At 40.8% G+C, this 288,358-nt stretch overlaps 3 protein-coding genes and 1 pseudogene across 11 annotated transcripts; 1 reads left to right on the forward strand and 3 right to left on the reverse strand.

The window, feature by feature from the left end:
* Positions 1–9,479: 9,479 nt before the first annotated feature.
* ACP6 (acid phosphatase 6, lysophosphatidic) lies at positions 9,480–35,138 on the forward strand. Of its 2 annotated transcripts, XM_046683920.1 has the most exons (10): positions 9,480–10,154; positions 16,968–17,096; positions 17,214–17,344; positions 17,684–17,763; positions 20,564–20,651; positions 29,232–29,364; positions 30,237–30,337; positions 32,518–32,613; positions 34,097–34,262; positions 34,942–35,138. In XM_046683920.1, exons 1-10 carry the CDS (start codon positions 9,936–9,938, stop codon positions 35,083–35,085), a joined length of 1,287 nt encoding a protein of 428 aa, XP_046539876.1. In that variant the 5' UTR covers positions 9,480–9,935; the 3' UTR covers positions 35,086–35,138. The 2 variants fall into 2 exon arrangements, with proteins under 2 accessions (XP_046539876.1, XP_046539877.1); XM_046683921.1 differs by lacking the exon at positions 16,968–17,096.
* A 19,803-nt stretch (positions 35,139–54,941) lies between these two features.
* On the reverse strand, positions 54,942–135,039 carry BCL9 (BCL9 transcription coactivator). 8 transcript variants are annotated; one of them, XM_046682298.1, is made up of 10 exons: positions 134,874–135,039; positions 75,662–75,796; positions 73,660–73,751; positions 68,951–69,247; positions 67,663–67,979; positions 66,284–66,473; positions 65,269–65,368; positions 60,346–62,587; positions 58,832–59,092; positions 54,942–57,301 (listed from the first exon to the last, which is right to left on the reverse strand). In XM_046682298.1, the coding sequence occupies exons 4-10, from the start codon at positions 69,001–69,003 to the stop codon at positions 56,184–56,186; spliced, it is 4,281 nt and encodes a 1,426-aa protein (XP_046538254.1). In that variant the 5' UTR covers positions 69,004–69,247; positions 73,660–73,751; positions 75,662–75,796; positions 134,874–135,039; the 3' UTR covers positions 54,942–56,183. The 8 variants fall into 8 exon arrangements, with proteins under 8 accessions (XP_046538254.1, XP_046538255.1, XP_046538258.1 ...); XM_046682299.1 differs by lacking the exon at positions 134,874–135,039 and adding an exon at positions 84,217–84,235; XM_046682302.1 differs by lacking the exon at positions 134,874–135,039 and adding an exon at positions 79,412–79,639 and having other exon boundaries at positions 67,885–67,979.
* Positions 135,040–223,538: 88,499 nt separating this feature from the next.
* LOC124250191 (olfactory receptor 5V1-like) lies at positions 223,539–224,552 on the reverse strand. The gene has a single exon (XM_046682028.1). It carries the CDS (start codon positions 224,550–224,552, stop codon positions 223,539–223,541), a length of 1,014 nt encoding a protein of 337 aa, XP_046537984.1.
* Positions 224,553–245,378: 20,826 nt separating this feature from the next.
* On the reverse strand, positions 245,379–246,337 carry LOC124250192 (olfactory receptor 1052-like; annotated as a pseudogene).
* Between the last annotated feature and the right edge of the window lie 42,021 nt (positions 246,338–288,358).

Raw genomic sequence — 288,358 nt, forward strand, 5'->3', positions numbered from 1 at the left:
CTTCTGTAGCTGAGGCAAAATCAGAACACCTTGACAGCTGGAACCTCCCTGGTGATTACACTCCTTGCAGCTGGGCAGGAAGTCTTTCCCGGAAGGGAGATCTAGGTGGTGCATTTCCATATCTATTCCTTCCCTCCTAGGTTCAAGGTCTTATGCTCCAATTTTATATGGTTATTTATTGAACAAATTAACAATACAATCTTATATAGCACTTTTATAATGCTTTCACATACAGCATGCTTCCCTAATTCATAGTACTGAACCAAGAAGGAGACTCTGAGGGATATTTTTTAAAAGCACTGCAATGAAAAAGCTTTTTCATGACATTTGCTTTCACCACACTTCAGTAAGACCATTTCATCTGCGGTTAAAATTGTTAAATAGGTAACATTAGCACGTCCTCTTCTCAACACATCGCTCCGCCCCTGCTGGCAACTCTTCTCCTTTTCCTTGCTAGACAGCTATTGCTTTAATATTGGCAAAAGTCCCTTCACTCATTGTAATATCCTACTACAAACTCTCCTTCAGGCAGCTCCCCCTCTCTTTCCTACAACTAAAATGTCAACTGGAAAAGTTGGGAAATGACCAATCCATTATACACACATGTTCTAACGACTAATGACAATAGACTGTTCTTCCAAACACACTCACATTTCAAAAGCAATCCCCAGATATAGCACCAAAAGCACAGGCAACAAAAGAAAAAAAATAAATTGGACTTCATCAAAATTTAAAACTTTTATGTAGCAAAGGACACTATCAATGGAGTGAAAAGATAACCCACAGAATGAGAGAAAATATTTGCAAATCATATATCTGATAAGGGACTGATACCTAGAATATATAAAGAACTGCTACAACTCAACAATGAAAAAGAATTCAATTCAAAAAAGAGCATTTTGACTTCAACAGAAATTTCTCCAAAGAAGATATACAAATGACCAATAAGAGCATGAAAAGTTGCTTAACATCACTAGTCTTTGGGGAAACGCAAACCAAAAGCACAGTGAGATATCACTTAAACACTCATTAAGATGGCTACTATAAAAAAAACAAAAACAAAACAGAAAATAAGTGTTGGCAAGAATGTGGAGGAGCCTTGTGCATTCTAGTGGGAATGTAAAATAGTACAGCTGCTGTGAAAAATATTATGGCAGTTCCTCAAAAAGTTAAACATAGAATTACCATATGATCCAGCAATTCCACTTCTGGGTATCTACCCAAAAGAGCTGAAAGCAAGGACTCAAATAGATAGTTGTACTCTCGTTCATAGTAGCATTGTCACAATAGCCCCAAACTGGAAATAACCAAAATGTCTATTGATGGATGAAGTGGTATATACATACAATGGAATATTATTCAGCCTTAAAAAGGAAGGAAATTCTGACATGTGCTACAAATGCATTAACCTTGAAGACATTATGCTCAGTGAAATAAGCCAGACACAAAAGGCCACATATTGTATGATTCCATTTATATGAAATATCTAGAATTGGCAAATCTATAGAGACAGAAAGTAGATTAGTGGTTGCCAGGGGCAGGGAGAGGGAGGAATGGAGAATGACTGCTAACGAGTATGAGTTTTCCTTTTGAGGTAATGAATATATTCTGGAATTACATAGTGGCGATGGATGCACACCTTTGTGAATGTACTAAAAATCACTGAATTGTATACTTTAAAATGGTTAACTTTATGATGTGTAAATTATGGCTCAATTTTTTAAGAATTTAAGTCATTCCAACTTCAGGAAGACTTCCTTAAGCCTCCTGATTCAGTTAACCTCCTCTGCACAACTTTAGATCACACCTTTTTTGTGGACTTACACAATTTTTGTAATATATCAGCCTCCTCTGATAATTATGAGTGCTCCTAAACAGGTCTATGTGTTGTCTCTGCCTGTATCCTCAAATGGGTACAGTGCTTGAAACTCAGCACATATTCAATAGATATAGGTTGAACTGAAGAGATTGTCTACTTTCCAAGACTTTATAATACATAGTGATATTGAGCAATCCACTTTTTGATATAATAAATATTATGTACATACTGTATTAAGATTTTGGTAATATAAAAACAAAGATGTATAGTCTTTACCTTTGAGGAACTTACAAATTTTTGGTAGAAATAAGTATACTTAAATAACTACAATACAAGGCAGAAAATAACTGCCACACTTAACAATTCAGGGAAGTCAACTATTATTACCTTGGGGGTGATGGGGACGATTTTGTGAGGTAGAGGCACGGAAATGAGCTTTAGGGTTATAACAGGATATTAAAAAAAAAGCTTCAGCTGAGGGACATTCCAGAGCTATGTGTGGGACCAGAATGTAAACACTTTCAAAGTAGGTGGAAGAATGGAAAGTGGGGGAGGCAGGCAACTCTTAAGTTGTCACCTCCATTGAAGGTATAAAAGGATGCTGAATTGGAGATAGGAAGCTTTTTGAAAAGGATTTCTTTGAAGACAACTATTGGATGCAAAGAATCCTACTCTCCTTACCAAGGGTGAAGGAGGAGGAGGGACATCTTCTCCTCACCTCAAACCAAAGGATAGGACTGTGAGGGAACCACCTGCAGAGCTGAATGTGTGTCTTCTACAGTTTGAGACACACAGGACTGCTGACTGGCTCACACACAAGAAGTCTAACTCTAGAGGGCTGAAGTGTGGGGAAGTAGCTGCACTCCCAGAGTTGGCCTGGGCAAACAGTGGTGTTTCTTATGGCCCACATATGGTCCATGAGGGAAGGGGAGCCGGGGTGGTGTTGCTTAGCCGGTGTTCAAAATGACCCCCTGTCGGGGTGTAAGCTGGAGATGAACTGCTGCTGGATACCTAGGGCCGCAGAAGTGTGGAGAAAGGAAGGTCTCTAAGGAAACCATGAAAATCTCTCAAGAGAGCAATAGGCTTTGAAAATCTGCAAGGTCCAGAGAGCACTAGTTCCCCCACCTCCAAAGTGCCAGTTAATTGAGAAGTTTGTGAATCCCCCTTCCTAATCGTCCTCTGCTAATCTCCCTCCCCGAGCTCCAGACCCTGAAAGGGTCAGAAACAGGTTTCTAAGATGGAAGAAGAGAAGGAGCATGACAGGAGGAAAGAGAGAAGAAGCCAAGACGGGGTTAACCTTCTCTTGCCCACCTTCAAATTTCAGACTTCTAACCTGAGGCCAGCACAAGCTGGAGAAGAAGAGAAACTTCAAGTTTAAATCAAGGTTGAAGTAAAAACAAACAAACAAACAGATAAATAAAATTAAGGTTGAACTTATAATTCTTACCTAGGACTGCCATTTTAATTCCTGATTGCTGCTTTCTTTTGTGACTTAAAAAGTGACTGAGTACTTTTATTACCTTTAAGGGACAACCTTTGTCTTTTCTAGAGGTAAGGGAGAAATAGCCCGTTGGTGCAGATTTAAAGAGATAGTGGGAGTCAAAAATGAATTTGCTACAAGATTCCATTCTACTAATTGTGCTTGTTCAATGTAAATATTACAGGTAGAAATAGGATAAGGGGCCTCCAGCAAAGGAACAGAGAAGCCAGATCCAAGCTCTATTTGGAAAAGGAAACATAGATAAACATATCTATCCCAGGGATGGGGAGAGTGGGAGGGAGGCTGGAAATGTAGACAGGGGGCTGACTGGAAGGGCCTCCAGTGCCAAACTAAAGAGTAATTTAAATACTGGAGTAAAATATCAGTATATTTCGGTATTTATTTCACATAATATATTTCAAGTACTTGAGATCAGTAAAATGAAGTATTAATACATTTCAAATACAAAAATTCATAAGCGTAAGTAAAACGTAAATATACCAAAATATATATTAAACATATCATTCTAATATAAAAATAAAATGTTGCTTAAAGTAAGCACTACACAAAATAAAGTTCGATTGGGGTTAAAAATGCAATAAAATTATGATCTTTTTGTAAGTGGTCTTAGCCTATCAATGACATCATCATTGAGCTACGAAAAACTTTCCAGTTGCTGAAAACTTCTGATTCTATGTTGGTTAAGAGAATGATAAGGAGATAATTATAAGCTGCTCTTAAATATTTTTCTCTAGCCCGTTATCTTCGAACAATACTATCTCTTGGTTGAAAATTCTGAGGAGATTTTTGGGGGGCAATGTTTTGTTTCTTTGCAGGAACAATTTTTTTTTATTGATAACAAGATGTATTTTTTTTTTTTTTGCTTCAAAGAAAGTATTTCTCATTTGTCTTCATCTTCCTATATCATCTTAGATAAATGGAGATTCTAACACAGACACCACATTAATACCAATAGAGTTCTGTTCATATTCCATTTGTTGGAAAGTCTTTGTAACAGATAAGGAATATTCTTGCCTTAGAAGCTTTGCTTTGATTGGGGCCAGCCTGGTGGCACAGCAGTTAAGTGATTAAGTTTGCACATTCTTCTTCGGTGGCCTGGGGTTCGCCAGTTGGGATCCCGGGCGCAGACATACAAACTGCTTAACTAAGCCATGCCATGGCAGGCATCCCACATATAAAATAGAGGAGGATGGGCATGGATGTTAGCTCAGGGCCAATCTTGCTCAGCAAAAAGAGGAGGATTGGCAGCAGGTGTTAGCTCAGGGCTAATCTTCTCAAAAAAGAAAAGGAAAGAAGTTCTGCTTTGGTGCTTACTATTTTCTTCTTTTGCTTGAGGATTATGGTAGAAGACAGCTTTCTAAACAAGCCCATCTATATCTGATTCAAAATTTTAAAGAAGCATGTCTCTGTCATGTCTCAAGACACAAACGATTCAGATTTTTAAAACTCCAAAATAACAGTAGCATCACAACAACAGAAATACCAGTATTCCAGGACTTTAAAACAGTACCGAATACCAGAGTAGTGGACCATTGAACACTGATACTGTAAATCATTCTTCCGTGGGCAATGCAGAGCCAATAAAGATGGTTAAGCAAGGAAAACATGAAGATGTATAAACACAGACATGCCTTGATAGAAGTTTTTTTTTCTTTTGAGGAAGATTAACCCTGAGATAACTACTGCCAATCCTCCTCTTTTTTCTGAGGAAGGCTGGCCCTGAGCTAACATCCGTACCTGTCTTCCTCTACTTTATATGTGGGACGCCTACCACAGCATGGTGTGCCACGTGGTGCCATGTCCACACCCAGGATCCAAACTGACGAACCCTGGGCCACCGAGAAGCAGAACCTGAGAACTTAACCCCTGTGCCACCAGGACGGCCCCTTGATAGAGTTTTAAGAGTTGTAGAGAGTGTTAAGCCCACCTCCCTATGCCAAAAGTTCAGCAACTTCAGCATGAGTCACTGACAACGCAAACAGGAAGTTGATAAATGAGGGGAGGAAAGATGGGAGAAAGGCATGGAAGATATCTGTTGTTTTCCTCTCATCATTCATTCACTCTTTTTTAGTTAAAAAGTTCTCTGAATCTCCTTTGAAGAACTGCCTGCACCCCTCGTAGCTCTTGTAGCTTGGGTGAGTCTGACTTTCCCTTCAACTCTAAGGATGGCTGGAAGTGACTGGTTCAGGAATTAAGTATGTGTCCCAAATCTGGCAAATGATTCTGAGGTCCAGGATTTCTGTTTATATGGGGGGAGGGGCGGGAGCTGCGGGGGAAGCTCTTTATTTCCAATTATACTGAGTGGGGAAATAATTTGTTGGAGGTGAAACTACTAATATTACCTGCCTCTCTGTCTATCTTTACCTCCTTCTCTGCCATCTTAATGGAAGGTGACCCTTAATGAAAGAAATGACCCTTCTCCTAAGGCTGATCTTAATTAGACTGGTGACACTTCTCCTGTCCAAGGCTGATTCTTCCTTCTTCCTTCTTTATCACACCTTCTTCACCTCCTTAGGGATTTTGCACTATCAGTTATTCTTTCTTGTCTCCTTAATCATTTCCTCTCCACTGGCAATTCTCTCTCATTTTACAAAAAATTCTCCCATATTAAAATAATCCCCTCCTTGACTCTCTCAGTAGTTCTCAAAGTGTGATCTGAAGAGCTCCTGTATCAGAATCACTTGGGGTATTTGTTTAAAATGCAGAGTCCTGGGCTCCACCCAGATCTAGCAAGATATATTCGTGCTTTGGAACTTGTATTCTAACAAATACCCCAGGTAATTCTGATGCACCATAAAGTTGGAGAAAAATTGTTCTCTGCTGGGCTTTCAATGGGACCCGGCAAGTCTCTGGTTACTTAGTCATCACCCTGTTTCTTGTGTATACTGAGGATATTTCACTTTCCCATGTTCCTCAAATCTTTAAAAGCACCAACCCTCTTCCCCCCTCCCCACAGACTGATTTTGTAGAAAAAAGAAACCATTAAAGAAAGAAAACCCCTCTAATTCCCACATTACAATTGTAATTCCACTCATGCCTATCCTTTCTTCTTTCCCTCCTGTCAACATGGAAAATAAGTACTTTCTCCTCCTGAGGTTAATTATGACATCTAAGTTCATTTCTCATCTTTTCCTACCCCTCCTAAGTAGTCTACTCAAGCTATTATCGTGTCTCATATTTTCAACCACTCCCTATCCACAGCCTTCTTTCTATCAACATTTAAACGTATATAGAAACTTCTCCCATCTTCAGAAGACAATTCTCTCTTAACTTCAAGAACCAAACACCTCCACTTACTGTACTTGTTCCCCGCTTCTCAGCTAAACTTCAAGCTGTCTACACTAACTTCCCACTCACTGCCCACTTCTATTTAATTTCCACCCTGCTATTTCACTGAAACTGCTCTCATTAAAGTGACCAAAGATTACTTTGTTGTCAAATCCAACAGACACTCTGTCTGTACAGTACTTGCCCTCTCAGTTCCATTTGAACTGTTGTCCATTCTCTTCTTCTTAGAATCTTCTCCTGGCTTCCTTGATAACTAAGTCTTTTCTTTCTGTCTCTCTGCCACTCCTTCTCAGGCTTTTCTTTCTCTGCTCTTCCCTTAAATGGTGGGGTTTCTCAGAGTCCTGTCCTGTCCCCCTCTTTTTCTCTTCCCACTCTACTCATTCACCCTGGGAATCTTATCCACTCCTATTGTTTCAATTAATAACTATGTGCAGAGGAGTCTCACATATATATTGCTAGTCCAAACTTATTCTGAGCTCCAGACCCATGTAAACAATTGTCTAGAGGACATTTCTATTTAGATGCCTTACATGTAGCTCATAATATACATATTCAAAACTAACTTGCTAATTTCTGCTCAACCTCGTTCCAGTAAATGGAATCCTCTGCAAGTTGCCCAAGCCAGGAATTCAGGAGTCATCTCTGACTCCTTCTTTCTCTCACTCTATTGTTAACTCCACCCACTAAAGGTTCACACCTGGCGTGTTGCAACAGCCTCCTAACTGACCTTTCTCCAGTTTTACTCCCTTCCAATCAAGGCTGATACCTTGGAGGAAAAGCTCAGTTATATCAGCCATTCAGTTCTAAATATTTGCTATAGTTAAGTTTAAAATTAGGCTCCAAGTTTCCTGTCAATGAAGGCAAAAATGAAGGAAAAGTAATCTTCATATTTTTTAATGCTTGTTCTAATGCTAACACTTTGCTCTAAAACCAATTTCTGAGGAGGATATTTAAATAGGGAGCAATAAAGTGACAGACATAAGAGACAATGTCTTCAACAACATTCCTATGATATAGCCTATTTCATTCAGCAAGTATTTATGGAATACTTACTATGAGCCAGGCACTGTGCTCACTACTGGAGATAAAACAGTGAATGTAGTTGTCTCTAATGAATAAAACTGAGTTTTAGCATAATATTCAGTGCAACCCTCTGAAGACAAATTGGTGGGAGGAGGACTTATTTCCCAAGCCAGCCCCGCTTGATGGTAAAACCAGGGCCACAATAACAGTTGTTCAGTCCCCCACTACCTCCCCCACTCTCCAGTGCTGCATGATTTCAGGATTTCCAGCCTCTCTTTAAAACTGCAACTTACTACCACTAGCAAAACCACTATACATCACACGCCAAATATTTATAGGCCTTCTCAAGGGCTGTGTCACATGTGCTGGCAAATAGTGTTTTCAACTACCACATGGAATCTGTCATTTTCCAACCTCGCCTGCTCCAGCTCCCTGAAGAGCTCTGCTGCTGAGACATAACCCCCCCACTCTCCCTCAACCAAGACAAGACCCTGCTATTGCTCATATAGGTCATACAGGTCAAAGGGGCTGCTCACCATGTCTGACAAGTCTGCTGAGGATGCCAGAGCACAGGGGGTAGACTAGGGTGACCTGTCAACTACTGCAAAAGGTACTGGCCCCCCCATGCCAACCTTATATTGCCTTGAAGTGGCTCTGATATGCTAAAACCACCAGGGCTGTGGAAGCTGCTCAAATACCAGGGCCCTTCTGCACTAAAGCTGTACCATTTTTTCACTGAACTGTGGAGAAGGGCTCTCCCCAACCATTGAGGTTATACTTCAATACACAAGTTCCAAAGCAGCGTTCTCTGGCGCTCCTACAAAGACTATGGAAAAACAGCTTTCAGTTTTTACTCACATCAAGGACACACAATAAGGCTCTGAAAAGTGAGTCCACGGGGTTCGCCAGGGGGAAAACTGTGAAAATATGCAGTGTTCCAAAACGACCCTTCCCCCACAGTAGGACATTCAGAACCTCTGGTGAACAAGTTTAGACTCAGGCCAGGAGCCATATTCCGTAAGCATGTTGTCTTCACAGCTGGACCAGTTTGATCCAAGGATAGAATTTAGAATGATGAAAGAACTGGTTAGATGACATGTATTCAGTCCCTCCTCACAAATTTCTGATCCCTCAACTGGACTAATTTGATCTCTCAACTGGACTTTTGCCTTGAGATGGAAACAGATGGTTCGTGTCCTGTTGTGAAGATCCAGAACACAGTCTTGGGGTAGCTGTATATTCAAGAGAAATCAGACTAGCAGGTGGAAGGTTGGCATTCTTTGTAAATTAAGGTGCTTAGTCACTGCGACACCTACAGGCAAGGCCTGGATTTTTCCACAAGAAATATTCTGGATGTAAGAGAACACATCAGTGAGCTTAACGTTCTACATGTTTGCAACGATTTAAGCCTCTGTAAACACAGAAGTGGGACAGTAAACGAAGACTAAATATAAAACACCTACTGTCGCCCGTGGCGAATGGTAATCACTCAGTTGGTGTCCGGACTTTCAGCAACTTTCACTTCCAGGCGCTTCCACGACTTCAAGGAAGTCTTCTATACTCCCCTCCACTACCCAATTCCACCCCTGTCCTCACGTCTCCCACCCTATCGGCCGGGCTAGCTTGTTGACTCACTCCCACTACACTGCCCACCCAAGCCCCGGTGACTTTGACGAGCTGGGCCTGAGAGCTGAGGCTCACTGCCGGGGGCGGGGAAACGCCGCCCGGTGAGGACGCCCCCGCCGCGCGCAGCCTTCTGGGAATTGTAGTTCTCGCAACTCAGAGCCTCCGGACAGGCGTCACCTCGGGACTCGTTTTCCCGTGCCCCTTTGCGCGAGTCCAGTTGGGACAGGTCCATGGGTGGGTAAGGAGGTTGGTGGCAGCTTGCCTGTAGAAAAGCGGAATCGATTGTCTGTGTTAGTGGAATCACTGCCGCCGAGGAATTTAAGGCTGATTCCTGTCCTTTCAAGAGTGCTAGAGGCCAAACTTGGAATACACGTTTAAGGTTCCCGGGAGACAGAAAGATAAGGAGCTGAGCTGCCCCGGCCCAGTCTGCAACAGGAGCGGCCAACCCCTACCTGGGTGAAAACTTACAAGGAGTCTTCGCTGCTCCCACCTCCGCTTCTTCCCCCACGCTCCCACTTGGGGTCCCCCTCAGGGCTAGAGTCGCAGCGGTCCCAGCTTGTTGGGGCGCTCGGTGTGCGCGCCCGCCGATTCCTGGGAACTTGGAGCTGTCGCTGAGCCCCGGTGCCAGCGGAGAGCTTGTGTTCGCCTCCTGCAGCCTCACCCCAAGGGGCTTCCACCATGATCACCGGTGTCTTCAGCGTGCGCACGTGGGCCCCGGTGGGCGTCTTGACTTCGCTGGCGTACTGTCTCCACCAGCGGCGGGTGGCCCTGGCCGAGCTGCAGCGGGGGAACGGCCAGCATCCCGTCGACCGAAGCCTCCTGGAGTTGAAAATGGTGCAGGTTGTGTTTCGGCACGGGGCGCGGAGTCCTCTCAAGCCTCTCCCTCGGAAGGAGCAGGTGAGGTCGGCCCGGGCCGGGGCTGATGGTGCGAGGACCATGTGGCCAACCAGTGGGGGCCAGGAGCTTCGCCCCAACACACGCCTTTGGAATTTTTACCCTTACGAAGCGGAGTTCGGGCTGGGTCCAGACTAAGTGAAAACAGCAGTAGCCAGTTCCTCCCTCGGCTCTTGAGTAGAGGTGCTGGCCTGGCACCTCCCGACCCCCCTCGGACCCTCAGGGTGCAGGGCAGCCGGGAACTTCCAGTTGCACTCTGATGGCTGCGGGATAGCGCAGCCAGTAGTACTGCCCTACTTACCCTGCATAGAAATCGCCTAGGAATCTTGTTAAAATAGGTATGGGGTAGGGCCTGAGATTCAGCACTTCCGACAGATATTTGAGTGAACTTGAGTATAAGCGTGTAGTGAGTTTCTGTGTGACCGTTTTGAAGGTTGTCAGAGTTGCAGGGACCTTTGTGACAGGAACCACCCTAACTGGGATCACAGTGGATAACAGAGGTCAAGGCCTTTGGAGACAGGTTTTACAGCGGCTTTCTCAGGGTTTGCTGGAGACCATCTGAGCTCCCTTGAGGGCTTTTTGGTAAATGTGCTGTATCTTGGGGCTCTCCTTTTTCTATTTTGGGTTTCTAAACCTACTGTGGAATGGATTTGAAGTAGGAAAAGATTAAAAATTGGCTAGTCTGGTGCCTATAATATCTTAAAAATCTACCTGATTTCGTCAGAATAACTATGATTAAAGCACAAATAATTAGTTTTTAAATTGATTACCCTTCTTGGACTTGATTCTTGGGGAGATCTAGTGAAGATCTATTGCCTTTCATGGCAGTCAGGCCTGTGATTGAAGAACTGGCTTCCTAGTGAAGATGAATAGGCAGGCCGAAGGCCCCAGGCTCCCAGGTGTCACACTTACTTGTGGAGTACTTTTGCGTTGTTGATCCTGCAAGATGGTGTTCGGGCAGGTCCAACAGGGTGTCCAAGTCTGATGTTAGACATACTCTTTATGATCATACTTGCTTTCCAGAATCCCTCAGGGTTGTGTTTACACATTGTACAACTGCAAACCCAGTTTTTAAAGCTGGCCACACGTGAAAGCAAACCTTTAAAGCACTTCCCACATAAGTAGATAAAATCTGGCAGATTTCTAGTTAGCCTTTCTTTATGGCTTTACCACTTTCTGTTTGGTTCTGGAATTTCTTTTCTTTCTCTCTCTCTCTCCTCCTCCTCCTCCCTTCTTCCCTTTCTTTCTTTTTGATGCTTTGATCTTTTTTCAATCCCTTACTTTGCCTTTTTGTGTTAGGTCTCTAAATTTTTCTTATGGTTTTATAGATAGTCTGTCTCTTGTGCACTCTCCCTTCTTCTCCACTTATTCTTGTTACAGAAAGGCTGGGAAATAACATATAGAAATAGAAGACTTGTGTTAAACACAAAGTTAACTAGTGGTAGCAGAGAATGAAAGTTTGAATGTCTAGGCGTGGATCTCGTATGTACAGTATATGTACCCCCTGAAGGACCTAGAAAAAGATTTAGTTCCTTAGGATTTTCTCCTAAGCCAGTGGGTGTGTGATGGGTATCTTCTGCTTTTATGTTGGAAGAGGCAGTTGTAGCTCAGGTAGAAGGCCAGCTTCATTCATCCTTTGTCGGTGTAGCCACAGAATAAATGAAGCATCCGAGTGCATGGCTTCACTTTGCAGTTAGGGAAGGCACATTACCTCTCCTGCCTGTTCACATTCTCCAGACCTTAGGCAGATGCATTAAACATCTTTGGTTATCTTGTATAAAGTCTTGTGCATAGAAGCCAGGGGTAGAACCAACTTTCTTTCGATTTAGGCTATGAGTGAGTGTCATTGACCTGTAGCTTGCTTCTGGATATTCTCTCTCAGGGTTTCTTTTCAAGATCCAATTGGATAGAGGTTGTTATTGGGATTTTCCAGTCTTCCTGGTTCTGCTATTAATTATAGTCAGAAGGGACTATCTGGCAACAATTCTAAAGTTAAAATTGTCTTTGGTAGATGTTTCCAGACTTCTGACTGTTTACAGATGAACATATGTGACAAGTCACTTCATTCAGTTATCTCACAAATTCTTGGGAGGTAGCATGTCTAGGACTAGATGTTTTATTGAGTTGTTTTCTTATGGCTTGAATGGCTGTTGACTTAACCTGTCTTCCTAAAAGTATTGTATGTGTGCTCTGGAAATGAAACTCTGGAACTTAATTGGCCATTTTTTCTGATCATTAGATTAGCTCCAAGTATACTTTCAAAAGGTGAATTTGGCCCTGCTTTCAGATTTCCCTCAGCTCTGCTCCAGACAGTGGCAAGAGTGTCCCTAACCCAGGCACATTCCTCAGTTTTTATAAAATAAAGTCCAACACATCCCAGCTCCACTGTTGATTAAGGCATTTGGGTCAGTATTTATTTGATAATGTAGACAAGCTGGGAAGCATAATGTCAGTCTCATTGTTGCTTAATACCTATCCGAAGCTCAGCTAAGAGAAGCACTGCATGAAGGATGTGCCAGTCAGTCCATTTTTTCCTCTGGAGCAGTAGTTCTTAACCTTGGCAGGATGTCGAACTCAACTGGGGAGCTTTAAAAAACAGTGATGCCTGCTTCTCCCTCCCAGAGATTCTGATTTGGCCCAGAGCATCCAGACGTAGTAAAAGCTTCTCTGGTGAAGCTTTAGAATTATCTGGACTACATAATATTAAAAGAGTTGAGGCCCCGCCCAGGAGATCCAGATGTGATTAGCTCAGGATGGGGCTCAGGCATTGCTAACTTTTAAAAACTATCCCAGTGATGCCAGTGTGCTGCCAAGGGGTAACACCATTGCTTTATTCTAAAATCTACACCTGGAAGGTTTTTGTTTACGTGTATGTAGATTTTTTTTTTTACCTGGAATATAGCATATTGATCCCAGTATGGTATTGTCTTTGCAGGAATGCGCTTTGGTGAGATGCTATCATTCTGTGTTGAGGAAACTGTGAGAAATAATCCCAACAATCCCACAGCACTCATTGCTGTGACTGCTGAAAAGATGTTCATTAGGTTACTCTATCCTCTTTATGAGGACCCTTGGGAGGAATTTGTCTATTAGCACTTGAAATGATGTGCTTCTCCAGAACAGTTGGCTAGCTTTTCTCTTTAAGCTTGTCTAGCTGATCAAGTTTCTCATTTTACATAAAAGCCGGAAAGCTTAGTGCTGAATCTTTGGCCCACCTACGATGGATCTTCATCGTGTGCATGCTGTATCCATTTTTTTTGTCCCTGTACTCGTTTGCTTTTGTCTTTCTTGCATATTTTGAGTTGGTTGTCTTACTATGTTTGAGGTATTGCTATCATCTACGTTAAGTTAGTTCTTGAAAATGGGGTATAAATAAATAAGTAAAATTAGTAAGTTAGTCTTTGCCACTAACTTGGAAGCCCAAGAGCAGGAACGAGAATGAGAGTGTGTATGTGGGGTGGACACCACGTATGGAACTGATGTATCATCCATTCTTGGAAATCTGGAAAGGCGTTCTCTAGACTTGACATGACTTTCAGGAGTCATCTCCTGGGAAACACCAAAGATCCTCTCTGGGTGAATGTGCCTAACGGGGAGATTTCTTAGTGAGGCTGAACAGGCCCTGTGGGGGTGCCAGGACCCGTGATATACATTGGACTTACCGGGATGGGTAATTCGGTCTCAGCTGTAAGGGAGTTTACAGTGTGGTGAAGGAGAGAGATAAACCAGATTCCAGTGATGAGAATATGCTGGGAGTGCTAGGGACACAAAGGATGTATCTCAGACTTAAAATATCCAAAACTGAAGTCAGCTTGTCAACTGTTCTTCTGTTCTGGTTGTAGTTTTAGTCAAGGAGTACCTTCATTGCCCTTGTCACCTAAGGCACCCAGGCTCAAAATCAAACTGATCTTTTTTCCTTTTCTTCCTTGTTTAACCTACCATCATAGCCCCCAAATAAAGCTTTTCTCTGCTCACTTGCCATGTGTGACTCAAATGTCTTGCATCTATCCCTTCTCTTCCTACTGCTTTAGATGAGGCCTTAGGCTCTCTCATCTCCTCTCTTGCAATTATCTTGAAACTGGCTTTTCTGCTTCTAGTCTCCCATTCCGGTTGTGAGCTATACTGCTGGCTTTCAGACTATTGTGTGGAGCCTGTGGGCTAGGGGGCTGCTGAGTGGCTGGGGCTCTGGATTCCCATTCCTACTTCAACTAGAGAAACTCCAGTTTTTGCTTTTATATATAGAAATCAAAAGTTAAACTCTACTTGGTATTTGCTAATTAAAAAGTTTGAAAACTGCTCCCAGGTTGAGGCAAACCACTACTTTTCTATATATATTCTTCCCCATCTCTGCTTTGCTCAAGCTTTCTACCTATTTTTGGAATTCTGAATACCACCTTCTCTTCTTACCTACGTCTTACTCTCAAGTCCAGGTCTTTGCTTGTCTGAATCCTATTCATTTCAAATGCCATTCCTTCCGTGAAACTCCCTGAATCCTCAGCCAGAAAAGAAGCTCTGTCCTGCCTTTGAACTACTACGGCCTTCATCTGGGTTCTGGTAGCACATAATTTCTATTTTACTACTGCTGTCATTTACATTCATAGCTTGCTGTCTCTAATCTGAAAACCTGGAAATGGCAGGGTCATGTTATCTCGATCTTGGTATCCTCCACAAGATCTGGCAGTTGTTGGAGCTATTAATTGCACCTACTGTGTGCCAGGCTCTTTGCTGGGCAATCAAAATGCAGACCAAAATGGTCACTAGTGGACGACCCAGTCTCTGTTCTTAGGAAGCTAAGGCTACTTAGCAGGACAGACTAGTAAAGGAGCTCTTCTAACACATTTTGGTAAAGGCCACCAGAAAGAGCTACCAAGGCTGCTGTGAGAGTACAGGGCCATGGTCACGGCTTCTGGGGACATTTAAGCTGAGTCTTGTAGAATGGGCAGAAGTCTTACCAGATGAAATGGGAAAGAAAATTACAGGTAGAAGAAACATGAGGTTGAAAGATGAGGAGTTGTGAGGATGATGCTATCGGAAACAAAGTTGTGTGGCTAGAGAGGAAGTGTATAGGGCAGGGAAGAAATGGTGAAGAGAGGGAGGGAAGCAGGGTCCGTCATGCAGCTGTGAGCCCTTGCAGAGTTTTATACAGGGAAGTTATAGGATCAGAACTTTGAAAAATGGAGCAATGACGAAAAGATTGTAGGAGAAGGTCTCTGCTCTGAATAACCAATCTTCTGTTATCAGTTGCTGCAGCACCAGTCGGGGAGAGGCTCAAATATTGGAGACTGGGTACAGGTGGGACTGAGACGATGTCTTTTGAGAAAATGGAGTGCTTCCTCTGTGAAAAGAGAAGCTGGGACTCCCAGTGGCACTCTCCTGGGATATTTCTTGGAGGGGTCGAGGTAAATACAATGACATGTGATATAGTAGGTTTTCAGATGTTAGTTTTAAAACAAAATGAAGTAGGGGGAAATTGAGTTCAATGTTGTTCTTTTGATTGTAGGTGATATATAGGAATTCACATAGGAAGACAACCACTGAAAGCTGGAGTGGTCACTGATGGGCAAGTAAGACTTGAGCTATCATTGACCCTTGGAGAGAAGTTGCATGGGCAACTAGGGACAGGAGTCCCTCCAAGCAAGGGAAGCAAGCCGAAAGAAGATGTAGAGGAAGCAGTGGGCATGGTCTGGTCTGAGGAGGGGAGGAGAGAGGTATAGTGGCAGTACAGCTGGGACAGACATTCGGCCAAGGTGTAGAAATCCTGAAAGTGCAGATGCTTATCTCTTGAAACGTTAGGGAAAAGCTATTAATATGAAGAAAGTGGCTTAGCAAGATTAATCGGGTGGTTATGTATGTATGGATTGTGGGGGTGGAAGGGAGGGAGTCTGTCATAGGCTTTTGCCTGAGGTAATAAGGTTTTATACCCGGACAGTAAGATAAAAGAGGTGACTTTTGAGGAGTGACTTTTTTTCTAGCCAGTGATCAACAGGGTTTAGTGTGGGGATGGTGGAGCAGTGAGGAGAGTCAGAGGTTTGAGTTTTGGTGCCTAGGAGAATTGTGGTAGCACTAAGAGAGACAAAATAAGTTGGGAAGAGGAGCTGGTATGTGGGATTAGAAGAAAAGAGTTTTGTTTTTAAAACTGAAGTCATCACATCTGACTCAATGAACGTATAAGAATTTTATGGCAATTGGAGCTGTGAGACCGATGGCTACTTGTGATGTTTTGAAAACCATTACAGTTTTCAAAACTGTTGGAGCAGGAGCCAGATTGCAAGGAGTCAAGGAAGGTGGTGAGAAAGTGAAGCTTTCTTAGAGGGTAGCTTTTTTTTTGTTTGAGAAATTGGATGAAAGGAAAGGAAATATGTAGCAATTGCAAGGGACATTAAGTAGAGTCCTTAAAGAGGGGCCATAGAACCCTGCAGGTTGATTCCTTAAAAATTCTTGCAAGTATATGGTCACTGAGATTATATTATATTATATTATATTATATTATATTATATTATATATTATATTATATTAATTCATTCATTCATTCACTCACCAAGTATTTGCATGCCAGGCATTCTGGCCTCTTCTCCCTTTTACTTCAGTCTGGGCTTAGTGCCAGAGCGGCCTCTTAACAGTGAGTACTAGTGTAGCGATAATGGGACTGGAGCTAAGGACACCTGGAATAATAAATCACAATCTTTTCTTCCCTTAATTGGAGCTCGAGTTAAAGTTTCTTTCCTTCCTTTCCATGTGTTCTGAGTGCTCCTGGATATTAATGCTGTAAGTTTCAAGAACCTTTTAAACAATGTGTTGTTTTTGTGGTCACAACAGGTAGAGTGGAACCCCCAGCTATTAGAAGTCCCACCCCAAACTCAGTTTGATTACACTGTCACCAGTCTAGCTGGGGGCCCGAAACCACAGTCTCCTTTTGACTCTGAATACCATAAGACGGTACTGAAGGTGAGCAATGCTTTCCTGCTCCGGGAAGCCCACTGCAAAGCATTGATGGATTTCTCTGGGATGAGGTTAGCAGGCTGTGAGGCGTTTTCATTCTTCTTTCTTTCTCCTGCTCCTCAGGGGGGCATGTTTGCTGGACAGCTGACTAACGTGGGCATGCGGCAGATGTTTGCCCTGGGAGAGAGGCTGAGGAAGAACTATGTGGAGGACATCCCCTTTCTTTCGCCAACCTTCAACCCACAGGAGGTCTTGTGAGTCACTTGAAAAAGGGATGTTTCACCCAATTTAAGGTCTTAAGCATGAGAAAACCTGTTTTGACCCCCAAGCTGGTTCCCACTCTCACCCAAGGTAGTTTGGGGCAGTTAACCTTATATAATAGGCTCCTGTGAAGAGGTGATCATTGGAGGTCACATTTGTTGGCTTTGGGGTCCCTTGGGGCAGCCATCCCACAGAGAGGGAAAGGGTTCTTCCCAGCCTCATAGCTCCCCTTTTGTAGCCTTAAAAGCCTCCCAGCTGCTCTGTGGAATAAGATAGAGTATATTATTAAATTTTTCTTTTATGAGTGTCTCTATCTTTTTGTTTTTTTCCAGTGTTCGTTCTACTAATATATATCGGAATCTGGAGTCTACTCGGTGTTTGCTGGCTGGACTTTTCCAGTGTCAGAAAGAAGGTTCAAGTTTGACTCTAAAAGTCAGCCCCTGTCTCTGAGGAACTTTTCCTTCTTACTTCCAAAGCCCCCATCTCTCTCTTTCTCGGTGCCTGTTCCCTTGTCTCTCTTCTCCTGCACATGTGGCTTCCATGGTGTACCCACTCTACTGGGCCCCTCCCTGTCTGGCCTTCTGCTGCCCTTGCCAGCCTGACCTCCACGTCTGCAGCAGTGCCTCAGCTGCTCTGGTGTGCCTCTGGCTCCTGACTTCTCCTCGTAAGCTTTTACACAAACTGCATGAGGCAGCCCTAGCCAGGTCTTGAACAATATTCTGGGCTTTTTGCTTAGGTAAGACACTGCTGAAAAGGAAGGAGGGCAGGAAGAACACTTACCTGAGACCCAGGCCTGATGCTAGTATTCTGGTCTTGGTGATAACCTATGGCATGACCCAGATTTCTGTTCAACCTTTCCTAGTTGAGAAAGCCTGTTGGGTTTAGGTTTTGACGTATTCAGCCAGTGAATGCTGGCAACTGGTGGTTCCCAACATTTTCACCACTAAGGACGCCATTTATTATTTTCCCTCATGGATCCCGTGTATTGAGGGCCTTTGACTATCAAATGAAGCTGCATTTTGTCATTTGTAACTGATTTAAATTTACATTTAATTGCCAGTCTGAGTTTCAGATCATCATGACCTCACCAATATTAAAATACCAAAATGGTGCCATAAGGCAAAACTTCTTGTTATTTTGTGTAGCTTCTTTAGCAGTATCTCAAATGGATATAAAATTTCCATCGGGCTTTAAAAAAATATGTAAAATAATAGAAACCTCCAGGCCAGAGGAGGCTGGTCTTGCTCCCAGCTGGGTTGGGTACTACTGCTCATTCTGGCTGAAGTTGGCTGCTGAACACAAACAGTGTGTGTCTCAGAAACATAGAGCAAAGAGAGTGCGCGGCCCTTTTACTTCTTGGGAGCCCCTCAGCTTAGGAATAATCCACAATGCATGGCCTTCTGAAAGCTCTTCAGTTGCTCAGCTTCTAAAAGGCAAATGTCCTCTTCTCAGAAACACCAAAAGTAGGACTAAAGTAGGAAAGATCTACAGGCAGGTCTCAGACTGAGTCCCCCCCCAGGTTTCCAGCAAGGAAGGAAGTGGTATCATCACCAGCCTCTGGGGTGGCTGTCTGGGTGGCAGCTCCCTGCACCAGACCCAGATGTCCCGGGACTCCAATTTGACTTCTCTCACAGCTACATCCATACCTTGCTCCGTATCAAGGGACTTGAATAGACCAATTAAGTCTACAAGGTGCTACTTTTAATGGAAGTGGTGCAACTTTGGGATATTGTTTTAGGAGTAAAATCCTAGAGAAGTCCCAGAGGGTTATATATAAGCTACAGAGAGTCAGGCTGTGAAGGGAAGCTGGAGGTTGTTGGTCTGTACCTTTTGGTCAGACATTCATTCAACGTATATTTGATTGCTGACTCAAATGTGCCTTATTTATCATGAACTGAAGTTCAATATTCAGACACCAATGTCAAACACCAGATAGGAATTATTATGTGTTATATTAAAGGTTTAAATCATAGTTTTTGTTATTCTAACATTTAAAGGACTTACTATGCCCCAAACATTGTTCTAAGAGTTTGGCATATATTAAGTTGTTTAATTCTTGTAATAACCCTGTGAGGTAGGTAACATTATCCCCAGTTTTAAGATGAGAGAACTAAGGCACAGAGAAGCTAAGTGACTTTCTCAGGGACACAAAGCTGGTAAGTGGTTGAGCGGGATTCAAACACTAGCAGTCTGGTTTCAGAATCCATACCCTTCACTGTATGCTCTACTGCTTCTCAGAGGACGTGTATATCTGGAGAGGGCCCCAGATCATTTGACCAACAAAGTGTGTCTGAATTCTGATATTCTAGGAAAGTTACCATAGGCTACTTTTAAAGTCCTGGAGTTTTGACTATCAATAATTTATTTGGGAATAATAGCTCTTTGGGGCTTAGACTGACTTAATCACTCCCCAAATTGACCTCGGTGAGTCCCAAAGAGCTGCCGATGAGAGCTGTTTCTTTTGCCATCAGAGAAGATCAGGATTGGGCTGTGTATAACGGGAAGCTGCCACCAGTCCTTGGCATCTCTGGCACAGAGCAGAGCATGGGAAGGTGTTAGAAGCCCTCGCTGGGCATTGATGGGAGGGGACAAAGGTACTTGTGAGCTCTGAGCAGTAGTAAGCTGCTGCAGGGTTAAAAGAAACACTGTAGTCTAATCTTTGGTTCCTGGCAGTTCAGCTGGAAGCCTGGCTTTCATTTTGGGCAAGGCTTTGGGGTCTGAGAGGATTTGTGGTCCTGTGGTCACCCTTCTTAGGTTCTCACGTGATAAGTCATCATCTTGGCCCATAGGATTGGACTTTGGGAAGCAAGAAAGTCACCTAGTTCTGATAAAGTCAGGGACAGCCCATTTTTTATTAGAATGCTGAAATGCTGGTGGTGCCTTGAGGCGGGGATGTTTTGGAATGGGTCAGGGAAGTGCCAGTCTGATCCAGGTCTGTACTTCCTGTAGTCTATATGTGGCCCAATAGGAGGGGTTGTGCTGGACAGAACAAGGCTGCTACTTGGTTTCTCCATTTCTCAGACCACAGGAGAGCTCCTCTTAGCAAGGCCAGGGCATGTTCAAGGCATTCACTGTCCTTAAGGAGTAACTTCGATGATCTGCCTCCTGGAATAGCTCTATCTGTATAGACAAGGGTAAAAATAAGGGGGTAGAGATGATGGGAAGAACAAGCTGAAGCCTCTTCCTGCCTGTGCTTCCCACCTTTCTTCCAGGGCCCATCATCATCCACACTGATGAAGCAAGCTCTGAAGTCTTGTACCCCAACTACCAAAACTGCTGGAGCCTGCAGGAGAGGACCAGGTAACTGCCCTGGGTTCTTGCTCATCAGTGGGGGACAGATAGCCTTTTACCACGTTTGCTGGCAGGACTCTGCCTGAACTCAGGGCCTGCCCAGGCTTACCATGCTGGTGGATAAGGGATGGGAGGGATTGCGTTACACTCAGGTCTGACGTCAGCTGTCCAGGAAGTGAAGAAGCTCTTGCTCGCAGTGGCAGGCTCATAGTGAAGGCACAGGAAGCCTGGGAAGAGCCACACGCTGGGCTGGAGAGATGGTATATACAGCCATGAGTGGGCTTTGCCATTTACAAAGCATTATCCTCTCAACATCCTGGGCTTTCAGATGGGGCAGATGAAGAAACTGACAGGTTAAATAAAAGATGGTTGAACCAGTCATTGAACTGCAAGTCCAGATGGGCAAGCAGAAGAAGACACAGATTTCCCTTCTCTTACCGATATGCTGCCCTGTAGGATAGGTTGATTTGGACTGATGGCACTTTTCAGTTTTCAGGTATTTCTGGGCGGCACTAAGACGATATAGTATGTGTTCCACAGAAGAAAGAGAATGCTGTTTTCAAGCAGACCTGGGCCATACTTGCATTGTTTTTTTATTTTTTATTTATTTTTTTATTGTGGTAACATTGATTTATAACATGATATAAATTTTGGGTGTACATCATTGTATTTCGAGTTCTGTCTAGATTACAACATGTTCACCACCTAAAGACTAATTACAGTCTATCACCATACACTTGTGCCTAATCACCCCTTTTACCCTCCTCCCTCCCTGCTTCCCCTCTGGTAAGTGCCAATCCAATCTCTGTCTCTATTTGTTTATTTGTTGTTGTTTTTATCTTCTATTTATGAATGAGATCATACAGTATTTGAGTTTCTCCCTTTGACTTATTTGGCTTAGCATAATTCCCTCAAGGTCTATTCATGTTGTCGCGTATGGCCAGATTTCATCCTTTTTTATGGCTGAGTAGTATTCTGTTGTGTATATAAACCACATCTTCTCTATCCATTCGTCCCTTGATGGGCACCTAGGTTGCTTCCAAGTCTTGGCTATTGTAAATAATGCTACAGAGAATGTAGGGGTGCATGTATCTTTATGCATTTGTGTTTTCATGTTCTTTTTTTTTTTAAAGACTAAGGTAAGTATCATCTTTTTAAAGATTGGCACCTGAGCTAACAACTGTTGCCAATCTTTTTTTTTTTCCTGCTTTTTCTCCCCAAATCCCCCCAGTACATAGTAGTATATTTTAGTTGTGGGTCCTTCTAGTTGTGGCATGTGGGACGCCACCTCAGCATGGCCTGATGAGTGGTGCCATGTCCGTGCCCAGCGATCTGAAACAGCGAAACCCTATGCTGCCAAAGTGGAGTGTGCGAACTTAACCATTTGGCCACAGGTCCAGCCCATCATGTTCTTTAAATAAGTATCCAGCAGTGGAATAGCTGGATCATATGGTAGTTCTATTCTTAATTTTTTGAGGAATCTCCATACTGTTTTCCATAGTGGCTGCACCAGTTTGCACTCCCACCAACAATGTATGAGAGTTCCCTTTTTCCCACGTCCTTTCCAAAACTTATTATTTCCTGTCTGGTTAATTATAGCCATTCTGACGGGCATGAGGTCATATCTCACTGTAGTTTTGATTTGCATTTCCCTGATAATTAGTGATGTTGAAGATCTTTTCATGTGCCTGTTGGCCATCTGTGTATCTTTTGTGGAGAAATCTCTGTTCAAATCTTTTGCCCATTTTTTAATTGGGTTCTTAGTTTTTTTTGTTGTTGAGATGTTTGAGTTCTTTATATATTTTGGATATTAACCCCTTATCAGATGTAGTTTGCAAATATCTTCTCCCTATTGTTAGGGTGTCTTTTCATTTTGTTGATGGTTTCCTTTGCTATGCAGAAGCTTTTTAGTTTGATGTAGTCCCATTTGTTTATTTTTTCTATTGTTTCCCTTGCCCAGTCAGACATGGTACTTGAAAATATGCTGTTAAGACTGACTCTGCCTATGTTTTCTTCTAGAAGTTTCATGGTTTCAGGTCTTACATTCAAGTCTTTAATCCATTTTGAGTTAATTTTTGTGTATGGTGTAAGCTAATGCTCTATTTTCATTCTTTGGCATGTGGCTGTCCAGTTTTCCCAACACCGTTTATTGAAGAGATTTTCTCTTCTCCATTGTATATTCTTGGCTGTCTTGTTGAAGATTAGCTGTCCATAGATATGTGGGTTTATTTCTGGGCTCTTGATTCTGTTCCATTTATCTATGTGTCCGTTTTTGTTCCAGTACCATGCTCTTTTGATTACTGTAGCTTTGTAGTATATTTTGAAATCAGGGAGTGTGCTACCTCCAGCTTTATTCTTTTTTCTCAGGATTCCTTTGGTTATTCAGGGTCTTTTGTTGTTCCATGTAAATTTTAGGATTCTCTGTTCTCTTTCTGTGAAAAATGTTGTTGGAACTTTGATAGGGATCGTATTGAATCTGTAGATTGCTTTAGGGAATTATGGATATTTTAACTGTTAGTTCTTCCAATGCAAGAGCATAGAATATCTTTCCATTTCTTTTTGTCTTCTATTTCTTTCAACAGTGTTTTTTCATTTTCAGTGTACAGGTCTTTCACCTCTTTGGTTAAATTTATTCCTAGGTACTTTATTCCTTTTGTTGCAGTTTTACATGGGATTGTATTCTTAATTTCTCTTTCTCCTACTTTGTTGATAGTGTATAGAAATGCAGCTGATTTTTGTATGTTGATTTTGTATCCTGCAACTTTACCATATTCATTTATTATTGCTAAAAGTTTTTTGGTGGATTCTTTAGTGTTTTCTATATATGAAATCATGTCATCTGCTATTAATGACAGGTTCACTTCTTCCTTTCCAATGTGGATCCCTTTTATTTCTTTTTCTTGCCTGATTGCTCTGGCTAGGACTTCCAATACTATGTTAAATAAGAGTGGTGAAAGTGGGCATCCTTGTCTGGTTCCTGTTCTTAGAAGGATAGGTTTCAGTTTTTCTCCATTGAGAATGATATTAGCTGTGGGTTTGTCATATGTGGGCCTTTATTATGTTGAGGTACTTTCCTTCTATACTCATTTTATTCAGGGTTTTTATCATAAATGGATGCTGTATCTTGTCAAATGCTTTCTCTGCATCTGTTGAGACGATCATGTGATTTTTATTCTTCATTTTGTTAATGTGGTGTATCACGTTCATTGATTTGTGGATATTGAACCATCCCTGCATCCATGGAATAAATCCCACTTGATCATATGTGTATGATCTTTTTAATGTATTCGATTTGCTGGTATTTTGTTGAGGATTTTTGATCGATGTTCACCAGTGATATTGGCCTGTAATTTTCTTTTTTTGTGTTGTCCATTTCTGGTTTTGGTATCAGGGTAATGTTGGCTTTGTAGAATGAGTAAGGAAGCTTCCCATCTTCTTCACTTTTTTGGAAGAGTTTGAGAACAATAGGTATTAAGTATTCTTTGATTGTTCGGTAGAATTCAGCAGGGAAGCCATCTGGTCCTGGACTTTTATTTTTTGGGAGGTTTTTGTTTACTCTTTCAATCTCCTTACTGGTGATTGGTCTATTCAAATTTTTTATTTCTTCTTGATTGAGTTTTGGAAAGTTGTATGATTCTAAGAATTTATCCATTTCTTCTAGATTACCAATTTGTTGGCATACAGCTTTCTGTAGTCTCTTATAATCATTTGTATTTCTGAGGTGTCCATCATAATTTCTCCTCTTTCTAAAGATTGGCACCTGAGCTAACACTGTTGCCATTCTTCTTTTTTTTTTCTTTTCCCCAGAGTCCCCCAGTACATAGTTATATATTCTAGTTGTATGTCCTTCTGGCTCTGCTGTGTGGCACACTGCCTTAGCATGGCTTAATGAGCAGTGCTAGGTGTGTGACCAGGATCCAACTGGGGAAACCCTGGGCCACCAAAGCAGAGCATGTGAACTCAACCACTCGGCCATGGATTGGACCCCAATTTCTCCTCTTTTATTTCTGATTTATTTATTGAGCCTTCTCTTTTTCTTGGTGAATCTAGCTAAAGACTTGTCCATTTTGTTTATCTTTTCAAAGAATCAGCTCTTAGTTTCGTTGATTTTATTCTATGTTTTTTTAGTCACTATTTCATTTATTTCTGCTCTGATTTTTATTATTTCCTTCCTTCGACTGATTTTGGACTTTGTTTGTTCTTCTTTTTCCATTTCCTTTAGGTGCACTGTTAAATTATTTAGTCGAGATATTCTTGTTTGTTGAGGCCTATATTGCTGTAAACTTCCCTCTTAGAACCACTTTTGCTGTATCCCATAAATTTTGGCATGTCGTATTTTGATTTTCATTTGTCTCCAGGTATTTTTTGATTTCTCCTTTGATCTCTTCGTTGACCCAGTCGTTGTTCAGTAGCATTTTGTTTAATTGCCACTTATTTGTGGCTTTTCCAGTTTTCTTCCTGTAGTTGATTTCTAGTCATACATTTATGGTCATAAAAGATGCTTGGTATTATTCTAATCTTCTTAAATTTATTGAGACTTTTTTTGTGGTCTAACATGTGATCTATCCTGGAGAATGTTCCATGTGCATTTGAAAAGAATGTGTGTTCTACAGTTTTTGAATGGAATGTTCTGTATATCTCTTAAGTCCAGCTGATCTAATGTGTCATTTAAGGCCAATGTTTCCTCTTCTGTTTGGATGATCTATCCATTGGTGTAAGTAGAGTGTTAAGGTCTCCTACTATTATTGTGTTGCTGTCTATTTCTCCTTTTGTCTGTTAATAATTGCTTTATATATTTAAGTGGTCCTGTGTTGGGTGCATATTTACAAGTGGTATATCCTCTTGTTGGATTGTTCACTTTATCATTATGTAGTGCCCTTCTTTGTCTCTTGTTACAGTTTTTGTTTTAAAGTCTATTTTGTCTCCTATAAGTATTGCTACCCCAGCTTTCTTTTCATTGTCATTTGCATAGAGTATCTTTTTCCATCCCTTCACTTTCAGTTTGTGAGTGTAGGTCTGAAGTGTGTCTTGTATGCAGCATATATATCGGTCTTTGTTTTTTTTATCCAGTCGGCCACCCTGTGCCTTTTAATTGGAGCATTTAGTCCGTTGATGTTTAAAGTAGCTGTTGAGGGGCCGGCCCATGGCCAAGTGGTTAAGTTCGTGCACTCAGCTTCAGTGGCCCAGGATTTTTCCGGTTCGAATCCTGGTTGTGGACATGGCACTGCTCATCAGGCCATGCTGGGGCAGCGTCCCACGTGCCACAACTGGAAGGACTCACAACTAAAAATACACAGCTATGTACTGGGGGGCTTTGGGGAGAAAAAGAAAAAAATAAAATCTTTAAAGTAGCTATTGACAAGAATGTACTTATTACCATTTTGTTACTTTTTTCTGGGTGTTTTACTAGTTCTTCTCTGTTCCTTTCTTCTTCTCCTGCTTTCTCCCCTTGTGGTTTGGTGGCTTTCTTTACTATTATGTTTGGGTTCCTTTCTGTTAATTTTTTGTGTATTTATTATAGGTTCCTGGTTTGTGATTACCATGAGGTACACATATATTAACCTATGTATACAGCAATCTATATTAAGTTGATGGTCTCTTTAGTTTGACTTCTTGCTAAAAGCTCTACTCTTTTACTCCCCTCTTCCCACATTTTATGTTTTTGATATCATATCTCACCTCTTTGTGTGTGTGTGTGTATCTGTTACCCTTTTATCATGGAAATAGATAATTTTAGTATTTTTGTCTTTTGACCTTCATATTAGCTTCATAGATGGTTGATCTGCTACCTATATTGTATATTTGCCTTTACCAGTGATTTTATTGCTTTTTTTTCTTTGGATAATTTTTTTATTCCTATTTGTGGTCTTCTCTTTTCCACTTAAGTAAGTCCCTTTAGCATTTCTTGTAAAGCTAGCTTCTTGGTGATAAACTCCTTTAGTTTTTGCTTTTCTGGGAAACTCTTTATCTTTCCTTGCATTCTTAATGATAACCTTGCTGGGTAGAGTATTCTTGGCTGTAAGTTTTTTCCTTTCAGCGCTTTAAATATATTGTGCCACTCCCTTCTAGCTGTAGGGTTTCTGCTGAGAAGTCAGTTGATAGCCTTATGGGGTTTACTTTGTGTGTAGCTTGTTGCCTTTCTCATGCGCCTTTTAGGATTCTCTCTTTATCTTTAATTCTTGACATTTTAATTATAATGTGTCTTGGTTTGAGCCTCTTTGGGTTTATCTTGTTTGGCACTCTCTGTGCTTCCTGTACCTGGATGTCTGTTTCCTTCCTTAGATTAGGAAATTTTTCAGCTATTATTTCTTCAAATAGACTCTCTGCCCCTTTGCCTCTCTCTTCTCCTTCTGGGACACCTATAACATGAATGTTAGTGTGCTTGATGTTGTCCCAGAGGACCCTTAGACTGTCCTCATTCTTTTTAATTCCTTTATCTGTTCAGCTTGGGTGATTTCCTCTAGTCTTTCCTCCAGCTCGCTGATCCATTCTTCTGTATCATCTACTCTGATGATACTATTGAGTCCCTTTAGTGAATTTTTCATTTCCATTATTGTTTTCTTCATTTCTGATTGGTTCTTTTTTATATTTTCCAATTCTTTGTTAAGTTCTTACTGAGTTCATCCATTCTCCTTCCAAGATCAGTGAGCATCTTTATGACTATTTGTTTGAATTCTTGGTCAGGTAGATTGTTTATTTCTGTTTCATTTAGTTCTTTTTCTGGGGTTTTGTCCCATTCCTTACTTGGAACGTATTCCTTTGTCTCCTCATTTTGCCTCTTTCTGTGTGCTTCTATCTGTGTATTGTGTAGGTCAGCTACATCTCCCAATCTTGGAGAGGTGGCCTTATGTAAGAGAAGACTTATGAGGCCAGCAGTGTGCTTCCCTCTTGTCACCAGTTCCAAATGTTCCAGGATTGTCCCCTGTGTGCACTGTGTGTGCTTCTGTTATGGCAGGGTTGTTCTTGCTGCAGGTGCCCAGGGAGGCTAGGCTGTTCCCCTGGCTGGCTTGTCGTAATGCTTAGCTGCATGTGGCTGCTATTGTCACGTCAGTCACTTTATCAGGCATGGGGAGCCCCAGAAAAGTTGGCTGCAAGGTCTAATAGCACATTCCTGTTGCAGTTTTTCTGTTAAGTGAGTAGGCCCCCAGCATAGCTGGTTGCTAGGCTTGGGGACTTACAATTGCTGTAGGACTCCAGTCTGCAAGGCTGTTGCCAGTCCTCTCAGGGTTTCAGCTGAGTGGGGCCAGTCCCCAGGCATGGGAGCACCCAATTGTTTCAGGCCTTGGAATATGTGGCCAATCCCCTATGCAGCTATTTGAGAAGCACAAATCTGCTGCAGCTGTCAGACCCTACTGTCAGCAGGGCAATGCACTCCGTCAACACAGTCCTGCCCTGTGCACGCACCCCAACCCACTGAAGTGGATCCAGTCACTCCACTGCAGAGGCCCCACACACTCCACCAATATGGGCCTGCCCCGCATACATACCTTGCCTCACAGAGGCAGACCCATTCACCTGGTTGCTGAGGTTCCAGGCACCCCACCTATGCAGGCCCACAAGTTGCCCCAGGGCTTGCTGTTGGATGGGGCCAGTCCCTAGGGCAGGCTGCCTGCCCGGGCTGACCTGGATTAAATCAGTGCTCCAGTGGGTAGGGCAGATCCCTGGGCTAACAGGCCAGGGGAAAAACTCCCATGGTGTCTGCCAGTGTCTGTGTCAGCAAGCCTATAGTAGGTCACAATAATGGCTGCCACCAATGTCTCAGTCCTTGGAGAGGTCTCACCTCTCACTGAGATGTGCCCAGAGCTTATCAAGTGAGTCTCTTTTCACCAAAGGACTGTGCAGCTTTCTTTCTGGTGATTTCAGGTTGCTTTCCGAAATGGGTGAATTTGTGCATGGGCCCTTTAAGAGCAGGCTTTTTTTTTCCCCTTGTTGTCCCAGAACTTTTCTGGGCGTATTCCTCGTTGTTAATAGGCAGCAAAGCCAGGTATTATGACAGTTGTCTCAGTTGTGCTGATTCCAAAAGCTGCTTATTATGGATCTTCCCTGCTGAGGTCCCCTGCTTCTTCAGGGAAGGTTTCATACTGTAAGGTTGCTCCTGGTCAGCCGTGAAGCATCACACCTCAAAGGTGGCTTTTTTGTCTCTCCAGAAAGGAATTTCTGCTTCTTCCACCTCAGTCAGCACTGTCCCTTGGTGTCAGGGTTCTTTTTTATCCAGTTTCACTTCTCTCTTAAGGGTAATTGTTCCAAGAGTTGTTGTAAATTTGTTGTGTCTGTGGGAGGAGGTGAGTTCAGAGTCCACCTACGCCACCATCCTCATCGTTTTTGTTATAATAGAAGAAAAGGCTAAAGTGGGATTTGGAAAATCCAGGCTTTTATCCTAGCCCTGGTACTTGCTAACTTACTTTTACAAATCGTTGGACCTCATAGAGCCTTAGTTTACTCATTTGTAGAAGGAGAATAATACCAGCTAACCTCAATGAGTTGTTGTTGGGGATTAAATAAGATCCCAAATGGGGATTGAATGAGATACACTTGGTAAACTGTTCATGACTATACAATCTAAGAGATTACTTTTTATTTTTTTGCCAGAGACCGGAAGCAGACTGCCTCTTTGCAGCCAGGAATCTCAGAGGATTTGAAAAGGGTGAAGGAGGGGATGGGTATTGCCAGTACTGATGGAGTGGACTTCCTCAACCTCCTTGACAACATGGCTGCTGAGCAGGTGTGATGACTGTCCTCCTCCATCCAGCCCTGGAGGTGGGGGAGCCTGGGACAGGCACCTGGATGGGCTGGCTCCTGAATTAGAACTAGGTGGAGGGAAGTGGGTGGAGGCCTCCTAGTTTGGAGGCAGCTGTGATAGGACTTGTAGATGGAATGGACATAAGAACTGAGGAACAGGGAATAGTTGAGGAGGACTCCTCACTTGGTTCTGAGCACAGACATTTAACTCTAGATCAGAGTTTCTTGAAGCACGTTCCCCAGATTATCCGTGATATGAGTGTGTGTGTTATGGGCACGTAGAAGTGGGGTAGGTGATGGATAGGGAAGGATTGCTATCTACCAGACCACACAACGGGAAATGCTTCTCTAGATTCAGAAATCAGACACTCGGAGGCAGTATAGCCGGGATCCTCCCTTCTCCTGTGAAGGTAACATTGTGCCCTGAAGGCAGAAATTCACCTTGTATTTATGTGTAAAACAGGTTTAAGGTTATAAGACAAGAGTTTATATATAGTATTTATATGCCATACTTTTTAGAAATCATTTTGGGGAAAAATGAAGGCCAAGTATAAATTTATGAATTTCTTGTATTTTATTCATTTTTTTTTTTTTACGGTTAAAAAAGGTACAAATGTTTTTCATTTTGGAGTAGATGGGGATCCATCAGAAAGGGAGGAAAAACAGTTTCTTTTTTTTTCTGGGCTGTCAGATCTCTAGGAATAGCTTCAGAAGGGCCGTGGGGACATAGCTTTTTGAACGGTTAAGGCTCTCCCCAGGAGAAGGCAGGCCCCTGAAGGCTCCGTGGAAGCTGATTAGCTGCCAGGCTCAGTGAATGAGAAGCCTGTCCTTCTAAATGTACCATGGCCCTTTCAGGTGCATGGCCTCCCGAGCTGCCCCACATTGAAGAGATTTTCACAGATGATTGAACAGAGAGCTGTGGACACAGCCTTGTACATCCTGCAGAGGGAAGACAGGTGAGGGGCCTCCTCAGCTGCCGGCATAAAGTCATGCTTGGTCAGGCTCCCAGTGTGTGGGGAAAGGGGTTCATCAGGCCTGCTCCCACCTGCCAGCTGGCATCTCTGTGTGTGCAGAGTCTGACATCACCCCATTCTGCTGGCCGACTGAATGGGCTCGGCCCCAGGTCCTCATGCTTCTGGAGCTGGAACTGGTGACCTAGTGTTTCCGTTCACTGTTACACAGAACCAGGAGCCACCACTCGACTGAGTTTCTCTTAATTGCTGACCTTTTCCTTTTGCTTTAAGTTTCAAAGGATTTGGGTGGGAGAGCTGAAGGAAGAATAATTATTGGTGACTTTATTCATCATGTTACAATTTTCAAATCAGTTTCACATTCTTGCTGTGAGGTAGGCGTCCTTATCCCTAACAGGGTCCAAGGCCTGGCTTCATAGATGAAGAAACTAGGCCTGAGAGATGTGAGCTCCCTTGCCTAGGCTCAGCTAGTCAGTAGTAGAGCCAGGACCTGGACTCAGAGCTTCTGACTGTCAAGCCTATGTTTTCTCCATTTTACTGGCACTTAAGCTCTGTTTAGAAGGCCTGCTTCCTGACTACCAGAATGGAGAGTTTCTCTCTTACCACATTTCAAAAAACACCTTTTTCTGATTGGTTAAGAATATTCTTACACCTATTCTGCACTCAGAATAGGTGACTTGGTAGAGGAGGACATGGGCAGTAGAGGAACAATCCTGGGAAAGATGAGTGGGAGGAAAAAGCAGCTAACATTTCAAGAATTTGCAGTCTGTTGCGTAAAGAGCCTCTGACTGCTTTTCTCCCCCTCAGACTCAGTGTGTCCACTTGTGCACTTGCCTGGAGCATCAGGAAGGCTCCAGCCATGCCCCTCAGCTTGCTGCCACTCCCTGTGATTTGCCACCTTTCCTCATCTGTTCCAGAAGTGGCCCCACCAGACCTAAATTGTCACTCACTGCCCTCACCTCCATTAACATGAACACACACACATTTAGTAAATATTCTAGGTTTTGTGGCCCATGCATTATCTGTTGCAACTACTCATCTCTGCCTGTGTAGCATGAAAGCAGCCATAGACAATGTGCAAACAAATGGGCACAGCTGTATTGCAATAAAACTTTATTTACAAAAACAAGCAAGTGGGTTGGATTTGGCCCATGGCCATAGTTTGCTTTCTCCTGGTGTAAAACATTTTAAATAAGAACTGATCCATCCTCCTTTCCATTCCAATTAGCCCTGGTTTTATAAAACTGATATTTCTTTGAGGACAAATGGTTGCAACCTCATAATGCCATCTAACTTGGCTTGGCCAGCACACATTCTTCTAGAAAGTGTATTGTATACAGTATTGGTTGCCTATTCCTCATCCATTGCTTCAATGTTCCTTGATTTATAAAGGTGGCCATTTACTCAGTCCATGAATGAGGATTGGTCTAAGCCAATGATGGCAACTCCATTCCCTTTTGTCAGTGATTGAGTTCTGGGAGAGGTTTTTTTTTTCTCTTTGATAAAAAGTGAGAGGCACCAGAACCAACCCTTTTTGCCACTTACTGGCCCCCATCTTTCTGCGTCGTTTACTACTCTGAGATGACATGCTTCAAGTTGCAGTAGCCACCTTGTGATCATGAGGTGACCAGCCTGAGAATGAAAGGGGTGGAGCCACAGCACCAAGCCTGCAAGCAGTACCACTGAACTTCTTGTTAAATCAAATAAATAAGAAATGTCCTTATGGTCTAAACTCCAAAGAAGGAGGGCTGGCACATAGGAAGCATAGTTTAGGGTGTTGTTCCTTGGGGTCGCTTTTCTAAGGGCCTTCTGGAATTCTTGGAAACCATTCCACCCTGTCCTTCCCAGCTTTGTTCTTTGATTCCTGAAAGCCTACTTCTTCATGACTTATCCTGGTTACCACTCCCTCAGCCCCTCCCATCTCAGCTGTGTTCATAGCAGGTTTATATCCTGGTGCGTTTGTTGGAAGTCTGGGCACAGGGAACCCTCAAACTTGAGGCAGCACCATTTATCTCGTTCCTGCCTGTTGCTCTCCTTCATGCATTATTTCTCTTTTTCTTAGCTCTGTCTCATTGAGCTCCTGAGGTCCTAGGGGGCAGAACCAGCCTGCATCCTTTGTGTGCCAGTTGCCTGCTGGGGGCTTAAATGTTGTTTACTTGCCACAGGGAAAGTCTTCAGATGGCAGTAGGCCCATTCCTCCATATCCTGGAGAACAACCTGCTGAAAGTCGTGGACCCTGCCACTCCATCCAGGAAGACCAGGTACCTGGCCCAGCAACTTGGCTTTGTGTCGCTGAGGGCAGTAGGGAGCCTCTGGCTGCAAGGAGGGAACCCAGGTTTTAGGGGGTCAAGAACCAGGCTGTCACTGACTGAAGGTAGATAGTCAAGAGGCCATGAGTCCCAAAGATATTCACAACATGTTTACCTTTCTTCCTGCCACACCTGTCCTACCATGTTTTGAAATTTTTATTTTAGCAAAAAAGAACCCTAAATTTATTTTTTCGCTTTTTTACTAATTGAGCATGTGTCACACAGAGTAGCTTATTATGATATCACACTGATTTGATATTATAATAGCCCAAAACAAAGATAATTGCTTAATAGATTGTTTAGTTTGACCACCTTCATTGCATGCATAGAGGGTATGATATCCACTAGGCATTTAGAAATGTTGGAAGTAGCTCACGAGCCTCCATTGCCGCTTTTGTAGAGCCTGGACCCCAGGTGAGGGACCACACATTCGGAATGTTGCGTGTCCTAGGCACTTGCTAAACAATGTGTGGTCTGCAGATGAGCAGCCTCACCATCACCTTGGGGCTTGTTACATTCTCCGGCTCCTGCCTGACCTACTGACTCAGAATCTGCATTTTAACAAGATCCCCAGGGGATCTGTACACACTCTAATATTGGAGAAGCACCGTTGTAGGCCACCTTCTTGAGAGAGAGACATTGTACATAGCTAGAAACTGACAGTGACTGTGGGAAAGATAGGGGACAGTGAGTTGAAAGAGGAACATTTAGGAACTTTGGGCCAAGATTTATGATAGCAAATCATGCGAATGCCCTTCTCCGTCCCTCGCAGTACCTGCAATGACAGTATGTTTCTTGCTGGCCTTTGTCACCTTGCCCCTTTTGGCCTTGTATCTGTGTATACAAATAGAATCCTTGATCTTTCCCAAGAGATAGATACAGGAGTCAGGCAGATACAGATTCAAATGGCACCTTTATCACTGATTACAGCCATTTGGAGAATGTGTTGAGGGCCAAACAGGCTTATTGATATTCCTTTGAAATGAACTTAATTGTCCCAAACCGCAAGCTTCTGCAACAAGGAGGAGAGCTTGCTCTACTAAACTGATCACATGGCTGAGAGTAGGGAGAACATTTGCCAAAGGCAGGCAGGTCCCAAAGGGAGAAGAGAGGTAGGGCCTCAGCCACACATGCTCAGTTTCTTCTTCGAAGCTCACCAGGAGAGGAGAGAGTAGGTGGGTGGGCAAGTGAGTGGGAAGGAGGGGGCCAGGAGAGCTACTCCAATGGGGATCCTTCCTCGTGAAAACATGGGGAGTGGGAATAAGGGTTCTCCCCACGGTCTACTTCAAAGGAATTTTATACCAGGCTCAACTGATCTCTAGATGTCACCTGGTTTCCGAGGCAGGTATTGTTCCTTACTCAAAGGAGGCAGGCAGTATCCTGGCCTCCAGAGTCCTGAAGTGAAGAATTGTGGAGAACTGTTTCCTCCTTGCAGAAAGCTGTACCTCTATGCAGTTCATGATGTGACCCTCATGCCTCTCTTAATGGTCCTGGGGATTTTTGACCACAAGTGGCCCCCGTTTGCTGTAGATCTGACCATAGAACTCTACCAGCACCACGAATCCAAGGAGTGGTTTGTGCAGCTCTATTACCATGGGAAGGTAAGACCTGTGAGGGGGGATTGGCGGGTGGCTAGGCACCCTTACCCCAACCCCACCCACCTGGTTTAGCACCAGTTTTCCCACCTTAGGCCCAGCGGAGTCTCCATTGGTACAGTCAACTCTCTCAATCTCATAGGCAAACTCACAGCTGTGACCCAGGGGTAAGGCAGAACTTGGCATATAGTGGCAGACTGAGACAGGGGCCTTATCCGTGTACTGTTACAGACTTCTAGGAATAGGACCACCCTCCTCTTCTCCTGAGTGTCTCTGCCAGGATATAACATGCTGACTGTGAGGCTTGTTTTGAAAATTAATGATGTTGTCTCCAGGAGGTGACATGTGCTGTCAGCACTCTTGTTGCCTTGGCTGCTTCCCCAGTTTGCTGTCCAGGGCAGATGCCAGAGCACTCCCCAAGGATTAGGCTATTAGCCCTCCCCACTCAGGGGTGTAACTTGACTGTATCTTCCCAGTCAAGTCAACAAACAGTTCTTGAGTGACTTTTACAAGCAGGGCATAGTGCTCTTATTCTGCAAGCTGATGGGGAGTGGGGCCATCCTGGCTGTTGTATATGTGAATGCATATACCATTGGGTCAGAGCCTCTCAGACCTCTTCTTGGCACAGCTGAAAACAGCAGGACGGGGTCCTCAGTGGCCCTGCTGAGTTATGTCTTTTCCGCAGGAGCAAGTGCCGAGAGGTTGTCCTGACCAGCTCTGTCCGCTGAACAAATTCTTGAACACCATGTCAGTTTACACCTTAAGCCCAGAAAAATACCACACACTCTGCTCTCAAGCACGAGAGTTGGAACTTCGAGATGGAGAGTGACTGATTTATACAAACAGGATGTGTTGATTTTTAAATAAAATGCCTTTACACAATGCCTCCAGCTGTTGTGTTTGGGGAAGGCCGGACCAAGGCTAAATGTGCTTTAACATAAAGTAAGGATATTTCCTTCCTGTAGGTATATTATAGTCTCTTCTTGAAAGGAAAAGAGGTGTAATGTTAAGACCAAAGGGGTATTTCCTTTGTGGAAATATCTGTTGCTTGATTTCCGTAGCCAGAAGCATCTGCCTATGACACAGGCTGGGGACATCGTGAGCCTGAAGAATTTGTTGGTTTTGGACTTCACTTCTTTTTTGCTATCTTCATTTCAGAAACATATTGAGCACCTCCTAAGTAGTGGTCATTATAAAGGTGAAAAGGTTCTGCCCTCCATTGTTTTGGTCCAGTAGAAGAGGCTGATAAGTAAATCAGTGATGACAATGCAGTATGTTTCATGCTGTGGTAAGGTATATCAGGGGCTATGTGGGTACAGAGAAGAAACTCCTAGCCCCACCTGGCAGGAGCTTTGGGGAGCAGTTAAGAGAGGCTTCTAGGGAGGTTCTCTCCTGATTTGAGTCGATAAAGGTGAGTAGGAGTTAACCACGTAAGCAAGGAGGAAAGGGTGTTGTGTGCAGGTAAAAGGTAGGCTTGAAGATCAGGGAACATTGCTGGGTGGTGAGATGGAGCCCTGCTGTGGAGACCCAGCAGGGAGATGCAGGAAGGATACTCAACTTCTGGTGGCTGGAGCTCCAGGAGCGAGGATGAGGGCTCCGCGTGGTAGGTCGGAACCACTCACTATAAGAGCTCCCCCGTTAACTGGGCCCCCAAGCATACCTGATGATCCTCTTATTTCCTTATCAGTTTCTCATTCTTCCCCAGAATCTGTTTCAAACTTTCTCTGATCTCAAACCACCAATCCCTTTACCTCTCTGAGAAAACAGCAATCGTAAAAAACTCTTCCCTTCCTCCCATCTTTATGTCGACAACTCCCAGATCTCCTTCTAGCTCAGGTGTCTCTTCTGAACTTCAGACACTCATGTCTACTTGGGTAGTCAATAGGCACAAAATTTTCCATGTCAAAACCAAACCCCTCTCTCCTCCCAGATCTGCTCCTCCCACAGCCTTCACTATCTGAAAAAAAGACACTTCCACCATCCATTCAGTTCCTAAACCAGAAATTTGTCCTTGTCTCCTTCCTCTCACATTTTCTTGTGTCTAATCAGTTAGGTTCTATCAGTCTCACCTGTTTATTTCTTGAATCTATTCACATCTTTCCATCCTTGATCTTCAGTATCCCCTCCCCATGCTCACTCTGCTGATTACTATATTTCTTATTTCACTAAGAAAGTAGAAGCAATGAGAAGAGAATTTCCATATCCCCTCTACCACCAAATCTGCTAACCCGGTTGCAGTGGTGCCCTAAGGCCTTTCTTCCTGTTCCTAAGAATGAACCATCCCTACTCCTATCCAAGGCCACCCTCCAGCTTGGCATTGACTCCCACAATTATCTTTTTTCTGCATTGTTAATTTTCTCTTCCTACCCGTTATTGCCATTAGCATACAAATATGCTGTAAAATCTGTCTTACATTTTTTCCTACATCTTTGAACTACTATGCTATTTTTCTTCTCCCCATTACAGCAAAACTTCCGAAGAAAGTTGTTAATACTTGCCATCTCTGATTCTTCCCTTCCTTTTCTCTTTCGAACCAACTATGATTAGGTATTCACCCATACCACTCCATGGAAACAGCTCTTGTCAAAATCATCAAGGACCTCTGAGTGCTAAATCCAATGCCTAATTTCCCGTCTTCTTATTCAGTGTCTCATCAGCAGCATTGGAAATATTCTCTTCATTTGGCTTCCATGACAGATACCTTCATGGTTTTCTTCCAGGTTCTCAACTTCTCCATTTTTGCTGAATCTGCCTTTTTCTAATCTCTAAGTGTTGGAGTGTCTTAGGGCTTAGTCCTTGGACCTTTTCTCCTACACTAACCCCCTAGGTGTCCTTGAGCAACTCTATAGTTTAAAATATTGTTTACACAATGTTTCCTAAATGTATACCTTCAATCTAGACCTTTCCCCTGAATTCTAGTCTCATTTCCAACTGTCTACTCAACATCTCTACTTGGGTATTTAAGATATTTAATATGTATTAAACTTCCTATTGTTCTTGATAAACTCTCAATTCTCATGCGTCTTCAAACCTACTCCTTCCCACAGGCTTCCCCACCTAAGTAAGTAGCACTATTATTCACCCAGTTGCTTGGCCCAGGAACTTTGGAATTACCCTTGACTCCTCTCTTTTTCTCATGTCCTACATCTAATCCATCAGTAAATCCTGTTGTGTCTCTCTTCAGCCTATATCCAGAATTGACCACTTCTCAAGACTTCCATTGCTACTGTCTTAGTCCCAGCATCATCTCTCACCTGGATTATTGCAAAGTCTGTTTTTACCCTTCCCCTCTTCTTTAATTTATTGTCAGCACAGTCGTTGCTTTTAAAACACAAGTCAGGTCATGTCACTCTTCTGCTCAAAATTCTCCCTTGGCTTCCCATCTCAAAGAAAGAGCCAGGCATCATAATGGTCCTCTCATAATGGTATACCTTTTTCTTGTCACTGTGCTCTAGCCGCACTAGCCTTCCTACTGTTCTTGTGTACCAAGAGGCCCTGAGCAGTGTCCTCACCTCGGGCTCTTTGTACAAGCTGTTCCCTCTCCCCAGAATGCTCTCCTAGGCATTTGCATGGTTACTTCCCTTTCTTCATTCATTGATCTCAGATCAATGTCATCTCAGAGAGGTCCTCCCATATTATCCTACATAAAATATGTCAGACCCTTCCCCTCCCTCTGCCTTCCCTTACTTACATTCTGTCACCTTGTGCTATGGGCTGAATTGTGTCCCCTCAAAATTCAAGTGTTGAAGTCCTAAGGCCTAGTACCTTAGATGTGGTTATATTTCTGGATAGGGCCTTTAAAGAGGTAATTAAGGTAAAAAGAGGTCATATGGGTGGGCCCTAACCCAAAATGACTGGTATCCTTATAAGAAGAGGAGATTAGGACACTGACACAGAGGGAAGACCGTGTGAAGCCACAGGGAGAAGATGGCCATCTATAAGCTGAGGAGAGGCCTCAGAAGAAACTAGCCCTGCCAACACCGTGGTCTTGGACTTCTAGCCTCCAGAACTTTGAGGAAATACATTTCTGTTGTGTACGCCACCTGATCTGTAGTATTTTGTTATGGTGGCCCTAGCAAACAAATCCCCCTTGTCCTGTCTTTTTTCCCCCTTGTATTTATCAGTGCTTGATGTTACACATCTGTGTGTTTATTTATCTCCCTGACTAGAATGTAAGCTCCATGAAGACAGACTTCGCCTTGTTCACCGATGTGTCCTCAGCATGGAGAATAGTGCCTAGCACATGCTAGTGCTCAAACATTTATTGAAGGAATGAACACATCCCCTCTGCCACTACTCTCCTGGGCCCTTAATCATCTTCTTAGGTGCTTTAGTGGCTTCCTAATGGGTCACACCCTCTCTTGCCTTCTGTTACCCTTTGAGACCTGGCCCCTGCTTACTTCTGCAGCCTCATCCCTCACAGCCTCTCCCACATCCTGCCTGGCGGGACTGAACTGTTTGAGAAAAGGAAGTCCCGCTCCTCTGGCTTCTGACCCTTGGCACACATTTTTCCATCCCCTGACCCCCGGCACACCCTCCCTCTGCCCATCTAATCCCAGCTCATCTTGAGGCATCCCTTGTTTCTGTTTGTCCCCTCGATAGGGGGCTGTCTTGTGTCCCTAGAGCCAAGTACAAGGCTTGTCACAAGGTGGACTTTAGCAAAGATGTGTGGAATGGATTCTGAACTCCCTTGTTTCTGCCTGGTACAGGCTTCTTCTGTGCACTCTTCCCACTCACCACCAGGGGGAAGCATGGAGTAAAGGAAAACAAGGCATCTGCTGGGTTCAAGTTCTAACATAGAATTTGTTTATTTGTGACACTGGGACAGGTGTTTCTGAGCCTGTTTTTCCTCTAATGGAAAATGGATAGAATTGTACCTACTAGTTAGGGTTGTTGTGAGAATTAATTGAGTAAATGTAAGGGCACTTAACTGTTCTTTTTGCACTTTCTTCCCACTAGATTCTTAGCTGTGACAGGTTCCCTCAACTAGAGGGGCCCTTTGGGAAGGCTCTTCTCAGTCGCCCTCTCTGCAGGCAGTACCTGCTCCCAGCCTGCCCTCACCGAGGGGAGTGTGGACAGGGGAACCCTGGCTCCCTTGCTTACCAGTTGTGTCTCTGAGCAAGTCACTTAACTTCTCTGAGCTTGGTTTCCCAACTATAAAACAGGGATGTAAACATTTGCTTACCTGACAATTTGTCCTGAGGATGATGTGAAAAGCACTTCATAAACTCCTAACCTGCCCCTGGCCTTGACTCCTTTCTCTTAATGCTTTTAAAATGAGTGCTGTTAAGGTTAAAATAATTTCCGGGGGTGGGGGAGCATCTCACCCTCGCATGGTAAAGTGAAGGGCCTCCTAGGGTGGAGTAGCATGATAACTCCGCGTCCCCCCATAGCTGGGCTTGCTTCGGTAGGTTGACTTCATCAGGAACTCACCCGACAGACTCTCCTGAGGGCCTCATGGCTTGTCTTACTCAGAACTCTTGGCTCTGGCAGGCACTGGGATGAAGCAACTGTCATTAGACAAGGGTAGTCACTGCTATGTGCTGACGGCCCTTTAATAGTTTCTTGTAGATAGTTTAAAAGAACAGCAAGGGGATCAAAACTCTGAAGTGCCTACCTGGAGAAAGGGAGGAAGAGAGAGTTCCCATCCACCCCCCAACCCCAGTCCTCAGAGCACTGAGACCTGGCATGCTGACCTGTTTGTGTTTATGGTAAGAAACTCAGATTGTTGCAAGTGGTACCTGGCACCCCTTTTCCTCTGGGATCCTCTAGGGCACTGCCCATCTACCTGCAAAAGAGGCTGGGAGGGATTAAGAGCAACTGCTTTGTTTGCCATATGCCAGGGAAGTGTTGTTCTTCAGCACTGAGGCTAAAACTGTGGTTCCCTGTGTTCCCTGGGGCTGCCAGGGAAAGTATGAGTCCCTTCTGCTGCTGGGAATTCTTTGCGGGGAGGGCTAGCTACTCTGTTCAGACCCTGCCCTCTAGTGGCCAAGGGGACCGGCCATGCAGTCCTGATTTTCCCAGTCTACCCTGCCAGCCTCTAGGAACCTGGTCCCTCTCTAACGGTGGGTGGAGAGAGAGCTGTAAAACGCTTTCCCCAATTATAAGCCAGTCTTCCCTTGACTCCTTTCTTTCTACCTGGCTTTTGAAATGTATGCTTCCCTGAAGGTGGGGGTGGGAGGTTCGCATGGCCCACAATCTCCATTTCTGAAGCAAAGATCCAAACTAATGTCTGAGAACTTGAGAAAGCACTGGTCTTAGAGTCATGAGCTGTGAGTTCAAGTCCTACTTCTGTATGTACTGTCTGTGTGACTTTGGGCAAGTCCGTGAACTTCCTGTCAACAAACGTGTATATCCTCATTTGTAAAATGGCACTCTAATATAGTGCCTCCCTCACAGAATTATCCCAGAGATCACCACGTGGATTAGGTATGTAAAGCACTTCATAATGTGAAAAGTGCTATACAAATGTAAGGCATTGCTCGTGTTCTTGCCAGAAAAGCCTGTTTGTGGCTCCTTCTGAGGGTTCCTCAGGCAGCTGGGGCAGTGGGCGCCCAGTCCTGGATGGTATGCCATTGGTAATAAGATCCTGGTGCCTGTTTTCAGGGTGCTTAAGCCACTTGTGGGATGGTGAAAGAGGCACCTACCTTGGAGTAAAGAGCTGGGGTTTTGAATTCCAGCTTTACCACTTTCCTGGGCCCTGTGGCCTCAGGCCACTCTCTCAACATTGCAGAGACTCTCTTTATCTGTATATCGAGGATGATGTTACTCTCTGCAGGGGGAGGTGGTGAGTAGTAGAGAATGTTAAGCAAAATAACTACATGAAAGGATCTGGAACATGGTAGCTGCTCAAGTACAGATTTTGAATCTGCATCTTCAGGTATTTAGGGCTGGCTTTAAGAAAGGAGAATTCAGCAGCTCACTATATGCCAGAAGTTTGAGTCACTCCTTGTGGTACAGGGATTTTTAGAGAAGGGAAGTATGTGCTTTGAAATCAAAGGTACGGCCTTGGTAAACCAGTAAAGGAAGTGTGCTGTCAGGTTGGGGCCAGTGGTGGTGGGGCTGTTTATATTGGTAGGAAGGCAGGGCATTTTTCTCTGAGGCAGGCTTCCCACAGAGGAAAATCTGGATTTGAGAGAGATTAAAAGTCTCAAAGGTAAAGGAAAGATGTAAGGAAATGGCCCACACTGAATCACTGCAAAGGACAGTATTCATCAGAGAATTAATTTGGAAGGAAATAGAGTGTGAAATAGCAGCAAGGCTTTCAACTCTGGGCACTGTGGCCTTAGAAACCCAGTCAGCGCTTCAGAGGCTTGCCAAGGCCTAGGCTGGGAGCTACCTCCAGAAAAGCAGCCAGGGGATGCCCAGAGACCACAAATTGCTGAGCTCGGGAGGAACTGATTGAGTGTGTAATTAAGGGGAGGGTTGTATAACACTTGGGTAAGTAGAACTTGATGGGGTCAAACCAGCAGGGCTTCTGGGAGATGAGAGAGCAGTCCCTGGAGCTATTAGTAACTGATGCCAGATGCATTAAGTTAGACACATCTTACCTGGGCCTTGTGGAGAGAAGGATGGAAGAGGCCAGGAAGGGGAAAGGTTGAAGGAGTGATTGCTCCCTAGATCAAAGTGTCCCCAAATGCTCAATACCTTAGTGGTTCAGTTCCAGGAGTGAGGTAACATTATGGAACAATGGGGGAAATACCCAAAAACTAAAGATCAGAGAGGCTGTGACTTGGCCAAGATCACATAGCACAATGAAGTTGTAACAGGTTTTGAATACTGATTGTGCGTGCAGAGTGTGTCTTGTGTACCACACTGATGGTGACAAATGGAAGGGAACTACTCAGAGTGTAAAGGGGGCATCTTTTGATCACGTGTAGAGATCAGGAAAGGTAATCATTTATAAGATATTTGTGTACAAGTTGGGTATGTGTAGGCTGGATACTGAAACAATTAGGCATATTCCTAACTAGTTGAATTCCTATATCCCAAATCCCTAGTGTTCCCTAGTACGCAAGCCCCACGTGACAGGCCCCCTGCCCACCTCTCCAGCCTTATCCCCTACCTCTTGCTCTCCTCTCAGATCTTGAGATGTTGGCTCCTTCTTGTCATTCAGACCTCAGCTTAAATGTGACTCTCATATGGGACTATTTCCTTATGTGTTTATGTGTATGTTTAATTCAGCATTTATTTTTGCAGAGACACAATAGAAGCCCAGTGGTTAAACACACAGGCTCTGGAGCCAGACTGCCTCGGTCGATGCTCCATCCTTTAGGAATTGTATGACCTTGAGCAAGTGACTTAACTCACCTGTGCCTCGGTACACTTACTCTGTAAAACAGGAAGAATGATAGTAGTTACTCATAAAATGCTGTGAAGAGTAAACATGTACAGTGTTTAGAACAATGCCTGCCGTAGAGGACATGCTCAATAAATGGTGGCTATTATTATGATTATCATTATCCTCTGTCTCCCCCGCTGTAATCAGCAGGAACCTTGTCTGGTTTGTTCACTGCTGTGTTTCCACAGCACATAGATCATGACCAGACACATAGTTGGGCCTCAACACATATTTAATGAATGCATTTGCTGAATTAATAAAGTAACTAATACAGCAGTCAGTCATTCTTCAGGAAGGTGTTTTGTGCTGTATGGTAGGCCTCTGCTCTTTTGGGAGTGTTTTTCAATGGTTTGCATGAAAATACAACTGAATAATCAGAGAGAGTACAGTCTGGTCACATTTACTAAACACATAAAACTGGGAGAAATAGTTTATTGAATGACTGAATGAATGAGTGAATAAATGAGAAGTGTGTTAGATATGTCCGTGCTGATATCTCTTTTTGGATCCTGGGCCAAATATTATGAGATGAAACTTACTGGGGATAAATACTGAGTTCTTGATCTCAAAAGCAATTGCCCATAACAGGACAGGGGTTGTAGTGAGCATTTGTTCAGTGTGAATCAATAGTATGATGTGTTCCTCAAAATTCTAAATGTGCTGTGGCTGCCCTGGTGCCTGGAATGGAGGTTATGGTCCTGTCCCACCCTGCACAACTCAGAGCACGCCCAGGGAACTGTGCTCAGATCTGAGTGCCAGTCTTGATGGCAGAGATAGACAAACATGTCAACTGGAGAAGGATCATCAAGGGGGGGATCAAAGGGGCTGAGGGCATATCAAGTATTTTTATTTTTGTGGGCCCTGAGGACCACACTCAGACCAGTATGTAAGTTACAGGGACATGTAGACTTTAGATCAATATAAGGAAAATCTTTGAAATAATCAGAGCTGGCCATGGATGAATTGGGCTACCTTGGAGGGTTCCTGTCATTGGAGGATTTTGAGCTTATGCTGGCATTTAGCCAGAGTATTGTAAAGGGTCATATGCCAGCCAGGTGGTTGGGGTAAATGGCTTTTAAAGTCTCTACCCACCCTGAGAATCTGTGGTTCTATGATTCCAAGGCATCTTTTGTTCCCTGTGAACAGTCTGAGTCAGAGGCAGGCCTCATTTTGCTTTTCATGTGGTCACGAATAGGATTTGGTCCTCTAATTTGATGGTTCTGAACTTTAAAGAAGGAAGGGGGAAGTGCTTGAGAATCTAGTGACCTCAGTATAACCCTGTTAAAAGGGTTACTACCACCACCTTGGGCCAGTTGGGCTTTGGGACTCCAGGAAATAGTAGCTCTTGAAAACATCTTCTTGCTGCTGTTACCACCATTCCATCTTGGAATTTCCACTCTGGTGTGTCTTCTTCTAAGGCTTTTCTGTGCCACCCTTCAGTGCCCAAGAGAGCAGCAAGAGGGCTCCCTGGGTCTCCCTTCTGAAAGAAGAAACACAGTTTTCAGCTCCGGCTAGAACCTTCCAGCCAGCACATTTTGTGAGCTTTTGAATTTACTCACTAGACCAGCCATTTCATATCTTCTCTTTGCACTGTGAGCCCTGGGGTGAATCTCAAAAATGCTCTGATAACTCAGCTTGTACTAGGCATATGCACATATGTTATCTGAGATCAATCACACAAAAATTCTGTGACATCTAAATGTAAAGCAGCTGGCTCAGAGAGATCAAAGTCATTGATCCAGGGAGAGGCAGAAGCAGGACTCAGACTCCCATCTTTGACTTTGGGGTCAGCTTGGGTTTCTCCCCATATTCCCACATCTGTTCCCTGGGATGTGGCTTTCCCTTTGTTTTGTCTCCACCACAAGTGATCCCTTCTTCCTTTCACTTTCTGGTATCTTCCTTTCTCCAAAACTTACCTCTACCTGTGCTCTGGTTCCTTTCCTGCTTTTTGTGGTCTTCCTCCCAAGGATGGCAGGAGTTATCTTGTATCCTCAATCCCTCCCACTCAATTGCTTTCTTCCTTTCTGTCTTAAAATAGTAATATTTTCATTATCTTAAACTTTCTTTATTTCTGCTTTCCTTCTAGCTGACATCCTATTTCTCTTGCCTAGTACTGCCAAACCTACTGAGTGTGTATAACTCAGCATCTCCTTGTCTCTTTCACATCCAAACCCTTTCCCCGGATATTTACCCTTGCAATCTGGCTTCTATTTCTTTTACTTCACTAAAACTTTACTCTGGGAGACAAAAGCATCAATCAATGAATTTCAAGAACCACTCTTAGTGTCCTCACCTTTCTTGATTCCTCGGTAGCATTTGGGCCTGTGAACTACCTCCTATTTCTTGAAAGACACTCCCCTACCCTTTCAGGATTTATGCTACTCTAAACGTTCATAGCCATTCCAGTGACTGATTCTTTTTTATCTGAACAACTATTTCCTCTTTAGTTACATGAGAGAGATGGGCTAGATCATTTCTAAGTTTTCTTCCTATTCTATGAATTTCAGTGTCTTTTGCTGGAACTTCTTCCCTGCTTCTTACTGTGCCAATCCTTCATGACTTAGTTCTTAGTCCTCCACTTGGCTCTTTCTTCTCTCACTTCCATGGAGAGATAATCCATACTCACCTCCACATGGAGGAATTCACACCTCCATAGCTAGTCCAAACCTTTCATTCTTCTGCCCCTTATCTCTAACTGTCCACACATAGATGCCACATCATCACTTCATACTCATCACTTCCTCAACTCCCAGCTAGCACTTCTCCCCAACTTCCCCAAGTTTTACTCACGATACCAGAGGCTTGAGTGAGGTGGGTTAAGAGGGGAAGCTAGGGCCTTTTAAGCTATATTCTGAGAAAATAATGAAGAAGCAAAAATAGGCCCAGTATTTGGGGAAAAGGATTTAATAGAGGAGAGAGACAAAGTGAAACCATTTAACTCCAAATCTTTCTCTTTCCTAATAAGTCTTTCCTAACAAAGGAACCAATCTTCAAGCTAAAAATGGCCAAAGAAACATTATTGGGAGGGATTGAAACCTTAGAGAGGTGAACACATGGCTCCTGGTTGCCTTTAATGAATTCAGGTCTTCATATCCGGATGAATAATACCCTGAGGTAGATAAAGAAGTTATAGATATTACTTCAGACAGTAATGGGTGAGAAATTAAGATATTCTCAGATTTTGAGTCTCAGAGAGCCAAAATACAAAGGCACGAACATGTGGTCCTGGTGTTTTACAACCTATGAAATGATAGACTCCAGGATCTGTAGACCAAGAGCTCCTTGGCCCCCAGTAGAATCTAGAGTGGACTCTTAAACAAAAAAAGTCTGTGAGCACTTCAGAAAGAAAGCAGTAATAATCATTAGGAATCAATAGTTAGTTGTTTAAACTATTTGTTTTCTGTTTGGGTTAATAGACCAGTAGGTCAAAGATTCCCAAGAAATTTGATAAAATCTTTTCGTTTAGTGTATGTTTCTCTGTCTAACATGGCGGCAGCTTCCTCTTCTTCTTTCATATCATACCTGTGCTTGAAATCACTTGTTCAGTGTTTGACTTCTTCAACAGACTGTGAGCTTGGTGAGGGCAGGTGGGACCATCCCTGACCAATTCACTGCTTTACCCATAGTGCCTAGCTTTGTAGGTACTGATTAAAAGAATAAATAAAAGAATTAGTTACTTAATGAGTAGATGAAAATGTGAGCTGGATGGTAATAGACTTATAAGTGATTTCAAAAGTACATTTAAAAAATTAATAAATTATTGAATTGATGTCAGTGTAAAGATTAGCTCTAACTCTAAAACTCTTAGAAGAAACCATAGGGGAAAGCTTTATGACATTGGATTTGGCAGTTATTTCCTGGATGTGACACCAAAAGCACAGGCAAGAAAAGAAAAAACGGATAAGTTGGACTTCATAAAAATTTAAAAACTTTTGTGCATAAAAGGACATTATCAACAGAGTGAAAAGGCAGCCCATGGAATGGGATAAAATGTTTATAAATCATATATCTGACAAAGTATTGATACCCAGAATATATAAAGAACTCCTACAACTTCATGCACACACAAAACAACCCAATTCAAAAATGGGCAAAGGACTTAGCATTTCTCTAAAGAAGATATACAAATGTATACAAATGGCTCATAAGCCCATGAAATGATGCTCAATATCATTAGTCAACAGGGAAATACAAACCAAAACTGCAATGAGATAACCAAAACCACGAGATAACACTTCACCCTTGTTAAAATGGCTGTTATTTGAAAAATTCAGAAAATAACAAGTGTTGACAAGGATGTGGAGAAATTGGAACCCTTGTACATTCCTGGTGAGAATGTAAAATAGTACAGCCACTGTGGAAAACTGTATGGCAATTCCTCAAAAAATCAAGCTTAGAATTACCAAGTGATCCAGCAATTCAATTCCACTTCTATAGTTAAAGAAGTTAAACAGGCTAAAAGAAATTAAAGCAAAAAAAAAAAAAAGCAAACAAGTTAAAGAAGGGACTCAAACAGATATTTGTACACCTATGTTCATAGCAGCATCATTCACAATAGCCAAAAGGTAGAAGTAACCCAAGTGTCCATTGACAGAGGAATGGATAAACAAAATGTGGAATATACATACAATGGAATATTATGTAGCCTTAAAAAGGAAAGAAATTTTGACACATGCTACAACATGGATGAACCTTGAGGACATTATGCTAAATGAAATAAGCCAGTCACCAAAGGACAAATATTATATGATTCCACTTACATGAGGTACCTAGAGTAGTCAAATTCATAGAGATAGGGTAGAATGGTAGTTGCCAGGGGTTGGGGGGTAAGAAATGGGGAGTTATTGTTTATTGGGTACAGAGTTTCAGTTTTGCAAGATGAAGAGTCTTGGAGATGGATGGTGGTGATGGTTGCACAATAATGATGCACTTAATGCCATAGAACTGTACACTTAAAAATTACTAAAATGGCAAGTTTTATGTTATATATATATTTTTTACCACAATAAAAAGAAAAGGGTAAAAAAAAAAAAAAGGTAGCTCTAATTGTGAGCTTTATTTAATTGTGAGCTCTAATTGAGGACTTTATTCTGGGCCCTCACTTGGATGAAAATCTTAACAGCTTGTTTTTGATACAAAAATTAAAGAGAACCAATACAGATAACATTAGAACAAGTTTCTAAGGACTTTAAGATTCTGGAATAATAGATTGAAATTAATATTGAAATTAAAGAGGAATAACTGTAAAATTCTGAATTCAGGATAAAAAATAAGGAAAAAATATACAGAATTAGGGGAAATGACTCATTTTACATGAAGAAGATCTTGGGGTTTTCATTTTCTAAAATTCCAAAGTAACCCCATAGCAGAGAAAAAGGTAAACTTTTGCCTATTAGCAGAACTGTGTTCAGTTAAAAGGAGGGGACAGTCTCACTGTGGTGCTCTGTGCTGATCAGACAATACTGGGGCACCAAACACTGTCTTCAGTTCTTGGTACTGTACTTTCCGGGAGCGTATAAACTGTAATAGAGCAGGAGAAAACTGTGAGGGCTGTGAGGGAACTTGAAGCCAGATCTCATCGGTCTTGCTTGATGGACCAGGAGACTTAGCCTGGGAAAAAGAAAATTAAGAGGGACATAGTAACATGTGAAACAAGGACCGTGATTATTCTGTATTTACTCCTAAGGGCAGAATAGAGATAGACAAAAAGCTGAAAGAAGCCTGAGTCATTGTGTGGCAGAATATGCTAAATAGTAAAACCGATGAGTGTCGGTAAAACGGCCTTCCATTACTGGACGGCCACCTGGCAGGAATACTGTAGAGCAGCAGGTTGGAACTTTCCAACACCATGATTCTCTCTTCTTTCAGTTTCTCAGTCACAAAATCTTGGCAGCATGTTTGACTCTTTCCTCTTCTTTTTCCCCAATATCTAATGAAGTCTTGGGGGTTCTTCCTTCACAGTTGTCTTGGCTTCACCCTTCACTCTCCATCACCATTGGCAGCAGCCTCACCTCCTCAACCCTAGATGACTTGTGCATGCCGCCAGTCAGCTCTTCCAGTTTTTGGGCTGCTCCTTTTTTCAATTCATTCTGCACACCCCAGCCAGGCTCATTTTATAAGATACTATCTTGTCATGTAATTCCACTGATCAATACTAAAGAGTGGTTTCCCACTGCTTCCCATAACAAGATGAAATTTCTTTTCTTGGCTTTTGGGGCCATTCTTCTTTTCCTCTCTTTTCAATTTCACATTCTATTACTCAAACAACTATTTGGTTAAGCTGTTCCCTTCAATGTCAACTGGCCTGATTGTCTTCATCTGTTCATTCCCTTTTCCAGTCCCTTATTTGTGTTGTCCCTCTGTGAGTCCCCCACCCCCAGCTTTATCATAGGGACCGCCTCATATACCACAACCACTACAAAACCTTTCCTGGCCACCAAACTCACACTAATCCTTCCTTTCTCTCATTCATTTACAAATATTTACTGATCCCTCTTAGAATGCAGACACTGCTAGATGCTAGTGAACAGGGATGAGCAAGAAAATTCGGTTCCTGACTTCATGGAGTGGGTGAGATAGAATAAATAATTGGTATAAGGGACAGAAACAACATGTTGTGATACAAAGTGATGGTGTATGTGTGTGTTGGGGATGGGTGGGTATTTTGATGGGGTAATCAGAAAAAGCTTCTCTAAGAACGTAGAAAATAAGCTGAGACCTGAAGGATGTGAAGGAGTGAGCCACTGGGAAGGCTGGAGTCAAGAGTATGCTGGCGCAAGGAACCAGTGTGTGTGAGTCCCGAGGCAAGAAAAGCTCACATTTTGGAGATACTGGAACTAGAACGGTTTGGCTGGAGCATAGCGAGAGAGGGGAGAAGAGCAGGAGGGGGAACTGGAGACGTGCCTGGGGCCTGGGAGGTCATGTTGGAGATCTTAGATTTTATACAAATTATACTGGGAAGCCATTATAGAGTTTTAAGGAAGGAATTGATGTATATGATCTATACTGTTTAAGATCACTCTGGCCACTCTATGAAAATAGATGGAAGGAGAGCAAGAGTGGAAGTAGAAGTTAAGAAACTAAATGTAATAGACCAGGTGAAAGATGTAACTTGAACTAGAGTGATGGAGAAAAGTTGATAGATTTAAAATGTTTTGGAAATAGTCATAAAAGGATTTGCTGATGGCTTTACATTCTTTATGTAAGAATGACTCCCACATATCCAACGTGAGAACCAGGTGGATGGATGTGTGTCATTTACTGTGACGGGGAAGTGGGGAATGGAGAGTAGACTTGGGGGAAATTCAGAAGTTTAGGACTTGTTAAGTTTGAGGTGCCTATAAGACACTCAAAAGGCAATATCAAGGTGCCAGTTGACTATGTGAGTCTAGAACTCCTCCAAATAGGCTGAGAGGAAGATAGAAAATCTAGAGTTACCAGCCTCCAGATGTTTCGTGATTTGTGACTGGATGAATTAGAAGAGTAAGCAGAGGCAGAGGACCAAGCCTCGGGCATGTTCGTATGCTGATGGGAATGACCTAAAGGAAGGGGAGAGATTAATCCTACAGGAAGAGGGTCAGAGGTGTGATCACCAGACCCATAGCTTCATTCTCTGCGGTCCTAGTCTGTCTTTCTTGGAGAACTTAGTAATTATTTCAATATGGAATAATTTTAGTAATTATTTCAGCACGGTGGTGCTGAGAATAGTCTGCAGTCACTGCTAGTACCATCTCTTCAGTTAGACGCAGGCTCCTTGTGAGCAGATTATGCTTTCCTTGTACTCCATTGTGACCAGCAGGTATGTGCTCAATGCTTCTTGATTAAATGGTCTTAAGACCTTCTTATACAAGTTCTTGCTAAAACCAGGGATTCTGTCCCACGTGTTAATGATCATTTCTTTCCTGGGCCAAGCAATGCCTGGTGCATACTTTGTATGGATGTGATCTTTGCATTTCCTTATTGATATTATTACACTTTTAAATAATAATGATTATATTTTAAAGGCCTTGCAGGCACTAAGTACAATATGAATGAAGAGAATTCTAGGGATTCCCCAGTTTGATTGACAAGGAAAAAACAAACTAATCTTCATGGCAGTATGTTGACATTTCAAAACTGGCATTTAATTATTTATACACCTTAGTATATTAAAGGTATATATACACTGTATAAGTAAATTTGTGTGTGTGTGTATAAAAATTGTTAATACCTCAACTACTGACAGCTAGAATAGAGGACTTCACCAAAGCCTGGGAGACCTTTTGCAGTTTGGAGAACAAAATAAATCACAGGCATCCGTGATGCCCTGTAACCAAATACATTTTGACTGAACACAGTGGTGATGACTCAGTCTCTAGCAAGGTGCTGGGTCCAGCCCAACTCCATTTGACGCTGAGAACCGAGCAGCCAGAGGCCAGCACGCCAGACCTCGTAAGGCACAGCTGAAAGCACGTGCTTTGATCAGCCTGAAGCCTGGGGATGGGCAGGAGTCTCCAGGGAAAGCAGCTCACCGAGGAGCTGTGGGGTTTCTCTGTTGGGAGCGGGGAAAACCAAAGTTCCTGGAAGCTGGGTAAAGGTGAGAAACAAATACAGGGTCTCAGGAATCTTTAACAGAAAGAAACTTAGGCCATGGCAAGAAAAAAAAAGTCTTGAAAACTGAAATCCACTCTCAACACTAATGAATTAGACACTGAATACCACTGAGGTTTGTAAGTTCTTCCTGCTCTCGACCCTAGCTCCAGACATTGGAGAAAGGAAGTGGGTGGCCAGCTCAGAGCTGTGGGCAGGTTGTCCGGTATGAAGAAGCAAACCTTCTCACCACGCATCAACCCAGTCTCCCCGAGTCCTATCCCATGCCGTCTCCCTTGCCCCACCACAGTGAAGACCTGGACTTTCCTAGGGCTGGGTTTTTCTAATATGTTCTTTGGAACCCCAGGGACCTTCATAATTGCTTTGGGCTCTGAGGGGTATTTTGCAAGGAAGACTAAGTTCTTGTGTGTTTGGTGAAATAACTGAATTTTTCCATGCTTTAAATACGTGTGAGGAAATCATTCCTGAACCTTCTCTCTATCTTCTCTTCTATGATCATGTACTCACCTTCTTCCTCTAGCAGTACTGGTTGCCAGGCACAACTAAGCACTGAGCCCGAAAGTTAACAGTGGAAGTGTGGTCACCTACAGGCAGAAAACAGATGGAGTCTGTTACAATAACCTGGATAAGAAGCCCTGTTAAAGAGAGAGAAACAATTTTTTTTACGCAATTTTCATAGCGTACCTTCTTTTTAACCTAGTTTATTATTTAACTCCCTCTGATAAAAAAATGTTTGGCCACAAACTGGTTTTTGTGCTTTATAAACTGTTTGCTTTAAATGTGTCCTTAAAATTTTACCACCAAATTAAGATTCCGTGACTTTTCTTAAATATAAGTGTTTGGGACTTGGAAAAAAATGGTCTGCATTAGAGAAAGTGGCAGTAAGTCTCAAGTTACTTAAACAGCAGGGGAAATACACCATTTGATGTTTTCTAAAGCAAAAGAAGAGTTTGTGAGTTTAAGCATTTTGTAGAATCAGCAAGTTTTTGCAAGTGATCTTCCTGTGGCTCTCTTGCCCCACCCCCAGCCTATCTTCCACACCCAGGGCAGTAATCTTTCTGAAGAGCCAATCTGATCACCTGATTCCCTTGCTTAGAACTTTGAAGTTCCAACTCCTTCGTGGGCCACCGGCTTCTCCTGACCTGCCCTCTCTCCCCAGGCTCATTTCCACCTCCCGTTCAGAGCCCAGCCAGTTTCAACAGGCAGGACTTTGCTGCTCCCACTTCCTCTAATTGCCCCCTGCCACCCTCCACCCAGGAAATGTTCCTTCCTTCAAGAGAAAATTCAAAAATCACCTTTCTGTTGAGGCTTCGCTGTCCCTTCCTCTCTGGAACTCTGTCCGCACTTTGACTATGGTAAGGATCATATTGTACTGTAAGGATCGATTTATGCATGTACTTCCTCTTTCCAGCCTTAGCAGGGTTCTTCACACACAGTAGGCGCTCTAAATGGTTGCTCAATAAATGAGCCCTTGTGTTAAATACAGCCTCCCTCTCCTCTTAGCGCTTTGAAAGTACTCAGGAAAGAAAAAGGAAACGATTAAAGTGGAGACGGCTTCAACGAAACACAGCAACTACCCTGCTTGGGGTACCCCCCCGGCCACTGGGAAGGAGAAAGTAAGAATAAAGACCAGGATCCAAGCCCCACTAAAGCTGCTGTGATTTTCTTGTTCATGACAGCCAGGGCTGGCGACATAATTTATGGGGCACAGTGCAAAATGGAAATGTTGGGTCCCCTATTCAAAGATTATCAAGAATTTCAAAAGGTGACAGCAGAGCATTAAACCCAGCTTTGCATACCCATGAAGCTGCACAGGTTGCACACCCACGAAGCTGGCCCTGATGACAGCAAGAGACTAAGGAGGCTGGGAGAAATTTTAGATCAATTTTTTTAAAGAGTGGCTTTAAAATATGTAAAATTTTTGTTTTAAAATTTATTTTCTCATGCTTCACCCTTCATAAGACACCTACAGTTTGTTTTCATTTATAAGTGTAAATTCTTTAAAAAAGTAAATTACTTTATTTCACATTGTTTTAGGGGGAAAAAACCACATACTCTTTGCTAAAACTTAAATAATGCTATCATCCACACCCCACCACTTACCCCTGAAATGAACACATCATTACTGCATTTCTTCCATTCAATCCAAAATTTGGGAGGAGGGGTGGGGCGGGGGGACTGGCTGGGCTTCCCCGGGATTATGTTAACATGAAACATCTTTATCACCCTTTCACTGATTTTTTAAAAATCTTGCGTCGTTAGTTCTCCATGCAATAGCATCCAGTCTCTCAGATGTGATTTTATTTCATAGCATTCTTAGTAAATTAGAAATTGTTATATTTCAACTCCAAATGAAATTAGTTTATCAAATACCATTGTGATGAATTGTTGTTGGTATATGCTGATAATGTAAATGAATGAAGATTTGCAAAAGGGTCTTTTCAAAACTCAACTACTTTGCGATGGGTAAGCTGGTTTGCACTACTGCAAGTTCTCCAGCAGGGGGCCGCGCAAGGACTGCCACATCCCCAGCGTCTCCCAGCAGGGGTCCACCTGGTTCTTGCTGGCCAGTGTCCCTCCTTCGGACAGTAGCAATGGGACCACACACCATTAGTGACCACAGCGCTCTGAGGTGCAGCAGGAAGCAGGGCTGCCCAAGAAGCCAGACCAGTGGACAAATGCCAGGTCCCAACCTTCCTTAGTGAGGGCTCTCATCTCATGCTCCCTGTGCTTAGCTGTTTCCTTGTTCCCTTCTATATACTTCAAAGCCAGAGAACCTAGGAATATGGCTAAATTCATGAAACAAAATCCTCATTTTAGTGAGCACCTCCTCACTTTGGTTGTCTGGGGCTCATGCCACTGAGAAGACAGGGCTGCTGAAGGTGGAGGAGAACACGGGTATCAAAAACCCTTCTCCGAGAGAAAGAAACATTTACAGGTAAAACTCAAGCTGTGGAACCCCAGCAGGGCCCAATTTGTATAAGTTTGTCTGCAGATGACTCTGCATCTGCCGCTCCTCGCTTGGATTCTCTCACTGAAGAACAAACAGGCACACAGACGGCCACTCACTCAGCTGAAAACGCCTACAACTCAAAGAAGTGCACACACCAGAGCTAATCTAACTGCACAGAAACACCGACAGCTATTCCCTTAGACGCGGACCTTGCGGCATACACACTCATGTGCTGAAGGCGTGTGTGGTGGGAAGTGAACTGTGTGGACGGAGCAGGGCCAGCCAAGGGGACACTGGGCAGGCAGCAAGGTGGGGAGGCAGACGGACCACAGAAACCCACGGACTGTCGAAACCCAGGATTTGCAGGTGTAGTAATATTTTTACCTTAACAAGATCCAGGGACATTTCATAGCTTATTCAAATGACTAAAAATATACCTTTGGCCCTCTTAATTACTTCACAGCAGTAAATTGGCTCTCACAAAAAAAACTCCTTTATTCACAAAAACAAAGACCATTAATTGCCTCTAGAGATAAAGGTCAGCAATGGGGACCAGGGCTGCCCTTGTGCCTACAGCTAGGATTTCATCACTGACATAGGAACAGTACAGGATCAGTCTACATGAGCAGGTCTTCCTCAATTCAAGGAATACGCTTCGTCTGCGCAGGCACTTTCGATACTTCCTCTAACCTTCACCTTCTGGATCGCCTCCAATACGAAGGTGCTATGCTGCTGGTCACATGGCAACTAATACGCCCAATACTAAACAAACAGGAATCCAAATGAACAAGAAAGGCAGTTCAATTTTGTAAGAAACAATATATTTTATTTTTTCTGACACCACAGCTCTGGTGAGTGGTTTTGTACCAAATTTAATGGAGGTTACACAGAACGTTTTACGCATGGGAGGGGGAGGGGAAGGAACCACAAAATAAAAAACAAAAACAAAATCCTGGATAGCTTTTAGCATCTGTTCCACTCCCACGTTAATAAAATTCACTTGGGAATTCCTCATAAAAGGAGAACAGAAAACGAGGTGGGCAGAGAAGGGCATGACGGGGAAGTAGAGACAAGGGAGAAGAAGACCATCGAGCATCCCAAGGACGGGCCTCTCCCTCCCGGAGCCGGGACGACGCTCGGCACAGAAGGCGAGGCTTCACTAGGTTTATTTCCCCTAAATAACACCATGTATTGCAGCTGCCAAAGGGAAAAAGAGGAGGGAAGCAGGGGTCACCAGCGGGGGCACAAGGGAAGGAAACACGCTTAACCAAGGAAATGGGGAAGGAGAGGGGAGGGAAAACAAGAGAAAACCGTGAAGGCGGGTCTGCAGGTTGGGAGAGAGGGACAGTGCTGAAGAGCCCTGGAACTGAAAACAAATGTCCTAAGCGTCATTATTTTTAAAAAGAAAAATTTCCCCCCTCCCCCCACCCCTCGCTGAACTTAGTTCCTTTTTTTGTGCTTTTCATTAATACTCTGCTCTGAGGTCGTAGTTTGGTTTTTCTATACACTGGAATTGAAAGAAAATAGTCCAAAGGTCTGAAGATGGATTCTCCACCTCAAGTAAACAGCCCAGCATTCCTGTTCTCCTCTTGTCCCAAAGACTAAAGTCTCTGCTAAAATCCCTTTTACAATATAGTACAGTACACAAAAAATGAAGCCCAAAGCAAAAACAAAACCAGAAAAGAATCCTGGGAGAAGCCAGTCCAAAGGACGTAAACATACAGAGAACGGTGCAACACATGACCGATGGCAATTCTCAAAGCACGGCTACAGATTCCCAAAAGTCGGTGCCATCATGGGATACCCAAGTCCACAAAAATAATTTTTAAAAAATAAATCTTAAAAAAAACACACCTGTTGATTAAATGAATAATTTGTTTTCAGGTAAATCCATACATTCTCGAGTTCCCCCCTCCCCCAAAGCAGCCCTCGGGTCTCTGTTCTCCTATTGCATGACCAACAGTACTCCTGGAACGCCCTCAAAGCAGCTCTCAGGACCTGGAATCTCATCTTGACAAGGGTCGGCACATCCAGTCTTAGCAGCTTAAAACATCATGTTTCCTGGGTTGCCAGGTCCTTGGCTAAATCCACCCATGCCCACATCAGCGGCCATGCCCCGGGGCCTCATCTGTGGGGGGATCATGATGTTCTGTTGGGGTCCCATCATGCCCTGCATGGACATCATCATGCCTGGAGAGCCCACAGGCCCAGGGTGTGTGTAGAGCCCAGCAGGCCCCCGATCCTTGCCAGGAATCATGCCCACAGCAGCAGCTGGATTGCTCATCAGGGTGGGCTGGCCAGGCATTGTAGATTGTGCTGGTGACATCATCCGATGGTGAGGTCCCATCATGCCTTGCTGGAGAAAGGCCGGTGGTCTCATTGGGTTGTGGCCTGGCATGGATGGAGCTGTACCAAGAGGGATGTCCGGAGTTCCCACTGGTCCTGGACCTCCCATGCCAGGTAATGCTAGTCCCATTCTGGGGGCTTGTTCACCCATCATCCCCTGCATGTGCGAAAACCCAGGTCCAGGACCCTGGGGCTGTTTACGGCCTGGGACTTCCCCTCGAGGGAAATATTGCAGTGTCTGGCTAGGCTTCTCAGATGGAATAATGCGAGACAGATCGAACTCAGGTATTCCGGTGGCTCCAGGTCGGATGACCTCCTGCAGATCTGGGTCTGTAAACACTGAAGGCATGCTGTTCCCCAGGACAGCGAAGGAGTCAGGAGCCCCTGGGCCTCCAGGCTTGCAAAGTGCTGCATCTGCTGAACTTTGGGGCAGGTTGCTGGGACGGCCAAGGGGGCCTTCTCCTGGGAAACCCATACCTCCTGGGAAGTTGCCCTGCCCCCCACTGGGGCCATTGTGAGGGAACGGGACCTGCTGTGGAGGAGACTGTACTGGAGGGAAGCCCTGGGGGAAACCCATCCGTCCTTGAGGTACCATTGGAGGTTCCTGGGTCCCATGCCCCATGATAGGATTGTGTGATATCAAGCCAGGCCCCATTGGGATCCCATGAGGAGGTATGCTGGGTCCCATGGCATTCGGAGAGGGCATCTGATTGGAGTGAGAAAGTGGCTGGGTCATTCCCATTGGGCTGAGGGTTGGCATCGGAACCACGGGGTTAGGACCTGAAATTCGAGGATTCTGTGTATTAATGCCCATTCCTAGAAAAATAAAGATATCAAAGGAATCAACTTAACCAAAAGTAACTCAGAAAAACTATAATAAATCAAATAAACAAAAAAATTATTGTGCATCAAATGTGCATGGTACTATACTGGGGAAACACCACACGCAATCCTGCCCTCAATAAGATAATACAGTTTGAGGCACACAAAGCAACAGCTCTACAAGACAATATATTATTGAGTCTTAACTTGTATGACATAAGAGTGTGAAGACAGCTAGGAAGAAAGTCTCCTGTGTGAAAAGTTACAAATTAATATGCAAATGAATACAGTCTTCTTCACTGAAGACACTTAACATAGAAGAAAACAATTTGTCTGAATGACTTAAGTATGGTCCTTTTTGGAGAAAGAGGATTAATCAGTCTCCCAAGTCCAAGAATCAGAAACAATAACACTAAGGAAACCAAACATGCCTTTTCCAATCAACATTTGGCATTACCACTTTATACTGCCTCATAGAGGGAGCACTTCCATCTCTAGGTTATATAAAATGTTAAAGAAATGATAACTTTTAATGCAAAAAGAAAGCACACAGGTTCTACTCTAGTCTCTGGGACATTTAAAGGTTTGCTCTCTAAGGAACTACTACTGAGTATGGCGAGGATAGTGCTCGTGCTGTCCAGAGAGCATGTTCTAACTGGATTAGGACTGCTGATAAATAAAGAGTATTTCTAACAATCAGAATGGAATTGGAACCAGAAACCCATGCTGAAAAGTCATGGTCTCTTTGCTGATCACCTTCACCAGCCCAGATCATTTCCTGTTAGGGAGATTTGGGGGTTACGAGGTGCAGAAGTGAAAAAGCGCAGAATGAGCAGGGATGAGAGGTTTTGTTTGTTTGTTTGTTTTTTTGCTGAGGAAGATTCGCCCTGAGCTAACATCTGTGCCAATCTTCCTCTATTTTGTATGTGGGTCACCACCACATGGCCACTGACGAGTGGTGTAGGTTGCTGCTCAGAAACCAAACCTGGGCTGCCTAAGCGGAGCACACCAGACTAAACCACTAGGCCATGGGGCCAGCCCCAGGGGAAGGGAGGATTTTATCATCTATCTAGTCCTAAAGAAAGTGCTTCTCTAGGAAGTAGGGGCTTTCCACTGTCTGAAATCCTGTGGCTGCTTCTGGTTTGAGGCTGCCCTTTCAGGAAAATACTTGAGAACTAAAGGCATTCCAATCACCATGTTAAAAACAAACTTTCAGTACTGCACCAAGAGGACCAAAAAGAAAGACCATCTAGGCACACAGAAGCATCATAACTTCTATAAGGAAACTAAAAACTATAAGGAAACGTGCTTTCTTATAAAGAAATACTGAATCAGCAAATAAAAAATTATCATTATCTTCCTCTAGTCCAGACACTTTAATTCTACTGAAACTAAACTTAGATGGGACACTTTTTCAACTCTTGAACTTCTACCTATTGAGGTCTACGGCCATCGAAAAAACACTTCAAGAAGTCTCTCTCTTGTCTAGCACTAACTCCGTATCCTATCTTCCTGATTTCTTACCTGGCATATTATTCATTGATGGCAAGTTGGGAGAACGAGCTGGAGGGGAGTCGTCATCTGAGCTGGCCACAGTCTTGATGGCATCATGGTATAACGGGGTAGAACTGGGCATTGCAAACTTGGACATTCGAGACATCATAATAGACAGTGGGTTCTGGGAAAGGGTCGGCTCTGGAGGCATGGTGTAAGGTGTACTAGAGGGAAGACTTCCGGGGATATTCACAGAGGCAGACTGGCTGGCTGTAGGAGGTGGGGGGCCACCTAAGAGAAGAAAGCAAGATAAAACATAAACGGGCAGGGAATTAGATTCCTCTTGAAGGCTATTGGGCCTATGATCATGAACTTGCAAGGCCAGGAATGAGACAGATGAACAAGAACGTGTTATTAGACCCAGGACACGAATCATCAATCTTCTAGTCAAGCTCCGTGTGTGTGCAGAGGGAGACCACAGCGTGATATGGAGGTGATGGCTTAGCAGATGGGAAGACAAACACACCAAGAATACGTTAGAAATATTATGTCAAGCTTGAGAAAAACATGGTTTATAGACAACTATTTCACTGAAAAGAATGTGAAATGAAGGCATGTCTTTCCCTTGCCAATCACAATTCAAAATTTGACTCAGGCACTAGCATGCTATGAAGCCAGACTAGCGATGAGACCCCAGGTAGTAACCATATCACCCTACACATGCTCTTGATTAATGTCCACAACCAAGATATTTGAACTAAAAAGTCTGAGGGGGCTGTTCCACTGTACTGCTTTAGTGAACTGCTGCCCAACAGAGACAGGCACTTTAGCTTGGAAGGATAAATCTCCTATTTGATTCTGATTCTAGTGTTTCTCAAGTGGAGACAGCACGGACCTAGTATTTATACTTCAGTGCTCATCTTCCACTGACCACCTCTGGGCCCATTCACAAAACCACCATCATCAGTGAGAGTTTCTCCTAGGACGAAAATACTAATAAATTGTAGCTTATCTGTGAGAACAGCAGTCTACCACAGAGAAGGTTTTGGTAATTGTTTTATGGTCAACACGTATTTACAAGAACCACTCGAGTCGCTCAGCAGCCTCCCCTCTTTGCCGGGGATTACACTCAGAATCTCTTGACGTGAGGGCAGCCCCTTGAAGTGGGTGGTTTTAGAATTTAAAGAAGCCACATTTATCCACTGTTAAGACTTTTTATTTCATCAACATGTGTTCACTGCACAAATGTAAATTATTCTGTGAAATGACACATATTTCCCATTTTCCCTCTTCCTTTTAGCAGTCCTGTCTGACAAACATATTCTGCACTAAGAGCCCGTGTATCTGTCCCAGGATCAGACACTTGTGCATAACCCCATGGAAGTACTGATTATGCACCTTGCCACAAATACGTCCATCTCAGCAAAGGCCGCCTCCTCTGGTTGCATAATCAAGTTAGGACACCAATTTTCTTAAAGTAAATAAATCAGGCTTTTGCAATCTCCAGCTACAAAATGCAACTGTGAGGATGCAAGCATACTGACCTGACTCTACACTTCCCAGCATGGCTGGGGAGGCCATAGTGAGGGGTGCTTTATGATTTGGAGGGATCCCGGGACTCTGAAGGGGAGGTTTTGGAGAAGAGGTCCATCCAGGTGATGGGGCAGGAAGTGATGGAGACTTGAGGTGAACAGGCGAAGCAGCAGCAGACCCCAAGACAGGGGGGGACTTAATGGAAGCAGCAGCAGCTGGGCCCGCCAGCATGCCTGCCAGCTGCGATGGAGTCTGGGGGGACTTGAGGTTCCCCGAGGGTGAGCCCAGCATTGGTGACTGGACTTGGCGCATCGTGGGAGATTTCAGAGGGTTAATGCCTGGGGAATGCACCTGGCTGCCTGCCACAGATATATCCAAGGGCTTCCGCCCCAGGCCACGCTGACCCGGAGGAGCTGTGTTGAGGCTAGTGGGGTTACTGGAAGGGTTGAGAGGTAGTGGTGGCATATGACTGAGCCGGCTGTTAGTCCTTTGGTCGGGCCCAATTGGTTCTCTGAGATTCCGCAAGCCACTGTTGCTGCCTGGACCCTGAGACATGGGAAGGAATGGCCTGGGGCCCATGCCATACTCTTGCTGAGGGTGCTCACCAAATGGCAGGGGCACCATCTTCTGCTGAGCTGGCAGCATGTCTGCGCCACCTGGGCGTAATTTCATCATCTCCTCAGGGCCCGCCCCAGCCTCTCTCATCTTCTGAGGTATCATCTGAGAGTTAGATCCCATGTTGACGTTTAGACTGACATCTCCTTTCATCCCACTAGGAACCATCCCAAACTCAAGTTCCCGACCAGGGCCCATCTGTGGGGGCATTCCTTTTGGAAAGTCACCCCTGGAAGGACTCAGAGGGCCTTCAACTGGTATTCGAGGGAAAATGGGATTACTCCCAGGCTCCATGTGTCGCTGGGAGCCTGGGATCATCCTATTCATCTCCATGCTGGGCCTGATGCCTTCCATACTCATCCCTGGGGGGAGACCCAGCTGTTTCTCTGCCAGCTGCTGTTGAAACATCTCTTCAGACAATCCTTGGGGGTTTGGGAAGCGTTCCCCTCGGCCAGGACCACTGAAGACACCCTGGCCAGGTGGGAAGTTTCGACCATCTGGGATTTTTGGCACATCATCTGGCCAACTGACTCCGGAAAGACCTGGTCTAGACGCCGGGTTGGGGACATTTGGCCCCTCCATTTCAGAGTTTATCATTCCTGCAAATCCAGGGAGGCGCATCTGGCTCCCTGGAATGTTGGGGTGGGGAGCCATGCCCCTCGGGGGTAGAGAATGTGGCATGTTGATCCCATCAGCAAACGGCTCTGCACCCCCAGGTCCCCAGCCTTCACTGGGAGTCATCTGGTACGGAGGGGGAGGCCCTCGGACCACTCCCCGAGGCCCATGCTGATGGACCATCATGTCCTGGAGGGAGCACTGCTGTACCACCACTTGTTCCTGCTTTCTCCTCTTCTCTTCATAGAACTCCTGCTGCAGTTTCAGCCAGGCTATCTGCTCAGGGGTCATATGATCCAGATGGTCGGGTCCTATGGGCCCAGACTGGGAGTTCATGGAAGGCGGAACCATTTCATCTGGAGAAAAGGGCATATCTCTATGTCCTTGAGGGCCAAATGGAGCTCCCACATCTGTCCGGGGCCCAGGTCCCTTACCTAGGCTTTGGGATTGAGCCATCATGGCCTGTATTGGCCCTTCTGGTTTTTTCTGAGGTCCGTCTAATACCCCAGTATTCTGCTGGGGTCCCCCACTTTGTCCTCCTGTGAATTCTTTTTCATCAGGAAAAAGCATACGTTGGATATCTCTGAGTGTTTGTAAGGAGCGTTCCCGGTGTTCCAGCTGCTCCTGAGACAGTCCATCGGGGTTCTCTCCCAGCGTGGGGGGCTCTCCACTGGACACTGGTGGAGGCGGGGGTGCTTTGGGATCTGCTGAAGAGCTATTGCTCCCCTGGGAGACAGGGGTCACTGCTCGGTTGTTGGGCGTTGAGTTTGGCCCAGTACCATCTGGAGGCAGCGGAGTGGAGCTGGCAGGGCTGCCTACAGAAGGAATCAGTTTGTTTTCTACCCCAGGACTCTCCCTGTCCAGGGGCCGTGGGGGTGCGGCAGGCTTGGGTGCTGGTGCCGGAATGGGTGGAGTTGGCTGCAGTCTGCTATTCTGGGAAGAATTCTGGTCCTGGTTGGCTGGAGCTGGGGGCTGCTGTGGGAGAGGTTTCGGATCATTCCGGAGGGCAGATATCTGTGTGTTCTAAAGATAAATGAGATTTTAAAAAATCATTGGTAAATTGAATAGAAGGGCAATTAAAAGAGCAAGATATGTTACAAAGGACTTGTCCCAGTCACATAAATCTACACTGACAGTTGCTGTAGAAATTGCTCATGTACAACCCCACTTTGGACATGCAGACATTTTGGTTTTTTTCTTCCACTTTACTGTCAAATGGCATCCTCTTTCCCTTGCTGAAGATTAGGTTTCAATAACTTTATAAGCATGCCAGGGGAGAGCCACTCTGCCAAAGTGAATACATCTGAGTATTTATTTCGAGGAACAGGTTTGATATCGCATGTCTACTGTGTGTTTCTGATTCAGGGAGAGATTAGTTTCTTGGTATGTGGGAGGCTGTACCTAACACCCTTTTCTTTTCCCCGAAAGCACAACTGGGTATGTAGACTTCTCATTGTCAATCATATGGTCTGATGTTTTCAACTGAAAGAAAAAGTACCTGTCACTTCCAGCTCTGTGCTCTACCAGCCGGAGGCAGCAGGTAAGGCCGTTCCGTGTCAGTGTTGCCTCTGGCATGGTGACTACCACAGACTCCTCTCCTTGAGTTTCCAGGGGGCCTGACATCTCCGGTTTCTGTTTTCAGTTTGCGATCACTGATTCCATATTTGATAAGAATTTGTACATTAACTGGAGTAAGATAATCTGCAGGCAGGAAGCGTCTGTGGAGAAATCTGAGGCTATCTAGCTCATGGTGTCTCCTGATCTATTCTTTCCAATAGACAGCAGACTGCCCTTTTTACAGGCTGGGTGATGGCCTTATTATTATTAATTAAGTACTCACACTCTACTAAGTCCTGGGTAAAGGCACTCACCTACAAAGGGTGACATGGATGCTGTTAGTGTTTGGAAGAGGGATGTCTATGTTCTAGGTCTAAACCTTGGAACTGCTAAAGGGACTGAAGAAGGGAGGGTACTGAAGACAAAAGGGCTCAGCCTACAACCTCCATCTCAGGGATCTTTCACCAGCCTGCAGGGAGCTGCGTGATCCCTTTTTGGGTCCTACCCTGTTCATTTGCTCCTACTTGTTCACTTAATCCAGTCTGTATTTCCAGACCTATAGGGCTCTCACTTACCTCCCCACCTACTCTCCGGAAAGTTTACCTGTGTACAAATTTGTACACGAATCATGATGTGTATCCCTGCATAGGAACAGTCTGTTGCATGAACACAAAGATGTATCTTTGAGGATTCACATTTGGTGAATATGGATATGTTTCACTTGCAGGCATCCAAGCACATATGTCTGCAGGCAGAGATGGGTGTGCGTAGGACTGGCTGAACCTGTATGACTCTGAATAGTCAAGCTGTCTTCTGTGTCCCTGACCTCTTAGCTGGAGTGTGGAGGTCACCTTAATTTTCCTTCCAGTGCCATTTGAAGTTTGGTTTTGTTGGTCAGATTCTGTCTGTTTGGTGGGGGTGCGCACTGATTTCATATAAGGTGAGCATGACAGAAGAAAACAGTTTGGTACTACCCTTTTAATTTTAGATTTGGAGCAATGGTGATTTGTCTAGTCCCAGTTCCCTCCTTAACTCATTTTCTGATTTCATTTTAGTACCAGAGAAGGCGCAGGTGACAACTGAATTAAGATTTGTCATTAAGTCAATAAAATGTTGGTTTGAGTTGCAATGTACCCTGTGCATTCCAGGACAATAAAATTTTTAAATATACATATTCTTTACATACAAATTAAAATATATATACATTTTAAATATTATATAGATCCACCCCCTACCCTTGAGTAGCGGAGATGTAGGAGGAATGTGAAATTCCTTTTCTAAGTCTCGGGAAGCCCAAGCTCTGCTATGTCAAGAGAAGGACTTTACTGGTACACAACATAGAATGTCATCTAGTTTATCTTGAATTGTCACTTCAGCCATTTATTGTTATTTAACTCTTCCCATGTTTAAGACTCATCCCAGTATTAGATTTTATGCTTCCTGAAAGCAGGGACTGTGTCTTGAACCTCTTAGTGTCCCCACAGCATTCAGTGCAATGCCTTGACAATGCCAGACCCAAGAAGTACCTTTGGTTCAATCTGAAACATTACATGTATTAAAACAACCATTGTTTGCTTTTTCTAATATAGTTTATAGAGTAAGTAGGAGATTAAGTTCCAAATAGGAAATAGACTAACATTTATTATAATCTTAGAAATACCAAGCTATTAAAAGCATTCAATGGTCCCCTCAATTTGAAATAAATAAGAATCATTTTGAAAGTCACTGACTCTCTAATTATGGTATTATCAGCATGTACTCCAGTACTGTAGTTTTGGTTGTTACTTTTTTCTCTGTTCTTCAACTCAAGATTGTTTGTTAGTTTCTTAAAACCTGCTCGGTACACAGGGTCTGAATTCAGATTCTCCCAGAGATGGTTACACGAAGAAAATCCTAAGATATCTATATAACTCCTTTTTTATTTTGCACCCTTTCCCTCCTAGTAATTCATCAACAAGCAGCATGCTAGTAGAAAAGACCAGTACAGTGTAATATGCCCAAAGCTACACAATGCAAGAATTACGTTAAAGGCCCAGAATGTAGCTCACCCATCAAGACTATCTCCCTGTCAATGAAATTCACCTTCTCCCATCCTTACAGTCACCGTAGAACCTTTAAACCATTATGCCATTTCCAAAATGACGTACCAGAGGGGCTGTACTTCTCTCTGTCTTGCTGTTGGAGATGTTCTGGATGTGGAAAGAGACAATAGTTTCAACCTGGCCCTTCAATACAGCTTCTGCAGCTCTGCAAAGACGGAAGAGATGCACACACTCAGACTTGTTGCTATCTCATTAACTGTAATTCCAAAGCATTTAACCCCAGACTGAACTTATAAAAGAGAGGAAGAAATGCAAAGAACCACCAGAAATACTGAACGAGAAGAAATTAAGAGAAACAGGTTTTCATCATTTGTGTCTATCATTTACCATCAAACTTCTGAAATGAAAAGATAGCCATTAGCAAATCTCAAAAGAGGCATTAAAAAAAACCCCCAAGATTTTCCGCCTCAAACCAATCCACCGTGGTTGGTGTTTTATAGAGAATCCTGGTTCAAAATCCCAGCCTGAGAAGAGTGAACACAAAACCTCACAACAGCTAATGATAATCTAAGGATGTCATGATTCACTCCGTATCTTAACTGAAAATTCCGAAGTGAGGAAAAATGTCAGAGAACTGTATGCAGGGTATTCATATTTTATAAACAAATAAATAAGTAAAAATCCATGGATCCATCCATCCACCAAAAACATACATACCAAAATATTCACAGTAGATACCTCTGTGAATTCCAGAGATTTTTTCTTTTTCTTTATATTTTCTAATTATTCTAAAATAGACATGCAAAAAAGGACACTAAGTTGTCATTTAAAAAGTATTAAGTTGCAGAAAAGTGTGCATTGTGCAGTCAATCCCTTTTGTATGTAAAAAAGATATATATGTATATTTGTATAAGCACACAAAGTTTCCAGAAGGAAAGACAAGGAAGTATCATCAGTGGTTGGCTCTGAGGAGTGAGGGTGGGGAGGTTTTATATTTTATTTTACCTCTTTCTGTACTGTTAACGTTAAGTGATAATAATACAAGTGGGCAATGGGAATAAGAACTTAGGTGCCCAAACACATGAGCCATGCCAACAGCAGGACACAGCCACTGACTTACTTATTTGCCATCTCAGTAGAAAAGACATACACCACTTTGGCGGGAGTCTTCTGAGCAGGTGTGGGATCTGGGGCAGTAGTCTGGCCATGAGAGGGGGTGGAAGACCTGGGGGCTGTCGCATTTGACGGGGTCATCGAGTGTGGTGTGTGCTGGGAGTCCTGGGACTTTATGTGGTCAGCAGAATTACATTCTAAAAGAATGAAGAGACTCACGTCATAGAAAGAATAAGACTCTTTCTTCTGCCAGCATTTACAGCATCACAACACAAACCCACCTTGAGAATTTCAAGGAAGAAATACCTTGCTAAGAGGAAACCTCTTCTACTCATAAAAATTCAAATACGCTTCTCCCTAAATGACTTGTTAGAAAGCACTCTTCCCCCACCTCCTCACTGCTCTATTATGCGTCCCTCAGGTATGAGTGTACATGTCCCTCCTTTCTGCAAACCTTTGGAGAACCTCCTGGGCTAGACTGGATGTCCCTGCTGGTTGAACCCATAGCCCCCTACTTCTCTTACTTCAGCATTTATCAAACTTTATTGCAATTGTTCAGTGATCTGTTGTCTAGGAGTATTCAAATCCTCGAGGACAGCAACTGTATTTGTCCTGCTGACCACGGCACCCCCGGCACCCAGCACAGTGCTGGCACTCAAGACAGGCCTCCCACCAACACCTGAGGAAGGAAGGAGGGGGCACAACCACCCAGGTTTTCATTTCTAATTTGGGCTGGGGAATCACGCTTCCACTCCTAGAATACCAACTTCGCATTCTGGCCTACAGTTAAGATTTTTGGTTAAGGAGGAGAAAAGCCTAAAACCACAGCCATTGGTCCCATGCTCTTCCTGGCTCACTCCATTCTGGTCTCTACCACATGCAGTTGCTCATTCCTGCCACACTGAAATCAGCTGTGACAAACCTGGACTAGTTCCAGGGCTTCCTCGTGTGTCTACCACTCTGGCAACCAAACAGCACAAAACTTGTCTTAGAGGATTAATCTGATGGAGAAGACGCCAGAAAAACTGCTCCAGTGTGCACCACTGGCATAGACAAACTGGAGCTACTGGCTTGATACTGAAGTACAAATAGCACAGAGGCCAGAAACATCCATGAGAACATGGTTAAGGCTGTGGAACATCCCACGACCCCTAAAACACTTGTATCCACAAAAGGAATAACTCCTCAACAAGGTGGTTCCAAACTATTCTTTGGTTAGTGGGGAAAGGAGAGGAAATAGTTCCATCTTAAACTGTGAGAACTCCTGCATCTGATACCTACTCTCCCCACTTGGCTGCTATTAGGCTCTCCAGCATCCACCAATGCAGAGGCCTTCCCTCAGGCGTACCTACTTCCCTCTGAGTCTCAAAGATCTTATAGACATACCTTTAATGTCAGAGTCATCGTTTGGAGTCCCAGGATCTCTCTGATCAAAGGAGTCGGCGGAAATACTTCGCTCCCTTTTCCCCTTGCCCTTGGCACCATTTCCAGCCCCATTCTTCAGCCCCATGCTCCCACCTGGGCCAGGGAGTGCTTTAGGGGTATGGCCCCCACTCTTGGAGTCACAGGGGGATGGCTGGGATTGGCTGGCTGAGCCCCCCTGTTTACCCTGATTGGAGAATTTGGAATCCAGCTGGGGGTTTCCAGATGGGGACATCACTGTAGGGGGACGGACCATCACCTCCTGCTTTGACTTAGGGCTACTAAAAGAGACAAATAACAAAGGGAGATCAGACACTGGATATAGCTGGTCAGCACAAACCAGGCAGAAGCAGTCTCTATCGTGGGTCAAGGAGACCTGGAAGACTGTGGAACCATCCCACATTTCACCTCAGCCCCTTGCCTGTTCCCCCACGACCCCTGCTCCCATCTCAGAGCTATTGACAGAGAGGAAGATCAAGCAGAGTGGCCTGCCAGGTCTCGGGAACCCTAGAGTCACATGGGGACCCATCTCTAGGGCTTCTGTCAATAAAGGACAACGGTTTCTATGTACATGGAGAAGTGACTCTCACACTAAGACTAGCTCAGAGTAAACAAACAGGCATCGTTAAGATCAAAATACTACCCATCCCCCTGGCTGATGACAAGGAACAGCTGTAACGAGAGCCTGGCTTCCCTGCTGGAAAACACAAGCAGGTCCAGGAGAGCATGAGGAAACTGCTGGTGAGTGGAGGTTAAGGAAACCCTCCAGGATATGAATCCCCCAACAAGCAGGGTCACACCAGAGCAGAGACACTAACCACTGCCCCCAGGGGAGGAGGAAAAAATTCTTTTAAAATGTCAACTTAAACAATGCAGAACGGAGGAAAAAGCTTTCCAGTGGGAGTCCAGGGGCTGGTGTTTTAGTTCTAGGACCTCAGGCCTCCTCACTGTTCCAGGCCTCGGTTTCCTCATTTGCCAAGTTTAGCACATTGTACTGGGTGGTCTTTCAGGGGTGGGAAAGAGGAGTGCTCAGGGAATGACAGACAAAAGAACGACAAAGGAAAACGCCAACACAAACTCTGGTGGCACTACAGCCTGTTTGCTATTCTATTACTATTTACTTGTCTATTTTCTCTTCTTTTCCCCATTTGGGTCTCATTTGCCTCTAATTCAAGATATTGTTCCACCAATGAGGGTTCATGGTCCACCTATGACACCCCCAGGGGCAGCTGGAGCAGGCCCTAGCACTTACCTCTGTGTGTTTCCTGACGGAGAGTTCCTCACTTTAGGGTTACTGGAATGCATTGATTGAAATCCTGAGCTTGCAGTCACAAACAGGGACAGCTCACCGAGTTCCTCTCAGGCTGCAGCAGAAACAGCTGCTCAGGGCAGTGGCAGCAGGTGCGTCCCTTAGCGCTGGCCACCTGTATGCCTTTTTCCTCTTTGTTTTTCTCTGCTGTGGAAGTGGGTCCTTTCCCCTTGTGGCTCCAGCATTCTCTGGGTGTGTGCCTCCTGCTGCCAAAGGAAAATCTCGCATCTCCAGGGCACACTACAGGAAAAGGCCACCCAAAAAAAGTTGGGAGCAAAAACACAGAGATATAAAACACCCTTACAACAGGATCAAGGTTAAAGCACTAGCCAGCACGACAATGCAGCAGCTAGATCATTCCTCAGCTTCCATCAGGGTTAAAGGAAAGGGTGATGTTCACATTCTGGCCAAAAGGCACTGGTGCTAAAGCAGCTGAAGAGTGACTAAGACTTTCTGCCACGCACATAAGCCTCCCACCCAAGCATCATGTACCAGGCATCTGTAAGCAGACGAGAGGCACGTTTTTATCTGCAGCCATATATTCTCCCTCACATTTCTCTACTTCCGAACACAAAACCCTCAAAAACTTGAGTTTCTCTTTTTCCAAAACAATGCTTTGAAACCACCAGGTACTCCAAATCCATAGCAACTATCTGGTGTTTCACCTCTGATGGCAAACAGTGGCATTGAAATGAAACCAGCCCATCCCAATACCAAACCATGAAACAAACTCATCTATGTTTATATTCTCAGGGCCTCAGGGTGGGGAGACATTAAAGGAGGTACTTCTGAAATCAACTACTGAGCCAATACCAAATATAATCAGTTCTGCCCCCTGACTGCTATGATCTTTCTATTAAATTATGTGGAGTATGTGTCTTGCATTCTCACTGCTTAATGACAAGGACTGTAGGCATGGGTAAGCATGGGAACGATCCATAAAGTTGAAGGTAAAAGAACATCTTTGAAGGCTAAGATATTTTTTGAGCCAATCTGCAAGGCTAATTTGAAGCATAAAGGTCAAGAAAACATTCCCAAACCTAGCTAGGGAACAAATGAGGAAGCCCTTGATTTAGGGAGGCCTGGACTAGTTCAGGGAAAACCAGACATACTTTCAGTCACTGCTCCTTCCAGGGCAGTTCCAACATGGTTTTCTTGTGACCACTGTCCCCTCACCTCCCTCCCACCTTCTGGTATCTTCCCGATGGCTACAGGACTGAAGGAAGAGGACATCAGACGCAGGATTAGTGGCTAAAGAATCAAAGGGAGTTAGAAGCTGTTACAGCTTACATCAACTTTGAGAGACTCGAGAACTGGACTAAAATTGGGAGGAAGAGTTATATTCTAGTTTTGACAGAGAATGATTATTGTCAAGTGTTAAATGTCTATTTCTTCATTTAGAAATTTGCAATAGTCCCAGCTATTTTACCTGAGACACTGAAAGGAATTTATGGACGTTCTGAGTGCACACAATTACATTTTTCTCTTTTTAAATAAAAAAGTCAGGAAAAAGAACTAGAATAAAATGTTATGGAATGTTTCTATGCTGACCTGAGGAGAAAGCTCCCTAAAAAACATTTTGGTCTTGATTATATTTAAGGTGGTATTTTTATCCCACACCACCTGTGGTTTTTTTTTTTCCCCAGTTTAGACCATAAAATTGATTGTGGTTGTCAAGTTTGACATACACGATCATAAACCATTTTGCAACCTCTCTAAACATGAGGAATCACTGGTAAAACAGAAGCAGCAAATGAATTTTGCGTGGACAAAGCCATCAGAAAACATTTACCTCAGGAAAAGAAAAGCAGCTACCATCTATACAGCCCCCTTCTGCAACTTCTTCTGGTACTTTCTGCCTGCATCACACATTCTAGCACTCAATCATGTTGGAGTAAATAGTCCTACTCATATATTTTATCTCCCAATGAAGACTACATTCTTTGATGACAAGAACCTTGCTTTAAAGTTCTTTGGTTTTTCCAAAATGCTCAGCACGAAGTACTAAAATGTGGTTGGATCCTCAGTGACTTATTCAGCTTCTCCCAGAAAAGAAACACCTGGCATGTGTGGTGTACTCATCTTCCAAAGGATCTCAAAACACACTACAAATATCAAATCACCTCAGATGCCAGGCCTTTCTCATGAGCTGGTAGCAAAGATTATTTCTAGTAATAATACTATGAACATAAAACACTTTTACTTTCAAAGTACTTCTACATACAGTTTCTCATTCTCACACTTTGTCCAACCTTGATCAACAGGCATTATTACAGATGAATGGAGGGAGCACAGGCACGTGGATGGCTTCTCCCAGGCTTCCAGTCAGTGCTCTCTGACCCTGCTCTTTCCCCTAAGCCACCTCCTTACCATTACTTTACACGTAGAGAGACAACACAGAAGGCTGTAACAAGCATGTGGGCTCCCCTAGTGACAGAGAATCAAACCCAGGTTTTTCAACCCCAGCCATTACATATCAAGTGCTAAGCACTCAGGTTAACTATTACTATGACCACTACTATTCTCTAGCAAGCTCCCTCGCCTATCTGCCTAATGTCATTTTGTACCTTCTCCAACTGTCACCTGCCTCCCTGCCTAATTCAAGGCAGTTGTTGAAATCAGTCACCCTAGCTTTAGCCTTTCTGACCTTAAAACAACTGAGCAAAAAAATCTGCCAAGTATCTTATCATATAGTCCCAAAGAATAAAATTAGGCTCTTTAGCCCCTACGCTTGCAGGCTAATGCTGAACTGTTTACCTTTAAGGATTGGAAAAGATCTTCCACAGAATGGTTAACTATAGCTAGAGATAGATTTTTCCCCCCAATACAGCTAAATCTCCTAACTGCTTAGATCTATTTATATAATGTTTCTCTCTTTTCTGAAATAATACTTAAAACTATGTGTCCAGCACTCTTCTAAGCACTATCCATACCTATTAACTCATTCACAACCCCTAAAGGCAAGCACCTCTACTATCCCTATTTTACAGATGTGGAAACTGAGGCTCTGAAATGTTAAGTAATTTTCCCAAGTAAGTTGGGTCAGACCCTAGTAAGTGGTAGAGCTGGTGCTGGGCCAGCACTCTGACTGTGCTGTTCATCACTGTAGTGCCTGTCAGAGTAGGAACATGGTGGACAAGGTGAGCTAGTACATATCAAGTGCTAAGCACTTGGGTTAACTATTACTATGACCACTACTATTCTCTAGCAAGCTCACTCACCTGTCTGCCTAATGTCATTTCATACTTTCTCCATCTCCAACAACCACCTGCCTCCCTCTCTCCTCACTTCCAGGGCATGGTCCGGCCCAGGAATTAACAGAAGAGAAATCACCAGGCAGGATGTCCTCACCACCAAATCTGCAAACCTGTTCTTATCAGTACCTAATCCTTCTTTCTTCTCTATTTTTGAAACAGAAGAAATAGCCCACTTTTCCTCAAAGGTCAGTCCCACCACAGGTGGCCTAGGCCCCATCCCTTCCAGCTTGCTGAGAGCTCTCCTCTCCCCTTTGGCCATCCCTTCTATCTCCTGAGTCTCCTGGGTATTTCCAATCAGCATATAGACATGTTGTAGTATCTTCCAGCAAATAAATAAATATAAATAAAGCAAAACAAAACCCAGCTCGAGCATTCTATTCCCCTTCAGGGCCAAGTTTCTCCTCAGAGTTAACAAGACACAGTCTTCACTCCCTTACTTGCCATCCACCCTTAAACCATTTTAACCCAACTTCCACCCACAGATCACAGAAACTGCTATTTTTGCTAAGGTCATCCCTGGCCATTTTTCTAACCCCATCTTACTCTTAGATTTTGCCAGGTAATCACTTCCTTCTTGAAACGCTCTCTTTGTTTCTATAACACCACGTTTTCCTCCTACCTCTCCAGTCACTCTTTCTGCCTCCTTTGCTGGCCCCTTCTCTATCTAATCTTTACAATTTAGAATTCCACAGGACTCTACCCTGGGTCTTCTTCTCTTCTCATTCTGTAAGTTCTCTCCACGCCAACAACTCCCGAATTTACATCTCCCACTCAGCTTTTGCTCTGCAGACCTGTATACACAACTGCCAAGTGGACATCTCTCTAGATGTTTCAAACTTAACAAGATCAAACATGAATTCTTCATCTCTACAGAGCCTCCCTCCTGAAAGTATTTTTCCTTCAGTCTTCCACATTTTAGTAAATGGCACCTTCATCCACCCAGCTGCTCACGCCAATAACTTAGGAGTCACTCTTAACACCTCCCTCTCTCACCCCAACCCTTCCATATTAAGTTTGCACGTTTTGCTGAATGAATGAAATCTCAGCTTTGGTGTTGCTTCTTCAGAGAGGAAGGATACCCGAACGCCACCCATCTACATGAAATTCTCCATTATACTCTTTTCATAGCATCCTGTGTTTTCCCTTCACAATATTTTCCATGTTTGTAATTATACATGTAATGACGTGATCATTTGTGTAACATTCATCTCTCTCACTAGGCTCCTTGAAGGCAGGGACCAAGACTGATTTGTTCATCCCTGTATTCCTAGCACTTACTACAGTACATGGTATTTGCTCAAAAAATATTTGTTGAATAAAAGTTGAAATTTTTCCCGAAGATCATCCTTCTAAGCCAGGCATGCTCTCTAGTGCCATCATCCATCAGTTACTCACCAAAACCCCAAGGGTCACGATACGGCAGTGCTCATCCTGGAGGTGAGGAGTTTGAGGAGTCCAGGAACTCCTTTCTCAAACGTGACCCTCACCTGGAGGAGGACAAAGTAAAGGAAAAAAATTCTTAAGTGGATTTAAAAAAGCAATAATATTGTTTTCTTACTGAATATCAAGAGAAGAAGAGATTTCCTTTTTATTCTAGAAATATTAGCTTAAGAGGAAGGTGTCATCTCCCATGTAAACAGAAGCACCTTCCAATTATTAAAGGGCATATTATCCAATCTGTAGATGTTTCAAGGGCCTTGTGACTTTCCCTCCTTCCCAACTACACATTTTATTTTCAGAGCTTGGAGAAATACTAAGGGCAAATAAAATCAATTTTTCTACTTTTTAAATTTCTGGGCATTTAGTAGGAAAATATGCCTCATTTTTTGCTTCTGTCTATTCCTTATTAGTATAGAGAATTGAGAGCTGACTGTAAAGGTGAAAAAGACAAAATTCCAGAGACGTTTTTGAATTCACAAAGTGAATAGCATTCACAGTCCCTCCCTACTATCAACTGTAACTGTACATGGCAAGCATGCAGCAAGAAAATTTAGTTTCATATACTTTTGGGGGAATATGGGGCTGAACAACCGGGCCACATGATTTCCTTTGATTAAGTGCCTACTCTGTGCAAAATGCTATAGTGAATTGAGCTAGACAAGTCAGTAACACACTGAGTTGCTGGTGAAGCTGAACAATTTCCAACATTACTCCTTGTAAATTAGAATTATAACACTGAGCCTCTCCCTTTGCTCACAATTTATAGTTTTGAAATTGCAAGGAAGATCTGGGTTCCAGACTGTCGTAAGGCCAAATTATTTAGGAATCTGTAAAAGGAGACTCTATAAGGTTACCACAAAGTTGTAAATAAATTCACAAATTAATCTGACCGAGCTCAGAATCACCTCTAAAATTCTAATTTCAACTCATCCAATGATCTTTTCCCACTTTCCTGCTCTAAGAAGTCAAGTTTATTACAACTATGTCATGTTTAACAAATTTCATTTCTATGCTATGACCACTACTCCATAAAAGGCATAGTATCAAACTTAGAACGTGGAACTAAAAGGCCTCAGGATTCCATTCCTAGCTCCTTCTTAATTTCTGGCATGCCAGCTACTAAATGGCTTCCTCTCAGAAAAAGTACACAATAGGAAGAACCAATCTTTCCCCAACATGTGGAGAGAAGAAAACTATACAATGGGCACGTACAGAAAACCTTGGTCCAAACAAAATACTAATACATTTTCATACTCACAGGGTAAAAATGCATCTATCATCCTTCAGGCTAACAAACTTGAAGCGAGCAAATAAAAACTTATATGAAGCTAAACAGTTTTGACAAAATTTAAGCATTCAAAAATGAATTCTGACTATCATCATTTAGAATAATGGCTACCCAAAATAAAATTTCGGCACAAATGTCTCTTCTTTGTGAAATTCTCCTTTATTCCCAATTATCCCCAGGAATGTCCTCCATGGTCCCAAAGCATAATATTCACAACAGTATTCTAACCCTTATAAAATTGCATCCGTGTTATGTGTAGACAGGGAACGCCCTGAGGAAGGGGCCATCATCTCAGCACCCAACACCCAAGAGAAACTCAATAAATATGCGGGTTGATCCATGTATTATAATGAGCTTGGGGCTTGTGTATCGTTAACCTTGCCTCACACACAAATCAACGACGACACGATAAATACCTGTTTAACTTCTCACCACCTGCCCTTCCTATGAGGGGAGACAGTGCAGAAGTGCCCGCGCACAGAAAAGCATAAGCTAACTGCACTTACAGCTCTGACTTGCAATTAACTTGATGACCTTTGCCTTGGGAACTGCTACAATAGTGAACCAATATAGTTTTAACTTACAAGAGACCCAACAGAAACAGAAAGAAAAATACAGTGTACTCAGATTGAATCACAGAAGTTATGTGCTCATCACCAGGCTCTTTACCTTTCAAGATGTCCAATTTGCTCTCTCTTCTACATTGGGATACAGAGGAACTTTCCAGGAATGATCTCTGCCTCCCAAACGGAAGGGAATTTTTAGATCAGAGTGGAGAGATACCAGCTAGTCCCACATTCAGTCCTACAGGGATGAGAAGAATGAAAAAGTTCATATCCCAATTCACACCAACTGCAAAGAAAACCACCCATTTTCCAATGCTGTGTGGCCAAAATAAAATTTGGAAAAAGGAATAGTAAGAAAATAATTAGGTCAAAAGCGGGGAAGGAAGGCAAAACCACTAAAAGTCAAAATGTAAGAAGTTGGAGCACTGTAACCCAAATCCATCCCACTGAAGACTGGGAAGCTTAAAAAAGCACAATCCACCCAAACCAAAGCCTCTTCTATCATTGTTTCTAACTTTCTCCACAATCAGGAACAGTCATCACAGGTTGCAAAATGGACTTTTATTTCATATCTTCTCTATGCCCTTGTTTTTACCATGGTGGAGATATGGAAAAAAATATTTCAAAGCCTCTAATGCAAGTGGCCATAAGATAATTTAACTTTCAAAAATCAAGTGGTTTAGAGCACGAGTTCTTAACCTGGGATCCACTGCCTCCCACGGGGTCTGTGGAGAGACTGACAAGAGGGGGCAGCTGTGAACTTGCTGGGGAAAACATCAGTCTCCACACTTATTAACCTCTCAGTAATAGTTGTACTGCCTTCAATTGTGAATGTGGGTAATGACCCAGGATAGTATTCGCAATCCTGTGACTGTGTCACCAAGAGAAACCACAAGACACTTTGACGTCACATTACAGTCACCGCAGATATCTCAACATAATATTTACACTCATCACTACTTCAAAACTATGATATTGTCATACAGTATTGTAGCTAGACCTGCAGCTATATTTGTTATTTAATGTGTTATAAAGCATATAAATTACTGTGTCACAATTGTTTAACATTTTGATAACTGTTTCCATGTAATTTGTAATTCTATGCATTTTATTTCAAGCATTTAAAAAGCATGATTCTCAGAAGGGGTCCTATGCTTCATTAGATTGCCAAAGGGATACGTGGGACATAAAGGGTTAAGAACCCTTGAGGTGGAGGAAATAAAGTTACTAGGGACCCTAAAATCATAGTCACCAAAGCAGACAGACAAGGAAGTAATTCCACCACCATTATTTCATAGTTGAAGTTCAGCTACCAGGAAGCCAAGTAACACGTCCAAGGTCACACAAATTTAGGATCTGCATCAGCCTAGGTTAGTGCTCACAGCATGTGTATTCCCACTCTCCCGTGGGGACCTCTGCTTACATTTCTACAACTTTCATCATTATCACTGTCTTGTCTCTAAATGAGGAAGAGGTATCACCTTTCAAAACTAATATAAAACCAAAACCCAGACAATAGAACAAGACAGATGCATGAGGTACTCCTTTTGATTCCTTGATCAAGTATGCTGCTATAATTATTACAGAAGCTAAATCTGGTCTGTTCCTGAGATAGTAATTTTTCAGAAGTGAGAAAAAAGTTGGACTACATACTCTCTCCTAACAGAGGTGTTCAAAGCACTTGGCAGACAGGCATTAACTTGTTGAGTGCTGCAATGCATTATGAGGGGTCACAACAGTGGTATCAACACCTCACAAATAGGAAAACTGGGAGAATAAATATGAGAGATTTGTTCAAAGTCACATATAAGTCAACGGGAGAGCCAACTTCCTGATTCCAAGTTCAAGGCTCTAACCACTATACCAAGTCACCATGATCAAATATTTAGTTGATTACAATGCTTGTGAAATCTTTGTACTTTTTTTTTTCCTACAAGCCAGAGAGCATTTTCTTTGGATTCACAGGAGCAGACATCTCTGAAGGCTTTGAGGAAAATAGGCCATAGAGCAAATTCCCATGTACATAAGTACTTTTTTGCTTATGTTAATCATCTAAGAATCCAGGTCAGGAATCTTTAGCCCAAGAGCCAAGTTACATACAATCTGCCTGATAAGAAGAGAACAGTATGGAAATTGTTCCTTCATCTTCTAGTCATGACCTCCTTATCTATCTATCATATCTTTGGAACTACTATCATCTTACATTCAACATTGTTATTACAAAATAATATTCTAATGGTTCAATACCATTAGATCCTAGGTCCTAAAACTATGAAATGTCACCCGTCTCAACTTTGCATTAAATTTTCTCCTTATCCAAATCATCAACTAATGGAATCCCTTCTCCTCAAAGCATCCTTCTGCCATCTAACTAACTGCTCCTTTTATTAACTCATTTCTGTCTTTAATAGCTTGGGTCTTTTCCAACAGTGAGTAAGGGGATCTTTCTTAAACTTGTACTTAGGACCATAGCATTATTCACACTAACATTAATTCCTTGCAAAAACTTCTCAAATCACTAGTATCCAGTCAAGGAAAATCAAGAGGACAGTTACATTGCACAATCTCCATGGAAAGTCTAAGCTTCTTAAACCACACACAAGTCTTACCCACGAATATCCTTTTGCCCTCCCCAACCCCATTTCTCAGCTACTTTACTATTTATCCTTCCTATGTGCTAATTCTGATCCATCACTTTGTGCTCAGTGCACAAAAGTCCAAACCTCTGGCCCAAGAATGAACACTTAATTCTTCCATATATCAAATGCTAACAAATACTCCATCACACACCATTGATCAAAATATAACTCTACAGAGCCACACAATCATTTTCCCACTAAAGTCACTGCCAGGGATCTATCCATGTTTGCCTTAACCAATGTCCAACTTTGCCATCAATTTTATCCCACCTTAGAGTCTCTCTCCACCAAGAGACAGTGATGTCCATTTCTCTACCTTGTCTAATAACTTCAGTAGTCCCCAACTGGGCTACAGTTGAGGCTCCAAGCCCCTCCTCTCTATCACAGACCACAGCTCTTGGAGGCCAGATTTCAGGCTCCTCCTTCAGGCTTGGGAGCCTTCACATAAGGCCCCCAGCAACACTATTACAGGCCTCTGGCCCTTCCCTCTGAACATAATAACCAACCCTGCTCTTGTTTTCCTTAGGATATCTCCATTTAACCAGGCTTCACTCAACACTAACCAGTGACATCTTAATAGTCTTTGCAACTTTCAAAGGTCAATGACCAGGGCTCCACTTTGGAAATCACTGGTGTGTCCACGACCCCCACAATGACTCAGTGACCTAGACACCACCACCTCACCTGCTGGAGCCCTTTACCACTCATACATCCTTAGCTTTCACTTCCCCCCACCCTTCAACAAGTCACTGGCCTGCAAAGTCCCCTTTACCTCTTTATCCATCTCCGGGGTCTTACAAATCCCACCAAACTCAACTCGAATTCACTTATTTAGCTCTCCATCTCGCCCCTCCAATGCCCCTTCATCCCAGGACCCTGCGATCGTCCCATCTCCTCATTTAGCCTCTCCAAGCACTGCTTGGGACACAACCTCTAAAAAAATCGAGAGATGCCTCCCTCTTTCCTCACGGCTCACTGAGCGGTGAGCAGAGGACACCCCCCCCCCCCCATCCCCCCACAGGTTTCTCTAGACTCAACTCACTAAACCCGCAACCTCGACCCCCGCCCCTTTTCTCCCTTCCCCCTCCCACGGCTCTCCGCGGCTTTGGCCACCCCAGCCCCCAAACCGGCTCAAAACACGCGGACGCGGACCCAGCCCCCCCACCCCCAGCTCCGGTCCTTCCCCTCCCCCTCCCCCCCGAGGTGCCACTTACCCTCGAGGCAGGAGTGGGGGAGGGGGAGGAGGAGCGGAGCAGGGGAGGGGGGCTTCGGTCCGGGCGGCTCTCAGCCCCGGGGGGCCGAGGCCGGGGCCAGCGACAGCGGCGGCGCAGCGTCTCCCCCCGGCGGCGGCAGCGGCGGCGGCGGCGCCGTCCCACTCCCGCAGGCACACATAGGCTCCATTGTCCGCCGGCGCCTCCCCCTTTCCGGCTCCCCCTCCCGGTCCCGCCCCTTCTCCCTCCCCTCGGCCCTCCCCCCGCCGCACCGCGCCACGAAAGGTACCGCCGGCCCCGCCTCGGACGCGAGCTGAGCAGTGCCCCCCTCCCCCGGCCCCGACGTCCCGCCCGGCGGGGGAATGGGGACTGCCCCTCCCCGCCTCAGCGCCGGGCCCCGCCGCCGGTAAGGGCCCGCCCCCTCCAAGGGAATGTCACTTGTCCCCCTCCCGGAACGCGCGCAATGGTACCAACCCGGCCGCTTCCTCCTCCCCCTCCCCTGCCTTCCCGGAGAGGCACCGCCTCCGAGCCCCGCCCACCTGGCAGCCTCGCCTCCTCGACCCCGCCCCTCCCTCCAATATTTTACTATGGGGCCGCCCACCGCGGGCACCGCCTCCTGCTTTGCATGGGCCCGCCCACCAGGTCCCCTCCCCAGTTCGTCACCCGGACAGAGGTGACGCCTACTTCCCACCTTAAAGCGGCAGAGCCCTCTTGCTCAACTAAAAGAACCTCCCCAAGGGCCGGCGGGGTGGGAGGTGGGTCCGGGGAGGGTCTCTTCGTTCCCGCACCTTCCTTCCCGCGCACAGACTCACCCGGAGCTCCCCACCGCGTCCTGCAGCACTGGAGAGCAACCCGAGCGGACTAGAAAAGGCGGATTGGGGAAGGGCAGCGTGGAATTTGGCCATCTTTGACAGAAACGAATTGGGAGCTGCCGAAGGAGGGGGTCTTTCCCTTATACTTCGGTCCCGGCCTAGTCCTCAGTCTTCAAGGGTACCACCTCACACCTCCAGGATGCAGTTCCACGCTGCCTCATCCCTTCTCCGGTCCCTTGTCTTCACCCCTCAATCTCTGCACTGTCTTTGCTGTTGCCAGCTTTCTCCCTCCCAAGGGAGCAGGCCCCTCTCGGGGTTGCACTCTCCTGCACCCTCTCCAAAGCAGATTCTCGCCAGGGTCCTGCAGACGCGGTGACCTGTGCAGGGTTTCCCCTTCCTTACCAGGTCCAGCCCAGCCACGCGCACGCATCGCTACCTAGTGCCCATAGAGGACCTTCTGCCCAGATCCTCGAATCGCTTCACAACCTCTTTTTAATCTCAGTACCGCTCCCCCGATTTCAGAAGGCCTCTGCTTTAGAGAGCTCAAAGCCCAGGCATCCCGGCAGGGTCCCCTGTGAAGTGAGAGGGTAACCCATTAGATTGCACTTTTTCTCAGAAGGAAAAATGACGGCATCATGGTGAGCGCATGTTGCTGAATAAAGCTCAAGATTCTAGCTACTCCTGTTTTATCTTTGTGGCCCTCGTTGCTGCCGTGACCAAGTGTTATTACAGACCCGTCTGTTCCACAGCCCTCCCCAGAACACACTGTTGTTACATCTCTGCGTTTGTGCTTTGTAGAGTTTTGATCTAAGATGTTTCTGCAACTATGTGCACTGGCCCCACAGCTTTTCTGAATCAGTTAAGTGAAGACTCCCTATGTTACAATGTACTTCGTATTCTCCCCGAAGATTAGTTGGAGGCAAAAGGGCCAAGAGAAGTAGATAAATTTTCTTCTGCTTTTGCTTCCATCACCCATGGTTTTAACCAGGATACTTATTTCTGTGTCAGTTTCCTGTCTATAAAATAGGAAACCTTCCTTGGGGCAATCTTTTAACGAATGGCTCTGGTTGTAAAGAATGGTACAAGAGAGCCCTAAATGATAAAGCTTTCAAAACCATTTAAAACTCTTGACTGGTCATATGAGTTTCTATACCATGCCTCCCCAGCTTAGATCCTATAAAGAACTGTTTTTTCGTCGGAAAATGTTTTCTCTTTGTCTTTCATTATGACTGAGGATATGAATAAAGAAAAAAGACAATAGTAGGTATAAATAATATAAATCTAAGATCAATTGAAGGATTTTAAATGGGAACTAATTAAAATAAAATGCTTTTTTTGTCGAGTTTTGACAATAGAATATTTGATGTAACATAGGTAATGACCTCTGTAAAAGAAGACATGAGGAAAAAGTCAGGTATGGACATACAAAAAGACAACTAAACCCAGGAATTTGAAAGAAACACTTGAGATTGCTAATGTAGGTGGAAAGAAAGGATTCACAGACCATATCTATAAGAGAAAACCACCATTAAAATAAGCTGTGGGCTGGGCTGGTCCAGACCACATCACCTCTACTCACAAAGCCCAAAAAACAAGCTCATTATAATGATAATACACGTATAAAAAAGTCTTAACCAGGGTCTGGCCCCATGTCCGAGTGGTTAAGTTCACGCGCTCCGCTGCAGCGGCCCAGGGTTTTGCCATTTGGATCCTGGGCGCAGACATGGCACTGCTGGTCAGGCCATGTGGAGGCAGCGTCCCACATGCCACAACTAGAAGGACCCACAACTAAGATATATAACTATGTACTGGGGGGATTTGGGGAGATAAAGCAGGAAAAAAAAAGTCAACCATTTTACTAGGTATTACACCCTCACTCAACTGTAGTGTCAAAGTTCAAAATTATTTACTGAACCAGAAGAAAATGTAAATGAATATTAAATGCATAACACTCGGGTAAAAGAGCATTAATGTTGAGAATTTAAGTATGCTAAAAGTCATGACATCTAAAGGTTAGAGTCTCCATAGTAATGTTAATTTAGCTACATTCCACATGGGATAGAAATGCGCTTTAAAATATTATTTATTCTATCAAATAGTTTATTTTGCTAGAATTTTTGTCCTCTGAATTTTCCAACTTCCATGCATTTCCATCTCACTTGAGAAGAATTCTATCTATTTTGCTGTATAAGAGTCTAGCACATTGTATATACATAAAAACTAGTGGATAATGATGAAATCATTTTTAAAAGCATCCTATAAATAAAAGTTTCAAACTGTTTATGCTCTAGAAATTCTTAACATAAATCTTTTTTTAAAATGCAAATGGTAAAATTGTTAAAAAGAAAGGCTTTTGAGACTAAAGAGACCTGGGTTTAATTTTGTTGCTTTCTGAAATTTGCTTCTCATAAATGATAATAAGCATTCACTGTGATGCTAACATGAATGATACAAAGTTGGCTTCTTAGTTCTTCAACTAATCGCAACATCTGTTATTTAAATTTGCCTCCAGTCTTTTCTACCTGTAAACTCCTCTTTCAAATGCTTTTGTTCCCTCAGCTCTTGATAAACTCATACCTAAATTTTAGCTTTGGAAGGAACCCCCTCCTATTTTATAGATGAGAATTGTAAGACAGAGAAGTTTAATGACTTGCCAAGATTATGTCCATTTTTAGGGACTAGAATTTAAACCCAACACTCTACAGCACTGTTCTAATTTCCAAGGATTGTTCATTCCTAACTATTTATCATTGTGGGAGAGAACATGAGGTTCTACCTCAGGAATGATGAAATCAAGACTCGAAAAGTTTGAGGCCACTCAGCCAGCCAGTGCTAGGGTTTTAAGAGGCCCTAACAAATTCTTGCCTTAGTTAAAGCCCTCAGTTTGTCCACGATTTCCTGCTGTTTAAACTGTTTCTTACCAATTCATCTACCTCACTGTCCAAACCAAAACTGGTGAATTTCAACCCCAAAGGAATACTACCAAGAGAGTCATATATGACTGAAAATGAAGGATTAGAATGGGATGGCATCTTGACTCCGGTGGTGCCATGCCCAATGCTGTAATAAAATAGCCAGGAAACGATTTCTTCTTTCAGTTGCCCATGAAGGAGAAACAAATCTCCCTACCCCAGCTTTCACCAGTCCATTTAAGTCAATGGGGAGTCCCAGAGTTTCATCCCTGCCAGGAAAATTTAGGGCTAAGTGTCTCTTTTGTAAGGAAGAAATCAATATTCCCACCTCCTTCCTTCCTGTAGCTCCACCTGGGGCCATTGGCACTCTGATATGAGCTTGGGTCTTGTTCTGTCACCATATATCTGCTTTCCATAATCTGGGAATTAGAGGCACCCTATATATGAAAGCTCTGACAGATCTGTGATGTGACACGCAGATCCTTTGAGAAGGTACCACCAATGCTTTCCTTTTATTTTCACATTCAAACCTACATGGTTGTGCCTCCTACATTCAATGTCTGCCTTCTGAAAGTCAACTTTTGTGACTTTCAGCCTGCTATTTCCTGAACCCTAAATGATGAATGTATAAATGCTGATCCCTGCTCCAGTTTTCCAAGGTAACCATAGTCCATCATGGCTTAACAAGAAACAACCTAAGTACTCCTTGTGCTCTAACCATTTCTCCCCAAATCTCTTGATCTTCATGCCAGTTCTTCACATCTGTCCTTATAGTCCCATGTCCCTTTTCCTTTTCACTTTCCACTAATTCACTATTTCATTTCTTACTCTTCACCTCTTTCCCAAAATAATTTTGTGTATTTCGACTACTTCATTTCATTTTCTTTTCCTAGACTTTTCTCTAAGAATTTTGCCCTTCAGATACACTTATTTTATTTTTCCTGGGTTCTGCCTTCACTGCTGGACTCTTCCCACTTCCCACAATCAATCTCTTTCCAGCTTCTCTGGAATTGCTACCCAACCACCGCAGTTTTGACCTCATCTCCATGGTTTGCATCCAGGTTGCTCTCACTAGCCACATTACCTTTTTGGAATCCTTGATCACCTATCATTCCAGCCATGGAAATTCCTAATGCTGAGATGTACCCACATTTCTTTGTTTCCACTCCTGGGCTCCAGACATTACTGGAAAAAAAACAAGAAACCAAGAAAATGGATCCCAACTAAAATTCAGTTGTGGAAACTTCAATTGAATTTATTACTTTTTACTTGGCAATCCTTTTATGTATCCTCACTGCCTCCTATATCATTTCCCACAGCAATTATTCCAAATTTTATCCACTTCTCCTACATTGCAAGATCAACCTTGTAAGCTCATCTCACCTCTGAAGGGTTTTGCTGTTATCTCTCTTCCATTTACGTATCCTTTGTTTTAGGATCTTCAGTAAAATCTCTCTTACACTAATACTCTTTTTTTCCCTTTCTTTTTATTCCCAATTTATCCAAAAGGTAACCTACATTTTCTGCCACAATTCATTTTCCTCCTCTGTAATTAACCCAACCATTCTACCAAAATTCTCTCTCCAATATGGCCAAACCTATTTGCCAAACCCATCCAATGAATATCCTTTCCTTCCTGAAGCTCTTATAGACTTTGAATTTCAAGATATGATGATATTCTGGTTTTGTCTTCTCCCCTCCCCCAATTTTATTGTGACATAATTGACATATAACATTGAACGAGTTTATAGTCTACAACCTAATGATTTGATATATGTATATATTGCAAAATGATTGTCACACTAAGTTTAGTTAACATCCATCGCCTCAGATAGTTACAATTTTTGGGTGTGTGTGATGAGAACTTTTAAGATCTACTCTCTTAGCAACATTCAAATATACAATATAGTATTGTTGACTATAGCCACTACGCTGTACATTATATCCCCAGAATCTATTTATCTTATAACTGGAAATTTGTACCTTTTGAACACCTTCACTCATTCCCCCCTACCCTCTACCCCTGCCACTGGTAACCACCAACCTGTTCTCTCTGTGAGTTTTGGTTTTTTAGATTCCACATACAACAAGATCACACAGTATTTGTCTTTCTTGTCTGACTTATTCACTTAGCATAATGCCCTCAAGTTTCATTCATGTTATTGCAAATGGCAGGATTTCTTTCTTTTTATAGGGTGAATAATGTTCCACTATATGTATATATAGTGTATATATATATGTATGTATATCACATATACAGATCACATTTTCTTTATCCATTCATCTATTGATAGACACTTAGTTGTTTCCATGTCTTGGCTATTGGAAATAAGGCCGCAATGAATGTAGGGGTGCAGATATCACTTCAAGATAGCGAATTCCTTTCCTTCAGAGAGATACATAGAAGTCTGTCTTCTTTATTGATTTAATTCTTCCTGTTGTCTCCTAATAGTGAATGTTCCTAAAAGTCCTTGGATCTTTGATCTTTTTTCTCTCCAATTCTCCCTCAGGTATCTCTCTCATTCTCCTAACTTCAGCTATCACCTCTTTGCAGATGACCAACACATCTACAGGTTTACCTCAGGCCTCCTTGAGCTTAAATCCTGCATTTCTATGTACTCAGCTTGCTCATCTAGAAGTCAACTTAACATGTTAAAAAACAAATTCAGCATCTTTTAAAATTAAGTCTCACCTCTGAATTCACTGTCTTTCACTTAGGCTCAAAACTTTGGAGTAATCCTGACTCAAAATCTCCATCTGTCAATGTATCTTCTCAGTCACCAGTGTCCACAAATTTCTCCTTAAATCAATCTCATGTTTTCTGTCCCCAAGTTGGGACTGTTGTAATAGCCTCCAAATAGATATTCCTGCCTCTAGCCTCTCCCCTCATCAGTCAATTCCCCATGCTCTTTCCAGATAGACCTTTCTGAACAACCTGTTTACATACATTATAGGTCACGCAGTGCCTACTCCTTTCTAATCACTGAAGCCTACAGGGTCTTCTGGGGCCATATAGGGCCCTTCTGCCCCCAGATCTCAACAATGTGGTATAAGAGGAACAATATTGGCTTCAGAGTCACCTGGACCTGGGTTTGAATATTGGACCGCATTTTACTAGTCAAGTAACTTCAAACAAAAGGAAAAAAATTATTATGTTCTTTCTCATTTATTTCAGCAGTAGATGTTTATATCACCAGTTTTAGAACATAGCCTAGTTATGCAAACTTTTAATATCACCACCTTTCACTGTAGTTCCAAGGCTATATATCCTTGAGAGCAAAATCTTACATCTTTCTGCATTCTGCAGACATTGCCATAGTTATTGAACATCTACTAAGGGCAGGGCATCTTAGGGGTAGACAATATAAATCAGATATCCAATGTTGTCCTCAAAATGTAATCAGACATATATGGAAGATTCATTCATTAAAAAAAAAGAAGCAGCAGCAGCTTGGTAAGTGCCTAATTTGTGTCAGGTATTGTGAAAAGTACTGAAGATTCAAATAAGTATAAGACATGTCCCCTGATGTTGGGGTCTGGGATCTATTTAGTTAGGAATACTGACAAGTAAACATTTATAATCAATTATAATAAGTGCTATGATATGAATAAATACCAGGTGTTTGGGACACACAGAAGAGAGGTATCTAATCCAGACAGGAGAGTCAGGAAATGCAATAAGACCTGAGCAGAATCTTAAAGAATGTATAGGAGTCAGCCAGGCAAAGGACTCAGCAATGTGCAAAGGCTCAGCTATGTGACAATGTATATAAATAACCACAATAGAAGACAGAAAGTAATAAATAAATGGCAGAGCAGAGGCAGAAAGTAAAATGGCAATCAGAGGAGATACATATTTGGGGGTTGGGTGAGGCAAGCAGAAACTGCTTCATGGAAGTGGAGGCATCTGAGGCAACCTGAAGGGTTCAGAGGTTAGGTTGATTCAGACTTGCAGTGGGGCCAGATGCTTCCTGTCTTCTCAGTGTTCTGTGCAGTGTCCTGTAGACAAAGGCACAACACCTTGTCTGCTGTGATGATTTAGACAATGATGATATCTAGGTTTGTCTCATGAAGTTGGCTCTTCCATTTTCCCAGAATGCTTACAAGGGGAGACATGATTCAACAGAGCCATTCCTGGGTGGAGGGGCTCTCGATCAGACTGCCTGGCTTTGAATCCCAGCTCTGCCATTAGAGGGCCGTGTGACATTAGAAAAATTACTCAGGGCCAGCCCGGTGGCATAGTGGTTAAGTTTGTGCACTGGCTTCAGCAGTCTGGGGTTTGCACCTTGGGATTCCGGGCATGGACCTAACACTGCTTGTCAAGCCACACTGTGGTGGCATCCCACATGAAATAGAGGAAGATTTGCACATATGTTAGCTCAGAGACAATTTTCCTCAAGCGAAAAAGAGGAAGACTGGCAACAGATGTTAACTCAGGGCCAATCTTCCTCACGATAAATAAATAAACAAATAAGGTTAAAAAAATTGCTTAACTTCTCTAGGGTTCATTTTTTTCTACCATAAAGTGGAGTAATGATAATATCTTCCTCACAGGGTAGCATGAGGAGTAAATGAACAACTGCATGTAGACATGTAGGAATAGTGCCTAGCACATATTAAGGGCCCGATAAAAGTTGGTTATCATTATTACATTTGGTTGTCTCTGGATTATCCACAATGGGATTGGCCTTAGGAGAGATTTCAGGAGCACTGAAAAGGCCACCTCCCCAGTACTTCCATTATTTTCACACCAAATCTCACTCACTAGTATCGCTTCAACTCTCTTAACAGACTCCTTTAAATTCTGCCATTAGAAATTCATACCTTTGGATTTACGATGTCACCTCCCCAAGCCCTTGGGAAGGGTAATACAATAAAGGGTTAGGTCTGTTTTACTTTAATAATTAATCTGTCCAGACTGCTATCATCCTTAACTCCTAACTGTGCTGAGGGAATATTGTAGGGAAGAAAGAAAAGGCTAATTCTGAAGGTTAGAGAACCTCCCCAGAAATTCAAGCTAGAAGTAGATACTCAGAGGGCTTTCTGAGGGAAGTAGGTCCTCTAGGGTTAGAGGAAAGGTGAGATTGGAGAGAGATGCCAAGAAGTGATGAGGAAAACAAAATCAAGGTCATCTATGCAGCAAAGACAAGCTTTACTAACTTAACAAACAGTGCTGACCTTGATTTTGGGACTTTTCATCTACCGCCCCTTTCTCTACTCCGTGCTCTGCTTCTGAATAAATAATTTTGCTCAGGATCAGTCTTAATTCTTATCAAGGAAGAAGACCATACAGGTGATCGAGAATTTAAATTTCATAATGACTTGTACATGTTTGCTTTCTTAGCTATTGTTTATCAATCAAAACTTAATAAGCACCTAATACGTGTCTAGCGCCAAATTAAGGAGAGTGAGAATTTCATTAGAAGCTGAAGAAATAGTCCTTGTCAGGAATCTTATAGTCCAGTTGATGAAACAAAAATGAAGCTTAATAAGAATCCATTCTTAAACTGTATTAGAAACACAACACAAACTCTGGACTTCCAGAAAAAAAAGCAACCGGTAGAGTCTAGAGTAATGAGTGATAACTTGAAGGATCAGAAGCTGAACTGGGCCTTGAAGAATAGGATTTGGGCAGTTCCAGAAGAAGATGACCCAGGAGGGAGAGACAAGGAGCCAAGCCAGATCCTGAGAGGAGAATAGCAGATGTGTAGATGGAAAATGATAATAGTAAAGGTGATTACAAATCATCAGAGTGACAGCTGCCATTTACTGGGTATTTAGTATGTGCACATACCAAGTACTATTCTAAGTCCTATGTTTATATTGTCTCATTTAATACACACAGTGACCCATGAGGTATGAACTGTTCTCGTTTACAGTTGAGGGGCCAGGTGCTTCCAGGGGTAGGTAACTGTCCTAAAGTCATGCAGTTAAGTGGGAGCTGAGACTGAAACCCAAGTCAGTCTGAGGGGAAAGCTCTTAACCACCCCAGGCTACAGCGTCTCTTCAGTGCAGGTGTTGGGACGCGGTGGGGAACACAGGTGGTTAAATAAGATGGGAATTCATTACACAGAACATAATTTAGAGAAAGCATACAAGAAGGATATACTGTGAGACAAAAAAAAAAAAAAAAAAAGCCACAGTTTACTGAACACCACTCATGGAGCAGCCACCCTCCTTACAGTATTATCCTGAATGTGATCTATAATTATACCCATTTTACAGATGAGAAAACCAAAATGAAGAGGTTAAATAACTTGCCCAAGCCTTACAACTGTTCGATAGCACAGTCCAGATTTGAACACTAGGCTGGCAGCAATGCCTGTATTCTTGCTGCTGTCTTGCACTGCCTCTCTCTCTCCTTGAGCAAGGGGAAAACTGTAAAAGTAACACCGCTGCAATTTGCATGGTATTCTTCAAAGCATTTTCATATTCACAGCCACATCTGATCTTTATGATAACCATGTGATAGGTTTGGAAGATACTTCCACTATAATGAATAATAGTAATAGTCATAATAAACATTAAAATAGTCATATTAGCCAGCACTGATTGAGTGCTCTCCATACACCTGGCACTGTGCTAAGGACTTCACATGGATTGTATGGTTGGCTTATAACAAATCTGCAAGATAGGTTCTATCATTATTCCTACCTTGCACATGAGGGAACTGGGGCTCAGAGAGGTTAAGTAACTTAACAAAGGAGGCTGGGCTCAGGTAAGTTACAGAGCTAATTCAAGGTCATGTGACAATGAGTAGGATTGCTGGTCTAGAGCACAGATTCCCTGGTTCTATGTCCATGCTGCCCTTTTCATGCTAATATTCTAACAATTAATCTGCAGCTACAGGAAGGAAGATTTGACGAAAGAACTACAACTGGCAGGAGAGGAGCTGGAAGACTGCAGAAGTTTAGGTGTGAGATGATGCAGACCCAGGTAGGGTAGCGGAAGGGGCAGTGAAGAGGCAGCAAATCCAGGCGCTCCCTGAGGGAGGCTATAGCGGCTCATTTCTACAGCATGTAAATATAAGAGGAAGAAAGAATAGCTTAAGTTTCATTTCTAGCCATCAAATTGGTGGAAAGTGGGGGTGTTGTAGTCAGAAATGGGAATGGTTCAAAAATGACACTGATCCACAGTGAAATAACACTACACACCAACTAGGGATCGTTATATTTAAAACGACAGACAATATCAAGTGTTGTGAGAATGGGGAGAAACTGAAACTCATTCATTGCTGGTGGGCTGTAAAACGGTGCAGCCACCTTTGAAAACAGGTTTTCTTAAAAAGTTAAACATAAGTTTACCATATGAGCCAGCAATTCCATTCCTAAGAGAAATAAAAACATATGTCCACGCAAAGACTTGTATGTGAATGTTCTATGGCAGCATTATTCCTAAGAGTCAAAAAGTGGAAACAATCCAAATGTCCATCAACTGATGAATGCATAAATAAAATGTGGTATATCCATATAATGGAACATACTCAGCAATAAAAAGGAATGAAGCACTGCTACAAGCTATAACATCGAGGTACCTCAAAATCACTATGCTGAGTGAAAGACGCCAGACACAAAAGACTGCATATAGATTGCATAATTTCATTTACACGAAATGTCCAGAGAAGGCAAATCTAAAGAGACAAAAAGCAGATTAGTGTGGGTGGGAATGGGTATCGACTGCAAATGAGTATAAGGGGTCTTTTTGGGGTGAAGCAAATGTTCTAAAATTGGATTTTGGTGATGGTTACACAACACTGTAAATTTATAAAAACATCATTGAATCATACACTTAAAATGGGTGATTTCATGGTATGTAAATTATATCTCAATAAAGCTATTTTTTAGAAAGGCGAAGCTGGTTTGTGAAGGAAGAAAGAGTTAAGTTTTAGAATTATAGGTGACCCTTGAACACTGAAGTGAGGATGTCCCCCCAGGTGAAAGGGCAGGCTGGAGGTGCAGAGGTGAGAGCTGAAGCAATAAAAATTAATGAGCTCACCCAATGAAAAGGCACCCAAGAGAAAAGGAAGATGTTAAGGGCAAAACCTGGTATTGCTACCATTAGGGGCAGGGATTATGGTTGGCCTGGGCTAATGTGGTCTTTACCCTGGTAGCAATGTCTGGCTAATATTCAGATTTACTTGTATTCTTTAAGCATGAACCCACTGAGAGCAGAGGTATGTGCCCCACAGCAGGGCCAACAGCAGGGTAAATCTGTCTGGGGGAATATTGCCTCTAAGTGAAAAAAATACACAAGGATAACTGGGAATGGACTGAATATGTTCCCTGTATTTTGATGTTAAGAAGAAAACAGCACAAACACTTTTTCCCAAATTAGAAATAACTTCAGCATTAGGGAATGCAGTGTTTCAAGAGCAACGATATTTAACTTAGTCACTAACCACCAAGAAGGATGGATACTATGCTGGACCACCCCTGGGATTGGGCTCTTTGGCCCCAATACTGACTTCTGAATTTAGAAGGAGCCAGCACAGATTCTCAGGTAAATTCTGCAACTGCTTCCCCACCTCAGAAGTGGGATCTCTTCTTCTTCCTGAGCCCACCCTACCCCCACTCCACGCTTAGAACATTGAGGAGGTGACCCTCCCAGGCTAGGGACTAAAGTCCCCTCTCTCCCCCAAGGCCTAACAATCCTTTTTCTTTCTCCTTCTTTCATCACATTTCTACTGTAAATGAAGCAAATTTAGACTACTGTCCTTGGTTGTGAAAATAAAGGGTAAAAAAAAAAAAAAAGAATTTGGGACCCAAGCAGAGGCAGTGGAGGATAGAAAAACAGCAGAGGCAGTGGCAGTGGCAGATCCTGGCTTCAGTGGCTTCAGGACCACCCACCACATGATCTGGGGAAGCGGGGGTCAGCTAAGCAGTTTCAATCCGGGGTCCATGGTGGAGACTAAGGCTAGAATTTGGATGCAGGAAAAAATTGAGCTTTACTTTCACTAACTTCTAACTGAAATTTATCTTTTCCTTCAATTATGAATGTAGGCAACAGATCAAGGTATGAACAGTCCATGACTTTTTCACCAACAGAAGCACTGATATTTTCATATCACCCTCCAGTTGTGGCAGATATCCCAAACATCGCTTACACTCATCGCCACGACAAAAATCACAGTAGTTATTAGATCTGCCAGTGGACCTTTCTATCAATGCTCTAACAAAGAAGCACATGTATTACTATATCACAGATTTGATGCTTTTAATATTTTGATCATATTTCACTATGACTATTTTTGTAATGCTATGTATTTGATGTGTTTAAAATCATTATTCTGCCTCACCAGACTGCCCAAGGGGGTCCTTACCATAAAAACGTTGGAGGACTCCTGGTCTGGAAAGACTTTCCCCAGTGCCCAACAAGCACCACCAAAATGAGCCCCCCTCCAAGGCCTGCAATCCCACCATCACAGAACACTTCCTTCGGGTTTTTAAGATTCCTATTAAAATGCAAATGCCCCTAGAGGAGAAGAACTTCGCCGAGTGTTATTAGTTAACCCCTTAAACGGGGCTGTTTAGCAGCTAGCTGAGCACAACACCCTACAATTCAATTAAACAAACATTTATTGAGCTCCTGCCACGGATAAGGAACCAGGCTTGGGGATAGAGAGCGAAATCCTCCGAGGTTGCTCCCCTGAAGGGTGCTTGCCTTCTAGTAGGAGGAATAAAACAAGCACAGCAAAGACGGGGGAAGAGAAATGCGAAGGGAGAAATGCAAAGAGCAAGATCGTCCTGGGGAAGGGAAGGCTCAGGAGGAAAGAGACTCCATGCGTGCATTCCAGAAGGAATGACCGAGTATCGCCTTTGTGCGAGGTCCTCAGAATGCAACCTTGGCCAAGTTCACTGCTTGGGGTTAAATTAAACAGGTAAACCACGAAGTAAGCTACTGTCTTGAGTTCTCTATTAGGTATAAAGGGCCGAGCAAGCACAGAGGAGGGAGTGACTTAGCACCGGTGGGGGCGGGGGAGAGTCTAGAAAGACTGTTGGTTGTGATGAATGTGGCATGGAGGAAGTGACATATGAGCTGAGCCTAGTAGGATAAGTTTAAAAAAAAGAGAGAGAGATGGGGGAAGGGAGGAGGGGGAGGGGCACCGCATTCCTGGCAGAGGTATGTGTAAAGGGCCTTTTCTAAGATTGCATTTCAGTGGGAGCTTAGGGATAGTGGAGGAACCAGGCTGGAGATGGGACAGCAATTGTAAAGCGGGGCTGTACTGTGCGAAAGGACCTTAAATTTAATGCTGAGGAGTTTGCATCCTATCCCTTTGGAACAATCAGAAAAGGCTTCATGAAGGAGGAGATATTTGAGCTGGGACTTAAAGCATGAGAAAAATTTCAACAGGTGGAGATGGGGCCGGGAGGGAAGTGTTACAGGCTAAAGCAACAGCATAGCCAGGCAAAGAGGCTGGAAGCATAAGGCTTAGTAAGAGCCGCGCAGCAGCGGCGCCTGGTCCGGAGCATCCGGCACCGGCGCACCTGAGGGCGGGGCGGGGCGGGGCGGGGCGGCGTGGTAACCGCGCAGGTGACGGGCCGCAGAGCGGACCCGCCAAATCTGAACCTCCTGGGGGCGGGCGCTTGTTTACCGAGCTCCCCAGGTGATCTTGATGCGCAATGAAGTTCTTTAGTGGCTGAGGAGAAGAGAAGGCTAAAAAGGAAGGTGGGCTTTGAGTGAAGGGTAAGAATCTGCACTTGAATTGAAAGGCAATGGGGAGCTCCTGAGAATAGACTCAGAGGGAGAGTGGTATTTATCAAAGCCGTGCTTAAGGAAGATGTACGGGACAGAAGAATTTAGGATGGACAGTGTGAGGACCCAGGTAAGGGCTATTACAGTAGCCCAAGTAGGGAGTAGTGCGGGCCTGAATTATGGCAGTGGCAGGGGGAAGAGGAAGGAAGGGACAAATGTAAAGACATTTGGGTGACAGAATCTACATGGGTCACTGGGCAACTGGAGTGGATGGAGGGGCTGAGTCACGGATGGCTCCAGGGATTTGAGCCGGGCAGGGAGGCAAACAGCAGGGCCTGTGGAAGAAAAGAGGCGAGTGCGGCGCCTTTGTGAGGAAGGCGATGTGTTTAGATGTAAAGTGCAGGCAGAGTCAGAGGCCAAGAACAGTGAAGATTCTTATTTTGAGGGAGGACCCATTGTGGTTAGTGGAATACGGGATGAGGCACACCAAGTCCGGGAGGGGGCCGAGGAAGGCTGCAGGGGCTGCCTTTCTCACCATTTTGTTGAGGATTCCCTAACAAGGGGCCTGGGAACTCGGAGCTGTAAACCCAGGCAAGTCCCTTCTCTTTTCAGGTGCTCCCGTTTCCTCCTCGGTGGGAAAGCAGGTGATAATAAAACTTATCACCCACTCATCTCAGGGGAGTGCTGCGGAGAGCAACCAATATACATACAGAAATAAGTGTAAGGCACTCGGCGAGAACAGTGTGTGCTAGAAATGCTAAACAATAATAAATTCAGCCACCTCCTTCCCCACGATAGTAAACAATGTGTCTTTTTTTAAAAGCAGATGTGGTTAACCAGATGCTAACTTTGAGGCTGTCTATATAACCTCTAACAACAGGTGATTAAACCTAAACTCTTGATTTTCAAGCATTCCTTCATTAGAGAGTCTCCGAGTGACCCTGATACCTCCATCAAACCACGGCCTGGACTAGAAAGCAATTAATCAACATGAAAATTACTTTATCAACCCGCCTCCAATTCTTAGTATCAATGTGTGACTAATATCAGCATCCAAACTACAGGCAGTCCCCACCCTCTCCCTAAGCTGTACTCTTTGTCACACCCCTGAGGTCCCTCTCTTGGCAGAATGGTGCCATATAAAATATTCAGATCCTAGGTAGGATGTGTGCAGCCTACACGGAAAAGAAGGCTGTCAGACAGAAAAACTAAAAGAAAAAAATAGCACTCCTAAAATGACAAAGATTGCAAATCCATTTCAAAGAAACACTTCTCTAATTATATGTTCCATGCATAGCAAATCTCTTAATAAATCCCACGACAATCTCCGCTCCCCTAAAGAGCAGACCTGATAGGTAATAACTCCCCTCCTCGGTGGTAAAATCCAATTTTCACACCTGGTAAATGAAATAACTCCACTGTGAACCAGGGTCGACTTGGGGTGAGCCGTTAACAGAAGGTTAGGGGCCATGCATCATGTAACAGCTCTTCTGGGAGCCCCTTCCAGAGATTTGCTCTTTTTATGCCAGTTGATACTATTCAGCCAGAAAACCTCCAACCTCCTAGGTTACAAATGCTAAAGCCCTTGTCCCCTGGAGTGGTTATGAATGAGTACTGTGGTTCACGGGTCACATACGTGCGAGGCCTGGCCCTGGACTTTATCTCTTGTTTGGTGGGAAGATTCCTTACTATTTGTGTACTTTTAGGAGATAAGTTTATACTGCATTCCTGACAAATTGACCACAAGAAGGGGTGATGTTACTGAAATTTACAATTGTAAAGGAGTAATATGCCGGAGGAACAAAAGAATATAAGTCCAAAAATCCAGCCAGGCTCTGTATACAGTACAAGCCTAATCAAGAGCAACAAAGCAGACATCCACAAAGAATTGACAATGAAACACACATGCGTGCACACACACACGCCATTAGAGAGAACTGGAGTGTGGGCCAGGAACATATCTCAGGATACGTAAGAATTTAGCAAAGGTGACATCACAGATAAGTAGGGAGAGGAAGGATTACTCAAGAAATAATGTTGGAATAATTGTTCTACTGTTTGGAAAAAATTTAAGAGCCTCATCTCACATCATATGATAAAAACTTCCCGAAGGATTACAGAGATAAATATAAAAATGAATCAGTTAAAAAAAAAAAACTAGAAGAAAATATAGATGAATATTATTCTGACCTTGGGGACGGAGAAACATATTCTTAGAATAAAATCAAAGGAAAAAATAAATAATTTGATAGATTTCACTACATAAAAATGTAAAATTCTGTATGTAAAAAAACATCGTAATACTAAAAGGCCAACAATCTAATGAAAACAAAACATTTCCAACAAATAGGATTTCAACAAATATGATTGAAAAGAAGTTAATATTCTTAGCATATAAAGAGCTCATACAAAGCAATATGAAAAATATAAATACCTGAGTTAAAATTTAACATTTCACACACAGAAAATTAATAGAAAAAAATCACTTGAACTTGTGAAAACATTCATTCTAACTGGTAATCAAAGAAATAATAAGTAGATTATATTTTCTATGAAGGCCTGGCTCATGGTAAACACTTGGTAAATACTTGTTGACTTGTTCAAATTAACAAAGAATAAGAAAATCCAGTGTTCAGTATGTGGCCAAATGAACACTCTTATGTGCAACTTGTAGGATTACATACTAAAGCAGAGGTCAGAAAACTATTTCTGTAAAGGGCAGACAGTAAATATTTTTGGGTTTGGGAGCCATCCAGTCTGTTGCAACAGCTCAGCCCTGCCATTGTAGGGTGAAAGCAGCCACAGACAAGTATGCAAATGAATGAACATGACTGTGTTCCAAAAATACATTATTTATGGAAACTGAAATGTGAATTCCATATAACTTTAATGTGTTATGAAATATTCTTCTTCTTTTGATTTTTTCCCCACCCATTTAAACATGTAAAAACCATTCTTAGCTCATGGGCTGTACAAAAACAGACATGGCACAGCTTTGGCTCATGGGCTGTAGTTTGCCCTGTACTAGAGCAACATTTCTGGAAATCAGTTTGGCACCATAAGTTGAGAGGTTTTAAAAAGACCATACCTAGGCTTGTCACTACTAAAATAATCAGGTACAAATACTTTTTTAAATAAAAAATGAAAAGTTTATACTCTTTTCCCTAATTGCCCTATAAGCCCCTTTCTAGGAATTATTGATAAGAAAAAAGGAAATGAGGAAACTCAGCAGAAATTTATAAAAGAAGCATCTAAACATCCAGCAGAATGGGAATGGTTAAATAAACGATTCATTCATACAATGAAATATTATGCAGCCATAAATCTTTCCCAAGAAATAATTTATAATGTGAAAAATGCTCATGATGTGAAGTAATGTGAAAAAAGCTCGATGTAAAATGTATACACTGTCCTATCCTAATTTTGCAAAACATATATGTACATACAATTTATAGAGATAGAAACGTTTATGTACAAAGAGAAAAAACTGAAGGAAATGCAATATAATGTGACTAGTGCCCTGGATGCTGGGTTCACGGGTGATTAATTTTTTTGTTCTAGTTATCTACAATGAATAGTTATTACTTTTGTAATTAAGGAAATACACTCATATTATATTTAAAATAAAATAAACTGGAAAAAAAAAATCCAGAATCTGAAGTTCACACAGAATAGTGAGGGAAGAAAAGCCTTTCAAATACAACATAGATTTAAAATCTTGACAAAATCTACAATGAAAAACAGACCCAAGAAACTGAAAGTCACCAGGGTCTAAAATTCATGCAAAATCACCACAGGAGGAAAAAAGAGTTCTGATCAAAAGCAGCTGAGACCCGGAATCTACGACTGACCCTACACTGAACATATCCAGAAAAAGACGCACGAGATTAAAGGGCTGCCTTAGGTGCTTGTGCACAGTGTGGCTGGGGGGGCTCAGAGGGCTTCTTTTTCCTACCCTCCCAACACCCCCACCTTCCCCCAAACAATAAACCAAAACCAAGCCATGTCTCAAGCTTTAGAAAGACAGAATTTGACATTAATGCAGGCTTCTTTTGTTTTATTTGAGAGGTCTGGCTTCTCTCTTCCAAGTGTTAACAGAGCCATGGACACCTGAATCTACCTTTGGGCAGAGAGTGAGAGTGAGGGGAGTTAGGGCAGTTTAAGGAAATGAAGGTTCCCTCAAGCAAACTTCAACTCCTTCACAGTTTGGTCTAGAACTGACCTATATGCAATTAGCCTGTGGTTTATCTTTTGGGGCATTTACTGTATGTCAGTCAGTATGCTACACCTTTATATCAGTCGCTTCATTTAATTCTAAGAAGCCAATAAGGAGGACTGTTCCCAACATTATCTAAGAATTGTCATACTAGTCAACACAAACCAGATAAGGCCTAGAGGGGTCAAATAATTTGCCCAGGGTGATCTAGGTAATAACGAGTAGAGCCAGGTTTCAAATCTTACTTCCAAGTTTGTGGCACTACTGGCTGAAATATTTCTAAAACCAGATTTTAAGGAGAGGCAGGATAGAGCACAAGCGTGACCATCAAACACACCTGACTGAGTTCAAGCTTCAAGATCATAGCGCAAGTTGATTTTTCTTAGCCTCAATTTTCTCACCTATAAAAATGCGAATAATAAAATCCATCTTTCAGATCTTTTGGAAGTTCAGAGATTATATAAGGAAAATCCCTGTCACATAGCAAGTCCTCATGTTGCTATTAGGAGAACACAACTACTAATAATTTCCTTTGCTAACTCAAAGCTTAGTCAGAAGGTCTCATCCAGGAAAACAAAGGAGAATTAAAGTCAAGTAGAGAAATTGTTTAGGTCACTTGGGAAAATGCTTTTCCTTCTCTTCATTTCCCAGAGAGCTTTAATTCTTTGCTCTTCTATTTAAGATAAGGGAAGCATGTTTAGGACAACAGGTTTGGAAATAAGGGTAATTTATGGCATGTTTATGCTTTAAAAATCAAGTCTAAACTCTTTTAAGTCCACAAACCACTGTGTATGGTACTTTTCTAGAACGGTAGGAGCAGTAAACATATTCCTATAGGAAGACTCAGTCTCACGGAGCCTAGGAGATGAGCCAAAGGAGAATCGTCTACCCACAAAGAGGAAGGTGGTAACGTCCTTCACTTCCTTTGCGGTTTTAATCTAAACCACAACTCCTCCCTTTTAGTTAGAAGTCTTTTCTTTACATGCATTCAGACGTGCGTTAGCTTTCTTCCCCCTAATATGTCACTCCCTTCTCTGCCACATTGAAAAATATCATATGCTTCTCTTCCTCCAAAGAAGCTTCTCCAGCACACGGGAATGATTTTGAGCTGCTCTCACAACCCATCTATTCTATCCATAGCTGCCTGCATGAGAGTCTGTTCCCAGAAACTCCAGAGTTCTTCCAATACCCAGGCCTGTGGCTTGGAGGCAGGGAGGATGAATAAATGTACTGTACATCACTTAGGCAAAAGAGGAAAAGCTTTCTGCTCTGAAATGAATGAGAATGAGAACATCAGGGTTTCCAGTGGGAGACAAGTGGAGGGAGTATAATGTCTTGTTTTGTTTTTCTTTTTCTTTTTTTTTCTTTTTAAGAGAGCAGAAAGAAGAATGAATGAAAGGGAAAATAAATGTAATGCTCAAGCCAAGGAAAGGAAAATCAGAAAATATCCCAAAAGCAGTAGGTTCAGGAAGGTGGGCAGACTGCTGTCTCCTCACTGCTGCTGTGGTTCCCGAGTTAATATTTGCCAGACTTAGCATTCCTGTGAGTGCCGTTGGGATAATGGGCCCCACTCAGCATCACGTGAGTTCTCCATCTCAGCCGAGGGACAGGATTTCAACCATATCACACACAGCTCTCATTACTTGTAAGGAAATGATCTTACGGAGGAAAGCAGCACAAACTATAAACATATTTACTTAAAAAGGCAAAGCTGTTAGGTGTACCCCTCTACTTCGTGACTAGTACAGTGTGCTCTTAGCTGCTGATATCCGAGTCCAGAAGAGCATTTCCCAGGGTGGATCCATGAGCCCCTTCAGGCCATGGGCTATGATATAAGAGGGGCACTCTTGGGTTTAACTGTCCTGCCAGAAGGGGTAGAACAGCAGTCATTTTCTAAGGAAGAATTTAAGCACCATCTACGTCAAGCAGTGTGTCTATTCCATATTGCAGGAAAAGGAAATTCTTTGCCTTTGAGAAGTTTACAATCTTGTTAGGTACCCACTGTGTCAAAAACCAAAATTCTAAGGCTAGAATCATTTGATCCATCTTCACCCTTTCCGTCCCTCCTTCTAGATTAAATAATAACAACATTGAAACCTAGGGAGGTTGAATAACTCTCCTTGGTCACTCAACTAGTAAATTGGCAGAGATAGAACCCAAGTTTTCTGACTCCAAGTCAGGGTACCTTTCCCTTATACTTCACTTATACTTCAAAAGGAATAACTAGAACAAATAGCTACGCAAGTTAATATGATACAAACAATTTGTACACAAGTATTATGGAATGCACATTAAGGGAATGCAAAGTCTGAATTGAGTTAGTCCAGAAAGGTTTCTGTGGAGGAAGGTCTGAAGGGTAGGATGGGTAGGAATTGTCAGAAATTCAGTTCAGGGGCTGGCCCTGTGGTGGAGTGGTTAAGTTCACGTGCTCCACTTCGGCAGCCCGGGGTTTCGCTGGTTCGGATCCTGGGTGTGGACATGGCACCATTCATCAGGCCGTGCTAAGGTGGCATCCCACATGCCACGACTAGAAGGACCCACAACTAAAAATATACAACTCTGTACTGGGGGGCTTTGGGGAGAAAAAGGAAAAAATAAAATCTTAAAAAAAAAGAAATTCAGTTCAATCCAACAACAATTTTCTGAATACCTAACATGTACAAAGCACTTGGCATAGACAGCAGAAAGCCCAACAAGATGGATATCACTTGGTCCCTGTCCTGAAACACAGCAGTACTAACTAAATTTATTAATGGCACAAGGGGAATAACTGAAGTAAGTCACATAGATGGTTATTAGGCAGCAGGAGGAAAAAGGCAGATTCCTGGAAATATTCTGATGGCAAAGAAAAGCTAGCCAGGAGCCATGAGAGGATGCGCCTTGAGAAGGAGAACTCAAATTGTACTAAGGTCTCACAGAGGGGTAGGTTTTCTAAATTTAAGCTAGGTAAAAGGGAAGCAATCAATTAAGCTATATTTCAAAAATATTTAGAGTTTGTCTTTACAGGTATAATGTTTTGATTCATCATATTGATCATAGCCACATTCATTCAAAGCTTGATATCATTACGACGTTAAACAAAACCCACAAAAAAAGACAATTAGTAGAAAAACTTTGGAAGCACTACTCCAAAGCTCATACTGGTAAAATGCCAAAGGCGAAAGGAGTCTTAGAAATCAATTGCTCCATTTCATTATAAATGGAAAGATCAAGATCTAGAGAAACAAAGCAAAAACTTACCTTTCCAGAAAGAAAAGCAAAAAGACTTGGCTCTCCAAACTAGAGCCTCTTTGTTCCTGTTCTATTGCTTATATTTTCTAAGCCAAAAATTGGGACACAAACTACAAGTGCATTTACAGATATAATGGAACAGAATATTTAAAATAATGACAAAGTTTATTGTGGTCCAGAATATTCCACTGCATTGGTCCTTTTGTTCACCAGAGGCATGTTTCAGAAGAGAATCACACTCTTCTCAGAGTCATGAGAGCCTTCCACAGTCATAAAAGAAGCATCAGAGTCTATTGCCATCCAAGGGGAGCCCTTGATGAAAAGAAAAGCCACAGGGACTATAGGCAAGTCTTTGATAAACAAAATGAGATGATGAATAACTTAAGACTATCAATTCCCAGGGCACCAGGTTTTCTACAGAGCCTAGCATGTGCCGGGCTCAATAAATTCTAAATATAAACTATGGTAAGCTGACGATGACCTTGGCTAGTGCACTCTGTGGACATCATAAGATACTCAGACTGCAACTATTTTAACCTGGTTTATCTGTTACTTGTACAAATGCAAATCCAATTATTTTAGTATCATGGTTAGATCATTTCTGGTTATTCAAAAGCTAAAAAAAATATTCCCAGATATTAGTGTAATAACTGCAGGAAGCTTTGTGGATTTTTCTTACACTAAAATAGTCATCCAAGATATGCATCAAGCCCTGTCCACACAAAATAATGCAGTGATGATATCCTTTATATAAATAGACGTTTCTCTTTTGATGATACTAGATTTGCATGAATTCATCCTCACTTTCTCACCTAACCCCTGTAGTGACAGAGACCAGCAGTAAGTTGCTTGGTGAGTGGATCCCATAACTCTGCCTCATTATGCCGGTATTGAATAAACAGCTGTAGAGGAATATCATCCTCAGAGTTAGTCAGAACAGAAACCCCAGGAAGATTCAGGACTCATACTTGATCATGTCATTACTGTTGTAAGTCAAGCAGCATTTCTCACTCATTAGAACCACATTTCAAATTTCAATATAGCACCATGATGTTTAGTAATAGTTTCATGAGAAAATAGACTTACAGAGCTTGCGCTTTTGGTTTCTATGTATTGAATTTCTCATTCTCACTTCCTGTCTTTACCCAGCCAGACTAGGAAGTGAGCTAATTCATCTTTATGATTCAATGTGTACTATGGTGTTTTATCAAGAAATTATACCTTTTAGAACGTATATATTTGCATATGCATAGAATATCTCCAGAAAGATGTATGCAAAACTGGTTATCTCTGAAGTGGCTGGGGATGAGGCAAAGTGGAAGACAGCATTTTCATTTATACTTTTTGTGAATTTTATACTTCGTGTTAAGTATTATCCACTCACTTAAAAATTTTTTTTAATGAATAAACAAATATCCTTGTTGAGCTTCTTAATCCCTAAATATGTTGCAGCAATGACCAAGATTAAATAGCAGTTGATTTTTGAAGTTTTAAAGGCATTGGCTCCGTTCTGATCTAGCCTGCCTCTTATTCCTCCACAATGCATCATGTGGCACATTTTCTTTTAAACATCCAGCAAAATTGATTTGAGAAAACAATTCCTAAGAATTTTGTGTCACGGTTCAAAATAACTGGACATTCTTGGGTTGTGCCAAAACCATAGCTGGGAATCAATGAAACACAGATTCGGAGAGTTCTAGTTACATTTTAAAAAATTTGCAGAATCTAATCATATATACATACACATAAATTCTATCTGGTTTACTCCAATTCTCTTGGGCTTATTAGATTCAATTACCAATTATTTGAGTATGGGCAAAAATCTCTAAATTGTAGCATAGATTGAAGCACTAAATAGATAAATATGGTGAATGGTTAAGGGATCTATTACAAAATTGTAAAACAGCATTTTGAAATAAGAGGAAAGAAAATCTATTCCCATCCCTCCCCAAAAATACATATTCCTTATACTTGTACTACCTAGAAACTTAACTTTGGAATTTTAAACACTAAAAAAAGGAAGCATGGTGCAATGGAAAACACACAGACTACAGAACCACACCGAGCTGAGTTTGAGTCACTCAACCTATTAACTGGGTGACTTCTGACAATTCATTTAACTCTTATTTGTTAAACACCTGCTACACTGCTGGCACTTAGCTAGGTGCTGGGCACGAGGCATAGTGTAGTGAACAAGGCAGAAATGAGTTTATCATTTGGTGGGGAAGATGGACAATAAAATTCTAATAAAGTGTGTGAGGGAAAATGACAAGGAGCTATGTGAGGAACTAACCTGGCTTAGGGGTCAGAGTGGTCTTTTGGAGGAGTATCATTCAAGGTGAGACCTGAAGGATGACCTGGAGTTAGCCTGCTGGGGCAACTCCTTCATCTTCAGGTCATTGTTGGTAAAATAGGGATTAAAATAGCTATTGCAGAAGTTTTCTCTGAAGATTTAATTTGTTTTGATATTTGAAGCATTTAGTGCAGGATCTGACACACAGTAAATGCTCAATAAATGATAGCTATTATTATTTGTTCTTTTTGTACAGTCTCCCCTGGATCATATATGAGGCAGCCCTCAAAAGTATAAAACTTACAAAATGACCCTTCAGCCAAATGCTTATGTTCTTCTGCACAAGCTACACGGGAGTGGAAGGGATGAGCAGACCAAGTACACATCCTCTCAGCAGGAATACCCTCGGCTCAGGGCTGCACACTCCCCATGACCATGAAGGCAGGTCCCCAAATCTTTTTTGTCACAGGGTTAGCATGTTATATGAGTCAGATATAAAGTCCTGGGCCCCTCAAAGGCTGCTGGGTCTCCCTGTTTAATCAGACATGAAACAAATCGCGTGCTGCGGCAGAGGCATACAAACACGCTTTAATTACAATATTGTAACACCAATTAGAGATCTATCTAATCGAGGACTCGGCACTTCCTGCTCGGATATTACTCCCATGTTGGGATAATTACTGCTAATTAAGCTTGGAACTAATTAGGCTAAATGATCTCATTTATACCAACAAAGATGACTTCTAGGAGTTCATAAGAAAAACTAGGGTGATTTTATCATTCCTGGACTATTTGGCATTTCACACTGGAAATAAAACACCATCCCCTGCCATCAAGGTGCACAGATAGTTTATGCCTCTGGAATTCTGGTCCCAGATGGCAGTTCTTCATTTGTCTACACAGATTCTCCTATACGGTGAAACAAATTCGGTGAAAACACTGTCCATTCAGATCTTACTGTGTCCTTCCACGAATGACAATCACAGTCTCATGAAAAGGCAGCACTGAGAGCAGTGACAGCGGTAAAGGGCGACCACTCACAGTGTTGTTCAGAGTCCCCTTTGCCTTGTACTGACGTTTAATATACCTCAATATTCTTCGCACAGTCTTCCCAGCATGGAGTAAGGCGTGGGTTTGCGGGTCAGTGACACACACCTGGGTTTGGGTAAATTATTTACTCACCCTAAGCCTCACTTTTCCATCTCTAGCATAGGGATAATAATGATGTCATGTAGTGTTTCCGTGAAGATTAAGAAGATAACACATATGGAATGCAGGGTAGTACTCAGCACATAGCAGCCATCAATTAGTAATAGGGATTTTTTTCTTCTTCAAGGCACCATAATACTCACTTCTGAACTAAGCCCACATTTACCTGTCTTGCCACTCTTTCCTGGCATCGTGCTGTAGTAGCAGAAAAAAGCACATGACAGGGAGTTAGGAAACCTAGTTATTTTCAGGTTTATCTCTTGCTGTGTGACTTGAGTAAGTCACTTCTTCCTGGAAAAGAACGACATTTGCTGCGTGAACTGAGCCAGGCGCCGTGTTGACTGTTTTACATGAATTTTCTGACTTAACCTTTACAGCAATGCAGAGATGAGGAAACTGAGACCTAAATGAATGAGTAATTTTCAAAAACAGAAACAAAAAGCCCTCACTACTATTAAAGGAGGAGGTCGGGAACTGAGCCCAGGTCTCACTCCAGAGCTTACCCTCTGAATCACTGTCACACTGAATCGACTTTTTTCCCCTTTCCCATTTGTAACTGAAGGAACTGGAGAGACATCTCCAAGGTCCCTTTTGGTTCTGAGAATCTGTGGTTCTGACCCGTGGGGTGAGCCTCTCAACCATCTTCTTAGCCAGCAATATTCATCAAATACGAAGCCTTTGTTGCATCTCTAATACATGCTCCATCCTAGGGAGAATAAGATGCTCCCCATCAACACAAACGCCTTACGAACTTATATGCATTAGACTACCTCTCTTAGAATTCCTATGTTGTGACAAATATTTGTCCCGATCAGAATGATGTATCTTAACTCTTTTCACAATGATGGAAATAACTTCCATCTTGTGGAAAATCCTCACTTACACTGTCTTCTCTGGGCTCTAGCACTTGGGTTTTATTATTATCTTTTTTTCTGAGAAAAAAGTTGTAGGACTCATTGGTTCTTTCATCCTCAGAGTCTAACAAGAGACTCCATAAATGTATGGGCGCACACACACACACACACACACACACAGATATTCTTTGCTGGAATATTCCATCAGAGGGAAACAAAAACCAATAAACCCAGCCCAAGCTTCTGTTCTTAAATATTACAGAAGATTGAAACCTTCAACCTGTGGACCTTTTCCTCTAGAGAGGTATTAAAGGAATCACAATGCAATACTGGCTGGCCACCTATGGTCAGCTCAGGTCAAGAGGTTCCTCAGCCACCTGAGCTACAGCGTATCCCAGAAGTGATTTCTATCAATGCCAGAAGAGGCTGGATTGCAAACACATTGGTCCCTTGCCTCTTAGGGTCCTTTGCAGCAAAAGTCTGCTCTAAACCTGGCCTCTAGTCTATCCCCCATTAGAATAGAAACTCCAGGAGGACAGAATTATTTTGTACGGTGTTTCATCTTCAGTATCATAAACAGGGCTAGCATATAGCAGATGTTGAATATGTATGTGGAGCAAATTAATAGAGCACTGGATCCCAGTGCAGGAGTTTGGGGCAAAACCAAGGAAACTTATACACTTCTTCAGACATGCAGAGGGCTGGGAAGGTGCATCCTTCCTTGTTTTTGGCGCATGCTTCCTGTGGCATCTCCTCAGGAGGTAACCCCCTCAGCAGTTCGGGCTGTTCTTTGATTTCTCTGTGGGAGGGCTGGCCATAGCCACGCCCTATGGCAAAGGCAGTCCCTGGGTCTGATTCCCATCACTCCAAGGTCTCTCTGTGGAGGAAAATGGGAGTGGGATGCAGGGAAGAGGGTGCTTTTTCACCTGTTGAGGAAGAACCCAGGGACCTCAACGTCACCCTGGGGAGGGGCTGGTGGTAAACTCTGCCCCAACGTCCAGATCACTGATCTCCTCCCAATCCAGGTGTTGATGGAAATGAGGGTCTCTGTCTGTAGCTAACTGTTTGAAGACTGAATAACACTGAAAACCCTACCTCTGTCTGAAATACACTGCTCAGGGGCAGTGTCAAGTTGGTCTGTCACCTGCAGGATGGGAGCATCAGTGATGGTTGGTCGGAAAGCACAAGGAGAAGGAAGGAACGATGGATTTGGAATAAAAAACTCAGGTCTGAGACCAGGCAGCTTCGCTTTCTTTCTATGTAAAATGGGGATAATAAGAACAATCCTCCCCACCTCAGAGTTGTAAGGACCCAAAGCAATAATGAATGTCACAACCACCTGCACCCTGCAAATGCCATATAACAGTGAGTTATTACCTCTCGCCCACTAATTGTCTCTAATTGTAATGGGACATGCCTAGGAATGTTTGTGACCCACTATGTCCTCAGGGGCACCTAGGTGGGCCCCATGTTACAGTCTGGTGGAGGGGAGTGCACAGGCAGGTTCCCTGAGACCAAATGCAAGTCTGTCTTTGCCAGGGATTGGTTCCGGCTACTCGTCTGGCAGGATGGCTCAAGAGCTTTAGCCCTAAGCAGCGCATAACACGCATATGGTCTTCCTGGCCTCCATCCCTTACTTTGCTGGAGGTGGATTTACAGGGTTGTAGACCTATGAGAGCTAAGGAGTCCTTCCTCGTTTTCTATGGGTCACAAGAATTGGTTGCTTACCATTCCTAAGAGCATGGGCAGCCCTGGCAAGTGAGGGCCTCAGGGAAAGGCCTTGGTCACAGGGAACCCTGCTTTGACACATTAGAGAAGCACGCTTTTAAGGAGTCGTGAAAGAGAGTAGGAACCTGCCTCTTAATACAGGCCTTAAAATATAACAGGAGATTAATTTAAGAGGAAGAAAAACAAATAAATACATTAATGAATAAATAAGTCTTTTGGCAAAATGAAGAAACCTTTTATAAGAGGAATCTTTGTGCCGTTCTCCTGATTCTCACTTTGTCTTTGTGTGAATACAGAATTTCAATATATCATTTTGGTTTCCTTACTACAGCTGAGATAACTCGGCTTCCTGTGCTGCTAGGGCCTGCCAGACAGAGAGGTGAGGGCCTCTGTGGCCAGGGTGGTGAGGGAAATATTCTGAATTCCCAAATCACAGCATAGCAGGTCTAAGGGAGAATTTGGGTAAGTCAACCATCCCCTTCATTGGACACATGAGAAAATTATAGCTCAGAAAGGTTCTACAATGTGCCTAAGTCCACACAACTATGCCCCTCTGAAGACAGCATGTTGGGATATTTGCCTCAGAAAACATACCAGCTTTCCTCATCCGAGGCAAAAGAAAAACAAAAATGTTTTATATTTGTTGCTTTAGGTGAAAAAAAGTCAATGAAGTTGCCAAAAAACAAGGCCTCTCATTTAAAGGCGTCAGAGAAGTGGCTCAGTGAATACGGGACTCTGAGCAATCCAAGACTGACTCCTACAAATGACAGAGCTACTGGGAAGTCGCCCAAGGCCCTGGTGTCAAGGAGCCCATGTCTTGTCTATTCTTTTCCCCTCATTTGGCCAGGATAAGCCCCAAAGGGACTGATTTTTTCAGGACTGTGTATGTCCATTCAGTCACCTTTAAGGAATATGCCTGTCCCTGAAAATATTATCCACTGTTATCTCAAGTATCTGTTAAAAAGAATAGGATCATACATTTCAGGGCTGAAGGGCTAGAATCTCCCTAGTGAGAACCTCACCTAAAGGCCCAGCTTTAAAATAGGTCTTCCTAAAAAGTCCTTAAAGCTAATCTTCCTTGGTGGTATGAAAGAGGTTCTCCTTTGAAGCTGGGAGTCTGATTTACATTTCTCCTCTGCATTCAAGCTTTTGCTTATTTATTTACTCATCCATTCAACTGGCACTTACTGGGTTCCTATTCTGAGCCACATAGTAGGGTAGCTGTGGGTAGATAGTATCCCTGCAAAGGAGTAATTACTCTCCAGTAATGACCCACATCTCTACCCCTTGAAGACTAGGTTATCTACCACCCATCTTACACGAGAAATGTTTTCCTGTATTGGGGGTTGAAGAGGAGCAAATTCATAACTGCTTGGTTTAATGCATCTGATCTTCTTCGGGCAAAAGTCACATGCCACCCAACTAGAGTTAAAGTGAAGGAGGTAGGTAGGCAGGCAGATCAGGGAGCAGAACGGGCAGAACTACAGACGGAGAAAGGGTTCCAGAAGCTTCTGGACAGTAAAGCAAATGTCAAATATGAAAAAGTCTTGTTCATTTATTCATTCAATAAATATGTGTTGAGCGTCTGCCAGGTGCCAGGCACTGTACTAGGGGTGGGGTGATCAGATTAAATAAGGGAACAACCTGAAACTCAAGGAGCTCAGGATTTAGAGGGGGAAACATGAACACATACAAAATTATGATGAGATGAAATAAGTCCTAAAAGAGGTATGTCCACAGTGATAGACGGAGAAAGAAAATGCTGAATTGGGAGACATTTTTAAGGTGGAGTCAACAGATTCTCATAACTATTTGGATGTGGAAGGTAAGGGAGAAAAAGAATTCAATGAGTACAAGGTTTATAGCATAAGAGACTGGATGAAAGGTGGTATTATTTAACTAGGAAAAGGAATACAGGAGGAGACTTTTTAGATGAAAGAGTTTTGTTTTCTTCAAGGTGCCCATGGAAGATCAAGGTTAAGGATCCATGGGTAGTTGAAAATGTGTCTGGAATTTAGGTGAGAAATCAGTCAATAATGCTGTATTGGAGATGAGTGGGAAAGGGATAGGATGAGGAAGAGAAGCAAAAGTTAGAGAGTATAAATATATAAGAATTTGAAAACAGGATCCCTGCCCCTAAGAAGATGATAATGCAAAGCTCCCACCAGCCCCACTTCATAGAACCTGCTTTCACCCAGGTCGCAAATGGCTTCAAATTGTCAAATGCAGAAGGCACTTTCCAGCCTGCATCTTCCCTGACTCTGTGTGGGATTTGCACTATGGACTCCTCGGTGCCTCCTGCGGTGCTCTCTCTGGCGTGGCTTCTGTGATACCACTTTTCTAATTCTCTCAATTCTCGCTTTTCTTCAGCTTTCATCTACCTTTTCGTTAAGCATCAGGGATCCCCAGAGTTTCATCCCAAGACTTCTCTTTTCATTCAACATGCTCTTCCTGGGTGATTTTCCTCAGTTCCGATTGCTACTTACAAACAGATGGCTCTCAAACCAATATCTCTAGCCCAGACATCCTGTTGAACACAATAGTTGGCGTATAGAAAGTACACAATAAAATTTTGTCTGCTGAAACGAACTGAGCTCTAGCCGGATTTTTCCAACCACGAGCTCCATTATACATAGCCATCAGGATGTCCCAGAGTCACCAGATTCAACACAAACAGAGCTAATCTTCTCCTGTGGCTGATCCTCCTTTTTTAACCTTATTTTTATTTTTTTCATTCAGGAAATGGTACCTTTAATACGCAGGTGCCTAAGCCAGAAACCAGAATCATCCTAGACTCCCTCACTCCCACATTGTCTTGCAGATTCTACTTCCAAAATGTTTTAAATACACCCCTTCCTCCTCATTCTCACTGTCAGTGGCCCTCACCACCTCTCTCCTGTTTCACTGTGACAGCCTGTTAGTTAACATCTATGTCTCGGGTCTTGCCTTATTCCAAAGTACTGTCAGAATCATCTTACAGGGTAAAGCTCAAATTCCTTGTCACGGGACAGATGCTTCCTCTTCTGGCCCCTTGATCATTTCCTTCTACTCTCCCCAAAGAGAATCCTTTTCAAGAAAATAATTATTTACTAAGGAGGCTTGGTTCTGAAATGGCTCCATGACCTTGCGTGTTCTGTTCCCTCTTACTGGGTGCCCTTCTTCCACTTGCCTCCCTTCCCCACTTGATCACCCACTCTAGAAACTGTCAAGCTCAGTCTGAGAGTTTTCTTCTTCCCCTGCTCCCCCAGCCACACGGTGGTCACTTTCCCTCCTCTAGGCTTCTATTAATAATTTTTGCCACTTTATATTGGATTATTTATTCAAAACTACATGACACAGTATGCTCCCTGCAGGAAAGACATTTATCCTAGGATTTCTAGGGATCCCTAGATCTGACACAGTGGTAGGTACTCAGGGAATGACTGAATAGGTAAACGAATGAATGAGAATGGTGGGAGAAACAGGATAGACATATAAAAAAGCCATGGGATAAAAACATAAGCATGTATACAATGATACACATAAAGAAATGCACCTCTTCTTGGAATGCCTTCTGCTCAGGGCCTAGACAGAAGGTGTCCTTTTTTCAAAGATGTCCTCAAGTCTAATTATTTCACTGACTATGTCTTTTAGGAAGATCTGTGGGAAAGAGGGAAGCAGGTAAGAGAAGACTGCTAATCGTCCTCTTGAATTTGCCCTCCTATTCCATCTGATCCTTTTCTATATTTGGAAAAAAGTAAAAGCCTCCCCCTCAGGTAGGTGTATAGAAATCACAGACTATTAATTAATTTGTTGGATCCAAGTGAAATGACTAAGAAACTGGTTTATTTTTGCTTTTTTTTCCAACAGCCTTTCTAGTTCAGCACTACCCAGGTAAGAAATGTAATAAGAGCAGGAATTTAAGCATTCAATTAGAAATTGGACCACATGGTATATTGTGATTCCTTAAAACTCTGAAACTGTGATTCCTGAAGCCCAGCATTCTAGCTTGCGTGGGTCAACAGGGCATTTGTTAAGAAGAATTTGCTCTCTTAGGATTTAAAGCCTCTCAAGGCTGTGGAACTACATCTCTTTTGAGAGAATTTGACCACAGTTTTGCCCTGAAGCACTTCAATCCTATGACAGAGCCCAAGTGGGAGAAGTAACATGAGCAGAACTTTCTTGGGATGAGTGGGTAGCTTGGATGTCTAGAAAGATCAGGCATTGGCTACAGAGGTAGGTGGGCTCATTAGCATATCTAAAGCTTGATATGCAAGGGCTTCCATAAGAAAAGAGCATGCTTTGTCAAGGAGAGTGTGCGGGGTTTGCTAGTGTTTGTGTGTGCAAGTGAGTTGCAGGGCAGTATGCATGCAATTTGAAAGTGCGAATATTAGAGCTGAAATGGAACATAAAATTGGAAGTAGATAGCCAGCAGTTGAGCGGAAAGGCAGTCAGACCTGCTGGGTCACTAGCAATGCCACCTTCAAAGTAGATAAGGGGATCTCTGCATTAGGAGGAGAGATTGGTTCCTGAGATTGGGGTGGGGGTGGGGGTCCTAGGACAAGAACGGATTTAGGCTTCATTATGCAGAACACTACTTGCTTTCACTTCTTATGAGCTTGTTATTTCCTCATATATTTTCCTTCAACGCAGTTTGGCATTATTCTCCATGGAGGGTCAGTTATATGCCAAGTTTGATGCTTTAAAAAAATATTGATTTTTGTGCCATTAATTGTTGAGTAATTAAAAAAATCTGATTTTTAAAAAATGAAATATTTTCTCCTTGCTTTTACTTGACTCAAAAATAAATGAATGGGTTCCATTTTGGTTTTCCCTCCTAAATTTCCCTTAGGCGTACACCAAGTATGTGTGAAATGTCAAAACTCAAAATAAGTTATCTATGATTGTGAAAAGCAGGCCAGAGTAGAATTCTCTTCCTAAATTTACTGATGACATTACTATTGTAATAGAACCATGTTAAGGAGACTTAAAAAAAATCTCTTCTAAAAGACTTAGTTTGATTTCCTAGTTTCTGTACAGTCCATGAATTCACTCTTACAAGAAATCATTATCAAAGCCAATGGGTTTATAAAATCTACTTGTTGGAGTTGTGCATGTGTGCAGGAGACAGAGGGTTGGGATGGGGTTGCTTTCCTAGAAAACAAGAGAGGAAAACAGGATACAATATCCCTTCATTAAGTCAAATAACACTGCAAACAGATAATGCTAATATTGGAGCAGAACTCTCTTCCCTTCGTTGAAGAGGTTCTTGTCCCCCGCCACCCAGAATCTATTCTCCACAGGGTCTAATTCAACCTCTCTTTCCAGCTTCCACGTAAGATTAATTAATAAAAGATGCCTCATGCAATAACTGCACACATCCAGAATCCTACTACGATTAGCTTCTATCTAGCATCCACCTCCATACCTCCCACATGGGAGATCTTAAATGTAAAGAAATACAGTTTCTAAATCCATGCTTGGAAGACAAAAGCCAATGAAGCTTTCACTTTCACAGCCCCCTTTCAAGGTCCTGTACCTAAACAATTTTGAATATTCTTTTCTTCAAGAGGTCCCCCAACTGAATAAGCTTCAGGTTCCACAAAACCTGGACCTACCTCTGCCTATACATATATTTTGTCCTCAAGCACCCAGCTAACCTCTTTCCTGGTAAGACCCCAATGGCCATTTCACCTGAAGAATGGACTCCACAGTCACTCGGTCCCCACACATATATGGAGGGATAGAGCAACCACACAGTGCAGGTTTTCTGGCCCTTCCTACTTCAAAGCTACCCTGTTGGCTCTAGAAATACTTTTTATACCAACCAGATCCTTTATCTTAATGATAAATTTTAAAAATATGCACACCCCCAAACCTTTTCAACTGTTAATACATTGGGCCCTTGATTGTAGGCTCTCAATGAAGATTAATCAAAGAGATAAGAATTTTAAAAACCAGTAGTTTTGGGTTCTAACAACTTGGGAATTGCAAGTGTGTGTTGTTATCTAGGAAAGGGCTGGCAGCTGGTGAGAGGATAGAGGTGGAAATGGGTGGAGCTGGAGGGAAGGGAATTAAACATCTACTGGGCACCTACTATGTACCAAGAGCTGTTTAGCATTTTATGTCTATATTGCATGAAACCCTGGGGAACAACAATCCCTATTCTAAATTCCCTAGCAGTTTGCTTAAAGATCCAATATTTCATGATCTAAGTGAGGCCAATCTTAGGGAATTTGGGCTTGTCTAGGAAATTTATTCAAATTCTGAATCACGGAATACTCTGGTTTTCAAGGCAGCCAGCTTTCTAGGGCACTTGTAACTTAACAGAGGCAGCTGTGGAAGGGGTGCTCTCCAGTTTTCATTGTCTTCAATGTGACATAGTGAGGGCTCACAGCAGAACCTGGCCAGGCAGGAGGAAGAATGCCCAATGACAATAGCACATGACTTAGAAATTCTGTCTCAGGCATATTTCCTTCTGAAATGGATAGTATTAGCAGCCCTGCAAGAGGAATATAAACCTACTGTGTTACTCATGTGTTCATAGTCACATGGTGAAAAGAGCAATGGAAATCCATTGAGGAGTTGCATGGGCTCAAGCAAGTGATCTCACCTCTTTGGGGCTTAAATTTTCTCATGTATAAAATTAGGAAGTTGGAATAGACAATGCTAACATTCTTTCCATTTTTCGTATTCTGTCATAGGCATTGGCAAGTACATTGGGTCTCAATTTTCCTCATTTGAAGAATAGCTATCCTGGTTTTATTGTAGCTACAGGATTACAAGAAAACATGGAAAAATGGAACTCAAGAAAATCAACAACAGTGTTATCCAAAAGAACTTCCTCCAAAGATGGAAATGTTCTCTATCTGCACTGTCCACTATGGTAGCCATTAGCTACATGTGGCTATTAAGTACTTGAAATGATTCTAATGTGACTGAAAAACTAAAATTTTAATCTTATTTAATTTTAATTCATTTAAATTTAAATGACCAGATGTGGATACTGGCTACCACACTGGATAGGGCAGATATCAACTTCACTTAAGCCAGAACTGTAAGTATAAAGATAAAAGAATAAGGGAGTGGTTTGAAATTGTTTCAGCTAAAAAATAAAGGAAGGCATGGGTTTAATTTAGGCAATTTATAAATAGATCACTATTATTATTTTAGACCTTTTAAAAAGAAGGATGGACACTCATTTTGTAATGATGGCAACGATAATAGTACCTTACAATTATATATAACTTTATGTTCTCCAAAATTCTTTCATGGCTATAATTTGATCCTGACAACAGCCCTGTGAGGTAGAAGACAGGTGATATTATCTCATTTTACAGATGAAGAAATTGAGACCCGGAAGCTTGCCCAAGCTCACAGACTTCAAGCAGTAATGTAGTAATTCGAAGCAATCACTTCAGGCTTCATTTCTCCACTTTCTTTCACAGACAGTACAACCTCCAACCCTTCCTCTTGCTTAACGTCGTGTAAGTGATAACGAATTATACAACACTCCTAAATATGGTAAGAATAGGACAGGTGAGGAAAAGCAAGGGACTCGATACTCCACTAACTAGATAGTCAAACCTGAAACCTGAAAGAATCAAGAATTAGTTGAATCTTTGATGAGAAAAAGAAAGGAGTGAAAAATTAAGTCCCACTGTGTGCCAGGTGTTTTACAAATTGTACTTGACAAAACAATTCTATGAGACAGCATTCTCAGTAGCATTTTACTGTCGAGAAAGTTACTAGCTTGAGATCACACACCTATCGAGTGGCACAACCGAGATTCTGTTTTACTGCTTTACAAGGTTTTGAAATGGATTAAATGAGATAATGCATGAAGATGCTTAACACAGTGCCTGGCACAAGTGCTTAGTGAACGGTAGTTATTAATATTTTACATCATTACTAAGGCACTGCAGACTCTGTGGGCAATTCCAAACAGGAATTCCAAAAGCTACTGCAGGTGAGGTAGCATTTTTGCTAAAGTCTAGCAAATCTCCAGAGGACAAAAAAGACACTCACTTGGACACTGTAGGTTAAGTTGTAGACCAGGTTTAGGATCAGCGATTAAGGCAAAAGGAGTGAAGTGATGCCTTTGCTCAAAAAGGCCCAGGAGCGGTAATACTTTGCTGACTTTTAATCTCCTGTAAGACAGATGTCAAACCTGGCCCTCTCTTGAGCTCTAATCCTACAAATCCAAGTCGTTGCCCATTTCTGCCTGAATGTTACACCTGCGTGAAAAGCCAACATTCCCCAAAGAGAACCCACTCATTCATTCAACAACTATTTATGAAGTACGTCATATGTGCTAGGCTTGGTTCTAATAATCGGGGTACAGCTATGAATGAGACACACTTTTAGAGCTTACTCTTGGTAGAGGGGAACAGATACAAACAAGGTAAACAAATAAGATCAATTCAGATTATGGTAAGTGCTGTGAAGAATGAAAAGTGGGATGATGTGATAAAGAGTGGCTGTGGGCATGGGGTATGGTAATTGATGGGTTAAGAAAGGGATCTCTGAGGGCTGGTGCGGTGGTACAGCAGTTAAATTCACATGTTCAGCTTCGGTGGCTCAGGGTTTGCTGGTTTGGATCACGGGTGTGGACATGGCACCACTTGGCTAGCCATGCTGTGGAAGGCACCCCACATATAAAAAGTAGAGAAAGATGGGCATGGATGTTAGCTCAGGGCCAGTCTTCCTCAGCAAAAAAGAGGAGGATTGGTGGCAGATGTTAGCTCGGGGCTAATCTTCCTCAAAAAAAAAAAAAAATTCAAGAAAAAACAAAAAAGAAAGGGCTCTCTGAGACCAGACTGATAAGAAAGGGCCAGTTGTACAAGGATCTGAGGGCAGAGTGTTCTGGGCAGAGGGTACAGCAAATGCAAAGGCCCAAAGGCAGAAGTGAAGTTGGTGCATTTGAGGAACCAAAAGAAAGCCAGTGTGGCTAAAGCCAAACCAGAGGAGAGGGCTAAGAGAGGAGGTTAGAATAGAGTAGGGGCCAGATCGTGTAGAGCTTACTGTAGGTCGTGGTAAGGAGTTTGGATTTTATTCTAAATATATCGGAAAGCCATTTGGATATTATTAAGCAGGGGAGCAATGAGATCTGACTTGCTTTTTAAAAAGATTACACCTCTAATTCTGCCATCCCTTTGCCCAAACAAGTAAGTGTAAGTACACAAGTGCACGCACCCCATTTCTATTAAGAGCATCATCATTTTGCCACTTATCTGTCATGCGTGAGTCTCTCCCCACCCCCATTTAATCTGTTGCCAAATCCTATCTAGTCTGCCTCTAATATTTCTGAAGCTCAGTCCCTCCTTTGCATTTCCACTGCCATCACCCTCATTTAAGTCTTCACCTCTTCTCACGGGAGTTACTTCAGGAGCTCTCTAACTGGTCTTCCACACTCCTGTCTCTCCCTTCCATCCCACATACCACTGCCAGATAAATCTTCCAAAAGTAAAGTCTGCTTATGTCACTTTTCTGCTCAAGAACATTCAATGGTTCCCCACTGCCCAAGAAACTAAATTGTCATTTTCTAACCCAGCGTTTAATATCCTTCACTATGTATCCTCAACTGCTCTTCTCTCATGCTTGCCTGCATTTATCCTATGCTTTGGGTAAACTGGTCTACTTGCTTTTCTCAGAACACATCTTGCTTTTATTTACGCTGTTTTCTGGGTCTGCGTTGATGCCTCCTCCAACTACACCTGTGGAGAGCCCATACGGTTCAGTCCCTGGGGTCAAATGACGCCATCTCCACGATGCTTTCTCTGCTCTGTCTGACTAGATGTGACCCTCCCACAGGATTCTGTCTGAACATTTTTAAAGCATTTATTATACTGTTCTTTGTATTACAGTTATCTGTGTACATGTCTTACTCCTTTACTAAATTATTAGCTCCTTGAGGACGATGGCTGAATCTTATTCATTTTTTATGCTTGTTAGTCCCTAGCAGAGAACACAGTGTGCAGGAGGTGCTTGATAAATATTTGCTGAAGGAATGAATGAACAAATGAATGAACAGACAATTAAACCTAAAATTTATCTTTAGGTGGCATTGCTCAATAAGATCATTTTAGAAAATGAGGAATACTCCTAAGAGGGAATAAGAAAGGCCTAGTCCTTTAATCTTCACCATGGCATTTAAGGACTCCCGGGAAACACAAAGAAGCATGGAAATAGGTTTCCATTGTTTTACATGGAATGGACGTCAGAAAAAGTCACTTGGGAGTTGCTGGAAATTATGCACTGTGTTAACAGGGCCCTAGGACACAGATTCCATGTCTGTGGCTCCCCACAGTCCTTCAGTCCCCAAGGTAGGTTTATGGGGAATAATGTAGAACCATTTCCCTTAGCAATTAATTTTGAGTTGAGCAGTTCCTTTTCAGAAAAAAAGATAAAAGTTTCAGCTAATTCCCTAATTCTTCACTGTACTATATTAGCATTCCAGAAAGACTGAATTAGTGTGCTGGGGTTTACCTCAATCAATTGTGTTGGTAAGTTCATTTATCTTAAGTGACTTTGCTTTGGAGTAAAAGTACTGAATGAACTTCCTCACTGAGCATAGGCTTCTGTTGATGTAGGAAATGGGTACAACCTTTGGTTGGGAAGCAAGAAGGCATCCTTTTCTCACTCGCTATCTTTTGCTTTGGCACTGACCTTGACTCTCTTTATGAACGAGGATAACGAGATGTCCCTGTTGTCATTTAAATTATACATATTGTTAATACATTGTTCAGTTGCAAACCATCTGTTATTAATTATGTCTGAGAATCATGAAGCTCGCATGAAGTAATGGTGCCTTGTTTTTACTACTTAATAGTTAAAAAGACTCCTCTAGACCCACCAAAGATCAGTCCCTCAGTGAGAGAGCAATGTGGCGATCGACACTTCCTCAGCATGGCTTACCTCACCCCGGACTGCCGGCCCTCATGAATCCCATCCATGCCCGTACACCTTCCTGCCTACCAACAAGCTGGGTACCAGTTGCGGTTTGAGTAGCAGGGCCGGTTCCCTGCATCATTTATGTTGTTTTTCTTTTCCTTTCTTTTTTAACTTTACAATAATAATTCATTCTGAAATATAGGGTTCTCAAAGCATGTCCTAAGGAATGGAGTGAAAGTAAGGCTTTCTAAGTCTGGTTTCTAGAATGTGTGCATAAGACTGTGTGTGTGTGTGTGTGTGTGTGTGTGTGTGTGTGTGACTTCATTACCAAGAGTCTAGGTAACTAGCTTTTACCAGTGTCTTAAAACCTCTGTTTTCTCTGGACCTAGATCCTGGCCTTCAGGACCAACTACTGTTCCATTGCCCAGAGAGTGTAGGAAATAATCTTCTTTTTCAAACATTATTTTCGTATCTGTTTCTAAGAGAGGTCAACGGGAAGATAAGGGGGTGAGTCCTATCCTTAGAGAGAAGTGAGGTATCTACTCTCTTGCCAAGTGATCTTATTGAGCAATGCCGCCTAAAGATAAATTTTAGATCTTGGTTCTCTGGGGGAAAGAGGAAGACAGTGCATTTCTATTATGACATTTGGCTCCTTAAGGTCAGAAGTACTGTAGTTCAGGAAAATGGTGTAAAAATGTCATCTCTGGATTTCAGCCAAGTAATTCACAATGGGTAGGGTCATGGTAGAGGAGCAGGGATGCAAAAACTTGGGTGCAAATCCTGATTCTGCTTCTAACTAACAGGTAATCCTGGGCAAGATACTTCACCTGTCTGAGACTCAGTTTGCCTAACTGTAAGACAGGAACAATAATATCTGGTATGTAGAGGTTTTGCACAGGTAAAATGGGATGGCATATGCAAAGCCTGACATCCTTATGGACCAGATAGAGAATTATGGGGACATGACAGAAGTGGTGGATTGGCAACTGAACAACTAAAAGATTTCCTGTGACCTCCCAAAGGCCTGTGTTTGACCTTGTCCTGCTCAATCTGTACAGTAATAATTTAGTTAAAGCTATAGAAAACATTTTTTAACATCTCATTTGTAGATGTTACAAAATTGGTAGAGACAACTATCAAATGCAAAAAACAAAACCTCAAAGTAAGAAATCCTCAAAGTGTTAATTCTAACAAAATGAATTTTAAAGTCCAGGTTGTGTTAAAAAAAAAAGAAAGCATGTATTAAAGAAAAAAAAGAGAAAGAAGGAGAGTAAAGAAAGAGAAGGAATGGGGGAAGGAGGAGTTTACATTTCCCTGATGAGGCGCTGGAAAAATCACATGTGCTCACAGGTTGTACCGAGAGAAGCAGGGTACCTAAAGTAAGGGAGGTGATAGTTCTCTATTCCATATGGAGCAAGATGATCGGTTCTGAATGCCTCTCTGTAAAACGAATACAGACAAACTAAAGCATATTCACTATCGCAGCCAGAGAGAGATTTCCATACCATCTCCTTTAAGGAACTCAGAATGTTAAACTTGGAGAAAAGAAGCATTAGAGGGACTCTCATAGTTATTTTCAAATATGGGAAGGGTCACATGGTGTTCAGACAGTGAAGCCAACTCTATGTCTCCACAGACAGAACTAGGACCAATGAGTAGATGAAAGCAAAGCTCACAAAAGATGCACCGAGCTGCAGGAGTGGCCCTGTCCTCCTGGTGCTTCTCTGAGGCTGTGTGGCTCCTTGAGGGAGTGTTATCATCAGGGGTTCGAGCACCAGACAGAGACTGGACCAGAGGAATTCAAATTTTCCTTCTACCCTTAAAAATCCACAGCTGTTATTAACTCCAGTTTTGCTCACGGTTTTCCCACCCAAGGAAAGATCTTTGGGAGATAAATCCAAAAGTAAATGCTTTTAATAGAATACAATGTTTTTATTATTTATTTTTAAATATCGCTAAGACCTGGGCAAGCACTGATTTCAATCAACAGCATAGTATTATGGAAAGGGCACTGGATTTGAAGACAGACTAATTTGGGTCAAACTCCAGCTGACGTTTACCTGCTAATTGACGTGAGGCAAATTACCTGACTTCTCTGAGATTCACTTTCTTCATCCAGCTATATTAATACTTAGTTTAAGGGTTGTTGGGAAAATTAAATGAGATACCATATCTCATTGATTCTAAGATGCATATTTTTCACATTTTAATAGCTCTGAAATCAAGACGAATTTTAACATTGATGGTATGCCATAGTTTAATTGGGAGTGTTTTTTTTCTTTCATAGTGGCACACAAAGGAATGTAGGTCTTACAAAAATCAATTTCAACTTATATTCAAAGGAATATGCTAACATATATTAAACACTTAGCATAATGACTGGCACACAATGAGTGCTCACTACAATGTTAATTCCATTCTTCCTTTTCTAGACAACGCCTTCATTACCTCTTGAGGAACAGGGAGGTCCTCGAAAATTAATAATTGGAACTGACCCAATGATTCTTAATATGGAAAATTAATGAGAAGGTTCACACCAGATCCTATGGAGGGTTATTTCCATTCTATACACACACACACACACACACGTGCATTCTGTCTCTATAAAATATATATGTATATATATTCTTTCTCATCCCATTTCCACTGGTCATGTAAACTTTCTGTAATTTTCCAGCTCTGCTTGCTCAGTGTATTTTGGTTCACACATTTATTGAGTGCAAGGCTAAATGGTTTTCCTGTTTTATCTTAGGAAAGAGGATATCTCTGCCATCACCAACACTACTCCATCTCCCAAACCAATCGCTTACCACAGAATGTCTTTGTCAAGTTTAATATCCTTCAGATCTGACTTCTTTCCTCTTCTGGTGCTTAATTCAAGATGCTTTACTTTGTCACAAGGAGCATATAATAAACTCAATGTTGCAAGGATAGAGCAGTAAGGGAAATTTTTTCTTGACCGAGCTGGCCCTGAACATAATCATCAGAGAGGCTTTTTGTAGTCAGATACCGTGGTTGTTAAGTGCGGATTTTTCCTCATGTAAGAACATATCTAATCCTTTATAAAATGTTATCAATCGTGTTGCCTCACTGTTATTGTGTATAAGTGAGTTACCCAGGTTTATTACATACTACACAAAATCCTTCTTTATAGCTGCCTTCCGTTTAACTATTTAATGGTATATATCATTATCTCTTACAGCAATATTAAAAATTCATTTGCTAGCTCTTTCTCCCTTTCCCTAATCCAACGTCAGGACAGTAGGTTGTTGCTTAGGACCCCCACCAGATGTGCAGAGGCAAAGCTGAGTTTTGTTTTTATTGGTGTGGTCATTTAGCTAGTTAGTGAATGTTTATTGAGGGTTAGGAAACCCCTCACTGCACTAGGTTCTAGCTAGAATAACTAGAAAGATGAAGATAAAAGCTAGACCTTCAAGGTATTCATCTTTTAGGCCACGCATGGAACAGAAGCCACACTGAGCAGGGGCTCTCTTAAGTGATCACAGCTAGTAGTTGGCTGCTCTAGGATGCCTGCCTTCTGCTCCTCCCACCAGTGGGTTTGTCTGCTGACCAGAAGTCAGTGTGTTTGCTCCCAAACCTAATTATCATTGTAATTACACAATTTAACTAAACTTTCTTAAAGTAATGAAATATGAGTGCAAAAGAGAGAAGTTGTTTCTACAAGATCTCAGTTGAACGTTTGGGAAAGGCACATTAAAGTTAGTTACTAAAAAAATGTGCTGTCAGCACAGGCGTGGGAGAGCCAACTGTAAAACATCATTAAATCTGGGAGAATCTGATTGCCTCACAAAATGTCTTTGAGACCTTGCTCCACTTTGAAGAAACCAAGAGAAAATAATTGCAAAAGCCTCGGAAGTGTGACTTATACAAGAAGTAGGACGCAGAGCTCTAATGGGAGGCCCTAAACTCAAAAGACGAGGCCTTGGCCCTACATCAAAAACTTGAGAGATGTTTTAAGTTGAAATAAAGGCTTAAGGAATGATTCCATCATTTCATATGATTCCTGCTTTAACTAACTTGTTCAACCAAATCACCAACTATTACTTGAACTATTAATTGAATAGGGGTTGAGGGTTTCTACTGTTGTTAACATAATAATATATTAAGAGCTACAACACAGGGTACTAAGGCAGACAAGATGACTTCTTCCAGGGGAAGAGAAGGTTTAGGATGGGGCTCCATGGCAGAGGTGAGTTCTGAATTGGGTGCCAAAGGATAGAGCAGGAGTTCCTAGAAAACAAGGAAGGGCCATTCACTCCCCAGGGGAGGGATCAGTATAGTCACATAAGTCAGTTTTCTAGACTGTAAATCAACCCAGAGGCAAGATAGCATAGGTTTGACTCTATTCTGCCATTACTACATGTCCTTAAGCAAATTGTCTGTGCCTCAGTGTCTGCATCCAGAAGGCGAGGATAATTACAGTATGCATTTCAAAGGGCTACTGTGAAAATTATGGGAGGTGACCTTTAAATAATTACTCACATTAATAAAACATATGCAAAACTATCTTAAGGTTTTCTGGGACCAACGTAATAGGCATGCTGCGATGATTCTAGAGATGAAGGAAATGTTGCATACCTTTTCTAAAGTCTCCTGCCATGAACATAAGCAGTAGAAGAATCAGGAGAAGGGAAAGCGTGGAGTAAGCCTCGCAGGTGCTGCGAGCCATGTCTGTGGGCAAGTCAAATCGGAAAGCAGACGCTCTTAACAACCAGCTCTCAACCTCATCCATCACAGCTCACCAACCACTTCCAATTAGCTCATTTAGTTCTCCCAACAAACTCATAAAATAAATATTACTACTGTCTCCATTTTACAGATGAGGGAACTGGGTCTCACAGGAGTTAAGCATCTCACTCAAGTTTGCACAGATGATAAACAGAAAGTAGGGACTAGAACCCTGGCTACCTTCTTCCAAATTCTGTGTGCTCCCCAGCACCCCAGGCGGCCTTTCTCAAGGGGCTTTTAGATTACAAACCTTGGGCTGCTGTCTTGTATTTGTGTGTCTAGCAAAACTTTTCATAGGACAGGACGCTGCAACTAATAGCTGAAATGAGGGCTGAAGATTATCAGGGATTTCAATTATCCTGCCTATCTCTGACCTCCATTACCAGGGATAATCAGAAGCTAGCTCTAGCAATTTTCTGAAAGTTTCATTAATTTCAAAGAAATTTATACAATGTCATTTTTGCCCCTTTATCCAAATTAAAATGTCCTTGTCTTTTCAGTTTTTCATTACAGGCAAATTCCTTGTATGTCTTGGAGACAGTCTGTTGTTTTTCTCTGGATCCTTTGTATTTCTGCTTTGTTTTCTTTGAAATGAAAAGATCCAATGCCGAATTTTGATTTTAAGGTGAAGTCATAACATCAATGTATATCATTAAAAAGTTTTATTGTAATTACAGAAATAGTCAATGCCAAATTATGTGCACCATATTATTTTCTGCATTATTCTTTATCCCATTCTCAAAGTTAATACAGCCTATTATATCTCATTCATTCTCCTGACTGCCACTGCACAGCGAGCAGATGTCTCCATTGAGCAGTCCACAATGAATCTGAGATCTTTTTCCTGAGCACTTGCAAGTAGAGTAATTCAGAGCCCATCAGTGAGTATGAGCTGTTTCAATTGTTCCTTCCAGTGTACATTAGCTTGCACTTGTCTACATAAAATTTCAAAGAATCACAGATATATTAGAGATGGAAAAGATCAGTTAGTTTATCAAGCCTGCCCACTCTGCCAGCAAAAGCAAGCAAAAGAAATAATTCTATCAGTTCATGCTATTCAATGATGCTTATTAATAATAATTACAATTCCTGTTTATATTACATGGTTTCTTTCACCCTAAAATCAGTTAAGACGCCTCTTTTTAAAAGTACTGTTTCTTTTCCAAAAGGAAACTGGGACTCAGACATCAATGTTATCATACCCAAAGCCAATCCAAGAATTCAAGAATTCAGTTCAGTTCAATAAACATCTCTGAGCACCAACCACTTGTAAGGCAGGGACCTGTTGGGTGTTTTGAGGGATACATAGGTGATTAGAACCTCAAGTCCTGCTCTCTTGTTTATCACCCATTAAGGGATTTGTGATAGTGAACACACGTAGCTAGTCTGATCAAGAAAAGTACAAGATAACATGGACACCGTGGGGCTGGAGAGATTCTTCAGGTTCTAGAAATCGAGAAAGACTGTGACAAAAGCAGCATTTGAGCCAAGCCACTTGAGCATAATGTCCATCAACAGAGTCTGGGAAAAGGGGATTCGAGCAAAAAACCGAACCAAACCAAAACAAGAGATCTTAGCTGGGTATGTACATTCTCACTGCAAATGGACAAAGTCCATATGCAGAAGAAGTCTGCTTGACCTCTTTAAACAGGATTAGGATGCAGAAACTCAATTTAATTAACAACCTGAAGTAATCAGAACACATAGATTACCAATCGTGAATATACTTATGGGGACAAGATAGAATGTTTTAAATTAGGACTGTCTCAAAAAAGAAGTTCAGAAAGCCTGGTATTATGTGTAAGGAAAATTAGGAATTCTTAACTACAGAGTAAAATCTCCAATCAAAGTGTAAATGGATAAATGACCCACCTGCCAGTATCTTAGCACTACTCAACACCACGCTGTACAGCTGAGAGCTGAAACTGGTGTACCGTTTGGCCACTTGAGGGATCTGTATGCCCTTATTGGATGGCTGGACAACTATAGATCCCCAGCCTGGGATGCGTAGAACCGAGGATTTCGTTTTCTGATTCCTTCAATAGAAATATGTGTAAGTGCAGACCAGGAAAATTCCTATATATTCTTACGATTAGTAAGAGTAGATAATTCTCCACTTTTAGTCAAAAAACCTAATCTTTGAAAACAATATTATGTGTCAAGATATTACCTCAATAGTTAGCTACTTTATACAACCCTTTACAAACCATTGGCATGAAGAAAAAGGAGACTATAGAAGGCTTCTTGTATTTCTGTATTTGTCCCCTCAAAGACCATCGCAAATGTCATCCCCTGCATGAAGCCTTCCACCACCATTCCCTCCACCACCAAATTAATGGTTCTCTCTCTCTCTCGACTATCACAGCTCTTTGATCCATTGCTATATGCTTTATAATTAGTTGTGTGAGCATCTATCTCCCTCCACCAGAATGAAAGCACCTGAAGAGGAGGGATACAGCCTGATTCATCTTGCATTCCCACAATGCCAAGCTCATTTTTCATTGCCTGACACACAATAGATATTCAACACATGTTTGTTAAATCATTTCTTCAGGTCTAAGAGACCTTATTTGACATATTTTAATTATTTAAAAACTTTTCCCCTTTGTACCTTTTCCAAAATTTGCCCTGTCTAATCATGGCACCCAGATTCAGATGCAACATAAGTGTATGTGTGCCTACCATTATCCTTCATTCAATCAGCACGTAACTCATAGTGAACCGCAGAAGTACTGCCCTAAAGAAGACCTGAATCTTGACTCAGTCACGTCCACATTCATCAACTATGTGACTTTGGAAAACTCTGGAGTCAGACTGACCCAAGTTCAGATAGACTTACACACAAGCTCTGACTGTCACTTACTACTTGTATGATCTTGGGCAAGTTAGACCTCAGTTTCCTCAACAATGAGATGAAGACATTAATAGTGCCTATCTTAGTTTAAAGAAGACAAAACACAAAAGGGTTTAACTCAGCTTTGCACACAGCAAATACTCAAGCATTATTTTGTACCCTCATTCATAAAGTAGAAATAATAATACAAGTCCTTTAGGATTGCTGTAAGGAGAAAAAGATATAACAAGCAAAATTTTGCTCAGCACATTGTGCCAGAATATTGGCTACAATTGACTGAGCACTTCCTACATCCTAGGTAATGTGCACCAGTCACTTTAAACATATTATGCCATCTAATTTAATTCTTATAATAAGCTATTGAAATAATAATCATTATCCCTATTTTACAGATGAGTAAGTTGAGTTTCAGAGAGAGTAAAAAACTAGCCCAAGGTCACACCACTAGTTCATGACAGATTGTTCCAGAAGCTAAAAATAAGAGGGATCAAGTACAGAATAGTGAGCAGAGGAAGAAAATACAGGAGGAAAGCACAGGCAGAAACTCCCTAAGGTTAGTATTCCTATTTATCCTCACTGTGGTCCCCAATTCCATGATTATGCTTGCTTTCTTTTCTGCTGAGAAAGATTTGCCTGGGGTTAGCATCTGTTGCCAATCTTCCTCTTTTTGCTTGAGGAAGATCCATTCTGAGCTCACATCCATGCCAATCTTCCTCTATTTTGTATGTGGGTCACCACCACAACATGGCCGTCGATGAGTTGCGTAGGTCCATGTCTAGGAACTAAACCGGGGCCTCTGAAGTGGAGAGTGCCAAACTTAACCCCTAGGCCATGGGGCTGGCCCCATGCTTGCTTTATAAACTAGCCTCTGAGATCCATGTCAATATATTCTCACTTTTACTATTCACCTACTGTTGCATTTTAATAAATGTATGAAATGATGTCACTCATCTAAGAACTAACTCTAATACCCTTCCGTCTCCCAATTTCTTTTCCTAGTTAAAAACTTGCTATTTTGTTCCCATGGTCTTCTTATCTCAGCTGTGCTAATTGTTATCTATGAAACATTTTAATTTTTAATAATCAGGTTATCCTTAATTTCTTAGACTTATATCAGATATGTTAAACACATTTGTTGCCAGCTACGTGGAAGGAAGATGGCCCTTCTTAGTTCCTACTAAAAGGCAATCTAGTTTTATATCAAATGACAAACCCTCTGCCCCTGCCCACCTCCCTTTGCCACAGCATCTTGGACTAGAGGTGTGCATCTGACCATTGGGCAACTTCAATCATAGGCTGGTTAGGGATCTATAAGACACAACAGTGAAAAGATGAGCTGGGTTAATTGGACTCTTTCTTGGGAATCTGAATTAGAGAATCCTGAGAGAATGAAGCAATTATCAGGGAAAACTACAAATGGAAGAATATACGGAAAGAAGCCATGAGGAAGAAGCCCTGAAGGACAGAGGGTGGAGAGGGTAGAGTTCAGAAAGTGGGGATCTTAGCAAGTCAAAGAAGCAACAATTAGGTGTAAGCAAAAGCTATGAGACTGAGAGAGGTTACTCAGAATACAGCTAGAATACTAAACCAGGAAGTAGCAAAAGGGGTCCCAGGGAAGCAAACACACAGTGAGAAGACAAGACTGATACAAGAAGAGGAGCACGTCCCAAGAGCTGTGTCAGTAATGCAAAGGTCTCCAGTTCTGATTTCAGTTCCTTCTGGGAGCATCCTCACAACGAATGCCCCTTTTCTTGAGGAAACTTCAATCAGTCAGTTCTTTGCAACCAGAAGGCCTTTTCTAGAGGGTTCAGCACTTAACTTTTTTTTAGAAGATAAAAGTTAAATTGTATTGTCCCCTTCTTTGTTTCAGATGAGTCACAATTGCAGATCTCTGGAAGTCAGTCATTCACCCCACTATCCTCCGATTGTCCAGACTTCCTCAAAGCTCACTTTATTTTCTCCATTTCTGAGATAGAGACTTCTCCTCTTTAGCTACTACCTAAAATCTTCACCAACTCATTTATCAACCATGTTTCTTTGACATAAAAAAATAAACTCTTAGGAAAGGGAACCACAAAGTCCAAAAGTGGGAAAAGTGACAAACGAGCTTTAGGGCAGAAAAGCTGGGCATAAGAAAACAGAGGATTCAGGGGTATACAAAATACTTCATTATGAATGTGTCATTTATTCTCTGCAAAGGTGGAGAAGAGTGAATGCCCTAATAGAAGAAATTTCCTTTTTTTTTAGCGTGGGACATAAGGTGATATAATTTAAGATTTTTACCTGTCATCCTTTTTGTATTTGGTTAAATATATTAGTAAGCTAGATTTCAATGTGAACTGTTTATTCATTCAGTAGCCTTTATTGATCACCTGTGCTGGGCATTAGGAGTACAAAAACTAAAGGCAGTCCAATCCCTGAGGGGGCCACAGCCCAGAGCAGGAGGCAGACAATTCCAGCACAGTGTGATAAGGGCCACATCAGTCTATGTCCTGCCCAGGAGGTGGTGGAGCAGAGACAGGGTAGTTTGGATCTAAGAAGCTTCCCAGAAGAAAAGCCCAGGATAAGCCTTGAAGGAGCAGTATGAGTTGGCTTGGAAGAGACAAGGCAGAAGGATGTTTCAGACAGAGGTCACAGCCTGGGCACTGGCATAGGAGCTAAAATCCCGCATTCTTCAGACTATGGTTGCCTTAAACACCCCAGTAAGTCCTGGACTTCCATAGAATAAACCACCAATCCAGCATGCTTAGAGAAAGTATGCGCTTGACCTACATTCAAAAAGTCCTTTGTCCATAGACACTCAGCAAAATTTTTCTCCTCAAAAATACACTAGCTACACAAGCCCCAAGGAGAATAGAAAGTCCAACATATCTAATATTAGACAAGATAAAGGTACCTCAAGATTCACAAGTTTCTTTTCTGAGCAAATGATGGCTTGGCTTCTTTCAATTGCCATTACTGTTAATTTTGAGTTTGTGAATTTACTTTTCAACAAAAAGTGATTATGTTTTCAGGGAAATTACTAAAGCTCTCCAAAGCCTTAGATTAGAGGCATTTTGAATCTTTAGGTGAATAACATAAAAATACTTTTGATAATTAAAAATACTTTAGATTATTAAAAATTAGATTGGCCCCAACGATATATAGAGTACACTTTTCTTTGCCTTTATAGTACAGCATTCATCAATAACCAAATATTTCACATATTTCTACAGAACATATTTTTACATTCTATAAAGCTTGCTAGGATACCATTTCACAAACCCATTCCTGTTTTTCCATCTCTAAAGTCAATAATAACATTTCTCTTATGTATCTACTTCTTAGGATTGTTATGAAGTTAAGCAAGATATCCAATATTAGGAATTTTAAGCAACCAAGAATAAAGGAAGAAGATAAGTCAAAAAATTATTGTATAGGGTCTTCAAAATTCCCTTCCCCAGTTAGAAACTAATTATATCTTACATACTACTGTTTTTTTCAGTTAGAAATAAGACCACTTCAAAGAGTCAGTGGTTTACTAATCACCAAAGCAGCCTTAAACTGGTCTCCTTTGCTACAAGCAAGATGATAATCCTAAAACATGGTAGAAGGACTTACTCTGGGGCTCTAAAAATTGCATTGAGTAACCATATAAAATTTTTAAATTATATCTTTTCAAAGTTTAACCAGTTTCAAATGACTAGTGCTTGGAATTACTCAGAGAAAGCATGATTAATGAAAACATCATTCACTCTCTACCTCTCTGTCCCACTCTTGGCCACATTTCAGAAGCAATTTATTACTCACATCCTAAAGGTGTATCTAATATATACCGTCATATCAGCAAGTCTTTAGCAATGTCTTTCAGAGTTGCATATCATAAAGATTGCCAATAGTCCTGTCATCCCCAAAAGCACAGTGTTACACACACAGCATGTATCATCAGCACTACAGTTGCTTAAGCTGGCCCCTGCCTCCTCGACACAATATGTAAGCATAATGCAAAAAGGATCAGGACAATTTCTATGAAAAAGCAGTGAAAACACTGAAGCTAAGAGATGTGCCTACTGCCCCTCCATTTTAAATTCACACTTATTACACAGGAAGACATGCATTCAAAATAGCCTGTTCTTTTGAAAATGCTGCTTCAGTCTCCTTGCACACGAGCCTGCACGCTGACTGGCAAATTCTCTTAAAATCCATAAATTAAAATCCCACTTTTTCCTATTGTGCTTTTCACTTCAAAATGTCAATGTAGTTTGCATAGATGTATAGGAATGAATCCCATATATCCACAAAACCCATATTTCCCCTTTGGGAACCATAGTTCCTGAATTGAGTCTCATATAAAGTGACCAAAAGACCAGAATCATGGAAGATCCTATTCACAGAATCAGAGAAATACTTAATAACACAGATGGAAGGAAACTTAGAGATGATTTAGTCCAATGCCCCCATTCTCAGAGAGGTCCAGAGAAATAGAATGGGGAGCCAAAACCAGAACCTAGTCCAATGTACTTTGTAAAACACATCATTATTAAATCAGAAGTGGAGATCCCTCTTTTTATGATCAACACACTAGATCTTAGTCTTTAAAAAAAGGAGCCAAACTAAGGCTATTTTAATGCCATGTCAAGACAGTACCTGTGGCCTGAATATCATGATGATTGCCTCACTTCTTTGCTTCCCATCCCTTGAAGAGATTCAGACCAACAGGGAGATTTAATCAGCTGACCATCTCGCCCCTTATTTTCTGTGAGTCCTTGGATGAGTCGCATAACCTTACTCAAATACAACAGAAGGATAACAATATTGCTTAATTCACAGGGCTATTACAAGAGAGGACTAAGCAGATATTTTAAAGTGCATTAAAATGTCAAGGCTTAAAAGAAACGGAGAAAATTTCCATTTTACATCTTCTATTTATGTCTCTTGGGGGGAAAGCCCACAAAATTCCCTTTAAGAGAACTACATACAAAAGCAATATTTGTAACCAAAAAGTTTGGGGGCTGTCCTGCATGTTTGTTGTTAGTCAGACAAGAGGCTCTAACATTTTTATTTACACACAGTACCCACACATCGCACTTTTTAAATGTCATCACAGTCTTCATTTTTACACCCCCAGAGTTAAGGATGACCTGGATCACTGCCGTCTGGCTCCCCAGTTCTGTTAATCTTCCCCCAACCAGATCCTTCTTTTATTCACTTCTTAACTCCCCACTCAGATTACTCCTCTCTCTGGATTACTCTTCCAAGGCTGACTCAGATTGCCTCCCCCAGAGGCAGCTCCCCAGTGAGTAACACATGGGGGAGGGGGAGTGTGTCGGAAATGATCAAAGACTTGCAAATGAAGTCATACTGCTCACAGGAGAAGCAATGGCCACAGGTGCTAAATGTGGACAACCATGGCAAGCTCTGGATAGGGTGTTGCTACAGTGTTGGCTGTCTGCTTCACTGTCTACTGTGTAACAGTAATGGGGGCATAGAAATCACTCTTTTTTACTCATCACATGATTTAACCACACAACTTGTGTGGGTTCCCAAAGTATAGGCACCAAACCTATGATTTAGGTGTGGGTGGGCATGTCTGTCTTCTTTTTAAATTACTAAATTAATCTAAAAAAAAAAAAAAAGATGGATTGATGACACTGAAGACGACATTCCTCTGTGTACTAGAGAAGGACACAATGTAGAAAATGGTGATACAAGCTAACACAAATTTGCATCCAAGGAAATGACTGGCATTTTAACCATTTAGCCTCTCCAAGCAAGACAAATGAGGGGTGTGGGGGAAGATGCTCCTACCTTTGACCTCATGAAACCAGTAAGATTTTAATAACCCAACCAAAATGGTACCTATTGAAGAGGTTTTTAAAGTTTTTTCCCTTTATAGATATGTGTCCTTGTTGGGAGGGATGGGAAAAGCCATTTTGTTACACTATTGTCTTTAGAATTCTAAGACGACAGTGATAATGGTGGAGTTTCCTGCAGCTAAGAGCTTAGTATCAACTGGAAGAACTACAGAATAAGTAAAGTGAGACAAGAGCCCACTAACCACATGTTGTCTCCTCCCATACCCATTAGGGTTTAACGGAGGCTATAGCCAGTTAATGATTGTCATAGGCCGGCCCACAACGAGTGTGAAGTTATTTAGTAGTACAAGTGTAAAGGGTTAGCAGGTACTATTTGTGTCTCTGTTGTATTGTGTGGAGAGATAGAGAGAGGGAAACAGAGAGAGGAAGAGAGAATTTTCTACCGTCTTCGAAAAAGCTGAACTGTGTGCGTAGGAGTGCCACCAGTGGAATAGGAGTTGGCTAGGGCAAGAACTCAGCCACAAGGAGAAAAAGACAGCCTAGTTACAAACTTTGGGTCAATAACTTATACAACTTCATGCCCTGCGTTATAATACAGTAGGCCCTCTGTATCTGTGGGCGTGGAATCAGTGGAAAATGAGGGCTGACTGAGAGACTTGAGCATCAGCAGATTCTGGCATCCTCGTGTGGTCCTGGAACCAATCCCCTGCGGATGCTGAGAGACTGTATCTGCATGCTGTTCAATGTATATTAACAATATTAGGATTACTAATTTGTTTAACTATGTGGTTAATGTTGATTATACCAAGACTACAAGTTCCCCGAGAGCGAGGCCCATCTGCCTTGTTCTTTCCTACGTCCTCAGTGCCCAGCAAGGTGCGTGGTGCATAGTAAATGCCCCTAAAATATTGGTTGAAAAAACAAATAAGGATATGAATGAATTCATGCAAATTCATGTCGCAAACTGTGCTTGCCATATTTGTGCCATGTGCCACAAACAGGGCTGAGTGTGCTGCTGTAATCCAGCACAGCAAGTGGAACTCCAAAGGATTCCTGTCTTTGGCTGGCCCCGGTGCTGCCCGGTGCAAAATCAAGTGTGAAGACCAGGTCGGAGTGGCTGGCAAGATGATCCTCAGGGCAGTCTGACTCAAGGGTGTGGTCCGGATGCTACCACAGCTTCACGGAACCCCCTCAGATCATTGATTGAGAGTCCTCATTTAAAACTCGATGAATAACCTTTCTTTTCTCTTGCAGTTCTGAAATTCTAACATTTAAGGAAGCTATCTGGGCCCTGAAATCTTGCCAGAGACAAACCATGGTAAGATCTTCTGCTGACAAAGTAGAAAACAATTAAGTTTTAAAATATGAAGTTCAGTTCTATTTCAACGAAATATTATATAGGGTGGGGGGTGCTTCTTGGCAGATCCAGGCCAAGCAACATCTTTCCTCCATCCTTTCCTCAACCCAGAGGTCAGGTTCTCCAGGCTTCTATGGGAAGGACATAAATATTCTCAACCAGGGCTGGCGCTTTTCTTCAATTTCTAGCTATCACGGGGAGTCAGTCTGATAAACATTTGCAGTTAGGATGGAAGCAGGCACAGCCTCCCAGACTTTTACAGATTTTTTTGGACAAGTAGCAGAGTCAGGAAAACCTAGAATTAGGTAAGAAAGCAAAATTCCCCCAGAGAATTCAAAAAGCTACAACTGAGAGCCTTGAAACAATCACTGTAAGAACAGAAGAAAGGAAATCCACAATTCAAGAAAACAAGCAGACATTTTTCTCTTTTAAAAAATTTTAAAGATGAATATTAGGCACTGATTTCAGCTCTCTACTCCCATCTCTCAAGATGTCACTTTAAAACGCAAAAGGTTTTATCCACAAAACCGCCAGTGAGTAAACAGCCTTCACATTCTTACCCTCACACACACAGTAAGATATTTACTCTCTGATAAACAGCAATTGTAAATAAATCTCATTTAATCTCTAAAAGCCACAATAAAAATCCTTAACCTCCAAGGTAGAGTTTACGGCTGTGCCTGCATGCACTGCCAAGCACCAGAAAATACAAGGTCTTGAATAAACTACTATAACAGGAGGCACATTTTCTCTCAAGCATCTTACATTGACCTTTTTTTAAAAAAAATATGTACAAGGGAGGAGGAAAGGGGAAAACCCAACCCCTCCCACCCCATTCTCTGTACAAATCGGCCAATAAATCTAACGAAAAGACACAAGAGAAAAGGACAGAAGCCAACAGGTGGAAAAAGGCTTTTTGTTTCCTTAGAAATGCTCAGACACTTGATCTGTGCTCCCGGCTCTATTTGTCTCAGGGTGTCTTTAATGATGGTTTTATTATCATGATGATGATGATCAAGAATACCGATAACACTTGTACTTTGTGATTCCACAGCATTTCTAGCTTGAAGACTTCTCCAAGCATTTTAGACATAACGATCTGTTCTGTTTCGCCAAATCTCAGGGAGGCATGCAGCATCCCCGGTCAGCTCTCTGGATTTTACAGATGGGGAAACTGAGGCACAGAGCACCCCACAACTCCTTTACAGTATCTATCACCAGAGAAATCCCTGAGCCTGGAAAAGTTTCTGGATGGTCTTGCGGCAGAGTTCTCGTGCTCTCCCTTCTTGCCTGCCATGCCTCTCTTCCTCCGAGAGTCTGGGCTCCGGTGATAAGGACGGGGGTACCTCCTCTTCACGACGAGGCACGCCAGGGCCGTGTGTGGGAAGTCCACACACACACCCACACATACACACACAGACCCACCGCACACTCGCACACACAAAGCTCGATGCAATCTCTGCAGGCACTCGGCAGAGCCCGGACCAGCCCTTGCTCAGCCTGAGAATGCACAGCTCCGAGCTCGCAAGGCCTCCCAGGGCTCCGCGCTGGGCTGCTCTGGACGAGGGCTCTGCCTTTCTCTCCCTCTCTTTCAGGCTTCTCTCTCTCTCGCTCTTTTTTCCCTCACACCCTCTACCCTCACACCTTCCTCCCACCCTCTCCAGCCACCCTTTCTCCCCCACCAACCCAGAGGCACAGATCGTGTTACTGGGGTTCCCTAGAAAGAGGGGCCATCCCCAGCCCTGAGCGCCTTGAAAGACTTCCAGGGGCAAGGCAAGAGCTCCAATCGCAGGACCCCAGCGCTCCTCCTGAGCAGCGCAGGAATGAGACCCCCACTTCCAGGCACGGCGAGCAAGCCTGCCACAGAAGAAGGAATTGTTAGGGCTCTTACCTTTTTTATGAGGAGAAATTCTGGAGAATCATTTCAGAAACTGAGGGGGGAAAGTGAATGAAGACAAAAAAGACCCTTTTCCTGCAATCCCTGGCCTCCTGGTATCAAGACACTAGGACAACATCAAAGCAACTTAGGGGGAACACTTTAGGGGCCTATTGTCTGCTCTGGTCTGATCTGTTTTTCTTCTGACTCCCCCCTTGCTGCGGTGACACTTGGTACGGCCCAGGCATTCATGCCAAGTAGCTTTCACACATGGAAGCTTGTCTCAAGCAATTGCTGACAAGCCACAAACAAGACATTCTCCCTCCCTTCTCCGCGCCCCCCCCCCCCCCCCCTCCCCCCTCCACCTTTCCCTCCTCCCCCCTTGTCTCCCCTCCTCCTTTCTTCTGAATGCAAACTAAAACTCTCCAGTGACAGGCAGGCTTGCAGGCTTGGCCTAGCTGCGCACGCAGACACACACACACACACACACACTCACACATACACACTCTCTCTCTCTCTCTCTCTCTCTCTCTCTCTCTCTCTCTCTCTCGCTCACACGCAAGCAGCTCAGCTAGTTGCTGCTGCACTGGTGGAGTTAAGAGACAGGAAAAAGCCTAGGCTGAGTTGGGGGCAGGGAGAGAAAGAGAGAGGGAGAGCGGGAGAGCCGCCTCCCCGTGTCCTGCCAAAATGGCAGAAGAGAGGTGAGCCCTTTGGAGAAACAGCAGTGGCCACACACGTGTGCACACATACACACACGGGGAGGCAGTCTGAGCTCCAGGAGGAGTGAAAGAAATGACTCCACCGAGGAGAAAACGATGTCCCATCGGCTTGAGATTGGGGGAGTGGAGAGCTGAGAGAGTGGGTGGACCCAGTACCAGGGTTTCTGTTGAATGTTTAGATGGTTTTCTTCTTTAGAGTAGAGAAAAATTTGTTCCCTAGGGATCTAGTCTTTGTTCACTGCATAACTGAGCATAGACCTGAGGTACTAGTTAAAATAAAACCCTGAAATGTGTAAATGTGCGAGTAAACTTAACTGTGGGTTCAACTTGTACCCAGCAGATTTTTAAAGTGGATCTTTTTTTTTTTTAGCAGAAACCCTAGAGAGCAGTAGCAAGGAGAGTAGTAACAAGTAGTGTAAACTCTGAGAGCTGTGAAGTGTGATGCTGAAGTTACTGATTGCCAGGCTGCTGGAATTTATGGAGGGTGGGCATTGCGGGCTTGAGGGGGAAGGGTGAGTCTCTGTGAGCTGTTTTCTAGGAATGAGGGGGGAATGAGGTAGGATAATGAATATGGCAAGAAGCAAGCAGGAATTTGATTGGTGTGGAGGGAGGAGGAAGGTGGGAGTGCAAAGGAGGGAAGAGAAAGAGAAAAAAACACACTGCATTAAAAAGGAAGAAGAAAAATGGAAGCCCAGAGATTGAAACATGCAGAGTACATGAGATGGCAAAGGAAGGCATGAAATGTGAGCAAAACGGAGCACAAAGGATGTGCAAATTTGCAGATGGCATGAATCAGGAGGACCAACTGAGATCAAGAAGAACGACAGGATGATTATATGACACTGATATTTTTAGCATGTGGTGGAGTCCCAGACCTAACAGGTCTCCTCTGCCTGGGCCAGGATGGTTACCCCTCTATGAGCAGGATCTGAAGAAGCTCAGCTCCTGACTGGAGCTAAACCAGATCTGTATTTCTGTGTGAAAGTTGCTTGTACTCTCTTCCTCGGAATCTTCCCCTACAAAATGGAAATTATGTGGACACACATCACTCGCTCCTTCATGGGGGTGCAATAAGGAATAAATTATGACTTTTTATATTTAATATGAGCTAAATGACTTGTCACTTCCTAAAACTCACATCAAGACCCACCCTTGTTCCTGCTACCTCTTCCCCTTACTTTGCCTCTCTGGGGCTGATCCCTAGAATTGTCTGCCCTGACTCTCATTAATGATAGCGATGGTAGTCATAATGTAATAATAATTACTTCTGATTGAGTACTTACTTGATTCTCAGCATTTTCCCGAGCATTTATATCATGAAGTCATTTCTATTAAGACCATCTCCATTTACAGATGATACAAAATGAGACACGGAGAGGTTAGATAACTTGCCTGAGGTCACACAGCAAGAAAGAGGCAAAGCGGAAATTAATTCTGTGTGATTCCAAAAGACCCAGCATTTACTCACCACTTTATGCCCTCCGACATGAGTAGCTCAAGTTCTCCATGGCGTCCCAAGTCCAGTCAGCCATACAATCACACTGTCTCTTTCTGCACCCCAGGGCTGGGTTTGGATCCTCTCACTGTGAGCCTGGGGAACTTCTGACCTCCCCTTAACTGGCTACTGACTCACCGTCCACTTGGAAGTGGTGGTGACTCACTACACACAATGAGGCCTCCTGGGCAAGAATTGCCTAAAGGGTCAACTTAACCTTTCACGACTGCAGGATTTACAGATCGCCAGGCAATGGAGAAAGCAGCTGAGACCAGCAGAGCTTCCCTTCCCTAAAAAAATTTAAAAAGCAAACTTTATTTATTTTTTTAAAGATTTTACTTATTTATTTTTTCATTTTTCTCCCCAAAGCCCCCCGGTACATAGTTGTATATTCTTCGTTGTGGGTCCTTCTAGTTGTGGCATGTGGGACGCTGACTCAGCGTGGTTTGATGAGCAGTGCCATGTCCGCGCCCAGGATTCGAACCAACGAAATACTGGGCTGCCTGCAGCGGAGCATGTGAACTTAACCACTGGGCCACGGGGTCAGCCCCTAAAAAGCAAACTTTAAAAATACCTACAGGTTGTTGATGATAGTGATGATGATGACAACTGCTAACATTTATTAAGCACATCCATATATTAGACAACCCCATATAGTATAAACTATTATTGCTCCCATTTTCTAGATGAAGAAGCAGGGAGGCACAGAGGCTCAGTAATGTGCTGAGTTCACTCAGCCAGGAAGTGCTGGCTGAGATGTGGCCCCAGGCAGCCTGCCTCTCCAGAGACCATGCTCTCGACCACTGTGCTGTACCGCTGACTGAAAAGAGGGCTTCCAATGATCAGAGGGGAAATCTAAATGCTCGGTGAGAAAAGAAGAGAGAGGCAATAATAATCCTAACATTTTCACATGTATTATTTAATCTCATGACATCACCCATGAGTAGCTAACGAAGAAGAAAGGATTGTGCCGGGGCCCCCAAACATCCCCAGTTCTCCAATTCCTCCACAGTCCCACTCAGGAGAGGACAGAGAATCCCCAGCCTCTTGGTCAGAACGCGTTGTAGGAACACCAGGTCAGGCTGTCTCGCCTCCTGCACTGATGGTTCCCACCTGCCGACTCCAAAGCAAAGAAAGAGAATCCAAGTGGGTAAGTGAACATGGCCAAGGCATGAGTGTTTCTAAGTTTATTTTACAAGACTTCTGAATGCTGCGCGTGGAGTGTAGAAGAAAATGCCCTAGATTCTTGGGCAGAAGACCTGGATTCTAGTGTCAGTTCTACCACTCACCCGTATGTGAGCCAGGCCAAGCTGGCTGAGCCTTGTTTCCTCAATTATAAAATGAGCTAATGACATAATGACTAACCCTCTCCAGCACTGAAATGTTATCATGCTAGTAATTGTCTAGTTGATCAGGAAAAGATTAGAAGCCAAGGTAGCTGATGAGATGTGTTTGGGTGTGTGTGTGCAGGAGAGGGTGGTGGCGTAAAGGGATAGAGCAAAAAAGATTTTCATTGGGCTGGTCTACCCATATTATGGTACAGCTCTTCCAAAATGTCTTCCACGTAATAGCTGTTTTTCACTTCGCTTTGTTTCACTGCTAGAATTTCCACCAATTACAAATTCACTTGCATTGTTAACATTTTTTTAATGCAAACACCCCTAGAGAGGATAAGGAAAATCAGCCTCTCACACTTTAGTGTATTATTTAGTGTATTATTTAGTGTATTATTTCATTAGGCTACTTTCCCCCAAATGCCTAGTTTGTATCAAATAGCCATTTAGATTAGAGGGTGATGTGGAAAGACTGGGAGAGGCAGGAAGATAGTTTTAGAATTTAGAAGTCTCTTTGATGTAAGGCAGGCCTGATTTGGGGGTGACATAGCAAGAGAAGACGATAGCTAGGAGATGGCACCAACTGAGAAGATGAGGAAATACTAAAGTCACATAGTTTCAAATTTTATCTGAGGCAAGCCTGGAATTAAAGGAAGGAGGGGACCCTTGCTTCATCTTCTTTCACACTCTCTCTCCTCTTTTCTCTGCATCTGGCACATATTCATGACAGTTTCCTCTGGGGTCATGATGGGGCTTAAGTCCCATTTAAAACATGGTCTTTATGAGAGAAAAATGCTCAACTTTCATAACATCCAACTTACAAATTAACCTTAAAGAAAACCCAGCCCATTCAGAATGTGATATCTATGTGCCTGTATATATTTAACTGTGGGGAAAAATGCGGGAGGTCAGACAAAAGAGGCTTCTTTCTCCTCCACATTTCTGGCAAGTGAATTGTCTGACATAAGGGAGAGAATCAAGAAGAAAATTAAGAAACAAGTTTCAAGATCTACCAAAATAAAGACAGAATTTAGAGGGAGGCAAGATTAGAACTCACCTGCTCTGAATATAGCCACCTCTTCTAATGGTAAATTAAATAAATGATATAAAGCTATAGCGCCCTCCCAAAGATTAAAAGGCAGAGTGAATTTACTGGATTATGGAATTAAAAGATCTGAGTTCTGATATCAGTGTACTTCTAAACTAAATGACCTTGGCCAAGTCTTTAACTTTTCTGAGCCACAGTTCTATGATACTTCACATGATATCATGATGTAATGAAGTACTGTGTCAATGAGCTTTATAAAGAGTAAAGTGCTATACAAATTTTGACTGGTAACACGTAGTAAGAATAACAGCACTACGGGCCAGGCATGCTCTTCACAGGCATTATCTCATTTAGTTTTCACAACTCACCCTGTCTGAAGAGGACTACTACAGGATGACAATGTCATGTGGCATTTGTGTACTTGCTCTCGAGAGCCTGACAGACACGCACTGTGATTTTGGACAAATTTCTCAACCTTTCTGAGTTTCAGTTTCTTCATTTGTAAAATGAGGATATTAATAGTACCTTCCTCATGGGATTATTTTGAGGATGAAATGAGATAATAAATGCATGAGACACAATTAGCACAGTGCCCAGCACATGAAAAGTAATCAACAAGTGTTAGATGTTATATTTGTTCTCAGTTTACTTGGTGAGATTAAGTGCTTGGCCCGGGGTCATACAGCTTGTAAATATATGCAGCCCAAACCTGGTTCTGTTTGACCCAAAGCCCTTGCTCTTGCCTGCTGCTTTGTTTTATCTGTCTTCCTGTTGATTTTTCTGAACCATAGATAAGTGAAAGGACATACTAATTGCATCATCATTTGTTTTGCCTTTATTAGTTTCCCACTTGAACTGTTAGTCTATAAACATAAACACTCACGGAAAATATTTTCCATAGAGAACATCTTAGAGAAATGCTATTATTATTTGAAAATACTACTTGAAAAGATCCTTCAAAGTAACCCATAGTAGAGTTCTAGCATCCTAGAAAAGCATGGTGACAAATTCATGTTTTAGAACTTAAAAATTGTTAGTTTAAATTTCATCTTCTTCTCTTCTCAGCTAAGCTTCAGGTCAGTAAAGAGCATTGAGTTGCCAAAAGCTACAGTGTAGAACAAAGGAGCAGCCAGGTAGGTGATCCACAAACTGTAACATGCTTCCCCCCAAAACTTTAAGAGATGAGTAGAAAATTGAAAACTATAATTTTTACAGGCAAAAGAATGTTTAAGGAACACAATTAACTTAAAAAATATGTATTAACAAGAGATTACCATTATTGAACTCCAGGGAGAGATGGCAGGTAAAAATAGACCATCATTGTAGTGAGGAACAGAAATTCTCCTCTCCTTCACAATAAACGAATACAGCTTCTTCATTCTTTTAAACTACAATAGATCTGAAGAGTGGACTCACATGTGGGTAGGCTGAGAGGATAACCATTCTGGAACTGGTCAACAGATTAAATGCCCCAAGGTCTTAACACACCATTTTTTTAAGCATAGTTATTTTAACTTTTTCTTTTTCCAGGCAGCTTTCTGAAAAAGCTCTAATTGTTGTGAAAGTCCCATGAATGCTTTTAAAGGATCCTGATTAAATGATAAAGGATAGTCAGAGATTTGCTTGAATTCCTATGTATTTGATTCATATTTATAATTGTTATTTAAGTGGGTTAACTAATGATAAATTGGAGTTCTATGCATTTCATGAGGAGACATGGCACCTACGTATGTGCGCCCTCACGCACAATCCTTTTGGGAGAAAGATCAGCCTTCGTCTACATTGTTAGGAACACCAACAGTAAAAGTCTTAGAGTGTCTATTATAAACAAAGTATCTGTCTAGTAATATAACTAGCATTTTAGTGGGACAGAAAAGCTACTTTGTCCTGTCTCTCCTCCCTTCTAATCAGGATGTGGAAGACCCGGAGAAAGTCCCCAGGAATGATGTTAGCCAAGGCAAGGAAGGACAAAATAGAATACGGTGCATTGACTGTGCGCCGTGCCTGTGATGTCTCTTCCCTGAGAGCTGCTTCTGCATGAACCTTGTGGCTCATCAGAGCGGAAAGAAGCAGCAGAGCCACCAGTGGGAGCAACTGGTTTTGGTAAACAATGCGACAACTTCTCCCTCAAGGGAGCAGAGCAGAGGAGATGTAATAAACGATGGAGAGAAACTCTTCAGCCGATATGGAGACAGGCTCCGTCAGGAGAGGACTGCCTCTCCCAATTGACCTTGGCAGCTGCAGTGGCTGAGCTTCCCCGGCTTTGGATAATGGGCAGAGGGATTCAGGTATGATCTGAGACACTCAGCTGCTCCCCGGCCTGCTTAGGAACCAGTATAGAAAGCAGCTACCTAGGACAGTAGCCACTGCTAAGTAATTCTCTGCTCAAATCGGCCTTGAGTTCACTTTGAGCTGACTCGGAGAGGGGTACATCCAAAAGGATTTCTTACTAGCCTGGCTCCAGAGTTCGAGTTGTTCTGCCCAGCAGAGCTGGAAGGAGAAAATTGCTCTGAAACTATTATAGTTTCATTCATAGTACATCTGGACCTGAGGTTGTTTGACCTCTGAAAACCTGGAATGGAAATAATGCAATTATCTGAGCTAAAGACAGTTTAATAAAAAAAAATTACTGATGCCAGGAAAAGGAAATTTATCTTTTATGCCACATGTCTTTTGCCTAGCAATGGCATGTGTATCTTTCATAAAGATGAAAGATGCATTAAAGACTGAATAGAAGTTGGTGCTTTCAATTCAATTCAATAAACACTTATTATTACTTATTGTGTGCAAAACACTGTGCTAGGACTGTAGACCCCAAAATGTAAGACTGTGCCCCTGTTCTAAGGAAGCATGCCATCTAGATAGTGGAAAAGAGAGAGAGGCACACAAGTAACCACAACACAAGCCATTATGAGATAAATGAAGCCAGCAAGTATTACAGGCATTTTAAGGTGTCTGGCCAACACATTCCCTCCATTCTTGGAGAATAACCCCGGGACAACCCACTCAGATAAGCTTCAGCACTTAGGTTTATACCAGGCTACCAGTTCCCCTAGCCAATAAGATTCTCCATCCCAGAAATTTAAAATTAGGACTCAAAGAAGCTAGTTAAGTCTCTATTACCTCTTGAGCTGAGAGGACTGCTGAGGGAAAAAAAAGTAATGAAATCAGCTTGCTCAGAGAGTCCATGCAGCCTGAGAGAGAGAAAAGATCCTCGGTCGCCAGCTTTCCAAACCACGGTTCTAGCTCTGGTGGGGGCTTCCTGAATTTAAGTTCCTTAAAATGTTCCTGATTCTAAAGAACACCCTCCTCCCTCCCCCAGACCAGTTCTAATGGGTTCCTTTTTCTTGCAGCCACATTGAGAGTGAAGCTAGGTAACTCAGCTCGACCCTTCTCAGTTGCTGAGCACTGTACTGCTTCTGGATGCAGTGAGGAAAATTGAACTCACAAGGAGTCTGAGGCCTGGTAGGGATTCTGGTGAAGGAAAAAGGATGGTGTGTCAGACTATAAAAGAAGTGCTAAGAGACTCTGAGGAGAGAACAGCATTTATTTCTTCAGGAGAACTTTGGGAATAATTCTCAGAGGATGTGGCATGTGATCTAAATCTTGGGTAGGTTTTTAACAGATTTGGTGGAATAATGCATTTCAAAAGCATTTCAAGCAGAGGAAAAGTACTTCCTACTGAGAAAGAGGAAAGTCATATTAAGATGTTACTTCTGTACTGTATGGCCTCTCTAATTTTCAACCAGGCTCCAGAAGGCAAGCTAGTTCGCTCCCTATGACCTGTGGGCCAAACCCAGCCCGTTGCATTTTTGTACAGTATAGCTTACAAGCTAAGATTGGTTTTTACATTTTAAAATAATGGTTGAAAAAAAATCAGGAGAAGAATAATTTTTCTTGACACGTGAAAACTATATGAAATTCAAACTTTGGTCTCCATAAATAAAGTTTTACTGGGACACAGTCACCCCCCTTCCTTCATATATTGTCTCCAATTGCTTTTGCACTACAGCCATGGACTGAAGCAGTTGCAACAGAACCCATACGGTCTGCAAAACCTAAACTATTTCTATCTGGCCCTTGCAGAAAAAGGTTGTTGAGCCATGCCCTATGATTCAGCCTCCAGAAGTTTCCTTTGAACACTTGGGATGAAGAGGTAGCCTTTGGAGAGGGTACAAAAACCAAAATGGTATATCAATGTGTACATTGTAGGAGCTGGCCCCGTGGCCAAGTGGTTAAGTTCATGTGCTCTGCTTTGGCGGCTCTGGGTCTGCCGGTTCAGATTCTGGGTGCAGACATACATGCCACTCATCAAGCTGTGCTCTGGTGGCATCCCACATAGAAGAACTAGAATGGCTTACAACTAGGATATACAACTATGTACTGTGGCTTTGGGGAGAAAAAGAAAAAAGAAGAAGATTGGCAACAGATGTTAGCTCAGGGCCAATCTTTCTCATTAAAAAGCATACCTTAAAAAAAAAAGTACGTTGTAGGGTTGTTTTGAGAATCACGCATATTTGTCAACTGAAAAAAGAGATGTGAAATAGTATGTATATATTTTGGATCCCATATTATATACAGAGAGAGAGGGAAAAAAAACTTGAAAAAATATGCAGACAGCTATCAGTATTGATCACCTCTGAGATGTGGATTATAGGGAACTTTACAAAACAGCAACAATAATAATAGCAACAACATCCACCTTTTATTGACTGCTTGCTAAGTGCCAAGCACTGTGCTCAGTGCTTTATGTATATATCATTTGATTTAAATTTCCCAAGAATCCTATGAAATAAGGACTATTATTGCCCTCATTTAACAAACAAGAAAACGGGCACAGAAGGGTTAATAACATGTCCAAGATCACACAGTTACTATCAGGAGAGCTGTAATGTAAACACAGGGAGGCTGAATCCAGCACACCACACTTGTGCTTCTTATGTTGTGCATTTCTTCTTAGAACTTTTCACGCTGACCATCTATTACTTTTGTAACCAGGAAAAACATATACTTTAAACATAAATAAATATATAAGCACATAGCAGGGTGCTTGAGCACATGGTAATGATGATGATGATTAGGAGGAGGAAGATGATGGTGATAACTTGCATTTTCTTGACGTCTTCCTGTGCTCCAGGTTCTGGTACAATATACCAGGCACTTTGCATGCTAATTTAATTGAGGAGGTATTTAATAACTTGTTATTATTGCTGTTATTATTCCTATCACCATCAAGTGTTTCTCAGAGCCCCAGGTATGGGCTGGGCGGCTTGGGTCTGGGATGGAGCATAGCATCCCACGTCTCCATTCTAAGGGCTAGGAAGAAGCTGTTCTTAGTACTTCCCACACTTCCTTGCAATTTTAGGTGGTCGGAGAATGGATGATGTAGACAGGTAGACCAGATGGCTTCTGGGGTCAGGTGGAGACAGGTTCTAACTCTGGTTCCAGCACTTACTTCTTTGCTCTGTGACCTTGCTCTAGACCTTACATTGTCACAGTTGGACATATTCGTCCTGTTTTCCCAATTCCACCTGTGTAGTAGGCCAATAGGTGTTTGAGGCCACTGGGAAGGCCCCGCTGCCCCACTGGCAGGCCTCCCATAGCCTGAGAGCCTCTCATGAAAGATTCATTTCTTTGAGTTAAAGCTTTGCCAAGGAGAGGTGACACATTAAGCCACTGACACTATGGCGATTTAATTTCATGGACTCATAGATGTTAGAGCTAGCTAGGAGTCACCTAGAGTCTAAAGCCTCCTTGTTCCTGCATTGAAACCCATTCTTTCAATGGGTTGAGAGGGGAGTGGTGTCCCTGCTCCTGTCTAAGCTAATTCTTCTCCCTGTGCTCTGGATCCCACCCTCCCTCCTTCTCAAAGGCCTCTCTCTATCCGTTCTACCTTCTCTTTCCATCCCATTGCCCCTCCCCGCCTCCTGGCTTCTTTCCATCAGTATTTAAGTAAGCTTGTTTTGCTCATCTTAAAAAATAAAACAAAAAGCTTTCTGGGCCTTGTACCCCTCTCTAGCTACTGCCTTGCCTCATTTCTCTCCTTCTCAACCAAACTTCTTATAACAATTGCCTATAAATTCTGAGAAGCAGATGAGAGAAGTCTTCAGGGCAGAAATAGGTTTTTTGAGGCTTGGTTCAGCCTGGAGGAAGAGAGTGAGTGGCACAGAAATTGGGTGAGGAAAGAAGGAGAGGTAAGTAGGAGACAAAGTTTGTGGACAAACTGCCTATTTCATATTTTTACCTCAAATCAATACTAACCCTTCACATCAATTAATAAATTCTATGGGGTTTGGGTCCCTGCCCTGAGTGTGCCAGCTAGATACTGTGGGGGGATACAGACAAGTACTTACCACATCACTTTAAATTTTTCACAATTTCATCTGGGAGGCAGGATAATTACACTCAATTAAGGTATTAATACAGGGCAATGCATGATTAAGGCTAAATGAATATCGATCAGTGGCCCTCAGACATGGCATTAACATTGCTTGGGAATTTGTTAGCAATGTAAATTCTCAGGCCCCACCCCAGGACTACTGAATCAGAACCTGGGGGTCCCAGCAATCTGTGTTTTAAAATACCTTTGAGGTGATTCTGATGCAGGCTAGAGTTTGAGAACCATTGGTGTGGGCAATAGGGACCACTGGGGCTGGAAGTTCAGGTCAAACTCATGGGGCATTTGGCATTGAAATTTGATTCTTATCAATGAGGTAGAGTGAAGTGTAGAGGTTAACTCAGAAGGATGAACCAGGTGAGTGAAAGTCTAGGGGTCGCAACTCACAAACTATGAAAAGGGTGGAGGGAGAGAGTGCTGTGGGGGCAGAAGGAGGGGAAGGATGAGGGACCAGGAGCGGTAGCCTGGCTGAAGTGGAGGTTCCTGCAGAGGATGAGGGTGGGCCAGGGAGCCTTGTATACCAGCTATCCTGTGGAGAAATAGAAGTCTCTTCTGGTTCTCTCTATAGAGAGGGCTCCACCTACCACATCTCATTTCTTTCTCTCCTTTACTTTCACAGGCGTTCTCTTCCAGCCTCTCATCTCCAGAAGCAAGGACCACCCCTCTCCTTTGATCTTGCTGCTCTGATCCAGGATGGTGTCTCTTGCCCTGCCTCCGCCATCAGTACGTCCTCCTTCCTCCTCCGAATCCACCTCCTCACTCCTGCTACAGATGAGAAATTATAAACCACTCCTTTGAAAAGCTGTTCCTAGAGAGGCTACATGATTGGAACAAGTTCCTATTCAAAGCATCAGGGGAGCTACACCTGCCTTTTAGATTCTGACAGTGTGTACCAGCCTCATTCAGCGTGAATCGGAGGACGGGTGCGGATGTTCAGCTTTAACTGAACCTCAACAGTTAAGTTACCCAGGGGCCCTGCGGAGGGCTGATGTGGTGTGGTTGGAAGCAGCTCTCTGTGGGAAGTCCCTTCGGAAGCCCAGAGGAATGCTTTAAGGCGTCGGCCTTGTTTCCCAGAGGGATCTCCTCTCAAGATAGAGCCTCCAAATGCACCTTTCAGCTCTGATGTGTAGAGCACCTTATTCCTGGAGAGCAGCTTGATGTTGTGTGATGTACAGTGAGTGATGAATGCACAAGGGGTTTTTTCTTTCAAAGGTTTTCATCAGAAGATCAAGGTTTTAAGCCTGAACTCTTCTATTTGCTATTAGATTTTGTCTAATCTGTTTAACTTTTTTCTGTTGCCTTATCTGTAAAATGGGGAAAATGACATCAACTGACAGAGTCACTGTGAGGATCAAATGAGAGGTCAAAGTGCATTATAAATGATACAGTCCTGTACACACCCCATTACAGCTGTGATCTCTTACCTGGTCTCCCAGTTCCTCTGTCCTCTCCTCACTCTACTAGACCCTGTCCAATGTTGCGAACTGGTTTTCCCAAAATATGATTTTTATTATGTGGCAGGATAATCGTTCAAGATCTTAATTAATATCTCCCAACCACTTCATCTCCTAACATTTCTCTTCATCCTATGACTTTCAGTCACCAGATAGTACAAGGGACAAGACAAACAAAGAGACAAGCTTATACACCCTCCAGACCAAGAGAGACCTCGCAGTCCTGACAAGGAGCACATGGCTAGGACCCTCGTGGAGCAGGCCTGCAGACCTTAGGACTGAAGATGTATCAGGGGTCCTAGCATGGAGGGTGACAAGCTGAGGACCAGCTCTCTTCCCCAACACTGACTAAGCCCCACAGAACTCGGTCTCTGCCCTGAGCATGGGGGTGCTGACCGATTCTTCCTGAGGTGTTCCTTTCACCACAGAGTGGAATGGGGGCTAGAATTAAAGTTCTGTTTTAGTTCTTGTCTTGGATATTTTAGTTTGGGGCTTGACATTTGAAAACCTGTTACTGACCGTGTTGCTTCCCTAATCAAAAGGGCTCAGTGACTCCTTTCTGTCTTCAAACTCAAGTTCATTTGTTGTCATCCAGGCTCTCTACAGTATAATCAGCCCTACCCGTCCTCTCTATTCTGTCAGATTTCCCAGTCTCTTCTCCAGGCCAGACCTGGCTCCCGAGCTCTTGCTGGGTCTATCCCACTATCCAGTAGGGTGTCCAACACCATGTCCCACAGCTTCTTCAACTCATTATCTCTACACCCACCTTCTTTTTTTTTTTTTTTTTTTTAAAGATTTTATTTTTTCCTTTTTCTCCCCAAAGCCCCCCGGTACATAGTTGTGTATTCTTCGTTGTGGGTTCTTCTAGTTGTGGCATGTGGGACGCTGCCTCAGCGTGGTCTGATGAGCAGTGCCATGTCCGCGCCCAGGATTCGAACTAACGAAACACTGGGCCGCCTGCAGCGGAGCGTGCGAACTTAACCACTCTGCCACGGGGCCAGCCCCTCTACACCCACCTTCTTTACTTCCTATTTTCCTCTCACTGCTGATGGCCTCACAAGAAACGGCAGTTATCAGAGCAGAAGCCTGGGAGTCATTTTAATCCTCTCCTTCAATCTATACATCTTTTTTTTTTTTTTTTTGAGGAAGATGAGCCCTGAGCTAACATCTGCCACCAATCCTCCTCTTTTGGCTGAGGAAGACTGGCCCTGAGCTAACATCTGTGCCCATCTTCCTCTACTTTACATGTGGGACACCTGCCACAGCAGGGCTTTATAAGTGGCGCATATGTCCATGCCTGGGATCTGACCCGGCGAACTCCAGGCCACCAAAGTGGAGGGTGCAAACTTAACCACTATGTCACCGGGCCGGCCAAACACATCTAATCCATCACAACACCCAGTAGAGCCTATTTCCTAAATATTTTTGGACTCGGTCTCTTTCTCTACATTCCCAGCCCCACTGCTTTGGTTCTGGCCTCATTATCTTTTATTCTGACCATGGCTCTGCCTCTTCCCTTGCCATCCCTTCCCAGGCCTTCCCTGTCTCTCCCACACTGCAGCCAGAGGGGCAGCAGAAGATAGGTATTGAGAGTTTGAAAACTTAGAAACAGAAAATCCTGTTTCTGCTCCTTCCTACTTGCGTGAACTTGGGCAAATTTGTGCCTTCCTCTGGAGATGATAAAGGTTATTGTGAGGTTGAAGTTTATAAACCACAGTTGGCCCTAAATAATGTAAGACATTGTTATCATTATCTTTCTGAAATGTAAGTGTGCTATGTCATTTCCCGTGAAACCTTTCACTGATTGCCCAGTCCTCTGAATAAAGCCCAAATTCCGTAGAACGTCCTCTCAGTGCCTTTAAGATCTGATCTCTATTGTCTATCTTATTTCCCATCACTCATCATCTGCCCGTATACACTAGCCTCCAGTGTGCTTCCTAAAGAGCTTTTGCAGATGCTGTTCCTTGTGCCTGCAGTGCCTGGGCTCCCTTGTCACCCACTGAGTCCTCATCTCATTACCCAGGGGAATGACACCCTTCTGCATGCTACTTTACACATACCTCAATAGTTACTCTGCCCCCCATTAGACTACCAACTGGTTGAGGGAAGGAATGGTGTCTTTTTCATCTTCCAGGCACATAACAGATATTTCCAAGAAGAGTTTGCTTAATGCATTGATGAACCAATAAAATAAAAGCCACGTTCATCCCTGCTTTTGTGAATTTCCTCCTAGTGTCTTCCTGCTTGGCATGCTATTCCTACCCCCATTTGTTTAGACTATACCAAGCCTTCATATCTAATCAAGTCCCCCCATCCTCAGAAAGCCACACGAGACTGTTCAACTGGACACCCCTGATAATGCTAACACCAAGCAAGCTCCTTAAGCATGATCATGTTCTGCCCTGTATTGCACCTCTTCGCACACAGGTTGTCACTGGTTCCTTATGAAGGTACAGGTTCCTTGAGGGCAGGCATAGAGCATCCTGAGCTCCCTGTCCTTTATGACCTTTAGCACAGTGGGGGCTCGCTGGGGTCTATTAAATAATGAGTCGATAATGAATGTACGCAAGACCAAACAAATGAATTGATGTCTCCCCTACATTAACTTATCTTAGCAGTTAACTGTTTTGTCCATTTGAGGATATATTCATATAAGATCTTGGTTTTTTGTCTAATGTCTTCTTTCTGCAAGAGATTGTAAGCCCAAGAGCAAAGGCTGCCTTATACTGCTTTTCTGTTTCCCACAATTCTGATCGGAGTGCTAAAAAAATAGCCAAATTTCATAAATACTTCTTGAGGAATTGAACCAGTCCCTCTGACTAGTAATGGAAGTAACAAACTGTACAGAAGAAGAAATTGGTCTGGTGAATTACAAGTGCTACCCAGTGTCTGTGCTTCTTCATGTCACTGTTTTTCTCCTGTTCTGTTCTTGTTCAAATCTGTTTCTCTAGCCTGTGGCTAAACGTTACAACCAGCTCAGTTCCCACTACTCTCATCCTACTCAATTCTAGTAGTAGTTTTCCTGGGGATGCTTCCTCGGTTAATGTCTGCCAGCACCTTCCCGTATTCTAAATTGATCCTGAAGATGAACCCTTGGCCTTATCATCAGACTGCAGGCCTGGTGAGATCAGAATGATTTTCTTATAACAATAACAATAATAATAGCTATCAATTAGTGAGAGGTTGCAGTGTGGCAGGTGATGAGCTAACCGCTTAAAATATTTTTGTATCTGATTACATTTCATCATAAGAGAACTGAATAGTTCAGGAGTATATAGAATAAAATATGAAATGTTGGACATTTATTAATCCTCATAACTATAATAATAGCTAGCAAATATACAGCCAGGCACTATTTTATACTGTTCACATATATTAACTTGTTTTAAGCTGCACAACAACCCCTTGAGGTAGATATTTTTTTTTTCCTTTTTTTGCTGAGGAAGATTCGCCCTGAGCTCACATTCCATTGCCAGTCCTCCTCTTTTTTTTTGCTTTATGAAGATTAGCCCTAAACTAACATCTGTGCTAATCTTCCCCTGTTTTGTATGTGGGTCACCACTGCCACTGCATGACTGATGAGTGGTGTAGGTCCGCACCCGGGATCCGAACCTGGGCCGCTGAAGCGGAGCCCAGGAACTTAACCACTACACCCTGGGGCTGGCCCTAGATATATTCTTATTATCTCTATTTTACAGATGAGCAAACTGAGGTACAGAGAGGCATAGAGAGAGTCAATAACCTGCCGAAGTTACAATGGTAGAAGTGGTTGAGTCTGAATTCAGATTAAGGGAGTCTGGTTTCAGTGTCCACAGTCTTTATTACTATGTTTTATAGCTTATGGACTAGTGCCAACATTATTCCCATTTTATAGGTTTATTTATTCATTCAGCAAATATATATTGCCGGGTACCCTATGAGGCTCTAGGCATATCAGAGTGAATAAGGCAAAGTCCCTGGCCTCATGGAGTTTTCATTCTAGATGAGGAAATGGAGGCCGGGAAATCCTTGTTGAGTGAGCATTGTTTAGCCTGTATACAACAGCGCTGGCATCCCCTGGGTTTGACTCCAAGGCCAAGGTTCTGAACCCTAGGCCAATCTGCTTTCCTGAACAGATTCCATATCAGAGATCCCAGAAAACCTTGCCGAGATTACCAGAGGTGGTCAACTTGTGGAGACACTGAAGTATACTGAAGATGGCACTTACTGATGCCATCTTCCATCATTCCTTTCCCACTCTCCTCTCTCTCTTCTTTTCCTTATCACTTTCCTGCACCTTCAAGTGCATAGAGGTAGAATTTAGCTCTGATGGGGGCTGTCAGGTCCACAGAGATCGCTGAGGAGAACAAGCCTACCGTCACCAACACTGACCCCAGGCATTGCTTTTCTCATCTTAAACTACCTTAACTCTTTTTCATATCACCAGAAACACTATCCTCCTCTCTTTAGTCTCCCCGACAATCTTCCCACCCCCACCTCCCCAAAAAAATCAAGACCGTCACAGTTCTTGAAGTTCTGTCTAACCGCAATCTCTCATACGATGTGCTAGTCCTCTGGTCTGAGTCAGTCTGCCTGAGTCATCAGGACGGTTGACATCCCAGCACATCTTTCCTTTTCACTGAGTTAAATCACCCTTCTCCTCTAGGCATTCAGCCTAGATCTGTTTCTCAAACTCATATCCCTGTGAGATCCCCTCCAAGTTCTTACTATCATGCTTCACTTGTGAGGCACAAAACTCAACATGGTTGACATTCAGAAAGAAGCAGGCCTATTGCCAAGATCAGAGAAGCTAGTGTGATGGCCCTCTGAGTGCGCTTTCTGTTAAGGACATTGTGGGGCTGAGTGGTCTGGAGAGCCTGGCTGTCTGCAGCCCGAGCCAGTACTGATTTGGTGATGGGCTGGGGGTCCTGGGAAGATCCCAGCCTCTCTTCCTGAGTGCTGCTATCCAGGGACTTAGAGAGGGAGGTACGTACAGGAGTCCCTCAAAGGCTGTTGTAGGCAGGCTGAGGTTCTACTCTTTCCCTCCCACAGTCCTGTGCCTGGAGTACAAGAGCCCCTTTCAGCTTTCACAGACTGCAGGGAGGGAAGGGCACAGGACTTGCCTGCTTTGCCTTCCGTGAAGTGTCCTGTACCACACACGTGTGGGATTCTCTATCACTCAGGCCTCGGGGAGCTCCCTGAAGACCCCTGGTGGCTCTAAGTGAAGTCCTGGTGGGACTAATCCAAAAGAGGTAGTGGGTCAGAGGCCTGGGAGGTGTGCTAGAGACAATGCACCCCCAATCCTGTGTCATATTGCTTGACTTTCTTCTCTCTCTGGAACAGCTACTTTTTAGGGATGTAGGGAAACAGCAACAAGCTCATTCTTAAACTTAGTCCAGATGCCCTCCAAAACAGGGGCTTGTGAGCAGGCGGCTGATTTTGGGAAGTGATGCTAGGGAATAAGATTGGGGGATTTGAGGTCTGTGAAGATTGAAACAGGGAAGAAAGAGAAGCCAATCGATGATTATGTTATTTATCTGATCATCACTGCGGGCAAGCAGAGCTCTGTGCTACTTAGGACCCTCTGAAGAGGCCTCGTATAATGCATCTCAGACTCGGCAGCCCTCAGGGTGGAAGAGGGAAATGTTAGGCCATCAGCTTCTGCTCCCCGTTGATCAAGTGCTGTTTGTTGGGTGTTAACTTTCATACCCTTCCAGGTTTGCATGTGTATCAGAATGGCTGAGCAGGTCCCCGCAGGCAGGGAGGGCAGAGAAGACAGAAACAGAAAGTGAGTACTGCTCAGTGCACTGAGCTACAATGCTGCCAACTTTCACTTGCTCGCAGCTGGTTGCTGCAGCAATGGCTGAAATAGTTAGGTGGGCCCAGAAATGTAGGTGAGGCACTGGATTCAGAAGAAGAATTCTCTTCCCACTCCCCTCTGCCTTCAGATTCAGACATCAACAATCCTTCAAATTTCAGTTCAGTCCTTTCCCTTGAAGCTTTTCCAAAGAAATCTGGTCATGGCCAACTTTTCTCCTTAAACTCCTAGAGCACATTCACTAATTAGCACTTATTTTTTGCTTGATTTGTGTTATGTACTACAATGGTTTCACTCCTTGGATGAACTTTAGGGTGGAGACTTCGTGCCCCCAACTCCTAGGGTCTCGGAGAGTGGTGGATGTAAAACAGGCCTGTCAATGAGTACGCGTCGAATCGAACCTTAGAAACATGATTAGCACTAAGAGTTCAGCAGTTTTCAAGTGGTTGTTTGAAAGCGTTTGCTCTTTGTTGGCATCACAGGCTAAGTTGCAGGCATGGAAGAGGTGAACTTGGGTGAAGGTTTTGTTTGGGGCTCTGGATTTTACATTTAGCTGCTGGAACCATGACACTTTGCTATTCCTCAAAGTCTTCAAGTTATCTCTAGCAGAAAATGTACCCTGCGACCTTCTCTTTGAAGGACTCACATGTGCTGGACTGGATGTCCCAGATGGTCATTTCTTTCTGTGCCCTTGCTCTCACTTAAGCCCAGCTCGCCCTCTCCTCCATGAAGCCTTTCAGGGCTAGATCCATTCAAGTCACTGCATTCAGTTCAACAGATATTGACCCAGAGCCTTCCTTGGGTAACTTCAGTGATCTTCTATCCCTTCTCCTACAAAAAAAAAAATAATACAATCTTCTTCTCCATGCTCCCTAGACTTAGTGATGGATTTGCTCTGCTCTATTCAAATTCTTTTCCCCTTTCCCTGCTGTTGACCATGGCACTCACAGGCAAAATGGCAGATTAGGAGAGTGGCCTATATTGCTAGAACTAAGATTGCTACTGTCTTGAGGCAAAGGTAACTGGTTTTCTGAGAACAGAATGAATGACCTTGACCTCATTGGCACAGTGCTTTAGCTGACACAGACTAGCCTATCACACACTCCTTGTTATCTATACTAAACAAGGAGAACCCTGGACATGAATAATAGAAGCTGTAGGTAATTCAACTCAGCAAACAGCTAATGAGGGCATATGGCATGCCAGGCCTTGTGTTATGCAGGAGGGTGCTCCGAAAAGACTGTCATATTTGATATCAGAAATCCTGGGTTTGAATTGTGCCTCTGACACTTAATAGCTCTGTGACCTTAGGTGAGTCATTTGACCTCCAGATGTCTTACTTTCCTCATGGGTAAAATGGGAACAATAATTCTTTGCTTACTGGAATTTTTGTAACGATCAAATGAGATACCGTATGTGGAAGTACTTTTAAACAGTTAAGTGTGAATTATTAGTTTTTATGTAAAGATGATCAAGACCCAGTTTCTACCTTTATGGCTCTGAACTTTTGGCTGAGTCTGATTGGGCTGAATTTCTCCTAGAGAGAAAATGTCCTTAAGGAACAAAGTCAGGGCCCAGCCTACTTGAGCAAAAGGGAACTTTCTTAAGGGAATAACTCTCTTCCCTCCACAGGGGTCTCTCTAGCTTCCCAGCCAGGGAGGGGGCTACTGATGTTAGACCCCGTGAAGGGGCAGCAGCTACCTGCTAGGTGAGGGGACCCAAGCCTGGATAATGCATTCAAATTATGGAGAATTGACAGATAGATTTGGGTAGACTCCCACATAGGATATACGTAGATATCCTGGAGCAAATTGTTCTAGACAAATGGTTTAAAAATCAAGTTTGCCCTAATTTCCTGGTATGACAGAAAACTTTTCCTCACAAATCATACTTGATTTGAGAAGACATGTACTTTCTGACTGGTGACCAGTCAGACCTTTAACAACTAATTAAGTTGTAGAAGTGTTAATGTTTGTCTAGTATTTAACAAAATGCATGAAGTAAGAAACTAGAGTTACCCAAGTTTGGGAATCCTGTAAAGTGGTCAGTGTTCCGGGAAGGTTGAGAAAAATTAGAGCACTCTAAAAATATAAAGAACAGGAAGATTAGGGGATTTAGTTCACTAGAAAAATCATGAAGCCAGGAATAAATGAGAAATAGAGAGAGATGAATAAGAAAGTTCTGTCCTTTATTCCTCTGACATTCACTGAGTGTGACGTGGCAGGGTATGTTCTAGCTGCTGGGGTGTGCAGTAGATCCTCATGACCTGGAGGGTGTGCCCATCTGCTGGCTGCTAGGGATTCACAGCTGCACTTTTTCTGGAGGCCCGCAGGGAGGAAGCACGCCCCCAAGAGATGCCTGGGAGGTTATGCGCCCCACCCCCCACATATTCTGGGGGCAACCTGCAACCAATGACCAATTGTTGGTGGGGCGAGGGTATTAAAAGCTCAGCCCCCTTACCTCAAGGTGGGACAAGTCTGTGGTGTCATTCAAGATCCAGAGCTCCCCCTGGGATCAGGTTGAGGTTAGACTTCAGCTGAAGCCACAGGTGATCTCCCCTTGCCCTGTTCTGTTTCCCTCATTCCTACAGGTGTCACCTGAGAGGATTCCCTCCATAAATCCCGTGCCTAAGGATCTTCATCTCAGGCTCTGCTTCGAAGGAACCCAACTTACGGCAAAGTGCAACACTGAGTAAATCAGAAGCAGTCTCCACCCTCTGGGAGCTTGTTTTGGTGGAGGAAACCAACAAACAAGCAGGTACTTCAGTGTAGAGTAACAGTGTATCGTCAGAAAATACATGATGCTCTGGGGACAGGAGTGGTCACAGAGTGCTTCTTAGAGTTGGAATTTCTGAGCTAAGAACGGGAGTGTGACTAGGAACTGGCAGGATGAAGAGGTGGGGGAAAGAATTTGCTGGGCAGAAGAAAAAGGAGGTTTAGAGGTACAAATGGGAGACACTGTAAGATACATCCTCAAGATTGCTATGATTCAGGATGACTGAAGCCAAGGGTGACGGTGGCAAGAAAAGAGACCAGAGAGGTTAATGTGGTCCAGATTATGAAGGGCCTAGTGAGTTGTTAACAAGTTTGTATTGTATCCAGGGCACAGGAAAAACAATGAAGCATTTTAAGCAAAGGATACATGATAAGACTTCTATTTTTAAAAATATTTCTGGTGGTAGGGACACAACACCAGTCAATATTTCACTTTTAGCATAATGGTTGAGGGTTAGAGCATTAGCATTAGAGAGAGGGGGGTGTTTTAATTTCCCAGCTTGGGTAAGTTATTTATTCTCTCTAAGCTTTAATTTCCTTAACTGTAAAATGGGACTACGAACAGCACAAACCTCTCAGAATAGGCAGAAACATTGAAGGATCTAATGTATGAAGAGGAGTTTAAGATTTTTTTTTTTTTTACAACACTTGGCACCTCGAAAGCACCATCAAAATGATCTGTTATTATCCATGTGGCCTGAACAAGGGCAACAGCAGTGGGAATGGAGAGAAGTAGATGGAGTCAAGAATTGTAGGAGGCGGAAGTGAAGGGCCATGTAACTGGTTGCATGTGGGATTGAAGTAAAGAGAGGTGTCAAGGATTTCTGGTTTTGACAGCAGGTAGATGGCAGCACCCTTCATCGAGATGGGACTTCAGGAGGAGGTGAGGATTCTGGATGGAAGCTAAGTCTTGTTCTGGATGTGTTGATTTGAAGAGCCAATGGGATACCCAAGGTGGAATTGTCTGGAAAGTGTTTTTGTATGTGAGCTTGAAGTTCAGGAGAGAGATCTGAGCAAGAGATACACTGGTGGGGTGGAGCAGAGAACCCAGGGGATGTGTACTGAGAACAGAGAAGAAGGTCAGGCACTGTACTGGGCTCGGGAACGAAGGTGAGAAGATCTGACTTGCACTCTCAGGGAGCTCACAGTCTGGTGGGGGAAGCAGATAACTAAACAGATTATTAGAAGACAATGGATATGTTTTGAACTGACGCTAATGGGTGGATCCCACGGGTTGAAGGAACTGAGGATGGGACAAGGACTTGACTCCAAAGGTCAGAACTAAAATTGGAGATAGTCAAGAGGTTGGAGTGGGGCAAGGAAGGAAAGGGTGGAACAGCTTGGAAAGGATTTTTTAATACTCTTAACTCAGAGACAAAATAATTGACTGTAACATCATGGCATTAGGAAGACTTTTAGTGCTCTTGAGTTCTGTGCTTCACAGACTGTGCTATTAGGGATCTCTCAGAGTTCTGAGGGGCCCCTGTAATTATAGGCCACCCTAATGTGGGAGCCGAAACCAAGCAGACACCCTACTGAACAGCATCTGTCATTATTTTGCAAATAGGGACTGTGTATGCAAGCTTTCTTTTGAAAAAACTGTGGTACCAAAAAAAAAAAAAAAAAAAAAGTAATTGACTTAGGTATTAGTCACACAAAAAAGTAATTGACTTAGGTACCTAAGTACTTACTTAGGTACAATTACAGATAAAGAATCTGAGGCCCAGAGAGGTTAAGTAACTTGCTTAAGATCATACAACTAATTAGTGATCAAGCTGGGCCTAGAACCTATACTTTTGATTCTCAGGCCAGTGTTCTTTCTTGCTATATCTGCGACCTTGTAATTCTAATTTGCCGAGTCCATATTCAATTGTATCTTCAGATTTTTTTGAACTGTAGTAAAAGAGATGTGTACTTTATTTGTTTATTTATTTTGAGGAAGATTAGCCCTGAGCTAACTGCTGCCAATCCTCCTCTTTTTGCTGAGGAAGGCTGGCCCTGAACTAACATCCATGCCCATCTTCCTCTACTTTATATGTGGGACGCCTACCACAGCATGGCTTTTGCCAAGCGATGCCATGTCTGCACCTGAAATCCGGGCTGGCGAACCCCTGGCCGCCAGAAGCAGAACGTGCGCACTTAACCGCTGCACCACCGGGCCGGCCCGGGATATGTACGTTAAAATATCATGAGAGTAAGGCATAAGAGGGATATTATGGAGCAGCATATAAAATCATTGACAGCCTGTGGTCTTTCACAACCAAAATTCCTTTCAATTCCTGTCGTGGCGTCAGCAGAAAGTTAACCCAGGAGGAAGCTCATCCGCCTTCCTGGAGACCCAGGCTTTGCTTCCTGTCAAGGGATCCCGTTTTATCAGAGCTGACCTAAATTTGAATGAACACCACAACTTGAGGGTGGCATGAACGCTCTACCTCTCTTAAAAGATCATTCTCAAGAAAGGTAGAATCATGACCCTCATATAGAATTTGAATGAACACGTCAGGGATTTTATTTAATTCAATCAATGAGGGAAGTAGGCAGATGTTACAACTGGTTCAAAAGAAAATCCAAAGAGAACAGACCCATTTCTAGATCAGGAATATTGAAATAAATGTGCAAAAAGAGGCAAAACTAGCCTCTTCCACAGGTGTTGTGGGAGACATTGAACCTCTACCAGAAGGGGCAGAATTTGTATGTCCACAGACAAGAATTATTTTGCAGTGCTATCGGTTACCTACGATTTACAGAGTTGTAAAATAGCTCCCACAGAATCAAAATCAGATAACACAAAAGGGTGTGATAGAGGCAACACATAGTTTTCCAGTGATGCACAAACTTTTTCTTATGCTTATGAGAAAAGCAGAGATACATTTTACAATCAAACAAGGGGAGCCCAGGTTCCTTTTCCTGTTGTGTGTATATATATATAGACAAAATACGCTTGTGTGTTTGCATATCCTTTTAAAAATACAAGTTTCACAAGACAGTACTTATCCTTACTATATCCAGTGTACCCTGATATTTTCTTCTTTTTTTTTTTAAAGATTTTATTTTTCCTTTTTCTCCCCAAAGCCCCCTGGTACATAGTTGTATACTTTTTAGTTGTGGGTCCTTCTAGTCATGGCATGTGGGATGCTGCCTCAGCATGGCTTGATGAGCGGTGCCATGTCCGTGCCCAGGATTCGAACCAGTGAAACTGTGGGCCACCGAAGCAGAGCACACAAGCTTAACCACTCGGCCACAGGACCGGCACTTACCCTGATATTTTCTATTCTATTCTTTTGTTAATGCTGATATCCACACAAATTAATTTCACGGCTCATTAATGGGTTTCCACCCACTCACGGATCAAGGATTCACAGTTTGAAAACGGAGGACCGGATCAGTGCTCCTCAAACTATCTGTTGTGAAGGACCTGTTTTTAAATTTTTACAGTTTCCACTCATCCATATACTGATAACTTTTGAAAACACAATAAAAATAAATTATTAGAAAAATGAAGTGAAAAAACTCCACAGACTTACAAAGTGTAATCTCAAATTTTTTATTATTAGATTCAACAGACATAAAATTTGGATGTTGGGGCAAAGTCAACCTCCTATTAAAGTTTTCAAATGCCTACTCTCAGTTTCTATTTGTAGTTCCCAGACACTAGAACAGCGGTGGATTCCACTGGTTCTTGGACCACCTTGAGTAGCACTGACTAGATGATCTTAACCAGCTCTGACAGTCCTGGGATTTTTATTTTCCAGGAACCAGCACTCCCTCAGCCTACCTCAATCAATGGGGGCTTACTGAGGCATACCTGTGGCAATGTGAGAGAGACACATCACAGAAGCATCTGGCAACAGTGGCCTCATAGTGAGTGAAATGTCCTATGGGTACTGGGAGGACTTAACCCCAGAGGTGGTCCTTCCTCTCTGTACTGTTCACCAAGCATGGCCAGGCTATTCTCTCAAGCTGCTCTTCTTGCTCATCTTCTTGATGGTTCTCATGGTACTGATTGATTCTTTTTTGGAGGTTCCCGTTCAAATTCCTGAAAGGACCTTATCACCCTATTTAGTCACCACTTCTGTTGCTGCAGAACTTTGTGCACTCCTGGGGTTACTTGACAAAGTTCAGTTTGGCTGCCTCTATATCAAGAGTTGACTGTATCTGATGAGAGGCAGAGAGCAGGCTTCTGTGGTGGAGAACATGGCCTCTCGCATCCAAGGAACAGCCCCAGGCCCCTTCCTCCAGCACGCCAGGGAATAGGAGGACGAGGCCAGTTGTCCTTTGAAGAAAATATTAGCCCGTCCAAAATACATTCTACAAATCTCCATTCCAAAATCCTGATTAATACTGAGATGTAACTCCCCAGGAGACTTAAGAAGCACAAAACTGTCACAGCAGCATCTCTAGTGTAACTGCAGATACGGACCCTTCTGACTCCACTACCATCCTACCCTAGAACTGGATAAAAGAGAGACATCGGAGATTTACGCATACCTAATGGGGTGCTTCGCCGTCTCTCTCAAATCAGGAGACCCTTTGCCTTTGTGGAGTATACTCCTTAAGATCTTTGCATGTCTTCAAACTCTCAGTTAAAACAATAGTTTATACCATCTCCCATAAAATGCAGTAAAGCATCATTTCAAAAGAATGATGACAAACGCAATGAAACATATAGAACACTGAAGTTGTATTGAGATGTAGACAGTGCGCAGTGAAAAATTTCCCCCAAAACCTAAGAGAGAATCATTGCCCACCATAAGTCATTCTCGTCTCTGAGAAAATTACAAATAAATCCATGACCTGCACTTTAAGGGCTGCTCATGAATAGTCACAACTAGTTATGTCAAATTCGGGAATGTTGACGTCTGTTCTTACACCTCCACTCCATATCTTTCCATTTATTTCATTTCATGCCAAAATGAACAGGCATATTACTTGATGTTTAGATTTCCTAGGCTTGTCCACAATCCCATATATAAGATGTAATGTGTATAAAGTGCTTAATACAATACCCGCCACATAGTAAGCACTCAATACATGTTAACTCTGACATACATGTGTATTAAATCTACACTATCTAGATTGCTTGAGTTATTTTTCATGCGTGTGGTTATATTGCTGTCTGCTTAGGTTACAGCTATCTTCATTATTCAATATGATTCTGCTTTCTCTGAGGTGCACAGAGGTGTTGTTTTTCTGTGGTGGTCTCCTCCACTAGTTTTCCAGCTCATCTTGGAAGGTCTTTCACAGCCTAGCTAACTCCCAGCAGTTATAAGTATCAAGAATGCCCTGTGCACAGCAGGTGCCCAGCAAATGTTGCTGGCTGGCTGACTGATTGATTTACTACCACCTCCCTTCCATCCCATTATAAGCTTTCATCACTGCAAATATAAGAACCTCCTTATCTACATCTCCTGCCATCCAGAACAGGCTTCCTAGACCTCCCTGCCTCATTGACTTACCATCTCATTTCACCCTTTCTTCCTTTTCCTGGACCTTCTAACTTTGTTTTTCTCCCCAGACTATCATTTTAACTCAGTGCACACATTATTTAGTTTTGGAAAATGTTTCCCATTTGCTCCTATATCCTAATTTGGCTGTACCCATTTCTGTGGAGCCTACCAGTATAAATGAGACAATGGCTCAAAGAGCCACTTGTGAAAAATGAAAAGCTCCATGCAGACTGTCAGGGAAATTAAACACATACTTTAGTCCAGACGTTGAATCTATGGGAGAGAAAGCTTCCTTCCCTCATCTTCTCTGTGAAGCTGCATATGGGTGAATGTTTTTAAAGGAATTCTGTGATTATGAAGGGGAGCTGGGGTGGGATGCAGCCTTGGCCATCCGGACAAGAGAGATTCAGATGCTGAAACAGATCTCTGGAGTTAATGAAATTCACAGTCCTTTGCCCTTCCTTTGCTTCAGTCTCAGTCTAGGAACAGATACCTGGTTTGGGCTTGTTAAATGGCAGGCACAAGTAAAGAAGTGAAAAAGACGTGAAGCAAGCTGCTCTGCAAACCTCTCTCCCTATGAAAGTAAGCAGGTAGCTCTAGGGGCAGAGGTAGCTCGCACAGCCTCTCCGCTTGGAGCTGAGCACTGCACCAGGGTTCACACACAGTTACGCACCTGCAGCTTTTTTTTTTTTTAAGTCAAGTCTGGGCTAATTACAGGATTTCATTGTATTTTCATACATATAATAATCTAGTTTACCCTGTAAATGATTCATTTACAATTCAATTAAACAGCCAAGGAGAACAAAATGTTAAAATAAACATGTGTTTAGATAAGATACAATATGTATAATTAGACATAACACATACCCATATCTTAGTGCTCGATTTGCACAATAATACAAAACAGGTCATTCTAGGCTATGCCAAATATCAGGGATTAGATGACCTTTAAATTCCTGCCAAGCTGGAGAGTCTAGCATTTTGTGATCTGAATGAAAAATGAAAAATTCAGTGCGCCATCCAAATGTTTACAAGAATCCAGCTGTTTGATGGCAGGTAGACAAAACACCCAGACAACTGACAGAGGCATTTCATTTTCATCCAGATGTTTTTGCATTGTGTTGATTTAGCTTGACACATAGCAAAGTTAAGTGACTTACTCAAGATTTGTGACAAAATCTTCTGAATATACTGGCAATGACATTGTCAGAGGTTTGCCATTTTAGTATCCGCAGCACCAATGTTTTGCTATTGCCTCACTGATAGCTTCTGAATCCATAAGATGAAAATAGTCAGTTCTCTTCTCTCCATTCTCCAGCTCTTTTCTCTCCTTACCGCCCCCCAACTAAGGTCTGTGTTAACCTGGGCTCTGACCCATGACAAAGTGGCTCCTCCATCACAGGACTGTGCACTGTGGCCTTTGTCTTTGAAACTGCTTCTGCTCACAGTGATCACTGTGTCTCTGTGACATCGTTATCTGGGCCAAGGGCTGGCCAGATCAGAATTTCTAGCCATCTTAAAGGTTGATTGCAGTACAGGCAATCACAGCCACCATTCATCCTTCCATTATCATGGTCAATAATACAACTCAGCTAGATTTGGCTGTGATTCACAGGCCTGGCCGAGGCGACTGATGCTGACCAAAAGTCCTATCCACACTCCATAAATCTAAATGCTGTCCTTGAGTTTGCAGCTGCAGTTTCTGTATGCAGAGCCCTGTGCTATTTGCAAATCAGCCTCTTTGACTCAGCTTCTTCCGGTTGCCTTGACTCCCACTGAATTTCCCGGTGCCTGATTGCTGGCCATTCCAGGCCCATCTGGTACCTCTCATGCCCAGATGTTTCAAGCTTGACCATTCGGTTTCAAATTGTGCTTCTAAAGCATATTCCTCTGTGACCCTTCCTGGCTTCTTTTCTTTTAGCACCTGTACCCTCACTTCCTTTATCATTGCCTCCCTCCGACCCTCTGCACAGACCCTGCTATTGCTACTTAAGCCCTGCCTGAGTCTGGACAGTGTGGCCTTCGGTGCCCAGAGAGCTAGTTCTAGACCAAACTCCCTATATGACCTTGAGCAAGTCACAACACCTCCCTGGGCCTCACTCTTCTTATCTTAACATGAGAGCATTGGACTAAATCAGGTCTGAGGCCCCTCCAGTTCTAAAATTATATTATCGCTCTAGTACTGTTAGACTGGCTGCCTTCCAAGGTGTCACTACTCATCATTCTATCTAGTTGTTATGCAGGGATTTTAGGGGGTGAAAAAGATGAGGCTGTGGGACTGATATCTTGAAAAATTATAAAATGCGTATGCTCCCCTTCTCATTTTGATGAATCCCCCTCCTTTTTCTCTCTGTTGAATTTAAAACTCAGAGACTTAAACACACACATTATGACAGTTCTGTCACTTCCCCAAATTGCTCAGTAAAAACAGAAAGGTGCAGGTAAGCTTAGCACTCAGTGTTATACAAGCAAGGCTGCTTCTGGGCCCAGGATGGGGGGATCGTGGTGGAAAGAGGCTCTGGCGGGGGAGTGAGAGCAGAATGGGGCAGGAGGGACATAAATGGACTGAGGGAAAGTGCCTGCCCTGAGGTGAATACAAGGGAGGAGGGCTCACCTGGAGCATCCAGTCAGCACTTTGTTGGAGTTTAGATATGTTGATTCCAAATGAACATAACACTTAAAAAAAAAGAAATTTAGCACATACACAGTGTTTGGATGCTTCCAGTGTGTAGACTTCCAGATAAATAACCTTCTATGGTATTAAAAGCTTGTCCATTCCTGGTGCAGGTAGTCCAGGGCACAGCTCATTAACTGCTTTCCCCTCACATGTTTATATAGGTAACATCTGGTCAGTGAACACCCAGGGCAATTTTCAGGAAGTCACGAAGGGTGTTAGTCTAGGGAGGGGATGTTGGAGCAGAGAAGAAGGCACTTCTACACCCTGTCCTTGTGTGAATGAACCAAAGGGGTTTTGCTGTTGTGACTGTGGTGGTTTTTATAATTCGAAATCAGCTGATAGTGATAGATTTTCTCACAAAATAACCCTGGTCGTGATTAAAAAAAAAATCACTTTGAGATTATCCCTGATTTTGGCCTCTCAGCTCAGGAATCGTTCTGAATAAGCAACTCTACTTCCAAATTAAATCATAAGAGATCAAATGTATATTTCATGGAGGGTAGCACTAGAGGAGAATGGGATGTCCTCCTCTGTTTGCAGCTGGCCAGAGACGTTAGCCTGCTTTGGTGAGATGGGCCATTGTCACGGGAACAGAGTCCCAGGGAAGATTGATTCACTCTCCTGCTCACCCAACCACTCTTTTATCCCCACGTATACTCCTTGTTTCTCTCTTTCCTCCTTTTCTCATATCCATTTCAACCTTTCTGCCCTGTAATCCATTGATTAGAGTTTGCTTTAAAACTCTTTAAGCGTTCTATTCCTCTCCAAATCAACATCTCCATGGCCAGGAGAATTTTAAGTTAGGATATCCCTTCTCCCAAAGTTTCTGGTGTGAGTGAAAGCAAAAGGGACCATTAGAGTGGTTGGGAACAAGATGTTAATCCTTAGTGAAAAGGTGGTCACTAAGACCCCTTAGGGCGGGGAGAATCAGCCTAAAGAACTAAATTGGATTGGATCAGACTCAAGCTGTAGGTATGGAGGGGTGAGGATAAGCCTTCAGCAGCAGCTGCTGATTGAACCAACTTGGGGATAGAATTGACAGAGATGACATGGAAGACAACCTGGCAGCTTCTGGATCAGAAAAGAGGCTCCAAATGAGAGAGCATGGGACAAATCTCAGCTGGAGTCATCTGATGGGACTTTGATACATCGTGATCTCTTGACTATCAAGGAGATGGTGGGTCCAGAAAGAGGATGAGCTATCTGGAAAAGTAGGGGAGATTAACCATGCTCAATTTTTTATTGTTATGGGGGTTTGTTCTACAATTTTACAGCTTAAAAAGAACAATCACAAAGACTATCTCATGTAATTTCCACACTTACCCAATTTAACTAAGAAGTAGTTATAATTAACTCTATTTTGCAGTTCATTCATTCATTCAATATATCTTAAGCACCTTTTTATGTACAGGGTGCTATGCTAGATGCTCAAGATACGACAACAGACAAGACTACATCAATAGTTGAAAAGTGATTGCAATGAAGTGTGACAGATTATATTTGGAGGAAATAAGTGTGCCAGCAGAAAGATTTAATATGGTCTAGGGGAGTATCTTCAAAAGAAGTGACATTTAAGATGAGAACTGGTAGTAAGTAAAGCTGAGCTAGGTGAGGGGCAAGGGATGGATGAATGCTACAGTTAAAGATATAATTGGTAGAAGACCCAGAGACAAGAAAGACAGAGAAAGCAAGTGAACTTGGCTAATTCTAGGAACTGCAGTGAGGTGATCACAGCTAGGTGAAGAATGTCAGGGAATGAATCAGAAGAAATGAGGCTGGAAAGAGGCAGGAACCAAGGCTTGAAGGGCCTTAGAAGCCATGTTAAGGAGGATGAGCGAGAGGTGAAAAAGATGACACTGAGTTTTCTGACTTGGGCAATTGGTGGCTAGTCATGTGATTTTATTAAGATATGGGGTCTGGGAGGAAGAGCAGGTTTTGGGGGAAAGATGACAGTCGTGTTTGAGATATCATGTGTTGCTGTCCTGTGGGTAGTTGGAGAAAAAGGTCTGGAGCCCCGGAGAGGAGCATGGGCTGAAGAAGGCAGTGTAGTGGATGGTTATTAAAGACAAGGAAGTAGGTGAGATTGCCCAGGAAAAGGAGAGAGAGAGAGGAGAAATGGGCCCAGGATAGAGCTCCAAGGAACTCTCAAAGTAAAGGGAAAAGTAGAGGAGGAGAATCTGTAAAGGAGATTGAGAAACAGATTGTTTCTGTTGGGACAATATACTTTGGAATCAGAGAACTCTGGCCATGCATCTCCTGGCAAGTTATGTCACCTCTCTGAGCCTTGGTCTCTTCCTCTCTAATGGGGCAATAATAGTACTGCCTTATAGAACAGTATCTAGAAAGTTTAGCATAATCCTGGCACATAGTAAGCATCAATTAATGCTGGCTATTATGCTAATTATTTTAGCAAGAAGAATGAGAATGATAACGAGAGGAAGGAAGAGTATCAGACGAAAGTGATGTCATGAAAGCTGAGGGAAGAGTGTTTAGGAAAAACTGGTTAATAAGGACAAATGTGCTGAGAGATCAAAATAAAAAAGGCTGAAAGGGGTCTATTGGATTTAGCTTTAGGTAGGACGTTGATGATCTTTGCAAGATGTATTTCTGCAGCATGGTATGAGAGGGGAAAGACCTGGAGACAATAACTGTGGGGGAAATGGATGCTAAGAAAAGTCTGGTGGCTTAGCCAACGTCACGCAGCCAGCAAACTCCACCGTCATATCATGACCCGAACTTAGATTGTCAGACTCCAAATTTGGTTTACTTTCCACCTACGGAAGAAGGCGATTTAGCAAGTAAACATAACTCTGTGAACTGTGTTGAGATAACTGAGGAGGGGAAGGAATGAAAAAGTAAGAAAGAATGGGGGAAGGGGAGATGAGAGTATCCAGTGAGGGACAGAATATGTCAAGAGGGGTAATCAGACAGACCCAGTCCCAGGAAAGGAGGAAATTGGATAGAAAACCAACAAATATTTATTGAATGCCTAGCATGTGTCGAGCATGTGGAGACTGTTGATGAAACAGAGACATAAGACATGATTCCTCCTTCCAGGAACAAGACATAAACATGTGAAAAATTTAAGGGCTAAACAGTTGTTAAAGACAACAATAGAAGAGCTGTCACAAAGCAATATATGATTTATTGTCAAATGAATTGTAGCAAACAATTCTTCAGACCTTGCCACGGTAGGCTCGCCCAGCAGAGGTAGAATTCCAGACTGCTGGTTTCATGCAGATGAACTGGCCAGTCAGCGGGGGACAGGTACTGAGGTCCCTGGGAGTTGTGTGGTGAGAGACAGGGCTGGGGAGAGGGATGCAGGGAAACATGCCCTGTGGGGAAGGGCCCGGGACTGCTGGCTGCCCCATAACCGGGTTGTAGATGAGCAAGCTGTTCTCCATGAGGCTCAGGGTGTGTGTGTGTGTGTGTGTGTGTGTGTGTGTGTATCGGAGTGAGACGGAGAGAGAAAGACATAGAAAAACAGACACACAGACACAGAGATATGGAGAAGAGAAGGAAAAAAAAAAGACTGAGGAAAGAATACCTGGCACGTGGTGGGTACTCATTGGATAAATGAAAGGAAAATCCAAGACCCCGTCCAAAGCACATGGGAAAGGTTTAGCCACATATTGAGAAAACTTCAGACTTAGACTCAATCCTGACTCCTTTTGCCTGTGTAAATTTAGACGTTTACTTAACTTTTCTGGGCTTCTTTTTCTTTGCCAGAGAGACAAGGATAGCAACACTTTCTTTACCAGGCTGTTGTGAGGCCTCAATGAGATAATATATATATATTATACACATAATATCTATATATATACACATAATATCCAGGCAACAGTCTGGTCCAAAGTCGATGCCCAATAAATATCAGTTGTCAAGGACAATTTAAGGTGCTTACAGATGGTCACCTTTTACTGAAGAAGTTCAAAATGCTTTATACATATTAGAATATGAAACCTCATAAGACACTGGAAAAGTGGATAACAAATGTTATTGTCCCTTTTTTATGCATGGAGAACCTTGGCACTGAGAATCATGGTTTTGCCAGAGGAATAGGCACTTCTGTGGGAGGATGGGGAAGGGAGGGGGAGCAAGCAAACCTCAACAAAGATTCTTGAACACCTGCCTTCCTTCCCTACTGCCCTCCAGCCAGCCCTCCAGCCAGCCAGCAGGTGGTGGGGTCAGATTACACTCCTCTCCCTTGCCCGTCCACTACCCTGGCTGGGGCTGGCTGGCTGCGGAGTTTGCAACAGTGCACGGTAACCCTGGGTATTTATTTCTCAAAAAATCAGGCAGTGTTAAGAGGATGAGCTCTGATCAGATCCAGTATTGTCTCCTTTTGAGAGAAGTCTACAAATCAGACTCTCTTTGGCAGTCTTTTCCCACCTCCTCCATGACAGCTTGATAATAGTCCATCCTGGTGGAATTTTCTCCCCCAGGACATTCCTGCAACTGAGTTGCTTCGCCCTTTCAAAACACGAGCAAGCAGAGCCCAGAAACTGAAACAGCCTTCTGGTCTCATTAGCTCAGTGCATTTCCCTGTTGTTCTGATTTGCTGTTGTGGTTCCTATGTGTGAATATGATCGCTTGTTAAAGTGGTCTATTTATATGGTTCTTCTCTTTAATTTATCCCCATTACTCAGCACCCGAAAAAAGGAGAGAAGTCAGTGCATCACGCTAATGATTTCTGGGCCCTTATTGCTAGGTGCCAGTGTGGAGCCTCAGACCCTGAGAAGGCTCTCAGCGTCTGAACTAGCGTCACGCCGCCCCCACCAGCCCATCCTCAGGCGCACGCACCAGGGAAGCACACAGTCGTCATGGCTGACTTGAGTGTGTGTTCGTGAGTCAGAAATAAGCACCTGAAGAATGCACGAGAATTGAAGTTGAATGGGAATTTCATGCACATGTGCACAATTATGTGCTTCAGAAAGGCCCCACAAGGAGAAGAGGCCTAGAATATAAATGAAGTGTGGGACCTTGAAGGGTGCTTGGCACACAGTAGGTGCTCAGCAACTGGTAGTTGAACGTGAAAAAATAGAACCAAATCAACCACAAGAATGGGTCAAATGCTAGGTTCTTAGGTCTGAGACTTGGAATGAATCATCTTCTAGTCACTTCCTGGCCTTGGTTAAGCCCCTACTTCAGCAGGGTAAGAATTTATCTGTTGACATTTTAAAGCTCCAAAAAGTAGGAAACAGGCAGCCCTTCTCCCTTAGAATTCTATACCTAATCCCTTCTCAGGAAATTCTTCCCCCCATATGAAGCAAGCTCATTTCCCCTGGATGTGCCCTCAGAGGAGATGGAGAGGTGCAATTTGTTGGCATTTTTTAAGGAGCCCCCTTATGCACGTATGCATGTAATGACTCATGCCTGACCTTTGCTTCTCTGTAACTAGTCTCAGTTCCCTTAGTGTTTGTCAGGGACCCTCCTAACCAACTGTTTACTTGATTCTCTTGCCACCACCACGACTTCTGTCAAGGAATAATCAGGCTGGCTATGATGAAAACATTAGAATGCTACTTGTCTGTCTCACTCATACCAGATTAGAATTAAGAACAGTGACTGAATTCATAGAGTATTTTACCATGTATCAGGGCTACAGTATATCTTTCAGCCACCCTATGAGGGAAGTGCAAATATTATGCCCAAATTACAGACAAGGAAAACGAGGCACAGGACTGGCCCAAGGTCACACTACGGAGTGGCAGAGACTGGATTTGAACTTGAAGTAGCGTGATGCCAGAACTGGTGCTCCTGACAACCCTACCACGAAAGGTCATTATTGGTGTCTGTGTGTCATGCTTCCTCCTCAGCACTCCCACTGGTGATTCATCATGAACTAGGCTTTTATTTTCTGTTCAGCTATACTGTATGCCATCAAACTTTTTCTTTCTCTGACTCAGCATTTTATGTTTTTTTGCTGAGGAAGATTTGCCCTGAACTAACATCTGTTGCCAATCTTCCTCTATTTTATATGTGGGTAGCTGCCACAGCATGGCTGCCGATGAGTGGTATAGGTCTGCACCTGGGAACCAAACCCAGGCTGCCACAGCAGAGCACACTGAACTTAACCCTAGGCCACAAGACTGGCCCCTGAGTGAGCATTTTAGTCTTCCTCTATGAGTTATTTCCTTCATACATTCATTTTGTTCAATAAATATCTTGTGGTTACCTCTTGGACACAAGTTCTATAGTGCTAACGGAGTTCCAGGGGCATCTTCCAAAGCCCTTAGTTTACTTTCCTGCTTTTCTCATCTCTCGCCCTTCTTCACTTTATTCCATAGGAAATAAAATTAAGAAGGATTTTCAGGGTTTGACATCGATGGGATTTTAGAAATTGTCTACCAACTCATTCACTTTAGCCATGAAGACCCCAGCCTACAGAGCTAAGACGTGGTAGAGTCTTGCTCTAGTTAAAACTTGTTCTCTTCCCTCTAATCCTTCTGTATCAATCTGTGACTCAATTCTTTAGTGTGTAAAATGGGAATAGTATGAATATTTACCTCTCATGGTTCTAGTGTGGCCAAAATGAGTTAGTACATGTAAAGAGCTCAGATTAATGCCTGAATTAATAAATGTTAGTTTATTATTATTATTATTTTTAATTCCACTTCAGCATATTTCATTATTTACTTATAAACAGTATTTTACAATGTCACATTTTTGTCCTAAACATGGACTTAAAAAATGAACTTCTTCAATTGATCTTATGCTGTTATTAATGAGCTAATAGAAGATATTTTGTATAATTTAAACAGCACTGTGAAGTCTTCCCAGCCCCCCTTCCCTACCCACAGACTTTGGCAGGGTCGGAGCACGCATTTTCCTTTGCTTCCAAATATTCTGAACATTGGATCATTATTGTTTCCCACTTCCACCCCTACTACACTGTGGGAAGCTGGAGGGCAGAGCCTAGTCCTGTTCATCTTTTTATCGTCAGCTCTAAGCACTCAGTAGCTGGCACACAGTAGGCATTCAGCATAGATTTGTTGTTGAATGAACGGATGAATGCAGCATCTGCATATTGGTGTTCTCCCCTCCCCACCCTTCGACATCATCCCCAATTTCTTTCTATTATATATATATAATTTTTTTTTTCTTTTCTGGCCTTTTAATTCTTTTTGTAATTTACCACTGAGTTTAAAGCAAAAATATAAACTGTCAACTGCAGCCAGACAGGTGGCTTACACGGACCATAAAAAGGAACATGTAAGCAAAAATCAATCAGACATCTCCAGTACTACAGATGGGAGAAGATGTCTGAGTATGGACAGATATTGCCAGCTCTTTAAGTAGCCTAAATCTAGAGAGATAGAACAGAGCAGGTGGTTGAGAGTCATTAGCTTTGTAGTTAGATGCGCCTGGGCTGGAACAAGTGAGCCAACCTCTGTTGGCTTCTTCTTTACCATCAGTAAAATGGGGTGATAACTGGTACTCTTTTCCCGGGGCTCTTGTGAAGACTGAGATCACTCCTGTCTAGTGCCTGGCTCACTGAGGTCTTGATAAGTATCAGCTGTAGAGGGAAGGCTGGCCCTCCACAGGACCCCCCACCTCCACCCCAGGCCAGTGGGATGTTTCCTTGAGAACGTCCTATGCCTTTTATTCCAAATATGTGGTCACAAAGCATTTGGTCTCTGCAAGAGACCTAACAACTCATTCTGGGGATTGATAAAGGATCTCTCCTTCTCTACGTGAATATGTTTACATTCTGGTTTATCAATAATTTCTAAAAGGAATTCCTCACTTGAGGCTTGAATCTGAACTGACAGAGTTCAGGTGCAGACCTTGGACCTGTGGTGACTTTCCTTCTTCCCTCCCTCCAAACACACGTAGGGGATGCAGCCACCTGAAGAGAATCTGTCAGAAACAGCCAGGTATCTCTCGCCATGTAAAGAGCAACAGCAGTCATTTTCATCATGACCCTCATCATCGTAACAGGTTAATAGGGTACATGAGCATTAAAGACAAATGTGAGCCATAAATATAAGAACAATAATTTAAAGGAAATAAGATCACTCATTTTAACTCTACTTTCCACTCTCCTGCGTTTCGCTGAAATTATACAGCCAAACAAGCAGCAGACAGACACGGGGTTGAATATGGTTACCAGAAAAGCTCCCTGCCTCTGCCTTGTGATTGGCTGAGCGTCTCCTGAGGGCCGAGAGCTTTTTAAGCAGCTGGTGCAAATGGATGCCTTTCTGAAATTAACCAGTTGATGAATGTCACAGGCATCAGGCTCCATTCCAGGGTTGGGCCAGGCTGTGCTCAAACTGCCTGTTTCCCTCACAGCCTCCAGGGTCTATGACTAACAAGGAGATGAATAGTCCAGTGCGGGTGGAGTGGGATGGAGGAGGCAGGCCAGTTAGAAGGAAACTGCAAGATGCTCAGCCCTTGGGGGCTGGTGCTTCTCTCCCTCTTACGTCCTTGGATCTGTGTGCAGGCCCTGCCACGTCCACAATTTCTGGATGTTTGTTGATATAAGGCCTCAATCCGGGAGGAGGAGTACATGTGGTTTATGTATGTGGTACAAAGACCAGGTCTTTTGAGCAGATAGACTTGACCCTGGCTCAGGTTCTTTTTAACTGTGTGAACTTGTGCAAGTTATTACCCACTCTGAGTTTGACTTTCCTCATCTGTTTACGGAGAAAATAAGACCTGCTGCACATGGGCATTCAATGACATATAAAGGCGTGCTTTCCACCACCTGGAACGTACTGGGCGCTCAGTAGATTGTAGAGAGATTATTGTTGTTGTTATGACTACTGTTATTGAAGGAACTGAGAAGGTCAACTGAATCCAGATATCACAGACCAAAAGTGCTGTGGTCAGAGACTTATTTTTTTAGATTCTTCTCCTGGCTGCTCCCCTTTTAAAAAACAGACATGGGTTTTGCATATACTGTGGTATTAGTAATGCATATTAGTCACATATCTAAGTTCTTTTTTCTTGATCTGAAATGGGTGAGAGGTTGTAAGACTAGCTTTGATTTTTCATCATGATTTTTAAAATTTTAAAATTTATTTTATATTTTTTTAAAGATTGGCCCTGAGCTAACATCCTTTGCCAATCTTTCATTTTTCTTCTTCTTCTCCACAAAGCTCCCCGGTACATAGTTGTATATTCTAGTTGTAGATCCTTCTAGTTGAGCTGTGTGGGACGCTGCCTCAGCCTGGCTTGACGAGCAGTGCTAGGTCTGCGCCCAGGATCCAAATTGGCGAAACCCTGGGCCACCAAAGTGTAACGCAAGAATGTAACCACTTGGCCACAAGGCTAGCCCTGCTTACATCATGTTTTTGCCCAACGTTGGACTCATGCCCAAGGGCCACTTAAATGAGTCTGGTCGCTGTGAGTTGCTCTAGTTAGACTTTGGAATGGGATCTACAGGTGCAAATGCTTTGCAATCCTGGTTATTTCTGTCCTGACAGAACACTGGGGTAGGGCCAGGAGACTAGGCTGGTCCTAGTTCTAGCACTCTCTACTTGGCTTTGGTCCGGTCTGTCTTTGGATCTCAGTCTCCTCATTTGCAAAATGAGAGGGTTGAGTTTTATTGGTGACAGACACCAGGTGTGGGGAAGAGGAATGGCTGGAAGAGCTGACAGAGATGAGTCCAGGCCAAAGTTGCAGAAAGGAGAAGCACAGGGCTAGTAAATCTGGTTATGAAGAGTAATTCTTGCTTCCCAAAGGACCAGCACTTGGGAAACTAGACTTAGTATCTCTGAGGCCACCTTGGGAATGTTACAGCCCGCACTCGAATAGGCAAAACTGTATGCGTAACCTAACAAGGCAAAGGTTTTATAAGGCTCAACAGCCACCCAGAGAGGGAATTAGATTTCAAAGCCTCTGAGTTTGGCCCACTGTTTAGCCACATGCTGCACCTGTCTTCCTTTCTTTCTATTAACACAGACTGCGTCTCAAACACCTATTGACCATTAATTAATGGTCAGCAAGTCAGCCAACCTGCTGGTACTAACCATTATTCACAGCCTAAGAATTTGCACAATAAATTGTATTCTTCTTAGGGGTTGTGAGCATATCCCAATGCCAATTGTTGAGCCTGACAAGGTGATCTTTTAATTATGTACTTACTATTCTGGCCGCATGGCTCAGTTGCCTAGAAAAGCCCTTAAAGAAAACAATTAAACAAGCAGTCGATCACATCGGCACGATTTTAGGAACACCGATGGACATCAGCTGGCTGGTGGATGCTTGCGACAAGTAGATCCATCTAGGCTCTCCCCCATTTGTTCCTTTGGCTCTTGATACTGCCATGGCGCAGTTATGATGTACAGTGAGCCTCTTCTCAAGTCCAATTCCTCTGTGTGTTGCTCGGTGATGTGAAAGGAGTCCTGGAATGAGGAAACCTGATTCCTGTGCCCACTCTGCTGCTTACCTGCTGTGTGACATTGGGCAGCCATATAGTCCCCCTGAGCCTCAGCTGTCTTATCTGCAAAATGAGCAATAACAACGCCCTCCCGGGCTGGTTGTGAAGATCAGTCAAGGTCACCTGGAGAAATAAGCACATTTCCACAGAGCCCTACAGTTTGCACTGTGAGCCCCTTGATGCCTGGTCGGTGATTCTCTTGTTTGTTGTATGTAATATCTAATGCAGTGGTTCTCAACCACATAAGAAGCAGTCAGAGAGATTTTAAAGAACACCAAGGCCTGAGCTCTACTCCCAGGTAATCTTATTTAATTGGTTTTGGGTGGAGCCCTGGCGTTGGTATGTTTGAGTTCCCAGGTGATTCTAATGTGCAGCCAGGGTTGAGAACTACATTTGGCTCTTAGCTGGAGGCTCCATTCTGTTGGATGAATGAATGATTCTAATTATGACTTCCTCTCCCTGCCCTTGGAGGAGTGTGCTTTGTACCGGATGGAAGGATGTTTCCTGTGTTGGGTTACACTCAGGTGCCTGGCTATTTCTAGAACCGCTCTGCAAGAGCATCTGGACGTTCATGTTCAGAAGATGCCCACAATGATTAACATGCCGGTGGGCAGCACCTCTGAGGGCCGGGGTGGGGGCAGCTTTGCAGCTGCTGCACATGCCCACTGGGCTAGCATAGTTAAGTGACAGTAGGCCAGGCTGGGGTAGGTGGAAGGGAGCTGGGATTCCCTGGCCTCTGATCTATTCCCGCCAATTAGGTCAGATCAGCCTTTGGCTGTGTTAAATGCTTTAGGAAGTTCCTGGAGCCTTTCCCGTTGTTTACCTTGTGGAGACTCTTCAGTCAGGGTTTTTTAATAGAACAACTCAACAAGAAATTAATTTCATGGGCGAGCTGGTAGTGAGGCACACTGGTGTTAAACTCCAACTTCAGATTTTTCACTTCAGCTTTTGACCCTACTTCCTTGCAGGAAGAATTCTTTTATAGAATTCAATCAGCCTAAGCATATATCTGTATGTGTGTGTGTGTGTGTGTGTGTGTCTTTCTCTCTTATATACCAGTGACACCATATTTTGATACATCGGATTTACCACAGATAGATGTGTCAGGAATTCCTTCTTTCTTTTTTCCATCTCCCAGCCAGGCCACTTTGAGCTTCCTCCAGAATTCCTTTCGGATCCCCTCACTTAGGAGCAGCCACTCCCTTCAGAACTCCCAGTAGCCTTCCTTTTATGGCACTTCACGCATTCTCACTTTTTACGTTATAAGCACCTCAAAGAAAAAGGAGACAGTGGAACAGCGAAGCACAAGCATAGCTGAGCTTCAAATCCAGCATTGCCACATAGTTGCTGGGAGAACTTGGACAAGCTGTTTACCTTTTCTGAGCCCCAATTTCTCATCTCTAAACTCAAACTAATGATGCCTGAGTTGCAGGACTATTGTGAGAATAAATGAGATAAGATAAATAAAGTGACAAAGGCAGAGCCTGGAGCAGAATGGTGGTTATTGCTGAGGGCAGGATTCCTGTGCGTGTCCTCCCATAATACCCAGCACACTCCTTTGCCCATTAAAGGTACTCAACAAACACCCCCTGACTGGAGGTGAACCAAGAGACCTTGGGGATCCAAATCGTACCAGTGGCAAGGAAGCCACTTTCTTTCTCCTGCTTCCTCGTTGAATTAAAAGATATATACACCTCCTGTGGGTTTTTTGTTTGTTCATGTCTTTTAAGTGATAGACTGCCCTTTATGTCCTTCAACATGCAGTGGAGTATAGGGACGAGGTGGGATCATTTGGGTGTATTACGGAAAGTTGCTTCAAGTGGTTGAGCCAGCTCACAGAGGTGCCAGGGCCTCAGCAGAAAGAGGGGAAGGCCTGGGCATTGGTGAGTGTTTGCTACCTGCCAGGCTCTCAACTGTGCTGACCTGTCACATGGATGGCAGAAGCACTATCACCCATAAGATAGATAAGGACACTGAGATTCAGGCAAGTTAGGAAACCGACCAACCACACAAAATGAGACCCAGCAAAGCGGGGGATTCTTGGCTCTAAAACCCGTGTACTTGCCATTATACCACACTGAATTTTGCATCAGAGGACCTGTGATGGAATTGTAACTTTGCCACTAACCAGCTGGGTGGCCTTGGGAGCAACACTTAATCTTTCTGAGGCTCCAATTTCTTCTGCCTAAAGGGAGGGTTGGGCCACTAGGCGATTGCCAGGTCACCAGTTTGGGTCTCACTGCTGTCTGTACCAGTCATTGCTAGTCTCTGCAGCCCTCTAGTGGTGCTTTGCAGGACACGGAGCAGTACCTTACCCTTCCATTGCCATATCCACAAAGGGCTGGGGCAGACTCCCAGGCCCCCTGGAAGCCAGATGCTCTTCTGGTCTCCACTGATGATCAAGATATACAGGACTCAGAGGGGCTTTAGAGGTAGAGATGAACAGACTGGTTCCCAGAAAGGCGATGTTATTTTTAAAACTTTGATCCTGTTTGTTCTATGCTGACCTAGAACTCTCACTCACTCTTGCATGATAAAGAATGAAAACCTCAAATATGGATTAAAATTTTAATTTTAAATTCATTTGTGGAATGTGCACACACTTGACTTTGTTTGTATCCCACTGACTCTAATATCATCAGGCCATCTTGGCTGCCGGAGGGAGTGTTAAGGGAACACCGTGCTGGGGGCCAACATAGACAGGCTCAAGCTCTGGCTCTGCTGTGTGTGTACCAGCTATGTGACACCACTGGTCATTTCACCTCCCTGCACACCAAACTCTCCATCAATAAAATGAGGGGTTTGGTAGCAGAGCTCTTGCAAAGTCTGACATTTTATGCATGTGCCCGGAGTTGCTTCTTCTTTAGAATGGCAGATTTTTACCATTCCATCCAATCTTTCACTTTGCTCTTCTTGCCAATGGAAACATGCTTGTCTGAGAGCTGGGATAGAGGGTGTTAGGCAACGATATTATCTGAAGGTGCGAAGCAGAGTAAGGTGAATAAACATGGCCTATGTGTCATCCTCTTGCTGACAACTCAATCTCCAACTGGGCCTTTTCCCTGAGATCTGGACTTAGCTCCTACCTGTCTACTCTAGTTGGAAATCTAGTTCAAATGTGACATGGCGAAACACAGCAATTGATTTCCCACTTCCAAATATATTCCCCCACCCCAGCCCTCCTCGCCTTAGCAAATGGTGCCACCACCTACCCAGTTACCCTTGGATTCCTTTCTTTCACTCATATCCCCACATCTAGTTCTTCAATAAACTCTTTGGCTCTCCCTGCAAAATATATCCCAAAGGTGATACTTCTTCCATCTCCACTGTTTGCTGGACCACATCATCCTCTCTACCCTCAGGTCAAGGCCATAGCCTCTGAACTGGTCTATGACTTCCCCTTGTTCCCCTGTAATCCATCCTCCACAGTGATCATTCAGAAGAGCAGAGCAGATTGTGTCACCCGCTTGCTTAAATCCCTTCAGTGGTTTTGTCTTTGCACATAGAATCAAATCCAAATGCCTTACCACGGTCTACGAAGCACTGCCCAGTCCAGCCCTGCCACTCTCACCAGCCTCCTCTTCCTGCACTCGCCTCTGGCTCACCTCACATTGTTCTGGCCACCCCGGCCTTCCCTCTGTCCCTGAAGATATCAAAGTCTCTCTCCTCTCAGGGCCTGTGCTGTCCTTCCTGCCTGAAATGCCCTTCCCCTAGATCTTGGCATGGCTGCCTCTTTCTCATAATCAATATCACCTCCTCACCTCAGATGTGACCTCCACTGAGTAGCCACCCCTGGCCACCCTAACTGAAGCAGCGCCTTAGTCACATCCCATATTTTATGTACTTTCTAGCCTTTACTCATGCCTGATATTATTCTATTTATTTGCTTAGGAGTTAACAGCACTCTCCACATTAGACTACAACCTCCTTTAGGGCAGAGAATGTGTTTCTCCCGTTCACCAGTGATTCCCCAGAGCCTTGAATTGCACCTGTCACATAGCAGGTATTCAAAAATATCTGATGACCAATTAACTGACAAGCTGATGGTCAGTGCTGGCTTCATTAACTCTTAACTCTACATGTTTGGGTTCACCATTGTATATGCTTTTGTCCAGAAGAAAAAGTTTTGTCAATCATGACACCCTTGCCCCATTCTCTAGTCTTAACAGAACACACTTTTCCAGAAAACCTGTAGGTGTGATTTATTTCTGGCTCTCACGGTAGCATTGGATGGGGCACAAAGAAACAAAACATGAATAAGTGTTTACTGTGGGCTAGCAGAGATGGAGGCAAAGAGGGAGAGTATATATGTGTGTGTGGTGAGTGTGTATTTATGTGTGCCTGCGGGTGTGTTGGAGGCAGGATTTCATTTTATAGTTGAGTGTGGTAAATGATTTTCGGTTGCATTATTTACTATTCTGAGCCTAACTCAGTGTAAATAAAGCACCAGGTGGCAGCAGGGGAGTATTACTACACTTCTTTAGCACTTAAGGCATTTTCCCAGTGGATTAGCTGCTGTACAAAGAGGACAATCAGGCACAGCTCCTGCACAAAGAGCTTGTGATCATAGATGGATTGGTTGTCCTTGTATAAAGCCTTAGATCTTCATTATCAAAAAATATATATGCTGAATGCCCTTCTCTGCAAGATATTAGGCAAGACCTGCAGAATCTTAGCAGACCAGGGTGGGTCTTGCTCTATGGAGATTACAGAAATAGTAACAGCTTCACAAACCCTGAATAAGTTATTGAATGATCATGTATTACAATTATTTGTGTACTTGCTATTTATAGTGTATTGTTTGTTTCCTCCTTTAGACTGAAAGTCCCTTGAGGACAGAGACCAGTCTTTCATCTTTGAACCCTGAGACTTAGTAGAAAGCCTATCACATAAAAGGGGCTTAATAAATGTTTGTTGAAAGAATGAGAAAAAAGTTAAAAAAAAATACAAAGAGAAGGAAAAACAATGAACATTACTTACAGAAAGAAATTAGAAGCATGCCTTGTATGAAATATTTGAGTTGCATGGTCTTAATCCCAGTTTATGGTTGTGTCCTTTTTTCCTTCTTTTCCCTTCTTCAAGAGAAGGCAAGACTCCTTCCCTGCCTGACTTCAGTGGAATATTGGCCATTTAGAGCTCTTCAGATCAGGAAATCCAGTTGAATGGGTGAGATCACTATCCAGAGAAAACCGTTAGGACATATTTCCGTTTAGCTGATTAGCATTGCTCACCATTTTTATAGCTGAAGAGCATCCACGTCTCCAAGAGTGGGCTTGGAGACCGTGTTCTGTGTTTTATAATCTTCAACATCTTAGTATTTTTATCACCCAAACAATGAAAAACAAAGGCCATACATCTTACTTCTCAGTGCATGAGCTTCTCTTGAGATGAGGTTCCCTTTATTTCTTTTCCATGTCAGCCCACTACCTCCCAGCCCCACAGCAGAGGGGTCCTAGAACAATTTCTCCCTCCTTGAGTGGAGGGGCGGTGGGGTGGGAAGGATAGATCTGAGACGCCTTATAAAGAGGAAAGGCAGACACGGAAGAGAACCCCTGGCCAGAACCGGCAATGGCACAGGGGAAGGAACAGAGGAGGATGCTGTGAATAAGGGACTTTGGGTATTTGGAGGCAGGTCAATGCAAAAATGGCTTTCTCCAGGTCACACTGTCCATGCCTCTGGATTCAGGTTAGATTTCAGATTAGATTAGTATTCTGTTAGATTTCATCCCTAAATATAGCTGAAATTCTAAGGAGAAGATCACTCCTATACTATATCTTCTCCATCCCCAAATCTAGTATCTTCCACCACAAGGTTGTGAATGAATGTCAGAATATACCTAATAGTCAGTGCCTTCCCTGTTTTATTGGAGGGCAGGAGAGAGAACCACAGAGGAAAAAAGCAGGGGCAGGAGACTTCAGCCAAGCTGTTTCTCTTCATGCCCGTGCAGAGAAGACAGGCTGCTGATCAACTCTCTCTGCAAAGATCAATACAGGCATTTCAGCAGCTTCTAATCTCTATTTTCCCACTATCTGTTCTATGTTTATAATAACCTCTAAAAAATAGTATAAACATTTTCTGACTTATGATTATCTTGAAAACTGAATATGGCCTCCTAGTTTTGGTGCCCCATTTTGTGTCTGTTTATGATCATATTCCTGCCAAATGGAGGCCAAATAATATCCCAGAGTCATCTATAGATGAATCTTTTGTGCTAGTTCAAGAGAGTGAACATGCTGGGAGAACCGTCATCACTATCACATGACAGAGAAGAATCAAAATGTCAAACTTGAAAGAATCTGTCCATATCAGTGACTACATTTGTATGGTATTAATATTTGAAAGGTTTTACTTGTTTTCTTTGTGTATACCAACTTGCTACAGTTCAATAAAAAAATAAATCAATATGCACTAAGTAATTTTTTGCTTAAATGAATTTTTAAAAATTATAGTATTTTATTTGGGAAGGGTGCACTCTTAAATTGATTGACCCATCCAAAAAGAAATCTGTGGTTAAATGGTCTCCTTTTTTAAAAAACAAAATAATCAGGAATGATATGGTAATGATTCAAATGCAATTCCATTGTGCACAAAATCAAAAGAACCAAGTTAATAGTAAGATGTTTTTATCAATAAAGCCTGCATTGGCGATTTTACTTAAACAAAACAGTATTACATGTCATATTAACTTAATGTGGTCAATTTGAATTTTATTGGTTTTGCTTATATTTAATTTGTATATTGATTTGGTTTTATAGTTGCTTATATAAGAGCTATAAGCATAAGGAGTGGAGTTTATGTTTAGTTTTATGATTGTACATATTTATGTAAATTTATAATAAAGTAATTGAAGTCAATATTTTATGTCTTATGTTAGTTGAGTTTGAGCAACGCTTTCTGGACTTCATTTCCCAAAGATTATTCTGTGGAATGCTGGTCCCAGGAAACGAGCAACAACAACAAAATGCATTTGTTAACCGAGAAGTTGAGGAAATGCACTACAGCTCCCTTTTGGGAATTTATACTACATGTTAGCTTATTTCTACATGAGAAAACTGTTTAATTTTGCCTACAGTTTTCCAAAATTATTTGAATATATGAAACCATTTATCATGGAACAATCATTAAGATCTTACAAAGTTCTACAGAACATAGTAAAGAAAATTTGTTCTAGACTTGAGAAAAGTAGATCACACGCTTTTTGCTGAAGAGATGAGCAAGATAACCAAATTAGAGACTTTAACAAGAATGTGGCTCCAGAAGATAAGAGGTACTAAAAAATAGAAATGTTTTCTTCTGTAAATGCTAGCGATTCCTACAAGGAATAAAATGCTGGGGGCCATCTGGATGGTGGCTGAACAGGTCGCTGTCTGACCTGCAGTCAAACCATTTGTTTGTAGAACATCAGACAAAGGCTGAATGGCGATGTGAATAAAACTCGAGTATCAGTTAAGTGGTTGGACTCGATTTTTAACCTTGAGTCAGTTTGTTGGTGATCAACATAGGGATATGTACACAAGATCTTTATGTACTTTACAGGGTAATACTAATGAACACTTATTAAGTGATACCATGTGCAGGCATGTGATGCATATTAAGATGTTTAATCCTTGCATCCTCCCAACAACCCAATGAGGGAGGCACTGATTTTATCCCCATTTGACAGATGAATAGCTGCGATGAAGAAACACAATCCCACTCACCATTCTCACTTTAAATTAATGACCACAAACCTCAAGTGGGCCTTAATGCTGCCCAGCTACCACATTACCTCTCCCTTCCACTTACTCTTCTTTCCTCCAGTTTCCCACATCTCCTCCCCAATCCTCACTCTCAGCTGATCGTGGTACTTCTTACTCCACAGAGAAGGTTGAAGTAATCAAAAGAATTTCCACAATGCTTCTACCAACTCCCATCTATTCTGCATGTCCACCGTTCCTTTAGTTGAAGGACCTACACTCCTAACTAGACCAACTCCTCCACTTGTTCATTAGGTCTTACACAGTATCATCTACTCAAGGCCATCAGTCCAGCATTATCCCCTCTTCCTCCCGCATTATTGATTTGTCTTATCTAATGGTTCATTTTCTTTTTTTTTAAAATTTTTTTTTTGAGGAAGATTAGCCCTGAGCTAACATCTGCTGCCAATCCTCCTCTTTTTGCTGAGGAAGACTGGCCCTGAGCTAACATCTGTGCCCATCTTCCTCTACTTTATATGTGGGACGCCTACCACAGCATGGCTTGCCAAGAGGTGCCATGTCCACACCTGGGATCCGAACTGGTGAACCCCGGGCTGCCGAAACAGAACATGCGAACTTAACTGCTGTGCCACTGGGCCGGCTCCATAACCATTCATTTTCGTCATACACATACATTTTATTATTTCTCCTATCTTTGAGAGACTTCCTTTTTTTCTTCCTTTCCTTTCTTAACCCCATTCCCCTTTCAGCTATACCGCATTTTTTTTTACTTCCCTTTATAGCAAATGCGTCAGTCTGCTAATTTTTAATGTTTCCAATTCCTCTGTTCCCATTCCTTCATAAACTAACTCAAATCAAGCTTTCACCCTCACTATTTTACCAAACTTGCTCTTGCAAGATCACTAATGACTTTTGGGGCTGGCCCCATAGCCAAGTGGTTAAGTTCACTTGCTCTGCTTCAGTGGCCCAGGGTTTTGCCAGCTTGGATCCTTTGCACAGACATGGCAATGCTCATTAGGCCGTGCTGAGGTGGCGTCCCACATAGCACAACCAGAAGGACCTACAACTACAGTATGCAACTATGTACTGGGGGGACTTTGGGGAGAAGAAGACGATGATGAAAAAAAAAGATTGGCAACAGATGTTAGCTCAGCTGCCAATCTTAAAAAAAAAGGAAAAGATCACTAGTGATTTTCACACAGCTAGATTCTATGGTCATGTCTCAGGGCTCATCTCTCGTGACCTATCTGCAGCATTTGACATCGTTGATCATCTTGTCCTCCTAGAAACACTTTCTGCACTTGGCTTCATGGTCACCATACTTTTAGCTTTCTTCCTTCCTCTTTGGCTGCTCCTTCTCTTCCTCCAGACCTCTTAATTTGGAGTGCTTCAAGGTAGCATTTTGAACTGCTTCTCTTCTAATTCCCCTGGTGATCTCACTTAGTCTTACGGTTTTAACATTTCACCTAAATGCTGTTGACTCCAAATTTGTCCCTACACTAGACTTTTCTCATGTGCTCCGAGTTCTTATACCCAATTTGCCAATTAATATTTTCACTTGGATATCTAATAGGAAGGCATTTCAAGTGTAACAAAAACTAAGCTTCAGATCATACGAAGTGAATGCTGTACTGCACTGCCCACATCCCCCTTCAGGACTGAGGCGCTCATCTCCCTAGCTCACAGCTGGGTCCCATTCTAAGACTTGCCCACAGCTGGAAGGAGTTGTCTTGCCTAAGATGACAGCCTCACTGGAGGCGTTTTCCATCCAATGCCTGGTTGATGTGGGAGGTACAAAGGCCTGGTCCCCTTGCCTCAACTTGAGACAACTCTTAAGAGTCATCCCAGCTCTACGTGGGATGAACTGAGGCCTTTGTCACAATTGGATCACAGTGCAACTTCTCTGTCTGCTGGAACCATAATTTTCTCACTCCTTTTACTGGTGGTGTTCTGGAGAGCAGTCTCTAAGAATGCTCATCTCTGTCTCAGATTTGTTTCCTGGGGAACCTGCCTAAGATAGTAAATATTGAGGATGAGCCTAGGAAACAGACTCTGAAAAAGGATTTTGGAACTGGATCACTAGCCTATTGGCTGGGAAGAAAAGCCTCACCACTGGCAGTAGGTGGAACACTCATGGCTCTTGGTATTCTGTAGTGGTTTTTAAAGCTGTCATCGTCAATTGTTCTATCAACAATTAAGAGGAGTGTTGATATCTCTACTATAATTGTCAGTTTATCTGTTTCTCCTTTCAGTTCTACCAGTTTTTGATAGTGTATTATTAAGTGCATACACATTTAGGTTTGTTATATCCTCTTGAAAAATTAACCCCTTTTTCATTATAAATAACCCTCTCTAGCCCTGGTTGTATACCTTTTTCTGAAGTATGCGTTGTTATCCTTTGGCTAGTTTAGTGGTATGAGTCAATAAATTTCATTTTGCCTAGTCATATTTGCATATGTTTCTTTTCTCCTTCCTTGTTCAGGGCTCCATTTAGATATACCTTCTTCTGTGAAGCTTCTGAAGACAAAATTTGTTGTTACCTCTGGCATTTATACTGAGCCTGAAATCCATTGAGCACAGATTGTTTTAATTTTATTAAGCGTGGATGGCATGTGTTTGTTTTAATTATGGATTGGCTGCTGTTGAGTCAGACACACATCTATTGTACAAAATATGTGGAGTGGGGTGGGAGCACGTGATATAACATGATTGTCGGGGGCTACTCCTTGGTTAGGGCCTATGAATGTGCCCCTCCCTTAATGAAAAGTAGAGAACACATCTATCATTGATGACCAAATATAAGGGGAGCCTGAAATATAAGATAATCTTCCTTACGTTCATGAGATCTATCCTTGTTGTTGCATGTAGCTTTAGTTTGTTCACTTACTGTTTAATATTGCATTGTATGAATTACCATACTTTATCCATTTTTCTGCAGATATCTCTACAGAACTCTACTGTTTTTCAAATTTCAAATTGATATTTAAAATGCTTGTTTATACTGTCATGCAACAAAAAATTGTGAGGTCATACTTCTAGGAAAAATTACTAAATCTATAAATTTTTCTCTTTTTCTCACCATCTCTGTTAGGATATCTCTTGGATATCCAAATATTATCACTTGTTTGATGTTATTTAAAGTTAATTAATCTTTCCCCATCAAAAGTACTTGGTAGTTTAGAATAAGATAATTAAGAGAGAGTTCTGTAACATGAGAGACTTTGCAAATGTACTTTTCTGAGTGAGAGTGTTGCAAGAGAAATGAAAAATATGTCCACAAAATACTTATACACAAACGTTTACAGCAGTTTTATTCATAATAGACCCAACTGGAAATGACCCAAATTTTTATCAACAAAGTGAATGGATACGCATGTTACAGTGTATTTATACAATGGAATACTAATCAGAATTTAAAAGTAACAAATTATTGATGTACAGAATCTCAAAAACTATTTGTAGTATTTGGGAGATCCATTTTCACATGTCCACCTTCACTAGGTTGTGAAGGCCAAGCAATGCAAAAAGGGGAGTGGGCCAGGTAAGGTGTAAGGTGTGGTTACATTAAAATGTCAAGGGTAGTCTCTGAGAAAGGAACATTTGAGATACGATCTTTAGAATGAGAATGAAGCAGCTAAAAGGAGAGCTGGGGGAATGTAGTCTAGGATAAAGGCACAGCAAGTGCAAAGGCCCTGAGGCAGAAAAGATCTTGCTTTGTTGAAGAAGAGAAACTCCCTGTGGCTGAAGCAGAAGAACAGAGAGAAGACTAATTATGAGCTAGATGGAGAGTGATATGAGATAAGGCTGGAGACAGAGGCAGAGACTAGATTATATATAACTCTATAACCTACAGCAAGAAGCATACTTTTCAAATCAACTTATTGGGTTGTTATATATATATATATAAAATTTACTTATATATTATTATAACATATGGGGTAAAATATATATCATAGGGATATAATAGATATTTATTATTTATAAATTATTATACTATATATTATGGTATAAATTCTATATTAATATAGGAATAATATATATTTTATATATATAATAAAATGAAATAACTTTAAATGTGCAGTTCAATAAGTTTAACAATGTCAAATATGGTTACCTTGAGTAACCACAATCAAGATCAAGGCAAAGAACATTTCCATCACTCCAAAAGTTTCCTCCTTCCTCTTTCCAGTCAATCTCTTCCATCCTCAGTCCCAGGCAAGCACTTTCTTATTTCTATTACCATAGATTGGCTTTTCCTGTTCTAGAATTTCATATAAATGGAATCATACAGAAGGTACTCTTTTGTATCTGGGCTTATTTTGCTCAGCGCAAAGATGCAAATACAGTTTAATTGGAAAGGAATAGTCTTTTCAACAAATCATGCTGGAACAATTGTATATCCATATGGAGAAAGATAAATCTCAACTCTTACCTTACAGCATACTCAGGACTTAATTCAAATTTATCTGTAGACCTAATCATAGTAAAACTATAAAACTTCTAGAGGAATACATGGATAATCTTGCAGCTCAGAAGTAGGCAAAGATTTCCTAGTTAGGGACTAAAAGGGCAAATAAAATTTAAAAAGATAAAATTGGACTTCATCAAAATTCAAAACCTCTAAAATGTCTGCTCTTATCAAGACATGTTTAATAAAATGAAAAGGCAATCCACACACTGGGAGAAAATATTCACAGTTATGTATATCTGTATATAGATTTGTGCATAGAATATATAAGGAATTCTTACAACTCAATCATAAGACAAAAAATCTAATAAAAATGGGCAAGAAACTTTGAGACCCTTCACAAAAGAAGATACATGATGGCCAGCAAACACATGAAAAAATGCTCTATCTCTTGAGCCACTAGAAAACAAAAAATTAAAACCATGATGAGATATCACTATATACCCAATAGAATAGCTAAAATTAAAAAGAGTGACAATAACCTGTATGGGTAAGAAAGTGGAGCAACTGGAATGCTCATATATTGCTGGTGGCAGTGTAGAATAGTGCAACTACACAGTTTCCTGTGAAGATAAATGTACACTTACCACCTCCTCAGAAATTTAATTCTATTTTATCTTGACTATTTGTTTATCAGCTGTGCTTTTTTCCCCCAATGGTTGCTCTAAGGTTTCCCAGTGGTGCTCTAACACACAGCTTTTACTTATCATAATCTACCTCAAGATACTATTATACCACCTTACATAAAGTGTTTGAACCTTACAAGAGTGTGCTTCCATATTCTCCTCCCATCCTTTGTGCAATTGTCGTCATAGATTTTATTTCTGTATATGCTATCAGTACATTGTTACTGGTTTTGCTTTAAATAGTCAATTATCTTTGAAAGAAACAAAAAGATGAGAAAGAAATTTTCTTTTTTGTTTACTCACATATATACCATCTCCAGCATTTTCCTTGCATGTGTAAATCCAAATTTTCACCTGATGTCCTTATTCTTGTGCTTTAAGAATTTTCTTTAATATTTCTTGTTCAGATTGGCCAATGATGAATCCTTGTCATCAGCCTTTCTTTTGTCTGTTCGCCTGTGTTTTAATTACCAAAAATTTATTTATATGACAATATAATGCTATACACATTGCAGGCTGTTAATAAAGGCATTTAACTCACACATATGCTTTAAATGGGCTTTTAATAATCTTTCACTAGTCAGACAAAGAAAATTGTTTTTACAATTATTACAAAGTAGAATCTTATTTTGAGATATTAATTGTTTCTGATTATTATTGATTAAGGAAATAACTAGAGGATGCCACCTTGAGAAGAAAATTGGTGGGGCAGAAAAACTGAGAGGTGATTAACCTAAAATATTTCGTAGTTTATTGATCACATTTTTAAAGAATTGGTGGTTTTTTCTAGGATTTACGATAGATCAGCTTCACCTATCAGTCTCATACAGTGAAATTTTTCGCTGGTAGGGTATTATTCGTCTTTGGAAGAAATTTTACTTGATTCCTTTTTATGTCTTCCATTGCCCTCCTCATTATGTTCACATTTTCTTTTACGCTATTGAACATATGGAGCATATTTATTATAGCTGTTTTAATGTCTTTATTTCCTAAATATATCCTGTATTTCTTGGATCTGTTTATAGTAACTGTTTTCTTCCTGAAATTGCATTTTTCTCTTTCTTATATATAGTAAATTTTTAATTGGATACTAGAAATAATGAATTTTATATATTTGAGTGGTATATTTTGTTGTACTTCTTTAAAGAGTGTTCGAGTTTTTTTGTCCATTGGTTTAGTTAATTGCTGATCAACGTGATCCTTTCAAGGCCTCTTGCTAAGTTCTTTAAGACACGTCTAGAGGACCCTTTACTTTAGGGCTAATTTAGCCACATTTCTAAGGTATGGCTATTTCGGTATCTCTACTGACCACCATGTGTATTCAGTGATGATAACACAGTTCATATGGGAGAAATTAGAATGATTTCTGGCCCTGGGACTTATTTAGCTTACAGTTCTTTATATCTCCCTGGTAACTGGTCTTCCCCAGAAGTTATTCTTGTGTTGCTTTGTGGGTTTTCACCCTATGAATGCACGAATTTATATTTGGTCAAAGGTTCAAGGGGCTGCTAACATAGATTTCTGGACTCCTTCTCTGCATAACTTCCTCCTCTTGAATATCTTGCCCCACCAATTCCAGTTTTCTTAACTTCCCTGTACTTCTGTGTCTTCTCAAATGAGTGAGGTGACTGGGCTTTGTGTGGATTGTCCCTCCTGGTGTTACAGCTAGGAAATTGTCTCCTGGCAGGAAGCCTTGGAATGGCAGGGCCTACTTGTTTGTTTCCCTTTTCTTGGAGATCCCAGTCCTGTACTGCCACTTGTACAATATCAGTAAATGGTTGTTTCCTGTATTTTTACAGGGTTTTTTGGTATTTATAATTACATATCCTCTTACTCATGCGTAGCTGGAAGAGGAATTCCAGGAGTGTATATTTTATTTTATTATAAGAGAAATAGAATGCTACAGAATATGTTTTTTTGAGGGGGCAGCAGAGGAGTGATGTGATTTCTGGTTCATATTTTCAAAATATCCTTTTGGTTATCTTACAGAAAATGAATTGGAGTGACAAAGGAGTGGAATAAGAAAAACCAGTGAGAGAATATTGCAGGAATCTGAGCAAGGACTGTTAGTAGCTAGGCCCAGGTTTGTGGTAGGGCAAATGGGATAGTCTTCAGAAATACAGAACTGAACCATAGATTGAATGTTAAATGTAGTTTGGGAATTGAGTGACTGGTGGAACATGAACAGAGGATCAATCAGATAAAGGGCAGAGGGAGATCAAGAACTTTATTTCGAACATAGTAAATTACTGACATCTATTGGACATCTAAGAGATGTCATTTAGGCAGTCAAATCTATAGGTTTCAGGCTCAAGAGAGATGTACAGATTAGAGAGATAAATCTGAGAGTTGTGGGCATATGGGTTTTAAAGTTATGGGAACAGATAAAGCAATCCTAGGGCAGTGAGTGGTTAAAGTACTAGAACTTGACATTCTCTCAGGTAGGGCATGTGGTAGATGTCTCAGTTTTATTTGTAAATATCTGACTCTGGAGGATGAGAGAAGGTCAAGCAGCTATTGGCCTTAAGTATGTGGAATGTTCCATGTAGACTGAGTCGGTAGGGGACGTGTAGTAGATGTCCAATAGGCTCAGACTGCTGAGGAAATAATTCATTAGAGCATAGAGGGCGGGACGGGTGGCTGTTACTATGAGCGTGAAACCCAGGAGCGCTGCCAGGTAAACGACCAAGAAAACCAGGAAGAACAATCCCTGTAGGTTGGATGGTTGAAAAAAATCCCAAGAAGGTGAATTCAGTAACACGTGTTTGATTGTTCATTTCAAATGGTGTCCCAGCTTCAAAACAATGAGAAAAAGGAAACCATCATGGAAATGCGCAGAGAGCACCCCAAATGGGTTTGTAAACTTGTAGGTTGTGTCAAATGATTTTGGTTGCAAAGCAGCCTGGACTGTGGAGGGAAGTGTGCAGGGCTGCCTTCAGGGAGACCATCACTGCCCCTCACCAGACAGATCTTGCCAGCTCAAGCCCGGCACCTCCCATGTGGGCTTCTGTGGCTGCCGGAGGGTGAGAATGAATGCAGACTTGGTCCAAACCTGCATGAGTCTCCGTGTTAAAATGAGCTCATTTCTCACTAGCCATGCAAAAACCTCCCTCCTCGCCTTGCTTCCACTATATTATTTAAATGTGTTTATGTAAATGTCCTTTTGTTATTATGAATATAATAGATGTTTATGGGTAAAAGCAGTACAAAATAGATGCTTAACACCCACAGAATTAATATTTCATTTCAATGGAATTCTTTCTATCCTCATTCTTTTTTCTGCGCTCTCTCTCCCCTTATCCATTCTTTGTGTCTCTCAATTTATGTTTGTATGTGTATCTCTATCTTCACAAAATAGAGATCTTAGTTTATACTCAATTTTGTACCTTTTTATTTTACTGATATCATAGCACATTTTTCCATAGCTTTCAATACATTTGAATATCCAATTTCCAGTGACTGCATAATATTCCATGATGTGGAAGTACACATAAAAAGTATTTACTTAATCTCATATTGCTGAGCATTTAGGTTGCTTTCATGATTTTGCTGTTATAGAAGTGCTATGACGAGCATCTTTTACATAATTATATATAATCCTTTGCTAACTTTTTCAAGACAAATGTTTAGATTCTGTGTTTTTTTAACAGGTTTCTTGAGAATTCTTTTTCGATGGAAGCATTTTTTTCTTTTTGTATAGATTTTATCTTTCTTAATAAAATTATCTCTCTTTTCAGTTTAGAAATATTTGGAAATTTTAATCAACCCATTAGTTTTAGGCCAATTTCTTTGATATACTTCCTCATTGATATGAACTCTTATTAAACCAAGACTTATCCTCTGTCAAATAATTTATGTTTCCTAAGGGAGTAATCAAAACGATCGCTGACTTTTTCATTAGTTTATTCATTTAATCTTTGAGCCTATGCTGGCTTCTTTTCCAGTGTAGCTGTTCCAGATTTAGAGTTAGTGAACTGTAGTGGAAAGAGTAGGTTTTGGTGCCAGGTAGATTTGGATGCTGGCTTTGTCACTCTGTGACCCTGGGGAAGTAATTTGTCCTAAGTCTCACTTTATTTATCTAAATGATAAAGTGCATACTATCTACTTCATAATTTTGGGGGGGAAGGATTAAATTTGGTTATTAGTACACATAAAAATCTCTTAAGATACAATATTCTCCTCAGATCTATCTTCCAAACGCTTCCCACATGTGTTCTCACCGGTTCCACTGTTAAGCCCCCAGTCCAGGCACCATTACGTTTCCCCTGGACGATGCAGCAGCCTCCTCGCTGACCTCCTCACCCCCAATCTTGCCTCTATTCTCTCCACAGAAGCCAGAGTGATCCCTTATAGAGACAAATCCTGCCATCTCACTCCACTGCTCAGTCTTACCATGCTTTCTTATCACATATAGGAAAAAAATCTGCAAAGTCATTGGCTTCTGAGGCCGGCATGATCTGGTGCCTTTCTACTAATTCTCACTGCTCTTCCTATTCTCGATTGGTTTCATCCACACTAGACTTCTTGCTGTTTTCAACTACACCAGGCATGTTCCTACTTGCTGTTCCCTCTGCCTAGAACTTTTTTCCCCAAGATATTTGCACAATTCTTTTTCTCTCTTCATTCAAATCTCTCCTCACAAGTCCCCTTTGGGGAGGAGTTCCCCAGTTTCTCCAACTATAATAGAACCCCTTGTGTTACCCTTATTCTGCTTTCTTTTTCTTTGTAAGAGTAACCAATACCTGACATTTAATAACTCAAATAGATATATCTTTAATTTCTATCTCCCCAACTAGGATGTAAGCTCTGTGAGGCCTGGGGACTCGAGTCCTCAATTTTGTTCACCCCTTGAGCCTTAGTGCTCAATAATTTTTCTTGAACAAATGAATGAATGAACAAGTAAATCAATATATATTTTAAAAATGATTCTTGGGGACGGCCCTGTGGTGCAGTGGTTAGGTTTGGTGTGGTCCACTTCAGCAGCCCAGGCTCATGGGTTTGGGTCCTAGGTGCAGACCTACCTCACTCATCAGCCATGCTGTGGCAACGACCCACATATAAACTGGAGGAAGATTGCTGTGGATGTTAGCTCAGGGCTAATCTTCCTCAGCAAAAACAACAACAACAAAATCATTCTGGGATCTAGTATCTCTTCCTGGGAAAGTCTAGCCTAATTCCTTTCTATTTTATGTAATTCTATCTAGTTAGTCTTCCTGGGTGTCCCTCCTTTATTTAGGAAAGCAGTCATCATGTGTGTTTTAATCTTTAAACTAGAAAGAGTTATATGTTTTAAGAGTTTAAGCAGGCCTGGCCCTGTGGCCGAGTGGTTAAGTTTGCATGCTCTGCTTCAGCAGCCCAGAGTTTCACTGGTTCGAATCCTGGGCGTGGACATGGCACCGCTCATCAAGCCATGCTGAGGCGGCATCCCACATGGCACAACTAGAAGGACCCACAACTAAAATATACAACTACGTACTGGGGGGACGGTTTGGGGAGAAAAAGGAAAAATAGAATCTTAAAAAAAAAAGTTTAAGCATTAAGGTAGCTTCTGTATCACCTGTTTCATCATATCATTCTAATTGTTCTTCTTTGAACTGACCTTTTCTTCTGCCTAATGAGCTGATCAACACAGTGCATTCTATTCAATTTTGACCCCCATATGAACATAGGTATGGTCATTAAAAGTACCTCAAATTCATTTCTCTGAATAAGAGGAGAGACAGATGAATATATTAAGTCTCTTAATGTAAACTTGCTTGGCAACTGAAGAGGGGCACTTATAAATTCTGTCTGAGCAACATAATAAATAAACAATTCTATTGGCAGATAGATTGTACCCTTTTCTCCACCACACATCCATAGCTCACAAGAGAGGAACCACAAGTTCTTGCCACACAATTTAGCCGGGTGATAGACCATTTTTCTTCTAGCTGTCACATTCTAATTCTCAGATTCAGAAGAAAAACTTCTGGAGACCTGGTGCCAACTGCTATGCTATTGTGATGTCTTCCTAAGAACCTAGGAAAATGCTGGGTATAAAACACTCTCTCCATCAATAGCATCAAAAAGAATAAAATATTCAGGAATAAATTTTATTTATTAAAAATTGACCACAACTAGCAGGACCCACAATGAAAAATATAATACAACTATGTACTGGGGGGGCTTCGGGGAGAAAAAGGAAAAAATAAAATCTTTTTAAAAAAAAAAGCATAGCATCTCTGAAATCTTTGTCTGTTCTCCTCTCCTCTCCTCTGCCCTCCCCTACCCCTCCACCCTGCTTTCCCCTCTCTCTCCTTCCTGATTGTTCCTTTCTGTAAAAGAAAAAAAATTGAGGTAACATTGGTTTATAACATTATATAAATTTCAAGTTTACATCATTATATTTCAACTTTTGTATAGATTACATGGTGTTCACTACCAAAAGTCTAGTTGCCATTCATCACCATACACATGTGCTCCTTTATCCCTTTTGCTCTCTCCTCACCCACTGTCTCCCCTGGTAACCACCCTTCTGTTCTCTGTATCTATGTGTTTGTTTGTTGTTGTTATAGGAAGAAATTTGAGAAAGAAGTGCAAAATGTATACTTGGAAAACTACAAACATTGAAAGAAATTAAAGGAAACCTAAATAAATGGAAAGATATCTCATTAATGGATTATAAGATTTAAATTGCTAAGTGGCAGTACTCCCCAAATTGATCTACAGATTCAATGCAATTTCTATCAAAATCATATCTACCTTTTTTGCAGAAATTGATAAACTAATCCTAAAACTAATATGGAAATGCAAGGGACTCAGAGTAGTTAACACAATCTTGAAAAACAAGAGCAAAGTTGAAGGACCCACACTTTCTGATTTCAAAATTTACTATACAGCTACAATAATCAAGGCAATGTAATACTGGCATAAAGATAGACATAAAGATGAATGGAATCGAATTGAGAATCCATAAACCAGCACTTCCATTTACAGTCAATTGATTTTCAACAAGAGTAAGAGACAATTTAATGGGGAATGAATAGTGTTTTGAACAAATGCTACTGGGACAACTGAATATCCACATGTGAAAGAATGAAGTTGGACACATATGGACAGCTAATCTTTAACAAAGGAGCCAAAAATACACAATGGAGAAAGGAAAGTTCTTCAATAAATAGTGTTGAGAAAACTGGACAGCCATGTGCAAAAGAATGAAAGTAGACCATTATCTTATTCCATACACAAAAATTAACTCAAAACGGCTTAAAGACTTGAATGTAAGACCTGAAACCATAAAACTCCTAGAAGAAAACAGGCAGTACATTCTTTAACATTGGTCCTAGAAGTATCTTTATGAATATCACGTCTTTTCAGACAAGGGGAACAAAATAAAAAATAAACACATGGGACTATATCAGACCAAAAACTTCTGCACGGTACAGGAAACAATGAAAAAAATGAAAAGACAACCCATCAACTGGAGAAAATATTTGCAAATTGTATATCTGACAAGGGGTTAATTTCCAAAATATATAAAGAACTTATAAAACTCAACAACACAAAATGAAAAACCCAATCAAAAAATGGGCAGAGGGTATGAATAGACATTTTTCCAAAGAAGTTATACAGATGGTCAACAGGCACATGAAAAGATGTTCAACATCACTACTTATTAGGAAATGCAAATCAAAACTACAGTGAGATATCACCTCACACCTGTCAGAATGGCTATTATTAAAAAGATAAGAAATAACAAGTGTTGGGGAGGATGTGGAGAAAAGGGAACCCTCTTACACTGCTGGTGGGAATGCAAACTGGTGCAGCCAATTTAAAAGTAGAAATACTACATGATCCAGCTATTCCACTTCTGGGTGCTTATCCAAAGAACATGAAAACATGAATACTAAAAGATATATGCATCCTTATGTCCACTGCAGCATTATTCACAATAGCCAAGACTTGGACGCAACCCAAGTGCTCATCAACAGAGAAATGGATAAAGAAGATGTGGTGTACAGCTATATATATGTATAGCTATAATGTATATTTTATATATATGTTATAACTATCTATATATAATGGAATACTACTCAGCCACAAAGGAGGATTGTGCCATTTGCCACAACATGAATGGACCTTGAGGATATTATGTTAAGCAAAATGTCAGACAGGGAAAGACAAATACTGTATTATCTCAATCACATGGGGAAGATAAACAAACACATAGATAAGGAGAACACATTAGTGGTTATCAGAGGCAAAGGAGGTGGGGGGAGGGCAAAAGGGGGAAGGGCACATATGTATCATGAAGGGATAAAAACTAGACTATCGGTGGTGAACATAATGCAGTCTATAATAATGTACACTTGATATTTACACAATGTTATAAACCCATGTGACCTCAATAAAATAATTAAAAGAAAAAAAGAATGAAGTTGGACTCTCACCTCACACCATACAGGAAATTTAACTCAAAATGGACCACAGACTTAAATGTAAAAACAAAAACTGTAAAAATCTTAGAGAAAATATAGAAGTAAATCCTTGTGGCCTCGAGTTAGGCAAAACCTTCTTAGATATGACACCAAAAGCACGTGATAGAAAAAAATTAGGTAAATTGGATTTCATCAAAATGAAAGACTTTTGGGGCTAGCCCTGGTGGCCTAGTGGTTAAGTTTGGCGCACTACACTTCAGTGGTCCAGGTTCAGTTCCCAGGTCTTGACCTACAATACTTGTCTGTCAGTGGCTGTGCTGTGTTGGCGGCTCACACACAAAAAGAGGAAGATTGGCAGCAGATGTTAGGTCAGGGCAAATCTTCCTCAGAAAAAAACCCCCAAACTTTTGTGTTTCAAAGGAAACCATCAAGAAAATGCACAGGCAACCTGGAGAAGGTGAGGAAATGTTTGCAAATCATAAATCTAATAAGGGACTTGTATTTGAAAAACATAAAGAAATGTTATAACTCAACAATAAAAAGATAACCCTATTTAAAAATGGGCAAAGAATCTGAATTGACATTTCTCCAAAGATGTACAAATGGCCAATAAGTACCTGAAAAGATGTTCAATATCATCAGCCATCAAAGAAATGCAAAACAAACTACAATGAGATCCTATTTCACATCTACTAGGATGGGTACAGTCAAAAAGACAGATAATGACAAGTGTTGGCGAGGATGTGGAGTAATTAGAACCATCATGCATTGCTGGTGGGAATATAAAATTGTACAGCTGCTTCATAAAATAATCTGGCAGTCTTCAAAACGTTTGAGAAGGTAAACATATAGTTACCACATGACCTAGCAATTCTACTCCAGGTATATACCCAAGAGAAACAAAAACATATGTCCACACAAAAACTTTTACATGAATGTTCATAGCAGCGCTATTCATAATAGCCAAAAAATGAGGACATATGTCCATCAACTGCTGAGTAGATATATAAAGTGTGATATATACATCCTTCTTGCTCACTCTTCTGCAGCCAGATCAATCTACTTCTTGCTCTCAAACATGTCCAGCATACTGAACCCACCCGCTCAAATCAGGTAATTAAGGACATCTGACTTCCAGAACTGGAAAATAACAAATTTGTGTACTTTTTTTTTGGTGAGGAAGGTTGTCCCTGAGCTAACATCAGCACCAGTCTTCCTCTATTTTGTATGTGGGTCCCTGCCACATTGTGGCTTGATGAGTGGTATAGGTCTGGGCCCTGGAGCCGAATCCATGAACCCCAGGCCACCAAAGTGGAGTGTACGAACCTAACCACTATACCACCAGGCTGGCCCAAAATTTGTGTACTTTTAAGCCACTAAATTTGTGGTAATTTGTTATAGCAGCAAGAGGAAATGAATAAACACATAGACTACATGGATAATTTCAGTGTGTCCAGAATACTTATCTTGAGTTTCTCAAATTCTCTTGCAATTGATCTGGAGGCAGCTTTGTAACAGGTGATTAAATGTTGCCCAAGGGTCCATAGGATGTTGGCATAGGTAAGTACATTAGCGTGTTTTATAAGTAGATTCTATCCCAAGTTCACTCAGAATGCTGTTCATCACATAAGGACATTGTTTGGGATGTTGCAGAACCCAGAGGGCATCATGGTGAACTCACACCAATAAAGACATATCTGGAAGCTGTCTACCACTCCCTGGATGAAGATGAAGTTAAAGCTATCCCTGACATCTTATTTCATGAAGAATAGTACTCTCTGTAGAAAAGACCTTGGAGGTGTATGCTCAGGGGAGCTAGTAATGGTCCCATATGATGAATGCACTGTGGCCAAGAATTCCTGGCAGCCTTTGATCTTCATTATTTTTCTTTGTGAAGATCAGTAGGGTGTCCATGTGTGTCTGTGTAAGAACTGATATCTCTTTCAAAGGCAGGAGTCAATGATTAGTTTGGTGCAGTGAGCCTATTTGGTGGGTGAACCATGGACCACAGATGAATTGCAAAGCCCCACTCTCAGTGGTATATATGAGCATGTGTGTATATATGTGAGTGTGTATTTGTGGTGGTAATGCATGTTTGTGGGATATTCTTCAGCCTATGGAGAACACTTCCCCCTAGGCAAGGGGATAAGATCTGAGGTTAAATGACTGAGAAGGTTCCTTCAGGTTATGTTCAGGTCATGAATCATAGACAGCAGAAGTAAAAGATAACCAGGCTCAGAAGTATGATACAAGTATGACTATAGCATAAAGGTCCTCAATGTCTCTGTGACATTGGCAAACATCTCCAAGGGCTGCATAGCTGCTGAGGGAAGAAGGGCATTTCAGTTCTGAACTCTGAGGGCAGCAACTCACCAGCAGCTGCATCTTTATCCCTGGAGGTCCCTGTCAGTCTCAAGAGACAACTTGCAGCCTGAGGCAACCCCAGATGTCTGCTGTCAGGCTCCCCTAGCTTGTTTCTGGTGTATCAGCTGAAGTGACAGGGAATAAACTGCCTCTTGGGTGCAAGACTGGGCTGTGGGAACTGTATCAGGCCTGCCATTCTGGACAAGGTCTTTGGGGACAAGAAACCAAGTTCTTCTGCAACAAGCACCTCAGAAAATATCTTCCTACTCTTTCTGGACCAGCAGGGGGTCCAGAGATCTGCATGGAAACCAGGTTTTGGTGTGGCAGTGGGGCATCTGTGAGGGAACCAAGAGAGACTGAGAAACAGGACATCTGGAAGGAAATATCCTCGGCTTGTCAAGATTTATTGGATCATGACCTGCTCTAATGACTTGATGAAATCCAAGGACTAAGAAAAATGAATTTACCTACATTCATAGAATTTTGCATGTGATTTCAAGAGAAAATTTCAGAATGATGCAACCCATCAGTTGTTCATAGTGGTCAGAGGATCCTGAGGTTAAAAATTCCGCATTTAGACCTAGAGAATGGATAGATCTAGAACTATATTTGAAGGAAATGGTCTGCACTGTGAAGACAGAGGTTTTTCAGCTTGGAGGAGCCCCAGAAGCAATAGTTCACAGTGTGGGAGCCATTTTTAGAGCATCTTGGAGTCCATGAATGGGAATGGATTTGTTGAGTCATTTTGGACAGTCCAAGAGTAAGGGGATGTCATTAACTGATGCAGGAAATTATTGAAAAGGAACTGGTTTTTGAATAAACATAACAAAATCATTTTGGAAATTTAAGGTGCTGTGGGATATCCATGAGAAACTGCCCAGTCAGCAATTGAAAATATCAGATTTATACTCAAGAGAAAGGCTGAAGCTAACACTTTAAGAGTCATTGTCATTAAGGTGGAAGCTGAAGGCATGGCTGTGTGTGAAATGCACCAGGAAGGGAAGTTAGAATGAGAAAAAAGAAGTCAAGGATGGGGTGCTCACACATTTAAAAGGAAGAAAAGTATGTTGAGGAAGGATCTGCTATGGACTCCCAGATGCTCACTTCAATCTCCAGAGTGGTGCACACGCTGAAATGACCAAGTCTTAGGCATTGATTTTTCAGTAAATCCACATCTGAAATGGGTTGGGAATCTGTGTTCTTGCAACAAATCCATCTGTAGTAAGGACACTGCTTTTTGTGGACTTTATCATCTCTGTAGATGAATCTCAAATTCTTCCTACCTTGGTAGCTGGTCTATTACTTTATTTCATGATATAGAATATCCCAACTTGACCTAGGTTTATTTATAGAAAGAAAAGAAGTTTCCTTAGAGAAGGACGTTATTCACAGAGTTACTCAGAGACACTTGCCTAGTCTTGAATAACCAAACTAAAAAAAAGGACATAAATTTTCAGGGGTCAAAGTTGGTTGTCTTATGGAATTAGTCACACTTTTTATTTTAAATGCCTTGAAATGTGACTTCTATTTACTTGAAGATAGGCCCTGAAAAATAATAGTAGAGCTAATAATAAGAATAGTAAGTCCTTATATACAGTGCATTGTTCTAAATGTCCTACATATATTATTTCAGTTATTCTTTACAACAACCCTAAGAGATCGATACTCTTATAACCTCCACTTTACGGAGGAGAAAGATAAGACACAGAGAAATTAAATAAGGTGTCCAGGTTCACTCAGCTAATAAGTGTCAGGGTTAAGATATAAACCCAGCATGTCAGACTCCAGGTCCACAATGTCAAGACAATGCTATGTATCCTCCCTCATGACTTGCCACTTCTGGATTAGTTCATTATAAACCAACAAATCCACAAGCAAATGAAACCTATGCTATTATTTTGAAAATATATAACATTTCACATGCCTGAATTCAACCAGGATATTCCAAATTGTGTCATGAGTGTGGACACTTATTAGACAGTGTTAGTAGTACTTGACACTTACTGAGTACTTACTAGGTGCCAGGACTTGTTCTAACTACTTTACATGTATTAGCTATTTAATCCTTACAATAAGCTATGAGCTAGTTCTATTATTATCTTCATTTTATAAATGAGGAATTCAAGATATAGAGGGATTAAGTAGCTATAATGATGCTATTAATAATAACACCTTATATTGTCTTATTATAAAATGATGTTTAAAGTGTTTTGAAATATTCAAAACACATACACAAAATAAGGCACGCTTATTCTTCTTTTACTAAGAATTCAAGACATGCGATTAATAGGCAGAATAGCTTTAATCAAAAATTACAAATCTCAGAGCCTCGAGGATCTTATTTACAATTTAATAGAAACTTGATACTGAAGCTAAAATTAAATAATTCTTGAAACTAAATTTAAATGGAAACCCAATAAGCCTAGAGATCTTAAGTAAGAAATAAACAATTTGCTTTGCCAAAATATGAAATATCTGTTGAGTGATTGGAGGGGCTTAAACTTTCTCTCCATATTAATGTCAGTAAGCTTAGGTTCCTATACACAACTTAATTTGTTTACTTGTCAATCTATAAGTTTTCCCAGTGAATTTCTTGCATGATTAGCACTATTTGGAGAAGTTGACAAATTCTTGTTGAAACGTAATAATCTCCTTATCTTCATGTTTAAGTGAGGTAAGTATGTGTTGGCATAGAGGTTTGGTTTTTTAATTCATTTTTGTTGTTGCTGTATTTCTTTTTTGCGTTTCAATTGTTTCGTTGTTTCACTGTTTAATCTGAGCAAGCATTTAGGAAGTAACGAACTCCTTATCATGAAGATACTCAAGCAGAGGCTGGACTACCACGTCTGTTGAGATGACTCTTACAATTCTTACCAACCATGAGTTTTTATTTTCGTACGTGAATGTTTATGCGATGTAAATATGATATTGTTAAGAGTTTGAGAATTTCATATTTCTTCTCAGTGGTTTAAATCAGTTACTCCCGAGGAGCAGTAGACAGCCCCTGGGGCCAGATGTTCCCAACACTAATTTCAAATCATGCTCTGATCTATTATTTCCAGGAACAGGAATCCCCTGATTTGCAAGTGACACAGGAATTTTAAGTTTTGGCCATCCTCAGCACTCAGTGAGGTGATCCAGCTCTCCATCTCCACCCCTGGAGTTCTCTTTCTGTGCTGTAAGAAGAAAGAGATTGCTAAAATGGGCCACTCTCCTTAACTTAGGTTTCAAATCAGACTCCTTTTTAAAAATAATTTGTTCTTTTAGATTGAGGTTATGATAGTTTACAACATTGTGAAATTTCAGTTGTACATTATCATTTGTCAGTCATCTTATAGGTGTGTCCCTTCACCCTTTGTGCCCACCTCTCAGTCCTCCTCCCCCTGGTAACCACTAATCTGTTTTCTTTGTCCATGTGTTTGTTTATCTTCCACATATGAGTGGAATCACACAGTGTTTGTCTTTCTCTGTCTGGCTTATTTCACTTAACATAATACCCTCAAGTCTATCCATGTTGTTGTGAAAGGGACAATTTTGTCATTTTTTATAGTTGAGTAGTATTCCATTGTATATATGTACCATATCTTCTTTATCCAGTCATCAGTCAATGGGCACTTGGGTTGCTTCCACGTCGTGGCTATTCTAAATAATGCTGCAATGAACATAGGGGTCCATAAGTCTCTTCGAGTTGCTGATTTCAAGTTCTTTGGATAGATACCCAGTAGTGGGATGGCTGGCTCATAGGGTATTTCTATTTCTAAATTTTTGAGAAATCTCCATACTGTTTTCCACAGTGGCTGCACCAGTTTTCATTCCCACCAGCAGTGTATGAAGGTTCCTTTTTCTCCGCAACCTCTCCAACATTTGTTATTTTTTGTCTTGGTATATAGTAATAGTCATTCTAATGGATGTAAGGTGATATGTTAGTGTAGTCTTGATTTGCATTTCCCTGATGATCAGTGATGTTGAGCATCTTTTCATGTACCTATTAACCATTTGTATATCTTCTTTGGAGAAATGTCTGTTTATATCCTCTGCCCATTTTTTGATTGGGTTGTTTGATTTTTTGTTGTTGAGTCCTCTATATATTATGGAGATTAACCCTTTGTTGGATATATGATTTACAAACATTTTCTCCCAATTGGTGGGTTGTCTTTTCGTTTATATCCTGGCTTCCCTTGCCTCATAGAAGCTCTTTAGTCTGATGAAGTCTCACTTGTTTATTTTTTCTTTTGTTTCTCTTGTCTGAGTAGGCATGGTAGTCAAAAAGATCCTTTTAAGACTGATGTCAAGAAGTGTACTGCCTATATTTTCTTCTAGAAGTCTTATGGTTTCAGGTCTTGCCTTCAAGTCTTTGGTCCATTTTGAGTTTATTTTTGTGAATGGCATAAGAGAATGGTCTACTTTCATTCTTTTACATGTGGCTGTCCAGTTTTCCCAACATCATTTGTTGAAGAGACTTTCTTTTCTCCATTGTATGCTGTCAGCTCCTTTGTCAAAGATTAGCTGTCTGTAGATGTGTGGTTTTATTTCTGGGCTTTCGGTTCGGTTCCATTGATCTGTGTGCTTGTTTTTGTACCATACCATGCTGTTTTGATTACCGTAGCTTTGTAGGATATTTTGAAATCAGGGATTGTGATGCCTGAGGCTTGTTCTTTTTTCTCAGGATTGCTTTAGCAATTCGGGGTCTTTTGTTGCCTCATATGAATTTTAGAATTCTTTGTTCTATTTCTGTGAAGAATGTCATTGGGATTCTGATTAGGATTGCACTTAATCTGTAGATTGCTTTAGGTAGTATGGACATTTTAACTATGTTTATTCTTCCTATCCATGTGCATGGAATGTCTTTCCCTCTCTTTATGTCGTCATCAATTTCTTTCAGGAAAGTCGTGTAGTTTTCATTGCATAGGTCTTTCACTCCCTTGGTTAAATTTATTCCAAGATATTTTATTCTTTTTGCAATTGTAAATAAGATTGTATTCTTAAGTTCTCTTTCTGTTAGTTCATTATTAGAGTATAGAAATGCAACTGATTTACGTAAGTTGATTTTGCACCCTGCAACTTTGCTGTAATTGTTGATTATTTCTAGTAGCTTTCAAATGGATTTTTTTAGGGTTTTCTATGTATAAAGTCATGTCATCTGCAAACAGCGAGAGTTTCACTTCTTCATTACCTATTTGGATTCCTTTTATTTCTTTTTCCTGCCTAATTACGTTGGCCAAAACCTCCAGTACTATGTTGAATAAGAGTGCTGAGAGTGGGTGCCCTTGTCTTGTTCCTTTCTCAGAGGATGGCTTTCAGTTTTTCCCTGTTGAGTATGATGTTGGCTGTGGGTTTGTCATATATGGCCTTTATTTTGTGGAGGTACCTTCCTTCTATACCCATTTTAGTGAGCATTTTTACCATAAATGGATGTTGGATCTTGTCAAATGCTTTCTCTGCATCTATTGAGATGATCATGTGGTTTTTGTTTCACATTTTGTTAATGTGGTATATCACATTGACTTGCAGATGTTGAACCATCCCTGTGTCCCTGGTATACATCCCACTTGATCATGGTGTATGATCTTTTTAATGTATTGCTGTATTGAGTTTGCCAATATTTTGTTGAGGATTTTTGCATCTATGTTCATCAGCAATATTGGCCTATAATTTTCCTTCTTTGCATTGTCCTTGTCTGGCTTTGGTATCAGGGTGATGTTGGCCCCATAGAATGTGCTATGAAGTGTTCTCTCTTCTCCATTTTCTGGAAAGTTTGAAAAGGATAGGTATTAAATCTTTGAATGTTTGGTAGAATTCTCCAGAGAAGATGTCTGGCCCTGGATTTTTATTTTTGGGGAGGTTTTTGATTACTGTTTCAATCTCTTTACTTGTGACTGGTCTATTCAGATTCTCTATTTATTCTTGATTCAGTTTTGGGAGGTTGTAAGAGTCTAAGAATTTATCCATTTCTTCTAGGTTGTCCAATTTGTTGGCGTATAATTTTTCATAGTATTCTCTTATAATCTTTTGTGTCTCTGTGGTATCTGTTGTAATTTCTCTTCTTTCATTTCTAATTTTATTTATTCGAGTCTTCTCTCTTTTTTTCTTAGTGAACCCAGCTAAGAGTTTGCCAATTTTGTTTATTTTTTCAAAGAACCAGCTCTTTGTTTCATTGATCCTTTCTACTGTCTTTTTTGTTTCAATTGCATTTATTTGTGCTCTAGTTTTTGTTATTTCCCTCCTTCTACTGACTTTTGGCTTTGTTTGTTCTTATTTTTCTAATTCTGTTAGATGTAGTTTGAGACTGCTTATTCGAGATTTTTCTCATTTGTTGAGGTAAGCCTGTATTGCAATGAATTTCCCTCTTAGGGCCACTTTTGCTGCATCCCAAATGCATTAGTATGATGTGTTTTCATTTTCATTTGTCTCAAGATAATATTTGATTTCTCCTTTGATTTCTTCAATGATCCATTGGTTGTTCAGTAGCATGTCGTTTAATCTCCACATCTTTTCCCCTTCCCAGCTTTTTTCTTGTAACTGATTTCTAGTTTCATAGCATTATGGTCAGAAAAGATGCTTTATATTATTTCAATCCTCTTAAATTTATTGAGGCTTGCTTTGTTTCCCAACATATGGTCTATCCTTGAGAATTGTCCATGTGCACTTGAGAAGAACAGGTAACGTGCTGCTTTTGGATGGAGTGTTCTCTATATATCTATTAAGTCCATTTGGTCTAGTTTTTCATTTAATTCTACAATTTCCTTGATGGCTTTCTGTCTGGATGATCTATCCATTGGTGTAAGTGGGGTGTTGCAGTCTCCTATTATTGTTGTATTTTTGTTGATATCTCCTTTTAGTTTTGTTAATAGTTGCTTTATGTACTTTGGTGCTCCTGTGTTGGATGCATATATATTTATAAGTGTTTTGTCTTCTTAGTGGGGTGTCCTTTTGATTATTATATACTGCCCTCTTTGTCTCTCTTTACCTGTTTTGTCTTGAAGTCTACTTTGTCTGATATAAGTATGGTGACATCTGCTTTCTTTTGTTCACTATCAGCTTGGAGTATCGTCTTTATCCCTTCACTCTGAGTCTCTGTGTGTCTCTGGGGCCGAGGTTTGTTTCCTGGAGGCAGCATATTGTTGGGTCTTTTTTTAATCCATGCTGCCACTTTTTGTCTTTTGATTGGAGAATTCAATCCATTTACATTTAGAGAGATTATTGAAATGTGGGGGCCTAATGCTGCCATTTTATAGCTCATTTTCTGGTTCTCCTGCATTTCCTTTGTTTCTCGTCGCATGTGTTTCAGACTACCAATTAAGTTAGGTAGTTTTCTATGCTGGTTTTCTTAATTTTCTCCTTATTTGTAATTTGTGTCTCTGTTCTAATAATTTTTTTACTGGTTACCATGTGGTTTGTATGAAATATCTCATCGATGAGATAGTCCATTTTCCGATAGTCTCTTATTTCCTTAGACTAAGCCGGTTCCATCCCTTCCTCTTCCCCTTCTAAGTTGTTATCGTCATCTTTTTTCTTCTTGTGTTGTGCATTTGTGGTTAAAATGACAAGATCATATTTATTCTTGGTGTTTTCCTTCCTTTTATCTTTAACATTATAATTAAGCATTTGCTAACCTGTTTTGATGGAGAGCTTCAATTTTTTGATTTTGTCTATCTACTTATCTCCTTGCTCAGGGTTTTGTAACCTCTTTCCTCTTTTTTTCTTTCAGGTATGAGGGCCTTCCTGAAGATTTCCTGTAGAGGGGTCTTGTGGCAATGAACTCTCTTAATTTTTGTTTATCTGCAAAAGTTTTGATTTCTGCATCATATTTGAAGGATATTTTCCCTGGATAGAGTATTCTTGGCTGAAATTTTTGTCTTTCAGAATTTTGAATATATCATTCCACTCTCTCCTAGCCTGCAATGTTTCTGCTGAGAAATATGCTGAGAGCTTGATACAGGTTCCTTTGTAGGTTATTTTATTCTGCCTTGCTGCCCTTAATATTTTTTCTTTGTCATTGACTTTTGCCAGCTTTACTACTATATGCCTTAGAGTTGGTCTTTTTACATTGATAAAGTTTGGAGATCTATTGGCTTCTGTTACATGGGTTTCCAGCTCTCTCCCCAGGTTTGTGAAGTTAGCTATTATTTCTTTGAACAAACTTTCTGCTCCATTCTCCTTCTCTTCTCCCTCTGGGATACCTATAGTCCTTATGGTGCATTTCCTAATTGAATTGGATATTTCTTGAAGAGTTTCTTCATTTCTTTTTATTCTTAGTTCTCTCTCCTCCTCTATCTGGAGCACTTCTGTACTCTTATCCTCCAGACTGCTAATTCTGTCCTCCATATTATCAGCCCTACTGTTCAGGGAGTCCAGATTTTTCTTACTCTCATCCACTACGTTTTTCATCTCCAACATTTCTGATTGGTTCTTCTTTATAGTTTCAAGCTCTTTTGTGATGTAGCTCCTGAACTTGTTGAGTTGTCTTTCTGTATTCTCTTTCATCTAGTTGAGTTTTTAAATCATAGCTATTTTGAATTCTTTGTCATTTAGGTTATAATTTCTGTGTCTTCAGGATTGTTTTCTGAGTACTTGTCATTTTCCTTCCATTCTCAAGATTTAATATACTTTTTCATACTGCTTGATGGCATGGATTTTTGCCTCCGCATAGAGCTAGAGTTTGGTTACTGCTTCCACTTGCTGCCACTAAGGGGAGGGGGCAGGAGCTGTGTAATCTGCACCCAGCAGGATCCCTGTCAGCTGTTCCTGACTGAGCCTGGGCCACTCCTTGGGATTGCAGTGTCCCCGTGGGGTCTCCTGTCAACTGTGGGAATAATCACATGGGGGTCTGAGTTGCTGCCACCTGCTCCCACAGGCACACCTAGACACAGTCCCTGCTTAGGGACCACAGCAGTGTTAGGGGCTTTCTAGGCAGCTGGGAGCTTGTTTGCCCAAACTCGCAGCTCTGCCACAGTCTGGTCCTAGGTTGTACCAGCTGTTGTGCTTGTTGTTTGGGGCCTCCCCACTGAGTCTGAGCCTATGCCACTCCCTGGGGCTGTGGTGGGATTCTGGACTCTCCCACTGGTCAAGAGAGTGATCATACAGGGACTCAAGGCTGCTGTTGTCTGCTTCCACAGTCCCACCAGTGGTACTGCCCCTTTTGGGCTGCTGAGCTACTGTGAACCTTTGTGGTAGCTGGAGGGCACTTTCACCCAGGCTGCAGATATACTGCCATCTGTTCCTAGGTCACACCAGCCTTTGAGCTTGGTGGATGGGGCCGCCTCACTGGGATGGAGCCCGAGTCACTCCCTGGGGCAGTGGTAGGACTGTGGACTTTCCCACTGGAACTAGGAGAGATCATGCTAGGGCTCAGGGTTGTCCCCACCTGCTCCTGTGGTTCCACTGGATCTCACTTGCCCCTTCAGAGCTATGGGCATTTAAGGTGGCTGGTGGTTTGTTTGCCTGGACTTGAAGCTGCGCTGTGTCTGCTCCTAGATCATACCATCTTTTGCGCTTGGTGGGCAGGGCCTCTCCACCACGGCCAAGCTGAGTCTCTCCCTGGGGCCACCATGAGACCATGGATTTTCCCACTTTATCAAGGAGCAATCATGCTGGGGCTCAGGATTGTCACCATGCACTCCCACAGTCTTGCTGGATCTCATTTGCCCCCTCCGGGCTGCAGCAGAGCTATGGGCATTTAAGGCAGCTGGCAGTTTCCTTACCCACCTGCACTGTATCTGCTCCTAGGTTGCACCAGCCTTTGTGCTTGGTGGGCAGGGCCTCCCTACTGAGTTTGAGCCTGAGTCACCCCCTGGGGCCACAGTGGGACTGTGGATTTTCCCAGTGGCCCAAAGAGCAATCACAGGGGCTCAGGGCTGCAGTCACCTGTTTCCACCATCGCACCAAGGTGCACACCCACCCTCGTGTCTGCAGCAGTGCTATGAGTGCTTCAGCCAGGAGAGAGTCACTTGTGGATACCAGGCTGTCTGGGGGCTGGAGAGTTCTCACCTATCTCCACCTCCCGCCTGGGGGTAGTTCATCCACCTTCCAATATATAGCAGCTTGGGTCTCTCAGGTGTCCTGAGGTGCTGTGTGAGTATCCTTCATTGGTCAATGAACGTTTATTTAGTTGTAGTTTGAAGGGGGAGAGACAAAGAAACCTGCTTACCCCACCATCTTGCTGACATCGCTCCAAATCAGACTCTTTTTGAATGGTTGCTTATTGAAGCTCATTAGTACAACGTTGGTCAGGGCACCTGCCTTGTCACCATTTTGTGACTCTTTTCTAGTTTGTGCAAACTTTCTCCCTTACTGCATTGCTTCCTTATCTTAACCACCGTGTGCCTGGCTATTGGGTACTGTCAGTGAGTTCTCTTCAGTGGACCAAAGTTAGTCTACCCCCTAGGCTATGGTCTCCAACTCTAATCATCCCAGAGTACTGCTTCTCTCTGGAGAACTCTGTACATCAAACAACCCTAAGGGCCGGCCCAGTGGCACAGCAGTTAAGTTCTCACATTCCACTTCAGCAGCCCGGAGTTTGCCAGTTCAGATCGTGGGTGCCAACATGGCACCCTTGGCAAGCCATGCCGTGGCAGGCATCCCACATATAAAATAGAGGATGATGGGCACAGATATTAGCTCACGGCCAGTCTTCCTCAGCAAAAAAGAGGAAGATTGGCAGCAGATGTTAGCTCAGGGCTAATCTTCTTCTTCTTCTTCTTCTAAAACAACAGCAACAAGGAAATAACCCTTAAACATTCACACTGAAGAGGGCTTCAACTAAACCTGGGAGCAGACAACCTCTAACCTATTATGAACATTCATTCATTCCACAGCATGCACTGAGTATCTGTTTTATATCAGGATTATTTTAGGCACTGAAATACTAGAAATGATAAGACACAATTCCTGCCCTCAAGAATCTTATAGACATATGGCTGGTTATGCTGCTGTGTGGTTCTAAATCCCAAGTGACTATTTCCTACTTTTCTGGACTCCGCTCCTTACCTGTTCTCCAGTGGCCAGTTGGAACACCCTCTATGTTTTCCCCATGGCCATGCAAAGAAGCCTTTCTTTTGTCTTGTATTGAACCAATAGCTTATTTTGCTGCTCTGCCTGAATTTCAGAACATTAGCCACAGCCTATCTACCTACTTAAATTCCACACATGGACTTTTCCCTCCATTTGAGGCAGAGTCCTTGGACGAAAACCTTGCTCTTGAACTCCATAGCATGCCTTTCCTTTTCCTTCAACTCACCAACCTGATTGACCTGTGCTTTGGCATTCAGAGCTGTGGTTCTAAAAATACATGACTTTCCCAGTACCAACCCATGCTCTCATTGAAACTGCTTTCCCAAATACTGTGCCTTCTGTCTTCCCCACAGTTTCCCATGGTTCATAGTTCCCCAAATATTCTGCTTGACATTGCTCATGACTTGATACTAACAGCAATTTCCTCTGGAATATAAGAAAAGAAAAAGAGAGAACCAGCAGCTCTTCAGGGCAAAGTTATGCCTCCAAGTCTGAGGAAAGGCAGTAGTCTTGAATAATGTCACAATATTTTACTGCAACAAAACTAGGACAAAACTGTCTGACTGTGTCAGATTTAGATGTGAGAAATGTAGACACCATTAATAGTTTATGCTATTTCTGCTCACTAAGAGCAATGATGTTTATTAGGAGACCTCAGAAACATCATAATGGAAGCACACAAATTGTACGAAATCTGGGCATAGCCAACAGGCACCCAAAATAGAAATATTGTAGTGGGATTCAACTTTTGTAGCCCAGTTGGCCTTTTTATTTTTTAATGCCTAAACCTGAAGAAAAAGTTTCTCTCTTTTTTTTAACTCATATCATTACCAGTAGATTTTGTGAAGAACCATACCCCTTGCTTGCTCCCTAAAACAAAGGCACCACGGCAGTTTTACATATTCTCATGCATCACAGTTAACATCAAAGTGAACCTTGAATTGTTCATGTGTTACAGGTAGTTTCTAGCTCACAAATGAGTTTTGTTTACAAAGCATCATTTTTAAGATTTGTAAGTAAGAAGTACAAAAATTAACTCAAATTTCACCACATTCATAAATGTAAGAGATAAAACTATACATCTCTTAGGAAAAAACAAAGGAATAAATTTTTGTGACCTTGAGTTAGGCAATAGTTTTGTAGATGTGACACAAAAAGTACATGCAACAAAAGAACAAATAGATACATTGGACTTAATTAAATTAAAACATTTTGTGCTTCCAAAGACACCATCAAGAATGTGAAAAGATAGTTCACAGAATGACAAAAAATATTTTCTAACATATATCTAATAAGTGATTTGTATCTAGAATATATAAAGAACTCTTACAGCTCATCAATAAAAAGTCAAATAACTATCTTAAAAAATGAGCAAAGTTTTTGAGTAGACTCTCCAAAAGAAGATACACAAGTGCCAATAAGCACATGTAAAGATCCTCAACATCCTTAGCCATCAAAGAAAAGCAAAACAAAATCATAATGAGATATTACTTCATACCCACCAAGATAGCTATAGTCAAAAAGAGTGATAATGAGTATTGGTGATGATGTGGAGAAACTGGAACCCTCATGCATTGCTGGTGGAAATGAGGAATAGAATAGCTGCTTTGGAAAACAGCCTGACAGTTCTTTAAAAGGATATGACCCAGAAATTCCACTCCTAGATATATGCCCCAAAGAAATGAAAACATATGTCCAAACAAAAACTTGTACATGAATGTTAACAGCAGTATTATTCATACTTGCTTCAAAGTGGAAGCAATCTAAATGAACATCACATGCTGAATGGATAGATAAAATGTGGTATATCCACACACTGAAATATTATTCAGCAATGAAAAGTATTGAAGTACTGATATGTGCTACAACATGAATGAACTTTGAAAATATTATGATAAGTGCAAGAAGCCAGACACAAAAGGCCACATGTTATATGATTCTATTTATATGAAATGCCCAGAACAGACACAGAAATTGAATTAGTGGTTGTCCAGGGCTAGAGATGGGAATGGGGGCTGACCATAAATGGGAATTAGGGATCATTTAAGGGTGATTAAAATGTTGGTAAAATAAGATTGTGGTGATGGTTCCACAGCTATGTAAATCTACCAAGAATCATTGAATTGTACACTTTAAAAGGGTGAATTTTATGGTATGTGAGTTATATCTCAATGAGCTGTTTAAAAATTACATCAAATAGTATAGATTCTACTAAAAATTTTATATTAAATCACAAGTCCTCTAAAAATCTAACTCTTCAAAACATAAAATTAACACTATCTTTAAAAATGTGTCCACACCTAATAACATAGTTTCAAACTACGTGAAACAAAAACTAACTAATCTTTAGTTTAAGATTTGAACAATGCAATTCAACCTCATCTACTTGGTATTTATAGAACACTATACCCAACAACTGCAGAACAAACATTCTTTTCAATTGCACATAAAATCCTAGGAAACTTACATTGGATCCAAGAAATTCAGAAAATCTCGAAAATGAATACAAAAATATTTTCAAAGAATAAACTTCTGGCTTCATTGGTCTGTTTCCTATTTCATTGTTTTCTTCCAAAATAAATCATATAATTGAGCTATAAAATAAGTCTTTATAAACTTAAAATTATTGAAATCATATGAAATATATCTCTGACCACAATGGAATTAAAGTAGAAATCAATAACAGAAAGACAAATAGAAAATCACAAGTTATTAGGGAATGAAACAACATACTTCTAAAAACCCATGGATCAAATAAGAAATCACAATACAAATTTAAAATATTATAGACAGAATGATGTGCAAATGGTAATGAAATTACAACTTATCAAAACTGTGAGATTAAAGCATTCTTAAAAGAAAATTTATAGTTTTAAATGCTTATACTAGGAAAGATGAAATTTTAAAAATAATGAACTATACTTCAACTTCAAAAAGCTGGTAAAAGAACAAATTAAACCAAAGAAAGTAGTAGAAAAGAAGTATTAAAGTCAAAAGCAGGTATCAAAGTGGGGTCGGCCTAGTGGGTCAAGGACAATCTTCTCAAGCGAAAAAAGAGGAAGATTGGCAACAGATGTTAACCCAGGGTCAATCTTCCTCACCAAAAAATAAAAATAAATAAATAAATAAATAAAAGCAGATATCAACGAAACCTAAAGTTTCTTCTATGAAAATTCTTTTGAATTGATTCTTCTTGGGGCTGGCTGAGTTTCCCGAATCCAATGGAAAGTTCCTAGAAAAATCAAAACAATCTTGAGAAAGAAAAACATGGTTGGAAAACTTACTATAAAGTGAAAGTTATTAAGTGCTATTGCCATAATTCTAGAACAAATAGATCAATGGAACAGAATATAATCCTAAAATAGACTCACATATATAGTCAATTTTTTGAGTGTGATGACACCAAATAATTTAATGGGAGAAGAAATGATTTTTCAATAAATAGTTGTGGAAAAATTGGATAGTTGTATGAGAAAAACTTTAACTTTGAGCCCCGACTTCACACCATGTACAAAATCTGTCTTGTGGTGGGTCATAGATATAATTGTGAATGATAAGATTATAAAGCTTCCAGAAGAAAATATACAAAAATATTTTCACAACCTTGGGTATGCAAAGATTTCTTAGGACACAGAAAAAATTGATGAATTGGATTTTATAAACTTTTTTAACCCTTCTACTCATCAAAAGAAGTTGTTAAGAAAGGGAAGAAACTTTTGCAATACATATATGATAATTTGAGCTCACAATCAGAATATATAAAAATTCCTATTAATCAATCATAGAAGGCACATAACCAACACACTTAAAAGTGAATAAAAGTCTTGAATGGGAATTTCATAAAAAAAGATACCTGAATGTCCTCTAAGCATATAGAACAGTGATCAAAATTATTAGTAATCAGGAAAATGTAAATTAAAACTATAATGAAATACCACTACACACAGCACTAGAATGGTAACAGTTAGGAAAACTGAGAATAACAAGTGAACATTTGAGAAGATGTTGAACAACTGGTACTCCTTTAAATTGCTGGTAGGAATGAAATATTAAGGAATCATTTTAGAAAACTCTTTAGCAGTTTGTAAGAAAGTTAACATTTACTTAATTTATGATCTAGAAGTTTGAATGCATATATAATATTCAATATATATAATAGAGATATAAATATAGAAGAGAAATATGAATGCATGTGTCCTCATAAAAGACTTTATAAGAATGTTCATATCTGCTTTATTTAGAATAGCCCTAAAATAGAAACAACCCAAATGTTCATCAGTGCAAGAATGGATATCAGTGATATATTCATGCATTGAAATAAAAAAAAAACTACTGATAGACAAAGAATCTTAAAAACATTGTGTTAAGCTAAGGAAGCTAGACACAGAAGAGTATGTATTATGTGATTTCTTATATAGGAGGTTCAAAAACAGGCAAAATTAACCTTTGGCAATGAAACCAGGATACTGGTTGCCTCAAATGGGGAGACGTGGTAACTGGAAAAGAGTAGAAGATAGTGGAAATATTCTATGTCTTGATTTGCATGATGGTTAATCTGTTCAACAGTTTCTCAAAATGCTTTGAGCTGTATACTTAATATATGTGTATTTACTATATATAAATTATGCCTCAATAAAAGTACTGAGTGTAAATAAAAGACTGGAATCATGGAAAAAAATACATGGTCAAATCATCTTTGGCAATCAGAAGTTTACATTTTTCTTACATTTTCCTTGAAATTATATTTCCATTCAGCTTCCTCTCAGAATTTCATATCAATATGATATACTTTTATGGTTGAAATTCTTTTATGATCACCCTATCATGTCTGTGAAGCAAAAAATGCATATAAATTGACAATTTAATTGTTTATGTCTCTAAATGTTTAAATTTTTTTCTGGATTGAGTTATTTTTACAGTTATTATTAGTAAACAATTGAACAAAATAATGGTAAATCTACAATTTGAATACTTATTAAACATAAGAAGTAAAATTTACTGAAAATATATCTCAATTTCATAGCTGTATATATGGAAGAATATAACTTAGTGTCACAATAAAATAGAATTTTAGCATCTATTTTGTTCCTATTTTTAATGTTATAAGCTTTAAGAAATTCTATTTAACTAAGTATAAATGGGAATTGAAATAATTTAGCAATTACACATTTTCTACCACACTGATCTAGCATCAACAATTTTAATGCTTTCATTGTGGCAGAGTAAGATCCTGCTGGGTGGACTCTCCCTCAGATAACAACTATAAATTCTGGATAGAATATGAAAAACAAATATTTGATGGAAATTGAATGTGAAAAATAGCAGGCAAATTCTGAGATGAGATTGACAAGGGATGATTTCTTTTTTTTAGTTCTTAGGGCTTTTAGCCCAAGAGCAGGCTTCACTTGTCGCTCTGTGGGTTGGCTAAAACTTGGAATAGAAAAGCCACAGACTTTCTCGCCTGTAGAGTTAGATACAACCACAGCCACCAAAAAATGAGAGAGGAATCCTGAAAAGGAGAGTCAGAGAGGGGAGCCTTCAAATTCTGTGTCTAAACTCTGTTCTGTGTGAGCCAGACTCCAAGAAGTTTAGCTAAGGATAAAAGAACTTAACTGATATTTGAGCTACTGCCAAGAGAGAAAATTTGCAGTTTGAGGCCAACCAAGCTAATTTTATGCTAAAACAATAACAGCAAAAAGAATATCAATATTCTTCAGAGGACCATAACAAAATCTAGAGGCTCCACAATATAAAATACTTATAATGTCCAAGACAATCTTAAATTACTCAACATATGAAGAAACAGGAAAGTGTAACCCATTATTAAGAGAAACTAACCCCAAATTGACCAGATGTTGGACCTAGACAAGGATTTTAAAGCAACCATTATACTTATGCTCAATGACATAAAGAAAAATATGCTCATAATCAATGAAAAGACAAGAATATCAGAGTGGAGAAATAGAATATAAAAAAGAGGTAAATGAAAACTCAAGATACAACATTTTTTGTTTTTTTTGAGGAAGATTTGCCCTGAGCTGGCAATCCTTCTCTTTTTGCAGAGGAAGATAGGCCCTGAGCTAACATCTGTGCCCATCTTCCTCCACCCTATATGTGGGATGCCTGCCACAGCATGGCTTGATAAGTGGTGTGTAGGTCTACACCTGGGATCTGAACTGGTGAACCCTGGGCTGCCAAAGCGGAGCAAACCCAACAGCTATGCCACTGGCAAGCCCCTGAAAAATGCAACATTTAGTAAAAATAACTAGATAGACTTAACAGAAGAGTATAAATGAAATGAGAAAGAGTCACTGAACTTGAAATTATTCAATCTGAAGAATATAGAGAAAAAAATAAACAGAATCCCAGGGACCTATAGGGCAATATCAGCAGATCTAACACATATATAACTGGAGTTTTAGAGGGCAAGAAAAGAGACAGTATGATGCATTTTTTAAAAAAAATAATAATGACTAAAAATTTCCCCAATTTGATGAAAGATATATCTTTACTGACTCAAAAATACCAGTAAATCTCAATGTGGCCAGGCCGGTGGCATAGTGGTTAGGTTTACGTGCTCTGCTTCAGTGACCAGGTTCAGATCCTGGGTGCAGACCTAGCACCGCTTGTCAAGCCATGCTGTGGCAGTGTCCCACATAAAAAATAGAGGAAGAGAGAAGCTCAGCAACAATCTTCCTCAATCAAAAAGAGGAAGATTGGCAACAGATGTTAGCTCAGGGCCAACCTTCCTCACAAACAAACAAACAAAACAAAACAAGAGGAAAAAACCCCGGTAAATCTCAAACAGGATAAATACAATGAAAATCATTCTGTATTCAGACTGCTGAAAGGCAAAGATAAAGAGGAAACCTTGAAAGCAGCTAGAAAATAATGACACATTATAGCCAGGGGACCAACAAAAATTTGAAGTTTCACTGACTTCTCATCATAAGCAATGGAGGACAGAAATGTAGTGGAACTACATTTTCAAAGTGTTGCAAGGAAAAGCTGTCAACCCAGAATTCTGTAACCAGTGAAAATATTCTAGAATCAAGGTGAAATAATGACAGGTTCAGATTAAAAAAACAAAAGAAAACAAAAAAACTAAGTGAACATGTTGCTAGAAGAGCTGCATCATTGGAAGTGCTGAACAAGATTCTTCATGCTGAAGGGAAATGATACAAGATGGAATCTTGAACCATCAAGAAATAACAAGAGCATCAGAAATGGTAAATATCTGAGTAAATATAAAAAGCGATCTACCAGCTGATTACTAAATTAGGTCCTCCATTAATTTTGTTGAAAATAAGGAACTGGGAACCACTTATTGCTGAGCAGAACACCATGCACTGGTCACCAGTCCCAGAGGAGGACTCTAAACACTTCTGTCCATTGCATCGTGGGATTGGAATTTCCAAGAAAAACTCAAGACAGTCAAGCACTGGATGGAACAATACTTCACTTACATAGAGAAGAGATGGAGCAAGATCAGCTTCAATAGTGGGCATCCGTTCCTCATGGCCAGTTCTTCCCTCCCTACAGCTGACACAGAGTAATTTGCCTATATGTACCTGTCTCATGCTTCAGTGGAAGGACTTTCCCTCTCCCCATGGAGTCTGAAATACCGAAAGCTGGGAGCATGTCTGAGGACCATTGATGTACATACTTGAGCAGAACAAAGGATAACTCACTGAGCTTGAAAAAGGGAAAGATATTCACTCACAAGATGATAAGCCTGATTCAGGCTATGTGAACTTTTTATCTCTTGGTAAGGAAGTGTTCCAGGCCCAAGACCCATTCTTATATGGCCAAGTGGGAGTTGAAAGACTACACGCATGAGGCTGCCTCTCCTAACACTTAACTTCCTAGAGAATTTGTTACTCAGTTATTTAATAGTTTTTCTGTCATTGTTACCTGTAAGTCTAATTATCACTTTTACTGGGATCTAAAGAGGTTTCTACATCCTGGAGGTAAGGCACCATAGTAAGATTTAGAAAAGGTGAGAGTAGACCTTTTATATGAGTCAGGATTCAGTCTGGAATACAGAAGACACTCTAGATATTTCAAATAAAAAAAACACTTAATATGGGGAATTTATTTCTACGAGTTTAGGAAACATTGAAGGAGCACACCTGGAAGGAAGATGATATCTCCTGGAGATCAGGAAAGGTAATAAGCCACTACCATCCCTGCTGGAGCTCATTTGATCCCATGTTTGTCTGTAGTTAGTGTCACTGCAAGAACGTGTGCTAGTCTGTAGTCACTATCACTGCTGGAGTCAGAAGAAAATATTTTTACTTTTCCTGTACTTTCTAATTTGTCATTTGTGTTTTCACCGGTTGAACCTAACACAGACCTCTGGTAGTGAGGGAGTCTTAGGAAATACAGTTTCTGGATTTTCAGCCCCTGTGATTCAGAAGAGAACATAGAATTGTGAGGATGATGCTGAGTACCAGGACACATATCTGGCGTAGTTTACCCCTTTGGTTAGTTATCACCTGTGTATACTCTTACATCTCAAATTTAAACTTCTAAGCAACAATGATATAATGCCTCTACCTAACATGAAGGAATTGTCCCTCACACAAAGACATGCTTACCCTCTTTTCAGAATGCAGAGTCCCAAAGACTCACAGTCATGTTCTTCTCTGGGTGATTTTTTTTTCTAGTTTAGTCACAATTCATTCTAGATATCCTGTAACTAAAGGCTAAATAATTAAATTAACTACCCACCAACACTCTTTATAAAGAATAGCAAGAAAAAGAAGAGAGAAAATGCCTAGTTATATAGACCCAAATAAAGAGCAAAAAGGGAAGGAATTATGCCTGACTGCTGTAGTCCTCATATCTGTTATGTCCCGTCAAAGGCTCCAGATAGCATTCCTATCTGCCCTGACACTTCAAGCATTGGATCTGCTGGATCGAAAGGCCCAAGTGGCAGAGCAGCTTGCAAGACAGCCTGGACATGTTGCAGAGCCTTCTCTTGTTCTCGACCCCACTCAAAACTAGTAGCTTTTCAGATCATTTGATAAATGGGTTGCAGTAACACACCCAAATGAGAAATATGTTGCCTCTAAAATACAAAGGAGCCTACTAGACTTTGTGTCTCTTTTTTGGTTGTAGGAGGGGTAAAACATAATAATTTCTCCTTAATCTTAGAAGGGATGTCTCACACCACTGGACATGTAGAAATTTCGCTGAGGTATAAGGCCTCTGAATTTTTGTTGGATTTATTTCCTATCCTCTGAAGTACAAATGTCTTACCAATAAGTCTAGAGTAGTTGTTGCTTCTTGTTCACTAGGGCCAACCTGCATAATGCTATCAATGTAGTGGGACAGTATGATACTTTGTGGAAGGGGAAGGCAATCAAGATCCTTGCAAACTAAATTATGACTTAGGGCTAGAGAGATGATAGACCTCTGAGACAGGACAGTGAAGGTGTATTTCTGGTCTTGCCTGCTGAAAATGAACTGCTTCTGGTGGTCTTTATTAATAGATATGGAGAAAAAAAGCATTTGCTGGATCAATAGCTACATACCAGGCATCAGGGGAAGTGTTACTTTGTTCAAACAAGGAAACCACGTCTGGTACAGCAGCTGCAATTAGAATCACCACCCAGTTAAGCTTACGATAATCCACTGTCCTTCTCTAAGATCCATCTGTCTTCTGCACAGGCCAAATAGGTGAGTTGAATGGGAATGTGGTGGAAATCACCACTCCTGCATCTTTCAAGTCCTTGATGATGGCACTAATCTCTGCAATCTCTCCAGGAGCGCAATATTGCTTTTGGTTTACTATTTTCCTAGGTAGAAGCAGTTCTAGTGGCTTCTACTTGGTCTTTCCCACCATAATAGCCCTCACTTTACAGGTCAGGGGATCAATGTGAGAAGTCTGAGAGCTGCTGAGTATGTCTGTTCCAATTGTGCATTCCAGAGTGGGAAAATAGCCACAGGATGGGTTTGGGGACACACTGGGCCCACTGTGAGATGGAGCTCAGCTAAAACTACATTGATCGCCTGACCTCCATAAGCCCCAACTCTGACTGGTGAGCCACAGTGATGTTTGGGGTCTCCTAGAATTAGTGTCAGTTCAGAGCTGGTGTCTAGTAGTCCCCAAAAATTCTGGTTATTTCCTTTTTCCCAATGCACTGTTACTCTAGTAAAATGCCATTGGTCCCTTTGAGGAAGGCTGGAAGAAAGATTAACAGTCTAAATTTTTGGCAGTGTACCAGGGTCCTTCCTCAAGGAGACCCGGACTCCCCTTCTTTCAAGGTGTTTTCTGTCTATAAACTGGCTCAAGTCTGGGAATTGATTGATCAGCTGTGATTCTCTGATTTTATGATTCAGGTTAGACTTCAGTTCACTTGACCTAAGACTTTTCTGCTTATACAGATCAAGTAAAAATCTAATAGGCTTCCTGTCTATTTTACTTTTAGGAACATCATGATCAACCAGCCAACAGCTTAGGTCTGTGTGAGTCAAAGTATTCTGATTGCTGCTTTGTCTCTGCTCTCTCCATTACGGTAACCGTGCCCACCTTGCCTTTGGTGGTTGAGTGCTACCACTTGGCCCCTGTAACCCTGGGATCAGGTTACTCCCATCACATTTAGATTTTAGGATTCAGTAACCACAGTCCCTCCTGTGAGGTCTGGCCTACAAAGAAGAGCAATCACAGAGCTCTTCAAGGATGCTGGGGCTCCCTTCACAAATGTGTTTCTCACAGTCATGTGAGAAAGGTGAACCTTCTGGATCCTATGAGTAAATCCTAAACAACAAATTCCCTCTAGCACTCCAATCTCCCCAAGCCCTTGAATCCCTTCCTCTACATTAAACCAAGGCATTTCCAACTCGCTCACTGTAGGCTACATTTTGGTCCACGTTTGAACCAGACAACCAAACAAACTGGTAGGGTCTTTCTAACCACTCATGCTGCATCAGTAAATGCAGAATCCCTGTTCACTGAGCCCATATCAATAAATTTGGCCTGATCCTTTTTTTTTTCCTTTGAGGAAGATTAGCCCTGAGCTAACATCTACCGCCAAACCTCCTCTTTTTGCTGAGGAAGACTGGCCCTGAGCTAACGTCTGTGCCCATCTTCCTCTACTTTATATGTGGTACGCCTGCCACAGCATGGCTTGATAAGCGGTGCTTAGATCCATGCCCGGGATCTGAACTGGCAAAGCAGCGCGTGTGAACTTAACCACTACTCCACTAGGCCGGCCCCCTGACCTGATCCTATTTATAGTCCTTTCACTCTTATCCTACACCCTTAGTTTCCATTTCTACACATGTTGCCCAGATTTCTGTCTATATAAAGTAGAAAGCTCAAGTAGTTCTTTTAGAACATAGTGCACCTCCATATGAGTCTCACTTTGTACCTCACCTTTAGGGGCCTGCTGGGACTTGAGTTTAATTATAGCTCTAGAAGCAAAAAGGGGTGGTGGGGGTGGGTCCTGAGGAGAATTAGCATTGTCTTGCGAGGTAACTGCCTCATGGGAGGCTGTTACAGTTTCCTCAGGCAATTCAGAGTTAAACCCCTACAACGGATGGTGAGGTCGCTTCCACTAGGGCTTGAGAGGCTGCCTCCACTGGCAGAGAAGACTTATCAGAATTCAGAGATTCAGAGTCCCCATCTTCATTAGGATCTTCCCACACATCCCCATTCCAACTCTCAGGATCCCATTCCTTCCCAATCAACGCCCTCACTTTAAAAGTAGATACCCTGTGAGACTGAGAGTTAACTTGCATTGTAATTCAGCCAGTCACAGGATGAGATTCTGGGAGCAAGCTCTCAGCCCTGGGGCTACAGCAGATTAGGGTCTCCTTCAGGGCATACATAGACACTTTGAGGTTATTTATGTAGTACTTGAGCTGGAAATTTGAATCCCTGAGCTCATCCTTTTCTTTTCCCACTTGGTCCAGTGACGTCAGGAGCAACCAGCCAATCTTATTATACTCATTAGCTTACCAAAAATGTTTGAAAGTATCATATGCACAGTTATCTAGATCCTTGTTTCTTATAAGTGGTTGATTAGGATCTTGTCATAGACTATCAGTGCTCTTTTCACTGCTAGAAACAGAGTCATTAGCATCTTTGAATCTAATCAAATTAGAGAGCCAACTCCAGGAACCCCAGAACCAATTCAGAAAATTCATTCTTAAAATTCTGTTCCTCTAGAACCACTCTTAGTACCAAATTTGTGTTAGAGTTCTTCAGAGAAAGAGCACCAATAGGTTGTATACATAGAAAGATTTGCTATGAGGAATAGGCTCATGCAATTATAAAGATTGGCGAGTCCCAAGATCTGCAGAGTGAGTCAGCAAGGTGGAAATCCAGAAGAGCTGGTGGTTTAGTTCCAGTCTGAGTCTGAAGTGCTGAGAACCAGGAGAGCCAATGGTAAGGTGCCAGTGTGAAGGTCAGCAGGCTTGAGACCCAGGAAAAGCTGATGTTTCAGTTCCATGGCAGGGAATAAAGCCCCTGATGTCCCCATTCAAAAGTCCTCTAGCAGGAAAAATTGTCTCTTACTCAGCAGAGGGTCAGTCTTTTTGTTCTAACTGATAGAACAACTGGTTAGTTGAGGCCTTCAGCTGACTGAATGAGGTTCACCCAAACTGCTTTACTCAGTCTACTGACTTAAATACTAATCTCATCCAAAAACGTCCTCACAGAAACACCCAGAATAATGTTTGACCAAATATCTGGGTACCCCATGCCCCAGTCAAGTTGACACATAAAATTAGCCATCACAACAGGCTAAATAATGAAATTAATCATCCATCAACATTCTTTATAAAGAACACCAAGAAAAAGAAAAGGGAAAAATACCCAGTTAGTATATACACATATAGAGAGCAAAAAAGGGAAGCAATTATGCATGGCTGCTGGAGACCCCATATCTGTTATGTCGTGAGGCCATGGTTGATATTTATAGCTTCCTTCTTCTTCTATTCATTCTTTGTTCTCTTTCCTTTCATTTACTGCCTCAGTTAAAGAAGTGACACAAACCTTTAGTTCTAAGAGGTATGAGCTCTTATGGTCCTCCCTTTCTTGGGCTACTGTAGTCTTCCATTAACTTCTACTATTGGTCATAGTAGTCCAGGGTTCTAAGATTTGTCCAAATCCACTGTATTTTCCCATTTTAAGTATCAGAGTCCCACTCATTCCCAAGTCAAGGCCCTAAGTGGTACATAAGAGACCTGGAGAAATTGTGGAATTACAGTTTACTTTGTGCTTATGCAGCCCACAAAATCAGACTTTTGTTCTGATATTAAGCTTCATCAGTTTTGAGAAACAAAATATTTTCTGCTTGTTTGACCTTGGCTTGAGAGGGGAATTTAATGCCTAAGTCTGTCATTTTCTTCCTATAAGCTTCCCACTGCAATCAGTAATAGCACTTAGTAAACCATCTTGTCGTCTTCATTCCCACCATAAAGGTCAGTTGCAGCAGTATTTTGGCATTCCAGAGCCTAGTTTTCAAGACATTTTATTTCAGATAATGACTGTTGATAATTTTAAGCATCTGTTTTGTTACTGCACACCATGGATGGTCAGATTCCCCATTTTCCATTGACTATGCTATCATCAATACATTCAAACTGCACACATCAGATATCCAATCCCAGACTTCCACCTCTGTGCATCTGTTTCCTAGAGCCACTCCTGATATAAAATGCCGCAGCAGTTAGTGCTTACAGAGGAAATAAAAACTACTTTAGGTATTTCAACCTAGAGGAATTTAACACAGAAAATAAGCGATAAAATTGTTGGAAGAGCAAAAAAGAAAGGGGGAAGGCAGGTAATATTACCCTCTTCATGGAAGCCTCTACCCTCCTTATAGAGAGACACGCATTCCATACTTGCGTGACCTTATATTTCAAGAACTGCTGTTAAGGGAGACTGTAAACATCAGCTAACGCCACCACAGGAGTCTGTTTCTGCCACTGCTACCAGATCCAAAAGAAGACAATTTCTTCTTTATTTCTTTTTCTTCTAATCTCTCATGTATGACTCTTACATTGGCAGAATCTGAAATAGAACAATGCTGGCAAGTGAGCCTGGGAAATGAGGTTTCCAGGCTTTCAGTCCCTTTAATGTGGGGAGAACTTAGAAGGATTGAGATGGTGCTGAGAACCAACACAAAATATCTGACACATCTTGACTTTGCAAAGTGGGAAGAGAGTACTTGTGGAAAGGGAGGAGAGAAACGAAGTTCCTGGGAAGATCAATTTTAGGAACTGATATGTAGGAATTGAGGATCTGAATATTCTTTCTAAAACAGTGTATGTTACAAATACCTTGGAAGTTTTTTCAGGTGGTTGCCTACCACAGTTTTTTTTTTGTTTGTTTTTTGGGGTTTTTTTTGAGGAAGATTAGCCCTGAGCTAACTACTGCCAATCTTCCTGTTTTTGCTGAGGAAGACGGGCCCTGAGCTAACATCCATGCCCATCTGCCTCTATTTTATGCATGGGACGCCTACCACAGCATGGCTTTTTGCCAAACGGTGCCATGTCGGCACCCAGGATCCAGACTGGTGAACCCTGGGCCACCGAGAAGTGGAATGCACGCACTTAACCGCTATGCCACTCGGCCGGCCCACCCACCACAGTTTTAAGACCATTGATCCAGACACAAATATTGGCAGGGAACACCCACCTTCCACTCAGCTTCCTCAGGGCACCCTTGACCTCTTTGTTTCTCAGGCTATAGATGATGGGGTTTAACATGGGGGTCATAACACAGAACAGCACAGAGACCAGGATGTCCACATCCAGGTTGTAGCCTTCTCTGGGTCTGTCATAGTTGAAGTTGGCCATTCCATAAAAGACCACCACCACGGTGAGGTGGGATGCACAGGTAGAGAAGGCCTTGCTCCTGCCCTGAGCAGAGGGAATCCTAAGGATGGCAGAGATGATGAGTATGTAGGACACTGCAGTAAACAGACAGGGGCTCAGGCCAATGGTGGCACTGGCCACATGGAGCACAGACTCATTGAGAGAGGTGTCTGAGCAGGAGAGCTTCAGGAGCAGTGGGATGTCACAGAGAAAGTGGCTGATCTGGTTGGGCCCACACAGAGTGAGTGTGGCTGCCAGTACTGTGTGTGTCACAGAATTCACCAGGCCACATAGCCAAGACCCAGTCACCAAAAAAGCACCGACCTTCACACTCACGAGGACTGAATATTGACGAGGGTGGCAAATGGCTAAATAGCGGTCATAAGCCATAGCAGCCAATAAGACACCCTCAGTGCCAGCACATGTCACAAGGAAGAAAATCTGGGAGAGGCGGCCCTCATATGAGATGGTTTTCTTCTCCAGGAAGAAGTTCATCAGCATGACTGGAATGGTGGTGGATGTGTAGCAGACATCCAAGAAACTCAGGTTGCTGAGGAAATAATACATTGGAGTGTGGAGAGCAGGACCGATCCTGGTGGCCATTATAATAAGAGTGTTCCCCAGGAGAGTTGTCGGGTAAATGACCAGGAAGATCAGGAAGAACAAGCCCTGTAGTTTGGGGTGGTTGGAAAATCCCAAGAAGATGAATTCAGAGACCTCTGTTTGATTGTTCATTTCAAATAGTGTCATAGCTACAAAACAATGAGAAAAAATAAGCCATAGTGAGAATGTATAGAGAGCACCCCGAATGGCTTTGTATACTTTCTGGGCCATGTCAGATAATGTTGGATATAGAACAGCCTGGACTGTGGAGAGGGGTGTTCAGGAGTGTCTTCAGAGAAACTCCAACTTCTCACTCAACAAATCTAGCCAATTCAGGCCTGGGGACCTCCCACAAATTTGCATGGCTGCTGGTGGGTGAAAATAAATGTAGACTTGGTTAAAACTAACAATAAGCCACTATTCCCTACATTCATCTGAGCACATTTTTCACCGTCTTGGTAATATCTATCTCCTATCATTGCCAGGTTTGGTAAGCATCTTATTTTTTTCTAAGAAATAAAATTTCATTGCAAAAAATTAAGAAAATGTAGAAAGATGTAAAGAAGAATTCAATCACCTGCAGAATCAGAATCAGCGCTACCTTTCAGTGTTCTCCATTGTAGCTTTTTTTTTTCCAGTTGTGTAAATCTTGATCTCTATTTATAGTTTTAAAATACTAGGAGCACAATTTCTCACATTGGAAAGGAAGAGGTAAAACTGTCTCTACTCATAGATGATATGATCCTACATATACATAAATCCTACGTATAGTAGATACCAAATCCACAGGAATATTACTAGAGCTCATAAACAAATTCAGCAAAGTTATATGTGCAAAAGTCATTTGTGTTTCTACACACTAGCAATGAACAACCCAAAAAGGAAGTTAAGAAATCAATTCCATTTACAGTAACATCTAAAAGGATCAAGTACTTAGAATAAATCTTACTAAGGAGGTGAAAGACTTGTATACTGAAAAGTACAAAATATTGCTGAAAGACATTAAAGAAGCTATAACTAAAGGGAAAGACATCCTACATTCATGGATAAAAAGACTTAACCTTGTTAAGATGTCAATATAGCCAAAGTGATCTACAGATTCCACACAATCCCTATTAATATTCCAGTATCCTTTTCCCACAGAAACCGAAAAGCCACTCCTCAAATTCATATGGAATTACAAGGAGCCCTGCATAGCCAAAACAATCTGGAAAAAAAATAAATTTAGAGGATTCATACTTCCTGACTTTGAAACTTACTACAAAGCTACAGTAATTTAAAAAGTATGGTACTGGCATAAGGACAGACATGTAAACCAATGAAATAGAATAGAGACCTCGGAAATAAATTTTCACATATATGATTAATTGACTTTCAACAAAGGTGCCAAGCCCATTCAGTGGGGGAAAGGACAATCTTTTCAACAAATAGTTTTGGGAAAATTGTATATCTACATGAAAAAGAATGAAGTGGTCCCTACCTTATATTATGCACAAAATTAACTCAAAATGTATCAAAGACCTAAACTTAAGAGGTAAAACTATAAAACTCTTAGAAGAAAATGTCAAAAAAATTGTTCATGTCATTGGATTTGGCAAGTATTTCATAATATGACACCAAAAGTACAGGCAATAAAAGAAAAAATAGATAAATTGTACTTTGTCAACATTAAGAAGGTGTCATCAAAGGACACTATCAAGAAAGCAAAAAGACAACCTATAGAATAGTAGAAAATATTTGAAAATCGTATATATCATAGAGGATTAATATCCAAAATATATAAAGAACTACAACTTAACAACAACAAGAACCACCATCCCCAAAACAACCTAATTTAAAAATGGCAAAGGACTTGAATAGACTTTGCTCCAAAGAAGACATACAAATGGTTAATGAGGACATGAAAAGATGCTCAAGATCATTAGTCTTAGGGAAATGCAAAACAAAAGCACAATGAGGTACCACTTTTCACTCATCAGGATAGCTATAAAAAAGAAAATGGAAAATAACATGTTAGTGAGGATGTGTAGAAGTTGGAACCCTCATGCATTGCTGGTGGGAATGTAGAATGGTGCAGTTACTGTCAGAAACAGTGTGCTTGTTCCTCAAAAAGTTAAACGGAAAACTACCGTGTGACCCAGCAACTCTACTCCTGGGTATATATGCAAAAGAATTGAAAGTAGGGACTCAAACAGATATTTGTACACAAATGTTCATAGCATCATTATTCACAATAGTCCAAACAACCCAAGTGTCCATCAACCAATGAAAGGATAAACCAACTGTGGTATATACATACAATGGACTATTATTCAGTCATACAAAGGAATGAGGGGGCGGGCCTGGTGGCGCAGTGGTCAAGTTCTCACGTTGCGCTTCAGTGGCCCACGGTTTGCTGGTTCGGCTCCCGGGTGTGGACCTATGCAGCGCTTGTCAAGCCATGCTGTGGCAGGCATCCCACATATAAACTGGAGGAAGATGGGCACGGATGTTAGCTCAGGGCCTGTCTTCCTTAGCAAAATAAAAGAGGAAGATTGGTGGCAGATGTTAGCTCAGGGCTAATCTTCCTCAAAAAAAAAAAAATGAAATTTTAATATATAGTAAACATAAATGGACCCTGAAAACTTTATGCTAAGTGAAATAAGCCAGGCGCAGAAGAACAAATATTGTATGATTCCACTTTTATCGCATGTCTAGAACAGGCAAATTCATAGAGACAGAGAGCAGAATAGAAGAGTTATTGTTTAATGGGTACAGAATTTATGTTAAAGGTGACAAAAAAGTTTTGGGTATAGATATGGGTGATGGTTATACATGTTGAGAATATATTTAATGTCACTGAACTGTACATTTACAAATGGTTAAAATGATAAATATTACGTATATTTTAACAGAATTTAAAAATAACGAAAAAAATTAGGACCCAATTTCCCAGGGATGTATTGTATTCCATCATACACAATAAATTCAATATCTCTTCTTTGATTAAGCATTCAGATGCTTTCATTTCTTTCACTATTATAAATACTGGAATGAACATTTCATAAATAAATATATGTGAACATCTCTGATTACCTCTTTAGAATAAATTTTTAAGTCTCTGTGTTTTTATATACTGATTTTATTTTTATCAATTGGATCATTTATCTTTTCGGGGTTTAAAAGAAGTGAAAAACTTTCAGTAATCATGTATACTTAGGTATATTATTTTATTAAAGTAAACTTTAGTAAACCAAGATTTATCCTTAGTCAAACATTGCATGTTTCCTGAAAAAATAGTTGATACAATTATTAGCTTTCTGTTATCCATTCTGATGGGTTCACAATCATTGTTGTGAACTTTGGTTTTTGCACCTTGTTCAATCTTGGATATGAGATGATATAGTGGAAAGAGTGGGCTCTTGAGCCAGATAGATGTGGCTTTGTATCCTACTTCTGCCACTTACTAGATGTAGCTGGTGGCTAAATCAGCTGACTCCTCTGTTCCTCAGTTTGCTCCTGTATTCTGATATTAACAGTGTCTATATCAGAGTCATTGAAAGTAACATGAGACAATATAAGTAAGGTGCCTGGTATAAATAGGTGTTCCTTCAACTGTAGCTACGCTGCTATTTTTTTTTCTTTTTTTTTGAGGAAGATTAGCCCTGAGCTAACATCTGCCACCAATCCTCCTCTTTTTGCTGAGGAAGACTGGCCCTGAGCTAACATCTGTGCCCATCTTCCTCCACTTTATATGTGGGACGCCCACCACAGCACAGCTTGACAAGCGGTGCATAAGTCCACATCCGGGATCTGAACCAGTAAACCCCGGGCCACCAAAGCAGAACGTATCAACTAAACCGCTGCACCACCAGGCTGGCCCCTATTATTTTTAATCTATACAAAAACATTTCAAGATAAAATATACTTTTTTACTCTGTCTTCCAAATTGTACAAATATTATCACTTCTCACTACCGCCACTGCTGATACCCTAGTCCAATCTACCATTTTCTCTTGCCTAGACTCTTGCAACAGATTCTTACTTCCTTTCTACCCCGTGTTCCCATTTAGTCTGTCTCCACACGGCAGCAGCCAGTTCCTAAACTCAAAACGCTCCAATGGTTTCCCATCTCACTTCAGATAAAATCTAAAGATCTCACCTTGGCTACAAAGCCTGTGGGATCCGACCTCCGACTGCCTCTCTGATGCTACTTCCCCTTGTTCTTCTGCTTTGCTCACTCCGCTTGAGCTCACAGGGCTGCTTTCTGTTTTTAACTACATGAAGCACACGCCGGTCTTAAGGGCTTGTACTTGCTATCCCCTCTGCCAGAAACACTTTCTCCCAGATATTTGCATGGTCCCTTTCCTACTTTCATTGAAGTTTTTTTTCTGAACTGTTACCTCCTCAGGGATGCTTTCTCTGACAATTCTATCTAAAATAGCAGCCTTATCACTTTTCATCCCCTTACACTGCTCTCCTTCTTTTTGTAGCATTTATGCTATCCATGGCTGGAAATTATTGACCTATTTGGTTCTGTTTGCAGTATAAGCTCTCTGAGGCCAGGGGCTCATTTTGCTCACTCTCTGTCTCTAATATCTAAGACAGTTCCTGGCAGGCAGTATGTCCCGGTAGATATTTGTTGAGTGACTGAATGAGTTTATATTTTTGGGATGATTCTGGAATTCATTATATTTCCTGTGAGAAAAATCTAGCCTAATTCTTTTCCATTTTACCTAATTATGCTTAATTATTATTCTTTGTATGTCTCTCCTGACCTGTGCCTATCAGCTCATCATGGCCCTCAGCCCATTTTAATCTTTAGAGTAGAAAACTTTACACATTGGAAATGTTAACATCTTACTCTATACCAGCTTTTTTATAGTAAATAATTCTCATTGATAACAAAATAAAGATAAAACTTAGCTTTTTTTTTATTTCTCTAAGTTATCAACTATAGCCAAAAATGTCCTGTTAGATCCCCAACAAATATATATTACTTGATTGGCTTTTAAATGTGCCCCCAATTTTCTGTCTCCAAACTACTGAAGGAACAGAAGAATTTGTTGAATTATTTAATCAGCGACTTCACTCTGCACCCCAAAGGGCAGCCTCCATAAGCTCTGTCCAACCAACATTAAACTGGAACTCATATGCTAGGATGCTCTCCCACTGAAAGCAGTGCTCTCTCTAAATCCTAAAATGTATCTAACCCCTCCCTATCTTAAAATCCTCCAGTGGCCTCCATTCTCTATCAAATGAAGTTCCATTATTTCACATGGCTTCAGGAGGAAGATCTAGGTTTGGGAAGTCCTGAAACACATCATTTTGGGGGCTTTCTTTTACAAAAAATGTGAAAATATCTTACTTTAGTAAATTTTCTAGCAACATGATTATGCGAACAGATTTTTAGGGCAGCAGTCAAGGCTTTAGAAAAAGCCTTTGCAAACTAGGACCCTGAAGCTTAACTTTCAGATTCTTCATGGTATATAAGCCAATATGCTACATTGGTTAACTTGTGGCCTCTGCAGTTAGGGTTTTTGGGACCAAAACTCATCTCTGTAATCCTTTAGTTATGAGACCTTGGGTAATTTACTTAACCTCTCTTTGCGTAATATTTCCATGTCTAAAATTAGGACAGAAATGTAAGAGCCCATATCTGAAATGGAACAATAAAAAATTTACTCAATCCAAGAGGAGAACAAGTAGGCAAATATAAAATAATATACTTTTCAAAGAATTTTAAAAGACTCTGTTCAATGAAAAAATAATAACATGCATCAGAGAGCTTGTGATGTAGATAGAAATGAAATATATAACAATGGCAACATAGAGAGTGGGAGGGTGGAAAAATGGAAAAATATTTTGTAATGTTCTTACATTGTACATTAAATAAAATATTAATTCAAGATAGATTGTATTAAGTAAACAATGTATAATACAATACATAGAGTAAATGCCAAAAAAATAATACAAAGCATATCAAAAAACCAATAAAGGAGATGAAATGGAATAATAAGGAAAATAAAAATAAAAACTCAATCCAAAAGAAGGCACAAAGGATCAGATGGGACAAGTAGAAAACAAATAGTGAAATAACTAGACTTAACTTAATCATATCAGTAATACCAGAAAATGTAAATGGACTAAACACTCCAATAAAAAGACAGAGATTGTTAGATTGGATTTTAAAATGAACCAACTACATCTCCTTTTCAAAAGACCTATTTTACAGATAAAATCTTGTATAACATTCAAAGTAAAAGAATGGGAACAAGTATACCTGTAAAACCAAACATCCAAAAAGTTGATGTGGGGGCTGGCCCCATGGCTGAGTGGTTAAATTCATGTGTTCTGCTTCAGTGGTCTTGGGTTTTGCTGGTTTGGATCCTGGGAGTGGATATGGCACCACTCATCAGGCCATGCTGAGGCAGCATCCCACATGCCACAACCAGAGACTCACAACTAGAATATACAACTATGTACTGGGGGGCTTTGGGGAGAAGAAGAAGAAAAAAAAGATTGGCAATAGTTGTTAGCTGAGGTGCCAATCTTTAAAAAAAAAATTGATGTGTAGACTTTAAGATGGAGAGATTGCAAAAAGTAAAGAGAGATATTTTATAACTATAAAAGGATCAGTTCATCAAGAAGACACAATAATCATAAATGTGTAAAAGCATCTATTAACATAACTTTAAAATACCTAAAGTAAATATTGACAAAAGAAAAGGTGGACAAACTCATAGTCATCATTGGAGACTTTAACACTTCCCTCTCATAGAAAATTATAAAATAAGTAGACAAAAATTCAGTAAAGATATAGAATACTTAAACAACACAATTAATCACCTTGACATAATTACCACTTACAGAACATTATATCCAATAATTTCAGAATAAACATACTTGTTGAATACATATGGAATATTCACCAAAGTAGATGCTGGGCTACCAAGCAAGTTTCAATAAATTTAAAAGGATTGAAATGATATGGAGTATATTTTCTGGTAACGATGAAATTGAATTAGAAATTAATAACAAAACAACGTGACAAATCCCCAAATATTTTGAAATTAAGCAAACATTTTAGAAAAACTTATGGGTTAAAGAAGTCATAAGGAAAATAAAAAATATTTTGAATGTAATGACAATGAAAACACGACTAATCAAAAAATTTTAAGTGTAGATAAAGCAATGCTTATGGAGAAATTTATAGCTTTTAATGCCTATATTAGAAAATAAATGTTTAAAATAAATGATTAAGACTCTCACCCCTATTGGGTAAGGGTATTTCTAACTCATTGGTTAGAAATAGAAGATAAAATTAAACGCAAATGAAATAGAAAAAAATTATAAAGACCTCAAATTAATAAAATAGAAAACAGACTATACAAACAAATCAACAAAGCTAAAAATTGGTTCTTTGAAAAGTTTAATGAAATTGATACACCCCTAGCAAGACTGATTAAAGAAATCAAAGAGAAAATACAAATTACCAAAAGCAGGGATGAAAAAGGGGACACCATTATAGATCCTACAAACATTAAAGAGATAATAAAATATTAAGAACAACTTTATTCCACTAAATTTGACAACTTAGACAAAACGGACAAATTCCTTGAAAAACACAACTTTGAAAAATGGAAGAAGTAATTGACACAAGAAGAAGCAGAAGATTTGAGTGGTACTATATCTATTGATAGAAATTTAATCTGCAAATAAAAACTTTTCCAAAAAGAAACTCAAGGCCCAGATGGTTTCATGGTGAATTCCACCAAACATTTTAGGACGAAATATTACAGTATTACGAAAACCCTTCAGAGAATAGAAAAAGGAGGATACTTTCCAGCTTGTTTCATGATAACAGCATAATCCTGACACTACAACATGATAAGGTCTTTACAAGAAAATTACAAGCTAATGTCCCTTGTAAACATAGACACAAAAATTCTGAACAAAATAATATCAAATCAAATCCAATGATACTTAAAAAGGAAAATATACCATGACCATTATGGTTTATCCCAGGAATGTAAGGTTGTTTTACCACTTAAAAATTAATCATTGAGGGGCTAGCCCCGTGGCCAACTGGTTAAGTTAGCACGCTCTGCTTCAGTGGCCCAGGGTTTCACCAGTTCGAATCCTGGGTGTGGACATGGCACTCCTCATCAAGCCATGCTGAGGTGGCATCCCAGATGCCACAGCTAGAAGGACCCACAAGTAAAAATGCACAACTATGTACTAGGGGGCTTTGGGGAGAAAAAGGAAAAAATAAAATCTTTAAAAAAATATTTAAGAAAAGTTAATCATGGACATCCTCATATTAATAGAATAAGAAAAAATATGAAAATCTCAGTAAGTGCAGAAAAAGCATTTGACAAAATTCAACACCCATTCATAATAAAAAAAAATCCAACGGACAGGGAATAAATCAAAACTTCCTCAATCTGGTAAAGTCTGTCTATAAAAAACCTATAGCTAATATCATACTTAGTGGCGACACACTCTGTGTAACATAAAACAAAAGGGTGTCCATTCTCACCATTGCTCTTCAATAAAAACTAGAAATACTCAATATAAATAGGAAATAAACAGTATGCCTATCAACAGAAAATGGATACAAAAGTGTGTTATATTCATACAATGGAATACAGATACATGTATAAATATTGATGAACCTAAAATACATTTTTTTAAAATGAAGGAAGAATGACATAAAAGGATTTGTACTGTAGTTTTCATTTGAAAGAAATTCAAAAACAGGCAAAACTAATCTATGATGATAAAGTGAGCATAGTAGTTACCGTGGGATGACACTAATGGGAAAGGAGCACGAAGGAATTTTCTGAGGTGATGGAAATGTTCTATATCTTGATCTGGGTAGTGGTTACATGGCTGCGTATATATGTTAAAATTCATCAGCCTGTACACTTAAGATTTGTGCATTTTATTGTATGTGAAATATAGTTCACTTTTTAAAATTAAAATAGGAAAAAGATAAAAGCAGGAGGCATTATTCATGCAATTTTCATTTCAGGATTGGTCAGACCTAAGTTGAACCAATCACTAAGAACTCCTGAATGTTTTTCCCCATTTTCACATTTTTCTACTTCCTCTCTACCAAAATTACAGCTCAGCACCTTATCACCTTTCATCTAGACCTTTGTAACTACCTTCAAATTGTTTCTCTGCCTAGAGTCTTGACCCTTCAGGCATATAAAAAATAATGATTAATGATTCACAATGATTAACTCACTCTCCTCATAGTGATGAATTTGGAGTGAAGTTGGTTGGTAGTCCCATGGGCCCTACACCACAGATGAAAAGTCATGCTCACAATATGTGTGTGTGTGTGTGTGTTTTGTTGGGGGAGGTGCCATGTGTGAGAACACTGTCACGTAAGCAAAAGGATGGCAGGCTGGCATCCCAGGCAATGTTGGTGGCAGGACTCTCAAGTGAAGTAGCACGAGTCTGTCCAGCCAAAGGCAAGCAAACTCAAGGGACGTGTGTTGTCCTCATGTTTATAGGAGGAAGGACTCAGGTCTCTGGGACACTAGTGAACATTCTTGAGGATTGTGTTGCTACTAGGAAGTAGCAACAAGGAAGCCTGCAGGGTTCTGAGCTTTGCTGGCAGCCCCCTCACCCACAGCGGCACCCCTGATCCCTGGAGGTTCCTGTTAGTGGCAGAGCGCTGGTAGACCGACCCTGGCTGGCTGCTGTCAAACTCCATCATTAATTCTAAACAGCCTAGTGATTTTCACTTAAAGCACAACCTCATTAGCTACTCCAGAGGAGGTGCTGGGGAAGCAGCTGTCTTTAGGGAATGGGACTGGCATGTGGAGGCTGCATCAGACCTGCCCTCTGAGCAAGCTCCTTAGAAAATTGAAGAACCCTCCAACCAGGGTCTCACAAAATACCCTCTCTCCCCTCATGGGGCAGCAGGGAGTCCAGATGTCTGGGCTTTGGTGTTAGTTAGAATGGGCAGGAATGGTTGCAGAGTATCAACAATGGCTCATAGACTACATTCAAGGTGAGGGCAGACTGGAAGCGGAGGACATCTATAGGGTAATAGCTTGGGTTTTAGAAAATTGTCAGCTTGAGAAACTGATAAAAATCTATAGATCCAGAAAATGCATGTGTGCCCCTGCACAGAATTTTCCATGTAATTCCAATGGGGTCATATGATTATGAGACCCATCCCCAGAGTCTCTTATAGTCTATGAACCTATGGTTAAAACACCTGTGTTTAGTCCAAGAGAGTAGTTTGAGAACTAAAATCAGATCAACTGAAATGGTCTGTAACTGAAGACATAGAGTGTTGTAGGTTGGAGAAAATCTATGAAGCAATAGTTCACAGAGAAGGAGCCATGTTTGAAGCACTTTGAAGTTGATAAGTGATGAGAATACTAAATTAGTTTGCACAGCCTGGAATCATTAATTAAAACAGGAAATAAATGATGTGTAGCAGGTATGGGAAGAGGAGATAGTGGATTAGATTTGAGTAACGTTGAGTGTTAGATACCTGTGGGATATCCATATGGAAATGCTCAATAGGCAGTTGAAAGTAAAGGATTTATCCTCAGGAGACAGGCTAAATCTGTTTAGAAATGGATTTGGGAGTATTGTCTTGAAGGTGGCTGTTGAATCCATAGGTATGCATAAAATCAACCAAAAAGAATAGAGTGAGAAGAGAAGAAGGCTAAGATGGGACTTTCGTGATCCTCAAAGTTCACAGGGAGTATGGTGGAAGATGTATCCAAGAAGGATGTTTACCCATACTCACCACCGTCTCTAGGTTAGCTGTAGGCATCACTTCACAGTAAAACAACGTTACAGTTGGACTGGCAGTCCATATGTCCACTTAGAAAATTTTTTTTTTTGAGGAAGATTAGCCCTGAGCTAACTACTGCCAGTCCTGCTCTTTTTTGCCGAGGAAGCCTGGCCCTGAGCTAACATCCGTGCCCATCTTCCTCTACTTTTTATATGTGGGACGCCTACCAGAGCATGGCATGCCAAGTGGTGCCATGTCCACACCCAGGATCCGAACTGGTGAACCCTGGGCCGTCGAGAAGCAGAACGTGCGAACTTAACCACTGTGCCACTGGGCCGGCCCCCCACTTAGAAAATTTTTGTGTAACGTGTGTGTACTATTCTTTGTCTTCTCTATTAACTGCAAGGATGTATTTAAATTCATTAAAAATAATGACACATTCTCTTAACTGTTGATATCAAAACAGTAGACAACCCCTTTTATAGGTAGATATTTAGGTAAATTCATAGAAAAAAAATGAAATCCTTCATGAAAGTTGGTCTCACAAAGAGAAACTCATGCATGATCTGTGAATAACTAAATTGTAAAAGTGAATTTTAAATGTTTAAATATGAATTTTTTAAAAATATGGTTTCTGAAGTTGCATGCACTGCTTATTTTAAATGTTTTAAAATATGAAGTCCATCCCTGAGAAACATATTCATGGGGCACAATATATACATGCAGTGGAATCAGAACCATAATAAAATGTTTTTCTTGGTCTGACTGACTAGTCCGATTTTTTCATGGGCCAGGAGGATGTGATGAAAGTAATATCTATTTTATTTTTCCTATTCCTGATGCTCATGCTGTTTGTATAGGGCAACAATGGTGAGTCCTTATCATCAACACCATCATCAAAATCTATCATAAACAAGCACCACTTATACACAACAGTTTATGTGATACCCTGGACTTTTGCCTCTTGGCATTTGCGTATCAATAAACAATTTCAATCTCAAACCCTCTGCTTTATGGTAATGACCTTTCTCTCCACTGTTTAGTGAGGATAGATTTTATAGATAAATAGATTGAGGATGAGTTTTTTTTATGCTAGACAAAAATGCCTAGCTTGAAAGAAATCTTGTTGAATTTAGTTTAAAACATGTATATTTTTCTTTAAAGATTAAAATAAGTTCAGTATAACCCATCCAATCAAAAAATAAAACAAAACTCAATGAGCTACATTGAAAAGAAGCAACATTTTTACATACCTGAATTCAACTAGGATTTTCCAAACAAAGTAGTGAGTAGAGACGCACATTAGATAATAGTAGCTAACACTTATGAAATGTTTTGTGGACTGACCTTAGAGGTTTATATCCTTCAAGAAACAAAAGGGGCATAATATAAACCTGGGTAATTGGTGTAATTGTGAAAACCCTTAGAGCAGAAGGAAAACATCTATTCATATTTAGTTCCAGTAATGCAAAGCAATGATTAAAATTTTAAATATCAGTTTCATGTTGCCTAGTAAATTGCCCTTCTACTTAAAGCACAAACACACACACACACAACGATTAATAAGAGCATTCAGGATAATTTTTCTAAAAGAAAGTCCAGAAGATTTGAAGTATCTGTGGCAAACTTAATTTATTGCTGTGGAATGTAAGATATTTTCACTTTGCTCTGATTTCTATTTGTACCCATCCCTATCATATGGGCATATAGGAACAGATGAAATATTCAGAACTCATCAAATAGTTAAGAAGTTTTGTTTTTTTAAAAAAATTATTTTATTGAGGTCATATTGGTTTATAACATTGTGTAATTTCAGGTTTACGATTATATATCTGTTTCTGTATGGACTGCATCGTGCTCACCGCCAATAGTCTAGTTCTTACCTGTCACCATATATATGTGCATTCAAGTCTTTAATCCATTTTGAGTTAATTTTTGTGTATGGTATAAGATAATGTTCTACTTTCATTCTTTTGCATGTGGCTGTCCAGTTTTCCTAACACCATTTCTTGAAGAGACTTTCCTTTCTCCACTGTATGTTCTTGGCTCCTTTGTCAAAAATTAGCTGTCCATAGACGTGTAGTTTTATTTCTGGGCTTTCAATTCTGTTCCATTGATCAATGTGTCTGTTTTTTGTGCCAGTACCATGATGTTTTGATTACTATTGCTTTGTAGTATATTTTGAAGTCAGGGATTGTGATGCCTCCAGCTTTGTTCTTTTTTCTCAGGATTTCTTTGGCTATTATTGGTCATTTGTTGTTCCATATAAATTTTAGGATTCTTTGTTATATTTCTGTGAAGAATGTCATTGGGATTCTGATTGGGATTGCACTGAATCTGTAGATTGCTTTAGGTAATACGGACATTTTAACTATGTTTATTATTCCAATTCATAACCATGGAATATCTTTCCATTTATTTATGTCTTCTTTGATGTCTTTCAATGATGTCTTATAGTTTTCAGTGTATAGGTCTTTCACCTCCTTGGTTAAGCTTATTCCTAGATATCGTATTCTTTTTGTTGCCATTGTAAGTGGAATTGTATTCTTGACTTCTCTTTCTGCTAGTTCATTATTAGTATATAGAAATGCAACTGATTTTTGTAAGTTCATTTTGTACCCTACAACTTTACTCTAGTTGTTGATTATTTCTAATAGTTTTCTGGTGGATTCTTTAGGGTTTTCTATATATAGAATCATGTCATCTGAAAACAGTCAAAGTTTTACTTCTTCCTTTCCAATTTGGATACTTTTATTTTTCTTGCCTAATTGCTCTGGCCTAAACCTCTAGTACTGTGTTGAATAGCAGCGGGGAGAGTGGGCACCCTTGTCTTGTTCTTGTTCTCAGATGGATAGCTTTCAGGTTTTCACCATTAAACATGATGTTGGCTGTGGGTTTGTCATATATGGCCTTTATTATGTTGAGGCACTTTCCTTCTCTACCATTTTATTGAGACTTTTCATCATAAATGGGCGTTGGATCTTGTCAAACGCTTTCTCTGAATCTATTGAGATGATCTTGTAGTTTTTATTCCTCATTTTGTTACTGTGGTGTATCACATGGATTGATCTGTGGATATTGAACATCCCTATGTCTCAGGTATAAATCCCACTTGAACATGGTACATGATCCTTTTAATGTATTGCTGTATTTGATTTGCCAATATTTTGTTGAGTATTTTTGCATCTATGTTCGTCGGTGATGTTAGCCTGTAATTTTCTGTTTTTGTGCTGTCGTTGTCTGGTTTTGGGTAATGTTGGTCTCATAGAATGAGTTAGGAAGCAGAGAGGCCATCGGGTCTTGGACTTTGGTGTTTTGGGAGGTTTTTGATTACTGTTTCAATCTCTTTATTTGTGATTGGTCTATTCATATTCTCTATTTCTTCTTGATTCAGTTTTATGAGGTTGTATGAGTCTAAGAATTCATCCATTTCTTCTAGGTTATCCAATTTGTTATCATATCATTTTTCATAGTATTCTCTTCAAATCCTTTGTATTTCTGTAGTATTCATTATAATTTCTTCTCTTTCATTTTTGATTTTATTTATTTGAGCCTTATCTCTTTTTTTTCTTTGTGAGTCGATTTTGTTTACCTTCTCAAAGAACCAGCTCTTAGTTTCATTGATCCTTCATATTTTTTTCACCTCTATTTCATTTATTTCTTCTCTAATGTTTATTAATTCCCTCCTTCTGATGACTCTTGTCTTTGTTCTTCTTTTTCTAGTTCCGTTAGGTGTAGTTTAAGATTACTTATTTGAGATTTTTCTTTTTGTTGAAGTAGGCCTGTATTGCTATGAATTTCCCTCTTAGTACTGCTTTTGTTGCATCACATAAGACATGGTATGTTGTTTTCATTTTCATTTGTCTACAGGTTTTTTTTTTAATTTCTCCTTTGATTTCTTCATTATCCACTGGGCTGCTCAGAAGCATGTTGTTTAGTCTCCACATATTTGTGCCTTTCCTAGCTTTTTTCTTGTAGTTGATTTCTAGTTTCATAGCATCGTGGTTGGAAAAAAATGCTTGATATGATTTCAATCTTCTTAAATTTATTGAGGCTTGCCTTGTTTCCCAAGATATGGTCTATCTTTGAGAATGTCCAATGTGCACTTGAGAAGATGTATTCTGCTGTTTTTGCATGGAATGTTCTCTATATATCTAATAAGTCTATCTGGTCTCACGTTTCATTTAACTTCACTGTTTCCTCGTTGACTTTCTGTCTGGATGATCTATCCATTGATGTAACTGGGGTGTTGAGGTCCCCTACTATTATTATGTTGCTGTTAATTTCTCCCTTTAGGTCTGTTAATAGTTGTTTTATATATTTTGGTGCTTCTGTGTTAGGTGTGTATATATTCATAAGTGTTACATCCTCTTGGTGGGATGTCTCTTTGTCATTATATACTGCTCATCTTTGTCTCTCACTGTCTTTTTTATCCTGAAGTCTGCTTTGTCTGAAGTAAGTATGGCAATACTTGCTTTCTTTTGATTGCCATTTTTTTGGAGTATTTCTTCCAACATTTACATCTGAGCCTATGTTTGTCTTTAGAGCTGAGATCTGTTTCCTGGAGGCAGCATATTGTTGGGTCTTATTTTTTAATCCATCCAGCCACTCTGTGTCTTTTGATTGGTAAATTCAATCCATTTACATTTAGAGTGATTATTGATATATGAGAGCTTAATACAGCCATTTGTCTCTTGTTTTATGAGTGTTCTATATTTCCATTGTTTCTCTTCCCTTGTATTTCTGACTGCCATTTCAGTTTGGTGCTTTTTTGTGATGGTCTTCTCTTTATTTATGATTTATTATTTCTCTTTATGATTTATGGCTCTACTCTGATTTTTCATTTAGTGGTTACCATGAGGTTTGTATAAAAGATCTCATAGATGAGCTGGTCCATTTTCTCATAGCCTCTTATCTCCATTAGCCTAAGCAGGTTCCATCCCATTCCTCTTCCTGTTCTGAGTTATTGTTGGCACAATTTTCTTTTTTGAGTTGTGAGTTTCTGACTAAATTGAAGTGTTTGTAATTTTTTTTGATGCTTTCTTTCTCTTTCTCTTTTATGTTATAAGTGTTTGCTAACCTGTTCTGACAGAGAGCTGCAATTTTCTGATTTTGTCTGTCTATTAATCTCTTTGCTCAAGGCTTTGTAAACCTCTGCCTTTTTGATACAGGTAGGAGGGCTTCCTTTATCATTTCCCATAAGGGAGGTCTTGTGGCGATGAACTCTCTCAGCTTTTGTTTATCTGGGAAAGTTTTTATTTCTCCACTGTATCACTGGATAGATTATTCTTGGCTGAAAGTTTTTGTTTCAGTATTTTGAATATATCATTCCATTCTCTCCTTGCCTATAAGGTTTCTGCTGAGAAATCTGCTGAAAGCCTGATAGGGATTCCTTTGTAGGTTATTTTCTTCTTCCTTGCTGCCCTAAATATTTTTTTCCTTGTCTTTGACTTTTGACAGTCTTAATATTATATGCTTTGGAGAAGTTCTTTTTGCATTGATGTACTTAGGAGTTTTATTGGCTTCATGTACTTACAAGTTCGGTTCCTTCCCCGGGTTTGGGAAGTTCTCTGGTATTATTTATTTGAAGAAACTCTCTGCTCCTTTCCCCCTCCCTGCACCCTCTCAAATACTATAATCCTTATGTTGCTTTTCCTAATTGATTTGGATATTTTTGGAAGAATTGCTTTACTTTTTAAAAACCTTAGTTCTCTTTCCTCCTCCACCTGAATCATTTCTTGATTTCTATCTTCTAGGTCACTAATTCTCTCCTCTACAAGGTCTGCTTTATTTTTTTATGGTTTCTAGATTATTTTTATCTCAATTGTGTTCATCATATCCAGAATTTCTGTATAGTTTTTTTAAGGGCTTCAATCTTTGATGAAAGACTATTTCTGCTCATTAATTTTATTCCTGAGCTCATTGAACTGTCTTTCTGAGTTTTCTTGTAACTCATTGAGTTTCTTTATGACAACTATTTTGAGTTCTCTGTCATTTAGATTGTAAGTTTCTGTAGACTTCAGGATTGGTTTCTGGAGGCTTGTCATTTTCCTTCTGCTCTGCAGTGCTACTGTAGCTCTCATTGTTTTTGGTGGATTGATCCTTTGCCAGCATATTTGTGCTAGTTTCAGGTCACAGATCCCACCTGCCACTGGTGGGTGGGGTGGGGGGAGGGAGCAGGAGCTATGTTTTCTGATCCTGCCCTATCTGCTGGCAGTTGTGTCAGTAGGGCTGTTCTGCATTTGTATGGGCTGGCTGCAGCTACTCAGAGGGTCACACATGCACAAGCAGGGCCTCTGTGCTTGGCAGGCTGGTTGCCCTCATATTGGCAGGGCTACCACGCTCAGCAGGAGACCAACTGAGCTGCTGTGCTAGGTGGGAGGGGCACTTTTTTTCACATGGGCTGGCACTGTTGTCATGGGCAGTTCAGCTGAGCTGCTGCACTTGGTGGGCAGGGTGCCTTCATGGGGGCTGAGCTACCACTACTCAGTGGGGAACCTTCCTGTAGGTAGGGCTGCCACAGCATGGTGGGCAGTCCTGAGGGCCAGGCTACCACTCTGAAAGCATTTGCACATGGGCCAGGCCCCCAACTCCACTTACTGTCATGCCACTGCTGTGTGAGGATCCTTAACCTGAATCATTGCCTCTGGGGAGGGGGCGGGGTCCACTCACCTAGTTCCACTGCTTCCTGGGGATCCAGTCCACCCACCTGCAGATTTATGGCTGTGTGGATCTCTCAGGCATCCTGTGGTGCTGCATAGGGAATCCTCTGTTGGTTAATGAATGTCTGTTTAATTGTAACTTAGAGGGGAGAGACAAATGGAACAACTCACTCTGCCATGATGCTGATGTCACTCCTTAACCCAAATGTTTATCAACTGATGAATAGATAACTAAAATGTGGTAAACCCATGCAATGGAATATAATTTGGCATAGAAAAGAATGAAGTACTGATACATTCTACAATGATGGATGAAGCTTGAAAAGTACACCAAGGGAAAGAAGCTAGACACAAGAAGCCATATTTTGTATATTTTCACTTATGTTAAATGTCCAGTATAGGCAAATCTATAGAGATAGAAAGTAAATAATACTTGCCCAAGGTTGGATGTTTTTGGGGGAAATGAAGACAAAGAAGGCCTCTATACAATGATAAATGGGTCAATTCATCAAGAGGATATAATGATTGTAAATATATATATATCTCCCCAACATCAGAGTACCTAAATTTATAAAGCAAATTTTAACAGAACTGAAGGGAGAAATAGACAGTAAAACAATAATAGGAGGGGATTTCAATACCCCACTTTCAACAACAGATATATCATCCAACCTGAAAATCAATAAGGAAACAGCAAATTTGAACAACACTATAGACCAAATGGACCTAACAGACATATACATAAAATTCCATCCAATAGCAGCACATTCTTCTTAATTGCACATAGACAATTTTTCAGGAGAAATCACATGATAGGTCACAAAACAAGTCTTAGCAAATTTAAGAAGACTAAAATCATACCAAGTATCTTTTCTGACCACAATGCTATAAAACTAGAAATCAATAACAGGTGAAATATTTGAAAATTCATAAATATGGGGAAATTAAATAACACACTCCTGAATAACCAATGGGTTAAAGAAGAAATCAAAAGGGAAATAAAAGAAATGTCTTGAAACCAAAAGAATGGAAATACAGCATGCCATATATGACATGCCCTCAGCTAACAAAATACTCAACAATGAAAAAATGAAAGCCTTTCTTCTAAGATCAGTAATAAGACAGGATGCCCACTCTCACCACTTCTATTCAATATAGTACTGGAAGTCCTAGCCAGATCAGTTATGCGAGAAAAAGAAATAAAACTCATCCAAATTGGAAAGGAAGAAGTAAAATTAGATCTGTTTGCAGATGACATGATCTTTTTTGTTTTTTTTTTAAAGATTGGCACCTGAGCTAACAACTGTGGCCAATCTTTTTTTTTTTCCTGCTTTATCTCCCCAAATCCCCACTGGTACATAGTTGTATATCTTAGTTGCAGGTCCTTCTAGTTGTGGCATAGATGACATGATCTTATATATAGAAAACCCTAAAGACTCTACCAAAAAACTGTTAGAAAATAAACTCAGTGAAGTTGAAGTAGACAGATTTAGCATACAAAAATCAGTTGCATTTCTATACATTAATAATGAACCATCTGAAAAAGAAATTAAGAAAATAATCCCATTACAGCAGCATCACAAAAATACTTAGGAACAAATTTAACCAAGGAGGTGAAAGATCTGTACACTGAAAACCATATGACGTTGAAGAAAGAAATTGAAGAAGCAAAACTAAATGAAAATATATCCTGTGTTCACAGATTGGAAGAATTAAAATTGTCAAAATTTCCATAATACCCAAAGTGATCTACAGAGTCAATGCAATCCCTATCAAAATTCCAATGGCATTTTTCACAGAAATCGAAAAAACAATCCCAAAATTCATATGGAACCAAAAAAGACCACCATAGCCAAAGTAATCTTGAGCAAAAAGAGCAAAGCTGAGGGCATCACACTACCTGATTTCAAAATAGACTACAAATTAAAAGTAACCAAAATAGCATGGTTATACATAAAAACAGACATACAGACCAATGGAACAGAATAGAGACCCCAGAAATAAATCCATGCATTTATGGTCAATTGACCTTTGGCAAAGGTGCTAAGAACACAAAATTGGGAAAGGACAATCTCTTCAATAAATGATATTGGGAAAAATGATTATCCACATGCATAAGAATAAAATTGGACCCTTATCTCACTCCTATACAAAAATCAACTAAAATAATTAAAGACTTACATGTAAGGCTTGAAACTGTAAAACTACTAGAAGAAAACATAGGGAAAAATCTTCTTGACATTGGTCTAGGCAATCAATTTTTGGATATGACCTCAAAAGTACAGATAACAAAAGCAAAACAGACAAATGAGATTGCATCAAACTAAAAGCATTTATGCACAGCAAAGGAAACAATCGACATAGTGAAGAGAGAACCTTGGAAGAAAATATTTGTAAACCATACATCTGATTAGGGGGATAATATCCAAAATATACAAGGAACTCATGCAACTCAATAGCAAGAAAAGAAAAATCAATGAAAAAACAGGCAAAGAACCTGAATAGACATTTCTCAAAAAAGACAGACAAATGGCCAACATGAAAAGATGCTCAATATCACTATTCATCAGGGAAATGCACATCAAAATCACAATGAGATATCACCTCACACCTATTAGAATGGTTATTATCAAAAAGACAAAGGTAACAAGTGGTGTCGAGGATGTGGAGAAAAGGGAACCCTTGTGCACTGTTGGCGGGAATGTAAATTAGTACAGTCATTATGGAAAACAGTATGGAGGTTCCTGAAAAAAGTAAAAATAGAACTATTATATGATCTAGCAATCCCACTTCTGGGTCTATATCCCAAGGAAATGAAAACAGTCTTGGAGAGATATCTGCATGCCTATGTTGTTGCAACATTATTCACAATAGCCAAAATATGGAATCAACCTAAGTGGCCATTAATAAATGAAAAGATAAAGAAAATGTCATATATATATGTACAATGGAATATTTTCAGTCTCACAAAAAGAAGGAAATTTTGTCATTTGTGACAACACGGATGAATCTGGAGGACATTATCATAAATAAAATAAAACAGGCATAGAAAGATAAATACTGCATGATCTCACTTATATGTGGAATCTAAAAAAGTTGAATTCATAGAAGCAAATGGTAGAATGGTGGTTACTGGGAGCTGAGAGAGAGTGGGGAAAATGGGAGATGTTGGTCAAAGGGTATAAAGTTGCCGTTATGTAGGATGAATGTATGGAGACCTAATGTACAGTATGATGACTACAGTTAATAATACAGTACCAAATACTGGAAATATGCTAAGAGAGTAGATTTCAAGTGCTCTTATCACAAAGAAATTGGTAACTATATGAGGAGATGATATGTTAATTAGCTTGACTACAGTAGCCATTTCACTATGTATATCAAATTATCAGGTGTACACTTTAAATACATAAAATTTACTTAAAATCGTTTAAAAAGAATTAGCAAAAGTGGTATTTTAATAAAGTAACTAAAGAGTTATCATACAAATAAATGTGATCAACTGTTAAAAAAAAAGAGAGAGAGAAAGAAAAAAAATTCTCCAGAATGGAAAATATTGATCTATTCACTGATATTTCTAGACAGTCCACCTTCTCCAGCCAGGTTCCTCAGGGCACCCTGGGTTTCCTTGTTTCTCAGGCTGTAGATTATGTAGTTAAACATGGGAGATCACAACACAGAAGAGCACAGAGACCAGGATGTCCACATCCAGGTTGTAGCCTTCTCTGGATCTGTCATAGTTGAAGTTTGTCATTCCAAAGAAGACAACTACCATGGAGAGGTGGGTTGCACAGGAAGAGAAGGCCTTGCTCCTGTCCTGAGCAGAGGGAATCCTAAGAATGGCAGAGATGTTGAGTGTGTAGGACACTACAGTAAACAGACAGGGGCTCAGGCCAATGGCAGCACTGGCCACATGGAGCACAGACTGTTTGAGAAACGTATCTGAGCAGGAGAGCTCCAGGAAGAATGGGATGTCACAGAGAAAGTGCCTGATTTGGTTTTGCCCACATAAAGTGAGTGTGGCTGCCAGCACTGTGTGTGCCACAGAATTCTCTAGCCCACACAGCCAAGTTCCAGTCAACAAATACACACAGACCATAAGACTCACAAGGGGCAGGTATTGAAGAAGGTGGCAAATGGCTACATAGCAGTCATAAGTGACAGTAGACAACAAGACACCCTCAGTGCTAGCACAAGTCACAAAGACAAGCGACAAAGAAGATCTGAGAAATGGGTCTCTCATATGAGATAGTCTTCTTCTCCTGGAAGAACTTTACCAGCATGACCAGAATAGTGGTGGATGAGTAGCAGATGTCCAAGAAACTGAAGTTGTGGAGAAAATAATATATTGGAGTGTGGAGGGCAGGATTGACTCTGATCACTGTTAATATGAAAGCATTTCCCAGGAGAGTTATCAGATAAATGATCCAGAAGACCAGGGAGATTACCAGCCCTTGTAATTCAAGATGGTTGGAAAATCCTAGGAAGATGAATGCAGTGACCACAGTTTGATTTTCCATTTCTTTGAGTTCTTTGTCAATCTAAATGAAAATTAAGAAATAAAATAAAAATACAGTGAGATATAGTGACAAATGCTGGGAGAGCTGACTAACTTTTACTCATTCTTTATTTCATGAATTAGATGACATCTCTTCTAGAGTGTGTAGCTTGACACTCTGAGACTGGGATATGCATTCCCTCTCACTCCTGTGCTCCTTTGCTCCTTTGTTGACTTGTCATGTCTATTGCTATTACCTATTAGCTTGTTTAGCTCTCCTACTAGTTGACAAAGTTTATTAGGCAAGGAACTCATCTCTCTCTTTCATCCACATCTACTCTCTTTAATCCATATGTAAAATTTTTTTTGGAAGGAAATTCAGTCTTCAGCATGGACATTGAAAAACAGCAGTTGATGAATTAAACTAGAAGCCCAATATTTTTTCTCCAGCTTCGTTTTTCCCTGGGAAGAAGTCAAAATACCAAATTCTAATTTACCGAGAATGAAGTAGCCTCTATGTCCTTTTCCCACTAGTGTTACTCATGTGAATATGTTACATTTTATGGCAGAAAAGAATTCACAGATGTAACAAGTTTGTTAATCACATGACTTTGAAGTACAGAGATTATCCTGGATTAGTCAAATGGACCTAATCTAACCACACGAGCCCTTAAAAGCAGAGCAGAAGATGAAGTCAGAGATTTGAATCAGAAGTAGGATTCCACATGTCATTGTTGGCCTGAAGATGAAGGGGGGCGCATGTTAAGGAAAAGGTAGCGTTGGTCCTAAAACGGCAAGAAGCTAACTTTTGCTAACAACTTGAATAAATGTGGAAGTGGAATCTTCCCCAGAGTCTCTAGATAAGAACCTAGTCCAGCCGACACACCTTGATTTTAGCTTCAGCCATGCTCATGCGGTGCCTGTACTTCTGTGAGGCAGAGGACCCAGTTGAGCCACGTTATGCCAGGACTCCTGACCCACAGAACTGTGAGATAATAAGCGAGTGTTTAAACCACTAAGTTTGTTGTAATTCATATAGCATCTCACTTGCTATATGAATCTTCTGATTATCTGGGATTATAATTAGACAGACCACCAATCTAGAAGCCTGAGAAGTGATTTCGTCCAAATATGCTTCCAAATCTGTGACCATCTCTCCTTTGTCTGCTCTCTTTTTCATGCTGCCTATGGCTAGTTCTACCTCTCAGAGAATAGATAAAAGGAATACAAAGGAAAAAGTCAAATTGATACTGTTTGGTTTCCTAGTCAGTAGCTCCAGGAAAAGGTTGGGAGAAAGACAAATTTGGAACTGTTGGGTGGGATGATATTTCTGGATTATTTTAGAATGTTAATTAGTGTCTTTCCATTCTGCTTTGTCATGAACAACAAATGTATGCTAGGCTGTGACATAACAATCACAGGTTCTAAGAAACATGAGAATTCCTTAACTTGCATCTGAGGTTATTTCCTTAGCGGATTGTTTTTAAATGAAGTTGTGTGTGTCTTGATGTTGCCTTTTTCTGTAGCAACTGTTAAGCTGTCTCTTTTCCTTATTTTAAGCCAGTGGTCAGCAGCCAAATCAAAATAACTTATTTTCACAAATAAAGTTTTATTGCCATACAGCCACACCCACTCATTGATGAATCTTCCATGGCTGGCTGCTTTCCAGCTACAACAGCAGAATTGAGTAGTTGAGAAAGAGACTATGTGGCCCACAAAGCCTAAACTTTTTATTTTCAGTCCCATGACAGAAAACGTTTGCCAATCCCTGGTGTAAGCAATTGAATTTGGGACTTGGAAAACTTGAATTGAAATCATGGCTTTGTCACTTGTTAACCTCGACCTTGAGCAATTTACTTAGCTTCTATAAATCTCAGTTCATTCACATTTAAAATAGAATAATGTCTGGATTACAGAGGTTTTGTTAAGATTAAATTAAGTGGTGAATAACAGAACAGTGAACACAGTTAACCTACAACACATAGTAAGTCTCTCCATTATGCCACTGTCCCCATTTCAAGTTTCCCTTTAAAGATGTTATTTCCCCTCCATATTTTTCTGGATTGACTCAAATGATTCACTATTTGTGCTAAGAATACTGTTTTCTACTTGTTGACTTGGCTTCTCTAATTTTTTAATTCCATCATCTCTACCAGCTCCAATTTTAAGCAACTGGCTTGAAATTAAATTCACACATTTCTGTCTCATAAAACAAACACTTATGGTCCATCTTTACAGTTGTATTTGCATTTTTTTTTATAACTACATCTTCTGAATAGATTTTCACAAGAATCCTTTGAGAAAAGCAGGTAGATTTTATTATCGTGTTTTTTTATACAATTCCTATGAAATTGGAAATTTAAAAAGCCAAATATCATATGAGCCTTCAAATAACCCTACAAGTGTTTGATAAAATTAGACCTAAGGCCTCTAAACTTCCTTCTAACAATATTCTGTAACTCACAGTCAGAATCCTGAAAGTCATCTTTGGGCCTTTGTTTTCCTCATCCCTTGACCATATCTAATTCTTCAGCAAATCCTGTCAATTCTCTCCTTCAAAAGAAGGTGCCTATATGTGGATGCAGCCTTGACTTGTAGAATAATAATATAATAGTAACAACAATAGCAATAATAATAGCTAACATTTTCTGAACTTACCAGGTGCCAGGTATAGTTACTGTACTTCTACATACTTTACGTACATTAATTTCCTTTAATTCTTACAACACTTTTGAGAAGTATCATTATTATTCCCATTTTTCAGATGAACAAACTGAAGCTTGGAAAGGGTAGGTAAGGGGCTGGCCCGGTCGCCGAGTGGTTAAGTTTGCGCGCTCGACTGCAGGCGACCCAGTGTTTCGTTGGTTCGAGTCCTGGGCGCGGACATAGTACTGCTCATCAAACCACGTTGAGGCAGCATCCCACATGCCACAACTAGGAGGGCCCACAACGAAGAATATACAACTATGTACCGGGGAGCTTTGGGGAGAAAAAGGAAAAAAATAAAATCTTTAAAAAAAAAAAAGAAGAAAGGGTAGGTAAATGCTCAGTCATGTAATTAATGAAACCACATATTGGCAAAGATTTGGAGATCCGGAATAAATGTTCACCTCTACCATTAACTAGTCAAAGCATCTTCTTGTCTCTGGACGTTAATTTCCTCATCTGTAAAATAAGAGGGCGGGACCAGATGATTGATAACATTCCTTCCAGCTCTGACATTTTGTGGTGATATTTGGTATCTGCTTATTTCTCAGCCCCCAAGATGAAACCAATAACAGCAACAGTAAGAAAATCAGAAGTCTCCCAGGGATACAATTGTTTATTCCTCTGTCTTCATGAAGTATAAAGAGCAAGGATAAGGTGAAGATTTTAGACTATACACTGATATGGTAAATCAAATAATGGCCCCCCAAAGATATCCATGCCTTAACCCCTGGATCCTGTGAATATGTCATGTTACACAGAAAATGGACTTTGCAAATGTATTTAAGACTATGGACTTTAATATAGGGAGATTATCCCTGATTATCTGGGTTAGCCAAATCTAATCACTTGTGCCCTTAAAAGCAGACACATTTCTCCAGCTAGAATAAAAAAGAGATGCAGCAGAAGAGATGAAGCAAGAAGGAGCAGAATCAGAGAGATTCAAAGCATGAAGGACTCAATCTACCGTTGCTGTCTGAAAATGGTCACAAACTAGGGAATACAGGCAGCCTCTAGAAGCTAAGAATGACCTTTGGCTGACAGTTACATCCTATATCTCATGGAACTGAATTCTGCCAACAATTAAATAAGCCCAGAAAGGGATTCTCCCCTAGAATCTTGAGAAAGAAACAGTCCTGCTGACACTTTGATTTCAGTCTTTTGACACATTAAATCAAGGGACGAACTAAGGCATATAGTAGCTGGATTTTTGACCTACAGAACTATGAGGTAATAAATTTGTGCTGTTTTAAGCATCTAAGTTTGCGGTAATTTTTTATGGTCTCTCAGTTGGAGTACTCAAGATTTGTTTAGGCTTTATCATATACCTATGTTCACACACCTGAAATTGAATTCTAACTATACTCCCTACTTTTTAAGTTTCTGAACATTATGTCTGGATTGAAGGTTGATACTCAAATCTTATTTTTCAATTGAGATTTAATTGACATATAACATTATATTACTTTCAGGTATATAACACAATGATTTGATATTTGTATATATTGTGAAATGATCACCACAATAATTCTAGTTATCTATCACCACATATAATTACATATTTTCTATTCTTATGATGAGATCTTTTAAAATTTACTCTCTTAGCAAATTTCATATATACAGTACAGTATTATTAAGTATAGTCACCATGCTATATGTTATCCTCAGGACTTATTTATTTTATAACTGAAAGTCTGTAAGTTTGGCCACCTTCATCCATTTTTCCCACTCCCTAGCCCTAGCCTTTGGCAACCACCAATCTGTTCTCTGTATCTGTGAGTTTAGGGTTTTTGTTGTTGTTGTTTTTAAAGACTACATATAAGTGTGATCGTAAAGTATATGTCTTTCTCTTTCTGAATTATTTAACTTACCATAATGCCCTCCAGGTCCATCCTTGGGCCTCAAAATCATTCCTAATGGCAATATTTCCATTTTTTATGGCTAAATAATATCCCAAAATGGAATATTATATATATAATCCTTATATTGCTTTTCCTAATGTGATATATATATATTTATATATCTCACATTTTCTTGATTTCTCCATTGATCCAATGGTTGTTCAGTAGCATGTTGTTTAATCTCCACATATTTGTGCCTTTCCTAGCTTTTTCTTGTAGTTGATTTCTAGTTTCATAGCATTGTGGTTGGAAAAATGCTTGATATGATTCAACCTTCTTAAATTTATTGAGGCTTGCCTTGTTTCCCAGTATATGGTCTATCTTTGAGAATGTTCAACGTGTACTTGAGAAGAATGTGTATTCTGCTGTTTTGGATGGAATTTTCTATGTATATCTATTTCATCTAGTGTTTCATTTAAGGCCACTGTTTCCTTATTGACCTTCTGTCTGGATGATCTATCCATTGATGTAAGTGGGGTGTTGAGGTCCCCTATTATTGTGTTGCTGTTAATTTCTCCCTTTAGATCTGTTAATAGTCGTTTTATATACTTTGGTGCTCCTGCATTAGGTGATATGTGTTCATACGTGTTATGTCCTCTTGGTGGAATGTCCCTTTAACATTATGTACTGCCCCTCTTTGTGTCTTGTTGTCTTTTTTTATCTTGAAGTCTGCTGTATCTGATATAAGTATGGCTACACCTGCTTTCTTTTTTTTTGCCATTTGCTTGGAGTATCATCTTCAATCCCTTCACTCTGAGACTATATTTGTCTTTAGAGTTGAAATGTGTTTCCTGGAGGCAGTATAATTTTGGGTCTTCTTTTTTAGCCCATCCAGCTACTCTGTGTCTTTTGCTTGGAGAATTCGACCCATTTACCTTTAGAGTGATTATTGATAAATCAGGGTTTATTACTGCCATTTTATCTCTTGTTTTCTGGTTGTTCTATATTTCCATTGTTTCTTTTCCTTTGTAATTCTGACTACCATTTCAGTTTGGTAGTTTTCTGTGATAGTTTTCTCAGTTTAATCTTTATTTATTATTTGTGGCTCTGCTCTGATTTTTTGCTTAGTGGTTACCATGAGGGCTGTAGAAAAGAACTCACAGGTGAGATACTCCATTTTCTCATAGCCTCTTATCTCTATTAGCCTAAGCAGGTTCTATCCCTTTCCTCTTCCCCTTGTGAGTTATTATCATCACTAATTGTTCTTTTTTGTGTTGTGAGTTTGTGACTAAATTGATGTTTGCAATTATTTTTGATGCTTTCCTTCTCTTTCTCCTTTATGTTTTAATTAAGTGTTTGCTAACCTGTTCTGATAGAGAGCCATAATTTTCTGATTTTGCCTGTCTATTTATCTCTTTGCTCAAGGCTTTGTAAACCTTTGCCTTTTTGTTATGGGTAGTAGGGCTTTCTTCATCATTTCTTGTAAGGGAGGTCTCATGGCAATGAATCCCTCAGCTTTTGTTTATCTGGCAGAGCTTTTATTTCTCCATCATCTCTGAAGGATAATTTTGCTGGATAGAGAATTCTTGGGTTAAAGTTTCTGTCTTTCAGTATTTTGAGTATATCCTTCCATTCTCTCCTAGCCTGTAAGGTTTCTGCTGAGAAATCCACTGAAAGCCTGACAGAGGTTCCTTTTTAGGTTATTTTCTTCTGCCTTACTGCACTTAATATTTTTCCTTTGTCATTGACTTTTGACAGTTTTATTATTTTTTTATTGAGTTATTGATAGGTTACAATCTTGTGAAATTTCAGTTGTACATTAATGTTTGTCAGTCATGTTGTAGGTGCACCACTTCACCCTTTGTGCCCACCCCCCCCACCCCACCTTTCCCCTGGTATCCACTAAACTGTTCTTGGTCCATAGTTTTAAATTCCTCATATGAGTGGAGTCATACACAGATTATCTTTCTCTCACTGGCTTATTTCACTTAACATTATTCTCTCAAGGTCCATCCATGTTATTGCAAATGGAATGATTTTGTTCTGTTTTGCAGCTGAGTAGTATTCCATTGTATATATGTACCACATCTTCTTTATCCATTTGTCTGTTGATGGACACTTAGGTTGCTTCCACATCTTGGCTATTGTAAACAGTGCTGCAATAAACATTGGGGTGCACAGGACTTTTGGGATTGCTGACTTCAGGCTCTTTGGATAAATACCCAGTAGTGGGGTGGCTGGATCGTATGGTAGTTCTATTTTTAATTTTTTGAGGAATCTCCATACTGTTTTCCATAGTGGCTGCCCCAGTTTGCATTCCCACCAGCAGTGTATGAGGGTTCCTTTTTCTCCGCAACCTCTCCAACATTTGTTGCTATTACTTTTAGATATTTTTGTCATTCTAACGGGTGTAAGGTGATATCTTAGTGTAGTTTTGATTTGCATTTCCCTGATGATCAGCGACGATGAGCATCTTTTCATGTGCCTATTGGCCATCAGTATATCTTCTTTGGAGAAATGTCAGTTCATGTCTCCAGCCCATTTTTTGATTGGGTTGTTTGATGTTTTGTAGTTGAGTTGCGAGAGTTCTTTATATATTAAGGATATTAAGCCTTTGTCAGATATATGACTTGCAAATATTTTTTCCCAGTTAGTGGGTTGTTTTTTTGCTTCAATCCTGTTTTCATTTGCCTTGAAGAAGCTCTTTAATCTGATGAAGTCCCATTTGTTTATTCTTTCTATTGTTTCCCTTCTCTGAGAAGGCATGGTGTCCAAAAAGATCCTTTTAATACTGATGTCAAAGAGTGTACTGCCTACGTTTTCTTCCAGAAGCCTTATGGTTTCAGGTCTCACCTTTAGGTCTTTAATCCATTTTGAGTTTATTTTGGTGAATGGTGAAAAAGAATGGTCAATTTTCATTCTTTTACATGTGGCTTTCCAGTTTTCCCAGCACCATTTGTTGAAAAGACTTTCTTTTCTCCATTGTATGCCCTCAGCTCCTTTGTCAAAGATGAGCTGTCCATAGATGTGTGGTTTTATTTCTGGGCTTTCAACTCTGTTCCATTGATCTGTGCACCTGTTTTTGTACCAGTACCATGCTGTTTTGATTAGTGTAGCTTTGTAGTATGTTTTGAAGTCAGGGATTGTGATGCCTCCCATTTTGTTCTTTTTTCTCAGGATTGCTTTCGCAATTCGGGGTCTTTTGTTGCCCCATATGAATTTTAGGATTCTTTGTTCTAATTCTGTAAAGAATGTCATTGGGATTCTGATTGGGATGGCGTTGAATCTGTAGATTGCTTTAGGTAGAATGGACATTTTAATTATGTTTATTCTTCCAATCCATGTACATGGAATGTCTTTCCATCTCCTTATGTCGTCATCCAATTCTCTCAGAAAGGCCTTGTAATTTTCATTATATAGGTCCTTCACTTCCTTAGTTAAATTTACCCCAAGGTATTTTATTCTTTTTGTTGCGATTGTGAATGGTATTGTATTCTTGAGGTCTTTTTCTGTTGGTTCATTACTGGAGTATAGAAATGCTGCTGATTTATGCAAATTGATTTTATACCCTGCAACTTTGCTGTAGTTGTTGATTACTTCTAACAGTTTCCCAATGGATTCTTTGGGGTTTTCTATATATAAGATCATGTCGTCTGCAAACAGTGAGAGTTTCACTTCTTCCCTCCCTATTTGGATTCCTTTTACTCCTTTTTCTTGCCTGATTGCTCTGGCCAGGACCTCCAGTACTATGTTAAATAAGAGTGGTGATAGAGGGCATCCTTGTCTCGTTCCTGTTTTCAGGGGGATGGCCTTCAGTTTTTGCCCATTGAGTATGATGTTGGCTATGGGTTTGTCATATATGGCCTTTATTATGTTGAGGTAGTTTCCTTCTATGCCCATTTTGTTCAGAGTTTTTATCATAAATGGCTGTTGGATCTTGTCAAATGCCTTCTCTGCATCTATTGAGATGACCATGTGGTTTTTATTCCTCAGTTTGTTGCTGTGGTGTATCACGTTGATTGACTTGCGGATGTTGAACCATCCCTGTGTCCCTGGTATGAATCCCACCTGATCCTGATGTATGATTCTTTTGATGAATTGCTGAATTCTGGTTGCCAAAATTTTGTTTAGAATTTTTGCATCTATGTTCATCAGTGATATTGGCCTGTAGTTCTCTTTTTTCGTGGTGTCCTTGTCAGGTTTTGGTATCAGAGTGATGTTGGCCTCATAGAATGTGTTAGGAAGTGTTCCATCTTCCCTAATTTTTTGGAATAGCTTGAAAAGGATAGGTATTAAATCCTCTCTGAAAGTTTGGTAGAATTCCCCAGGAAAGACATCTGGTCCTGGGGTTTTATTCTTTGGGATGCTTTTGATTGCTGTTTCAATCTCTTTCCTTGTGATTGGTCTGTTCAAATTGTCTGCCTCTTCTTGAGTGAGCTTTGGGAGATTGTAGGAGTCCAAGAATTTAACCATTTCCTCTAGGTTATCCATTCTGTTGGCATACAGTTTTTTGTAGTATTCTCTTATAATCTGTTGTATTTCTGCAGAGTCTGTTGTTATTTCTCCTCGCTCATTTCTGATTTTGCTTATTTGAGCTTTCTCCCTTTTTTTCTTTGTAAGTCTGGCTAGTGGTTTGTCAATTTTATTTATCTTCTCAAAAAACCAGCTCTTTGTCTCATTGATCCTTTCTACTGCCTTTTTTGTTTCAATAGTATTTATTTCTGCTCTGATTTTTATTATTTCTCTCCTTCTGCTGACTTTGGGCTTCATTTGTTCTTTTTTCTCTAGTTCAGTTAGGTGTGCTTTAAGGTTGCTTATTTGGGATTTTTCTTGTTTGTTAAGATGTGCCTGTATTGCGATGAATTTTCCTCCTGATACAGCTTTTGCTGTATCCCATATGAGTTGGTATGGCATGCTATCATTTTCATTTGTTTCCAGGTATTTTTTTTATTTCTTCTTTAATTTCTTCAATGATCCATTGCTTGTTCAGTAGTGCGTTGTTTAGTCTCCACATCTTTGTGGCTTTCTCAGCTTTTTTCTTGTAATTAATTTCTAGCCCTATAGCACTATGATCTGAGAAGATGCTTGTTATTATTTCAATTTTTTTAAATTTGTAGAGGCTTGCCTTGTTTCCCAATATATGGTCTATCCTAGAGAATGTTCCATGTGCACTTGAGAAGAATGTGTATTCAGCTCCTTCAGGGTGGAGTGATCTATATATGTCTATTAAGTCCAATTGTTTTAGTTTTTCATTCAGCTCCACTATTTCCTTGTTGATTTTCTGTCTGGATGATCTGTCCATTGATGTGAGTGGGGTGTTGAGGTCCCCTACTATTATTGTGTTGTTTTTAACATCTTCCTTTAGGTCTGTTAATAGTTGCTTTACGAATCTTGGTGCTCCTGTGTTGGGTGCATAGATATTTATAAGCGTTATTTCTTCTTGATGAAGTGTCCCTTTGATCATTATATATTGTCCCTCTGTGTCTCTCTTTACCTGTCTTATTTTGAAATCCACTTGGTCTGATATGAGAATTGCAACACCTGCCCTTTTTTCCTTGCTATTTGCTTGAAGTATTGTCCTCCACCCCTTCACCCTGAGTCTGTGTTTGTCCTTGGGGCTGAGGTGTGTTTCCTGCAGGCAACAAATTGTTGGATCTTGTTCTTTAATCCATTTTGCCACTCTGTGTCTTTTTATTGGAGAGTTCAATCCGTTCACATTGAGAGTGATTATTGATGCATGTGGACTTAGTGCTGTCAATCTGTCGCTCATTATCTTGTTTTCCTGTGTTTCTTTTCCTGTGTGCTTTAGACTACCCGTTTAATACTGCAATTTCTGATGCTGGGTTTCTTAGATTTTTCCTTATCTATGATTTGTGACTCTGTTCTGTACTTTATTTTAGTGTCTACCTTGAAGTTTGTATTTAGAATCTCGTGTATAATATAGTCTATTCTCTGGTGATCTCTTACTTACACGACCAATACTGATTTAGACCCTTTGCTCTTCCCCTCCTAAATAATTATTTTCATTTTTTATTCCAACTCGTCTTATTAATTTGTAGTTAGAGTGCTAAGATCATCCTTGTTTTGGTAGTTTCCTTATTTTTACCCTAATGCTATAGTTGAATATTTGCTATCCTGTTCTGGTTCTATCCATCGGTCTCCCTAATCTGTGGATTGTGTCCCCTTTCTCCCTTTTTTCTTTTTTCAAGTATGAGAGCCTTCTTGAGGATTTCTTGTAATGGAGGGCTTTTAGTTACAAATTCCCTTAACTTTTGTTTGTCTGGAAAAGATTTAATTTCTCCCTCATATCTGAAGGAAATTCTTGCTGGATAGAGTATTCTTGGCTGAAGGTTTTTATCCTTTAAAGCTTTGAATATATCACTCCATTCTCTCCTAGCTTGTAGGGTTTCTGTAGAGAAATCCGCTGACAGTCTGATAGGGGCTCCTTTATAGGTTATTCTCTTTTTTTTTCTTACTTTCCTGAGTATTCTTTCCTTATCATTCCTATTTGCCAACTTTACTATTATGTGCCTTGCGGTGGGTCTTTTTACGTTGACAAATCTAGGAGATCTAAAACCCTCCTCTATACACATTTCTCTGTTGATCCCTAGATTTGGGAAGTTCTCTTCAATAATTTCGTTAAGCACACTTTCTGCTCCATTTTCCTTTTCCATATTCTTGGGAATTCCTATGATCCTTATGTTCTTACTCCTCATTGAATCCATTATCTCTCGGAGATTTTCCTCATTTTTTTTAATTCTTAGTTCTCTTTCTTCCTCTGTCTGGTGCCATTCAGCCTGTCTGTCCTCGATTATGCTGATTTGCTCCTCTATGTGGTCTACACGGGCATTCAGGGAATCCATATTCTGTTTTATCTGGTCCATTGTGTTTTTCATCTCAAGTAATTCTGTTTGATTCTTCTTTATGATTTCAATCTCTTTTGTGAAGTAACTCCAGAACTCGGCTTGTTTCTCTATCTTTCTCTCTACCTCATTGAGTTTTTTGATTATAGCTGCTCTGAATTCATTATCACTTAGTTTATCTAATTCCAAGTCCTCAGGACTTAATTCTGTGTTTTTATTGTTTTCCTTCTGGTCTGGGGCTTTTATAAATTGCTGGATGGTAGAGGAGCGGTTTTTTCTCATGGTGGTAGAATTCAGTTGCAGTTACAGCCTGTCGCCACTAGATGGGGGTCGAGAGCGGCGTGTTAGCTCTCCGCCTTGGGGCAAGATGGCTGCGCCCACTGGCTTTGTTGGGGGGGGAGGGGCTGTTACACTCGCCTGTCTGGGTTCAGATCAGTTCTGTTCTCTGGTCTCCCAAGGCCCTTGATTTATAGGGTCCCCACGGACGGAAGCTTTCCCCCCGTCAGCGGGTCTCAACTGAATCAGCGGCAGGAGTCCTGGATGATCCCCCAATCATCAATAAAAGAAATGAAATGTAGTATTCTCAGAGACAACAGCTCCTGGAATAGTGTGTGAAGTTGTGATTGCTGACCCTCAATAACGAAAAAATAGAGTAAGCAAAGGACAAGAAAAATGGTCAGGCGGATGAATAGACAAAATGAAAAGATTGGAAAGATTAAGGAAGTAAATGGACATGACTGAAAGCTATCAAATAGTGAAGGGTGTGGATAAGGTGAACAAAGACTCATTTAACATTTGTGGGAAGGTGAACATAGACTCAGTTAACTCTTCTGTAAGGAAGACTAAGCATTACTAACTCCAGTTTACAAATAAGGAAACTAGGGTTTAAAGAAGTTAAATGAACAGGGTCAGACAACCAGCGAGTAACACAGCCATGTCTTCTGCTACAGTGTGCTTTCTACTCTGCTACTCAACCTCTGTAACTTAGTGCAGCAGATGATAAGCTCATTACCCCAACAAAGTAGTACTTAAAGGAAATGTAGGTAGACTGAATGAAAAAGCGTTAGAAAATTGATGAAAAATTGAACCTTAAATGCTTCCCTGCGATAACTAGTATATACTAGCTAAAGTAGAAACAAATAGAACGAAAGGAAAGTCTGGTATAGTAGGGCCCTAGTTCAGTACCAAGGAATAGAGGAAGGTGCCATTTAGAAGAGGGGCAAAGAAGAAAAATTTTGCATAGACTTGATTACCCATATGTAAAAGATGTAGCAGACCCCTTAGGAAACTACACATCAATTGCAAGTGTACTTGAAATCAGTCTGGATTTTCTCTTTTCAAGTTTTTGGAGACTACAATCCTTCCTTTGAAATATTGGGAAAATACTGTTTTTTGTAAATGGATGATTTTTTGGAAATATCCCAAAGTTGTTTGAAACGTTGTTTTTGGAACAAATTCAGTGAATCACGTGAGCAATAAAGTTGGGTAATACCATCTGAGATGTGTTTTTGTGTTTAGAAAGTTGACTTGAAAGGAAACAGGGCCAAAGCCAGGCTTCTCTGATTCCTGATTGGGATTGTGGTCTCACTCCTCCACATCATCTCCCTCCCACAGCGACCCAATTGCTGGGTGAAATTTTCTGGGAGAGAGTGGGTGTTTCATGATTCCCTTCGTTGGAGTGAATAATTGAAAGTGGAGAGTGATATGTTAGTGCTTCTTTGAAGGATGTAATTAGGTAATATCATGCAAGAAGGAAACTGTCATAAAGCTAATAAAATGCAAATGAGAAGGAACTGCAGCACTGCTCATCTGCATCATATCTTTGCAAAATTTAAGATGAAACAATAGAGATGAACAAGAAGTTATATATATTCATCAGAATTGCTGGAGAGTCCTGACCTCTGGCCGTCAATTAAAGGGGAGCATCCATGGCTGAAAGTTTGCTTCACTGTACTTAGATCTGAAACAGAGAGGAAGAGGGATAAAAAGTGGTATGCTGCATGGATTAGAAGTAATTTTGTCGTCATATCAATAGTTCTCAAACTTTTCTAATTCATGAGCTGTTTGGGAACATTTGAATTCATACTGGAATTCTCTTGCCCACAAAGATGACAAGAAAATACTTTTATTGCCCCTTCTGAAGCCTTTTTAATTCCAGGAGATGAATATATCTCAAAGTCATTGATGGCTGGATCAGTCATAATTTGTCCAAATGCTTTTGAAATTCATTTATATTTTCTATGGACCTAACTCTTAGGCTAATGAATTTATCTTATGAATTTCAAAAGTTGCCATGTCCCTGTCTCAGGACTTTGAGGTTAGTGAGTAAGCAAATCTCTGTTCACCTTCTTTGTATTACTTATGACTATGTAGACTTAATTACTTCCAAGTAATCAGAGTTCTAATTTCCAGACTGAAAGCCCAAATCTAACCTTAAGTAAAAGACTCCCTTTCTATTCCCAGCATCTTCAATTGTTTTGGACTTTACTACTCTAGACCTTTTCAAATTATGGTGAACTCGTTTTGGAGGCATAGCAGCAAGAACTACATAAATCCTTTCAAGCAGACATATACCAGGATAAAGCTTTGCTTCCAGTGTGGTTTTTTTTATTTTTTAAAGATTTTATTTTTTTCCTCTTTCTCCCCAAGGCCCCCCGTACTTCGTTGTGGGTGCTTCTAGTTGTGGCATGTGGGACGCCGCCTCAGCGTGGTTTAGATGAGCGGTACCATGTCCGCACCCAGGATTCGAACCAATGAAACACTGGGCCGCCTGCAGCGGAGCGTGGGAACTTAACCACTCGGCCACGGGGCCAGCCCCTGCTTCCAGTGTGGTTTTTAATGGTTTTCTTCATCTTCTAGGCCTTTTTGACTGATGCAGAATATTGGTTCCATATTCTAGGGTCAATCTGTAATGACTCTGCGTCTTTTTTTTTTAATAGAATCTGATAAGGAGAGTTGTTCCTTTTTATAGGTGTGTTTTAGATTATTTATTCCTAAATTCATTACTTTTCCCACATAATCATTGTAACATCCTTGAGGCTCTGCTCACTAACATACTCATAAGATTACTCTGTAGTCTCTCTCTCCTCTTGGGTGGCTCTCCACTGTCTGCAGAGATTTGTGTATCTTGGAATCTGAGACTTTGCTGTGTACTCCTTCCTCGTAATCATTTATAAATCTATTCAACGAGCTCTGCCCTAGTATGGATTCTTGAGCAATCCCGCACCTTGCTCTTCTTCATTCAGTCATGTGCCTCGTTTTCTAAAAAATTTTATTGAGATTATGATAGTTTACAATCCTGTGAAATTTCAGTTGTCTATTATTGTTTGTCATCGTGTTGTAGGTGCACCACTTCACCCTTGGTGCCCACCCCCTACTCCCCCCTTTCCCCTAGTAGCCACTAATCTGTTCTCTTTGTCTACATGTTTAACTTCTACATATGTATGGAGTCATACAGAGTTCGTCTTTCTCTGTCTGGCTTATTTAACTTAACATAATACCCTGAAGGTCCATCCATGTTGTTGTGAATGAGACGATTGCATCGATTTTTATGGCTGAGTAGTATTCCATTGTATATATATACCATATCTTCTTGATCCAATCATCAGTTGATGGGCACTTAGGTTGCTTCCACATCTTGGCTTTTGTAAATAATGCTGCAATGAACATAGGGGTGCATGGGACTTTTGGAATTGCTGATTTCAAGTTCTTTGGATAGATACCCAGTAGTGGGATGGCTGAGTCATGAGGTATTTCTATTTTTAATTTTTTGAGAAATCTCCATACTGTTTTCCACAGTGGCTGCACCAGTTTGCATTCCCACCAGCAGTGTATGAGGGTTCCTTTTTCTCCACAACCTCTCCAACATTTGTTACTTTTAGTTTTGGTTATTTTTGCCATTCTAATGGGTGAAAGGTGATATCTTAGTGTAGTTTTGATTTGCATTTCCCTGATGATCAATGATGATGAACATCTTTTCATGTGCCTATTGGCCATCCATCTCTCTTCTTTGGAGTAAGGTCTGTTCATGTCCCTTGACCATTTTTTGATCAGGTTGTTTGATTTTTTGTTGTTGAGTTGTGTGAGTTCTTTATATATTATGGAGATTAACCCTTTGTCAGATATATGACTTGCAAATATTTTTTCCCAACTAGTGGGTTGTTTTTTTGTTTCATTCCTGTTTTCCCTTGCCTTAAAGAAGCTCTTTAGTCTGATGAAGTCCCCACTTGTTTATTCTTTCTATCGTTTCCCTTGTTTGAGAAGACATGGTGTCTGAAAAGATCCTTTTAATACTGATGTCAAAGAGTGTGCTGCCTATATTTTCTTCTAGAAGTCTTATGGTTTCAGGTCTTACCTTTAGGTCTTTGATCCATTTTGAGTTCATTTTTGTGAATGGTGAAAAAAAAGGTCAATTTTCATTCTTTTACATGTGGCTGTACACTTTTCCCAACACCATTTATTGAAGAGACTTTCTTTTCTCTATTGTATGCCCTCAGCCCCTTTGTCAAAGATGAGCTGTCCATAGATGTGTGGTTTTATTTCTGGGCTTTCAATTCTGTTCCATTGATCTGTGCACCTGTTTTTGTACCAGTACCATGCTGTTATGATTACTGTAGCTTTGTAGTATGTTTTGAAGCCAGGGATTGTGATGCCTCCAGCTGTGTTCTTTTTTCTCAGGATTGCTTTAGCAATTCGGGGTCTTTTGTTCCTTCATATGAATTTTAGGATTCTTTGTCTATTTCTGTAAAGAATGTCACTGGGATTCTGATTGGGATGGTCTTGAATCTGTAGATTTCTTTAGGTAGTACGGACATTTTAACTATGTTTATTCTTCCAATCCATGTGCATGGAATGTCTTTCCATCTCTTTATGTCGTCATCACTTTCTTTCAGGAAAGTCTTGTAGTTTTTGTTGTATAGGTCTTTCACTTCCTTAGTTAAATTCACCCCAAGGTATTTTATTCTTTTTGTTGTGATTGTGACTGGTATTGTGTTCTTGAGTTCTTTTTCTGTTAGTTCGTTATTAGAGTATAGAAATGCTACTGATTTATGTAAGTTGATTTTATACCCTGCAACTCTGCTGTAGTAGTTGATTATTTCTAACAGTTTCCCAATGGATAATTTGGGATTTTCTATATTTCAGATCATGTTGTCTGAAAACAGTGAGAGTTTCACTTCTTCCCTCCCTATTTGGATTCCTTTTATTCCTTTCTCTTGCCTGATTGCTCTGGCCCAAACCGCCAGTACTATGTTGAAGAAGAGTGGTGATAGAGGGCATCCTTGTCTCATTCCTGTTTTCAGGGGATAGCGCTCCGTTTTTGCCCATTGAGTATGATGTTGGCTGTGGGTTTGTCATATATGGCCCTTATTATGTTGAGGTAATTTCCTTCTATCCCCATTTTATTCAGAGTTTTCATCATAAATGCTGTTGGATCTTGTCAAATACTTTCTCTGCATCTATTGAGATGATCATGTGGTTTTTATTCCTTAATTTGTTGATGTCATCTGCCTATCTTTATTATTTATTTCATAAGCTAGTATTCTGATGGTGACAAAAACAATCCCCCATCACCAGCCTTCAGTGATTCCACTTTGAATCATATTTGGATATTTAAATGAGTGTCCAAAGATACTGGTTTCAGGAAAGCAAGGTTGGTGGGTATGTGTAATAATAATCTCTGAAATCTAAGATGACCAAATCTATGGCTTGAGAAACTCTAAGAGGGTGACAGAAGGGCTCCAATGGAATGTGACAATTGCCTACACTGTCTTTCTAGGTTGAAAACACAAGAAGAAATAAAAATATATCCACTAGATTTTACTTCTTTTATTTATCTATTTGTTCACTTGAAGAATTCAGGAACTATGTTGTCATGGTTAAATAGGTTATTTTTGTTTTAGTCTTGAACCATCTAATTTTGCTCAACTTGTCCAGTATGGAGGGTAGATTCACCAATTGGTCTCCATTGGAATCCTTAGAAGTCAGGTCACATCTGTAATTCTCTGACTGCATGGTCCAGGAATAGGCCACCATCTCTCACTTTCATCTTTGGAGTCCCATGGAACTTACAGATGTACAGTTGCACGTCATTCGGTCCTAGAGAGGTATCTTCATCTGCTTTGCTAGTCTGACTATGGATAAGACTAAGTTGAATGCATTTAGAACATCTTGGGTGTATATTCTTCCATATAGTTTAACCCATTCTTTTCTGCATTACTTATCTCTTTACCCTCTAAAAGAGAGAAAGAGAAGGAGAGAGATTTTAGATTTTTGTGGGTTTTAGAAGGCTAAAAGCAGTGTTTTTTATTTTTCCACTTTCAGAACTTATTGATAATCATTTAGTGAGCATCTACCTTGCTGGCACAGAAATAATCACATTCTCTCCTGAGGAAGAAGTGTGATGATAGAATTAATATCAATGAAGAAAGGGGCACACAGAACTGAGAAAAGCGGTCAGTGGAGGTGACAGTGACCTGGGAAGGAGGGAGGCAACCTAGAGAGACAGTGTAGGCAACTGTCACATTAGAGCCTCTCTGTTACTCTCGTAGAGTCTCTCAAGCCATCAGTTTTGGCCATATTAGGTTTTAGAGATTTTTAGCAACTACTCATACCCAACAACCTTGTTCTCCTGAAACCAGAAATATCCTGTTTCTCACTTTATATTTTCATCCTCTTCTTCTGTGATGTAGAATAAACTAGCAAATTCAGTGTGCTTTCTTGAACACCAGCCTTGTTTCAGCTCTTTAATGAGCAGACTATTCTCTGAAGCTGACATTGGGAACAGCTACACATAAATTCAATAACTCAGGACATAGAAGTGTCCTTTTCAAGTGCTTGTCACACTTATTTCAGCTTCCTGAATTCAGTAATTAATCTGAGACTATAATTGACATGGCATTTATAAGCACCACAGATTAATTGGAAAAGTTAGCCCTATTTGTTAATAATGTAGATGGTAATATTTATGGTGTCCCCCTCCATGTAGCAGACTTTATTCTGAGTATTTTATATGGATTGTATAATTTAATCCTAACAACAATATTATGAGGAATATGCTATTATAATCTCCAATATGTAAATGAGGAAATTGAGGATCAAAGAATTTAAAGAACTTCCTAAGATCACACAACTAGTGAGCGATTGAGACCACCATTCAAACTCAGCTGTTCCTGTCTTCTAGATCCAAGATCTTGGTTCATTTGTGTCAGGTTAAAAAAAAAAAAAAAGATGAACTGGTTAGGTGTAGAAGAGAGTTTGAGTGAACCAGAAAATTTGAATTAGGTTATGGAAAATGTCAAAAGCTGGTGACTTTGGAAGAAAACAATCGCATCTTATTTGACTTTCTCTAGGGTGTCACTAGATCTAGAGCTGTCCTCAGCTGCCTGTTCTAAAAAATGTTCTATATTTATGTTTCTGGTCAACATGGTATGTTTACCACATTGCACAATCAGAAAAGGTATAAATGTGCGTTGTTGTAATCATACTATCATGTAAACAAACAGTGCTGGCTGTTTTGAGCCAGAGTCATAGAAAGTATTATTTTTTAGAACCCTGATAACATATATACAAATTACCTGAGTGATTTTCCCAAGTGACATAGAAGCTATTATATCACATTTACCTATCTATTTTCCTTTTATTTATTTCTCTATGCTATTTTTAATGTGGAGATTTCACCCCCGTTGTACTTCTTCCCTAGAGGAAATCTGTGCTATTCATTCTAAAGATGTTTGTCAGAGTAGTAAAATAGAAAGGACCTGTTTAGTGAAAATAGACATATAAAAAGAGACATTAAAACTGTCTAACTGCTCTGTATTAATTATGCAGTAAGTTATCTAGAAGTAAGTCTCTCAAAACTTACTGGCCTTGAGCTGGTTATGACTTTATGTTAATCCAACTTCTCGTTGTAAACAACTTTATAAGGAAAAAACAGTTATATACAAAACACCTAGTTGATGGAATTTTCACTTTTCATCTCATTATTGGGAACCATTGAGACAGGGTTGTTTGTTTTGTTTTTTGGTCCCAGCCACGAGCTAAGTTGGTCATCTTTGTCCCTGATTGTGGGAAGCATTCCCCCAATCTAGCTGCCATTGTACTGTGACAAGGTCTGGCAATGGAAGGAGAATCGTGCAAGGCACTTCTCCAGGGAACATAATTCTTTAAGCAGAATCCTTTGTCCTCCTTTCTAAAGCCTATTACTGATTAACGTCTTCCCTCTGTCCTGGAAGCCTTGTAAAAACAGGCAGAACTAGCAATAAACATATCTCAAAGAACAAACAGCAGCCCCCAAGGATGAAGGGGTCTATATTCCGTTAATTATGTACTCGCTGTCCTCCTAACTTCTTTGAAGACCCTGAAACTATGTAACCTCTTCCTAAACAATCGATATGTATGCCGCACATCTGGTATGTAGATAACCACCTTTGATTATTACCTTTAGTCACGCACTGCCCCTCACCTATTGTTCCCATGACAATAGTTAGACCACCTCGTGTGATTTTTTCCTATATAAGTGTACCCTGTCCCTGAAATAAATTGGACTTGCTTGCAAGTGCGTCGAGTCTCACGTCTAGCACTTACACTTTCGCCGACGCCGTCTCTCCCGCGGGAACTTGGACTCTGCCGAGGCTGGACCCCGGCACCTGATTGTAGGTTACCCACACTGATTTTGCTCTGCATTGATGCTTTGTCCCTAATCATCCCCTGGCTGACATTTTGTCTGTCCTAGCACACTGCATCTCCTCTGCTGCCTCATTAACGTAGTCTTTATCAGAAATGACAGATTGTGCCTGTTCCTGATGACTCAAAGTTGTTCTTAAAAAGATATCCAGAGGCTGCAAGGAACTGGAAATCAATAGAAAAATGATTCCACTCTTAAAACATTGTTTTCCTTTAGCTTCTCTTCTAGAGAGATACCTCAAGTTGTTTATTCCCCTCTTTTAGATGGAGTCAGGATATGAGGCACTGTGTATCCTACTGATGCCTTACTCACAGCTGGGTTACTTTCATCTCTTTTCTTGGGATAAAAAAGAAATAGAAATATCATGGAATCTCAGTGTTATGTACTGAATGTTCATATGTTAAAATTCATATGTTGAAGCCCTAACCTCCGGTGTTATGGTCTTCACAGGTAGGGCCTTTGGGAGGTAATCAGATTTAGATGAGGTCACGGGGATGGGGTCCCCATGATGAGATTAGTGTCCTTATAAGAAGAAGAAGAGAAACCAGAGCTCTCTTTCTAGCTTCCATGTGAGGATACAGTGAGAAGACAGTCATTTGCAATCCACGAAGAGAGTTCTTACCAGGAACTTAATCTACTGGCACTTTCGTTTTGGACTTCCCAGCCTCTAGAACTATGAGAAATAAACATCTGTTGTTTAAGTCACCCAGTTTATGATATTTTGTTATAGCAGCCCAAGCTGACTGAGATATTCAGTTACATATTATTTCTCTGGAGATTAACTTTCCAACAACCTCATATATCCTTAACACAATTGAAAAACAGAAAGTATTGGGGGAAAAAAAAGGCCATGAAAATCCTATCTACTTCCCCTGCCAAAAAAAGGATGCTGAAAGCTAACAAGAAATGTAGAGCTCTACTGGTTGCAAGTGCATTGACAGACACATGCAATAGCTGACAGCGTGATGACAAAATAAGAACCAAAAATACTTTCAAAACAGAAAAACTATTTCATGTTTTAATTTTTCTATTAGAATATAATTGACATGTAACATTGTATAAATTTAAGCTGTACATGTTGATTTGTATACATTTATTTATATATTTATATATTTGATATATTTGATTCATTTATATATTGCAACATGGTTCCCTACCACCTCTATTAAGAGATAGAGCTAACACCTCTATCAAGTTACATAATTAACATTTCTTTTTTGTGTTGGAAACAATTAAGATCTAGTCTCTTAGCAACTTTGAAGTTTATATTACAATATTGTTGATTGTAATGACTATGCTGTGCATTAATTCTCCATAACTTGTCTACAAGTGCCCAGTTTATATCCTTAGATAACATATCCCCAAATCCCCCACACCTCAGTCTTTGGTAACTACCATTATCATTCTACTCTCTGTTTTTACAATTTCAGCTTTTTTAGATTCCACATATAAGTGATATCATACAGTATTTGTCTTTCTCTGTCTGACTTACCTCATTTAGCATAATGCCCTTAAGGTTTAGCCATGTTGTCACAAATGGTAAGATTTCCTTCTTTCTCATGGCTGAATGTATATTGACGCTGCACAAGGCATTGATTCTCTAGATATGACACCCAAAGCACAAGCAACAGAAGCAAAAAATCAACAAGTGGGACTATATCAAAATAAAAAGCTTCTGCACTGCAAAAAAAAATCAACGAAATGAAAAGGTATATTCCATTGTATATATATATATACCACATCTTCTTTATCCATTCATTTGTCAATGGATACTTAGATTGTTTCCATTTCTTGGCTATTGTGAATAATGTTGCAATAAACATAGGAGGGCAGATGTTTCTGAACTCCTGTTTTCACTTCCTTTGGATATATATCCTGAAGTAGATTTACTTGATCACATGGTAGTTCCATTTTTAATTTTTTGAGGGACTCCCATACTGTTTTCCCTAGCGGCTGAAACAATTTACATTCCCACCAATAGTGTACAAGTGTTCCCTTATCTCCACATCCTAGCCAACACTTATCTCTTATCTTCTTGGTGATAGCCATGCTAACAGGTGTGAGGTGATATCTCATTGTGGTTTTGATTTGCATTTCCCTGATGATTAGTGATGTTGAGCATTTTTTCATGTACCTGTTGGTCACTTGGATGTCTTCTTTAGAAAAACATCTATTTAGTTCCTTTGCCTATTTTTTATTGGATTATTTGTTTTTTTGTTACTGAGGTGTATGAGTTCTTTAAGTATTTTGGACGTTAACCCCTTTTGCAATATATGACTTGCAAGTATTTCTCCCATTCCAAAGATTTCCTTTTTATTTTGTTGATTTTTTTTCTGTGCAGAAGCTTTTTATTTTGGTGTTGTCCCACTTGTTGGTTTTTGGTTTTGTTGCTTGTGCTTTTGGTGTCATATCCAAAAAATCACTGCCCTGTCCAACGTCAAGGATTTCCTTTCCTATGTTTTCTACTGGGAGTTTTATAGTATCAGGTCTTATGTTTAAGTCTTTAATCCATTTTGAGTTAGTCTTTATGAGTATTGTAAGACAGGGATTTAATTTCATTTTTCTGCATGTAATTATCCTGTTATCCCAGCACCATTTATTGAAGAGACTGCCTTTTCCCCACTGAGTGTTTTTGTCACGTATTAGTTGACAATATATGCAGGGGCTTATTTCTGGGCTCTCTATTCTGTTCCCTTGGTCTATATGTCTATTTTGTATGCCAGTACCACACTGTTTTAATTACTATTACTTTGCAGTATAGTTTGAAATCAGGAAGTGTGATTCTTCTGGCTTTGTTCTTCTGTCTTAGGTTGACTTTGATTATTGGAGTCTTTTGTGGTTCCATACAAATTCTAGGATTGTTTTCTCTATTTCTGTGAAAAATTCTGTTGGAATTTTTATAGAGATTGCATTGTATCTATAGATAGCTTTGGGTAATATGAACATTTCAACAATGTTAACTCATCCAACCCATGAACATGGACTATCTTCCCATTTGTTTGTGAGAGAAAGAACTATTTTATAAAGCAGAGCAATCTGGGCCATTCAGCAAAGGGAAAAACTTCCTTACACACCTTCAGTAGTGATTATGGACATCACTGTATTATAACAGAAGATACAATTTTGTTTCAAAAAGACAACCCTCAGCTATCAATAAAGTATTAAATTGTGTTTTACCTACTTTGCTTAAGAAAGCAGTTAAATGTCTATTTTTAGAAGATCATGCATGAAAACAGTTAAAAATTTAAAATATTTTGGCACTTTAAGGAATGCTTTCCTGATAGATAGAAAATTAATTTTTGTTAACCAGTACGTTCTGCGGTAATAGAGGTACCCCTGTCCTTGATAAACTCTACCAGTGAATCTCACAACATTTTTAATGTGAGCTATTTTTTCTCTTGTAAATATAAATGGGGCTAGTAATATTTATGCTTGCAATTCTGAATAGTGTTCAGGTTGGAGCTATGAGTGTTTTCTTGTGTCAGTTCTAACCACTTGAATAAATTAATAAATTATTCAGTTGGTCTTTCTGGTGGTCTTACCAGATTTCATCATCATTAGTTTATCTATGGCACATAGAGTAGCTGGGGTGAGTCCACTGTCACTCTCCTGGGAATATGGCCCATGTGGGACTAAAAAGAAGAGATATAACCATATAGTTTGAGAGCTGGAAGGGGCTAGAGATATATAATCCAAGAATTTTAATTTGGAGATGGAAAAATTGATGTCCAGTAACTTGTTCAAGGTACATGGCTAATTAATCTACAGCCAGAACCAGGGTCTAAGCCTCTTGATTCCCAGTTCAATCCAACACCCTCTCCATCATGCTTCTCATCAAATGTGAGATAATGATGAAGCATCTGTGGCAACTTTGAGATATCTTCAAAAGTGCTCCAGAACCCATGAGTCAATTGAAAATCACTATTTACACTTTTAATGAAAGATAGTATTCAAATAACGAGAATGAAAATGATCTCCATTCATTAACCACTCTAAAAATGCTTAACTATGTACCTTGTACTGACAAACCACATTTTACCGAAGGGGAAGTCAATAAGAGACAAAGAAAACCTTTAGTTCATGCTAATCACTAGTTAGTAGCTTGTTTCTCAAACCATGTTCTCAGGCCCACAGTTCCAAGACAGTGAGAGTGCTCAGGGGCTGCCACTCACAGAGCAGCTCTTCAGTTATCTGTCTTTTATTTTAGAATTCTGCATGAGGTTTCTTTATTAACAGAATCTGTTGCTAGAAACAATCTCTGAAAACCACAGAAGTGCCAGACGCAACTCCTCAGCTGGAACTCTCTTGCCCCCAAAGCCTCAACCACAAACTGGTGTTCCCCACGTTTTGCTTATAGTCTTTCCCAGTCTGACCTTCCTTTCCCAGGCTCCTCCTCTACCTAGGGCGTCTTTGAGAATTTTCCTACCTTATTGGAACAGAGTACTTTGTTTGCAAGAGACTCTAAGTAGGGTTCCTTGCTAGGTAAATGAGCAGGTTACCTTCACATCTGTTTCCAGTACTCCAAGTAGTCTTCTAGGAATCAGTAGTTTGTACTCTTTTACAAAAGTGATGAATAGCAATTGTCAATCTAGCTACTCTGAAAATTGCCTTTCTAGTATCTTCCTGAGACATTGCATTTATTTAATAGTTGGTACTCTGTGAAGATTTATGTAAAGATTATTTTAAAATATTTTTTACTGTGATAAAACATACATAATATAAAATTTATCATTTTAACCATGTCTAAGTATAAAATTCGGTGCCATTAGGTTCATTCACAATGTTTGTCAACCATCACCACTATCCATTTCCAAAACATTTTCATCATCCCAAACAGAAATTCTGTTCCCGTTAGACAATAACACCCCACTCTTCTCTTCCTCCAGCCCTGGTAACCTCTGTCCTACTTTCTGTCTCTATGAATTTACCTATGCTAGGAACTTCATATAAGTGAAATCATACAATATTTTCCTTTTGTATCTGGCTTATTTCACTTAGCATAATGTTTTCAAGGTTTACCCATGTTATAGCATATATCAGAATTTCATTCCTTTTTGTGGCTGAATAATATTTTATTGTATGAATATATATGAATATACCGCATTTTGTTTATCTGTGTATCTGTTGACAGACACTTTGGTTGTTTCCACCTTTTGGCCATTGTGAATGATGCTGCTATGATCCTTAGTGTACAAGTATCTGTTTGAGTCCCTGCTTTCAATTCTTTTGGGTATATACCCAGAAGTGGAATTGATGGATCATATGGTAACTCTATGTTTAACTTTTTGATAACCGCCAAACTGTTTTTCACAATGGCTGCACCATTTTGCATCTCTACCAACAATGCACAAGGGTTCAAATTTTTCCACATCCATGCCATCGTTTGTTATTTTCTTGGGTTTTTGTTTATTTGTTTGTTTTTATACAATAGCCATCCTAATGATTATGAAATGGTATCTCATTACAGTTTTGATTTGCATTTCCCTAAATACTATGGATGTTGAGCATTTCTTTATGTACTTACTGGTCATTCATATATCTTCTTTGGAGAAATATCTATTCAAATGCTTTGCCCCCTCCCTCCCTTTTTTTTTTGGTGAGGAAGATTGGCCCTGAGCTAACATCTGTGCCAATCTTCCTTTATTTTTTTGTATGTGGGATCCCACCACAACATGGCTTGATGAGCAGTGTGTACGTCCACGCCTGGGATCCAAACCCGCAAATCCTGGGTTGCCAAAGTGGATGCACAAACTTAACCACTATGCCTCTGGGCCAGTCCGAAATTCTTTCCCCATTTTTGAATTAGGTTGTTTGTTTCTTTGTTGTTGAGTTGTAGGAGTTCTTTATATATTCTGGATATTAATCCCTTGTCAGATATATGACTTGAAAATATTTTCTCCCATTCTGTGGGTAGTAGTTTCACTGTGTTGGTAGTGTCCTCTGATGCACAAAAGTTTTTAATCTTGTTGAGGTCCAATTTATCTATTTTTCCTTTTATTGCTTGTGCTTTTGGTGTCACATTTAAGAATCCATTGCTAAACTGAACAGCATAAAGATATTCTCCGATGTTTTCTCCTAAGAGTTTTATATTTATATTTTGTATAAATATAAATATATATAATATAAAATATATAAATATAAAAAATATAAATATATTTTATATTTAGCTCTCACGGTTAGGTCTTTGATCCACTTTGAGTTAATTTTTGTATATAGTATAAGGTAACGGTTCATCATCATCTTTTTGCATGGGAGTGTTTAGTTTTCCCAGCACAATTTGTTGAAAAGATCATCCTTTCCCCATTGAATGGTGTTGGCACCCCCTTATTGAAAATCATTTGACTATATATGTGAGGATTTATTTCTGGGCTCTCTATTGTATTCCATTGGTCTAAGTGCCTGTCCTTATTCCAGGACCACACTGTCTTGATTACTGTAGCTTTGTGTTAAGTTCTGAAATGAGCAAGTATGAGCCCTCTAACTTTATTCTTATTTTTCAAAATTGTTTTGGGGCCATTTGCAATTCCATGTGAATTTTAGGATGGATTTTTATACTTCTGCATAAAACACCATTGGGATTTTGCTAGGGATTGCTTTGATTCTGTAGATCACTTTGGTAGTACTGCCTTCTTTCTGCTAGCTTTGGGTTTAGTATGCTTTTCTTTTCTAGTTTCTTAACATATGTATTAGGTTATTGATTTGATATCTTACTTCTTTTTTAATGTACACATTTGCAGAAATAAATTTTCCTCTTGACACTGCTTTTGCTGCATTCCATAAATTTTGGTATATTCATTTTCATTCATCTCAAGGTATTTTATAATTTCCCTTGTGATTTCTTTTTTGACAAATTGGTTAGTTAAGGGTTTTTTATTTAATTTACACATATTTTTGAATTTTATAGAGACTGTTTTTTGAGTGAAACAACATAGTATCATAAAAGACATTTAAGGGCTAAATAAGTTAAGAAGATTGGAGAGAAGGACTTAAAGTTAACCTCAGTTATTTCCTACTTTTCTGTTTATTTGGTTTTTTTTTTAAATTAAAAAGAAAGTAAACAGAACTAGTTGCCAGAACACATAGAAGAGGTTGAGCTTCCTGGAGTGGAAGGAGGAATCAGTTCTATGAGCAGTAAAGTTTAGAAAGACACATGAAGTGGAGTCAGTGCCTGGAATTTCCTGTCTAGGTGCCTGGAATGAGGTGATGTGGCTCAGCACTTTTTTCTGTGGTCCTCTGCAGCTTCTTTATTCTGCTAAGAAGAAATTCCTGTGTGAGGTGAGAAATGTAACCTGGGAGATTTCCAAGATATAAATTGCATTCTTCTGTTTTGACCAAGCTTATACCCAAGAGGTCTGGATAAAACTTGTTCTCATAAAGGATTCTTTTGAGTCTCTGTTCTTTCTCATTTTCACTCTGTAAAACAAAGCAGAATAAACCATTTCAACTAGTTATTTCCAGAAGAGACTGCTATGCACTTGTCCTGAGGATTCTCAGTATCACACCATCCTTCTATTTCTCTTTTCTATATTGTCCTTTGCTTTGCTTCAGTGGGCTACCCTGATGAAGTTTTTTTTTTTGGAGAGATAAAAGCACATGAGAGGTTGCAGGCAGGGGCATACCTGACTCATTTGATATACAGAGTGTACTATTTTTAACATCAGAAAGATTAATAGCTGACTTCTCATGAGAAAAAATGGAGACCAGAAGGCAGTAGGAGAAAGTAAAATACTGCCACAAAAAGTTTCCAGGACTGACTTTACATGCCTCCTTTTTTCCTCCTGGAGCTCCTCTCCTTATTCTCACTCACCAATGGCAGTGAGAGTGGTTCACCCTGGAGGCATGCGATAAGGGGCTGTATTGACTACACAGAATTTAAAACAGTAATAAAACCAATAGATATTGATCTGCTCTTCATTGTCATCATGTTCCCGGGATTCTGAACAGTGATAAAATACACCTATCTGGAAAAAGAAAAATCCTTGTGAGTCTGATAATCCAAATACTGTTGAGTTTTAATAATATACATATTAAGCTTCAGTTAGCATTTTTTATTGCTTACCCTTTGATAAACATTGTATTCCACATGAATATTAATTCAAAGAAATCCCAGTTATACATGCAGCTTCTTGTGGGGAGGAAGAACTCAAGTTCTCATTGGTTTTTTTTTTAATCTTTACAATGAAGATGCTATCATTGATCATTGTTTATTTAGAATCTACAGTTTAGATGCAGGAATATATAATACCACAAAGGTTAGAGATATAAACTGCACCCAAAGGGACTTGAAAATCCCCAAACCACCACAAATTTCAGAAGTTGTCGCCAAATGCAATAAAATTGGATGACAAATTATCTGAAGATATTTTAGTGGACTATGTATTTTTTTTTTTTTACTGCAGACATGTTTTAAAGCCACTACAATTGATTCTTAAGAAAACATGAGATCCAGAGCATTGCAATATCTGGAATTTTTGTGATGTGAGATTCTTATGAATCTCTGACAACCTTATCTTTATGTTTAAACTTTTCCTAACTGTGTAGATATATGTGTTTCATGTGAAATTAACTTTTCAGTATTAAAACTAATAAAAAAGATGTACCACTTATTCCCTTATTTTTAAGTACATATATAACCCCAAACCATTAGCTTATACAGTTAGTCTTCATTGATGATGTGGTATCTGTAAATTTCTGCCACATAAGAAAGTTATAGTATGCATTTGATGTAAGTATAATATAATTTCTAGGAGATTTCTAAGTATTTAGGGCCTTGTTTTATAAGCATATTCTATACTTGTGAAGTAAATAATAATGATTTATAATACTGCTAACAAAATGCTTACAGCAGAATGTTTATTTTATTCCTTTCAAATCTTTTATCACCAAGTTCTTTGTCTTTCAGAAAGTGAGATGGATTAAGTCACATATTTTGTACTATTTAAAGGCAGACAGACCTTGAAACAAGCTGCGGAAGTGGCATGGTCCTGTGAACTGGCTCCAGTCCCTCTCAGGCAAGGTCCAGGAGCAATTGGAGATTATGGACTTGGACAGACACCAATGGACAAGAGAGCCGTTCTGGAAGTCCAGGTTTCCAGAGGAGAAGTTCCAGAACTCCAAACAATGCAAGTTTGGATGCATTGGAGTGGGTAATAGGAATAACTTGATTTTGCTAGCATCACTCCTTCCCCAAGGTGCAGCAGCTTAGACAATTTAAACTAACTGGCCAGCTATCTCTTCTGGAGGGGAGAGGGAGAGTGGCGAGTGAGTGCTTTCCCAGCTGTGCAGGACTCCACTAAAGAAACTAATTTCTCTCCTGCAGTATCCAGAAAATTAACTCAGGAACTCCATGACTTGGGGGAGAGAAAAGTTCAGGAAAGAGGCAGATAAGAACATCAGAGAGCATTAAAGGGATGTGGTTCCTGATGACTGCATTCTAGACTCCAGCAAGAACCCTGCCCACAAACCACTGGAAACCTCATCAGAGGATCACCTAGCTGGCCCTTGGGCTCCCACAATGCCCTGAATGACAACCCCACATCTCCCCTCATTCTGCAGCTGGCTCCCTGTGCATGCTCTTGAGAGCAACAGGGAGAATAAGCTGGAGCAGACAGGGAGCATACACAGAAAACAGGCCAGGGCCTGTGGACAAGAGAGAAACCACAAACTTGAGCTATAGCGCCACCTTCAGGAAAACAAAAGAGAGGTTATAAGCAGCCAGCCTGGTATGTTGTTGGATTGAGAACTGAGAAAAGACATACAAGCTTAAAAATTCTGCCACAAGGGGGAACAAGACGCATGGAGCAGGTGTGTCTGTACAATGTCAGAGAAAACCCCAGAATCTATAGCTGGACTTACGAAAGGTATCTCTCACCTGAAAGCAGTGAGTAAAGATTGAAGGAGGTGATTGCTACCTCTAATGTAAAAACAGCAAGGCAAAACTCCAAGGAACATGAAAAATCAAGAAAACATGACATCACCAAAGTTCAGAATAATTTTCCAGTAACCAAACCCAAAGACATAGAGATCTGTGATTTACCTGATAAAGAATTCAAAATAGCTATTTTAAGGAAACTCAATGAGCTAAAAGAAAACACAATTCAATGTGTTTGTTGAGAACACATTGTCAAGAAAGTCAACACAACAAAATCAGGAAAACAATACATGAACAAAATAAGAGATTTAACAAAGAGGTAGAAATCATAAAAAGATTCAAACAGAAATTCTGGAGCTAAAGAATTCAATAAATGGAATAAAAAATTGCAATACAGAGTGTCAATAGCAGAATAGACCAAAATAGAAGAAAGAAACAATGAGTTAGAGAACAGGAACTGTGAAATAACCTAGTCAGTGGAGAACAAAGAAAAAAGAATGAAGAAAGCCTATGTGATCTATGGAACACCATCAAAAGAAACAATATACAAATCCCTGGAGTTCCAGAAGGAGAAGAGAGGGGTCAGTGGGAAGAAAGCTTATTTAAAGAAATAATGGCTGAGAACTTCCCAATCTTGGAGAGAGATTTGGACATTCAAGTTCATGAAGCAAATAAATCACCCCATTATTTAAATCCAAAGTGATTTTCTCCAAGACACATTATATTAAAATTTCAAAAATCAAAGACAAATAGAGACTTCTAAAAGCAGAAAGAGAAATAAAGATTGTAACCTACAAAAGAACGCACATTAAGCTATCAGCAGATTTCTCAGCAAAAATCTTACAGGCCAGGAGAGAGTGGAATGATATAACCAAAGTGCTGAAAAGAAAATTGCCAGCCAAGAATACTCTCTCCAGCAAAGTTATCCTTTGGAAATGAATGAGAAATAGATTTTCTCAGAAAACAAAAGCTGAGGAATTTCATCACCACTAGACCTGCTTTACAAGAAATGCTAAAAGGATTTTTTCAACCTGAAATAAAACAATATCAATTATTTTATTTTATTTTTCATTTATTTGTTTATTTTCGGATGTACATCATAATATATTTCAAATTCTGTGTAGATTACATCATGTTCACCAGCCGAAAACTAATTATAGTCCATCCCCTCACATGTGAGCCTAATCAACCCTTTTGCCCTCCCCCCTCCCCCTTCCCCTATGGTAACCACCAATCCAGTCTCCAATGCTATGTGTTTGTTTGTCATTGTTTTTATCTTCTACTTATGAGTGAGATCATATGGTATTTGACTTTCTCCCTCTGGCTTATTTCACTCAGCATAATACCCTCAAGGTCCATCCATGTTGTCACAAATGGCCAGATTTCATCATTTCTTATGGCTGAGTCATAGTCCACCATGTATAAATACCACATCTTCTTCATCCATTCGTCCCTTGATGGTCACCTAGGTTGCTTCCAAGTCTTGGCTATTGTGTATAATGCTGCAATGAACATAGGGGTGCAAGTATCTTTATGCCTTTGTGTTTTCCAGTTCTTTGGATAAATACCCAGTAGTGGGATAGCTGTATCACATGGTAGATCTAGCCTTAATTTTCTGAGGATACTCCATGCTGCTTTCCATAGTGGCTGCACTAGTTTGCATTCCCACCAGCAGTGTACGAGGGTTCCCTTCTCCCCACATCCTCTCCAACATTTGTTGTTTCCTGTCTTGTTGATTATATTCATTATATTCATATACTCCATTCTGACCGGAGTGAGGTGATACCTCATTGTAGTTTTGATTTGCATTTCCCTGATAGCTAATGATGTTGAGCATCTTTTCATATGCCTGTTGGCTATCCGTTTATCTTCTTTGGAGAAATCTCTGTTCAGATCTTTTACCCATTTTCTAATTGGATTCTTGGTTTTTTTGTTGTTGAGCTGTAAAGTTCTTTGTATATTTTGGATATTAACCCCTTATCTGATATATGGTTTGCAAATATCTTCTCCCAATTGTTAGGTTGTCTTTTCGTTTTGTTGATGGTTTCCTTTGCTGTGCAGAAGATTTCAGTTTGATGTAGTACCATTTGTTCATTTTTTCCTTTGTTTCCCTTGCCCAGTCAGACATGTGACTTGAAAGTATGCTGCTCAAACCGATGTCAAAGAGTGTATTGCCTATGTTTTCTCCTAGAGGTTTAATTGTTTTGGGTCTTACATTCAAGTCTTTAATACATTTTGAATTGATTTTTGTGCATGGTGTAAGGGAATGGTCTACTTTCACTCTTTTGCATGTGGTTGTTCAGTTTTCCCAACACCATTTATTGAAGAGACTCTCCTTTCTCCATTGTATGCTCTTGGCTTCCTTGTCAAATAGAAGCTGTCCATAAATGTGTGGGTTTACTTCTGAGCTCTCAATTCTGTTCCATTGATCTGTGTGTCTGTTTTTGTGTCGGTACCATGCTGTTTTGGTTACTATGGCTTTGTAGTATGTTTTGAAATCAGGGAGTGTGATACCTCCAGCTTTGTTCTTTTTTCTCAGGAATCCTTTGGCTGTTTGGGGTCTTTTGTTGTTCTATAAAAATTTTAGGATTCTTTGTTCTATTTCTGTGAAAAATGTTGTTGGAACTTTGATAGGGACTGCATTGAATCTATAGATTGCTTTAGGAAGTATGGACATTTTAACGATGTTAATTCTTCCAATCCAAGAGCACAGAATATCTTTCCATTTCTTTGTGTCTTCTTAGATTTCTTTCAACAATATTTTATAGTTTTTGATGGATAGATCTTTCACCTCTTTGATTAAGTTTATTCCTAGGTATTTTATTCTTTTTCTTGCAATTGTAAATGGGATTGTATTCTTAATTTCTCTTTCTGCTACTTTGTTGTTAGTGTATAGAAACGCAACTGATTTTTGTACATTGATCTTGTATCCCGCGACTTGACTGTATTCCTTTATTGTTTCTAAAAGTTTTTTAGTGGAATCTTTAGGGTTTTCTAGATATAAAATCATATCGTCTGCAAAGAGTGACAGTTTCACTTCTTCTTTTCCAATATGGATCCCTTTTATTTCTTTTTCTTGCCTCATTGCTCTGGCTAGGACTTCCAATTCTATGTTAAATAAGAGCACTGACAGTGGGCATCCTTGTCTGGTTCCTGTTCTTAGAGGGATAGCTTTCAGTTTTTCCCCATTGAGAATGATATTTGCTGTGGGTTTGTCATATATGGCCTTTATTATGTTGAGGTATTTTCCTTCTATACCCATTTTATTTAGAGTTTTTATCATAAACGGATGCTGTATCTCACCAAATGCTTTCTCTGCATCTGTTGAGATGATCATGTGATTTTTATTCTTCATTTTGTTAATGTGGTGTATCACGTTGATAGATTTGCAGATGTTGAACCATCCCTGCATCCCTGGAATGAAGCCCACTTGATCATGATATATAATCTTTTTAATGTATTGTATTTGATTTGCTAGTATTTTGTTGAAAATTGTTGCATTGATGTTCATCAGTGATACTGGCCTGTAATTTTCTTTTTTTGTGTTGTCTTTGTCTGGTTTTTGTATCAGGATAATGTTGGTTTCGTAGAATGAGTTAGGAAGCCTCCCCTCCTCTTCAATTTTTTGAAAGAGTTTGAGAAGGATAGGTATTAAGTCTTCTTTGAATGTTTGGTAGAATTCACCAGGGAAGCCATCTGGTCCTGGACTTTTATTTTTTGGGAGGTTTTTGATTGCTGCTTCGATCTCCTTACTGGTGATCGGTCTATTCAAATTTTCTACTTCTTCTTGGTCCAGTTTTGGAAGGTTGTATGTTTCTAAGAATTTATCCATTTCTGCTAGATTATCCAATTTGTTGGTGTATAGCTTTTCATAGTATTCTCTTATTATCTTTTGTATTTCTGAGGTGTCTGTTGTAATTTCTCCTCTTTCATTTATGATTTTATTTATTTGAGCCTTCTCTCTTTTTTCTTGGTGAGTCTAGCTAAGGGTTTGTCAATTTTGTTTATCTTTTCAAAAAACCTCCTCTTGGTTTCATTAATTTTTCTTTTTTTTTGTCTCTATTTCATTTATTTCTGCTCTGATTTTTATTATTTCCTTCCTTCTGCTGATTTTGGGCTTTGTTTGTTGTTCTTTTTCCAGTACCTTTAGATGCACTTTTAGATTGTCTATTTGGGGTTTTTCTTCTTTGTTGAGGTAGGCCTGAATTGCTTTAAACTTCCCTCTTAGAACCGCTTTTGCTGAACGATACCAATTATTAACATAAATACATACAAAAATATACAACACACTTGTAAAGGTAAATATATAGTCAAATTCAGAACTCTGATATGTAATATGAGGGTGCTTAATAACTATAGTATAAAGGTTAAAGGACAAGAATATTAAAAATAACTACAGCTACTAAAATTTGTTAACAAATACATAAGATAAAAAATTTATGACATTAAAAACATAAAAGGGGGAGTAAAGGAGTAGAGTTTTAGTATGCTATGAAAGTTAAGTTGCTATCAGCATAAAATAGTCTGCTATATCTATAAGATGTTTTATGTAAGCCTCATGGTAACTGCAAAGAAAAACTTAGAGTATGTTCACAAAGTATAAAGAGAAGGCAATCAGAACATACCCATTATAGAGAATCACCAATTCACAAAGGAAGACAGAAGAATAAAGTAGCAAGGGAACTACAAAATAGCCAGATATAAATTAATAAGATGACATTAGTAAGGTGATTGCTACCATCACCCATTTTTAAAATTACATGAACATGCTCTTCTTTAAGAGCTGGAAATTTATCTATTTAATTTTCTTATCGAATTTGCATTTTACAAAATTTTATCTAAATGTAAGATAGTTTATGCTCTGAAGTATACAAATTAAAATTAAATTTAAAAAATTTTCCTCACCATAAAGCTCTAAGCATTAAGGAAATTTCTTCTGGATTGAGTTATTATCAAAAATAATAGTACTACACATGTGGTCAACACAACATGAATTCATTTCAAATTTTGAAATATATTGTTAAACATAAAGAAGTAAAATTTCATTGGAAATGGGAGTTTTTTAAAAAAAAGTTGGTTCATGAATCCAATGTTACTTATTGCTAGAATGAAATAGGGTTTACCATCAATTCTACTCCTACCTTTTTTTCATAACTTTCATTGCTAAGCAATGAAAATAAGTAGCTGGAAAGTAAATAAGTAGCTGGAAATGAAAGAGTTTTGGTATACCTCTGTCACTCATTCTTTTAACTCCTTCTGAGCTGTTTGCCAAAATCACATAGTATTGTAATCAATTATACTAAAGTTTATCAACTAATACCTAACTTTGGTTTTGAAAGCAAAGAAGTGGAAATCACTTGACTTACAAAAAGATTTATTGCCCATTCATTACAGTCATTCACTTTCGTATTTTCTGGGAAGTTTTCCAAAAAGGCTTTATCAAGACTTGTCAAATTACTATTAACTATGCCTGTTTCTCTTCCACTTAGAGGTATTTGTTTTACTCCATAGACTCAGAAGGGTTCAGAAATCAAATTACTGTTCATTTTAATACATCTTTGCAATTTTTTAATAAAATGCTTTTATTTCATCATGTGCTTTAATAAAAATCTTGGAGCTGTGATTTGATACCTACCTCATTCAATTTATGGTAAATATCCACTTCATAATCTAAGTGACAAAACCAGCTCTCATTGTCAAATCAATCAGCCAAATCAGAAAAAAAAGTGGTTCCTTTTTTTATTCAGATAAATATATTACTATGCATCCCCATGACAGTCACCCACCTACTTAGTTTTTATTCTAAAATAGATAAACAGACAAATACACAAAATATATAGACTTTCCAAGAGTTAAACAAGGCCTTCCTGCCTTTGCTTTCTTACTGTTGCTCTCCTTTGTTTATTCTCACAGGACTAGTCCTCAGGAAAGATGAGTTCTTGGTCAGGGAATAGAAGTGAGATCATGGTGAAGAAAAATTGTTATCACTTCTGCTGCAATCTATAATATAACCACTATATTATCCTTGGATCATGTTGCTAATGAGGGATCAAGCCAAGATTTGAAATCACATCTCCTAACTCAGGGATACACTAAAGCAGTCTCACTAGAATTACTTAAAATTTACTTACGATTAATTTGATCTCAGCTAAAACTGATCATGATAGATACAGATCTGCATTTATACACCTAACGTGGGTCAAAATGACATGGTTTCTAATGTGAAACTTCTCCCTTACCAGAAATATGTGAAAGACTGGGAAAGACAGGCAGTCACACTAAGATGCCTTGAAAAAGAGGATTTGCCTAGGTTAATATTGTAAAGTGTCCCTTTCTGTAGTACCCTGAGGCAATGAGCTCATTTAGATTTGGGGTGGGTGAGAAGTGTGGCCCTCCTTGTGAAGTAAAAGAAAGGCAGATGTAAAAGTGGAGGTGAAAAAGGAGAACAGGGGGCCTCCAGCCCAGAAAAATTGACCTAGCACAGTGAAAATCCTTCCATGAACTAGAAGGGTTTTGACCTTAAAAGAGAAAGAATGCATATGGTACCGATAGGCTAGAGGCAAACTGATTTGTAAAGGACACTATTATTAATTGCAACAGATTGATAGGCCAAGGCCTGAAATATTGAAAAAGATTTCTTCCAAATAGTACTCCCAAAATGCTACCATTAACTAGACGGTTTCCATGTTCAGCAAATTTATAACCAGTGATTCCCTAAACATTCATGGAAATTAACTAATGAAGAAACTAAAAGACAAATGAAAAATGGCAGATGAACTTTTGATTCATAGGTTCAGAGGAACATACTGGACTTCTTCAAAATGTTTTTATTAGATCATTTCCAGCTCTCTTAGAGCACAAAGGAGAAAGAATGCAGAGCAAAACTAATTAATTATTCAGAAAAACCTGATAGACACTGCATCACCATAAAAAATGGAAAGAGCCCCAAATATGATCAGTGCAATGGTCATATCTATAGTCAGTCAAGCTCTCTATAAAACAGTAGGGGGCTGGCCCCATGGCCGAGTGGTTAAGTTCGCGCGCTCCGCTGCAGGCGGCCCAGTGTTTCGTTGGTTCGAATCCTGGGCATGGACATGGTACTGCTCATCAAACCACGCTGAGGCAGCGTCCCACATGCCACAACTAGAAGGACCCACAACGAAGAATATACAACTATGTACCAGGGGGCTTTGGGGAGAAAAAGGAAAAAATTAAAAAAAAAAATCTTAAAAAAAAAAAAAACCAGCAGAAACCTAACTCTTTTTCCTACTTCCCTGTACCCACGGATCTTGACTAAATTTATTTTTGACATGCTCATCTTTCTAGTTTCTCCAATCTTTCCTTGATGCTGAGAAATTTTCTGAATCTGGAGCTTCACCTGTGGTTCATTAAGGAAAACACAGGCCCCACTCCTTTTTCCACTTATTTCCTGCTCCATTAACATTGCCTACAATTTTCCTCAAATCCTTTCTAATCATTAGTCTCATTACCCACAATTAATCCAAATCAAATGTAGGTTATATAACCAGATTTTGTATGGGGGGATGCAGTGACTTTCATATTCTGACATTAACTGTGGAACTCATTGAAGGCCTGGCTCTGAAATAAGTGAGAAGCACATCAGGACAGATGAGATGGGGCACGAAGAAGTCAAGGCTTAGGCAAAGCTTCAAAAATAGATAGTGAGTTCTTCATGACAAAAAAGGGAGTAGGTGGAGGGCAGAGACGAGGGAACTCTTTGTTCTTCATGTGATCTTCATCTAAGACCTCTGCAGTCAATTGTTTGCATAGCCTGGCTGTGTCCCCTAACAGCCTGCCTCAGGAAGCCTAAACACTAATCAGTGGCAATTAAAAGTTTCATTGGGCACTATTAAAACTTTCAAAGTCAATGAGTTGGAGTAGCAGTGGCAAATGAATGGCAACGGGGATTGTTAAATAGTCACTCTTTGGAAGATATATCAGTGGTAGGAGCAGGCAAATTAAAAGATTCCTCCTGCGACATCAAGTCACTGGGAAACTCATTTAATCACATCCCCAAATAATTAGAAGCTTCATGCCTTCATTAAGAACCAAAAATAAGTGCTTGTACCATGTGCAGGTAAATGACAGCAGGGACATGCAAAAGTTGTTTTCCAGTTCAGACTCAGAGAAATGTGTCATTTTTATTGGTTGAAGAAAAAATTCTCTATAATAATTTTGTGATTATGCTCTCATTAGGAGCGATGAGAGAGCTCAAGAAGCCCAGAGCTCTCATAAAGTATCCTGTTATTTCCATCTCCTCCTCAATAACAGTTTTATAGTAAAACTAACATAATGAGACTACCTACTCTTTAGTCCTTCTACCTGGGGATTGCCAGTGACATTAAATACGTTAAGGTTCAAATGAGCCTCATATCAAAAATATCAGGTGGCCAGAGATCTGCATAGTTTACATTGGATAGTTTTTTTCCAAAGGAATTATGCCTATATTACTTTGCAAATTGGTTTGGAAAGAAGGAGTGCAGAAGGAACTAGGAGAATATATTATCTTTTAGCCATTCTTTAATGGGAAATAATATGTCCAATTGACCATTGGTGATAGTCTCTTGCACCAAGGTGTCATCTCTGCTGTGATGAGCCTCTGATACAGATGCTTAGTTCTATACAACCTCAACAAGAGCTTCAGTCTGAGTGGAAGCAGGAAGAGGTGACTCATTCTCTTTACAAGTATGTACTGAGCTCCTACTAGGCACAAAGCCCTGGGATAAGTACTGAGAGGGATACAGTGTTGAATCACTTGCAAATCTTGACTTCAAGAGCTTATGCACTGATAGAGAAGACAAAGCAAGTTCCTCAACACTGATAATTCAAGACATAGAGAGAGGGGTCCTTGTTAGTGCCTAAAGGATTTCTGAAAGACTATAGAAGATACTGTTAAAGTTGTCTGAGAAAGGTGATTGGGGTCCAGAAGAGAGAGAGATTGTCTCATCCAACAACGGAATACACATTCTTGGTAAAAACATGCTTTAACACCTTAACAAATGTTTTTGGTGAAAACACACCTTAACAAATTTAAAAGAATAGAAATTGTACAATGCCTGCTCTCAGGCCAAAAGGGAATTAACTGGAAATCAATAATAGAAGATAAATGGAAAATCCCAAATTATGTGGAGATTAAACAACACATTTTTAAATAAGACATGGGTCAAAGAAGAAATCTCAAGAGAAATTTTAAAATATTTTGAAATATGTGAAAATAAAAACCAACATATCAAAATTTGTGGAGTGCAGTGAAAATGGTGCTTTATAGGAAATTTGTAGCATTGATTGCATATATTAAAAAGGAGAAAGATCTAAAATCAACAATCCAAGTTTCCACCTTAGAAAACTAGGAAAAGAAAAGAAAATCTGAAGTAAGTAGAATAAAAAATATAATATGAATTAAACACATCAATGAAATTAAAAATGGGAAATTAATAGAGACAAGCCATAAAAATCAACAAAACCAAAAGCTGTTTGAAAAGATCAGTAAAATCAGTAAGCCTCTACCCAGGCTCACTAGGAAAGAGAGGATATAAAGTACTAATATCAGAAATGAAATAAGGGATAGCAGTATAGATCCTATGGACATTAAAAGGATAGTAAGGAACACTATGAATAATTCTATGTCCACATATTTGATAACCTAGATGAAACAGCCCAATTCCTTGAAAGACAGAAACTGTCAACACTCATACAAGAAGGAATAGACCATCTGAATAGGCCTGTATCTTTTCTTTTCTTTTGTGAGGAAGATTGGCCCTAACATCTGTGCTGATCTTCCTCTATTTTGTATGTGGGATGCCACCACAGCATGGCTTGATAGGTAGTGTGTAGGTCTGCATCCAGGATCCAAATCTGAAAACCCCAGGCTGCCAAAGTGGAGTGTGTGAAATTAACCACTATGCCACTGGGCTGGCCCCAGGCCTATATCTATTTTAAAAATTGAATCAATAATTAATAATTTTCCCAAACAGAAAGCACAAGGCCCAGTGGGTTCATTGGTGAATTCTATCAAACATTTAAGAAAGAAATTATACCAATTTTCTAATATCTCTTTGAGAGGATAGAAGCAGAGGAAATACTTCCTAGCTCATTCTATGAGGCCAGCATTATCCTAATACTAAAACCAAACAATGACATTACAAGAAAAGAAAACCTCAGACCAATATCTCTCTAGAACATAAATGCAAAAATCCTCAACAAAATATTAGCAAATCAAATCCATCAATGTCTAAAAAGAATCACATACCACAACCAAATAAGACTTATCCCAGGTATGAAAGGCTGGTTCAACATTCAAAAATCAACTAATTTAAACTAACACATCAACAGACTTTTAAAAATTATATAATCATATTAATAGATGCAGAAAATGCATTTGACAAAATCCAACACCCATTCATGTAAAAAAAAAAAAAAACTCAGTAAACTAGGAATAGAGGGGAACTTCCTCAACCTGATGAAAAAATCTACAAAATACCTACAGCTAACCTCATATTTAATAGTGAGAAACTTGAAGCTTTCCTGTTAAGCAGGAAGAAAACAAAGATGTCCCTTCTCATCACACCTTTTCAACATCATACTGGAGGTACTAGCTAATACAATAAGACAAGAAAAGGAAATAAAAGGAATAGATTGGGAAGGAAGAATTGAAACTGAAAACTGTCTTTGTTTGCAGATGACATGATTGTCTGTATAGAAAATCCAAAAGAATTGACGAAAAAACCTCCTGGAACTAATAAGTGATTATAGCCAGGTTGCAGGATATAAGGGTAATTGTAATTAATAAAAAGTCAATTGCTTTCCTATACACCAGCAATTAACAAGTGCAATTTGAAACTAAAAACACAATATCATTTACATTAGCATCTCCAAAAATGAAATACTTGGGTACAAATCTAACAAAATATGTGCAAGATCTATATGAGAAAAACTACAAAACTCTGATGAACAAAATCAAAGAAAATATAAATAAATGGAGAGAAATTCCATGTTTCGGATAGGAAGACTCAATATTGTCAAGATGTTTGTTCTTCCCAACTTGATCTATAAATTCAGTGCAAACCAATCAAAATCCCAGCAGGTTAATTTGTGGATATTGACAAACTGATTTCAAAGATTATATGGAGAGGCAAGACCCAGAATAGCCAACACAATATTAGGGGGGAAAAACAAAGTTAGAGGACTGGCATTACCTGACTTCAAGACTTACTATTAAGATACAGTAATCAAAACAGTGTAGTATTGGTGAATGAATAGACAAATAAATCAGTGGAACAGAATAGAGAGCCTGTAAAATAGATCTACACAAATACAGTTAACTGATCTTCAATAAAGGAGCAAAGGCAATGCAATGTTGAAAAGATAGTATCTTCAATAAATGGTGCTGGAACAATTGGACACCAACATGCAAAAAATAAATCTGGACACAGGCCTTACACACTCTTCACAAAAATTAACTGAAAATGGATCAAAGACCCAAATGTAAAATGCAAAACTATAAAACTTCTAGAAGATAACATAGGAGAAAACCTAGAATACCTTGGGTATGGTAATGGCTTTTTAAATAGAACACCATAATAAATAGAATAAATATTAATTATCTTTATTATTATTTTATTTAATTATTTAATTTAATTATTAAAATAATTATTTAATTATTAATATATTATAATTAAATAAATAAAAATTAAATAGAAGGCATGATCCATGAAAGGAATACTTGACAAGTTGGACTTCGTTAAAATTAAAAACTTCTGCTCTGTGAAAGATAATGTCAAGAGAGTGAGGAGACAAGCCACAGACTGGGAGAAAATATTTGCAAAAGACACGTCTGATAAAGGATTTATCCAAAATATACAAAGGACTCTTAAAACTCAACAAAAAGGGAACAACCTGGTTAAAAAATGGGCAAATATCTTAACAGATCCTTCACCAAAGAAGAGATACAGATGGCAAATAAACATATGAAAAGGTGCTTCATATCATATGTCATCAGGGAAATGCAAATACCACTACACACCTATCAGAAGGGCCAATATCCCGAACACTGACAACA

This window comes from Equus quagga, chromosome 13, assembly GCF_021613505.1.
Source record: "Equus quagga isolate Etosha38 chromosome 13, UCLA_HA_Equagga_1.0, whole genome shotgun sequence".
Taxonomy (NCBI): domain Eukaryota; kingdom Metazoa; phylum Chordata; class Mammalia; order Perissodactyla; family Equidae; genus Equus; species Equus quagga.

Excerpts from the sequence above, each read along its gene's own strand:
- BCL9 (XM_046682294.1), bottom strand. The coding sequence starts at position 68,101 with ATGTGGGATGGTTCCACAGTCTTCCAGGTCTCCTTGACCCACGATAGA. Across the intron at positions 62,588-65,268 it reads AGAGAAGTACAGCCCCTCTG|AACACACAGATATCTGCCCT; the intron begins GTACGTCATTTT and ends ATTTATCTTTAG. Across the intron at positions 57,302-58,831 it reads ATCAATGAATAATATGCCAG|GAATGGGCATTAATACACAG; the intron begins GTAAGAAATCAG and ends TTATTTTTCTAG.
- LOC124250191 (XM_046682028.1), bottom strand. The coding sequence starts at position 224,552 with ATGACACTATTTGAAATGAACAATCAAACAGAGGTCTCTGAATTCATC.
- ACP6 (XM_046683920.1), top strand. The coding sequence starts at position 9,936 with ATGATCACCGGTGTCTTCAGCGTGCGCACGTGGGCCCCGGTGGGCGTC. Across the intron at positions 20,652-29,231 it reads AGCCTGCAGGAGAGGACCAG|AGACCGGAAGCAGACTGCCT; the intron begins GTAACTGCCCTG and ends TTTTTTTGCCAG. Across the intron at positions 34,263-34,941 it reads AGCTCTATTACCATGGGAAG|GAGCAAGTGCCGAGAGGTTG; the intron begins GTAAGACCTGTG and ends TCTTTTCCGCAG.